General features: G+C 44.1%; 1 pseudogene; it reads right to left on the bottom strand.

Moving 5' to 3' along the window:
• Positions 1-137,966: 137,966 nt before the first annotated feature.
• LOC146861344 (cytochrome P450 26A1-like) lies at positions 137,967-248,534 on the bottom strand (annotated as a pseudogene).
• Between the last annotated feature and the right edge of the window lie 39,824 nt (positions 248,535-288,358).

Genomic DNA, 288,358 nt, shown 5'->3' with positions numbered 1-288,358 from the left:
GTCATTTGGATTGTGCCTCATGCTGAATAACTACTTTTTAAACCCTCAATGAAATCAAAATTGCCATTTTTTCAGACTTTTTCTCCTTCTCAGAAGTTTCCAATTCGACCAATTTCAGGCATTAAAATGACTCTAAACACACCTATTTTAGTTCCAAAAGTGATCATTCACATGCAATAGTCATTTACAGTCAAAAAATGTAACATTAAAAAATCACCATTTCTGACCGTCTGGAGAAAGTTCGACAGGTCACGGGTCATGGTTTTTCATCAGAAAATTGATTTTTTGGACTGTAGAAAAAATGATTCAAAATATCATTTGGATTGTGCCTCATGTTGAATAAGTACTTTTCAAAGCCTCAATGTAATCAAAATTGCCATTTTTTCATAAATTTTTTACTCCTTCTCAGAAGTTTCTAAATCGACCAATTTCAGGCATTAAAATGACTCTAAACACACCTATTTTAGTTCCAAAAGTGACAATTCACATGCAATAGTCATTGATAGTCAAAAAATTAAACATTAAAAAATTACCATTTCTGACCGTCTGGAGAAAGTTCGACAGGTCACGGGTCATGGTTTTTCATCAGAAAATGGATTTTTTGGACTGTAGAAAAAAATGATTTAAAATGTCATTTGGATTTTGCCTCATGTTGAATAACTACTTTTTAAAGCCTCAATGTGACCAAAATTGCCATTTTTTCAGACTTTTTCTCCTACTCAGAAGCTTCTATTTTGACCAATTTCAGGCATTAAAATGAGTCGAAATACACTTCTTTTAGTTAAAAAAAGTGATCATTCACATGCAATATTCATTTATAGTCAAAAAATGTAACATGAAAAAATTACCATTTCTGACCGTCTGGAGAAAGTTCGACAGATCACGGATTATCGCTTTTCATCAGAAAATTGATTTTTTGGACTGTAGAAAAAAATATTCAAAATGTCATTTGGATTGTGCCTCATGCTGAATAAGTACTTTTCAAAGCCTCAATGTAATCAAAATTGCCATTTTTTCATAAATTTTTTACTCCTTCTCAGAAGTTTCTAAATCGACCAATTTCAGGCATTAAAATGACTCTAAACACACCTATTTTAGTTCCAAAAGTGACAATTCACATGCAATAGTCATTGATAGTCAAAAAACTAAACATTAAAAAATGACCATTTCTGACCGTCTGGAGAAAGTTCGACAGGTCACGGATCATCGTTTTTCATCAGAAAATGGATTTTTTGGACTGTAGAGAAAATGATTCAAAATGTCATTTGAATTGTGCCTCATGTTGAATAACTACTTTTCAAAGCCTCAATGTAATCAAAATTGCCATTTTTTCATAAATTTTTTACTCCTTCTCAGAAGTTTCTAAATCGACCAATTTCAGGCATTAAAATGACTCTAAACACACTTATTTTAGTTCCAAAAGTGACAATTCACATGCAATAGTCATTTATAGTAAAAAAATTAAACATTAAAAAATTACCATTTCTGACCGTCTGGAGAAAGTTCGACAGGTCACGGATCATCGTTTTTCATCAGAAAATGGATTTTTTGGACTGCAGAGAAAATGATTCAAAATGTCATTTGGATTGTGCCTCATGTTGAATAAGTACTTTTTAAAGCCTCAATGTAATCAAAATTGCCATTTTTACAGACTTTTGCTCCTTCTCAGAAGATTCTAATTCGACCAATTTCAGGCATTAAAATGACTCTACACACACTTATTTTAGTACCAAAAGTGACAATTCACATGCAATAGTCATTTATAGTCAAAAAATTAAACATTAAAAAATTACCATTTCTGACCAACTGGAGAAAGTTCGACAGGTCACGGATTATCGCTTTTCATCAGAAAAATGATTTTTTAGACTGTAGAAAAAAGGATTCAAAATGTCATTTGAATTGTGCCTCATGTTGAATAACTACTTTTCAAAGCCTCAATGTAATCAAAATTGCCATTTTCACAGACTTTTTCTCCTCCTCAAAAGCTTCTGATTCGACCAATTGCAGACATTAAAATGACTCTAAACACACTTATTTTAGTTCCAAAAGTGACAATTCACATGCAATAGTCATTTATAGTCAAAAAATTCAACATTAAAAAATTACCATTTCTGACCGTCTGGAGAAAGTTCGACAGGTCACGGGTCATCGTTTTTCATCAGAAAATGGATTTTTTGGACTGTAGAGAAAATGATTCAAAATGTCATTTGAATTGTGCCTCATGTTGAATAACTACTTTTTAAAGCCTCAATGTAATCAAAATTGCCATTTTTACACACTTCTTCTCCTACTCAAAAGCTTCTGATTCGACCAATTTCAGGCATTAACATGACTCTACACACACTTATTTTAGTACCAAAAGTGACAATTCACATGCAATAGTCATTTATAGTCAAAAAATTAAACATTAAAAAATTACCATTTCTGACCAACTGGAGAAAGTTCAACAGGTCTCGGATTATCGCTTTTCATCAGAAAATTGATTTTTTGGACTGTAGAGAAAATGATTCAAAATGTCATTTGAATTGTGCCTCATGTTGAATAACTACTTTTTAAAGCCTCAATGTAATCAAAATTGCCATTTTTACAAACTTTTTCCCCTACTCAGAAGCTTCTACTTCGACCAATTTCAGGCATTAAAATGACGTAAACACACTTATTTTAGTTCCAAAAGTGATAATTCACATGCAATAGTCATTTACAGTCAAAAAATGTAACATTAAAAAATTACCATTTCTGACCGTCTGGAGAAAGTTCGACAGGTCACGGGGTCATCGTTTTTCATCGGAAAATTTATTTTTTGGACTGTAGAAAAAATGATTCAAAATGTCATTTGGATTTTGCCTCATGTTGAATAACTACTTTTTAAAGCCTCAATGTGACCAAAATTGCCTTTTTTACAGACATTTTCTCCTACTCAGAAGCTTCTATTTCGACCAATTTCAGGCATCAAAATGACGCTAAACACACTTATTTTAGTTCCAAAAGTGACAATTCACATGCAATAGTCATTTACAGTCAAAAAATTCAACATTAAAAAATTACCATTTCTGACCAACTGGAGAAAGTTCGACAGGTCACGGATTATCGCTTTTCATCAGAAAAATGATTTTTTGGACTGTAGAAAAAAGGATTCAAAATGTCATTTGAATTGTGCCTCATGTTGAATAACTACTTTTCAAAGCCTCAATGTAATCAAAATTGCCATTTTCACAGACTTTTTCTCCTCCTCAAAAGCTTCTGATTCGACCAATTGCAGACATTAAAATGACTCTAAACACACTTATTTTAGTTCCAAAAGTGACAATTCACATGCAATAGTCATTTATAGTCAAAAAATTCAACATTAAAAAATTACCATTTCTGACCGTCTGGAGAAAGTTCGACAGGTCACGGATTATCGCTTTTCATCAGAAAAATGATTTTTTGGACTGTAGAAAAAATGATTCAAAATGTCATTTGGATTGTGCCTCATGTTGAATAAGTACTTTTTAAAGCCTCAATGTAATCAAAATTGCCATTTTTACAGACTTTTGCTCCTTCTCAGAAGATTCTAATTCGACCAATTTCAGGCATTAAAATGACTCTAAACACACCTATTTTAGTTCCAAAAGTGACAATTCACATGCAATAGTCATTTATAGTCAAAAAATTCAACATTAAAAAATTACCATTTCTGACCGTCTGGAGAAAGTTCGACAGGTCACGGGTCATCGTTTTTCATCAGAAAATGGATTTTTTGGACTGTAGAGAAAATGATTCAAAATGTCATTTGAATTGTGCCTCATGTTGAATAACTACTTTTTAAAGCCTCAATGTAATCAAAATTGCCATTTTTACACACTTCTTCTCCTACTCAGAATCTTCTAATTCGACCAATTTCAGGCATTAAAATGACTCTAACACACTTATTTTAGTACCAAAAGTGATAAATCACATGCAATATTCATTTGTAGTCAAGAAATTAAACATGAAAAAATCACCATTTCTGACCGTCTGGAGAAAGTTCGACAGGTCACGGATTATCGCTTTTCATCAGAAAATTGCTTTTTTGGACTGTACAAAAAAATGATTCAAAATGTCATTTGAATTGTGCCTCATGTTGAATAACTACTTTTTAAAGCCTCAATGTAATCAAAATTGCCATTTTTACAAACTTTTTCCCCTACTCAGAAGCTTCTACTTCGACCAATTTCAGGCATTAAAATGACGTAAACACACTTATTTTAGTTCCAAAAGTGATAATTCACATGCAATAGTCATTTACAGTCAAAAAATGTAACATTAAAAAATTACCATTTCTGACCGTCTGGAGAAAGTTCGACAGGTCACGGATTATCGCTTTTCATCAGAAAATTGATTTTTTGGACTGTAGAAAAAATGATTCTAAATGTAATTTGGTTTGTGCCTCATGTTGAATAACTACTTTTTAAAGCCTCAATGTGACCAAAATTACCATTTTTACAAACTTTTTCCCCTACTCAGAAGCTTCTAATTCGACCAATTTCAGGCATTAAAATGACGCTAAACACACTTATTTTAGTTCCAAAAGTGATCATTCACATGCAATAGTCATTTACAGTCAAAAAATGTAACATTAAAAAATTACCATTTCTGACCGTCTGGAGAAAGTTCGACAGGTCACGGGTCATGGTTTTTCATCAGAAAATGGATTTTTTGGACTGTAGAAAAAAATGATTTAAAATGTCATTTGGATTTTGCCTCATGTTGAATAACTACTTTTTAAAGCCTCAATGTGACCAAAATTGCCATTTTTTCAGACTTTTTCTCCTACTCAGAAGCTTCTATTTTGACCAATTTCAGGCATTAAAATGAGTCGAAATACACTTATTTTAGTTAAAAAAAGTGATCATTCACATGCAATATTCATTTATAGTCAAAAAATGTAACATGAAAAAATTACCATTTCTGACCGTCTGGAGAAAGTTCGACAGATCACGGATTATCGCTTTTCATCAGAAAATTGATTTTTTGGACTGTAGAAAAAAATATTCAAAATGTCATTTGGATTGTGCCTCATGCTGAATAACTACTTTTTAAACCCTCAATGAAATCAAAATTGCCATTTTTTCAGACTTTTTCTCCTTCTCAGAAGTTTCCAATTCGACCAATTTCAGGCATTAAAATGACTCTAAACACACCTATTTTAGTTCCAAAAGTGATCATTCACATGCAATAGTCATTTACAGTCAAAAAATGTAACATTAAAAAATCACCATTTCTGACCGTCTGGAGAAAGTTCGACAGGTCACGGGTCATGGTTTTTCATCAGAAAATTGATTTTTTGGACTGTAGAAAAAATGATTCAAAATATCATTTGGATTGTGCCTCATGTTGAATAAGTACTTTTCAAAGCCTCAATGTAATCAAAATTGCCATTTTTTCATAAATTTTTTACTCCTTCTCAGAAGTTTCTAAATCGAGCAATTTCAGGCATTAAAATGACTCTAAACACACCTATTTTAGTTCCAAAAGTGACAATTCACATGCAATAGTCATTGATAGTCAAAAAATTAAACATTAAAAAATTACCATTTCTGACCGTCTGGAGAAAGTTCGACAGGTCACGCACGGATCATCGTTTTTCATCAGAAAATGGATTTTTTGGACTGTAGAGAAAATGATTCAAAATGTCATTTGAATTGTGCCTCATGTTGAATAACTACTGTTTAAAGCCTCAATGTAATCAAAATTGCCATTTTTACAGACTTTTTCTCCTTCTCAGAAGTTTCCAATTAGACCAATTTCAGGCATTAAAATTACTCTAAACACACCTATTTTAGTTCCAAAAGTAATCCTTCACATGCAATAGTCATTTATAGTCAAAAAACTAAACATTAAAAAATGACCATTTCTGACCGTCTGGAGAAAGTTCGACAGGTCACGGATCATCGTTTTTCATCAGAAAATGGATTTTTTGGACTGTAGAGAAAATGATTCAAAATGTCATTTGAATTGTGCCTCATGTTGAATAAGTACTTTTTAAAGCCTCAATGTAATCAAAATTGCCATTTTTTCATAAATTTTTTACTCCTTCTCAGAAGATTCTAATTCGACCAATTTCAGGCATTAAAATGACGTAAACACACTTATTTTAGTTCCAAAAGTGATAATTCACATGCAATAGTCATTTACAGTCAAAAAATGTAACATTAAAAAATTACCATTTCTGACCGTCTGGAGAAAGTTCGACAGGTCACGGGGTCATCGTTTTTCATCGGAAAATTTATTTTTTGGACTGTAGAAAAAATGATTCAAAATGTCATTTGGATTTTGCCTCATGTTGAATAACTACTTTTTAAAGCCTCAATGTGACCAAAATTGCCTTTTTTACAGACATTTTCTCCTACTCAGAAGCTTCTATTTCGACCAATTTCAGGCATCAAAATGACGCTAAACACACTTATTTTAGTTCCAAAAGTGACAATTCACATGCAATAGTCATTTACAGTCAAAAAATTCAACATTAAAAAATTACCATTTCTGACCAACTGGAGAAAGTTCGACAGGTCACGGATTATCGCTTTTCATCAGAAAAATGATTTTTTGGACTGTAGAAAAAAGGATTCAAAATGTCATTTGAATTGTGCCTCATGTTGAATAACTACTTTTCAAAGCCTCAATGTAATCAAAATTGCCATTTTCACAGACTTTTTCTCCTCCTCAAAAGCTTCTGATTCGACCAATTGCAGACATTAAAATGACTCTAAACACACTTATTTTAGTTCCAAAAGTGACAATTCACATGCAATAGTCATTTATAGTCAAAAAATTCAACATTAAAAAATTACCATTTCTGACCGTCTGGAGAAAGTTCGACAGGTCACGGATTATCGCTTTTCATCAGAAAAATGATTTTTGGGACTGTAGAAAAAATGATTCTAAATGTAATTTGGTTTGTGCCTCATGTTGAATAACTACTTTTTAAAGCCTCAATGTGACCAAAAATGCCATTTTTACAGACTTTTTCTCCTACTCAGAAGCTTTTATTTCGACCAATTTCAGGCATTAAAATGACTCTAAACACACTTATTTTAGTTCCAAAAGTGATAATTCACATGCAATGGTCAATTACAGTCAAAAAATTAAACATTAAAAAATTACCATTTCTGACCGTCTGGAGAAAGTTCGACAGGTCACGGGGTCATCGTTTTTCATCGGAAAATTGATTTTTTGGACTGTAGAGAAAATGATTCAAAATGTCATTTGAATTGTGCCTCATGTTGAATAACTACTTTTTAAAGCCTCAATGTAATCAAAATTGCCATTTTTACAGACTTTTTCCCCTACTCAGAAGTTTCTAATTTGACCAATTTCAGGCATTAAAATGACGCTAAACACACTTATTTTAGTACCAAAAGTGATAATTCACATGCAATATTCATTTATAGTCAAGAAATTAAACATGAAAAAATTACCATTTCTGACCGTCTGGAGAAAGTTCAACAGGTCACGGATTATCATTTTTCTTCAGAAAATGGATTTTTAGGACTGTAGAAAAAAATGATTCAAAATCTCATTTGGATTGTGCCTCATGCTGAATAACTACTTTTTAAACCCTCCATGTAATCAAAATAGCCATTTTTACACACTTTTTCTCCTTCTCAGAAATTTCTAAATCGACCAATTTCAGGCATTAAAATGACTCTAACACACTTATTTTAGTACCAAAAGTGATAAATCACATGCAATATTCATTTGTAGTCAAGAAATTAAACATGAAAAAATCACCATTTCTGACCGTCTGGAGAAAGTTCGACAGGTCACGGGGTCATCGTTTTTCATCGGAAAATTGATTTTTTGGACTGTAGAAAAAATGATTCAAAATGTCATTTGGATTTTGCCTCATGTTGAATAACTACTTTTTAAAGCCTCAATGTGACCAAAATTGCCTTTTTAAAGACATTTTCTCATACTCAAAAGCTTCTATTTCGACCAATTTCAGGCATCAAAATGACTCTAAACACACTTATTTTAGTTCCAAAAGTGACAATTCACATGCAATAGTCATTTATAGTCAAAAAATTAAACATTAAAAAATTACCATTTCTGACCGTCTGGAGAAAGTTCGACAGGTCACGGGTCATCGTTTTTCATCAGAAAATGGATTTTTTGGACTGTAGAAAAAAATGATTTAAAATGTCATTTGGATTTTGCCTCATGTTGAATAAGTACTTTTTGAAGCCTCAATGTGACCAAAATTGCCATTTTTTCAGACTTTTTCTCCTACTCAGAAGCTTCTATTTCGACCAATTTCAGGCATTAAAATGACTCGAAATACACTTATTTTAGTTCCAAAAGTGATCATTCACATGCAATAGTCATTTACAGTCAAAAAATGTAACATTAAAAAATTACCATTTCTGACCGTCTGGAGAAAGTTCGACAGGTCACGGATTATCGCTTTTCATCAGAAAATTGATTTTTTGGACTGTAGAAAAAATAATTTTAAATGTAATTTGGTTTGTGCCTCATGTTGAATAACTACTTTTGAAAGCCTCAATGTGACCAAAATTGTTATTTTCACAGACTTTTTCTCCTACTCAGAAGCTTCTATTTCGACCAAGTTCAGGCATTAAAATGACTCTAAACACACATTTTAGTTCCAAAAGTGTTCATTCGCATGCAATAGTCATTTACAGTCAAAAAATGTAACATTAAAAAATTACCATTTCTGACCGTCTGGAGAAAGTTCGACAGGTCACGGATTATCGCTTTTCATCAGAAAATTGATTTTTTGGACTGTAGAAAAAATAATTTTAAATGTAATTTGGTTTGTGCCTCATGTTGAATAAGTACTTTTCAAAGCCTCAATGTAATCAAAATTGCCATTTTTTCATAAATTTTTTACTCCTTCTCAGAAGTTTCTAAATCGACCAATTTCAGGCATTAAAATGACTCTAACACACTTATTTTAGTTCCAAAAGTGACAAGTCACATGCAATAGTCATTTATAGTCAAAAAATTAAACATTAAAAAATTACCATTTCCGACCAACTGGAGAAAGTTCGACAGGTCACGGGTCATCGTTTTTCATCAGAAAATTCATTTTTTTGACTGCAGAAAAATGATTCAAAATGTCATTTGGATTGTGCCTCATGTTGAATAAGTACTTTTTAAAGCCTCAATGTAATCAAAATAGCCATTTTTACAGACTTTTTCTCCTTCTCAGAAGTTTCTAATTCGACCAATTTCCGGCATTAAAATGACTCTAAACACACCTATTTTAGTTCCAAAAGTGACAATTCACATGCAATAGTCATTGATAGTCAAAAAATTAAACATTAAAAAATTACCATTTCTGACCGTCTGGAGAAAGTTCGACAGGTCACGCACGGATCATCGTTTTTCATCAGAAAATGGATTTTTTGGACTGTAGAGAAAATGATTCAAAATGTCATTTGGATTTTGCCTCATGTTGAATAACTACTTTTTAAAGCCTCAATGTGACCAAAATTGCCTTTTTTACAGACATTTTCTCCTACTCAGAAGCTTCTATTTCGACCAATTTCAGGCATCAAAATGACTCTAAACACACTTATTTTAGTTCCAAAAGTGATCATTCACATGCAATAGTCATTTACAGTCAAAAAATTAAACATTAAAAAATTACCATTTCTGACCGTCTGGAGAAAGTTCGACAGGTCACGGGTCATCGTTTTTCATCTGAAAATTGATTTTTTGGACTGTAGAAAAAAATGATTCAAAATCTCATTTGGATTGTGCCTCATGCTGAATAACTACTTTTTAAACCCTCCATGTAATCAAAATTGCCATTTTTACAGACTTTTGCTCCTTCTCAGAAGCTTCTAATTCGACCAATTTGAGGCATTAAAATGACGCTAAACACACTTATTTTAGTTCCAAAAGTGATAATTCACATGCAATAGTCATTTACAGTCAAAAAATGTAACATTAAAAAATTACCATTTCTGACCAACTGGAGAAAGTTAAACAGGTCACGGATTATCGCTTTTCATCAGAAAAATGATTTTTTGGACTGTAGAAAAAATGATTCAAAATGTCATTTGGATTGTGCCTCATGTTGAATAAGTACTTTTTAAAGCCTCAATGTAATCAAAATTGCCATTTTTACAGACTTTTGCTCCTTCTCAGAAGATTCTAATTCGACCAATTTCAGGCATTAAAATGACTCTAAACACACCTATTTTAGTTCCAAAAGTGACAATTCACATGCAATGGTCATTTACAGTCAAAAAATGTAACATTAAAAAATTACCATTTCTGACCGTCTGGAGAAAGTTCGACAGGTCACGGGGTCATCGTTTTTCATCGGAAAATTGATTTTTTGGACTGTAGAGAAAATGATTCAAAATGTCATTTGAATTGTGCCTCATGTTGAATAACTACTTTTTAAAGCCTCAATGTAATCAAAATTGCCATTTTTACAAACTTTTTCCCCTACTCAGAAGCTTCTACTTCGACCAATTTCAGGCATTAAAATGACGTAAACACACTTATTTTAGTTCCAAAAGTGATAATTCACATGCAATAGTCATTTACAGTCAAAAAATGTAACATTAAAAAATTACCATTTCTGACCGTCTGGAGAAAGTTCGACAGGTCACGGATTATCGCTTTATCTGAAAATTGATTTTTTGGACTGTAGAAAAAATAATTCAAAATGTCATTTGGATTGTGCCTCATGTTGAATAAGTACTTTTTAAAGCCTCAATGTAATCAAAATTGCCATTTTTACAGACTTTTGCTCCTTCTCAGAAGAATCTAATTCGACCAATTTCAGGCATTAAAATGACTCTAAACACACCTATTTTAGTTCCAAAAGTGACAATTCACATGCAATAGTCATTTACAGTCAAAAAATGTAACATTAAAAAATTACCATTTCTGACTGTCTGGAGAAAGTTCGACAGGTCGCGGTTCATGGTTTTTCATCAGACAATGGATTTTTTGGACTGTAGAAAAAAAGATTCAAAATGTCATATGAATTGTGCCTCATGTTGAATAACTACTTTTTAAAGCCTCAATGTAATCAAAATTGCCATTTTTACAGACTTTTTCCCCTACTCAGAAGCTTCTAATTCGACCAATTTCAGGCATTAAAATGACGCTAAACACACATTTTAGTTCCAAAAGTGATAATTCACATGCAGTAGTCATTTACAGTCAAAAAATGTAACATTAAAAAATTACCATTTCTGACCGTCTGGAGAAAGTTCGACAGGTCACGGGGTCATCGTTTTTCATCAGAAAATGGATTTTTTGGACTGTAGAAAAAATTATTCAAAATGTCATTTGGATTGTGCCTCATGTTGAATACCTACTTTTTAAAGCCTCAATGTGACCAAAATTACCATTTTTACAAACTTTTTCCCCTACTCAGAAGCTTCTAATTCGACCAATTTCAGGCATTAAAATGACGCTAAACACACTTATTTTAGTTCCAAAAGTGATCATTCACATGCAATAGTCATTTATAGTCAAAAAATTCAACATTAAAAAATTACCATTTCTGACCGTCTGGAGAAAGTTCGACAGGTCACGGATCATCGTTTTTCATCAGAAAATGGATTTTTTGGACTGTAGAGAAAATGATTCAAAATGTCATTTGAATTGTGCCTCATGTTGAATAACTACTTTTTAAAGCCTCAATGTAATCAAAATTGCCATTTTTACAGACTTTTTCCCCTACTCAGAAGTTTCTAATTTGACCAATTTCAGGCATTAAAATGACGCTAAACACACTTATTTTAGTTCCAAAAGTGACAATTCACATGCAATAGTCATTTATAGTCAAAAAATTAAACATTCAAAAATTACCATTTCTGACCGTCTGGAGAAAGTTCGACAGGTCACGGGTCATCGTTTTTCATCAGAAAATTCATTTTTTTGACTGCAGAAAAATGATTCAAAATGTCATTTGGATTGTGCCTCATGTTGAATAAGTACTTTTTAAAGCCTCAATGTAATCAAAATTGCCATTTTTACAGACTTTTTCCCCTACTCAGAAGCTTCTAATTCGACCAATTTCAGGCATTAAAATGACTCTAAACACACCTATTTTAGTTCCAAAAGTGACAATTCACATGCAATAGTCATTTACAGTCAAAAAATGTAACATTAAAAAATTACCATTTCTGACTGTCTGGAGAAAGTTCGACAGGTCGCGGGGTCATCGTTTTTCATCAGACAATGGATTTTTTGGACTGTAGAAAAAATGATTCAAAATGTCATTTGGATTTTGCCTCATGTTGAATAACTACTTTTTAAAGCCTCAATGTAATCAAAATTGCCATTTTTACAGACTTTTTCCCCTACTCAGAAGTTTCTAATTCGACCAATTTCAGGCATTAAAATGACGCTAAACACACTTATTTTAGTACCAAAAGTGATAATTCACATGCAATAGTCATTTATAGTCAAAAAATTAAACATTAAAAAATTACCATTTCTGCCCAACTGGAGAAAGTTCGACAGGTCACGGATCATCGCTTTTCATCTGAAAATTGATTTTTTGGACTGTAGAAAAAATTATTCAAAACGTCATTTGGATTGTGCCTCATGTTGAATACCTACTTTTTAAAGCCTGAATGTGACCAAAATTACAATTTTTACAAACTTTTTCCCCTACTCAGAAGCTTCTAATTCGACCAATTTCAGGCATTAAAATGACGCTAAACACACTTATTTTAGTTCCAAAAGTGATCATTCACATGCAATAGTCATTTACAGTCAAAAAATGTAACATTAAAAAATTACCATTTCTGACCGTCTGGAGAAAGTTCGACAGGTCACGGGGTCATCGTTTTTCATCGGAAAATTGATTTTTTGGACTGTAGAAAAAATGATTCAAAATGTCATTTGGATTTTGCCTCATGTTGAATAACTACTTTTTAAAGCCTCAATGTGACCAAAATTGCCTTTTTTACAGACATTTTCTCCTACTCAGAAGCTTCTATTTCGACCAATTTCAGGCATCAAAATGACTCTAAACACACTTATTTTAGTTCCAAAAGTGATCATTCACATGCAATAGTCATTTACAGTCAAAAAATTAAACATTAAAAAATTACCATTTCTGACCGTCTGGAGAAAGTTCGACAGGTCACGGATTATCGCTTTTCATCTGAAAATTGATTTTTTGGACTGTAGAAAAAATGATTCAAAATGTCATTTGGATTGTGCCTCATATTGAATAAGTACTTTTTAAAGCCTCAATGTGACCAAAATTACCATTTTTACAGACTTTTTCCCCTACTCAGAAGCTTCTAATTCGACCAATTTCAGGCATTAAAATGACGCTAAACACACTTATTTTAGTTCCAAAAGTGATCATTCACATGCAATAGTCATTTACAGTCAAAAAATGTAACATTAAAAAATTACCATTTCTGACCGTCTGGAGAAAGTTCGACAGGTCACGGGGTCATCGTTTTTCATCGGAAAATTGATTTTTTTGGACTGTAGAGAAAATGATTCAAAATGTCATTTGGATTTTGCCTCATGTTGAATAACTACTTTTTAAAGCCTCAATGTAATCAAAATTGCCATTTTTACAGACTTTTTCCCCTACTCAGAAGTTTCTAATTCGACCAATTTCAGGCATTAAAATGACGCTAAACACACTTATTTTAGTACCAAAAGTGATAATTCACATGCAATATTCATTTATAGTCAAGAAATTAAACATGAAAAAATTACCATTTCTGACCGTCTGGAGAAAGTTCAACAGGTCACGGATTATCATTTTTCTTCAGAAAATGGATTTTTAGGACTGTAGAAAAAAATGATTCAAAATCTCATTTGGATTGTGCCTCATGCTGAATAACTACTTTTTAAACCCTCCATGTAATCAAAATTGCCATTTTTACACACTTTTTCTCCTTCTCAGAAGTTTCTAAATCGACCAATTTCAGGCATTAAAATGACTCTAACACACTTATTTTAGTACCAAAAGTGATAAATCACATGCAATATTCATTTATAGTCAAGAAATTAAACATGAAAAAATCACCATTTCTGACCGTCTGGAGAAAGTTCAACAGGTCACGGGTCATCGTTTTTCATCAGAAAATTCATTTTTTTGACTGCAGAAAAATGATTCAAAATGTCATTTGGATTGTGCCTCATGTTGAATAAGTACTTTTTAAAGCCTCAATGTGACCAAAATTGCCATTTTTACAGACTTTTTCTCCTACTCAAAAGCTTCGGATTCGACCAATTTCAGGCATCAAAATGACGCTAAACACACTTATTTTAGTTCCAAAAGTGATAATTCACATGCAATAGTCATTTACAGTCAAAAAATGTAACATTAAAAAATTACCATTTCTGACCGTCTGGAGAAAGTTCGACAGGTCACGGGTCATCGTTTTTCATCAGAAAATTCATTTTTTTGACTGCAGAAAAATGATTCAAAATGTCATTTGGATTGTGCCTCATGTTGAATAAGTACTTTTTAAAGCCTCAATGTGACCAAAATTGCCATTTTTACAGACTTTTTCTCCTACTCAAAAGCTTCGGATTCGACCAATTTCAGGCATTAAAATGACTCTAAACACACCTATTTTAGTTCCAAAAGTGACAATTCACATGCAATAGTCATTGATAGTCAAAAAATTAAACATTAAAAAATTACCATTTCTGACTGTCTGGAGAAAGTTTGACAGGTCACGAGTCATCGTTTTTCATCAGAAAATGGATTTTTTGTACTGTAAAAAAAAATGATTCAAAATGTCATTTGAATTGTGCCTCATGTTGAATAACTACTTTTTAAAGCCTCAATGTAATCAAAATTGCCATTTTTACAAACTTTTTCCCCTACTCAGAAGCTTCTACTTCGACCAATTTCAGGCATTAAAATGACGTAAACACACTTATTTTAGTTCCAAAAGTGATAATTCACATGCAATAGTCATTTACAGTCAAAAAATGTAACATTAAAAAATTACCATTTCTGACCGTATGGAGAAAGTTCGACAGGTCACGGATTATCGCTTTTCATCAGAAAATTGATTTTTTGGACTGTAGAAAAAATGATTCTAAATGTAATTTGAATTGTGCCTCATGTTGAATAACTACTTTTTAAAGCCTCAATGTGACCAAAATTGCAATTTTTACAGACTTTTTCTCCTACTCAGAAGCTTTTATTTCGACCAATTTCAGGCATTAAAATGACTCTAAACACACGTATTTTAGTTCCAAAAGTGATAATTCACATGCAATGGTCATTTACAGTCAAAAAATGTAACATTAAAAAATTACCATTTCTGAACGTCTGGAGAAAGTTCGACAGGTCACGGGGTCATCGTTTTTCATCGGAAAATTGATTTTTTGGACTGTAGAGAAAATGATTCAAAATGTCATTTGAATTGTGCCTCATGTTGAATAACTACTTTTTAAAGCCTTAATGTAATCAAAATTGCCATTTTCACAGACTTTTTCTCCTCCTCAAAAGCTTCTGATTCGACCAATTGCAGACATTAAAATGACTCTAAACACACTTATTTTAGTTCCAAAAGTGACAATTCACATGCAATAGTCATTTATAGTCAAAAAATTCAACATTAAAAAATTACCATTTCTGACCGTCTGGAGAAAGTTCGACAGGTCACGGGTCATGGTTTTTCATCAGAAAATGGATTTTTTGGACTGTAGAAAAAAATGATTTAAAATGTCATTTGGATTTTGCCTCATGTTGAATAACTACTTTTTAAAGCCTCAATGTGACCAAAATTGCCATTTTTTCAGACTTTTTCTCCTACTCAGAAGCTTCTATTTCGACCAATTTCAGGCATTAAAATGACTCGAAATACACTTATTTTAGTTAAAAAAAGCGATCATTCACATGCAATATTCATTTATAGTCAAGAAATTAAACATGAAAAAATTACCATTTCTGACCGTCTGGTGAAAGTTCGACACGTCACGGGTCATAGTTTTTCATCAGAAAATAGATTTTTTGGACTGTAGAAAAAATGATTCAAAATGTCATTTGGATTTTGCCTCATGTTGAATAACTACTTTTTAAAGCCTCAATGTGACCAAAATTGCCATTTTTACAGACTTTTTCTCCTACTCAGAAGTTTCTAATTCGACCAATTTCAGGCATTAAAATGACTCTAAACACACTTATTTTAGATCCAAAAGTGATAATTCACATGCAATATTCATTTATAGTCAAGAAATTAAACATGAAAAAATTACCATTTCTGACCGTCTGGAGAAAGTTCGACAGATCACGGATTATCGCTTTTCATCAGAAAATTGATTTTTTGGACTGTAGAAAAAAATATTCAAAATGTCATTTGGATTGTGCCTCATGCTGAATAACTACTTTTTAAACCCTCAATGAAATCAAAATTGCCATTTTTACAGACTTTTTCTCCTTCTCAGAAGTTTCCAATTCGACCAATTTCAGGCATTAAAATGACTCTAAACACACCTATTTTAGTTCCAAAAGTGATCATTCACATGCAATAGCCATTTACAGTCAAAAAATGTAACATTAAAAAATTACCATTTCTGACCGTCTGGAGAAAGTTCGACAGGTCACGGATTATCGCTTTTCATCAGAAAATTGATTTTTTGGACTGTAGAAAAAATAATTTTAAATGTAATTTGGTTTGTGCCTCATGTTGAATAACTACTTTTGAAAGCCTCAATGTGACCAAAATTGTTATTTTCACAGACTTTTTCTCCTACTCAGAAGCTTCTATTTCGACCAAGTTCAGGCATTAAAATGACTCTAAACACACCTATTTTAGTTCCAAAAGTGATCATTCACATGCAATAGCCATTTACAGTCAAAAAATGTAACATTAAAAAATCACCATTTCTGACCGTCTGGAGAAAGTTCGACAGGTCACGGGTCATGGTTTTTCATCAGAAAATTGATTTTTTGGACTGTAGAAAAAATGATTCAAAATATCATTTGGATTGTGCCTCATGTTGAATAAGTACTTTTCAAAGCCTCAATGTAATCAAAATTGCCATTTTTTCATAAATTTTTTACTCCTTCTCAGAAGTTTCTAAATCGACCAATTTCAGGCATTAAAATGACTCTAAACACACTTATTTTAGTTCCAAAAGTGACAAGTCACATGCAATAGTCATTTATAGTCAAAAAATTAAACATTAAAAAATTACCATTTCCGACCAACTGGAGAAAGTTCGACAGGTCACGGATCATCGCTTTTCACCAGAAAATTGATTTTTTGGACTGTAGAAAAAATTATTCAAAACGTCATTTGGATTGTGCCTCATGTTGAATAACTACTTTTTAAAGCCTCAATGTGACCAAAATTGCCATTTCTACAGACTTTTTCTCCTCTTCAAAAGCTTCTGATTCGACCAAGTTCAGGCATTAAAATGACTCTAAACACACTTATTTTAGTTCCAAAAGTGACAATTTACATGCAATAGTCATTTATAGTCAAAAAATTCAACATTAAAAAATTACCATTTCTGACCGTCTGGAGAAAGTTCGACAGGTCACGGATCATCGTTTTTCATCAGAAAATGGATGTTTTGGACTGCAGAGAAAATGATTCAAAATGTCATTTGGATTGTGCCTCATGTTGAATAACTACTTTTTAAAGCCTCAATGTGACCAAAATTGCCATTTTTACAGACTTTTTCTCCTTCTCAGAAGTTTCTAATTCGACCAATTTCCGGCATTAAAATGACTCTAAACACACCTATTTTAGTTCCAAAAGTGACAATTCACATGCAATAGTCATTGATAGTCAAAAAATTAAACATTAAAAAATTACCATTTCTGACCGTCTGGAGAAAGTTCGACAGGTCACGGATTATCGCTTTTCATCAGAAAATGGATTTTTTGGACTGTAGAAAAAATTATTCAAAATGTCATTTGGATTGTGCCTCATGTTGAATACCTACTTTTTAAAGCCTCAATGTGACCAAAATTACCATTTTTACAAACTTTTTCCCCTACTCAGAAGCTTCTAATTCGACCAATTTCAGGCATTAAAATGACGCTAAACACACTTAATTTAGTTAAAAAAGTGATCATTCACATGCAATAGTCATTTATAGTCAAGAAATTAAACATGAAAAAATTACCATTTCTGACCGTCTGGAGAAAGTTCAACAGGTCACGGGTCATCGTTTTTCATCAGAAAATGGATTTTTTGGACTGTAGAGAAAATGATTCAAAATGTCATTTGAATTGTGCCTCATGTTGAATAACTACTTTTTAAAGCCTCAATGTAATCAAAATTGCCATTTTTACAGACTTTTTCCCCTACTCAGAAGTTTCTAATTCGACCAATTTCAGGCATTAAAATGACGCTAAACACACTTATTTTAGTACCAAAAGTGATAATTCACATGCAATATTCATTTATAGTCAAGAAATTAAACATGAAAAAATTACCATTTCTGACCGTCTGGAGAAAGTTCAACAGGTCACGGATTATCATTCTTCTTCAGAAAATGGATTTTTAGGATTGTAGAAAAAAATGATTCAAAATCTCATTTGGATTGTGCCTCATGCTGAATAACTACTTTTTAAACCCTTCATGTAATCAAAATTGCCATTTTTACACACTTTTTCTCCTTCTCAGAAGTTTCTAAATCGACCAATTTCAGGCATTAAAATGACTAACACACTTATTTTAGTACCAAAAGTGATAAATCACATGCAATATTCATTTGTAGTCAAGAAATTAAACATGAAAAAATCACCATTTCTGACCGTCTGGAGAAAGTTCGACAGGTCACGGATTATCGCTTTTCATCAGAAAATTGATTTTTTGGACTGTAGAGAAAATGATTCAAAATGTCATTTGAATTGTGCCTCATGTTGAATAACTACTTTTTAAAGCCTCAATGTAATCAAAATTGCCATTTTTACAAACTTTTTCCCCTACTCAGAAGCTTCTACTTCGACCAATTTCAGGCATTAAAATGACGTAAACACACTTATTTTAGTTCCAGAAGTGATAATTCACATGCAATAGTCATTTACAGTCAAAAAATGTAACATTAAAAAATTACCATTTCTGACCGTCTGGAGAAAGTTCGACAGGTCACGGGGTCATCGTTTTTCATCGGAAAATTGATTTTTTGGACTGTAGAAAAAATGATTCAAAATGTCATTTGGATTTTGCCTCATGTTGAATACCTACTTTTTAAAGCCTCAATGTGACCAAAATTGCCTTTTTTACAGACATTTTCTCCTACTCAGAAGCTTCTATTTCGACCAATTTCAGGCATCAAAATGACTCTAAACACACTTATTTTAGTTCCAAAAGTGATAATTCACATGCAATAGTCATTTACAGTCAAAAAATGTAACATTAAAAAATTACCATTTCTGACCGTCTGGAGAAAGTTCGACAGGTCACGGGGTCATCGTTTTTCATCGGAAAATTGATTTTTTGGACTGTAGAAAAAATTATTCAAAATGTCATTTTGATTGTGCCTCATGTTGAATACCTACTTTTTAAAGCCTCAATGTGACCAAAATTGCCATTTTTACAGACATTTTCTCCTACTCAGAAGTTTCTAATTCGACCAATTTCAGGCATTAAAATGACTCTACACACACTTTAGTACCAAAAGTGATAATTCACATGCAATATTCATTTATAGTCAAGAAATTAAACATGAAAAAATTACCATTTCTGACCGTCTGGAGAAAGTTCGACAGGTCACGGATTATCGCTTTTCATCAGAAAATTGATTTTTTGGACTGTAGAAAAAATGATTCAAAATGTCATTTGGATTGTGCCTCATGTTGAATAAGTACTTTTTAAAGCCTCCATGTAATCAAAATTGCCATTTTTACACACTTCTTCTCCTACTCAGAATCTTCTAAATCGACCAATTTCAGGCATTAAAATGACTCTAAACACACTTATTTTAGTTCCAAAAGTGACAATTCACATGCAATAGTCATTTATAGTCAAAAAATTAAACATTCAAAAATTACCATTTCTGACCGTCTGGAGAAAGTTCGACAGGTCACGGATTATCGCTTTTCATCAGAAAATTGCTTTTTTGGACTGTAGAAAAAAGGATTCAAAATGTCATTTGAATTGTGCCTCATGTTGAATAACTACTTTTCAAAGCCTCAATGTAATCAAAATTGCCATTTTTACAGACTTTTTCTCCTACTCAAAAGCTTCTGATGCAACCAATTTCAGACATTAAAATGACTCTAACCACACTTATTTTAGTTCCAAAAGTGACAATTCACATGAAATATTCATTTATAGTCAAGAAATTAAACATGAAAAAATTACCATTTCTGACTGTCTGGAGAAAGTTCGACAGGTCACGGATCGTTTTTCATCAGAAAATGTATTTTTTGGACTGTAGAGAAAATGATTCAAAATGTCATTTGAATTGTGCCTCATGTTGAATAAGTACTTTTTAAAGCCTCAAAGTAATCAAAATTACCATTTTTACAAACTTTTTCCCCTACTCAGAAGCTTCTAATTCGACCAATTTCAGGCATTAAAATGACGCTAAACACACTTATTTTAGTTCCATAAGTGATCATTCACATGCAATAGTCATTTACAGTCAAAAAATGTAACATTAAAAAATTACCATTTCTGACCGTCTGGAGAAAGTTCGACAGGTCACGGGGTCATCGTTTTTCATCGGAAAATTGATTTTTTGGACTGTAGAAAAAATGATTCAAAATGTCATTTGGATTTTGCCTCATGTTGAATAACTACTTTTTAAAGCCTCAATGTGACCAAAATTGCCTTTTTTACAGACATTTTCTCCTACTCAGAAGCTTCTATTTCGACCAATTTCAGGCATTAAAATGACGCTAAACACACTTATTTTAGTTCCAAAAGTGATAATTCACATGCAATAGTCATTTACAGTCAAAAATGTAACATGAAAAAATTACCATTTCTGACCGTCTGGAGAAAGTTCGACAGGTCACGGATTATCGCTTCATCAGAAAATAGCTTTTTTGGACTGTAGAAAAAAGGATTCAAAATGTTATTTGAATTGTGCCTCATGTTGAATAACTACTTTTCAAAGCCTCAATGTAATCAAAATTGCTATTTTCACAGACTTTTTCTCCTCCTCAAAAGCTTCTGATTCGACCAATTGCAGACATTAAAATGACTCTACACACACTTTAGTACCAAAAGTGATAATTCACATGCAATATTCATTTATAGTCAAGAAATTAAACATGAAAAAATTACCATTTCTGACCAACTGGAGAAAGTTCGACAGGTCACGGATTATCGCTTTTCATCAGAAAATTGATTTTTTGGACTGTAGAAAAAATGATTCAAAATGTCATTTGGATTGTGCCTCATGTTGAATAACTACTTTTTAAAGCCTCAATGTGACCAAAATTGCCTTTTTTACAGACATTTTCTCCTACTCAGAAGCTTCTATTTCGACCAATTTCAGGCATTAAAATGACGCTAAACACACTTATTTTAGTTCCAAAAGTGATAATTCACATGCAATAGTCATTTACAGTCAAAAAATGTAACATTAAAAAATTACCATTTCTGACCAACTGGAGAAAGTTCGACAGGTCACGGATTATCGCTTTTCATCAGAAAATTGATTTTTTGGACTGTAGAAAAAATGATTCTAAATGTAATTTGGTTTGTGCCTCATGTTGAATAACTACTTTTGAAAGCCTCAATGTGACCAAAATTGCCATTTTTACAAACTTTTTCCCCTACTCAGAAGCTTCTAATTCGACCAATTGCAGACATTAAAATGACGCTAAACACACTTATTTTAGTTCCAAAAGTGACAATTCACATGCAATAGTCATTTATAGTAAAAAAATTCAACATTAAAAAATTACCATTTCTGACCGTCTGGAGAAAGTTCGACAGGTCACGGATCATCGTTTTTCATCAGAAAATGGATTTTTTGGACTGTAGAGAAAATGATTCAAAATGTCATTTGAATTGTGCCTCATGTTGAATAACTACTTTTTAAAGCCTCAATGTAATCAAAATTGCCATTTTTACAGACTTTTTCCCCTACTCAGAAGTTTCTAATTCGACCAATTTCAGGCATTAAAATGACGCTAAACACACTTATTTTAGTACCAAAAGTGATAATTCACATGCAATAGTCATTTACAGTCAAAAAATGTAACATTAAAAAATTACCATTTCTGACTGTCTGGAGAAAGTTCGACAGGTCACGGGTCATGGTTTTTCATCGGAAAATGGATTTTTTGGACTGTAGAAAAAATGATTCAAAATGTCATTTGGATTTTGCCTCATGTTGAATAACTACTTTTTAAAGCCTCAATGTGACCAAAATTGCCTTTTTTACAGACATTTTCTCATACTCAAAAGCTTCTATTTCGACCAATTTCAGGCATCAAAATGACTCTAAACACACTTATTTTAGTTCCAAAAGTGACAATTCACATGCAATAGTCATTTATAGTCAAAAAATTCAACATTCAAAAATTACCATTTCTGACCGTCTGGAGAAAGTTCGACAGGTCATGGTTTTTCATCAGAAAATTCATTTTTTGGACTGTAGAAAAAAATTATTCAAAATCTCATTTGGATTGTGCCTCATGTTGAATAACTACTTTTTAAACCCTCCATGTAATCAAAATTGCCATTTTTACAGACTTTTGCTCCTTCTCAGAAGCTTCTAATTCAACCAATTTCAGGCATTAAAATGACGCTAAACACACTTATTTTAGTTCCAAAAGTGACAATTCACATGCAATAGTCATTTATAGTCAAAAAATTCAACATTAAAAAATTACCATTTCTGACCGTCTGGAGAAAGTTCGACAGGTCACGGGTCATCGTTTTTCATCAGAAAATGGATTTTTTGGACTGTAGAGAAAATGATTCAAAATGTCATTTGAATTGTGCCTCATGTTGAATAACTACTTTTTAAAGCCTCAATGTAATCAAAATTGCCATTTTTACAGACTTTTTCTCCTCCTCAAAAGCTTCTGATTCGACCAATTTCAGGCATTAACATGACTCTACACACACTTATTTTAGTACCAAAAGTGATAATTCACATGCAATATTCATTTATAGTCAAGAAATTAAACATGAAAAAATTACCATTTCTGACCGTCTGGAGAAAGTTCAACAGGTCACGGATTATCGCTTTTCATCAGAAATTTGATTTTTTGGACTGTAGAAAAAATGATTCAAAATGTCATTTGGATTGTGCCTCATGTTGAATAAGTACTTTTTAAAGCCTCAATGTAATCAAAATTGCCATTTTTACAGACTTTTGCTCCTTCTCAGAAGATTCTAATTCGACCAATTTCAGGCATTAAAATGACTCTAAACACACCTATTTTAGTTCCAAAAGTGACAATTCACATGCAATAGTCATTGATAGTCAAAAAATTAAACATTAAAAAATTACCATTTCTGACTGTCTGGAGAAAGTTTGACAGGTCACGAGTCATCGTTTTTCATCAGACAATGGATTTTTTGGACTGTAGAAAAAAAGATTCAAAATGTCATATGAATTGTGCCTCATGTTGAATAACTACTTTTTAAAGCCTCAATGTAATCAAAATTGCCATTTTTACAGACTTTTTCCCCTACTCAGAAGCTTCTAATTCGACCAATTTCAGGCATTAAAATGACGCTAAACACACTTATTTTAGTTCCAAAAGTGATAATTCACATGCAGTAGTCATTTACAGTCAAAAAATGTAACATTAAAAAATTACCATTTCTGACCGTCTGGAGAAAGTTCGACAGGTCACGGGGTCATCGTTTTTCATCAGAAAATGGATTTTTTGGACTGTAGAAAAAATTATTCAAAATGTCATTTGGATTGTGCCTCATGTTGAATACCTACTTTTTAAAGCCTCAATGTGACCAAAATTACCATTTTTACAAACTTTTTCCCCTACTCAGAAGCTTCTAATTCGACCAATTTCAGGCATTAAAATGACGCTAAACACACTTATTTTAGTTCCAAAAGTGATCATTCACATGCAATAGTCATTTATAGTCAAAAAATTCAACATTAAAAAATTACCATTTCTGACCGTCTGGAGAAAGTTCGACAGGTCACGGATCATCGTTTTTCATCAGAAAATGGATTTTTTGGACTGTAGAGAAAATGATTCAAAATGTCATTTGAATTGTGCCTCATGTTGAATAACTACTTTTTAAAGCCTCAATGTAATCAAAATTGCCATTTTTACAGACTTTTTCTCCTACTCAAAAGCTTCGGATTCGACCAATTTCAGACATTAAAATGACTCTAACCACACTTATTTTAGTTCCAAAAGTGACAATTCACATGCAATAGTCATTTATAGTCAAAAAATTAAACATGAAAAAATTACCATTTCTGACCGTCTGGAGAAAGTTCAACAGGTCACGGATTATCGCTTTTCATCAGAAAATTGATTTTTTGGACTGTAGAAAAAATGATTCAAAATGTCATTTGGATTGTGCCTCATGTTGAATAAGTACTTTTTAAAGCCTCAATGTAATCAAAATTGCCATTTTTACAGACTTTTGCTCCTTCTCAGAAGATTCTAATTCGACCAATTTCAGGCATTAAAATGACGTAAACACACTTATTTTAGTTCCAAAAGTGATAATTCGCATGCAATAGTCATTTACAGTCAAAAAATGTAACATTAAAAAATTACCATTTCTGACCGTCTGGAGAAAGTTCGACAGGTCACGGATTATCGCTTTTCATCAGAAAATTGATTTTTTTGACTGCAGAAAAATGATTCAAAATGTCATTTGGATTGTGCCTCATGTTGAATACCTACTTTTTAAACCCTCAATGTAATCAAAATTGCCATTTTTACAGACTTTTGCTCCTTCTCAGAAGCTTCTAATTCGACCAATTTCAGGCATTAAAATGACGCTAAACACACTTATTTTAGTTCCAAAAGTGACAATTCACATGCAATAGTCATTTATAGTCAAAAAATTCAACATTAAAAAATTACCATTTCTGACCGTCTGGAGAAAGTTCGACAGGTCACGGATCATCGTTTTTCATCAGAAAATGGATTTTTTGGACTGTAGAGAAAATGATTCAAAATGTCATTTGAATTGTGCCTCATGTTGAATAACTACTTTTTAAAGCCTCAATGTAATCAAAATTGCCATTTTTACAGACTTTTTCCCCTACTCAGAAGTTTCTAATTCGACCAATTTCAGGCATTAAAATGACGCTAAACACACTTATTTTAGTACCAAAAGTGATAATTCACATGCAATATTCATTTATAGTCAAGAAATTAAACATGAAAAAATTACCATTTCTGACCGTCTGGAGAAAGTTCAACAGGTCACGGATTATCATTTTTCTTCAGAAAATGGATTTTTAGGACTGTAGAAAAAAATGATTCAAAATCTCATTTGGATTGTGCCTCATGCTGAATAACTACTTTTTAAACCCTCCATGTAATCAAAATTGCCATTTTTACACACTTTTTCTCCTTCTCAGAAGTTTCTAAATCGACCAATTTCAGGCATTAAAATGACTCTAACACACTTATTTTAGTACCAAAAGTGATAATTCACATGCAATATTCATTTGTAGTCAAGAAATTAAACATGAAAAAATCACCATTTCTGACCGTCTGGAGAAAGTTCGACAGGTCACGGATTATCGCTTTTCATCAGAAAATTGCTTTTTTGGACTGTACAAAAAAATGATTCAAAATGTCATTTGAATTGTGCCTCATGTTGAATAACTACTTTTTAAAGCCTCAATGTGACCAAAATTGCAATTTTTACAGACTTTTCATCCTACTCAGAAGCTTTTATTTCGACCAATTTCAGGCATTAAAATGACTCTAAACACACTTATTTTAGTTCCAAAAGTGATAATTCACATGCAATGGTCATTTACAGTCAAAAAATGTAACATTAAAAAATTACCATTTCTGACCGTCTGGAGAAAGTTCGACAGGTCACGGGGTCATCGTTTTTCATCGGAAAATTGATTTTTTGGACTGTAGAGAAAATGATTCAAAATGTCATTTGAATTGTGCCTCATGTTGAATAACTACTTTTTAAAGCCTCCATGTAATCAAAATTGCCATTTTTACACACTTCTTCTCCTACTCAGAATCTTCTAAATCGACCAATTTCAGGCATTAAAATGACTCTAAACACACTTATTTTAGTTCCAAAAGTGACAATTCACATGCAATAGTCATTTATAGTCAAAAAATTAAACATGAAAAAATTACCATTTCTGACCGTCTGGAGAAAGTTCGACAGGTCACGGATCATCGTTTTTCATCAGAAAAAGGATTTTTTGGACTGTAGAGAAAATGATTCAAAATGTCATTTGAATTGTGCCTCATGTTGAATAACTACTTTTTAAAGCCTCAAAGTAATCAAAATTACCATTTTTACAAACTTTTTCCCCTACTCAGAAGCTTCTAATTCGACCAATTTCAGGCATTAAAATGACGCTAAACACACTTATTTTAGTTCCATAAGTGATCATTCACATGCAATAGTCATTTACAGTCAAAAAATGTAACATTAAAAAATTACCATTTCTGACCTTCTGGAGAAAGTTCGACAGGTCACGGGTCATCGTTTTTCATCAGAAAATTGATTTTTTGGACTGTAGAAAAAAATGATTCAAAATATCATTTGGATTGTGCCTCATGCTGAATAACTACTTTTTAAACCCTCCATGTAATCAAAATTGCCATTTTTACAGACTTTTGCTCCTTCTCAGAAGCTTCTAATTCGACCAATTTCAGGCATTAAAATGACGCTAAACACACTTATTTTAGTTCCAAAAGTGATAATTCACATGCAGTAGTCATTTACAGTCAAAAAATGTAACATTAAAAAATTACCATTTCTAACCGTCTGGAGAAAGTTCGACAGGTCACGGGTCATCGTTTTTCATCAGACAATGGATTTTTTGGACTGTAGAAAAAAAGATTCAAAATGTCATATGAATTGTGCCTCATGTTGAATAACTACTTTTTAAAGCCTCAATGTAATCAAAATTGCCATTTTTACAGACTTTTTCCCCTACTCAGAAGCTTCTAATTCGACCAATTTCAGGCATTAAAATGACGCTAAACACACTTATTTTAGTTCCAAAAGTGATAATTCACATGCAGTAGTCATTTACAGTCAAAAAATGTAACATTAAAAAATTACCATTTCTGACCGTCTGGAGAAAGTTCGACAGGTCACGGGGTCATCGTTTTTCATCAGAAAATGGATTTTTTGGACTGTAGAAAAAATTATTCAAAATGTCATTTGGATTGTGCCTCATGTTGAATACCTACTTTTTAAAGCCTCAATGTGACCAAAATTACCATTTTTACAAACTTTTTCCCCTACTCAGAAGCTTCTAATTCGACCAATTTCAGGCATTAAAATGACGCTAAACACACTTATTTTAGTTCCAAAAGTGATCATTCACATGCAATAGTCATTTATAGTCAAAAAATTCAACATGAAAAAATTACCATTTCTGACCGTCTGGAGAAAGTTCAACAGGTCACGGATTATCGCTTTTCATCAGAAAATTGATTTTTTTGACTGCAGAAAAATGATTCAAAATGTCATTTGGATTGTGCCTCATGTTGAATACCTACTTTTTAAACCCTCAATGTAATCAAAATTGCCATTTTTACAGACTTTTGCTCCTTCTCAGAAGCTTCTAATTCGACCAATTTCAGGCATTAAAATGACGCTAAACACACTTATTTTAGTTCCAAAAGTGACAATTCACATGCAATAGTCATTTATAGTCAAAAAATTCAACATTAAAAAATTACCATTTCTGACCGTCTGGAGAAAGTTCGACAGGTCACGGATCATCGTTTTTCATCAGAAAATGGATTTTTTGGACTGTAGAGAAAATGATTCAAAATGTCATTTGAATTGTGCCTCATGTTGAATAACTACTTTTTAAAGCCTCAATGTAATCAAAATTGCCATTTTTACAGACTTTTTCCCCTACTCAGAAGTTTCTAATTCGACCAATTTCAGGCATTAAAATGACGCTAAACACACTTATTTTAGTACCAAAAGTGATAATTCACATGCAATATTCATTTATAGTCAAGAAATTAAACATGAAAAAATTACCATTTCTGACCGTCTGGAGAAAGTTCAACAGGTCACGGATTATCATTTTTCTTCAGAAAATGGATTTTTAGGACTGTAGAAAAAAATGATTCAAAATCTCATTTGGATTGTGCCTCATGCTGAATAACTACTTTTTAAACCCTCCATGTAATCAAAATTGCCATTTTTACACACTTTTTCTCCTTCTCAGAAGTTTCTAAATCGACCAATTTCAGGCATTAAAATGACTCTAACACACTTATTTTAGTACCAAAAGTGATAATTCACATGCAATATTCATTTGTAGTCAAGAAATTAAACATGAAAAAATCACCATTTCTGACCGTCTGGAGAAAGTTCGACAGGTCACGGATTATCGCTTTTCATCAGAAAATTGCTTTTTTGGACTGTACAAAAAAATGATTCAAAATGTCATTTGAATTGTGCCTCATGTTGAATAACTACTTTTTAAAGCCTCAATGTGACCAAAATTGCAATTTTTACAGACTTTTCATCCTACTCAGAAGCTTTTATTTCGACCAATTTCAGGCATTAAAATGACTCTAAACACACTTATTTTAGTTCCAAAAGTGATAATTCACATGCAATGGTCATTTACAGTCAAAAAATGTAACATTAAAAAATTACCATTTCTGACCGTCTGGAGAAAGTTCGACAGGTCACGGGGTCATCGTTTTTCATCGGAAAATTGATTTTTTGGACTGTAGAGAAAATGATTCAAAATGTCATTTGAATTGTGCCTCATGTTGAATAACTACTTTTTAAAGCCTCAATGTAATCAAAATTGCCATTTTTACACACTTCTTCTCCTACTCAGAAGTTTCTAATTCGACCAATTTCAGGCATTAAAATGACTCTACACACACTTATTTTAGTACCAAAAGTGATAATTCACATGCAATATTCATTTATAGTCAAGAAATTAAACATGAAAAAATTACCATTTCTGACCGTCTGGAGAAAGTTCAACAGGTCACGGATTATCGCTTTTCATCAGAAAATTGATTTTTTGGACTGTAGAAAAAATGATTCAAAATGTCATTTGGATTGTGCCTCATGTTGAATAAGTACTTTTTAAAGCCTCCATGTAATCAAAATTGCCATTTTTACACACTTCTTCTCCTACTCAGAATCTTCTAAATCGACCAATTTCAGGCATTAAAATGACTCTAAACACACTTATTTTAGTTCCAAAAGTGACAATTCACATGCAATAGTCATTTATAGTCAAAAAATTAAACATGAAAAAATTACCATTTCTGACCGTCTGGAGAAAGTTCGACAGGTCACGGATCATCGTTTTTCATCAGAAAAAGGATTTTTTGGACTGTAGAGAAAATGATTCAAAATGTCATTTGAATTGTGCCTCATGTTGAATAACTACTTTTTAAAGCCTCAAAGTAATCAAAATTACCATTTTTACAAACTTTTTCCCCTACTCAGAAGCTTCTAATTCGACCAATTTCAGGCATTAAAATGACGCTAAACACACTTATTTTAGTTCCATAAGTGATCATTCACATGCAATAGTCATTTACAGTCAAAAAATGTAACATTAAAAAATTACCATTTCTGACCTTCTGGAGAAAGTTCGACAGGTCACGGGTCATCGTTTTTCATCAGAAAATTGATTTTTTGGACTGTAGAAAAAAATGATTCAAAATATCATTTGGATTGTGCCTCATGCTGAATAACTACTTTTTAAACCCTCCATGTAATCAAAATTGCCATTTTTACAGACTTTTGCTCCTTCTCAGAAGCTTCTAATTCGACCAATTTCAGGCATTAAAATGACGCTAAACACACTTATTTTAGTTCTGTTAGATCTGGGGGTCTCTAGTTGGCAGGGTAGGTTCCACTGTCCAAGTAGGGACCCTTGCTTCTAGTCAGGGAAAGGGGGATACACTGTTAAGATAACCCCTGCTCACCCTCTAGGTAGCTTGGCCTGAGCAGTCTAGGCTATCAAAGGCAATGTGTAAAGTATTTGTACCAACACTCACAGTAACACAGTGAAAACACCACAGATTTACTCCACACCAGTTTTAGAAAAATAATGTATCTTTACTAAAAACTTCACAAGACCAAATACTACAGACAAACCAACATATAATTCAAAAGGTTACTTTAAAGATAGTTCAAGAGTTTGCAGAAAGTACTCCAGGATGTCAAAGTCAGTGTCCTGCACAATGCGACTCTCAATGCACAAAATGCGACACTTTCGTGCCCAACAGTACCTGTAGTTGCGATAAGGTTCCCAAAAGCTATAACAAGGAAGATGGCAAAGGCGATGCGATGCTCCTGAGATCCTGGGGAGGCTTTGCAGCAGCCCTGCTTCACGCAGCAGAGGTGGATGCGCCGGCTCCGATCTGTAGGGGGAGGATGCGATACCTTTGGCTTTCGTTGCGTAGGTTTCTTAGGGGGAAGCTTCACGCACAGGTTCGATGCGACACTCTTCGATGTGGTGCGATGCGTGGTGCAGCGTTGCCTTCCGGCGCCGCAACTCTCGATGCGCCACGGAACGGGACTCTGCGTCGACGCACGCAGCGATTGGAGACTTTTCACGCACCGGCAGTGGTGCGGCCCGCAAACTGGTTCTGCGACAACCCTCGCAATGGCAGGAAGCTTCACGCTTCGGGACGATGCTCGACGCACTCGGCGATGCGGAGACCCTGCGTGTTGCGATGGTGCCGCGATGAAATTTTCCACGCACTCTCGTCTTGCGACACGCAATCGGATGATGTGCTGGGTACCAGTCACTCTTGTTCACGCTTCTGCTTCCCAGCTCCCTCAACACAGCAAAACGACCTCCTGAAGCCCCAAGACTGGGCAAGCACTCCAAGGCAGGTCAGAACTCTCTCAGCAGAGTTCCAGGGGAGCTGGTGGTGAAGTCCTTTTGTTCCTGGGACTTCTTAACAGGGAGCCAGCTCTTCTCAGGCCCTTGGAGATCAGAATCAAAAGAAGGGGACACAGCAAAGTCCTTCCCCTCTCCTTGGCAGCAAAGCAAAACAGCAAGCAGGCAGTCTTCTCCTCTTCAGTTTCTTCCAGCTTTCTCCTTGGCAGAGGTTTCTTCTTAGTTCCAAAGTGATCTAAAGTTTTAGGTGTCTGGGGTCCTCTTCTTATACCCCTCCAAGTCTTTGTCTCTTGTGTTTCAGTGGGGGGATTCCCCTGCTCAAACCGGTTCCTGGGTGTGCTCTGCTCTGGAGCACCTGGTTCCTTTCAGAGTGAGGGGCAGGGTCGTTAGACGCTCAGCAGGAGGTGGAGCCTTCTTTGTGCCAGCAGAGGCAGAGTCCTCAGCCTGGCCAGCAGGGGGTGGAGCCAGCTTTGTGTTTGTCAGGGGCAGCCCTATTCAGACCCAGGGACTACTCCTCCCACCCATCTAAAGCAGATCTCCCTATTCACCCTGCTGCTGACTCATCCAGGCTCCTGGAGCCACCTAGCACATCACCTGACACCAGTCAGCCAACCAGCACACAGGCACACAGGAAGGTTAAACAGGAGAATAGCTACTTTCTAAAAAGTGCTATTCCCACACAGTGAATTTAAAAACCATCTTGCTAAAAAGATGTATAATTACATTCTGAACTCAGAGATACCAAACTTGGATTTTCTATCTTGCCCCTATGGGAAGATAGGCATGTAAACAGCCTTCCCCATTCTATCCTATGGGCAAGATAGCCTCTCAGCAGTGAAAAACGAAAATGGCTGTAATTCACTACCAGGGCATGTTACACACCTCAGTACATGCCCTACCTTTCAGATACACTGCACCCAGCCCAGGGGGGTACCTAGGGCCACCATAGGGATGCCTGACATGTACAGAAAGGGAAGGATAAGGCCTGGTCAGTGGGTGCACTGGCCAGGTCGACATGGCAGTCCTGGACTGCACATAGGCACTGCAAGCAGGCCTAAGACATCATTTTAGCGCTACTCCTGTGGGTGGCACAATCAGTGCTGCAGCCCACTAGTAGCATTTGAATCACCAGCCCTGGCACACGCAGTGCACTTTACTAGGGGCTAACAGGTGAAACAAATATCCCAATCATGGATAACCAATCAATACAACAATTTACCAAGGGAGCACTTGCACTTTGACACTGATCAGCAGTGGCAAAGTGCCCAAAGCATCTAAACCAGCAAAATCGAAATCCAGCATAGCATCAAAAAATACAGGAGGTAGAGGCAAAAAGTCAGGGGTAACCACGCCAAAGATGCCAGGTCTAACAAGTTCCAAAAGTGATAATTCACATGCAATAGTCATTTATAGTCAAAAAATTAAACATGAAAAAATTACCATTTCTGACCGTCTGGAGAAAGTTCGACAGGTCACGGATTATCGCTTCATCAGAAAATAGCTTTTTTTGGACTGTAGAAAAAAGGATTCAAAATGTTATTTGAATTGTGCCTCATGTTGAATAACTACTTTTCAAAGCCTCAATGTAATCAAAATTGCTATTTTCACAGACTTTTTCTACTCCTCAGAAGCTTCTATTTCGACCAATTTCAGGCATTAAAATGACGCTAAACACACTTATTTTAGTTCCAAAAGTGATAATTCACATGCAATAGTCATTTACAGTCAAAAAATGTAACATTAAAAAATTACCATTTCTGACCAACTGGAGAAAGTTCAACAGGTCACGGATTATCGCTTTTCATCAGAAAATTGATTTTTTGGACTGTAGAAAAAATGATTCTAAATGTAATTTGGTTTGTGCCTCATGTTGAATAACTACTTTTGAAAGCCTCAATGTGACCAAAATTGCCATTTTTACAAACTTTTTCCCCTACTCAGAAGCTTCTAATTCGACCAATTGCAGACATTAAAATGACGCTAAACACACTTATTTTAGTTCCAAATGTGACAATTCACATGAAATATTCATTTATAGTCAAGAAATTAAACATGAAAAAATTACCATTTCTGACCGTCTGGAGAAAGTTCGACAGGTCACGGATCATCGTTTTTCATCAGAAAATGGATTTTTTGGACTGTAGAGAAAATGATTCAAAATGTCATTTGAATTGTGCCTCATGTTGAATAACTACTTTTTAAAGCCTCAATGTAATCAAAATTGCCATTTTTACAGACTTTTTCCCCTACTCAGAAGTTTCTAATTCGACCAATTTCAGGCATTAAAATGACGCTAAACACACTTATTTTAGTACCAAAAGTGATAATTCACATGCAATATTCATTTATAGTCAAGAAATTAAACATGAAAAAATTACCATTTCTGACCGTCTGGAGAAAGTTCAACAGGTCACGGATTATCGCTTTTCATCAGAAAATTGCTTTTTTGGACTGTACAAAAAAATGATTCAAAATGTCATTTGGATTTTGCCTCATGTTGAATAACTACTTTTTAAAGCCTCAATGTGACCAAAATTGCCTTTTTTACAGACATTTTCTCATACTCAAAAGCTTCTATTTCGACCAATTTCAGGCATCAAAATGACTCTAAAAACACTTATTTTAGTTCCAAAAGTGACAATTCACATGCAATAGTCATTTATAGTCAAAAAATTAAACATTCAAAAATTACCCTTTCTGACCGTCTGGAGAAAGTTCGACAGGTCACGGATTATCGCTTTTCATCAGAAAATTGCTTTTTTGGACTGTACAAAAAAATGATTCAAAATGTCATTTGAATTGTGCCTCATGTTGAATAACTACTTTTTAAAGCCTCAATGTAATCAAAATTGCCATTTTTACAAACTTTTTCCCCTACTCAGAAGCTTCTACTTCGACCAATTTCAGGCATTAAAATGACGTAAACACACTTATTTTAGTTCCAAAAGTGATAATTCACATGCAATAGTCATTTACAGTCAAAAATGTAACATTAAAAAATTACCATTTCTGACCGTCTGGAGAAAGTTCGACAGGTCGCGGATTATCGCTTTTCATCAGAAAATTGATTTTTTGGACTGTAGAAAAAATGATTCTAAATGTAATTTGGTTTGTGCCTCATGTTGAATAACTACTTTTTAAAGCCTCAATGTGACCAAAATTGCCATTTTTACAGACTTTTTCTCCTACTCAGAAGCTTTTATTTCGACCAATTTCAGGCATTAAAATGACTCTAAACACACTTATTTTAGTTCCAAAAGTGACAATTCACATGCAATAGTCATTTATAGTCAAAAAATTAAACATTCAAAAATTACCATTAATGACCGTCTGGAGAAAGTTAGACAGGTCACGGGTCATCGTTTTTCATCAGAAAATTCATTTTTTGTACTGTAAAAAAAAATGATTCAAAATGTCATTTGAATTGTGCCTCATGTTGAATAACTACTTTTTAAAGCCTCAATGTAATCAAAATTGCCATTTTTACAAACTTTTTCCCCTACTCAGAAGCTTCTACTTCGACCAATTTCAGGCATTAAAATGACGTAAACACACTTATTTTAGTTCCAAAAGTGATAATTCACATGCAATAGTCATTTACAGTCAAAAAATGTAACATTAAAAAATTACCATTTCTGACCGTATGGAGAAAGTTCGACAGGTCACGGATTATCGCTTTTCATCAGAAAATTGATTTTTTGGACTGTAGAAAAAATGATTCTAAATGTAATTTGGTTTGTGCCTCATGTTGAATAACTACTTTTTAAAGCCTCAATGTAATCAAAATTGCCATTTTCACAGACTTTTTCTCCTCCTCAAAAGCTTCTGATTCGACCAATTTCAGACATTAAAATGACTCTAAACACACTTATTTTAGTTCCAAAAGTGACAATTCACATGCAATAGTCATTTATAGTCAAAAAATTCAACATTAAAAAATTACCATTTCTGACCGTCTGGAGAAAGTTCGACAGGTCACGGGTCATGGTTTTTCATCAGAAAATGGATTTTTTGGACTGTAGAAAAAAATGATTTAAAATGTCATTTGGATTTTGCCTCATGTTGAATAACTACTTTTTAAAGCCTCAATGTGACCAAAATTGCCATTTTTTCAGACTTTTTCTCCTACTCAGAAGCTTCTATTTCGACCAATTTCAGGCATTAAAATGACTCGAAATACACTTATTTTAGTTAAAAAAAGTGATCATTCACATGCAATATTCATTTATAGTCAAGAAATTAAACATGAAAAAATTACCATTTCTGACCGTCTGGTGAAAGTTCGACACGTCACGGGTCATAGTTTTTCATCAGAAAATAGATTTTTTGGACTGTAGAAAAAATGATTCAAAATGTCATTTGGATTTTGCCTCATGTTGAATAACTACTTTTTAAAGCCTCAATGTGACCAAAATTGCCATTTTTACAGACTTTTTCTCCTACTCAGAAGTTTCTAATTCGACCAATTTCAGGCATTAAAATGACTCTAAACACACTTATTTTAGATCCAAAAGTGATAATTCACATGCAATATTCATTTATAGTCAAGAAATTAAACATGAAAAAATTACCATTTCTGACCGTCTGGAGAAAGTTCGACAGATCACGGATTATCGCTTTTCATCAGAAAATTGATTTTTTGGACTGTAGAAAAAAATATTCAAAATGTCATTTGGATTGTGCCTCATGCTGAATAACTACTTTTTAAACCCTCAATGAAATCAAAATTGCCATTTTTACAGACTTTTTCTCCTTCTCAGAAGTTTCCAATTCGACCAATTTCAGGCATTAAAATGACTCTAAACACACCTATTTTAGTTCCAAAAGTGATCATTCACATGCAATAGCCATTTACAGTCAAAAAATGTAACATTAAAAAATTACCATTTCTGACCGTCTGGAGAAAGTTCGACAGGTCACGGATTATCGCTTTTCATCAGAAAATTGATTTTTTGGACTGTAGAAAAAATAATTTTAAATGTAATTTGGTTTGTGCCTCATGTTGAATAACTACTTTTTAAAGCCTCAATGTGACCAAAATTGCCATTTCTACAGACTTTTTCTCCTCTTCAAAAGCTTCTGATTCGACCAAGTTCAGGCATTAAAATGACTCTAAACACACTTATTTTAGTTCCAAAAGTGACAATTTACATGCAATAGTCATTTATAGTCAAAAAATTCAACATTAAAAAATTACCATTTCTGACCGTCTGGAGAAAGTTCGACAGGTCACGGATCATCGTTTTTCATCAGAAAATGGATTTTTTGGACTGCAGAGAAAATGATTCAAAATGTCATTTGGATTGTGCCTCATGTTGAATAACTACTTTTTAAAGCCTCAATGTGACCAAAATTGCCATTTTTACAGACTTTTTCTCCTTCTCAGAAGTTTCTAATTCGACCAATTTCCGGCATTAAAATGACTCTAAACACACCTATTTTAGTTCCAAAAGTGACAATTCACATGCAATAGTCATTGATAGTCAAAAAATTAAACATTAAAAAATTACCATTTCTGACCGTCTGGAGAAAGTTCGACAGGTCACGCACGGATCATCGTTTTTCATCAGAAAATGGATTTTTTGGACTGTAGAGAAAATGATTCAAAATGTCATTTGAATTGTGCCTCATGTTGAATAACTACTTTTTAAAGCCTCAATGTAATCAAAATTGCCATTTTTACAGACTTTTTCTCCTTCTCAGAAGTTTCCAATTAGACCAATTTCAGGCATTAAAATTACTCTAAACACACCTATTTTAGTTCCAAAAGTGATCCTTCACATGCAATAGTCATTGATAGTCAAAAAATTTAACATTAAAAAATTACCATTTCTGACCGTCTGGAGAAAGTTCGACAGGTCACGGATTATCGCTTTTCATCAGAAAATAGCTTTTTTGGACTGTAGAAAAAAGGATTCAAAATGTCATTTGAATTGTGCCTCATGTTGAATAACTACTTTTTATAGCCTCAATGTGACCAAAATTGCCATTTTTACAGACTTTTTCTCCTACTCAGAAGCTTCTAATTCGATCAATTGCAGGCATTAAAATGACTCTAAACACACTCATTTAACTCCAAAAGTGATAATTCACATGAAATATTCATTTATAGTCAAGAAATTAAACATGAAAAAATTACCATTTCTGACTGTCTGGAGAAAGTTTGACAGGTCACGGATCATCGTTTTTCATCAGAAAATGGATTTTTTGGACTGTAGAGAAAATGATTCAAAATGTCATTTGAATTGTGCCTCATGTTGAATAAGTACTTTTTAAAACCTCAATGTAATCAAAATTCCCATTTTTACAGACTTTTGCTCCTTCTCAGAAGTTTCTAATTCGACCAATTTCAGGCATTAAAATGACTCTAAACACACCTATTTTAGTTCCAAAAGTGACAATTCACATGCAATAGTCATTGATAGTCAAAAAATTAAACATTAAAAAATTACCATTTCTGACTGTCTGGAGAAAGTTTGACAGGTCACGAGTCATCGTTTTTCATCAGAAAATGGATTTTTTGGACTGTAGAAAAAAATGATTCAAAATCTCATTTGGATTGTGCCTCATGCTGAATAACTACTTTTTAAACCCTCCATGTAATCAAAATTGACATTTTTACACACTTTTTCTCCTACTCAGAATCTTCTAATTCGACCAATTTCAGGCATTAAAATGACTCTAAACACACTTATTTTAGTTCCAAAAGTGACAATTCACATGCAATAGTCATTTATAGTAAAAAAATGTAACATTAAAAAATTACCATTTCTGACCAACTGGAGAAAGTTCGACAGGTCACGGATCATCATTTTTCATCAGAAAATTGATTTTTTGGACTGTAGAAAAAATGATTCAAAATATCATTTGAATTGTGCCTCATGTTGAATAACTACTTTTTAAAGCCTCAATGTAATCAAAATTGCCATTTTTACAAACTTTTCCCCCTACTCAGAAGCTTCTAATTCGACCAATTTCAGGCATTAAAATGACGCTAAACACACTTATTTTAGTTCCAAAAGTGATAATTCACATGCAATAGTCATTTACAGTCAAAAAATGTAACATTAAAAAATTACCATTTCTGACCGTCTGGAGAAAGTTCGACAGGTCACGGATTATCGCTTTTCATCAGAAAATGGATTTTTTGGACTGTAGAAAAAATTATTCAAAATGTCATTTGGATTGTGCCTCATGTTGAATACCTACTTTTTAAAGCCTCAATGTGACCAAAATTACCATTTTTACAAACTTTTTCCCCTACTCAGAAGCTTCTAATTCGACCAATTTCAGGCATTAAAATGACGCTAAACACACTTAATTTAGTTAAAAAAGTGATCATTCACATGCAATAGTCATTTATAGTCAAGAAATTAAACATGAAAAAATTACCATTTCTGACCGTCTGGAGAAAGTTCAACAGGTCACGGGTCATCGTTTTTCATCAGAAAATGGATTTTTTGGACTGTAGAGAAAATGATTCAAAATGTCATTTGAATTGTGCCTCATGTTGAATAACTACTTTTTAAAGCCTCAATGTAATCAAAATTGCCATTTTTACAGACTTTTTCCCCTACTCAGAAGTTTCTAATTCGACCAATTTCAGGCATTAAAATGACGCTAAACACACTTATTTTAGTACCAAAAGTGATAATTCACATGCAATATTCATTTATAGTCAAGAAATTAAACATGAAAAAATTACCATTTCTGACCGTCTGGAGAAAGTTCAACAGGTCACGGATTATCATTCTTCTTCAGAAAATGGATTTTTAGGACTGTAGAAAAAAATGATTCAAAATCTCATTTGGATTGTGCCTCATGCTGAATAACTACTTTTTAAACCCTTCATGTAATCAAAATTGCCATTTTTACACACTTTTTCTCCTTCTCAGAAGTTTCTAAATCGACCAATTTCAGGCATTAAAATGACTAACACACTTATTTTAGTACCAAAAGTGATAAATCACATGCAATATTCATTTGTAGTCAAGAAATTAAACATGAAAAAAATCACCATTTCTGACCGTCTGGAGAAAGTTCGACAGGTCACGGATTATCGCTTTTCATCAGAAAATTGATTTTTTGGACTGTAGAGAAAATGATTCAAAATGTCATTTGAATTGTGCCTCATGTTGAATAACTACTTTTTAAAGCCTCAATGTAATCAAAATTGCCATTTTTACAAACTTTTTCCCCTACTCAGAAGCTTCTACTTCGACCAATTTCAGGCATTAAAATGACGTAAACACACTTATTTTAGTTCCAGAAGTGATAATTCACATGCAATAGTCATTTACAGTCAAAAAATGTAACATTAAAAAATTACCATTTCTGACCGTCTGGAGAAAGTTCGACAGGTCACGGGGTCATCGTTTTTCATCGGAAAATTGATTTTTTGGACTGTAGAGAAAATGATTCAAAATGTCATTTGAATTGTGCCTCATGTTGAATAAGTACTTTTTAAAACCTCAATGTAATCAAAATTGCCATTTTTACAGACTTTCGCTCCTTCTCAGAAGTTTCTAATTCGACCAATTTCAGGCATTAACATGACTCTACACACACTTATTTTAGTACCAAAAGTGATAATTCACATGCAATATTCATTTATAGTCAAGAAATTAAACATGAAAAAATTACCATTTCTGACCGTCTGGAGAAAGTTCAACAGGTCACGGATTATCGCTTTTCATCAGAAAATTGATTTTTTGGACTGTAGAAAAAATGATTCAAAATGTCATTTGGATTGTGCCTCATGTTGAATAACTACTTTTTAAAGCCTCAATGTGACCAAAATTGCCTTTTTTACAGACATTTTCTCCTACTCAGAAGCTTCTATTTCGACCAATTTCAGGCATTAAAATGACGCTAAACACACTTATTTTAGTTCCAAAAGTGATAATTCACATGCAATAGTCATTTACAGTCAAAAAATGTAACATTAAAAAATTACCATTTCTGACCAACTGGAGAAAGTTCGACAGGTCACGGATTATCGCTTTTCATCAGAAAATTGATTTTTTGGACTGTAGAAAAAATGATTCTAAATGTAATTTGGTTTGTGCCTCATGTTGAATAACTACTTTTGAAAGCCTCAATGTGACCAAAATTGCCATTTTTACAAACTTTTTCCCCTACTCAGAAGCTTCTAATTCGACCAATTGCAGACATTAAAATGACGCTAAACACACTTATTTTAGTTCCAAAAGTGACAATTCACATGCAATAGTCATTTATAGTCAAGAAATTAAACATGAAAAAATTACCATTTCTGACCGTCTGGAGAAAGTTCAACAGGTCACGGATTATCGCTTTTCATCAGAAAATTGCTTTTTTGGACTGTACAAAAAAATGATTCAAAATGTCATTTGAATTGTGCCTCATGTTGAATAACTACTTTTTAAAGCCTCAATGTAATCAAAATTGCCATTTTTACAAACTTTTTCCCCTACTCAGAAGCTTCTACTTCGACCAATTTCAGGCATTAAAATGACGTAAACACACTTATTTTAGTTCCAAAAGTGATAATTCACATGCAATAGTCATTTACAGTCAAAAAATGTAACATTAAAAAATTACCATTTCTGACCGTCTGGAGAAAGTTCGACAGGTCACGGGGTCATCGTTTTTCATCGGAAAATTGATTTTTTGGACTGTAGAAAAAATGATTCAAAATGTCATTTGGATTTTGCCTCATGTTGAATAACTACTTTTTAAAGCCTCAATGTGACCAAAATTGCCTTTTTTACAGACATTTTCTCATACTCAAAAGCTTCTATTTCGACCAATTTCAGGCATCAAAATGACTCTAAACACACTTATTTTAGTTCCAAAAGTGACAATTCACATGCAATAGTCATTTATAGTCAAAAAATTCAACATTCAAAAATTACCATTTCTGACCGTCTGGAGAAAGTTCGACAGGTCACGGATTATCGTTTTTCATCGGAAAAGTGATTTTTTGGACTGTAGAAAAAAATGATTCAAAATCTCATTTGGATTGTGCCTCATGCTGAATAACTACTTTTTAAACCCTCCATGTAATCAAAATTGCCATTTTTACAGACTTTGGCTCCTTCTCAGAAGCTTCTAATTCGACCAATTTCAGGCATTAAAATGACGCTAAACACACTTATTTTAGTTCCAAAAGTGACAATTCACATGCAATAGTCATTTATAGTCAAAAAATTCAACATTAAAAAATTACCATTTCTGACCGTCTGGAGAAAGTTCGACAGGTCACGGGTCATCGTTTTTCATCAGAAAATAGATTTTTTGGACTGTAGAGAAAATGATTCAAAATGTCATTTGAATTGTGCCTCATGTTGAATAACTACTTTTTAAAGCCTCAATGCAATCAAAATTGCCATTTTTACAGACTTTTTCTCCTCCTCAAAAGCTTCTGATTCGACCAATTTCAGGCATTAACATGACTCTACACACACTTATTTTAGTACCAAAAGTGATAATTCACATGCAATATTCATTTATAGTCAAGAAATTAAACATGAAAAAATTACCATTTCTGACCGTCTGGAGAAAGTTCAACAGGTCACGGATTATCGCTTTTCATCAGAAATTTGATTTTTTGGACTGTAGAAAAAATGATTCAAAATGTCATTTGGATTGTGCCTCATGTTGAATAAGTACTTTTTAAAGCCTCAATGTAATCAAAATTGCCATTTTTACAGACTTTTGCTCCTTCTCAGAAGATTCTAATTCGACCAATTTCAGGCATTAAAATGACTCTAAACACACCTATTTTAGTTCCAAAAGTGATAATTCACATGCAGTAGTCATTTACAGTCAAAAAATGTAACATTAAAAAATTACCATTTCTGACCGTCTGGAGAAAGTTCGACAGGTCACGGATTATCGCTTTTCATCAGAAAATTGATTTTTTTGACTGCAGAAAAATGATTCAAAATGTCATTTGGATTGTGCCTCATGTTGAATACCTACTTTTTAAACCCTCAATGTAATCAAAATTGCCATTTTTACAGACTTTTGCTCCTTCTCAGAAGCTTCTAATTCGACCAATTTCAGGCATTAAAATGACGCTAAACACACTTATTTTAGTTCCAAAAGTGACAATTCACATGCAATAGTCATTTATAGTCAAAAAATTCAACATTAAAAAATTACCATTTCTGACCGTCTGGAGAAAGTTCAACAGGTCACGGATTATCATTTTTCTTCAGAAAATGGATTTTTAGGACTGTAGAAAAAAATGATTCAAAATCTCATTTGGATTGTGCCTCATGCTGAATAACTACTTTTTAAACCCTCCATGTAATCAAAATTGCCATTTTTACACACTTTTTCTCCTTCTCAGAAGTTTCTAAATCGACCAATTTCAGGCATTAAAATGACTCTAACACACTTATTTTAGTACCAAAAGTGATAATTCACATGCAATATTCATTTGTAGTCAAGAAATTAAACATGAAAAAATCACCATTTCTGACCGTCTGGAGAAAGTTCGACAGGTCACGGATTATCGCTTTTCATCAGAAAATTGCTTTTTTGGACTGTACAAAAAAATGATTCAAAATGTCATTTGAATTGTGCCTCATGTTGAATAACTACTTTTTAAAGCCTCAATGTGACCAAAATTGCAATTTTTACAGACTTTTCATCCTACTCAGAAGCTTTTATTTCGACCAATTTCAGGCATTAAAATGACTCTAAACACACTTATTTTAGTTCCAAAAGTGATAATTCACATGCAATGGTCATTTACAGTCAAAAAATGTAACATTAAAAAATTACCATTTCTGACCGTCTGGAGAAAGTTCGACAGGTCACGGGGTCATCGTTTTTCATCGGAAAATTGATTTTTTGGACTGTAGAGAAAATGATTCAAAATGTCATTTGAATTGTGCCTCATGTTGAATAACTACTTTTTAAAGCCTCAATGTAATCAAAATTGCCATTTTTACACACTTCTTCTCCTACTCAAAAGCTTCTGATTCGACCAATTTCAGGCATTAACATGACTCTACACACACTTATTTTAGTTCCAAAAGTGACAATTCACATGCAATAGTCATTTATAGTCAAAAAATTAAACATTAAAAGATTACCATTTCTGACTGTCTGGAGAAAGTTCGACAGGTCACGGGGTCATCGTTTTTCATCAGAAAATTGATTTTTTGGACTGTAGAAAAAATTATTCAAAATGTCATTTTGATTGTGCCTCATGTTGAATACCTACTTTTTAAAGCCTCAATGTGACCAAAATTGCCATTTTTACAGACTTTTTCTCCTACTCAGAAGTTTCTAATTCGACCAATTTCAGGCATTAAAATGACTCTACACACACTTATTTTAGTACCAAAAGTGATAATTCACATGCAATATTCATTTATAGTCAAGAAATTAAACATGAAAAAATTACCATTTCTGACCGTCTGGAGAAAGTTCAACAGGTCACGGATTATCGCTTTTCATCAGAAAATTGATTTTTTGGACTGTAGAAAAAAATGATTCAAAATATCATTTGGATTGTGCCTCATGCTGAATAACTACTTTTTAAACCCTCCATGTAATCAAAATTGCCATTTTTACAGACTTTTGCTCCTTCTCAGAAGCTTCTAATTCGACCAATTTCAGGCATTAAAATGACGCTAAACACACTTATTTTAGTTCTGTTAGATCTGGGGGTCTCTAGTTGGCAGGGTAGGTTCCACTGTCCAAGTAGGGACCCTTGCTTCTAGTCAGGGAAAGGGGGATACACTGTTAAGATAACCCCTGCTCACCCTCTAGGTAGCTTGGCCTGAGCAGTCTAGGCTATCAAAGGCAATGTGTAAAGTATTTGTACCAACACTCACAGTAACACAGTGAAAACACCACAGATTTACTCCACACCAGTTTTAGAAAAATAATGTATCTTTACTAAAAACTTCACAAGACCAAATACTACAGACAAACCAACATATAATTCAAAAGGTTACTTTAAAGATAGTTCAAGAGTTTGCAGAAAGTACTCCAGGATGTCAAAGTCAGTGTCCTGCACAATGCGACTCTCAATGCACAAAATGCGACACTTTCGTGCCCAACAGTACCTGTAGTTGCGATAAGGTTCCCAAAAGCTATAACAAGGAAGATGGCAAAGGCGATGCGATGCTCCTGAGATCCTGGGGAGGCTTTGCAGCAGCCCTGCTTCACGCAGCAGAGGTGGATGCGCCGGCTCCGATCTGTAGGGGGAGGATGCGATACCTTTGGCTTTCGTTGCGTAGGTTTCTTAGGGGGAAGCTTCACGCACAGGTTCGATGCGACACTCTTCGATGTGGTGCGATGCGTGGTGCAGCGTTGCCTTCCGGCGCCGCAACTCTCGATGCGCCACGGAACGGGACTCTGCGTCGACGCACGCAGCGATTGGAGACTTTTCACGCACCGGCAGTGGTGCGGCCCGCAAACTGGTTCTGCGACAACCCTCGCAATGGCAGGAAGCTTCACGCTTCGGGACGATGCTCGACGCACTCGGCGATGCGGAGACCCTGCGTGTTGCGATGGTGCCGCGATGAAATTTTCCACGCACTCTCGTCTTGCGACACGCAATCGGATGATGTGCTGGGTACCAGTCACTCTTGTTCACGCTTCTGCTTCCCAGCTCCCTCAACACAGCAAAACGACCTCCTGAAGCCCCAAGACTGGGCAAGCACTCCAAGGCAGGTCAGAACTCTCTCAGCAGAGTTCCAGGGGAGCTGGTGGTGAAGTCCTTTTGTTCCTGGGACTTCTTAACAGGGAGCCAGCTCTTCTCAGGCCCTTGGAGATCAGAATCAAAAGAAGGGGACACAGCAAAGTCCTTCCCCTCTCCTTGGCAGCAAAGCAAAACAGCAAGCAGGCAGTCTTCTCCTCTTCAGTTTCTTCCAGCTTTCTCCTTGGCAGAGGTTTCTTCTTAGTTCCAAAGTGATCTAAAGTTTTAGGTGTCTGGGGTCCTCTTCTTATACCCCTCCAAGTCTTTGTCTCTTGTGTTTCAGTGGGGGGATTCCCCTGCTCAAACCGGTTCCTGGGTGTGCTCTGCTCTGGAGCACCTGGTTCCTTTCAGAGTGAGGGGCAGGGTCGTTAGACGCTCAGCAGGAGGTGGAGCCTTCTTTGTGCCAGCAGAGGCAGAGTCCTCAGCCTGGCCAGCAGGGGGTGGAGCCAGCTTTGTGTTTGTCAGGGGCAGCCCTATTCAGACCCAGGGACTACTCCTCCCACCCATCTAAAGCAGATCTCCCTATTCACCCTGCTGCTGACTCATCCAGGCTCCTGGAGCCACCTAGCACATCACCTGACACCAGTCAGCCAACCAGCACACAGGCACACAGGAAGGTTAAACAGGAGAATAGCTACTTTCTAAAAAGTGCTATTCCCACACAGTGAATTTAAAAACCATCTTGCTAAAAAGATGTATAATTACATTCTGAACTCAGAGATACCAAACTTGGATTTTCTATCTTGCCCCTATGGGAAGATAGGCATGTAAACAGCCTTCCCCATTCTATCCTATGGGCAAGATAGCCTCTCAGCAGTGAAAAACGAAAATGGCTGTAATTCACTACCAGGGCATGTTACACACCTCAGTACATGCCCTACCTTTCAGATACACTGCACCCAGCCCAGGGGGGTACCTAGGGCCACCATAGGGATGCCTGACATGTACAGAAAGGGAAGGATAAGGCCTGGTCAGTGGGTGCACTGGCCAGGTCGACATGGCAGTCCTGGACTGCACATAGGCACTGCAAGCAGGCCTAAGACATCATTTTAGCGCTACTCCTGTGGGTGGCACAATCAGTGCTGCAGCCCACTAGTAGCATTTGAATCACCAGCCCTGGCACACGCAGTGCACTTTACTAGGGGCTAACAGGTGAAACAAATATCCCAATCATGGATAACCAATCAATACAACAATTTACCAAGGGAGCACTTGCACTTTGACACTGATCAGCAGTGGCAAAGTGCCCAAAGCATCTAAACCAGCAAAATCGAAATCCAGCATAGCATCAAAAAATACAGGAGGTAGAGGCAAAAAGTCAGGGGTAACCACGCCAAAGATGCCAGGTCTAACAAGTTCCAAAAGTGATAATTCACATGCAATAGTCATTTATAGTCAAAAAATTAAACATGAAAAAATTACCATTTCTGACCGTCTGGAGAAAGTTAGACAGGTCACGGATTATCGCTTCATCAGAAAATAGCTTTTTTTGGACTGTAGAAAAAAGGATTCAAAATGTTATTTGAATTGTGCCTCATGTTGAATAACTACTTTTCAAAGCCTCAATGTAATCAAAATTGCTATTTTCACAGACTTTTTCTACTCCTCAAAAGCTTCCGATTCGACCAATTGCAGACATTAAAAGCCTTTAAACACACTTATTTTAGTTCCAAAAGTGATAATTCACATGCAATATTCATTTATAGTCAAGAAATTAAACATGAAAAAATTACCATTTCTGACCGTCTGGAGAAAGTTCAACAGGTCACGGATTATCGCTTTTCATCAGAAAATTGATTTTTTGGACTGTAGAAAAAATGATTCAAAATGTCATTTGGATTGTGCCTCATGTTGAATAACTACTTTTTAAAGCCTCAATGTGACCAAAATTGCCTTTTTTACAGACATTTTCTCCTACTCAGAAGCTTCTATTTCGACCAATTTCAGGCATTAAAATGACGCTAAACACACTTATTTTAGTTCCAAAAGTGATAATTCACATGCAATTGTCATTTACAGTCAAAAAATGTAACATTAAAAAATTACCATCTCTGACCAACTGGAGAAAGTTCGACAGGTCACGGATTATCGCTTTTCATCAGAAAATTGATTTTTTGGACTGTAGAAAAAATGATTCTAAATGTAATTTGGTTTGTGCCTCATGTTGAATAACTACTTTTGAAAGCCTCAATGTGACCAAAATTGCCATTTTTACAAACTTTTTCCCCTACTCAGAAGCTTCTAATTCGACCAATTGCAGACATTAAAATGACGCTAAACACACTTATTTTAGTTCCAAATGTGACAATTCACATGAAATATTCATTTATAGTCAAGAAATTAAACATGAAAAAATTACCATTTCTGACTGTCTGGAGAAAGTTCGACAGGTCACGGATAGTTTATCAGAAAATGTATTTTTTGGACTGTAGAGAAAATGATTCAAAATGTCATTTGAATTGTGCCTCATGTTGAATAAGTACTTTTTAAAACCTCAATGTAATCAAAATTGCCATTTTTACAGACTTTTGCTCCTTCTCAGAAGTTTCTAATTCGACCAATTTCATGCATTAAAATGACTCTACACACACTTTAGTACCAAAAGTGATAATTCACATGCAATATTCATTTATAGTCAAGAAATTAAACATGAAAAAATTACCATTTCTGACCGTCTGGAGAAAGTTCGACAGGTCACGGATTATCGCTTTTCATCAGAAAATGGATTTTTTGGACTGTACAAAAAAATGATTCAAAATGTCATTTGAATTGTGCCTCATGTTGAATAACTACTTTTTAAAGCCTCAATGTAATCAAAATTGCCATTTTTACAAACTTTTTCCCCTACTCAGAAGCTTCTACTTCGACCAATTTCAGGCATTAAAATGACGTAAACACACTTATTTTAGTTCCAAAAGTGATAATTCACATGCAATAGTCATTTACAGTCAAAAATGTAACATTAAAAAATTACCATTTCTGACCGTCTGGAGAAAGTTCGACAGGTCACGGGGGTCATCGTTTTTCATCGGAAAATTGATTTTTTGGACTGTAGAAAAAATGATTCAAAATGTCATTTGGATTTTGCCTCATGTTGAATAACTACTTTTTAAAGCCTCAATGTGACCAAAATTGCCTTTTTTACAGACATTTTCTCCAACTCAGAAGCTTCTATTTCGACCAATTTCAGGCATCAAAATGACTCTAAACACACTTATTTTAGTTCCAAAAGTGATAATTCACATGCAATAGTCATTTACAGTCAAAAAATGTAACATTAAAAAATTACCATTTCTGACCAACTGGAGAAAGTTCGACAGGTCACGGAGTATCGCTTTTCATCAGAAAATGGATTTTTTGGACTGTAGAAAAAAAGATTCAAAATGTCATTTGAATTGTGCCTCATGTTCAATAACTACTTTTTAAAGCCTCAATGTAATCAAAATTGCCATTTTTACAGACTTTTTCCCCTACTCAGAAGCTTCTAATTCGACCAATTTCAGGCATTAAAATGACGCTAAACACACTTATTTTAGTTCCAAAAGTGATAATTCGCATGCAGTAGTCATTTACAGTAAAAAAATGTAACATTAAAAAGTTACCATTTCTGACCGTCTGGAGAAAGTTAGACAGGTCACGGGGTCATCGTTTTTCATCAGAAAATGGATTTTTTGGACTGTAGAAAAAATTATTCAAAATGTCATTTGGATTGTGCCTCATGTTGAATACCTACTTTTTAAAGCCTCAATGTGACCAAAATTGCCATTTTTACAGACTTTTTCTCCTACTCAGAAGCTTCTAATTCGACCAATTGCAGGCATTAAAATGACTCTACACACACTTTAGTACCAAAAGTGATAATTCACATGCAATATTCATTTATAGTCAAGAAATTAAACATTAAAAAATTACCATTTCTGACCGTCTGGAGAAAGTTCGACAGGTCACGGATTATCGCTTCATCAGAAAATACCTTTTTTGGACCGTAGAAAAAAGGATTCAAAATGTCATTTGAATTGTGCCTCATGTTGAATAACTACTTTTTAAAGCCTCAATGTAATCAAAATTGCCATTTTTACACACTTTTTCTCCTACTCAGAAGCTTCTATTTCGAACAATTTCAGGCATTAGAATGGCTCTAAACTTATTTTAGTTCCAAAAGTGATCATTCACATGCAATAGTCATTTATAGTCAAGAAATTAAACATGAAAAAATTACCATTTCTGACCAACTGGAGAAAGTTAGACAGGTCACGGATCATCGTTTTTCATCAGAAAATTAATCTTTTGGACTGTACAAAAAATGATTCAAAATATCAATTGTATCACCCCTCTTGTTGAATAACCACTTTTTGAGGCCTCCTTGTTAACCAAATTGCCATTTTTATATACTTTTCCTCCTACTCAAAAGCTTGTATTTGCCCTTGTTTCAAGCATGAAAATGACTATATACACACTTATTTTAGTTCCAAAAGTGATGATTCACATCCGACTGTCAGCCTGTAGATACCTCGGAGTTGAGCTCAAAATTGGTCCACCTCTTGATCGTTTCACTTCTGCTTTTAAATAACACAGAATGATTATCGGATCAAGCGAGGGAAGGAACGAGAAGGGAACAGCTGTAAAGGAGACCTAAACAGAAAATGTTGACATTATCTTCAATGTAAACATCACATAAGAGCGGACATAGAATATGTTAGCCTACCCTCAATACCTGAAAAAGTACCTACCAACAACTTAGTTAAGCCCAGCTTCACAGGGGTGGAGAAGAATACCTCTGGGTCCTGACCCCCTGTGAATAGGCAAAAATGAGAATAGAAGAGAATTACTTAACTAGCAGGTCTTTAGTGTATCCTTAAAGTTCTGAATCACTCCAGAACATCAAACGAGAGTTTAACTTTGTAATGCCATCTTTTAACAAACACCTCCAAACATAATGAACATCAGTTGCTCAGAAGAAGGAAGGTTAAACTTCACCCTCCTTCATTCCTTATCTCAAATAATAGTATTTTCAATTCCAATTAGACAGTTAATCCCACACCCTGAGAGAAGCCAATTCAGACACAACTTCTTTCTCTGCTGACGAGGCAAACTCCACCTTGCCGTTGTGTGCGAAGAGCAGAAAGATTGGAAAGAAACGTGACTAACAACACCAGCAGAGTAGTGTCAACACCGCAGAACCCAAGGACAGGGAAAGAAAAAAGAAGAACAAGCAGAAACCTGCGCAGTCACTCTGCCAGCTCATAGACAGCCTCCCATCCCTGTGCCCCAAAGGCAAGAACATGCATAAAGTCATGGCACACGTAGCAAATCCACCCCCCCATCCTGAGCAAGGAATGGAACCATTCCCAAGACAAACAGGGACAACGAACTTCCAAGCCACCCCAACCTAGAGGGCAACCACCCACAAGGACAAGACATGGCCAGAGGACCCTCAATCAGAGGATAGCAATTGAAGGGAGGGAAGGGAGGACAGGGATAGAAAGCAGTCCCCTCCCCAAAACCTTCAAACCTGAAGTAGACAGAGCAGCAGGGCACCGGAGCACCGGAACCCCATTCTCAAAAGAACCAAGGAGGAATGAACCGCCACCAGATGGAGTCACTCATCAAGAACAAGGGAGGCACTCACAGGAGACACAGCCCCCCACCGGAGGTGAGTACCGAAGACCAACCCAAGGGTCCTTGCAGAATAGGGGAGGAAGGGCGGGCCGTTAAGGAATCTGCGGCTAGAATCGTCTCTACTAGATACATCGTTACCGAAGGGAAGTAACTCGTACATCTGATAGAGACTACTAGCCAAAGATTCCTTCACGTAGTGAGGAAATAAAAATTATGAGGCCTATGTGTCCCCATGTGCCCCCCAACACTTATGTGCACATGCATGTAACCCATGCATTTCCCCTCCATGGCCTGTCTATCATGATGCTTATGCTATAAACGTGGCCTGCCATCATCCAATCTCCCATGAGAGAAACGACAAATCTGTATTGAGGCCTACACGTTTTGCATCATGTTTTCCTGCATTTACATGAAAACCCATGTTTGTGGCTCAGCCAGAGCCGAAAAGAGGTTTCAGGCCTCAGACGCTCTAAGAGCTGCAGCTGCGTATCCTTGGCCTTGCACACTTGGGCCTCAGCCAAAGGGGCCCTGTCAGAGGTGCCGAGACAGTACTGAGCACGGTTATCTGCTTACTCCTACCGAGCCGCATTCCTGCCTGGAGAAGGAGGAATAAACACGACCCGTCTGCAAGGAGGGAGCCTAGCCTTACTGTCTCTCTTTGTGAGATTGCAAAGCTCACGTCAGTAAAAAGCCCATAGCCCTCATGTAAGGCCTCTACAGTAAATGAAATAAATGAAGAAATAGATGCCACATTGGCTCTTGGTGATGGGCAACTTATGTCACCAATCAGTCCCTGCTCCAGACTTTAGATATCAGATAATACAAGATGTGCTGGTCGTCCTGACACTGAAGGCCTCACTTCCAGACTCCCCGGTTGCACAGCAACCCTTCCCCACGTCAGCTACACGTCATGCTCGAGTCGAGCACAAGTAAGGCAAAGTTCCAGTACAATTCCAGCAGATCACGCAACCCCCTCCAGGTATCCACCCACCTATGACATTCACCAATGATCATCAAGTGGACGCCCACATGGACGCCCACCTTCACGCCTACTTACACGCCCACATGCTCTTATCTCATTCTCTCTTGCTCTTCTGCTTATGTATAATATCAAATGTATATATACTGTACTCTGTGAATAAAGTTTGAGAATATATTCTGAGAATACTTTGAGACCCTTCCTGATCCCTTGTGGTGATGGAACTATTCTCCCTATAACTCGAGTTATTGGAATAAAGCCCTTTTGAACCTGATACCACAGACTCAGCCTCTTGCTTTATGCATGATCATATTGATATTATAGAAATTATGGGAGCGTAATATTTTATTTACGACAGTAGAATGGATACCCTAGCAATACCCATGGGGAAAGAGGGTCTGTGAAAGGACCCCACCAGCCAATGCAGGACAGAGGGCCCCACAGGGGACCAGATCTGTGGACCAGGTAGAACCTCACCCCTGCCAGACCAAGGGACCCCCCCCCCACCAGCAGAACCCCACCAACCCCAATGGGATGTAGGAGGGAAAGAAGGCTGAAGAGGCTCGTGCCCTCACAGCAGAGGAACCAAGGGTAAGGACGGAGAGGCCAAAGCACCCCACTCCCCCACAAGGCAACATAGCTGCCGCCCAATGCCAAGGCAGGAAAGGCAAAAGAAGAAGAGGTTAGAGGGCCCAAGGAAACAAGGGAAAAGAAGCCAAACCCACTCCAGATGGAGAGCAGCCTGCCAGCCGGAACAGTGCCGCCAGAACAGCGCCGCAAGAAGAACAGCCCGAGGCCCCAGGAAGGCAGAGTAGGCGAAGCCTGGCAAGGGAGAACACAGGATCATCCCAGACCTCAGGACAGGAGCAGGGAGAGGAGGAGATACCCGGGCACACCACTACGAGTGGCCGTGCACACGACATCAGGAAGCAAAAGCAACCTACATAAACGTCATGGAGAACAGGCACCCAAAGGCGACCAAAACCCTCTAGCAGAGCGCAAGTTATATGACAGCTACCACTACCCCACATAGGGTACGTTAAGTCCCAAGATACGGGAACCCTCTTAGGAAGAACTTCAGCAGCAGAGGAAAAAACATAAGAGCCATGGGGGAACCCCCCCCCCCCCGCTGAAGGCTTGACAACCAGCCCAAGCAAAGCAGAAGGCCCAATCTCAGGGCCAAGTCTGCACAATAACTCCTGCAGAACCCACACACCATCAACACAAGGGCCGTCCAACAGCCAACAATGCCAAAGTCCCAAGGAAGGACGTAAACTGCCAGAAAACACTCCACAGCTAGAACAACCGGCCTAAGAAGGCCCAGAAGCAACCCAACTCAGGAGGGAGGAGGGAAGAGGGAAGTGGGAAGAGGGAGGAGGGAGGAGGAAGGAGGGAGGAAGCATGGAACAACAGGCTGCCATCAAACGGAAGGTCGATGAGTCGCTCCCGAATATTTTCAGGGAATACTCCATCCCGAAGCCAAGCATGGCGACAGAGAGCGACTGAGGAAGCCATGGCCCGCCCCAGCACCTCTGAGATGTCCAGAGCAGAGTGGAGAATAAAAGCCGCAAGCTCCCGGCCATCCAAAGCGTGATGCCGTAAGTCCACTGGGCCAGACTCCTGGGATGCCGCAGATCCCAGAGACTCAGCCGAGTCCCACTAACAGGAGGAGGCCCTAGCCAGCACACACAAGGTGTTAAGGGCCCGCAGGGCCGCGCTGGACGAGGCGAACATGCTACACCCCCAAGAGTCCAGCCAGTGGGCCTCTCGGAACGGAGAAGTCAACAGTGGCGGCAGGGAGGGAAAAGCAGTCCGCAAAAGGGGACTGGCGGCTGAGTGGTGAAGGGAAAGACACACCGGGTCACGCGGCGCCGGCGCAGAAGAACTCTTGGGGTGGTTCTATGTGAGAGGTTGTGGCATCTGGCTGAGAGGGGTTTAAATGTGGACTAGCTTCGGTGATAGAGCTTATCAGAGATTCAAGGGCAGTTATTTTCTCCAGGAGTGGGGCAACTTCTAAACATATCAACCCTTTGAGTTGATTCATCATAGCACCCACAAAGCCACCTAACCAGTCCGGTTTGGGCGAGACTGGTCTCCCCACCCCCCCCCCCTCCTTTTATTTGGGAAAATCTATGGGTTCTAGCCTTAGGTTTAACAGACAGTGTATGCGTCAATGCAACACTATTGGTGTGGTGCTTATTAGAGGCAACCCGTTTAGATTTCGACCCAAGTTGAAATGGATCCTGTAGATTCTTTCCCCCTCATCCATGCTGGAATCTATGGGAGCCTAGTTGGCATTGTATTATGATTACAAGCAATATTCAGTTGAGTAGCAGGTACAATTTCTGGGTGATCCTCCAGAGGGGTTGGGGTCAAAGTTATTACCATACTGTACTTGAAGAGGATTTTTCACCACCCCCAAGTGAGAGTCTTATCCTTGTGTTCTATTTCAGTGGCTAGAATACCCAAAGCCATTGGCAGCATTTTGTCAATAGTGGCTACTTTTGCAGGGGTTGGGGCAACATGTCCCCCACCAATGCACCTGCGTTTCCCCCTTAAGGCGTCCTCTAAGAAGTCAATTATGCAGAGCAAGTCAGAGGTATGCAAGATCGCCTCATGAAGAGACCAGTGTATCACCACTCCTCAATGAAGCACAGCAACATATTCCCACTTACGACCCCCCAAAGGAGCACAGTGGCATACTCCCAGTTACCTACCCTCAAAGAGGCACTGCAGAGTACTCAGTTACCACCCCTCTATGTGTACATCAGCATACATCCAGTTACTACCCCTCCTTGGGTCTGCAGCTATTGCAGCCATCTGTGGGTAGCCTCTCTGGGCTATAGCACAACTAGTGATTATGATTATAATTGGTAAACATCGTATTCTCCATAGAGCAACACGCTCTTGGTGTATTAACTTCACCATTTGACATGAATGGATGCTGCCAATGACATCTACCTACAGTTACATCTAATCGTTTTTATTTCACCCATGTGCATTGCATCATAACTCACTGCGGGTCCTCATATCCTCGGCATTACTAGACGTGGCAATAATTATTGTTGTGGCATCGGTTATTCTATTCTCCTTTTTCGGGTTTGAATAAACTGGTTTTAAATTTTCCCTTTTTTCGATTCTTTTACTCTCTGCTGCAATGCTATATAGGACTGAGCACCATGAGCTCCACGTCAGGGCTCGAGTTGGCATACCACCCCCACGACTGCAGGTAAGCCGGAATATTTTGCATCATTTATGAGCCTGTCTTAGCACTTACTGATTTACTGTTGTATTGCACTCAACTGTGATAATGGCTTTGCTTGAAGGGTGTCAAAAATGAGAAACACAACTCTCCAATGGTTGTGGTAATTTGGTGGTTCTATCTACACCAAGATTGTTTTGTAATTATTCCCTAGCTGCTCATTTGGACATATTTAATGGCATATTTTCTTGCGAGTGACCGCAGTGGATCCCTCCCTTGGGTTCCTAAATGACCACTAGACCGTTTTGTATCATATTTCACACTAACATTTGGCGTTTGAGCACTACAAGTACAGGTCCTGATGAACGCTGCAATGGCTCAGCCAATGGTTACAGGCAAAAACATGCTGGCCTACCCTGTTGACACATCAAAGCAGGTTTAATCGTTCCTGCATTGTCCTGTTGATTTTAATTCTGACCCAGTGACTCTCAAATGAAGCCATTAAGGTACGCTGGAGCCAGTTTTAATCATTACATTTGTTTTTTCCACACTCTGCTTTCCTCACTACTCTTAGCTCGTTGAAGGGTATTTATTATATCTCTAAAAAACATTGATGTGCTCCTCCCTCAAGGTGAGGGAGTTGTATCCTACTTCATGACTAGGCATCACGGTGCGAGGAGGTTTCAGATGAATAAGTATGCCACCTATGGTGGGAGAGGGAAATAGTCCTTTAAAAGGAATACTCCGTTTATTCGGAGCAATTCAATTTTTTTCCTCGTATAGACTCAGGTGTCTGTGTGTTTAATAATATGATATTGTGGAGCTAATCCCTACTGGTCTTTAAACCTCCTCTGGTCCTCCTTTTGTGATTTGGCACAGTAGAGTACTCCTAGTTAGCTCCCCACAGTGAACCACAGCAGCGTACTCCCAGCTACAAGCCCTCAGTGAGACACAGCAGCTTACTTCCACATACCGACCATCATACTACGTTACCAGCCCTCAATAAAGCACAGCACTACAATCCGAGTTACCACCCCCAATGAAGCACAGCAGCATACTCTGTTACCAACCATTCATGAACCATAGCAGTGTACTCCGTTACCACCCCTCGATAAGGCACAGCAGCACACTTAGTTACCGCCCAAGAGCTCCCCAAATCATGGGAGTCAACAGGAATGCCTGATGTTGTCTTAATTTGTACATCATTGTTTAATATCAGCAAAGCAAAACTGCTACGAACTAAACTAAGTTCGAAACACCAAAGACAACATTGATGATGTCTTTGAAGATATTAGCAAAGACGTGGAAGTCAATTCCATGAACAGACGGGCTTATGCTGTGCAAATGTACTGTCTTAACCAAAATCATGTTTTATGAATTACAACACGGCAAAAAGAAAACTCCACTTCATATGATGACTGACCACACAATCTATGACAAGTGCAAAAGTAGCGAGCTAGTCACCTCAATAAAGAGGATTGGTGTATCAGCAAGTTATAATGACAGTGTGGAGCAGGAACTGGTTAGCAGCTCATGCTGTAAAATCTTGTGAATACGGCAGCACACCACTCCCGGATCACTTTACTAAGGAAGGATTTACATTTGCTGCTCTTTACAATTTTGATTTTGAAGACAGCTATTCTTTGTCTGGAACATCCATCACACGACACTGCCGTGGTGCTTTATCAGAAATCTACCAATGATGTAGTTGCTGCAAAAACAAGCTGTGTCAAGCTGTGTCAGATTAAGGCATAAACAAAGCTGCAAACATGTAACCCAAATGCCTTGCCAGTCCACCAGAAAGTTTTGAAGTGGCTTTACTGCACACTGAAGTCTTCTATCAAACTTTTCAGCACAATAAACTCACACTGATGCCAGTGATGGATGTATTGTAAAATGCACTTAGAGGGCATCTTGGAAATGCCCCTGTAAAAAACTACCAACTCCCTTGTGTCTAACTGACTGGTCTTCACCAGCCTCCCCCACACAGATCGGTTTCTGACCCCCTGATGTGGGAGTCCTTGCGCTCTCGTGGTTAAGGAACAAAGTCTGCTTCGGGCGGAGGTGCTTCTCACCTACTCCAAACAGGAACAGCACTCAGAGCGGTTAGCTTTAAAGGCTTCCTGTCCTTTGTTTTGCTAGCCAGTGTCTCTCCAGCTTGTGGAGATGCCTGCCCCCTTGACCAAGCCCCACCTTTGGCTACAAGGTTGGCAGGAAAATTAATAGTCAGGAGAGGAGGTTCCCCTCTTTGCCAGGACCTTGGACCGATGTCACCCCCCCTCCTTAGGAAATCCTCCATCTTGAAAGGAAGGATTCTGCCCAATCACGCTAGGGGATGCCAACTTCACAAAGGGAGGAGACACTGAAATGGTTAAAATGCAAGTAGCCCATTGGCTACCATCTACCAATACCTGTAGTGCCAATAAATTGAGTATTATTAAGCATCCCTTAACCTTGATCCTCAGATTCCTGCAACCTATGAAGAAGGACGAAGACTACTCCGTGCAGCAAGGCTTGAAGACGACAACTGACTTCGCTCCAGCCCTACTGGCCTGTCTCCAGCTTATACAGCCTGCGGAGAAGACCCGTGTCCTGTGGCCAGTGATTTCCAAGAACCCCAGGAAGACTGCCACTCTTCAACAAAAACAAGATCTAAAGTGGACAGTCACCCTGTCCAGCAAACTCCAACTTCAAGGACTCTGGATCCAGGTGGATCTGTGACCTCTGCACACTCTGCACCAGATGCCCATGGCCCGAGTCAGAGTGGCTCACCTGTCCAGTGAAGTCTCACCAGCGATCCAGACCTCAACTCCATCGGTGGCTGACCTCTCCTGGACCCCACGAAGTCACATGCAGCCTCAACAAGAAAAGGCCCCCATGACCGAGACCTATCGTTCCCTCCTTGTACACACCATGTATCCTTGTGGCAATAGTGGGAGGGCTGTTGATGTCAGGGTTCTACCCTCCTTCACTTGTCCGCGTGACTGGACTATACACTTGACTCCTGCTGCTGCATAGTTTGCTCCGGGTGAATCTCCTTCACTGAGAATTCCTGTGCCTGGCACAGCAAATCGTAGCCAAAAATATAGAAATAAAACGAAGAGCAAACTTAGTACTTCAATGCTCTATGGAGTTTATTTTGTCAGAGATAAGAGACACACAAGTGCATCCAGCCTGGCATAGATTACATCAAACATCCCCTATTCAAACTCTAGAATCTTTACATTTATGGAATGCTCCAATGTAATACCTAGCCGAGTGTTGCTAAACACAATATAACAGATGCTAAAACCTCGAGCCAGGCTTGAGACTCAAGCCTGGCCCTGGCTCAGCTCAAGGTCCTCTTGGAACCTCAAGCCCATAATGAGCTAAGCATTGGCTTCCCACCCTCCCTCTACGCAGGATGTGGCGTTGTGATCAGAGCCTAAGTCTGAACTGGAGAACCAGGTTTGAGTCTCAGCATCAGATTTCCATCATGTGATCATGGGACATTTACTTAATTTCATCACGCCAGTAAACAATGCATGAGAACCTGTGTAATGTAACCGGTGCTCATTTAAAGCGCAACAATACCTTTGGGTGGAGTTTGCGCTTTAGGTCAAAGACTGTGGAAAACTGCACTAAGAGGTAAAAATAAAGCCTCAACATAAGGAAAGGCAAATAGATACCCATTTGCTGGCTGATTTGTACAAAGCGAAGCCAGAAAACCTGAATAAACCACGGCATCCCCGCTTAAATTGTGTGATCTTAGGCAAATATTTGATTTCACCAAAACTTTTCCCTTGATTATCACCAATCAAAGCTCAAATATGAGAGGTCAGACTGCCAGTGGTAGAAAACTATCACTTTAAACAATTACTTATTAATTGAGTGCTATAATGCACCCTGGTTAGGTCGTTCCTTCCACATTTTAAAGAAATACACATTTTTGAATTTTGAAAAGTATTTAACGTGATGTTTGTTGCATGATTTACATGCCAAATATTGTCAGGGCTCTGCTCATGCACGGACTATAAGATGCGAGCCAGACCCTTCGCTCTGCTCTGGCTCGGCTCCCCCTGTTATTTTGTTGATTCGCCCACCTCTAATGGGAATGACGATGTACAACTGTCTCCACACTGAGGATCTACAGGGATCGATTAAACCAGGAGCATACTAATCACTAATAAAAAACAAAATTAAATCACAATATGTATGTCTGGTTGTCTGATAGATACATGTAATCTGTCTGTCACGTTCTAAGTTGTGTCGTGTATACTCAGTGGTATATGTATGGAGCTGCCAGGGAAGAAATCCTTGTAGGACAAGACCCTCACTCACCCTAGGGTGGCATGCTTCAACATTGGGTTCCCTCCTCACACCCAAACAGCGAGGTCCATGGTGTGGGCTACGACTCCCCTGTGGAAAGGAGCCCAGGTGTTTTCAAAGATTAGCGATAGAAAGGGGTCAGTGAGGTGCAAAGAATTGCAAAGGTAATAAATAAAACTATCTCCAGGGGTCCGAGTAGACTTTATTCAGTAGGCCTCTGGAACAGAGTTTAAAAAGAGGACTAGGGAATAAGCAAATATACCCATACATGTTTCTGCCCATATATGGTCCCCTAAACGGGTTGAGGGAAATTCGTCAGAACCTTAAAAAAGTGGTGTAGACTTTTAATAGTGAGGAAAATAAGAAAATATATAAATACTGTCCATCACGCAATCAAAGCGGCCAGGAAACCGATGACCCATATTATTCTTGATGCACAGTCTTTCTAATAAGAGAAGTGGAATCCACTGTCGAACCACTTGGTAAATCTGTCGAACCACTTAGTAAATCTTGTGGAGCCCGACTCTTTGGTCGGTGCAGATTCCAAATAGACATCCCAGTGAGAATCATGCCAATGTACAATCCAAGGAAAATGCTCTTGCCACAAAGTAGCATTTACCTCTACTTTGCATTAAGTTAGGTAACTATCCAAAGCAAATCAGGATGTGTGTTAGAAAGTAAATTCCAGCACAACACTTTGGCCAGAATTTGTGTCATTGTTTTTTTAAGATGCAAACCTGGTGAAAAGAAATTCTACATGAATTAAATAAATAGGTCTCCCTAACTGCTAATGAAAGGTAGATTGTAAGGACACAAGTAAGAGGGGCTGTCCTTATGGGAAGTAACAGAAGAGTGAGAGGTACTTAGCTGGAACTACTAAGCCTATTCACAAAGCAAAAGCCATCATTTACAAAGGACAGGAATAGAAGCAAATTGTAAAGATGAACGGAAAACGAGAGGAGCTTAAGGTCCATACCGGAATACAGCAAGTCTCGAAGAGACGGCACAAGAGCTGCTAGGCGAGACCTAAAAACACATTAACATTTAGGACTCACAAGGGTAAGGAAAGCGTTATAGAAATACCGATATATTAAAACACTGTAACTGTCTTGCTCATTTACATTTTAAAGGAATCTTGCATAACCTCTCCTTTGTAGTAAAGAGTGTGACATGGTACTACTGCAGTGTATTTCTCATTGGGGAAAGAGATTGTGCCATTCATCTGTTTACCTGTCCCTACTGATGGAGCAAGGACTCGTATAAAAGAGACTTGCTCGGATGCAATCTGCTCAGGTAACTCGTAATACCATAATAATTGTGTTTGTAAATACTAATAATGCATCACAAATTTGTACATTTAGGCTTAGGGGAAGATTGCCTATGTGTTGTACTAACAAGTATCCCAAGAGTGACTAAAATGGCTGCTAACACGGGAATCTTCACTGCGCATGCGTCAAACTACATCTGCGTAGTAATGACGTGACTATGCTTTGGAAGGAAATCTTTGCAGCTGCGCAATGGCTTTCAAGATGCCGCTTTGAACTTACATGTTAATGCGCATGCTTTTGCTGAAACTACACCATGCAAATTTAATAAAATGCGAATGCGAAAAGATTTATATAAGTAAAAGGGACTAGAGTAGAGATACGTGTTATACAGTGAAATCATTTTATTTTGAATTTAATAGGTTTCTTTCTGACTTCTTTATTAGTTTGTATTTTGGGCCTCAAAGGATGACCGATGTCCATACCCCACGTGGCCCCCGCACATGCACACTTGTAAACCGCCTGGGACCATGACGAATGAATTTAAAACTCATCTAAGGCCACGACCTCTACATGTCCTGGGAACAGAATTGTCTTCCTGACTGATGAATGAAGAAATTATTAAAATGTATAATTTTGATCGATAAAAATGTGAACTCGGGTGGGAAATAAAGCATGGGAAAGTAAATTAAGGGGCAGGAACACAGAACAATGAGCTTAAAATAAAAATATTAAACTTAGCATGTTGTGATGATCATCCCCCCTTTTTCTATCCAATCAGTTAGGATTTCATAAATTTGAAACATTTAGGGGTGGTACATGCCATTAGAAAGGTATAATTGAGTTAGTCTAGTTAGACAGAACAGAGAACACAGATCACAGACCTCAGCAAGACCAGAATGCTGAGAGACCGAGATGCTGTCCGAGAATTAAAATAATACTGAAGATCCATTTCCAGACTTAGAACTCTGAGCCAATTAATTAGAAGAACATCGTGTGAAAACCGAGGAGGGTCATAACATAAGATGATCGCGGAAGAATCGAAGAGGAAGATAATGTCAGAGAGGGGTGCGACGTATCTAGAAGAGGTCATCCATCCAGTCCGTGAATCCTGTCCTGAGCCTTTGTCACCTGATCTGTCCCAGGGTACCCATCCCAGCTCCTTGGCCAAGGGGTTGGTTTTCACACCATTCTAGGTAACTATAATTCTGTGTGGTATGTCATTGTACTGCTCTCTCTGTTTTCTACCTATTCAGGTTCTGTCAACGTAATAACTTTAACGGTTATTCTGCTTAAATTTTATTCCCTTCCTTTCCTAGGAGAAATGGTGTTCTAACTGTATTTTGATTCTAGGCTCACATGAATTTAACTAGATAAACATTTAAAACTCTCCTGAGTCTGTGGTTATAAAATGTTTTATTCTAACGTAACTTTTTACCCACAAGGTTAACTAAAAGGTCCATTGACCAGAGGAAAGTACATTTGGTCAGAAAGGTTTGATAAGAAATGATCAGATAAATTTATCTTACAGGTATTAGTACAATAAATTGACCCCAGCGGTATCTACTAGCCTATGTGAATGTGTGTGTGTTTAATGGGCCCAGGTGAGTATATGGTAATCGAGTACCTGAGGTTTGTAACCCGCTGGATCACTACTAAGTCTTTAATTGACACCTTGCAAGTGGGATGAAGAGAGCGCATACTGAAGGGGGCAAAAGCAGCAATAACATTTTTTTAAAAAGCTTCCAACTTTTAAAAGGTCTTTGAATGAACTGTGAATTACTACAGTCTAGAACACAGATCACATAAGAAAGCTGTGTCATAGGCGTTGCAGGCTTGAATACAGGAAAAGAGTCAGCAGCCCATTAAATAAAATCCCTTTTCAGTCCCATGAAACCAATAAAGTTCAAACAGGGTCTACATTCCACCCCTCCCCCACCCACCCTTGTCTAGTAACCCCCTTCCAAAATATGGGAGGATAAATGCCTCATGTCCGCCCGCATTTCCTAGTCCCATGGGCCCACTTTATGGCACTTCTGCCACCTTCATGATAACACGGTATTTCAATTTTGCAATTAAGCAATGGCTTGAGATCCCTTATCTTGAAAATGTAGTGGGGTTAGCTATTCTTTTTGTATGTATAACTGGAAGGAATTTTCCATTGGATTAGGGGGAGGGAAGTGAAGGGGTGTAGGCAGACTTGTGGAAACTATACTATAAATATGAAAAGAGAATTCTGTGAGGTGACTCATTACCTACACGGGAGAACTTTTTCCTTGTGGGTCTTTGTTGGACTTGGCCCTTCTGGCAAGTTCACCCCTAAAACTTTTTGCATTTATCCTAGCCTTTTACCTATGTTGTATTAGTGGTTTTAGGCCTCTAGGCGCTTTTACACTGTGTCCCAGTGGAAAGTGCGTGCGCTCTGTGTATGTTTTAGTGAGACTGACCTGCCCTCCCATAGGAATGCATGGGGGATCTGAGTGACCGTGTTAAGTCCTGATGTGAGAGGAGTGCAGGGTCGAGTTTGGTATGTGCAAACTCGTGACACTGAATGCTGCGCGATGATGTGTGCGGCGTTACTGTGTCTAGTGTAGAATGCCACTTCTGGAAGCTGGCATGTCTGTGTAATAAATGTGAAGTGACTGTCTGGCTTGTGATTGGCTTGTGTGCCTGGCTCCAGGAGTCAGGATGGGTCTGCCCCGTTGGTGAATGGAGAGGTCTGCATGTTGATGGCAGGGAGGAGTACACCTGGGAACCTGAATAGGGCTGGGCTTTCCCTCCACAATGCTGGCTCCACCCCCTGTGGTGCGTCTGATGTCCCTGGCCTGTCCTGTGAATAGGGAGAGGGGCTGAGCAAAACAAAGTGCTCAGGAACCGGTTGCATCTGGTTCGCCCCTTTCCTGCCCCTTTGGAGACAAAGGATTTTGTGTATAAAAGAGGGGCTGTGACCCCAAGAAAATGTTCTTGGACTCGAATCTGCCAGGGGCGTGCTGCTGCTGGGGCCCAGGGGAAGGCTTGCCTCCCTGGGCTCTGCCCAGCCCCTGGATGCCTGATGGACTATTGGGACCTTTTTGCTGTTTCCTTGATTTATCAAGGACTTTGTGCTGTACTTCTAGCGCCTGGTGAGCGCTTTATTGCTCCTTCTTGCTTCTAGCGCTGGGAGCGCTACATCGCTTTATTTGGAACCAGAGGAGCGCTGGAGCTCCGCAGCGATGCGCGGCCGTCTGTGTAGAGGGAATCCCTATCGTATGGATTCCCCCGTGATGTCGGCCGAAGCGGGTGCCCACCCCGCTTTATACTTTTAATTGGGAGGGAGCCTACCCCTCATTGCCGTTTTCGTTGTTCTCTGATGGCGGGTGCCCACCCCGCATTCTTTGTGAGCCTAAGCGGGTGCCCACCCCGCTGTACATTTTTTTATTATGGAGGGAGCCTACCCCTCATTTTGCCCAGAGTCAAAATTGCCGTCGCTGCCCAGCCGCGGCCGCACGGAAGTCAGGCAAGTCCGCCTGTGATGTGGGCGGGGCCAGCGGCTGGGCCGGAAGCGGCACAAGCGTTGCGGGGCTCCCATGAGCTAGGGGGAGCCCCGGAAGAGGACTAAGCCCGGAGCCTCATGGGCTCCCTATCTGAAGTCCCGGTCCCGAGAAGGGGGACCGGGTGAAGCGTGGCACCGCAGCCTGTTCCCGCAGAGGGGGCGCAAGGCACATTGCCGGTGCCTGCCCCCGCCGCATCCAGAAGAGGAGTCCCCTGCGACAGAGCCCGGTGAGTAAGGGCTGGGCAGGGGACAGGGCTGCATTTCGCTCCCGCTCCACAAAGGGAGCAGGTTTTGTTTTCGGTGCTAGTGCGAGGCACCGAGTCAGAGCGGCCCCGTCTGTCAGCAGGCCGCTCCACCGTTTGGGACATATTTATCTCCAGAGCCTAAACGGCTCTAACGTGGCTACCATTTCTGTGTAAACTCCCGTGGGGGCTTGGGGGCCGTAATTGTTCTAGAGCCCCGTGTGGCTCCCCCTTGAGAGCACAGAGGTGCCAAGGCCCATAGCCGCATTCCTAGCAGCTGCCCCGCTCGCAGGGGGCTGCTGCACCTCAGAGACATGTTTATGTTTAGGGCCAGTCCGTAGCTCCATCACTTGCCCATAATTGTTTACAGGGCCAGAGGGTCCGTGCGCTTTCCCCAGTGCTTGGGGGTATGTTATCTTCAGAGCCAGATTGCTCCACCGTGGGGCACATTTGTTTGAAGGGCCACCGAGAGCCCAAGCCTCATTTGACCATTTCCAGCTGCCCAGCAAGTAGTGGGCAGCTGCACCGTTTAGGTCTTTCTTCCTAGGGACATGCTTTTCGTGAACTCAGGAGTGGGACGCACTCCTTCGCCCCTACTTTGGCCTTCCACTGCTGCGCAGCACTTCGTGCCAGCTGCACCGTTTAGGCCCTGTTCTGGTCCCGAGCAAGTAGTGGGCAGCTGCTACGTTTAGGTTCTGGCGCAACCTGGACCCAAATGTGATTTAGGTGCTATTGTGATTTATATACTAATGCTTTGGGTGTTAGGAAATGTACCGTGTGTAGTATGTTTTGCGCACCCTGTGTTTTATACCTCTAGATATGATTTCTGCATAGGAGGTTGTTTAACCTGTTTAGGTTTATGTTAGGGATATTATACTTCCCTGTGTGATGTACACCCCTAGTGTAATTATACTTAGGAGGTAGGGTCTAATGCGTTAGACTTGTGAGAGATTGCATAATGTGTTTATGCCCCTGTGATGTATACAGGATAGGTTTTATACCCGATTCGATTGTGATAATGCTGAGGTCATTATTGCGCCAATAGTTACTGGTTGTGCTCTACAGTTATAATTTGTGTTACAGTTGGTATATGTTCTACATTTACAATTGGTGATTTGTGCTAATTCTGACAGTGGTCCATGTGGCCCTGTCTTGTGTAAATAGTCCCCTGTAAAATTCTGCCCAGTGCCAGTTGGCACAGTGTAAATGTGATATCATCTAATGTGTTTATTATAATACAAAGGCTATTTTTTTATATATAACCTTGTGTGGAGTTTCTTTTGTGGTGGGCCTAGGGTGTTGTTGCTGTGTGCGCACGCAAACGCTTTACACATTGCCTCCGGGATAAGCCTGACTGCTCGTGCCAAGCTAACAAGGGGGTGAGCAGGGGTTATCTTGGCGTGTAACTCCCCAGCCCTGAATTAGAGTGGTGGTTTCTGCCTGGCTTTGGCGCACGCCTTAGACAGCCAGAGATCCCATTTCTAACAGTCTTGCATCTGTTCAAGCTTGAATAAACCAAATGATTTACCTCCGACTCCCTGTACTCCTTTTAATGTAAAGTGGACAAGATGTGTGTTTTCTCAGCGGTACCAGGGTTGTAGCTCTGGTATTAAGGGGAAATACAACCTTGGATGCTGCGGGGCTTCCATCCAGGGTAGTCTTTCATTCAGAGCATTCCTTGAGCCCCTACATCTGGACTGTGGGTGGGGTGCGGGGGCTAAAAGGCTCCCCTGGCTTCTTGTGCTAAGTGATAGTTTCCAGACATGGTGTCCCATTAACACCTCACATGTACGATCCATAATCCTCACGCGGATCCTCAACGAATCGAGCAATGGCTGCAGATGTGATAAAGCTAACAAGCATTGACAATGCCAATGGGTCTCGCCGTATAAGGGACTTTAGAGGAGTGGATAGGAGTGAAGAGTAGTGCTATGAATTACCTTAAGGTGTTGTGAACTGTGTTGTAGAGGGCGTATGGTGTTGCAGAGCAGACTATAGTATTAGAATTGAATATAGTGTTGTGTAGAGTATATTGTAGTAGTGGAGAGGGTGAGGTGCAGAGTGTTGTAGAGTACAGTGAGTAGAGTGGCTGGAATTTTATATATAATGTAGGAGTACAGAGTTTTATAATATAGTGAAGTAGTTATTTGTAGTGTATAGATGGAGTTGCATACTGTTGTATAGTGGATTATAGTGGAGCAGCGTTGTTGAAAAGGAGATAGTGGAGTATAGTGCTGTACAGTGGAGTTGTATATGGTGGAATAGAGTGTTTTTGCAGTATAGTTTAAAATTGTCTAGTATTAGAGAGTTTAGTATTGTAGAGTTTAGAGTTATATAATGTAGTAAAGTGTAGTAATGTGGCTTACAGTACAGTGGTGCAGAGTATACCGGCATAGAGTGCAGTGAGCATTTGCTTTGAGTAAAGCAGTGTAGAGTGTACTGGTGTTTTTGTGCAGTGAGGTACAGTTGCATAGTGTATAGTGGTGTAAAGTATATTGTAGCTGTTTATAGTGCAATGGTGTAGAGTGTGGTATAGTGAATTATAGTTTTATAGAGGGGAATGGTGCAGGGTAGAGTTGGTTACAGTGTAGTGGTGTAGAGTGTAGGGGCGTAAAGTGCAGTAGAGTTGAGAGCTGTTGAGTGAAGCTATGCACTGGCATACAGAGTAGTTATGCAGAATAGAGCGTTAGAGTGTATGTTTGTATAGTGCTGTGTTGCACTGTGGCCAAGTATAGTGGTGCAGAAAGGAGTGAGGTAGAGTTCTGTGGTGTAGAATATAGTAGTATGTAGTGCAGCTTCTTAAAGTGTAGTGACAGATAGTGTAAAGGAGTGTCAGGTGGTGTAGAGTGCTGTGGTATATAGTAGAATGTAGTTGGTGGTGCTGAGTGATCCTGAGGTGGTGGTGGTGTGCTGGTGCGGAGGTGATGCAGAGTGATACTGAGGCAGTTCCAAGTGGAGGAGGAAAAGAAAAACAGAATACATGCAAAAAAGGGAGAAAGCAGTAACCTCTTAGAGCAATGGGAAGGGAGTGCCTGACAAGAGACTAGAAGTGGATCAGGACTACACAGCCTTGGTTATAGGGGCACCCCCATTTAATAGCGCGAACCTCTGGCATCTGAGCTAAATTGTTGTAATTTTTAACATTAAGGCTTCACGTCAATACTTATTCTTACGAAAAAAGAATGTGAGCGCTGGCAAATTACAGGCATATGATGTATGTCAATTTATACAAAAAGTCCCATACACATAGCAATTGCTGTGTTCAGGGGCCACGTGAGAAAGCCAGTGCTGCAGACAGACGTGGGATAAAAGGGGGATAAAGCATGCAACGGATTCACACAATATATGCACAGAGTTACCATAATTAAATCAGGGTCAGCATGTTTTCAAGGATGGATACCATTGTGCAATCAATATCCACAAAATGCTAAGAATCACCATTATTATTTAAGGGATACCATTTGCCAGGGCGGCCACCATCTTGTCAAGCATGCCTGCAATATGGAAAGAACTAACAGTATTGATCCAGGGCCAGCATAATATCCAGGGGGGGGCAGGGGGGGCACAGACCACAAGACTGCATTTACACATAAACATGTGCAAGCATACACCCATAAGCACATACAGACATTGAAACACATACACCTGTATACCCATTTCTATAATATATATGACTTCGATTTTTCGAAAGCTTACTTGTGATGGGAACCTGCATGCTTTCCAGTCAGACTACCTTACTTCTCCTTGGTCATTCTCCAGTTTTGGATCCGATGACATAGCAGGCATTGCATCCATCTCACTGGTAGCAAAGAGCCCAATTAGACCACGTCCGGTCAAAGTGAACTGGAGAGCCGAGGGACACAGATATGGACCGAATCAGAAGCAGACAGCTGACTCTAAACTGTTGTATCTAAATACCAACTGAATAGAGTTCAGGTCAGTTTGTCTGCAGGAGGTCAAGAGATGCAATCATGTCACGTTGAGGCATCAGTGGCTTATACCTTGAAAACTAGTAAACTTGAACCATATGGTTTGGCTGACCTTTACCCATAGACCGAGTATGGTTAGCCTTGAATACTGAAAGTAAAGTCTATGCTGTAACCCTTTATGAATATGTACCACTCCTACTGCATGGGGTCTATGCCATTCATGGTTCCTGCCAGTGCCTCAGACCATCCCCTACTTGTAACTCATCAACTCTTGTGGTACAGACAATACATTTAGACAGTTCATGTGGTGAAGAAAACGGTAGCAACTAAATGCAGTTTTCAGGAGTGTATCCGAGACATATGTAATAATGAACATCAAGAAGTGGGTCTGAGGACATTCTTGAGGATGGGCATCAAAAGGGAATATATTTCGAGGATACAGTCAAACACAAATGTTCTTGAACTAGTGGCACCTCTGGCTTCAAAAATAAGCTTGACTCGCATGTCAAGGACAGGGTCCTTACTAGTGTCAAGAACAACATGGGCATGGTGTACAGAGGTTGCTGCATAACTGTCCTAAAGTTATTGACATTCCTCTCTCCTTGAGGAGAAACTAGGCTCATATAAGGAAATAGTTTAATGAGTTTACCAATAGATTCCGCAAGAGACACTTTCTTAGCTATCATAAAATGGTACACTGATATGTGAATATAAATTCTACCCTGCCTATGACACACTCTAAAAAAATAGCAAGTCCCACTCCACAGGTCATAAGGAATACTACCACTGTCAGAGTGGTAGTATTACCAGCACACCCATAACTCGTCAGTGTCCATGCCGAAGGGGGCACATCTTACTATCTCATTTGTACACATATGCCTCACTCGCTTCTACTGAAGCATTAAGATTATTGATCCGAACTTGTCCATTTCAACAGATCATGAATGCTACAGACATAGTGTGGCCTGTGCACAGAGTCCTGCACTGCCCCTTATGTAGGAACAATTATTGCATCCGCTTAAAAAGATCCTTTGGCATGTTCCTGCTTTATAAGAATGAACTAGTCCTAAAATCCCCATCCAACATTCTATATACGTAAGACAGTTCTGTTGGTGCATTACAGAAAGATTTCTAGAATTTGCAACTGATCAAGGATTACACAGGTCTCTGCATAGCTCATCTAAGAACTTTTATTATAACAAACAACAAATGCCACACAGCTCATTCAAACCGTCAGGGCCTACCTGCCCCAGGATTATGCTGTGAAATGGTGGGCGCCACTCCATATAAGAGCTGATTTGCATCCTCGGTTTAGCTGTCTCCGTCTCACTTGTTTGATCCTGACGTTTCAATCAACAGAGCACCCACCAAACACTGTCATTTGTCCAAATGTAAATCTGAATGCGCCCACTCCAGAGGAAGCACGAGGATTCTGCACACGGTGCATCAGACAAGAATCCCTGCGCAATATCCCTCTGACATTGCGTTCCTGGTGGCCAAACGACTTCTGTTTATGCGTGCCTTTTACAGCTACTTCATGGACAACATTTGTCACATGTATACTTCCCACCAGACATTGTGATGACTAACTGGACTAAACGTAGTTCTACAGTTACGATTTATGAGGAGGCCGTTTCAAGGAGAACGCCTGAAGTTAGACTCTATTTCCAAAGAATTTGCTGTCTTTTTAAACTTCAGCTGCTTCGTTCCCCCGCCCCACCCTTGTATCCTGTGCCCCCCCCCATCTACAAAATATGGGGAGGGGGGCAAGACCCCCCCAGTCCCTACACCCATGGGCCCACTTATGGCACGTCTGCAAGCTTCATGCACAGCACTGTGATCAAGCCATGCTCACCACACCCGACCAGACGCACTGGAGGGGAATATCACTAGGAACAGGGACTAAACCTTCCTGCCAGGTGCATGGGGGAGTGCTTGTCACACTCTAGTCCCTCACTAACCCTTTGCATAGGCCGCTCTCTATGACCCGCGCTGGCCTCGCTTCCCTCACCATGCTTGTGGGCTCCTTGGCTTCCAGCGGGGCATGCGCCAAGTAGCAGCAAACCATTGTTCATAGGAGGAGCCACAAAAGACGACTTGGTTTCTGCAGAGCCCGCCCCACAAAGGCAGGCAAGGGCCAATCACAGACAGTGGGCGGGGGGACAGTAATCGAACGTCGTCCGCCCTAGCCGTTAAGTCACACCCTCTGCAGGGACTAGTAAATGCAGCAAACTTCTGGTGCGCTGGGATCACCAAGCATGAAGCAGATTTCTCAAGTATTTAAAAATCTTATGACTGAGGACTAATTAGCATATTAGATGACTTTACTAGTAGTAAAGTCACACAACCTTAGAGCTCCCAAATCAGTACCAACTACATAGCTGCCAAGGTTTCAGATTGCTGTTAGTGACATTTTCATAATTTCAGTGTAATTATGAGAGACATTTCAACGAGTGACACTTTCTTGCAAGCAAAATCAAGCAATGTAGACACGGGTAACATAAAATTTGAGCAACAAGAAACTCTTAAGACGAACTTAAAACCGCTGAAAAGCACCAGAAATGGCAGGGCACTGCCTGGAGACAGACTGCCGTTATAAGTGGTCTCATTATTCTGATCATTCATGACGGTGCATCAGACCATCCTTCCTTTTAGCCAGCATGCCCCAACTGGCCCCCTGGCCCCTACCCTGCCATTGCCAATCAATAATAATGGCATGATAAAATCATTACAGCACGCTTAACTCCAGGCCGCTCTCTGACAATCGAGTCTCCAAGACGATGTTAAAGGCCCCAACTACATTGAAATATTGAAAATGTCACACAGCAATCTGAAACCTTGGCAGCTATGAACACGGTCTGCTCTCATCATCAGCTGCTGTCTAATTAGAGTCAGCTGACTTACTCGAGCCGCCCAGCGCTGCATACGGCACCGGACATTAAACATCAGAGAGTCAGTATCGACGAGGCTAAAACTGACTGATCCACATCATCACTAAGTCACATTATAGGCCACAGCCAGGCGACCTCAGGCTGGCTGTATTGCAAAAACTCCGAAGTGGTTTACTGTTTTACAGCTCACGGCTGAGGCAGTCAGAAGCCCGGCCGTAACTGCACCAGATCACACAAGCTCAGCTGCAGGCACAGTGCCGCCAGCAGCCACTCGCTCTCAGAGCTGCTCTGCTTAACTTTAGTGACGGGCTCAAATTAATGCATTGATTAACATTCAGAAACTGATACTAAATGTCGACACTCGCGAGGCACTTACTTTTTCTTTTGTAAACATGTTTATTCATTTCAAAACAGAACAGGATGGTATGTTTAGGATATACATTTTCCTCAGACATCTTCCTGACATTAAAAAGATCCAAAATCACTCATAAGTAGTACAGTCTTGGGCCACATTTGTGTACACCGGCGCATTCAATCATATACAATACCGCCCCACCCCCAATAATGCGATGAATCACCAGGAATATCAGTCAAAAGGCCATAAGGGCCACAACAATGACGTCTGAGGTACTGGGGGCGAGGCACTTACTTCTTAGCAGAGAGACGAGCGGAGCAATTTCGTGAAGCCCGAAGCCGGCGTGACTTTCCTCAACATTACAGCTCGGACTAGAACCACCAGCAGGCCGGGGTGGAAATGAATGGAAATGCCCGGCCAATTATGATTCTTCTGGGCGGCTCGTCATTTGCCCTCAGCTCTGGGCTCCAACTTCACGTTACGCGTCTGTAATTCAGACTGCCCCCGCCAAAGCGTATTAGAACTTCAGCTGCCGCAGTGCGCACGCTCTGATTGCTGAAACGCGTACTCTTGCGGCGCGCACCCTCTCTGTAGTAACCATTCATTGGCCGGGCACTGACTCCGTGATGACCTCACGTGCCGTGGCGCACGGACCTGTTAGTTTAAACATTGAATAGTGTTACATCCTAGTCGCAGCAGCAGCTACAGTGCGAGAACTGAGCCAGCCCCACAAGCCTGCTGGGACCTGCGCGCCCTCTGGTTGACCATGCGCGGCCTAAATCCATTCAATAAAGGTACACTAGCTCCCGCTTTGACAGCTGAGGAGCCGCTAACATCCGTGACTTATGTTATTTTGATTTGTAGCGCGCACAGATACTCAAGAGTGGCCCTTCGTGAAGCAATGAGGGGTAAACGTCGGATACTAAACAAAGAGATGGGTTTACAGTTTATTCTTGAAATTTCAATGCATTTCAGTGCAGTGATGGGGACCACCACACTGCGTTAGTCTAACGCCTGTGTGATACTTGGCAGGACTGCAATTAACTTGAGAAGTGACCAAGCTGGCATGATAAACTTCAAAGTAGCCCTGCTAAGTTTCCCAGGTCCAGATGTGATGTGCTGCTCCTGTTCATGTTTTTTTTCTTTGAATTCTGGGACTTGTGGTCTTCAGTATTACATTAATAAACAGGACTACTTGTCCCAGAATTCTGGACTGGCTCAGCACATTACATGGACATGGGAATCTTGGCAGATATAGCTGAAATACACGTTGGAAAAAAAAACACGTAAATAATTCCAGGCCTGTGAATAGTGAAGCATCACACTGAGTAATCCAGAGACCCTCCTATCAGCTGTAAGGGTTGCTTGGGGAATCAACCTGCGGTGGGTGCACTGTTCTTGATAAATGCCCAGTCCATCATTCTGATAGAGACTTCTAATTGCAGATTCTTCATATTTTGATTTCTTCCTCCACTGCCAGACTGGATCTGGAAAATTTTCAGCAGTGCCACAGCCAGGGACATAGCTTACTCTGTAAGATTGCGGGAAGGGGAGGGGGTTGTTGTTGGGGGTGGGGCTGTTTGACCCTCAAATTTCCCAGCAATCACACTGGCATATCTTGTTAAAATGCATTATATGAATGGCATAAGGGATCTCTAAGAGGCAGGGTGTATCATTAGCACACAATATTTTTCAAACTAACCAAAAATGTTTAAGATCCTTGATACAGAGATCAGACAGCGAGTGTGTGTGTGTTTGTTTTTGACTGTGCATATGTAAAAATGAAGGTGAAATACAACAGGCACCTCACCATACCCGACAGAAAGCACTTATGCCCAAGTATTTATTACAAAATAAATTTTAGAGGGGTGTAACACCCCAAACAACCCCCTGAAGCTACGCCAATAGCTCCATGTCGATGTCTTTCCACACCAGTTGTGGCATGCAGGGGCCTATATAGGCGCCAACCGTGCGCACTGACATGATTTCAATTTTTTTTGCACCAACAGACGTGGACCTGGAGCTAACACTTGTCTCTTTGAGACTCTCTCTTAGTGACATAATTTAGGGGTCCCCAGGGATCGCAGCTGCGACCCCTGGCTTGCCCCTTCCAACCCCTGGCACTGCCTTTGTGACCACCCCCCTCAAGGCTAAACTGACCACAGCAGGCATTGAGAAATCCCATAGAGTGCATTATGAAAACCACTGGGGACAGTCGTCATTCTTAAAAGGATGTCATGGTCCTCAAGGGTGGGACAGGTCTTTGCAATTCCCTTCCTTCTGTACCGAAGCACACACAAAAGGCCTTGCACATGCAAACGTTAAGTTATAGAATGTGTCTGAAGTAATTCTAGTGGAAGTGAAAGTACACACGCTGCCCAGGGTTCATGCACATTGCTACAATCGACTACTCCAGTCATTAAGCTGACTGCTTTGAATATGGAACGCCCAGTGGTCGAAGTGGGTGGGATCAGAAGGGCACAGATTGCCTCTACTCTTTTCAGTTTATACAATCCGTTGCCCTACTTTTTAATATTAAAAATGCACCCCGGGATGGCAGGCAAGCTTGAAAGTGATTACATAATCATTAAGCCCTGTGTGGTGCACATTAAGGATGGCCTCAGCACTCACCACAGCCTCCCCCCTCTCTTCCTCTGTATCTGGGGCAGGGACCTGCACAGCAACACTGAAGGGACCATCAATCTTAGGTAAGCACACAAAAACGGCTACCTATGATGGCCCTACAGTAATTTACATCTCATCTTGTGACACTACCTGCCTGGCCCTACTGTGACCAATACAACAATCATATCATTCATTTACCCTTTATTTTCAGGCTCACCCGGTCTGACGACGCCACCATAAAAAGAAGAAGAGGGCTTCAGTGTGAAATTTCTGTCCGACTCTGCCCATCTGCTCTCCACACTGTAAGACTTGCAAAATAGGGAAAGGAGGCTTCAGTAGAAAAGGGCCTCCACTGGCCTATGTACCCAATGCCTTCACAGCCTCACCAGCTCCCCTGGAAATCATTTTTCGGGCCTGCCCAGAGGTCCGCAGCCTCTTTTTTTACAGTTCTGCTCATTTCTCAGCACTGGGGCCTGCATGAAAAGCTTGTACTCCCAGGAACTGAACTCGGCGCTCTATAAAAACAAACATCAAGTTAGTTGGGAAACAGACAAAACCTGAGCGCTTTAAAAAAAATAACTGTGAAAACGTTTAATGTGACTCTCCCTTCTTTTAGTTTATGCAAAATGTACCACTGCTCTGTCTGTTTCAGGGACGTGGTCTTTTTAAACCATACTGCTTAACTTGTGTAAGGCTATAAGCAATGTACATTGAAGCGTATTCTTTCATGTATTCATGTCTTTAACCTTTCAGGCAAAAACACTCATTATTTCAGAATAATGAGTGTAAGGGCGTTAAGGTAACCATGTCGTTCCTGCTTACATTTCTCATGCTTGATTTAATCTTGCACTCCCTATGAGTGTTTGCTTTTTCCAGAATGTTACTTTTTTTGAGGCAGCATATTACTCTTCTCTAGTTCATAATTTGAATTCAGTGGCATCCAGATGTTTATAACATGCCAAAATTGAGTTGTAGCTGAAGGCAGGGACAGTTTTTATCTGTGGGCCAGAAAAGTGTTCGGGTGGGGGGAGTATGTGGCACTATGGCCAAAGTTGCATAATTTGAAACAGGAGAACCAGGTTTAGCCTTCATGACCAGTCCACCAAACCCCTCTCCTGAGGGACCACCTTCCCCTGCTAGACCTTAGAAGGCCCAGCTAGATCTTAGAATGCCTGGTCTCTTAGCACCAGCAAGTTGACCCTAGCCGTGGCCAGTGTGGGTTGACCATGAAAGTCTGTCCACCACAATCCAAAGGGAAGTCCATGTCCAGTCTTGCGAGCAGGCCTACGAAGCAGCACACCCTAGAGCAAAAGTGACCCTTGAGGCCAGTCTGCTTCACCTATTGGTGGTGCCTAAATTGGCCTTGTTTCAGCAGTAGTAGTGCAACTCACTAGGGATTTGCAATGCAGGATTTGTGCTCACACCAAACCAAGTTTGCAAGCTTCACTGTCTCTCTGCTCCATGCACATGTACTTTCATCATGTGCTAACTGCTTTGGGGCCACTGGACTTATGCAGCAATGGAGGATAAAATTATGTTGCAGTGTTGAATAAATTATGCAAAAAAAGGCTGTGGCATAATGTGGTACATTTTCTGACACTTTATTATTTTGACATTTTTACACATACTAACAGACACTGCAAAGCTTTCACCACATTAGCAGCAGTATAACAAACAAATGCAGCAGTGAGAAAGGTGATCAGTCAACCTTTGCAAGGGGCCCTCCACTTCACAGCGACTCAAATCACATTTTTTAGTAACTTTTGAACCCTTTGAGCTAGAAACAATTTCTTTTGTTAAAATCATCAGATTATGCAGCAGATGATGTATTATGTGGTGTTAGAACCGGCGGTCTCTAGTTGGCAGAGGTATACACTTCTGACAAATAGGGACCAACCAACTCTAGTCAGGGAAAGGGGATTACACACTCAGATAACCCCTGCTACCCCCTTGGTAGCTTGGCAGAGCAGACAGGCTTATCTCAGAGGCAGTGTGTTAAGCATTTATGACCACATACAGTAATAAAGTGAATACACTACAGATGGACACGACACAGAAGTTATTATAAAAATAGTATTTTTTATATAAGGCTTAGCACAAGACCAAATAACGACAAAAATATACCACAGTCTTAATAAATACTCTTTGGAAGGAAAAATAATAGTTCAAGTAAGGTTTCTTCTTGGCAAATAGTTCTTTAGCAAAGTATTCTTCTGAGCACAGTTCTTTGGCAACAATGTAACCCCCACAGGAGTCACACGACGTCGAGTCTACAAGATTCCCAAGGTTCGGCGTCGACCGCGAGGAGCGCTACGTCGAGCCTGGAGTCGCAACAGACCCACAAGTACAGTACCTTGAGAAACGAAGAAAACGATGATCTACGGCGTCGAGATGTCGGCGTCGAGGTCGGCGTCGATCGTGCCTCGGAGTCGGGTCAATCCGCAGCGGCGTCGAGGGATGTCGGGCCGGAGCAGCGCTCACGGCGTCGAGACGGGCGTCGAGTCGATGCGATCAGCAGCGGCGTCGGGACGGGGTCGCTTGGAGGCAGAGCCGATACTCACTCCTCACTGGCGTCGATACCGGCGTCGAGACGGGGTCACTTGGAGCCGGGGCCGCTACCCACTGCTCACTGGCGTTGCTGCTGGCGTCGAGACTGCAGATTTTCCCTTGTGTACTGGAAACAACACTTTCCAGCAATTCAGCAATTCAGTAGATGGTGAAGTCCTTTGGCCCTGTGACTTCAACAGGAGACTGGCACTCTTCCAGTCCTTGGAGATTTCCTAGCAAGTGTTCAGAGAGTACACACCAAGTTCCTCTCTCCTTGTTCCTTGGCAAAAATAAAGAAGCAGCTTTCAGGTTCCTCCACAGCAAAACAGCACTCTGGCAGAAAGGGGAGGCAAGTCCTTAGATCAGCAGGCTTCTTGTCCTTGGTACAGGTTTCCTTGTCAGAAGTGATCTGAGTTCTTGGTTCAGGGGTCCTTCTCTTATACCCCTTTTCTCCTTTGTTCCCTTTGTCCAAGCAGGGAAATTCCCACCATCTCAGGTTTGTTGTGGGTGTTGCCAGGCAGAGGCACCTGGCCTATTCACTGAGCAGGGCAGAGTCCTCAACCGCCCAGCAGGAGGCGGAGCCAGTATTGTCACTGGCAGGAGCAGGGCTATCAGTCGCCCAGCAGGAGGCGGGGCCAGTATTGTGTCAGGCAGGGCAGGCTACTCTTCCCTCACTCTACGTGTAAACGCCCCATTCACCCCACACTGACTCACTCAGACCTCTGGAGCCACCCAGCCCCTGACACACACACCAAACCAGCAGAGACCGGTAGATAGTTGGACAAGAAAATAGCCACTTTCCAAAAGTGCTATTTTCAAACATAGAATTTAAAAACCATCCATCCTAAAGGGTGTGTTATTAAATTCTGAGTTCAGGGATACTAAACTCGACTTGCTACCAGGCTCCCTGAGTCAGATAGATTATAATGGAGTTAATAATCAGTCTGCCCAGTCTGGCCTATTGGAGGCAGGTAGCCCTTCAATAGTGAAAAACGAAAATGGCTGTAATTCACTATTAGGTCATGCCACACACATCAGGGCATGACCTACCTTTTACCAACAATGCACCCTGCCCTAGGGCCTACCATAGAGGTGTCTGAAATGTGGCAAAGGGAAGGTTTAGAGACTGGTAAGTAGGTTTCCTTACCAAGTCGACATGGCAGTCAGGGACTGCACGCAGGCGCCGCGGTGGCAGGCCTGAGACACATTTTGCACGCTGCTTCTGTGGGTGGCACAACCAGTGCTGCAAGCCCACCAGCAGCAGTTAACTTACACGCCCTTGGCACACTCAGTGCACTAGACTAGGGACTGAACAGTAAGTCAACCAAGCCAATCATGGTAACACCAATCAATGTAACAATTTAACATAGGGAGCACTTGCACTGTGGCACTGATCAGCAGTGGCACAGTGCCCAAAGCAATAAACCAGCAAAAACATCGTAAACAGAGGAGGCAAACAGTAAAAAAATGGAGGAGAGACTCATGCCAATGATGCCAGGTCTAACACGTGTCCCCTCCAGCTGAAATGTGGGGAGAACTACCCTTCACCCAGGGAGTCCTCATCACTAAGGCGGAAAAATCTGGACAGACCATCAGCATTGGCGTGATCTGTACCAGGGCGGTGTTCCACCGTAAAGTCCATCCCCTGTAGGGAAATGGACCACCTCAACAGCTTTGGGTTCTCACCCCTCATCTGCATTAACCATCTGAGGGGCCTGTGGTCTGTCTGAACCCGGAAGTGAGACCCAAACAAGTAGGGTCTTAGCTTCTTCAGCGCCCAGACCACAGCAAATGCCTCACGCTCTATCGCACTCCACCTTTGTTCCCTGGGAAGTAACCTCCGGCTGATGAAGGCTACAGGTAAGTCTCGGCCCTCCTCATTCATCTGTGCTAGAACAGCCCCCACACCATGCTCTGAAGCGTCTGTCTGGACAATGAATTCTTTTGAAAAGTCGGGTGCCTGGAGGACCGGTGCTGTACACATTGCAGTTTTCAGGGTGTCAAAGGCTTTCTGACAGGCGTCAGTCCAGATCACAAGTCTCGGCTGCTTCCGGGAAGTCAGCGAGGTCAAGGGGTGCACAATGTTGCCATACCCCTTGACAAACCTCCTGTAGTAACCCGTGAGACCCAAGAAGGCTCTCACCTGAGTCTGGGTTTTGGGCGGTTCCCAAGCCAGGATGGTGTCTATCTTGGGTTGCAGGGGGGCCACCTTGCCGCTCCCTACTTGGTGCCCCAAGTACACCACTGAACCCTGCCCAATCTGGCACTTACTAGCCTTGATTGTGAGGCCTGCTCTGCGCAGGGCCAACAACACTTCCTGGAGGTGGCGCAAGTGTTCCTCCCAGCTGGCGCTGAACACTGCTATATCGTCCAGGTAGGCGGCGCTGAAATCTTCCAGCCCGGCCAATACCTGGTTAACCAACCTCTGGAATGTGGCAGGGGCATTCTTCATCCCAAAGGGCATCACACGGAACTGGTAGTGCCCATCTGGTGTGGAGAATGCAGACCTCTCTTTTGCCCCATCAGTCAAGGCGATCTGCCAGTACCCAGACGTTAGATCAAACGTACTAAGGTACCGGGCAGCCCCCAACCGATCGATGAGCTCATCAGCTCTGGGGATGGGGTGCGCGTCAGTCTTGGTGACCGAATTGAGTCCTCGGTAATCCACACAGAACCGAAGTTCTGGTGAAGCACCAGGCGCTGCAGCCTTTGGGACCAAGACCACTGGGCTGGCCCAAGGACTGCTAGAGGACTCAACCACCCCTAAGGCAAACATCTTGGAGACCTCCTCCTTGATGTATGCTCTGACCTTGTCAGTCACCCTGTAGGCCTTGTGCCTCACAGGAGTGCTGTCCCCAGTGTCCACATCATGGACACACCACTGAGTGACACCAGGGATCAAGGAGAACAGATCAGGGAATTGTACCAACAGATGGCGACAATCTTGCTGCTGCTCAGGGGTCAGTGTGTCAGAGAGGACAACACCATCCACTGACCCATCTTTTTCTTTTGCACACAGGAGGTCAGGAAGAGGCTCACTCTCCTCCTCCATCCCAGCATCTGTGGCAAGGAGCATGCCCACTTCGGACCTTTCTAAGTGGGGCTTTAACCGGTTGACATGCAGGACCCTTAAGGGGTTCCTGGGAGATTTCAAGTCCACCAAGTAGGTGACATCGCTCTTTTTCTCCACAACCTCAAATGGTCCAGTCCACCTGTCCTTGAGCGCACAAGGTTCCACAGGGGCCATGACCCAAACTTTCTGACCAGGTTGAAGCTCAACCAGAGTGGCATTCTGATCGTACCACCGCTTCATCTCTTCCTGGCTGGCCTCCAGATTTGCCTGAGCAAGATCTCTGAAGCGCCGAGTCTGGTTCCTAAAGGCCAGCATGTAACTATATACATCCTGGGGAGGTTTCCTGGGAGATTGCTCCCAGCCTTCTTTGACCAGACTCAAAGGTCCTCTTACCGGGTGACCATACAAAAGCTCAAAGGGGCTGAACCCTAGAGACTTCTGTGGCACCTCACGGTAAGCAAACAGCAGGCATGGCAAGAGGACGTCCCATTTACGCCTCATTGGTTCTTCAAGACCCATGATCATGCCTTTTAGGGTCCGGTTGAATCTCTCAACCAGCCCATTACCTTGAGGGTGGTAAGGAGTGGTAAACTTGTAGGTTACCCCACACTCCTTCCACAGAGACTTCATATAATTCGAAATGAAGTTGGTGCCCCGGTCTGACACCACCTCTCTGGGGAACCCCATGCGGGAGAAAACACCCATCAGTGCCCGTCCCACCACGGGGGCCGTCACTGTTCGGAGAGGGATGGCTTCCGGGTACCGGGTGGCATGGTCCACCAAGACCAGGATAAACCTGTTGCCCATGGCTGTCTTGGGGTCCAGTGGCCCCACAATGTCAATTCCCACTCGCTCAAAGGGGGTACTGACGACGGGAAAGGGTTGGAGGGGAGCCTTCTGCTTCCGCCCACTTTTCCCACTTGCCTGGCAAGTTTGACAGGTCCTACAATGGATATCTGAATCCCTTCTCATCTGGGGCCAATAAAAATGGGTGACAAGCCTGTCATAGGTCTTGTCCTGCCCCAGATGTCCAGCTAACGGAACGTCATGAGCCAACCCCAGTAGGAAGGCTCTGAAGCGCTGGGGTACCACCAGCACACGGGCTGACCCAGGCTCAGCAGCTTTAGGCTCGCTATACAGGAGGTCGTTCTCCCAGTAGACCCAATGTGATCCTGACTGATCACCTGTCGTTTGGGCTGAGGCCTGCTGCCTCATACCCACAAGAGAAGGGCACACTTTCTGCTCAGCACAAAATTCCTCCCTGGAGGGACCACCATCCTGCTGCCAATGGGTCAGCTCGGGCAGGTCTCCCAGTTCGGCCACTTGTTCTCCTGTCGGTTCCAGGGCATCCCCCTCAGGGTCTGCTCCCTCCTGGACCGCGGGAACGATGGGGGACGGTTTCCCGCGCCCCCTGCCTCTTCTCTTCACGGTTGGGACCTGGGCCATACTTTCAGGCTCCGGGCCCCCATCAACACCCTTACTGACTGACATGGACCGGGTGGTCGCACACACCCACTCAGGCAGACCCAACATTTCCAGATGCGCTTTTCTCTCCACCTTAGCCCAAGGGGAGTCCTCCAAATCATTGCCCAAGAGACAATCAACAGGCATGGCGGGCCTCACAGCAACCTGAAGAGTACCTGAGACCCCCCCCCACTCAAAGGGAACTTGAGCTACCTCACACTGACTCTGTGAGTTGTCAGCAGCTACAACGGGGTAGAATGCATGAGGGACCACCTGCTCTCTGGACACCAAGTGACACTTGACAGCTGTCACACTCGCTCCGGTGTCTCTGAGAGCTTCCACCCTATGGCCATTAATGGTCACCCACTGCCTATATTTCTTAGTGTTACTAGGCAGAGGGGTTGGAGGGACCATTTCCACGTCTCCTAAAGAGACCAGGGACATTTCTGCGGGACCCCACCCACCGGGGGCACCCATCTCCTCCCCTCCCAGGGCTACACTCGCTACCTGACGAGGGGGTGCACGCGGCGGTGCATTCGAATCCTTCATGGGACACTGGGGATCATAATAACGGTGTCCCACCTGCTTACAGGCATAGCAGGTCATGGGGCCCCTGTGAACAGGTTTACCTGTCGGGGCCTCTGGCTTCTTTCCAGGGGGAGGCTGGGAACCCTTCCCTTGGTTCCCTTGGGGATTACTTTGGGGCCCTTTCTGAAACTCCCTCTGTTTACCCCTGTCCCCCCCACTCTTCTGCTGGGGACCCTGCCCACCTTTGGCTGAGTCTCCCACGGGACCCTTGTGGACCCTGGTACTGACCCAGCGGTCCGCCTCCTCAGCAAGTTTTCTAGGGTTAGATAGCTTGCTATCAACAAGGTGCTGGCGTAGCTCTGGAAAACAGTTATTAGACAAGTGCTCCCAAGCAAACAAATCATAAAGAGCATCATAACTATCAACCTTGCTACCCTTTATCCAACCATCCATGGTTCTGCAGAAAAAAGACACATATTCAACCCACGTAGTACCAGGCAACTTCTTACATTCTCTAAAGGTTTGTCTGTACTTTTCTGGGGTTAAGCCATATCTCAGCATTAAAGCATCTTTCATATGAGTATAAGACATCCTATCCTCAGCAGGAAGGCTCAACAAGGTATCTCTCCCCTCGTTTGTAAAGCGGCTCCACAACCCCGTTCCCCAATCCTTCTCAGGGACCCGGTGGGCCAACAATGCTAACTCATACGCTTTAAACCATTGGCTAATATCTTCATTCTTACTGTAATCCTTGATCACATCTTTAGGAAAATAAAACCTACTTTCTGCAGGCACAGATGGAGTGCTGCCACCAGAGGGATTCAACTCTAAACTCTTAGTTTTAAGCTCCATATCCCTCACCATCTTCTCACGTTCAAACGCTAATTTCTCTCTCTCAAAATCTAATCTTTTGCTCTCCATTTCAGCTTCCCTCTTGCTTCTTGCATTCTCTAATTCCAACTGCCCTCCTAACTTAAGTTTTGCCATCTCTAACTTGTATTCCCTCTCCTTCTCCCTGTCTTCCAACTCTTCAGGAGAAAGGCTCTTAGAGGAAACACTGCTGCCTGGAGATGACACTGGCCCACCTGTGGGCTCTTCCTCTTCCTCTTCTTCTTCCTCTTCCGGTACCACCACCGGATCAGAGGGATTTCTGGCCTCTAACCAGGCCTTCAGCGCTTTGAGGAAGCCCTCTTTCTTTGAGACACCTGTGGTAGGAACTTTAAACTGCTTGCAAAATCCTTTTAGATCTTTTAGCGTGTAGGAATCTATCTTCTCCTTATCGAATTCCCCCACAACATTCTCCACAGGTGTAGCAGCTCCGGCATTCTCCATGGTCAAAACTGGCAGTGTTTAAGAAAATAAGCTCCAGGAAAGCGGAGAACAAAAATAGGCAATCCTACCAAACAGACTGTGGCTGCGTTATGGTCTGCTTTCACTACGTAGCGTACACTAATCACTGCACATGAGTCATAAATGCAAAGTTCAAATCCTCACCGCTGACCACCAATGTTAGAACCGGCGGTCTCTAGTTGGCAGAGGTATACACTTCTGACAAATAGGGACCAACCAACTCTAGTCAGGGAAAGGGGATTACACACTCAGATAACCCCTGCTACCCCCTTGGTAGCTTGGCAGAGCAGACAGGCTTATCTCAGAGGCAGTGTGTTAAGCATTTATGACCACATACAGTAATAAAGTGAATACACTACAGATGGACACGACACAGAAGTTATTATAAAAATAGTATTTTTTATATAAGGCTTAGCACAAGACCAAATAACGACAAAAATATACCACAGTCTTAATAAATACTCTTTGGAAGGAAAAATAATAGTTCAAGTAAGGTTTCTTCTTGGCAAATAGTTCTTTAGCAAAGTATTCTTCTGAGCACAGTTCTTTGGCAACAATGTAACCCCCACAGGAGTCACACGACGTCGAGTCTACAAGATTCCCAAGGTTCGGCGTCGACCGCGAGGAGCGCTACGTCGAGCCTGGAGTCGCAACAGACCCACAAGTACAGTACCTTGAGAAACGAAGAAAACGATGATCTACGGCGTCGAGATGTCGGCGTCGAGGTCGGCGTCGATCGTGCCTCGGAGTCGGGTCAATCCGCAGCGGCGTCGAGGGATGTCGGGCCGGAGCAGCGCTCACGGCGTCGAGACGGGCGTCGAGTCGATGCGATCAGCAGCGGCGTCGGGACGGGGTCGCTTGGAGGCAGAGCCGATACTCACTCCTCACTGGCGTCGATACCGGCGTCGAGACGGGGTCACTTGGAGCCGGGGCCGCTACCCACTGCTCACTGGCGTTGCTGCTGGCGTCGAGACTGCAGATTTTCCCTTGTGTACTGGAAACAACACTTTCCAGCAATTCAGCAATTCAGTAGATGGTGAAGTCCTTTGGCCCTGTGACTTCAACAGGAGACTGGCACTCTTCCAGTCCTTGGAGATTTCCTAGCAAGTGTTCAGAGAGTACACACCAAGTTCCTCTCTCCTTGTTCCTTGGCAAAAATAAAGAAGCAGCTTTCAGGTTCCTCCACAGCAAAACAGCACTCTGGCAGAAAGGGGAGGCAAGTCCTTAGATCAGCAGGCTTCTTGTCCTTGGTACAGGTTTCCTTGTCAGAAGTGATCTGAGTTCTTGGTTCAGGGGTCCTTCTCTTATACCCCTTTTCTCCTTTGTTCCCTTTGTCCAAGCAGGGAAATTCCCACCATCTCAGGTTTGTTGTGGGTGTTGCCAGGCAGAGGCACCTGGCCTATTCACTGAGCAGGGCAGAGTCCTCAACCGCCCAGCAGGAGGCGGAGCCAGTATTGTCACTGGCAGGAGCAGGGCTATCAGTCGCCCAGCAGGAGGCGGGGCCAGTATTGTGTCAGGCAGGGCAGGCTACTCTTCCCTCACTCTACGTGTAAACGCCCCATTCACCCCACACTGACTCACTCAGACCTCTGGAGCCACCCAGCCCCTGACACACACACCAAACCAGCAGAGACCGGTAGATAGTTGGACAAGAAAATAGCCACTTTCCAAAAGTGCTATTTTCAAACATAGAATTTAAAAACCATCCATCCTAAAGGGTGTGTTATTAAATTCTGAGTTCAGGGATACTAAACTCGACTTGCTACCAGGCTCCCTGAGTCAGATAGATTATAATGGAGTTAATAATCAGTCTGCCCAGTCTGGCCTATTGGAGGCAGGTAGCCCTTCAATAGTGAAAAACGAAAATGGCTGTAATTCACTATTAGGTCATGCCACACACATCAGGGCATGACCTACCTTTTACCAACAATGCACCCTGCCCTAGGGCCTACCATAGAGGTGTCTGAAATGTGGCAAAGGGAAGGTTTAGAGACTGGTAAGTAGGTTTCCTTACCAAGTCGACATGGCAGTCAGGGACTGCTCGCAGGCGCCGCGGTGGCAGGCCTGAGACACATTTTGCACGCTGCTTCTGTGGGTGGCACAACCAGTGCTGCAAGCCCACCAGCAGCAGTTAACTTACACGCCCTTGGCACACTCAGTGCACTAGACTAGGGACTGAACAGTAAGTCAACCAAGCCAATCATGGTAACACCAATCAATGTAACAATTTAACATAGGGAGCACTTGCACTGTGGCACTGATCAGCAGTGGCACAGTGCCCAAAGCAATAAACCAGCAAAAACATCGTAAACAGAGGAGGCAAACAGTAAAAAAATGGAGGAGAGACTCATGCCAATGATGCCAGGTCTAACATGTGGCAAATATGGCAGAGTCATAATTATGTGGGAAACATTTGCAAACTAGGATATTTTTTATGTTTAAACTGCTCTTGTGGAAAAAGGGAGAACTGCTGATGACAGAAACTGCATGGCTTGGAGACAAATGACATATGATTCCACTTATAAGCGCATTCGAGACATTCTGTGATTGGAAACCTATCCTTCTTTGTGAATGTATTTTAATGTCAATAGCTCATAATAAACCTTAAATAAACATGTATATCCATTGGTTAAATTAAATACTGTAATAAGCTGTACCTGGTCAGTGAAATGCCAAACAAATACCAATAACTTGGATGTTTTGCTCTTTCTAGCCACACCACTGACTCTGCCCAGTGACCCAATCCCCGGGTTATTCCCGCCCCTGCCTCACCACCCACAGTTCCGCTATTTTTTTTTTGATCCACTTCGACCACTGGGAATGCCTGATTTGTTTCTCTCTTCCATCCATTCATTTACAGTTTTAGCATGTATTACAATAAATATATATTTTCCTAATCGCGGTGCTTCCCAGCAGTTTGCATAAATTGCCCAAGAACACCATTCCCGCTCCTGTTCCCTGGGCACTCTGTTCATGAGCTACACCTTCTTCCTTGCTCCTCAGCACAGCACCCGGCAATGCCATGATATTAAAGGTCCATCCTGTCTGAAGCATCACCCTTGCAGCATACAGAGAGTTGTCTTCCAAGTCGGATCCAATTCGCCCCGGAGACTCCCAATTTATTAAGCCGCAATGGCTTTATTTTAGCTACCTTCTGCCAGAATGTTCTCTGTATCAATGGAATTCAACTGGGGAAATACATTCCAGATTGTTTTCTCCCACTTTCCTGTTCTAAAATGTGGCACGTATGCCCTTTCTCAAGAGGCCATTCGCACTTGGTTACTGCTCCCTCAATCCAAAGTAAGGTCCTGCTCTGGGGGAACAACGTTTACAACGCAACTTTTACAACGCACTACACTTACAACGCATTTTTTACAACGCAACATCCACTACAACGCATTCCATTACATCGCATGACACTACAACGCATTTTTAAAAACTACCTTTACAACGCATTCCATTACATCGCATACTACCTTTACAACGCATACCATTACAACGCAAAATATTACACTACACTATCCAACACTTACCCTACTGTTGCACCCCCTGGAGTTAGAATAGTAATCTTTACCCCTATACTATCCAACACTTTCCCTACTGTTGCACCCCCTGGAGTTAGAATAGTAATTTTTACCCCTATACTATCCAACACTTACCCTACTGTTGCACCCCCTGGAGTTAGAATAGTAATTTTTACCCCTATACTATCCAATACTTACCCTACTGTTGCACCCCCTGGAGTTAGAATAGCAATTTTTACCCCTATACTATCCAACACTTTCCCTACTGTTGCACCCCCTGGAGTTAGAATAGTAATTTTTACCCCCATACTATCCAACACTTACCCTACTGTTGCACCCCCTGGAGTTAGAATAGTAATTTTTACCCCTATACTATCCAACACTTACCCTACTGTTGCACCCCCAGGAGTTAGAATAGTAATTTTTACCCCTATACTATCCAACACTTTCCCTACTGTTGCACCCCTTGGAGTTAGAATAGTAATTTTTACCCCTACACTATCCAACACTTACCCTACTGTTGTACCCCCTGGAGCTAGAATAGTAATTTTTACCCCTATACTATCCAACACTTACCCTACTGTTGCACCCCCTGGAGTTAGAATAGTAATTTTTACCCCTATACTATCCAACACTTACCCTACTGTTGCACCCCCTGGAGTTAGAATAGTAATTTTTACCCCTACACTATCCAACACTTACCCTACTGTTGCACCTCCTGGAGTGAGAATAGTAATTTTTACCCCTATACTATCCAACACTTACCTTAAATGCAATGTAATATTATGCGTTGTAATGGTATGCGTTGTAAAGGTAGTATGCGATGTAATGGAATGCGTTGTAAAGGTAGTTTTTAAAAATGCGTTGTAGTGTCATGCGATGTAATGGAATGCGTTGTAGTGGATGTTGCGTTGTAAAAAATGCGTTGTAAGTGCATGCGTTGTAAAAGTATGCGTTGTAACGTCATACATCCCCTGCTCTGCCTTCCTTTCAGTCTTACATCCACCTTCCCAGGGCCAACTTCACAGTATTATAGCCCCCCGGGCAAAGCAGTGTACTGAACCCTGCCTACACAACTACTCACAGGAATAAAAATCCTAATTATCGATAAAATTAATTTATATTAAATTCTGGCCTGTACATAGATTAGCATGGAACCCCTATGCTCATGGCCCCCCTGGGCAACTTCCCAGTGTGCCCATGCATTGACACAGCACTGCACCTTCCCACTTTTCAGCAGTGGCATAATGAAACTTGAGGGCCCTTCCCTACAAAGTACACCCAGTCCGGAGCTCTCATGCTTAGGGACCTGCCAGTGTCGGAGGGGGCCCGCAGAGCTCAGGGTCACCCAGCACCGTGGGGTCTGTGGGGGCTATTGTTATGCCACTGCTTTTCAGATAAGTATCAAAGCCTCAAGAAAACACATCGAAAACAGCTGCCTAAGACAGCGGAGCACAAATTGCAGGTGAGCTGGGCAGTTGCAGGGATGCCTCTGGAGCTTGTTGTGTCCCTGTAGCTCAGAAGAAGAGGTCAGCCAACTGACCCATGGAGTCATTCTGCAAGCCTTGCATGAAGGGAGCAGGTCCAGTTTACCTTCTCATATAGCAAGGCAGTCCTTAAGCAGCAGGGCAGACCTCTGGCTGAAGGGAAATCCTACTTCTGTAGTGCCCATAGGTCTAGGAGCATTCTGATGAGTGTCTCAGGTGGTCCAATATTTATACCTGGTTCCAGCCTTTGAAGTGGGGGGCTTCTGTCTACTACCCCCACATCTTGTTCTGGAGAAACAAGGCTCCAAGAAGTCTAGGGTCACATTACACTGGTGTTAGGCTCTTTGTGTGTGCTGGAGGCAAGCCACTTTGAAATGGAAGTTCCACAGGGCACAGCTCTGTCCCCACCATCTTGTCAGGATGGCCCATTCTGCCCACATCTAGGCCCTATTGTCTCACTGTTTGAGAAGAAAATACAAAGCCTAACAGCAGGATCATGTGACCCAGAACACTGGCAGCAGGGACCAAATGGTATAGACAAGAAAATGGCAATTTTCTAAAAATGTCGTTTTCACAATTGTGACTTAAAATCCAACTTTAAGATTAAAGAGGTGTTTAAATTGCAATTTATGTGGGTCCAAACTTGGCTTTTCTATCTGCTTCCAATCAAAAGTTAGAACTTTAATTAAGTACCGAATGTTATCTTATGGGTGGGATAGGGATTTCAGTAGTGAAAAACAAATATAGGATTTTTCATTACTAAGGACATGTATAACTTAAAAACATATGTCCACATTTTCATTACAATGCACCCTGACCTATGTGCTATTTAGTGCGTACTTTAGGTGTGACTTATATGTAATAAAAAGGAGCATTTGGGCTGGCAACCAGGTTATTTTGCCAAGTCAAATTGGCAGGTTAAAACTGCACTACTCACTGTAGTGGCAGGCCTGAGGTATGTATCAATGAGTACTTTAGTGAGTGGGAGAAGGAGTGGTGCAGGCCTACTAGTAGCATTTAATTTACATGCCCTGGGTACATGTAGTACTATATATTAGGGACATGAACATAAATGTTATGTGACAATTAGGTTTAGACCAACTTTGCCATGTTTTAGGAAGAGAGCACAAGTACATGTTAGCAGTGGGAAAGCGCACAGAGCCCTAAAGTCAACAAAAATGAATTCTTCAAAAATAGGAGGGATGAAGCTAAGAGTCGCTATGATCAGAGTTTTTATATTATAGGTCTATACATTTTCTGCATTTTAACTCACACATGATGTTTAATATAGAATTGCTGGTATATGGATGTTGTGAGCTATTGAACTGCTGGGGAATGTCCATTTAATTTCCGTCACATCTAAAACCTGGTTCCTAATGCCAGTTGCTTTTTTGGTGTCTACTGGAGTGTATAGATTTCAGTTGCTGCTTTCATTTAACAGGTAGACTTAGCCTTGTTTCTTTTCTGCTTGCCTCTCACAATTTGCAACAGACATTATGTCCTACCTGTCTATCCACACTCATTATTTACTCACCAACTGCATGATGTCTTCAAATGTACCCTCACTTTTTTTTGCATTACAATTACTCCCACCTGTTCATACTGTCAAATTTTACATGGTAATCAGCTGCACCATTCCTTAGGCATAAGCCTACAGGGACTGCATCTGTTCCTAATTGACTGTGCTTTTAAAGGTTGAGGAGTGAGAAAGACATAACGGGAGACAGTAATAGAGAGAAAATGTGAGGCAAAGAGGAGGGAAGGTGAGAAAGGGGGAAGAGAAAGTCAGTGAAAGAAGTATGAGAGAGGTAAGGTAGCCAGAAAAATGAAGCGAAAAGAAGGAGGAAGTGCAACTGAGCAACACAGAGACTGCATGAAAACAACAGATTTACACATCATAGGGAAGGACGAAAGGAAGCAATGGAATGCATATGGGGAGAGAGAAGAGGGAGGAAGAAAGGAAGGAGGTAAAAACAGGAGAGTGATATGAAGGAGAAGAGAGAAGAAAGGACGGTTGAGAGCAGATGTCATAGAAGTGTTGTGGTTAGGCAAAGGGAGAAAGGATTTAGAAAAAGGATGAGAGAGCAAAAGAGTAATGGTGGGGAAAGGACATGGGGATAACAGTATATTAGGAAAGAAATATGTTTCGTCTAATGCACCATTTGCCACATTTTTTCAAACATTTCTTTGGTGGAGAACTCTCTAAAAACATACCTTGTAGTTATTGCGCTAGCTCGCTGCACTCGTCCAGTCTGCACAGTAGCCTAGCGCTGTGCTGGTATGATATAATTTGCCAAGGCTGCTTTTGGTTACCAGTCCAGCTTGGTCTGACCTCAGAGGTGGAAGAACAGTGCCAGAATAACAGGGGTTGTCGCCACCAGACAGGGTTCTGACCTCATGGGGTGAGAGCCTCAGAGGTCGAAATAAATGCCTGCCCCAGGCAGAGGTGTTCTCCTCTCCCCCCGGTCAGGACGAGCCATCTGTTGCTGGAAGCTTCAAAGGCCTTGCCACCTTTGAAATGCGACTGCCTCTCTGGATAGAAGGAGCAAATCCTCACCCTTTTGTCAGGAAAACAGGCGGTAAAATGAAGAAAGAATAGGAGATGTTCCCCCTCTGCCAACTTCACCCCTCAGATGCTGGAGGCGAGGCGAAGCACATTTTTCAGTGCCCCCCATCTTGAAAATGGTGGGACTTTTCCAATCAGGGCTAGGAGGCAGTGGCGGCGGGTGACATTTGAAAGTGGTGGGCATAAACTGATTGTCATACTGCACAGCAGCGAGCAAGCGTAGCTTGCGAGCCCGCACTACCCAAGAGAGGTTCAGGGGGGGTTCTCCCCCCGAGAAAATTTTGAAAAAAGAGTGGACAAATGGTGCTTTTTCATGCAAGTTTGAGAAAGCAGGGAGGTTAATAAAGCAATTGTGAAAGTGCAGTTATTACATTAATAAAGAGATGTCATATAACATACGTAGCTGCTTATTCAAGCTTTCTTTCACCCCATAGTCCAGCAGGGTCTTGATACAAGACAGATAAGAGAAAAAGCAGTGTGGTCCTCGACCAGGAAGACACTCATATTTCATTGGTAAGAAGTCAAAAGATTGGTCAAATTGAAAACCTGAAATGCAATACGCAATCCAACATTTGCAAGTACATCTCATCTATGTTCAACAAGCCATTTTTTACCCATGATTGGCTTTGCTCCCACACAGAGAGTGTTCCTAGAGACAGGCCAAACTACCGGCAGTCAGCCCGGGCTTCCAACACTCCAGAACGCGTACAGTAGAGACAGCTTCCGTGTAAGCTTCACGTAAACACCCAGAGCGATAGTACATGCTTTACTCACAATCACAGAGCAGGAAGATAGGCCTCAGCGCTCTGAGCTTCCTAACACATGCGCGCGCAACACAAAAGTGTAGCACTGAGACCAGCCGGGCACGTGACACGAATATAGCAATGAGAGCAATAGTACAAGCCTCACTCACAATCACAAGTATAAGTCGAGAATGAAATACAGAAATGGAGAGGATGGAAATGAAGTATGAGATATGCACATGGAGGGACTTCAGAAGGATGTGTGGAGAGAAAAGGCATAAGTGACTAATGCAGAGAGGGAATATAGTGTTGTGAAGGGGACTGAAAGAATTAAAGACTTATAAAGCACGTTTTTACCCAGCAATGGATTTCCCGGTGCTAAGAGTGGTAACTCATTTATCTGATATTTGGTAAACATCAGTGCCAACAAGCCTGGGTAAAGTCCATACATCCGTTTATTGTAGCCCATTGATGTGTGTGTGTTGTTTTTAGATGCATTGACAAAACACAGAGGTACCAAAATACTGGTCAAATGGCTAGCTGTGTCAAGCACTGGTTTCTAATTTACAGGTACTAGAGACCACCTCCGAAAAATTCTAACCCCACTGAAAACACTGAATAGCTGAGAAATGTCTTGATTAAGAGCAAAGTAAACTATAAATGAGTCTAGTGAATTTGCAATAAACCTTGTTTCCTAAAAGATATAATGCAGCGGTAACTTCAGAGTTTCAAACTGCGTTCATATGATCAGAAGGCCACACTTCCAGCCACCTTGAATGCTAAGAGAAGTCAAAGCTACCTAACCTAACAATCTGCTGGAAATAATACAGGTTTTAAGGCATGCAAAAGTGTCATGGACTAGATTAATCTCAAACACAACAAAATTACCTTAGTTTTGCATTCTGATTGTACACTGAAGCAAGTTAATACAACGAGAGAGGTCATGAGTCGCCTCGGTACAAGCAATTTACATTTACATTTATGGTTTTTATAGAGCGCAACACTCATCCCATGGGATATCACGGCGCTATATACCAAAGAAACTACCGCTGACGTGTGCTGAGATCATTGAGGGTTGGGGAAGAGATAGGTTTTTAATTTTCTTCGAAACTGGAGATAGTTAGTGGTATGTCTTAGGTCAGAAGGTAGTTCGTTCCATCTTTTTGCCGCTAGATATGAAAAGGAGCGACCACCTGTTCTGACTTTGTAGATAGGTTTCGTTTTAGCCAGGGCTAATTGGCAGGAGCGTAAGTTCCTGTTGGGTACATAGAATTCAATTTTTCCATGAAGAATTGAGGGGCCGATCTTGTGTAAGGTCCGATAGGCATGGTTAAGCAGCTTAAAAGCAGCCCGCTGACGCATCGGAAGCCAATGAAGTTTGATTAGGCATTCTGATGCTGAGTCGCGATAGCCTTTATTGCAGATGAGTTTAGCCGCCAGATTCTGCAGAACCTGTAGACGGGAGAATAGGAATTCGTTCATCCCTACGAACAGTGCATTGCCATAGTCCAGACGACTAACCAATAGGGCCTGTGTCACTGAACGTCTGCAATCTAGGGGTATCCAGGGAAATATCCTAGCAAGGAGTTTTAGTATGGCAAAGCCCTTGCCAAAAAGGGATCGAACGTGGTCTTTCATGGATAGTGTGTCGTCCATGATAATACCTAGGTTCCTAGCATGTTGTTTAGGAATGGGGGCCACTCCCAATGAGGGTGGCCACCAGGTATCATCCCACATACGTTTGGCGCCTCCGAACAAAAGAATCTCTGTTTTGCCTGCATTCAGCTTTAAACAGTGATCGTGCATCCATCGTGCCATTTCAGAGAGACAGTCGTGTAAATTGCTTTTGCAGGTTTCTGGTCTCTCATCCATCGTCACCATCAACTGCGTATCATCCGCATAAGAGCAGATTCCAATACCCCACTTCCTTCCAATGTCCGCAAAAGATGATATATAGACATTGAAAAGGGTGGGGCTCAGTGAGGCGCCCTGAGGAACCCCGCAGTCGATGGGATTGGGCCTTGAGTGGAATTGGCCCATGTGTACTGCCTGGGTGCGGTTGCTCAGGAAAGAATGTATCCATTTCAACGCTGTGGATTGGACTCCTTTATTCTGAAGTATGTTCAGCAGACACTTGTGTGATACCGTGTCAAACGCCGCTGACAGATCCAGCAGTATCAGTGCTACTGCTCCACCTTGATCGGTGGAGGATCTGATACTGTCTGATACTGCCAGCAGCGTTGTCTCGGTACTGTTATTGGCTCTAAAGCCGGTCTGGGAAATATCTAGAAGGGAATTGTCTTCCAGGTATTTAGTCAGTTGCTTATTTACCAATTTCTCCAAGGCCTTGGAGAGGTAGGGGAGCTGGGAAATTGGTCTGTAGTTTTCAGGATTGAAAATATCGGACCCAGCTTTTTTCAATAGTGGGGTCACGGAGGCGTGCTTCCAGACAGCGGGAAAAGTAGCAGTGGTAAGTGATTTGTTAAAGAGTCGAGTGATCACAGGGCAAAGTGTAGACGCGATTTCTGTGAACACAAAGTGAGGACAAGGATCTGAGGGTGATCCTGATTTGACCGTGTTTAAGACTGCTAGAACCTCAGCTTCTGAGAATGGTGCAAAGCTGGTTAGCCGAGGTGTGTTTCCTGGGTCTGGTAAGACTATAGATGTTTCTGGAGACATCATGATTTTGGATGAGTTATCTGAGTTATTATGGGTGTATTGAGGGGTGAAGGAAGAGTATATTTTCTTAATTTTTTCAGAAAAGAAAGTATTGATACGCTCACAAACCTCAGCCGAGGGAGCGAGGGTTTGTGAAGTGCTAGGTGGTTTACTAAGCTCCTTCACTATCCTAAACAACTCTTTCGCTGAGTTGCTATTTTCTTGGATGCGCTTGGTAAAGTAATCATTTTTTGTGTTTTTAATTGCAAGAATATACTGCTTTCGTTTGTGAACGTAGGTTAGTCTTGTTTCATTATCTTTAGATTGTCTCCATAAGTGTTCCGTTTTTTGGCATTCCTTTTTGAGGTTTTTTAAATAAGGGGTATGCCATTTCTCTGTTGAAGGTTTTTTTCTGGATTCCCGTATTGGGGCTAATTTATTTAAGGTTTGTGATATTTCGACCTCCAGTAGGGCAGCGTCATCGCAAACAGATGAATTTTCCGATGTTTTGACATTGGCCACTTGGAAGTGTTTCTCAAAGCTGGATTCATTAATTAGCTTCCAGGCTCATTTGGAAATGTAAGAGACAGCCTTAGGTTTCAGAGGTTTAGCGAGAAGGCCCAGTGAAAAGGTAATGAGGAAATGATCTGTCCAGGGCAGAGGTTTAATCTCTCTTATGCTGGTGGATTCAAAATTAGTGAAGAGTAGATCTAGAGTATGACCAGCTGTGTGAGTGGGGCCCACTACCCACTGTTTAAGATTGAGAATACCCATGTCGTATTCAAACTGGGAGACGACCGGGGAATCAGTATTTTCATAATGGATATTGAAGTCGCCAATTATTAAATAATTTTTGTGTGTCAAACAGAGTGGCGATAGTTGATTCAGTAGTTTGGCACCGAGAGAAGCTTGTTGTCCGGGAGGGTTGTAAATAACGGCACCAGCTAAGATAGTAAAACCCTTGTGAAGTACTTTAAAGGGCAAGATCTGATGTTCAATGTGGGCAGTTATGGGTTCCACTAGGCATATTAGTTGTTCCCTGAATATCACAGCAACCCCCCCACCTCTTTTCCCAAGTCTGTCTTGTGAGATGATTTTATAATTGGGGGGGAGGGCATTTGCTAAATCTGGTACATTAGCTTCGGATAACCAGGTCTCAGTAATGAAAACTAGGTCCGGGGCTTTTGCTATAAGTAGATCCCAGATATCCAGGGCATGCTTGGGTAGAGATCTAGCGTTAAAATACAAACAATTCAGAGTCGTATGGTTGTTATCATGATTAGCGTGGTTTCTAGATGAAGTTGGACCCATGCTGGACCAACGACAGGCACGGCAAGAAAATGGTCCATACGAAAGTCCTGGCCCCATTTTAGTACATAGGTGTGATTTTATGCCCTTGCTACTGTCATGGAAGGCTAGCAAATCGCTACGAGAGTAGCGAATGGGTATGGACGCTGCTGGATCCGGACCGACAGGGGGGGTAGCCCCTAGTCCCGGTCGGTCGCGGACGGGCGCAGACGGGCTTGCCTTCAGCGCGCCAGCGGCGCGCCCGCTGCGCAGGCACATATTTTATAAGGGGAGGCAGGGGGCGTGTCCTCGTGGCGGTGGGCGTTGCCTCACTGTCTGCGTGATTGGCGGCACGGGGATGGTTACACCCGCAGCAGCGTTCCAATCAGCGGTACTGTGAGAACGGCAAGTTCAATTTCAGGGGAGTGCGCAAGGTAAGGCTACACACAGATAAAATTTACACAAGTAAAACAATTTGGCACACTAACAGTTTTTAGCAGCAATACAAATCTCTCAACAACGCGCAAAGCTCCCGGCTTCCGCCTCAGGAGCTGTCTTTGGTATTTAGCGAGCTTGGATTCTAGCGCGGTTTTAAATGCCACTAGAGGGGGCGTGTCCTCGTGGCGGTGGGCGTTGCCTCACTGTCTGCGTGATTGGCGGCACGGGGATGGTTACACCCGCAGCAGCGTTCCAATCAGCTGTACTGTGAGAACGGCAAGTTCAATTTCAGGGGAGTGCGCAAGGTAAGGCTACACACAGATAAAATTTACACAAGTAAAACAATTTGGCACACTAACAGTTTTTAGCAGCAATACAAATCTCTCAACAACGCGCAAAGCTCCCGGCTTCCGCCTCAGGAGCTGTCTTTGGAGTCCATGCCACCGAAATGTAATTTCTGCCTGGAAGGGGCTGAGCAGCAAATAAACAAATACAGCAGCACTACACTGAAATAACATGACAGAAAGGGCACACACAGTAGCAGAGAAATCCAGCTGCCTTCCACCTTTAACTCTTAGCTGCAGAACCATTCGCGAGAAGGTCTTGAAAATACAATTACTGTAGTGCAACTGCTGTAAGCATTTCTGCACAAAAATATACACGGCCAGTTTTTAATACAGGGCAAGCACTGACTATAATTTTAACATTGCAAGAAGTGTAATACAGATGTACAAAGACGGCTTAGTCTTAACCGATGGTGGGCTCAGAGCATGACACTATTTATGTGGTTCTATCCACAACAATTTAGTATATTTCTAGTGTACAGTGGTTAATTTGTAAAACAGAAAAAAAAAAGTGCCGGGGCTCTCGTCAGGAGGCAATTTCGACTAGCCCATTACTCCTATTAGCGCTGCCTAACACAGCATCAACAAACTCTACAAGTGGGGAGAGGATGTGGCCTAATGGTCAGAGCTGCCAACTATGGACCTGGAGAACCAGGTTCGAGTCTTGACGTCAGCTCAACATCCTGTGATTCTGGGCAAATCACTTTATCTCTCTGTGCCTACCAAAATGAATGTCTCTAACTGGTGATCAAGCGCTGGTGTTTATGATTAAGTGCCGGTGCTGAGCACCGGAAGCCACCGGCACAAATTATGCACTACTTCAGTGAGCCAAAAAGCGCATTAGTCAGACTAAACGGCAGATACGTAGTTTTTTAATGTAATTCATTTCAGCAAACACTATATGAGCCATACCTCTAATATATGCCGCGTTTAGAGACAGAACAAGTCACTGACTTATGAGGATCGAATCAGGTTCTTTCACCGCTCTCCGGCACCCAGAGGAAGCCAGAAAATGGCACCAATAATTTTCAGATACAAAAGATCTGACGACAAAAAACAAGAGTGGTAAGTTAACCACTTCATTAGGAGCTGCCATGAGCTCTTAAGAACAGCCGGTCCTGACGAAAGCCTTAAGAACATACAAGAAGGCTGAAACATGTTGACCTACTAGTGCGGTAGACTAGTAACTGGGTCTACAGACGCACCACCTTATCATTTTTAATTTCTCACATCACTGCTTTTCTAAATACATTTTTGTTACAAAGTGATGTAGGGAATTTTAACTTCACTGCACCTGAGCACCCACACGCCCTCTTTTAATCTCTGGACACTACTGGCAAATCAGTTGGTCTACCTCCTGGCGGAGGACAGCATATGTACTATCCAAAAACCCTATGATGATGCTGTAACAGTACACCCAGGCGGAGAACCAAGATATACCGCCAGTTGCCTGTGTACGTATATGAGAGTTTTTATACAGTTCCAATACGACTGAGGCCCTGATTTCACAGGACAAGTGATCCATTCTCCCCCCCCCCCTTGATCAATTGTACTAGCCATTGGAAGCCAAATGGATCACACTTTCTTATTCCCCCCACTTTGATTATTACATGCTTGTCTGGCCATGTCACATCCCTTTTAGAGACCACCTCCGAAAAATTGTCACCCCACTGAAAACACAGAATAGCTCAGAAATGCCTTGCTTAAGAGCAAAGTAAACTATACATGAGTCTAGTGAATTTGCAATAAATCCAGTTTCCTAAAATATCCTAATACTGTGTCTGCAAAAAGGTCAAAATATTAGGTTTGGTAATAAAATAATTGTGGTAATATTATGACCTTTTTTCAAACACAGTGTTCCTTGTTTTTATATTTGTAATACGCACATAGCATATCTTAACGGCTACAGGGGCATCTTGGGTGAAGCAATGCTTTGAGGCTGTTCGTGGATCATGCTTGCAGTTTCTTATTGCTTATAAAACTACATATAGATTCTGCACTGCAGCATGTACTGGGATTGTGCAGCAGATATTCATAGGGATTGGATGTTCTGAACATTGATAGTTACAAAAAGTGACCCGCAGAGAGCCTGAGCCTAATTTCTACATGTTGGTGAGATGCTTTAATGTTTTAATTCCTAAGTTAGTTAACATGGATAAACTAATGTTAAAACATCTGAGAACAGAGAGACAGGCCAGTCAACATGAATTGTATAGGTTTGAGCTTTGGACAACAAAGCCATTATTCAGGTAAAACGTACCCTAGTAGAAGCTCAAGCTTCAAACAGGAACAATACCCCTCAGGCTACGCATATTGAGGCACAGGCAGTAATACATACCACTCCCCTTGCTCTGTTTACAGCTGGGTTGACGGGGACGGCCCTGCTGGGGCTGCTTGACGGGGCCCCCATAACTGGGGTAAACTGTGTACGGGAGGTACACAAACCCCGCCATCACTACCATATCTTGCGTTCTCTTTGATAGTTTGCTAGCAGGCCCAGGTCTGGCTTATATCGGCCATATAGGCCCGGTCACATGAGAGAAAAAATAATTTACCACAGGTGGGGCGATCTGTTGTGGCCAGTGAACCACTCGAACTCCTTGATGCACGAGCAGATTTACACTTTCTCCCTTCCGCTCTCTGACGCGAACTCCTCAAACATTCAGTGATCCTTGCCTAAGCATTAACCTAATCATGAGAAGTATTCAATGAATATCCAGGTATTGGGTTTTTAAGTCTAGCCGTTGCCCCTTGCGTCTTGTCACCCACAACCACGTTCCAAACCCAAGCTTTGTGTAAATCGTTATTTTCATGTGTGTTCTTTCAAGTTAAATGCTTAGGTTACAATTTCCAGAAACAATTATGTTGTTGTATGCAAAGTGTGGACCTGGAATATGTTCTCCTTTGCGACAGTGTGAGTAGTGACACTACGAAGATCTGAATAATTTATGGTTTAACAATGCAGCAAATTATTTGCTAGGTGGAACATGTATCCTGCTACGTCCTGGCACAACTAGAAGCAGGAAAGCGTGGGTAACTTCAACCTTTCCCACTCATAATTCGTTTTTGCAAGTCCCATCGTGCACTAAATACGGAATTAGCTGAAAGGATGGGAGCGAGTTTCGCCAAATCTTTAGTATAGCCCAGGTCATATGATCAGGTCCATTGAGGCCAGATGCTGTACAAAGATCTTCACGTTGCACCGTCTAAGGTGCCTGGTGCCCCATAGGCAGTCGCGTCTCGCGGGGGGAGGGAGTTGCAGGGGGGGGGGTGTCGTGGGGGGATGTGGGCCGGGGGATAGTTTTAGAATAAAATAAAAATCCTACCTGACCAGGTCCACGCCGCCTCGGGTCCGTTGGCGCCTACAGGAACAGCTGCATCACTGCTGGCAAGTGGCAACCCCTCTCAGCCAATCCTGGTGCTGCTCCAGCGGCGCCAGGATTGACTTAGAGCAGGGTTACTCGCTGCCCGCCTGCCCATTAGGAGACCGAGGCTTGAGCCTTTGCTTAACCCTCGCTCTCCTAATGGGCATGCGCCAGCCTGAGCAGACACTATTACGCATGACTGGGTACGGCGGAAAAATTAGCCGACCTTCAGAAGTCATGCGCACTTGTGCTGCTGCCTGCCCCTGGTCTGACAATGCCTGTCAGTCAACATGACGCTGGACTGCCCACCCCCTTCAGACTCTGAAGGGGGTGGGTGTTCCGATGTCATGCTGACTGACATGATTGTCAGTTCTCCCTCGGCATCTCTGAACTTAAGTAAACTGAGAGTCTACTTAAGTTCAGAGATGCCGAAGGAGCTGAGGGCAGCATGTTGGGCAACACCCCAGCGCCCTTATGGACCCACCGCCACTGTCTTGGGGGTAGCAATGCTTTGAGGCTGTTCGTGGTTATATGGACCATGCTTGCAGTTTCTTATTGCTTATAAAACTACATATAGATTCTGCACTGCAGCATGTACTGTGATTGTGCAGCAGATATTCATAGGGATGAATGTCCTGAACATTGATAGTTGCAAAAAGTGACCCGTAGAGAGCCTGAGCCTAGTTTCTACATGTTGGTGATTTGCTTTAATGTTTTAATTCCTAAGTTAGTTAGCATGGATAAACTAATGTTAAAACATCTGAGAACAGAGAGACAGGCCAGTCAACATGAATTGTATAGGTTTGAGCTTTGGACAACAAAGCCATTATTCAGGTAAAACGGACCCTAATAAAAGCTCAAGCTTTAAACAGGAACAATACCCCTCAGGCTACGCATATTGAGGCACAGGCAGTAATACATACCACTCCCCTTGCTCTGCTTACAGCTGGGTTGATGGGGACGGCCCTTCTGGGGCTGCTTAAAGGGGCCCCCATAGCTGGGGTAAACTGTGCACGGGGGTACAAAAACCCCACCATCACTACCGTATCTTGCGTTCTCTTTGCTAGTTTGCTAGCAGGCCCAGGTCCGGCTTATATTGGCCCAATAGGCCCAGTCACATGAGAGAAAAAATAATTGACCACAGGTGGGGCGATCTGTTGTGGCCAGTGAACCACTCAAACTCCTTGACGCATGAGCAGCTTTACACTTTCTTCCTTCCGCTCTCTGATGCAAACTCCTTAAACATTCTTTGATCCTTGCCTAAGCATTAACCTAAAAATGAGAAGTATTCAATAAATATCCAGGTATTGGGTTTTTAAGTCTAGCCGTTGCCCCTTGCATCTTGTCACCCACAACCACGTTCCAAACCCAAGCTTTGCGTAAATCGTTATTTTCATGTGTGTTCTTTCAAGTTAAATGCTTAGGTTACAATTTCCTGCAACAATTATGTTGTTGTACGCAAAGTGTGGACCTGAAATATGTTCTTCTTGGTGACAGTGCAAGTAGTGACACTACGAAGATCTGAATAATTTATGGTTTAACAATGCAGAAAATTATTTGCTATGTGGAACGTGTATCCTTCTACGTACTGGCACAACTAGAAGCAGGCATGCGTGTGTAACTTCAACCTTTCCCATGCATAATTTGTTTTTGCAAGTCCCATCGTGCACTAAATACGGAAGTAGCTGAAAGGATGGGAGCGAGTTTCGCCAAATCTTTAGCATAGCCCAGGTCATATGATCAGGTCCATTGAGGCCAGATGCTGTACAAATATCTTCACGTCGCACCGTCTAAGGTGCCTGGTGCCCCATAGGCAGTAGCGTCTCGTGGGGGGGGGGTGTTGCCGGGGGGATCGCGGGGGAGGGGGCTGGGGGGAGTTTTAGAATGAAATAAAAATCCTACCTGACCAAGTCCATGCCGCCTCGGGTTCCGTTGGCGCCTACAGGAACAGCTGCATCACTGCTGGCAAGTGGCAACCCCTCTCAGCCAATCCTGGCGCTGCTCCAGCAGCACCAGGATTGACTTAGAGCAGGGTTACTCGCCATCCGCCTGCCCATTAGGAGACCGAGGTTTGAGCCTTTGCTCAACCCTTGCTCTCCTAATGGCCATGCACCAGCCTGAGCAGGCATTAGTGCGCATGACTGGGCACGGTGGAAAAATTTGCCGACCTTCACAAGTCATGCACATTTGTGCTGCTGCCTGCCCCTGGTCTGACAATGCCTATCAGTCAACATGACTCCAGACCGCCCACCCCTTCAGACTCTGAAGGGGGTGAGCGGTCCGACGTCATGCTGACTGACAAGATTGTCAGTTCTCCCTCTGCGTCTCTGAACTTAAGTAAACTGAGAGTTTACTTAAGTTCAGAGATGCTGAGAGAGCTGCGGCCGTGGGCAGCTTGTGGGGCAATGCCCCAGCGCCCTAATAGACGCACCGCCACTGACAAGCGGTATACATAAAAGAGGGTGTGGACACCCAAGTTAAGGGGCCCATAGGCCACTACCTGTCACTACCTTGTAAACGCCCCTACATTTTGTATTTAGATGGCAACCCCAGACCTTGAAACTAATATCCACGGACACAAGAAGAAGGCTAATCAAGAAATGCTATTGGGGGGGAGGAGCCTAGCGCTTGACTAAGATGGCCGCGTGAGCTTAGAGCTCCCGAGACCCTCGCGCCCTCCGTCGACTATCCTGTCTCTAATCCTGATGGTATGCATGGCACCGTGTTGCTGAGTTGTCAGGGAGGCGATTGATGCTGCCCACGGTCGGATCGCCCATCGGGAACCGGACTTACGACTGGCGGAAGATTGTGGCCTAACTCCCGGGGATGCCAGGGGCTAGAGTTGGCAGGATGCCCGACTCCTAGTTGATCAACAACGGCCTGGCGAGGTGTGAACTGTCGGACGGAGGTCCTCGCTCTTTCACTTTCGGTTTCGTTCCCTTTGTCTGCCCGGACACTGTAGAGCTCTGGGTGGCTTTATTACCCCAGGGACGCTCGGCGGGCTGCTCTGGCGGCACAAGGCGGACCTGCTCACTCCTTACTCCTCTCTTTGAGAGTGAACAGTCTTAACTGCCTGGAATCCATTATGTCGGGCAAAGCAGAAGGGGATCAGCTGAAGACTAAGTCCACCAGGCGGGGAACGTATTCCCAAGTCAACAGTATGGACCGCTACGCCCTCCTGAAAGCATCGCCGAGTGGGTCGAGCCAGGCGCCGGATGCCCAGAAGGAGGACTCGCCTGGGACACCGGAGCTCTCCCTCCAGGATGTCATGGGCGCGCTCGACGGAATGCAGTCCTCGATGGGGAGACAGTTCGAGGCCCTGGCGCATAAGGTGGATGCCATCCTGGTAGATGTCAATCTGATCCGCTCGGATCTGGGCAAGACGAACGAACGCGTCAAGAACTTGGACCACAAGACCACGGGCCTCACGGATGATGTAGCGGATCTGCAGACCGAGGTTCGGAAGTTGAGGGCCGAGAGTGACCTCGCCGCCCGCCGGCTGGAGGACTTCGAGAGCCGGGCCAGGCGCAACAACGTGCGCGTCATCGGGGTCCCGGAGTCCTCGGATGAGGCCTCGGCGGACCTGCTGGTGGAGGATTTGGTCCTCAATCATCTGAAGCCTAAGGGCCTTGGAAAGTTTTTTGCGGTGGAAAGGGCCCATAGGGTGCCGGGCGGGCGGCCCAAGGCGGGTGCCCCGCCGCGGCCGATTGTCGCCCGGCTCTTTCATTTTCGAGATCGGGACGCTATCCTGCAAGCTTCGAGGGTGACGGGCCCAGTCCCCTTCCAGAATGCGTCGGTGAATTTTTATCCGGACTTCACCCAGCAGGTGCAGAGACAGAGACAGAGCTTCCTGGGGGTGAAGCGGAGACTTCGGGAACTGGATCTGAAGCATGCCATGCTTTTCCCTGCCAGACTACGGGTGGTGCATGAAGATCGGACATTCTTTTTTGACTCTCCTGTTATGGCCGACGAATGGCTGGACGCTTTGCCCCGGCGACGGACAGGGGACGACACAGCCGAGCATGGAGACAGTGGCCGGGATGGACAGGGCTGATATTTCAGAGCCGGCCTGACTTGATTTGACCATACTTGAAGAATCGAACGGCGTGCAGTAACTGTGGAGGGTTGCGGGAGGACGAGGGGTGCTCTTTTCCTCCCTTAGGGTACTTTTTGTAGATTTTTTGTTTTTGTAGGGCGACAGGCACACTGCAAGTTGGGGGGGCTTTGTAAGCTGCAGCAGGGGTGCAGGGTGGGGGGAGTTTTGGGGATTTTCAGTTTGTTGTTGGGGGGTTTATTTCTGCAAGGCATGATGATTATCCTCAGGGCTGTTCCATGGTGGCTCCTCGGGTGTGGGGTGGGCCTCTTTCCGTTTGAGGATGGGGGGTAGGGGCTTAAGTGTTATAAGCTGGAATGTTAATGGTTTGGGGGATCGCATCAAGAGGGGGATTGTTTTGCAATTTTTGAAACGCTCATTGCCAGATGTTGTCCTGCTGCAGGAGACGCATCTCATAGGTAATACGTGCTATGCCCTGAATAGGAAGGGGTATAAATTAATTGCACACTCGGGATTCTCTTCTGGGTCTAGGGGTGTGGGCATCCTCGTTAGAGCATCGTTGCCTTTTGAGGTGGACTCCACCATTGTTGATGATAGGGGGAGGTTTGTGGCGGTGGCGGGGCGGTGGGAAGGAAGGACTTTGGTTTTGGTTTCGATTTATGTCCCGCCGGCCCTGCAGGCCTCCACATTTGCTGAACTGGGCAGGGCTTTGCTGACTCTCCCGGGGGGAATGCTGGTGGTGGGAGGGGATTTCAACGCTGTGGGCTCCGGACTGTTGGATAGATACCCGCCCAGGGACACAGGGGGGGCTCAGAATTGGCTTCCAGACTTCCTGGATACGTTTGGTCTGATAGACTGCTGGAGGCTCCGGCACCCCACACAGAGTCAATACACGTTTCACTCCGGGGCGCATGGTAGCCTCTCCAGGATTGATTACCTGCTCACTCTGGCCGCACATGCCTCGTTGATATCCGAGGCGAGGCACATGGCACGCGGCATCTCTGACCATTCGCCTGTGTGGATCCGGCTGGATCTAGATCGGGAGGGAGGAGGGAGGGTGGCCCCCATCAACCCATGGTATTTCCGAGACCCCAAGATGCGCAGCGCCCTGGAAAAGAAGGTAGATAATTACTTTAAGGACAATCTGGGAACCGTGGACTCGGCGGTGTCGCTGTGGGAAGCTTTTAAGACCGTCCTTCGGGGGGAAGCCCTCTCCCTGGTGGTGGCTGCCAAGAATCGGAGGGATGGCGAGGTGCGGCAAGTGGAGGAGGAGATCGCGGCCCTTGAGGGGGCTATGGAGGAGGAGGTTACAGAGTCCTCACTGCACGAGCTTTGCTTGAAGCAGGCGGAGTATAGGGACCTGGTGACGAACGCCGCTAAGACCCTTAGTAGGGAACAACAGGGCCGCCTATATGACGTTGGTGATAAGGCAGGGAAACTCCTGGCGTGGTTGGACAGGAAGGAACGGGTCAATAGAGTGGTGCCAGAGTTGACGGGAGAGCGGGGAGAGGCAATTGTGGAACCTGAGGGGATTGTGAAGTGTTTCGCGGAGTATTTTCGTAGGGTTTATTCCTCGTGTCGGACAGGCCGCCCGAGGACTCGTCTGATCTCCTCCGTGATATCGAGTTGCCCTGCCTCTCTGACATAGATAGGGACGATTTGGATGGTGACATCACGGTTGACGAGGTGGCGGGGGCGATTCGCGCTTTAAACTCGGGTAAGGCCTCTGGACCGAATGGACTGCCGATCGACCTGTACAAACTGTTCCCGGATAGGGTCGCCCCTCACCTGCGAGCCATGTTTTTGGAGGCGCGGGGGGATGGGATCCTTCCGTTGGATCAGCGGCTGGCGTCGATCGTGGTCATACATAAAGAGGGTAAACCCCGAGATAGGTGCGCTTCCTATCGGCCCATTTCACTCCTCAACGCTGAGCCGAAAATTCTGGCTAAACTCCTGGCTACTCGTTTGATTAGGGTACTTGGCGATTTGGTACACCCGGATCAATCTGGCTTCATCCCGCACCGAAACACAGCATTAAACCTTAGGCGTCTTCATGGCGTCATCGCCAGGGCGGGCACGCTGCGTGAACCGGCTATTGTGGCATCTCTTGATGCCACGATGGCCTTTGACACGGTGGAGTGGGCATACTTATGGGCCGTGCTGGCCAAGTTTGGTTTCGGTCGCGGTTTTGTGAGTTGGGTTCGGTTGCTGTACGAGGGGCCACTAGCGAATGTTGTGGTGAATGGTCGGGCATCTACTCCGTTTCAGCTTGGTAGGGGTACTCGGCAGGGTTGTCCCCTGTCGCCTCTGTTGTTCGCCCTCGCCCTTGAACCGTTGGCTGCGTGGATACGTTGGCACCCCGATATACGGGGCCTTCGGTGGTCGCCTGATCACGAGGACCGTATTTCACTTTATGCCGATGATATCCTGCTGTATCTTGCCTCACCTAAGAAGTCACTTATAGTGGTCTGTGACGTTCTCGCATCGTTCGGTAGGAACTCGGGGCTTGTGATTAATTGGGGCAAATCGTACTTGTACGTTCTTAGTGGCGAGGTCCCACCGATCCCTAGAACATGTTCGATACAGGTTGCCCAGCAGGGTTTCGTGTATTTGGGGATTTTTATATCCATGGATCCTGCTGTGCGCTATGAGAGGAATCTGCTCCCCCCCTTGGCGCGCTTGAGGCGAGATGTTGAAGGTTGGCGGAGGCTGCCGCTCTCCCTTGTTGGGCGTGCGGCCCTGTTCAAAATGATGTCTCTTCCCCGCTTCCTTTACGCCCTCCAGAACACCTTGGACTGGGTACCGGCCAAATACTTTCGGGAGGTCGAAGGCCTCCAGCGGACGTTGCTGTGGGATGGGCGGCCACGAATAGCTATTTCAAAGTTGACGCTCCCATGGTACGATGGGGGCATCGCGCTCCCGGACATCCGAAGGTATTACTGGGCCACGCAGCTGAGCGCGATCAACCATGGGCTTTATGGCCCTGCCCTCAGCCCTGGATATGCCATGGATAGGTGGCTGCTGCGTGGCGGCAACTACTACAGGGCGTTGTATTCGCGGTCCTTAGACTCGTCCCTTACGGGGCCCACAGGCGTGGCGGTGCGTGTATGGAAGATGGCGACTGACTCGTTGGGCTGGAAGGGTAGGCTCACCCTCGCTACCCCACTGTTTGAATCGGAACGATTGGGAAGACTCTGGCATACGAAGGGCTTTGATAAGTGGGACCTGATAGGTATATCCAAGGTGGGAGATGTGCTGCATAAGGGGAGGGTGAAGTCCTTCGAGGAGTTGCAGACTGAGTATGAGCTAGGGCCCTCAGAGTATTTCAGGTATATCCAGCTGCGTCACGCCCTCCGATCAGTCCTCGTTGAGGGCGAGAAGGTGCCGGAGTCCTCTCCCCTTGAGGACCGAGTCCTTGATGGTCATATGCCCGAGAGCACGATCTCGCTTATATATAAGAAGTTGATTAACGTCCGGGCAGACATGCTTTTGGGGCTGAGAGAACAGTGGACTAGGGATGGCCTTGAGTTGGATAATGAGGACTGGCAGTCAGCGGTTTCTTCTCCTAAGGAGGTTGCGATCCCGTCGCGTCTGAGGCTGGTGCAGCTTAAAATACTGCACCGGGTGTACGTGACGGGGCCAAGACTGGTCCACATGGGATTCTCGGAGGACGGCCTGTGCAGAAGGGGATGTGGTATGGTGGGTACTTTCCTGCACATCATTTGGGAATGTAGTGCCATTGTGGAGTTCTGGAGGAGAGTCCATGCAGTTATGGGGGAGGTGACGGGCACTGCGGTACAGCCGGAGGCGCGGTGCTGCCTCCTGAACGTCTGGGGGCCCACTGACCTCGATGAGGCGCAGACCCAATGGGTGACTCTGGGTAACATGGTAGCAAAAAGGGATATCGCGCGATTGTGGGGCTCCCCGGGACCCCCTACACTGACCGCGTGGAAGGAGAACATGGACTGGAGCATGTTTAGGGAGAAGACGGTCTACTGCTCAAGAGGTCGCCCCCGGAAGTGGCATGCCATCTGGGGGCGGTGGAACCAATACAGGGGGGGAATATGTCTTGCCCCTGATCTGGAACCTCCCGAGGAACAGCTTTCCCCCTGACCTACTTTCCAGCACAGTTGGGTTCTGGGAACCGCTTTGGGCCTCTGCTGTCCCCCCTCTTCCTCCGTACACAGTTTTGTAACTAGTAGATGAGTGGGGTCCTGCCTCCCCTGGGGGCTTTCGCCATGGGCTTTCAATGTCCTTGCCTTGCTGGGGTTTGTTGTGTGTTTTTTTTTTTTTCAGTAATTACTCAAAATTGGACCTTTGCATTACTCTTTGAACTGTATTGAGGACACATCATTGTATCCAACTCTTAATGCTGCCGAACCTCCGGGCTGTCGGCTGAATAGCTGTGTCCTGAATTCTGAAATAAAGGTTTTCAAAAAAAAAAAAAAAAAGAAATGCTATTGGACCGTGAACTGCAGACCTCATGGTGGACTTTGGCCTCAAACTTCTGCCTTTCACCACAGAACTCAATAATCGTCAGCTTGCCTTGTCACAAGGATCATCAGCACTTTACAAATTGCCAAGGAGCTCCCTTGAGGTAGCGGTGGTATGTCCCTGCAGCTGTAGGTCCCCAAAAGAGCGAAGTTCAGTCTAGCATCGTCCAGCTTCCCAGCCCAACCGACGTCTGTGAGTGCCAGCAAAAGGGACACTTACTCTGGAGGGTCAGCTCAGCCTCTGCACCTAGTCTTGAGGCCTCAGGACCCACCTGAGCTGAAAGCAACGAATACCCAGGGTACCAGACCCCTTGCTGCAAAAATCTATTAAACTGAGTCCAGGCAGACTCCAACTTTATAGAGAGCCAGCACCCGATTAGAGACATCAGGACTCTGGAGACCCACCTCAGCAGTGGCTCAGCAGCTCCAGAATCGTCGCTCCAAGGTGCCAGCTCCTGACCGCGAGGTTCATCTTGGCATGCCATTGCCTAGCTTCACATCTTCACTGCACCCAGCCTGCCTGGCTGGGGTATCTGTGAACCAGCTGTGCTCCTGTGGGCCCAGAGCCCTTGTGACCTCTACTCCCCCTTGAAAGCCGTCTGACTTTCCTAAAAGTCCCTCTTTGCTTTACTTTTGCATGTCGCCCCTTTCTTCATAGCGTGCCAGTTACAAACTCCCCCTGCTCCCAGTGAAATCTGGGAAGCTCCCAAGAACTTGGCAATGGAACTTTGGACCTTGGCCCGAACCTTCTGATTCCAAAAAGGTGAATCACAAAAGTAACTCTTTTTCACTGATTTTCCAATTGCCTTTTTCCTTCCATAGGAAATGTATTGTGTGTAATTGCATACACTGTGATTCTTGCATTTACTGTGATTTTTCCATATCGCGAAAAGTATTTACCTTGTACTTAAAGTTCTTGCTCTAAATATTTATATGAAAAGACGTATTATTTTTCTAATTCGGTCTCGACTTCACTCATTGGGTGTATGTATCATTTATTGCCCCTGTGAGTGCAACAAATGCTATTACTGGAAGCCTAACTGCTTTCCCACACCACCACAAAATAGAGTGTTAATATTAACTACTTTTGCCTCAGTAAACCAATAAAGGTCTCCCCAGCCTCTCTGCACAGTGTACCCCATTGTGGTGCACTATTTAGAGAGGTGGGTTTCCTAAAGGCCGCTTGTGCTTTTGTGCATTGGGTTGCCACTCTCCTTTTCTGCCAATTTTGATGAAAAATTTACCTTTGCTGGCAGCTGAGGTAAGTAAAAAAATACTTTTAAAGGTAGGTCGTGCATTGGCTTGCTGGAGTTTGTTTTTCGATAGAGCACGTGTATGTGTGAGCATATGGTTCTATGTGTGTTTAGTGAAAGTGAGTGAGTGAGAGCCACTGAGTGAGAACGAATGAGATTCAGTGCCAATAAGTGAGTCACAGTAGAAATTAGACATTTGTCTGTGCTGTATTTTTATATTTACAGTACAGTTAATATGGAACTTCAGTAATGTCAGTTATAGTGTTGTCAGAAGGGTTAAGGTCATTTGATATCACCCCTAGGAATGTTCAGGGGTCAAAGGTCATATGATGTCACTTCCTGGTATGTCATTAAGGCCAAAAGGGTGTGTGTTATGTCACTTCCACTACCCCAGGCATTTTATTGAATCAACGACCATGCTCTTTCTTTCAACAATTTCTTCTGAAAATTCTTGGAATGCCAGGGAACTATGTCGGCTGCCAAATTGATAGGGTTTGAGCCCAGTGGGGAATGTCTTGAATAAATGTCTGTGACTGACCTACATGTGGTGTCCCTGTGCCTCGGATCAGACCATGACCTCTAGGCCATTCAAGACCAGGAAGCAAAGCTCTTTTTTGGGAAGCAATACAGGACCCTGCTCAGGATCAATCAAGGTTTAAAAGTATGTCCAGGTCCTGCTCCCAGGTTCGCTACCCCAACAGGTTGTCTTCAAAATGTAAGTCCTCAGGCAAATCTAAGAAGAAGAGCAAGAAGTCCATTTGGACTCAACCTTATCCTGCCACTCTTGGTCTCCAGTGAAGGTGTAAGGGTGTCAGCATGATTTCACGTCGCTCTCCCAAAGCCATTCTACTTTGGAGTTGATTTAACTCTTGTTTCATGGCAAACAGCATTCTGGGACTGTCGGGGATGCCACAGCAAATAGAGGGCTCCTGCAAAGTCACAAGGAGAAGTGAAGGCTCCCAGGCAGGTCTGCTCTCAGCGCCAGTTGTACCCTCTGCATCGTCTCAGGGCTTTGGACTGACTATGGTACTGACTCTCCCCCCAGGTGCTCCAACTCAAGCCGAAACACAATCCACCAATGCAGATGCCAACGCCATCGACTTCGGACGATAATAAGCAACACATAGTGATGCAGCGGAGTTTACCAGCTCTACACATTCATACACACAACACTCATTTGGGCCCATGTACAATCAGACACTCAATGAGCTAGTAAATATCCACTGGTCATCAATTTTAATTTACCCTAGGAAACCTGTACACCAGTATTCTTACCATTCCTGTCTCCTGAGTAAATGAACAATTCGAAAGATCTAGTAGTAGATTAGATTAGGGAGGAAATACAATAATGCATTTAACTTTATTTAAAAGAACCACAGACTCAGAAGAAGTTTTAAAAGTTTATCTGAATTAATAATATTGTGAGTCAAATCAAAATACACATGAATATACCACAATTCTCCATCAGGAAAATAGTACAGTTAGCTTATAATCGGTTACATCAATTAAGTTGTTGCAATGACAGTACCTGAGGAGAGAAAGAATAGAGAGCAAGTACGGAGCATTTACCCTATTTACCTAGTATGGTGTGAGGACTCCAACAATCAGTGTGTCAAGGATTTCAGGACAGGTTCAGGACAGGGAAGGTGACCTTTTCTAGTGTAACGCCAGCGTTACACCCCTCTCTGGTACTACTCTCTCCAGCTTGGGCTCATCCGGATTCCCTCCTAGATGTGCCTCCTCGGTTGTTCTGCAAATTTCCCTAGTGTTGGATTCTTCAGTCAGATTGCAGCAAAATCGGGCCGCATCTCAGTATAGCATCAGCATCTCAGCATCAAGTGTGTCTTAACTATTTAGATCTTACCTCTGTTATACCAATTCAAATGTATGATCCACCCCAAATGTTTCAATTCCATGTTCACCCGCAATTTGATTGGGCTAAGCAGTGGGGTGAGGACATCACACCATACTAAGTGTAATATTTTTCTTTAGTGTATTGTCTAACTCCCGCCCCTTAATTTCACTACCCATAAGCTTTATTCCCACAAGCATTTCATATGTGGATCGATAAGTCTATATTACAATGTTGCGTCCTCTTCCTCTCGTAGGGTCAAGAATTGGGTTTCCCATGTCTTTGCTGGGCTTAGGGTTTGGCAGTCAGTGAATTACTTCACTTGTTCAGGACAAGCAAACGTTGCACATGCGTAGAAGCCACAAGGATACAGAGACAAGGCCAAATTATGAACTATTAATAAAGTCAGAAAAGAACATGTTAGAATACAAATTTAAATGAATTCACTGTATACCACTTATTTCTACTCTAACCCCATTTACTTAATACAGATTTTGCAATAAAGACTTAGTAAAACTTGCATAGGTTAGTTTCAGCACAGCATGTGCGTTAGTGCATTACTTTAAAGCAGCCATATTAGAAGCCATTGCTCAGCTGCAAAGTTTTCCCTTCAAGCGACAGAAAAAGTCATACTACGTAGATGTAGTAGACGAATGCGCAGAAAAGTTTCCGCGTTTTAGCGGCCATTTTAGGACACTCGGGTTATTCATCATTGAAGCACATAGGAAAGCTTCCCCTAGATACAAATGTAAAATGTGGTGCGCAGTTAGTACTTACAGACAGGTTGATTATAATGTTACAGGTTATTCAAGAGGATTGCATACAAGCAAGTTTCCTTTTATGCGAAACCTTGCTCCATCAATCCCCTCTCTGATGGCATTTTATGCCATCACTAAATTATTACTAAATCAGATGCCAACTTTAGCATTCTACCATTTCAATGTCCTCAAATCTTTTATTCCTTCCTTTATCTTTCCTAAATTGGGATCCTTTCATTCTTTTGTAGATATTGCCCTTCAATTCTTCAAGTCGTATTTCTTCTAATTTTATTTTTCTACCCTTCTCATTCACTTCGTACTTTTTTCTTTTCCAACTGCATTTGCGACAACATATTATCATCAAAACTAGCAAAGTTATGCCCATGATTGGCAATAATATTTGACCTAAAACACTTTTACCTATGTTAGAAAACCAACTACTGATAGTGGAGAAACTATGTTTTTTTCTTCCATACACTGTCAACCTCCAGTGGTTTCAGTTCTTCTTCCAAATGTGTAATATTTTTAATATATCTTCCAATCTCTACACTTTTGTCAGGTATATACGTGCAACAATGTTGTGCTTTCAGGCCCCACCCTCTTTTGCCAATAACATATCAAGGGCAAGTCGATTTTGCAAAACCATAGATCTAACAGCAACTAACTCTGTATTGATCAGTAAAAATCCTCCAGCAGTGTCAGTAGATAACCGATCAACTACTGTTGACAATTGACAGATTTTTCGAGAATTCAGCAGAACCCCCGCTGAAGGTATCAAAACACCAAATATATCACCTACTATTTCAGAAAAACTAGCTCTTTTATATCTGGTTAGTCCACTACTGTCATTATTGCTTCCAGTGATTCTTTTAACATGATAGACTTTAGGGAATACTATTCCGAAATAGCAACTCCCATACCAGTGATCAGGCAAAATAAAATAGGCTTTGTTTCCACAAATATAATAAATTCCAGGAAATACTGGATCAGTTCCTCCTTTTGGTCCTCAACCCCCAATTACTAAGAAATTATGTTCACATTCACTGAAACCAATAAATATGTTGTTATATTCTGTTTTAAGTCTATGGAGACAGATTTTCCCTTTCTTTTCAAAATCCAGAGACATAGCAGCATGAGTCTTGCCAGTTATTAAAAGGTCTTCCCTTTCAGCCCATTTAGGTATCTGAGGTTTTGGTTCAGAGGCCCTTCTTTGGAAATCTCCTGTGTTCTACTAAATTCAAAAATATCTTTTCTTCTTCATGCAATTTACAGGTTAAGTTACGTTTATGTGCATCGGCTATATCTATTGTCTTCATTGTTAGGAAATATTCACCCATGAATTGTGAGTCTCTCTAGTACTAAGGACAGTGTTCATGCTCTTTCACATGGGAACTTCAGAAAATATTACGTCTACATTTGAATAATAATACCGCAGTTTTCCAGTTCTATAGAATAAACTAGCTAGTACACTACATGAAATACCATATGTCAAGGGTAGATGATGACAAGTTACCCCTTCAGCTACTGAGCTTGGCAATTTCATGCAAACATAACAATCACTAACTTCCATAGTCTCTACATAATGTACTAAAAGATGTGCAAATACATGTAAATCAGTTTCATTTTTATCTACAGTGTGGTGTAAATCTAGCTCATCTGGTGTTTCTAAGTCTACTCTATCTCCTTTAATGTTAGCAACTTCTGTATGTGTGTTAGTACTATTTTGTTTGTCAGTAACCATTAGATAGGGAATAGCTATTGCTAATATCACCCATATTATGAGGACTAATATTAAACTACATATACAGATCCTACAACACTTCTTTATACAGCTTCGTTTTGGTTTTCCAGCAACATTATTATCAGACATTTTTGGACAAGAAGATTATATCTTCTTAACTTCAGAACCTGGTATGAGATAACACCTTAAGTGTCTTCTCTCTTTCAGGTCGATCTTACTTCTTCCTCAATTTGTTCAACATTCAGCTCTTCATCACTTTCTTCATTTAGGTCGAGATTTTCAAAGGCTTCAAGAATAACATATATCTACTCAGGACCCTTGAACTTGTTATTCAATGTCTTCAATCTTTGACTCCTTCGCTTTGGTATTACTTTGGAAGATCCTGATTGACTAGTTATATCATTAACTTTGTCAGGTTCTTCACTGATTGTCTTAAGACGATATCTCAGTCTCTTGATAATTCTTGGCCAATTATCACCTTAAATTTCACTGCACTGCCAGGTTCTTCAAGACTCCTTTTATTTTATTTTGATTTTGGCACAACTTGATCAGCTTCGTCTTCAGATTTCCTCTCAAATTCAATTCAGCTTTATTTCGACTTATTTTGTCATAAAAGCAGCATACATAAGTTAAAAAACATAATACATAGTCCAAAGTTCCAGGCAATATGATGGGGGTCAATCACGTTCAATTTTATCACAGCTATGCTAAAAACATATAAATTAGTTAAAAAGCCAGATACTATATAAAAAATTATTAAAATACATTTTGCAAAGGGTAAAGAAGTAAAATTCATAATATCAAACCAACCAAGTACATTAGCTGACCAGTCTTTAAATATTAAAATTTGTATCCTTTCTTATTCCTTATAAGATATACATTAAATAGGAATCTACTTAGACCAAAGACTATTAGTTGTGAAGTATTTGCTTTGAATGTACGTTCTGCCTCTTTAAAAAGCCTAAACCCCAGATTTATACACAGGGGTTTAATCCATCGAATTCTTGGTTTTTTGTAAGCTGGGCAGAAAAACAGTACATGAGCGTCATTTTCTATTGCTTTTTGTACGCAAAGGGTGCACAAACCACTTACGTCTTCATTGCCCCTCCAACTACTAGTGTTTGCAGCTATCTGTAAAACTCCATATCGGTATTGAAGATACAGTGTTTTGGCTAGTGGTGGTCTTATCTCATCCATGAATTGTTCGAATATAGGGGTATCCTTAACAGATAAAAATTTCTGTGTCAATGCACCCAGTGCAGTATTAGTGGATACTTCGTTCTTTACGTATATCCAAAAAGCAGATTTCAAAAGGTTTTTTGAAGATGATGACATATTCTGAGGGTTTTCCCAAAGATGTTTAAACCCAAGCTTTTTGAACCACTGGGAGATGTGTTTTAACCAGGGGATACTTTTATATTCGTCGATCCTAATTATTTCTAGCAATCCGTTCTTGTAATCGCTCAACTCAGGGGTTATCCATAATCTAATCCAATAGAGTAGAGGCCTTAATGTAGCTTGATGATCAGTTCTCTTCAGATTAATATCCAGAAAGATTGGAATTATCGGTGTTCTTACTGGTAATTTGAGTAACCTGCGTATGAAGTTGTTTTCTTCCTTCCTAAAAGTGTTGTTGCAGGAATAACCCCAGACTTCAGCACCATAAAGTGCTGCAGATTGGGCCTTTGCTTTAAATAATTCAAGTGCCGGCGTGATTGATTTAGATTGACTACTGCCGTGCACCTTTAGGATGGGCATTGAATTTTGTTTTAGAATTAAATTACTTTTTTCCAATTGCCCTTTCCAATTGGGTAAACTGTCTAGCATAATGCCCAAGTAGTTGAAGCTCTCAACATATTCCAGCTTCTGGTTGTTTAAGGCCAAGTTCTTTCTAAAGGATTTCTGAGGATTTATGGACATATACTTTGTTTTGGATGAATTGATTTCTAGTCCCTTTTCCACACAGTAATTATTAAAGGTGTTTACTAGGTTTTGTAAACCTTGCGGGGTTTGCGAGATGAGGATTGTGTCATCAGCAAAGAGCAATGCGGTGACTACCTCCTCTGCTAATTTCGGGGAGTCATGTTTGCAATCTTTAAGATAATTGGGTATATTGTTAACATATAAGGAGAAGAGGGTGGGCGCCAGCACACACCCTTGACGGACACCCCGATTCACAGGGATCTCTTTTGAGATTTCTCCTCCCTTCCCCCATCTAACCCTAGCATAGTTTCCTGTGTGGAGTCTAATTATTTCCCTGAGTAGCTCACTAGGGACTGCAATGTCTTTGAGAGTGGACCAAAGTAATTTACGGGGTACAAGGTCGAAGGCAGCCCTTAAATCGATAAATGCTACGTACAAACTTCCCTTTCTTATATTAATATATTTCCAGCAAATACACATAAATCTAAATACTTGATCTACTGTGCTGGTTTTTAGCCTGAAACCTGCTTGGTATTTAGTTAAAATCTGTTCCCCTTTTATCCACAGTAAAAGTCTATTTAAGATATGTCTGGCGAAAGTTTTTTGTAAAAGATCAATTCAACTAATGGGGCGGTAATTTGCTGGGTCATAGCGATCCCCTTTCTTAAAAATTGTTACAATTTCAGCCCCTTTCCATGAATCAGGGATTGGTGTCCCAGCCACTATAGAGTTACATAAAAAATTTATATAGTGTCCCCAGATTCCTACATCGTGCTTTAGCAAGTCACCGGGGATTTTGTCAGGGCCTGGTGCTTTACCCGATTTAATAGCCAGGAGTGCCTCAACAGTTTCTTCATGGCTAAAATATAGACGGGTATTATTATCAAGTAATCTATTTATCTCGATATCGTCCATGGCCATCTCCTCATTTGTATTACAGTATAATTTAGAGAAGTGCTTGCACCAGGTTTCTTCATCAAGATATATATCCCTAGATGAACTGCCTTTTTTATTTCCTTTGGAAATTAAGTTCCAAAATGTGGCCTGTTCTTTCTGGTGAGCTGCAATCAAAAGGTCATCCCAAAGAACATCATCCCAGGTTTTTTTCGCTTGGGACAATGTCTTTTTATATGCTAGTCTACTGTCTTTAATTCCCTGTACGTCCTTTACTTTTACAGCCTGAATCAGATCATTTTTAGCCTTGCGACAATCTTTATTATACCAAGGATTTGTTGTCGCTGAATTGTTATCTTTCTGACTCAGATCCTTTTTGTACCTTTTACTTAGATGGGGAGTTAGTGCATCTACAAGTTTATAGTGTAAGTTGAGGACGTCCTGGGTACCTAGAACAAGCATATGACTTCCCTCCAATACGTCAGCAAATGAATTATATATATTTAACATCGTTTCGTCTTTATCCAGAATGTGAGGCCACTTAATAGCACGTCTATTATTGGAGACCTGATGATCTCCTACTGGGACATTTGATATATTTATCATATTTATTTTTTGTACGAAAGGTTCTGGATGTAACCATAAATGGAGGGGGAAATGGTCGCTCTCTGATCTATGGTCTATATTAAAATCTTTTATTAAATACCATAGATTCACGGAAGCCATTAAGAAATCTATATGAGACCTGTAGTTCCCTCTACCAAAAGTTGGAGCCGCTGGTCTGTCTGACTTAAAACGGCCATTACACGCCCTTAAATCATGATTTACAGTAATTTGTAAAATCTGCATAGCTGCTCTTGAATTTTTTACCATATTATTGGACTCTACAGAAAGGACATTATTAGCTATATCCTGTTCCTCAAATAAGGTATCCAAGCCCAATATCGGCTCATATTGGCAGTTGAAATCTCCACCAACAATTACCTGCTTACTTGGACTTAAAGTATTTAAAAACGAGTCAAGATGGGTTATCACCTGAGAATCTTTACTATGGGGATGCGGTCTATTATAAACATTTATTAAATATATTATTTCTTTCCCCTTAGTCGCCAATCTTAATCCCATTATATCTAGGGAATCAATCGGCAGTAATATAATTTCTGCCTCCAAAGTAACCCTTATCCAAATCACCAGACCGCCAGATGCTCTTCCTCTCGCGGAAGGCACTGCGCCCCGACTGAAAGTTTTATAACCCAGTCTATGCGGTGTATCTGTGGCCCATGTCTCCTGGAGAAGAATAATATCAAAATTTTCAATGTAGGAGCACCAACCCACATCCTGCATGTTCCTTAATACCCCTGCTATGTTCCATGAAATTAATCTAACAGAAGTGAATTCAGCTGCACCATCCGCAATAGTATGTGATACATTATTTACATGCGGTGGTGAGTTTACGATGGTTGGACCTCCATCCTTAGGCTGCCTGATACCAGATTGTCTCTTCTCGCCCAAGCTATCAGTAATTACCATGGGGAACCCCCCCCCTAATTGGGCGATTTCATCACTAGCTTCCGCGATGGACCAAATCATATTTCCACCTTGGATTGTTAGCTGGGTTTCCCTATCTGGCGCAGGGGATGGAGTTAGTCAATCATTCGAATCCAAGGAGCTTAGTGCCAAGTACCTATTATTCATATTAATCTGGAATGGTAAACCTTGGAAAACATTTTGAGGTATGCTCGGAGTGGTAATCTGCTTACCCCTAGCTAGGTGCTGGTAGAAATAGCCTAGCGGGTGTACACCCACACTATTCTCTGTTGGTACCAGTGATGCTGCTCTAAGTAGTACGGTCGCCACGTGTTGAGGATGTTTAAAGTTGATTATTATGCAATCTCCTTTACAAGCTTTCCTGGCACTCCCAATCCAGGGGACCCGTCTGGTTGATAAGATCTGTTCCGAATAGTTGACAGGGAACCCACAGTTATGGTGTAGCCAGGAAACTGTTTTCCGTTTAAGACAGTCGTGTGTTTCATTTTGCGCCTTGGACTGCATAGTATCTAAGGGTGGCACATTTGTAAGTACTACAACATATGGTTCACATTGAGGGGGTAAATTAATAGAGCGGGTTTTCTTTGCTTGAACCATTGTCCAGCCTGAAGGGGATGGATCAGAGTCCAGGGCAATTATTTTGTCTGGCAGATGGTTGCTTAAGGTAGAATTAGATGGGGGGATGTTCTCCTTGGGCGGGACTTGAACATTTATTTCCTCTTGCTCATTTGAACCACCCTGCGGATTGGTCTGAGTGTTAATCAATGAGGATAGGGAGCCACCCAGTCTAAGCACTTCTGCGGATAATCTATCTATTTTTTCAACTAGTGGTTTTACCACTGCCTCTAGTTTGTCCTCAAATGCCTTAATAATACAGGACATAGTGTCTGGTGAAAATGTATCATTACCACAGTTATCGGTCATGGTCCCCCTTTGGATAAAGGGGTATTTTGTGGTGACTTGGCAGTTCGATTTTTGCTGTGCCCCACCTCTGTTTGGTTTCGTTTTCCTACACTCCCTTACAACCCTTTTTTTTGGGGAGCATTCGGAAAGAGAGACACTTCTAGTTTCTTCCAGAGGATTCAGGGGTGTGGTGTTAGAGTCTACAGGCATAGGTACAGGACACTCTGAGACTACAGGAGACTCAGGAAGCGCCGTAAACTCTGTTAACAAACACTCAGACACTAGGACATTAGGCGTCACAGTGTTTATGGTAGTAATATCACTGTTACTCAGAGTACCTAAATTGGTGGAAGTAATATTTTCGCGGCCCAATGACTTCCTTCTATCCTTGTTAATTTGGCTTACTACTTTCACAAGGTAGTTATCCATAGTTGAATATTTCTTTGCCATAAATTAGCAATATGGGTCACGAATAAATTCAGAGCCCTATTGCTTAGCTGTCTATGGCCAACCTAAGTGCCCTGCACCTCAAGGTATATTACTTAAGCTGTCACCACAAATACAACACAGTAAGTAGTAAGTTCTAAATTGGATCACACACAACGGCAAGAATCCAACGTCTATCCTCTTATTACACTATCTAGATTTAATTACACTCATGTACCACGTATCAATGAACTTCTGCCAGTAGAGATTGGAAAAAGTACCAAGCAAACCTACAACTACTTAGACACCATTTAGTAAATGTCCACTGATAGGGTCGGAAGTCTCTCTAACAAACTTTTAGCCAGCCAACTCTCAGGTTAATGCGTATTGCAAGCTTGCATGGGTAGATCAGTTCCGTGAAGTGAATATATTCAGAGCAAATGTTAGTGTAGTGCAAGGAGTGTCCAAATATGGCGTGATCACTTGCCTTAGAGGGGTGGCCCAGCCCGGCCTCCCTCGGCCCCTGACGGCCACAGACGGTCCCGCCCTTGTCCCGGGCTTCTCCCGACGCCGCCCGCGCGCGTCCCGCGACGCGGAGGGAGCCTCTCCTTTTTGTGCGCCTCCGGGCGCGAAGGTAGGCGGAAGTCAGGTGGTGGTGGCGCTAAGCCTGCTGGGAGCTGTAGTCTCCCCCGACTGCGGCCGTGAACTCCGTCGGCGGCAGGGGAGACCAACAGCGTGTGCTTCCCAGTGAATGCTGCCCAGGTTCAGGTAGGTGTTGGTGTCAGCGCCCGTCTCCGCTCGAAAATGCCCCTCCTCTCTATCTGACCTTGTCCAGGACTATTATTTCGGCCTGTTCTGCCTGGATAGGTTCATCTACCTTAATCCGACCCTGTTCAGGATTAGTGATGTCTGGTTTTTCTTCTGTATCCTGAACTTGCGTTTCTATGCCTATCTGGTCCTGTTCAGGTCTTTTTACCTCTTTACCTTCTTCTGCCTGAACGTTTTCTCTAAATCCTAGCTGTCCCTCCTCAGACTCAGGACTAGGGCTTTGGGTTTCTTCTGTTTGAGTATATTGTTCTCTCCTTAACTGTTCCTGCTCAGTCTCCCTAGCAGTCGTTTCCCTACTTTCCTGAGCGAGTTCTTCTATACCTGTCTGGTCCTCACTCTCTTCCTGTCTATCTAACTGTGTTTGACTCCTAGTTCTTATAAGTACTTCAGGTATATCCACAACTGGGATCCATTCGTCCTGATAAATGCTCGGTTGATCTTGGGCAGCTACCTCAGGATCTTCTGCAAGAAGTTCTTCAGCTGCGCAACCTTCAGCACCATCAATTTCTTGTTTCAATTGTAACTCTTTTTCTTCAGGAGCTGGTACCCTTTTGGTATGGCTTGCATGAATCCAATTAGGCAATCCTGCACACTTTACAGCTGTTGAGGTAGTCAATATAACTTGATGCGGTTTATCCCACCTTAGTGCTAGGCCCGATTCTCGAGTGTGATTCTTCACAACTACCCAGTCACCGGGATTCAGATTATGCGAGTGGCTCAGCTGTCTGTTGGAAGCGTCTTCTCCAACATGATGAGAACTAGAACGCATGCTGTCAGCCAACTCTTTGCAATACTCCAAGACCAAGTCATCAGTTATATTCAACAGCTTGTGTCCTGGTACACATGCTTGTCTCATTGCTCTTCCCATGAGTATTTCATGGGGACTCAATCCAGTATTTTTGTCTGGAATACTTCTGAGTCCCATCAGAATAAGAGGCAAAGCATCAGGCCACTCCAGTGGGGGTGGATGCACACACCTTTCCGAGTCTTGACTTAATTGTGCCATTTAATTGTTCTACCACTCCAGAAGCCTCTGGACGGTAAGCGCAGTGCAATTTGTGGTCGACTTTGAATGCTTCACAAATTAGTCTAATTATTTCATTATTAAAATTAGACCCTCTATCTGATTCAATCGTTACTGGAAAACCAAATCTAGGAATGAATTCTCTTATTAAAAGTTTGGCCACTGTCAAGCTGTCATTTCTTCGGGTCAGGTATGCTTCCACCCACTTTGAAAATAAACAAACTACGACAAGTACATATTTGTAGCCCTCGACAAGCAGGCAGTTGAATGAAATCTAACTGAAGTATCACAAAAGGACCGTCCCCCTTTCCAATCTTTCCCATACAGACCACAGTTTTCCTGCCAGGGTTCATTTGTTGACATATTAAACATCTTTGGCAAAGGCTCTCTGCTACACTCCTGAACCCTGTGTTAAACCAATCTTGTCTGAAAAGTTGAATCATTGCATCTCTGCCCACATGTGTGTCTCCTTGGTACATTCTAGCCATTGGTGCAAGCATACTGTCTGGCATGACTGGTCTGCCATCATAACAAACCCACACACCATCTTCTGCCCTTCTTTGACATCCTATTTTCACCCACTCTTCCTTTTCTCTTATGCCTACTGCGTCCTGCAGATCTTTCACCTCCTCCCAGGTCCCCACTCCTCCAAGTAGCATAAGTATCTTATGCCTTACACAGTGTTGGGCAACCTGGTCAGCATATCGGTTACCGGCTGTCACATAATCATTTCCTGATTGGTGATCAGCACACTTAACCACGGCCACCTCTTTTAGTAATTGAATTGCCTCAAGTAATTCTTTCACAAAAATTCCATTTTGGGGGTCCCTGAAGAAGTCACCAGGCTGCACTACTCCCCTCCCCCCCAAACTCCTGCAGTGCACGGCGACTGCCAGATCTCCCAGAGAGCGGGTGGCTTCCCTGGATCGGCTGCAGATCTCCCTGCCTGTAAAAGTTACTGAAACTAGCAAACATCAGAGCAAACCAGACGCAAAAGCTCCAAAGAGCCAGGCCGGAAGAGCGAAAAGCACAAAAGTGCCCTTACCTCCTGGAGATAGTATTAATGTTAATTGCAGCGCCTGTGCGCGCTGCAATTAACATGAATACTATTGCAAAGGCCCACAATCAGCCCCACAGCTGTGCACTATTAATAAAAGAAATGCAGAGTCTCCAACAGGACGTGTGCTTTCAGAGTCTGAAAGTACACGTCCTGCTTTAGATTTTCTGCATTCCTTTTCTTAATAGTGCGTAGCTGCGTGGCTGATTGAGGGCCTTTGAGATAGTATTCATGTTAATTGCAGCGCATGACGGCGCTGTGATTAACACGAATACTTTCACAAAGGCCCTAAATGAGCCCCGCAGCTACGCACTATTAGGGAAAGAAATTGAGCAAGTGCCAATTCCACTTGCTGGTGAACGGGAGCCCTCCCGAACCCCACAGACACTTGTCGCTCCCGGGATGTGCTATGTGCGCGCAAAATATTGGACACTGCCCGCTCAGAGTGACTTCAGTGCGCGGGCGCGCGCTCGCGCACGTTCAAGGGAACAGATACCACAACTTTACCAAAAGGACAACTGAAAGAAATACCTCCAAGATGCCAGTGGTCTGGAAAATGCCTTAGACACTGGACTATTCCCCCCGTCACAGACGATAGCACCTCGTTTACTATCACTATGCAAGGGTTGGTGGAAGTCTTGATCGTCAACTTCCTACTCAGGAACTTAAAACAAATGTTCTGATGCTCCTGCTCTAGGTGACCTAGCTTTCCTCATTCAGCGCCGCACCCCACCCCCTTGAGCCTGGTGGTGTAGGCATCAGCCAGCAGAGTAAACCCAAACGTATTTCTTACCACCCCGTCTGAGAGAGAATTAAAGAGGATATAGATAGAGACATTTGGTAAGTGTGCTTTCTCCTCTACTAATTTGTACCTTTGCTCAGTGAATACCAGCTGCCACTAGGGATGCTACTCTCATACTTTGTGGGACTCAGTGTCCAAAGTTTTGCCCATAGTCCCTGATAAAGCCCAGTCCATACTTTCCCAGGTCATGCAAGATGGTTGTGAAGCAGCCAAGTTCACTATCCGCTGTGCACTGGATACCTGAGCGCTGGACTGCAGAAGCGTCCCGAAGGAATCCCGGCGTGTGATTCCCCTGCATGATGCAGGAATCGGGCGGGAGCCCACCCCGCACTTTGCGCTCCTTATTGAAGGCGGGAGCCTACCACGCATTTGGGTTCCATGAGCTGGAGCCCACCCCGCGTTTTGCGCTGTCTGGTGGGATCCCACCCCGCCTTGTGCTGTGCTTTTGGAAGCGGGAGCCCACCCCTCTTTTATGCCACTGAGTTAGCAGGAGCTGCCAAGAAGCACTGCCATGGCCTGAGCCGGAGGACAGGCAAAGGTCGCCTGGTTGTGGGCGGGGCTTGCAGCCTCTCTGACATCCAGAGCCTCGCAAGCTCCACGTCGAAGTCCCGGTCCCAGGAAGGGGGACCGGGCGAAGTGAGGAGAGGCGAAGTCGTGGCCTAATCGTTGAGCGGTGCTCCCATGATCTGGAGAGAGCCCCGCAGAGTCCGGAAGTTGGTGCATGCCTGAACGGGGCTCCCATGAGTCGGAGAGAGCCCCGCAGGGGCCAGAAAAGTTGGAGCTGTACGAACTCCATTTAAGCCTTCCCACGCCTTTGAGAGAGAGGTGAAGCCCCTGCAGGAAGACCGGAGGAAACCCAGAGGAACCCGGTGAGTGGGACTGGCTGGGGAGCGAGAAGCTGTCGAGGCATATTGTTAGTGCCTTCCCTACGAGGAGACTCGGTGAGAGGGGGCTTCCCCAGATCATTGCTGGTGCCGAGATCAGCCCCAGAAGAGCCCCCGTGGAGTGGGGCTCCCCGAGGCACATTGTCGGTGCCTGGAGCTGCGTTGGTGCTCACGAAGGCACAGTAAGTGCCAGTGCTTGTCTATTTGCTCAGCTGCACCGCAAGAGAGCGGGCAGCTGAAACAGCGGGGCACGTTGTTTCTAGTGCCAGGACAGGGTGAGTTGCACCCCACGCCCCCAGTGCTGTGGGGCACATTGCTTTCTGCTGCTTTGGCGGCCAGAGGGCCATTAGGAAGTGTTAGACCTGGTACCATTGGCGTGGGTCTCCCTTCCATTTTTTGCTGTTGTCTCCTCTGTTTTTGCTGGTAATAGATGCTCTGGGCGCTGTGCCACTGCCATTCAGTGCCACAGCGTGAATGCTCCCGGTGTAAAGATGACCTGTGAATTGGTATATCCATGATTGGCTTATTTGGTTTACCTGTTAGTCCCTAGTAGCGTGGCCGGTGTGTGCCCCGGGCTGGTAAATCAAATGCTGCTGGTGGGCCTGCATCACTGGTTTGTGCCACCCACAGAAGAAGCTTGTAAAGTGTGTCTCAGACCTGCCACTGCAGTGTCTGTGTGCAGTCTAGAACTGCCTTCTTGGCTGTGAAGTGCACCCACTTCCCAGCCCCTGAACCTTCCCTTGGCATCACGTAAGCCACCCCTATGGTAGGGTGCATTGTATATGTAAGGTAGGACATGCTCTGATGTGTGTAGCATGCCCTGGTAGTGAATTACACCCAATTTCGTTTTTCACTACTGTAAGGCTACCTGTTCTCCATAGGCGAGAATGGGAGGGTTGGCTATTACATTCTATAGTCCTAACTGACCCACAAAACATGGTAGAAAAACGAATTTAGCATGCCTGAGCTCAGAATATTAAAATACATCTTTTAGTGAAGTTTATCTTTATATTCTGTGTTTGAAAATACCACTTTTAGAAAGTAGGTATTTTCTTGCCTAAGCCTTCCAGTGTGCTCTGCTGTTATGTGTATTGGCTGTCTGGTTTTGGAGGGACAGAGCAGGCTGAGTCAGACCTGGGTTGAATAGAGAGATCTGCATTGGAGTATGGGGAGGGGTAGCTCCTGGACCTGAATAGGGCTGTGCCTGGCAAGGTGAATGCTGGGTCCACTTCCCACTGTGCGTCTGATGGCAGACCCCCTCTTTCTGAAAGGAAGGATGCAGCCTGGTGAACAAAGTGCTCCAGGGCTGGGCAGAACTGGTTCTGGCTGGGTCCAGTGACTTGTGACTCTTTAGAACAAAGACTTTTGGGGTATAAATATCTGTGCTGAAACCCCTACAATTGGTATTGCTCCTGGACAACAAGAAGAACCTCTGTCCGTGTAACTGGAATCTGCAGGAGAAGGACTGTCCTTGTGCTTGTGTGCTGTTCCCTGACTGGCCTGCAGTTGTTACTACTGGACTTGGAAGAAGAGGAAAAGGACTTTGAAGGAACTTTTATTTTTGCTACAGCAATCACCCAAGGGCTAGAAGAGAGCTAGCCTCCTACAGGAGTCTCAGGCACATCAGACTACCCCACCAGCCTCCTGTTTCCTCCCAGTGAGGATTTCTATCTGCAGGTGAGGATCCTGTGAGTTCCAGGGCCTCTAGTTCTACTGTGGAGAAGAGAGTGCTGAAAATCGTTAGCGAGCCGCTGCAGCTGAAGAGCGTAAGGAAAATTGTCGCACTGCTGCCGCCGAGTGCTCGCTACCGGAGAACATCGCATCACCTGTCTGCGGGCTGCCAAATGCTCGCTAACCCGAAGATTATCGCATTGCATGTTTGCGGGCCTCAAAGCGCTCGCTAACCAAAGATCATCGCATCGAGTTCATCGCTTCACGACATCGCAGCGCAGCCGCCGAGCATTCGCCATTTTCATCGCATCGCATCAGTATCATCACTCCCTCGCGGAGCACCATTTTCTTTCATCGCAACAAGATCGCACACGCAACAAGCTCGGCGCATCATCCTCCTTTCGCGGCAAGGATTTTATCGCATCGCCGGCTTAGCATGCAGAAGTTTGTTGCTTTGTCCTGCACACAAATCAGCACATCATCCTCCCTTGCGGCAAGGATTCAACGCATCGCTGGTTAGCGTGAGGAAAATCATCGCTACAACTCCTTAGCGACATTTTGGTTGCTTTGCTACAGAATCCAGGTATCTTGTGAGTAAAAGGGTCACAGGGACCACTGCCTTGAACTGAACACCTCTTTGCACACCTTGAACTATTTTTGCAGCCTTTTCAGAGTAACCCTATTTTCTAGTATTGTGGATTTTTACTGTTATTGGTCTTGTGTTAAGTCTATATATAAAGATACTTATTTTTATAACTACCTGTGTGGTGACCCTTTGTAGTGTTCTTCACTGTGTATGGTCATAAATACTTAACACACTGCCTCTGAGATAAGCCTAGCTGCTCGTGCTACGTTACCATAGGGTTGAGCAGGGGTTATCAAAGGGTGTAGTCTGCTTACTCTGAATTAGGAAGAAGAGTCTCTACTTGGACAGTGGCCAGCCATTGCCAACTTGAGACCCCCATTTCTAACAGGAAGGTCCTACAATACGCCCTGACTTTGCGTGAGAGTGATTTCTCTGCATTTGCAGCTACGCCCTGACAGTGGGGTCATAGGGCATTTGGGCCCCATAGGAAGGCCAGTTAGCCTGGGTCATGGTTTACGCTAAGGTGCTGTGTGCACTTTATCTGTGATGGTGACAGGGCGCAAGGCTCTAAGGTGCTGTGTGCCCTTTTTAGGTATCGCCTGACCCAGCGCTTGCGCTGGTCTGGCGAGACTTAAAGTAAGGGCTTAAAAAAATGCTACCGCCGGCCACAGCTTGCAGTGCATGTGCGTGGGTGTGCGTTTGAGCAGAGGCGCCATATGGTGTGATTACTGCTGCGCGTGCACCACTCGCGCACATGCACTGCAAGCTGTGGCCGGCGGTAGCATTTGTTTATTACTGCTCTGTAGTAATGGCGGCACCCGTGCTTTTGCTTAAACATCTTAGGCTAAAGTCGGGTGCTGAGATTGCTTCAAAAGTAAAGAAATAGACAATTCTTTACTTTTGTAGCAATCTCGGCACCCGACTTTAGCTTAAGATCTTTAAGCTAAAGCACGGGTGCCGCCATTACTACAGAGCAGTAATAAACAGAAACAAGCATTGGCATAGCCAATAGGTCTCGCTTTTGGGACCTTATAAGTATTTAGTTATGCAACTGTTGCATGGCTAAACACTTATAAGGTCACAGTGGCGAGACCTATTGGCTATGCCAATGCTTGTTCAGTGTTACTGTGGTGCACTGTTTATGCCTAATGTGATGCCTACTGCATAATGTGTTTTATGCCTAATGTGATATAATGCTGAGTACAGTATCCTGCCAGTAGTTACTGGTGGTGTTTTACATTTACCACTTGTGCTTGTGATGATTCTAACAGTGGCCCGATTGGCCCTGTCACCTGGTGCCAGTTGGCACAGTGTATATGTGTGATTATGATTCTAATGTGTTCTGGATAATACAAAAGCTATTTTTATATAACCTTGTTTGGAGTTTCTTTTGTGGTTTGGCTAGTGTGTTGCTGCTCTGTGTGTGCTGCGCAAACGCTTTACACATTGCCTCTGGGATAACATTGCCTCTGGTCTAAGCCTGACTGCTCGTGCCAAGCTACCAAGTGGGTGAGCAGGGGTTATCTTCAGCGTGTAACGTCCTTGCCCTAACTAGAGTGGTGGTTTCTGCCTGGCTTAGGTGCAAGCCCTAGCCAACCAGGAATCCCATTTCTAACAATATTTATCAAATTTGGACTTATGGTTGAGTTGGCGGAAGTCGATGCAGATCCTAATGGAAAAAGTTAGGTTCTGGGACTAGTACTACTGGCGAACACCACAAACTGTTGGAGGGGTCATTAATTCCCTCTGCTAGCATGCTGGACACCTCACATTCAACTGTACCCCAACTAGCCTCTGGTATCCAACAGGGTCTTAGCCACACTACCTGATGTCCCTGTGTGATGTTCTCCTGTTGCATCAGGGAACTCCTCCCAGGTTTTGTTGAGAATGCATCCCTATATCGCTTGATCATCTCCTCTGTTTACCCATTCAGCATGGAACTGAGGGAGAGACCAAGCTGGACCATACCAGCAAGTGCAGGCAGTTCCCTAGGGACAAAGCTAATATCTAAGCGTTGGTTAGAATCATCCTGCTAATTTTTTTCCTCCAACCTGTTGAGGAGATTGATGCAGTATATTTACCCCTTAGCAGCACAATGAGGCACAGGCAGCTTATAGGTCACTGGGGTGACCTGGGACAGAACAGTATAGGATCACTGCCATGTGGCAAGCAACTTATTGTCAGATAGTGCAGTTATACCGCTTGACCAGGGCAACCATTTAGGGGTAGTAAACAGAAGTCCATATTTGTTAAACTCCCAGGATCTTACATACTTGAGACATTAAAATCAACCTGAATCCCATTCTGGTGAAGAACTCTATCATTGCCTGGCCGACTGAGGTCGTAGTCATACTCTATAGTGGTATTGCCTCAGATTATCTTGTGGCATAGTCCACAAGTACTAATATGTACTGATAGCCCCAGGCAGAGATTATCAAGGAACCCAAGAGGTCCATCCCAAGCATTTTGAAGGGGATGTCAATAATGGTTAGCAGTCTTCAGGGTGCCTTGGGTGAATGGGGTGTCTTAAACACCTGGCACCTGTCACAGGTAGCACAAAACCAACAGATATCAGAAAAGACTCCGGCCAGTAGAACTTTCTCAGCAAATTTTCCTCCATTTTTCCAGCCCATAATATCCACCCCTAACCTGACAATGGGCCAAATGAAGAACCTGGTTTCTGAAGGGAAGAGGAACGACCTGATGGGGCACCAACCCATCTTCCATGTTCATCCTCCTCCATAATAAACCCTTCACCACACAGTAATATGGTCCTACTGTGGAAATCAAAAATAATTGCTGTTAACATGAGCTGAAGCCATCTTGGTTGTGGCGTCCATTTTGTTAGCCATGTGATTCTTCCATCTTCACTGTTGCTTGCCTTTCTATTCTGCTTGATTCATCAGCTTTAGTTAACTCCTTCTATTCTAAGCTCAAGCAATGTATGAGCTCAGAGAGGCCTGTAGCTGCTAGAATGCACCTGTTTGAGAATGTAACTGTCCATCATGTCTTACTGATGTAAGCAGTTCTGTCTCCCCTCCCACTTTGCTAACTAAGTGATATCCATCTGCCCATGTTAGTCAATAGATATTCCTGTGTTTGTACCTTCTATTTGAGTCTACATGCTTACTCCGCAACAAACACGGTATTTAAGGCCCATGGTCAGTGTATTCAAGCCACTACCTCCCAGAACACTTGAGGGTGTTGTATGGATGTGGTCTCACTCATGAGTGAATAAATTTGGTATTTTTGAATTCCAGCTTCAGTGCCAATCTCTTCTTTGTTGGTTTAAGGACCCGTGGACAGAGAAGGGTGAACCCCTACACCGGTGGGCCCCTAAAAGGCTAATTTCCACAGTTTGGAACCCAACTCGTGGGGCTCCTTGGAGTCGCCGCCGCCCGAAAGAGTGGTCTTGATGGAGGAATGGAATACTGCTGAGGAGGTACCCTGCATGAGGAGACCCTTGTCTTTGCAGACCGAAGTGACTTTTCCGGTTTTCCTGATCTGACCCTCCGGGTAGTGGCCGGTTCCGACTGAGATTTCCTTCGGCGCACGTTTTTGCAGTGACCATTAGGTCAACCAAGAGATTAGCAGTTGGAGGCTGGAGACTTTTGTTTGGTAAGGTTGCTGAAGTGGCACTCTTGATTTTGGATTTGCTTGGCCAAGATTCTGGTTTTGTTCGTTTGTTTATTTATTGCAATAACTAAAGGTAGGTACTGTGGGGATTTTTCTCCTTATGATATCTGTTTGAATGGGTATACTTGGAAGAACATGCCTGCATTTTGAAGAAATTCATAAGTGGTGATAAGGAGCGCTCCTTGAGTGTTCCGCCAGGCCAATTGGTAATTCGGTCTCTTCTTGCAAAGGCTTGGGGATTTTACCCTATCTTGTTTTGGGTGGGTCTGCGGACCCCTGTAATAGGCATGCCTTCTTGAATAAGTATGATTTGGTAAAAGACACAGAGTGTTTGCGAACACTCTGCATGACCAACTGGTAATTTGACGTATTTTGGAAAAAGTCTGGGGCTAGAGCCTGTCTTCTTGAACATGGAAAAGTCTCTGGGCTGTTTACTTGTCTTGGTGCAGTCTCTGGACTGCTTTTGAGAGGTCTTTTGTTTGTAAATATGATTTACAATTGGCTTGGTTTGAGTGCAGTCTGTGGGGTGTCTTTTGTTTTTGTCCTGGTGTTGATTTGTGGTTTGATTGTGTGTTTGAGTGTCTATGAGGTTTGTGGACTGACACCGGTGGTGATGCTTGTGAAGTACTTCTTTAAGCGAATAGCGACTGTGCTCTTTGTGTAAAGATGGCTTGCCTTAGCAAGCTGTGTTGTGTGTTATGAGTGTGTGGCCCCTTCTTGAAAATGTCTGGAATGATCTCAATTTGGTTTGTTGTCGTCATTGTGTTCTGCAGATGCCATTGGATGAATTACACTTTAAATTTTGAAGAATGAATAAATAATAATACATAAATAAAAATATGGTTTGATCAGAAATACTAGTAACAATGGAAATTCGTTTTTACATAGGAAAAGTGCAACTTTTGAAAAAATGTAAAGAAGAATGCGTGTTTAAATTAAACAGTGCTTCTTATTTCTGTGCTTAGGAAAACAAGTATTTTAAAAGTGCATGTAGGAATGTGCTCTCTTTCTCTATGAAAAAGAAGGAGGGTTTATTTCTGGCTGGCTTGCTCAAGCACTTCGACCTTGGAAGACATTCCGAAGGTGGGGGCCAGAGTGTAGAGAGAGAAGGGAGGTTCTGCTTATTATATTCGGCAAAAGACCAAGCAGGTTCTATGAAGCCATAAGAGAGAAGGAGGGGCAGCAGCAACTGTGGGCTATGTGCAGCTTTTGACACAGAGAGCAGCTTTGCTATGCATTCAGAATAATGGTTTCAATTTAAGGTTGCTGTGCCAGGGCCAGATGAGGAGGCAATAAAATAAAGTTTGCATTAATGCGCCATCATGTTAAACAGCACAATAAGCTAAAGGAATTGGTAGTTGGTCATTGGATTAATGTTTTCGAGTTAGCTCAATGTGCTTGTGCAGCAAAATTTACAAAGTGGTACAGTCCAATAGTATTGGACATGGCCTCCTTGGGGTGGTTTCCCATAGTTATTTACCTCCTACAAGTCTGTTCGTGCCCAACTGCCAAAGGGGGTAAGTATTGTCGACAGGAGGTCACCTGCTTAGGTTACCTACTGTCGTACACTCTGTGTTTTTATTTTTTGGGGGTTTTGTGCTTGGTATATGTATTGTTGTGTGCTTTTTTCTTGGTTTATGTGCATATTATGTGTATTATTGTGAGCTATTCTGCGTGGAGAGTATGCAGGGCAGCTTGTTGTTGTGTACTTACTCTCTCTCTCTCTCTCTCTCTCTCTCTCTCTCTCTCTCTCTCGCTCGCCTGTCTGAGCTGTCTATGAATGGCCATGAGACAATCGGTTGGGCTTGCTTTAGTTATTCATTTCACAGGATGCTGTGAATATGTTCTTGAATAAATAGAGACAAAGCACCTCACCAGTGCATGTCTAATTGGCTATTAAGTAAAACAGTTTGAACAAACTGTTAGAATTAACAAAATGAATAAATAAATACGCCATGTTACTAGCCCTTCTTTCTGTAAACTGATGACACTGGAATTGGATAAGGATGAAAGGATGGGTATAATAGACTGATGTTCCCTTATTTGACCTTTAAGGGGAACTATATGTTGGTGGTTTTTGTTCCAAATTCCCAGGTGATGTTATTGCAGCACTACATAAGTCACAGAGGCATCACAAGCCCCTTATCAGTTAGTCTATGTAACCAAGCTGACAGCCCTTGCTAGAGTTGGTGAATAGGCTTCTCCCCTGAATATGATATTACATGGCCCGGATCGTGAAACGTATGATGCATATGGTTCACGATGCTAGGAAAGATGCCCATATGCCCTTAGCACACATTTTTAATAACAAAATGTTCTTTGCTTGTTTTCTTGTCTGCCACAAAGTTCTGCTGGAAAATTCATGTACCTACTAGGTTATGTTTAATTTATCAGTTATTTATGTAATATGGATCTCTGTTACATTCACAGTTTTAGAGTTTCCCGCTACACCTATAATATGAGAGCATGGTCATAAGAGTAAAACATGGTTGTTCTTATGCAAGGAAAATAATTTTAAAGGTGTCTGCATCTTGCACAATAGTGAAGGTTCACAAAGTAGAAGCTGTATCGTCATTTCTATGACTTGTTTTTTTGACGTTCTTCAGAAGAATAATATAGGGGCGTTTCTGAAATTGAATATCCTCTTTTGATTGATTATTTGTATGTTGTGTCTAAAGATTTCCGTTCTGTTCACTAACAGATATCTGCTGCCCTACAACCATTGCCAGAGGGGCCAGGATATCAGATCCAACCAGGGGACTAAGTGCAAGTCTAATTTGGAGCCGAGGTGAAGGGACCCAGCCCAGGTGTTGCTGGCCACTATAACAGCGGTGAAGGTGGAAGGCTGAAAGAAACGTGTACCCCTACCACTGTCAGATAATTCTTGGGTGAAAGACGGGGTCACAAATCAGGATGGAGAGCTGATTCCTCGCTTTGTTCCTTTTTTTATGCCTAGCTAAGAGAGGCACAGACCAATAACTAGAGCAAGGAGGTTTTGCCTGAGGGACCCCCTCTGAAACAAGGGTTGCTTCAGATACTCCAGTTTCTGTGCATTAGGCCTCTGAGTCCCAGTCCCCAAGTGAATGCAAGTCTGCACCTTTGTTTCCTGATAAGGAGGTGCCTGGGTACACCAGGTACAATCTGCTGCCACCGACATAGCTTTTACTGTGTATGTTTGTACCTTCTATTTGAGTATACATGCTTACTCCGCAACAAAAACAGTATATAAGGCCCATGGTCTGTGTATTCAAGCCACTACCTCCTGGAACACTTGAGGGTGTTGTATGGACGTGGTCTCACTCATGAGTGAATAAACTTGTTATTTTTGAATTCCAGCTTCAGTGCCAATCTCTTCTTTGTTGGTTTAAGGACCCGTGGACAGAGAAGGGTGAACCCCTGCACCGGTGGGCCCCTAAAAAAGCTCATTTCCACACTACCTGTCCATTTTCTTCCGCCCCTGCATGGCCCCATGCCTGTATTAGGTTGGTGTTCTCCATTTGGGTGGATCTGAAGCTACACTGCTGCCCCACTGTTCAGCTGTAAATGAAGAAACAGAAGGAGGATTGGGGCCCTCCTCTAGCACATAGAACCTATTATTGGCACATTTTTCATTTCAAGACATATTTCCCCTGGCCTTACTCCCAAATAATGTTTCTCCCTGAAAAGGTGCTTCATCCAACCAATCCTTCTCAGCACCATCCCCGCCGGCTTCAACTAAAAGTAGGGGGAACTCCAGATAATCAGTTCCTATTATAAATTTCCGGATCAGTTTGTGAATTACACCTACCATCAATCTTCAAATGTGGAAACTCTTTGAAATATTAAACCAACAATCAAACAAAATGGCCAAATCCGCTCTCATGAAGTCAAAATCGCACTTAAGCAGTGAAGAACTTTCATCCGTATTTACATCTAAGCCAGCTCCCTAGAGACTGAGCTTAGGACTGCCACGTAAAACTCAGCAACCCCAAAGAACTTCCTGGTTGATTGTCCAATCCAATCTGCTCTGCCAATGCCAAAAAATAAAGCTCAATGGTTAACCTTCAAACTACATGATCCCAGAGATATATCCCAAACCTTATCGACTATCAAGCCTAGCAACTACTACAACAATCCTCTCCCTTCAAAATGGTTGTCATATATCACGCATATCGTCATCCCTTTCTGAACGAAGATTATCAATGCATCGCTAAAGCAAGGATCCATCCTGCGTTACCTAAAAAATGGCCAAGTCAACCCCATCCTAAAAAAAACAACATATAACCCTTCGGACCCTAACAACTTCCGACCAATAACCAACATACCCATGCTAGCCAACGTTATGGAAAAATGTGTTCAACAACCACTGAGCCAACACATCATGGAATTCAAGCTATTACTTGACTGCCAATCAGGATTCAGACCTGGACACAGCACCAAAACATAAATTCTACATATAATAGACAATGCCCTACTCGCACTTAACCGTAATGAAACTTATCTGCTGGTGCTGCTCGACCTCTCATCCTCATTCGATCAAGTTAACCACGGAAAAATACTTGAAAGACTAGAGAACATGATGGAAGTATCGGGCACAATCCTACAATGGTGTAAATCCTTCTTAGAGAACAGAACACAAAGGTTTTTGGGGAATCAAAAACTATCCCCACCATCTCTAAGGCTCAACGCTATCCATTCACTATTTAATCTCTAGTTTGGACCACTAACCCAAATATTACAGCAGGCGAACATCTCCTTCCACATGTACACAGATGACACATAGTTGTACATTGGGATAACATCTCTAGAAGAGATCAAGACAATAAACCAAGCTTTAAAAGAGGACCGTTCAATGCCTAACAGACAATCACCTTAAGCTAAACTCACAAAAAACTGAATTCCTTCTAATCTCCCCCCAGAAAACTCTACGGTGATAAAGGTTTGGACCAAGCTGATCACTGCACTAAATTGTACTCCGATCATAGTGGAATCTACCAAATCACTAGGAATTACTCTGAATAAGAACCTAAATATGCAAACACAGATCAACATGACGGCTAAAAATGCCCGCTTTCACCTCAGCTATCTTAGAAGAATGAAACCTTTCATTGAAATACCAGACCTCAAAACAGCAGTCACAAATTAGTCATCTCGACGTTGGAATACGGATGTATAACTTTATCAGGTCTAACCAAGATCTCAACAGCCCAGCTAAAAGCCTGTCTTAAGGAAGCCGCAAGACTCATAACAGGATCTAAAACATTTGACCATATCACGTCACTCCTGAAGGCTCTCAACTGGCTGTCACACTAAGCAAGAATCCAACTAAAGATGGCCTGTATCACACATAAAACAATACACTACAAAACTCCTCTGTACGTAGCCCAGCAAATCATGATTCCTGGAGGAAGCAGACTGTCTTGGAGTTCCGGTAATCTTTTACTGAAACCTTCCTTCTTCAGTAAGAAAAAAAACATATGATAGAGCATTCTCTGGTGCTTTACCATAAGAATCCTGTCTACAACCATATTAAAAAAGGAGGCTAAGACTTTTCTAATGAGCAAATTCCTCCCTTAAATCTACGCCGCCCATACTCGCCTTTACTCTATAAGTTCTAACAGATAATCTCTCGACGGACTCTTTGCTGCGGAGTGATACTCTCTGATCGTTTCATACTTGATCTGGATCCTGGAAGGAGCTCTCCTTTCTCTAACAAGTTTGTCTGCTATGAATCAATCCTCTATACTAAATTCTGTTCTGAGATATCCTTTTTGAGGACAGCCTATCTAAATGTAAACTCTTTAATACTTAGGACACGTACGACTGTACTAGAAGTTAACAAGCTGTTTTCTTTCAGACTGTATTATTGAATGTACACTTATTTCCTAGTTAAATGTATAGAGATGCTTGATAACTATCTATAGGACTGAACTAAACTGTTTTAGAATTACAATGCTTTTGAAATGTGAAGCTCTCTGATGCTCAATTCTGGGTCTTCTTCGTGCTATACAAAACACTGGATAAATAAATATAAATAAATATAAATAAATAATCCTTTTGACAAGCCCTTTCAAACTTATGTAAACAAATTATGGACGGAATGCTGAATGAATCATACATTCACCCCCAGTCAAGAGATCTGGGTTAAATCCATTGTTCTTTTGCTCACCATGCCACCCCAGTTTAGACCCTACCATATGCAAATCAGTCTTGACCCTGTGCCTCATGGGAACAGTCCAGACCGAACTGCCAAGTCAGGTCCTCCCTGGACCGGAGACAACCATCCAGGGACTGGTTTCTGGGTATTACCCTTCATCAGCCAGGCTAGCTTGGATCTTTGGCACAGTGAGCAAGGGAACCACGTCTGGGCATACCTATCCCACATAGGGTGAAAAGTGCTACGCAAACAAATGATGGACAGAATGCTGAATAAATCATACATTCACCCCCAGTCAAGAGATCTGGGTTAAATCCATTGTTCTTTTGCTCACCATGCCACCCCAGTTTAGACCCTACCATATGCAAATCAGTCTTGACCCTGTGCCTCATGGGAACAGTCCAGACCGAACTGCCAAGTCAGGTCCTCCCTGGACCGGAGACAACCATCCAGAGACCGGTTTCTGGGTATTACCCTTCATCAGCCAGGCTAGCTTGAATCCAGTGGCACAGTGAGCAGTGAGTGGGACGGGTATGCCCAGACGTGTGTCCCGTGCTCTCCCTGCCACTCGAGTCAAGCTATCCTGGCTGATGAGGGGTGAAAACCCGAAACCGGTCCTAGGATGCTTGTTTCCAGTCCACGGAGGACCTGGCCTGGCAGTTCGGGCTGGACTGTTCCCATTGGGCCCAGGGTCAAGACTCATTTGCATATGGCTGGGTCCAAACTGGAATGGCATGGTGAGCAAAAAAACGATGGATTTAGGCCCAGATCTCTGTACTGGGGTGAATGTATGACATTGTTCTGCATTTTGTCCATCAATTGTTCTTTTTGCATTTCTCACCCAGAGTGAGACGGATATGCCCAAACGTGAGTCCCGTGCTCTCCATGCCACTGAAGTCAAGCTATTCTGGCTGATGAGGGCTGAAAGCCCGAAACTGGTCCTAGGATGCTTGTTTCCAGTCCAGGGAGGACCTGGCCTGGCAGTTCGGGCTGGACTGTTCCCATTGGGCCCAGGGTCAAGACTCATTTGCATATGGCTGGGTCCAAACTGGAATGACGTGGTGAGCAAAAAAAGATGGAATTAGTCCCAGATCTCTGTACTGGGGTGAATGTATGACATTGTTCTGCATTCTGTCCATCAATTGTTCTTTTTACACTTTCCAACTTATGGTCACTTTAGCCACGAGATACATCTTACTATCTCTGTAAACAGAAGTGATGGAGACTTACTTTCTGTCATACAGCTGCTGGGGTTCCACCCGTTTTGGATAATCACAGAGTGATGGCACCCAGAGACTATTAATGCCATTACAGGATTTCCGTTGAGCTCCAGTTGCTTCTGACACCTCCCTAGGTTTCCATCCTCCCACAAGATATGTCGCCTTGAATACCCCAAATCCATCAGTTTTGGGGGTGAGGCTTATGGGGACAGTTAGACGCTATGTGACCCCTCTCAGCACACAGACAGCATTGAGGTATCAGCCCTGGTTCTTTCTAGGACTGAACATGAAATTCTGGTCTGTTCGCTGATTTTTCCCACTATACGCTCCGTGTAGAGCTCAGAGTTCTGAAAAACTCAGGGGAGAGGAGTTTTTTTTACTCGCTTGCGCTCACCAACGTTAAGTTGCAAGCACGAGTGAGAAAGTTCTTACTACAGACCACCTCCCGGCGAGATTTTTCAGCACGAGCAGTCGCAGATGGTCTCTACCGCTTTCATTGAGAAACCTTCCGTTTGCGTTGAGTAAGCTGTCGCTTGACTAGAATATCTACTTGAGCAGCAGAAAGAAGCAGCACCCTCTTGCGCTGTGGGTGGTGGCGTTCATGCTTATTTTACAGCGCGGTACAAACAACCAGCGCTAAAGATCAAGTGATTGACATGACATAAAGCACTCTGCCGCTTGCGGAACTCCACGTAGCACAGCAGAGTTTTTTGGTCACTAGTTTGCTAGGCGGAACGCAGCAAACTCCGCCCAGGCCTAGTTCTTACCCGTGGTTGCAGGGCAGGTTCTTGTTTTCAATGGAGGTTTTGGGCATTATCTTTGAGAGGTTTCTCCTATCCTGGGGCAAGGAGGGTTGTCTTGTGGGTTGCTGACCCTGAAATCGGGGGATCTGTGAAAGCACAGGCCAGGTCAATTGTGACCGGGTCAGTGAAGTCAGGATGCTGGTGAATCCATACCTGGGTGGGTCCGGGCAAGGCCTAAAAAACTGATCCATATGCACTTTTTCCAACACATCTTCCAATGAGGTGGTTGTAAACTTCAACCATCAGTTCCCCAAGTACTGTATCCTATAGAACAGTGCCCGGCGATTGTCATGGGGGTTCCATTTCTCCTTCCTGAACTTTACCATGTAGAATTCTTTATAATAGCCAAGCAGTCCAAACATTATCCTGGTCTTCACCCACTTGGTACTTCTGTAGAACCAAACTGGGGACATTTGGATGGACTTTAGCACTGGCTATGACATCAGTCAATCTCAAGGTAGCGGTGTCCTGTATGTACTGGTTATCTGTGATTACTGTGGCCTGGGTTTTCATGGCTTGTTGGAGGTTTTCCCTGTCTTGCTGTGCGGCTTGTGTTTATTCTCGACTATGTGCTGTAGGCGTCCTTGTCCTTCAGCCAGATGCTTGATCATATCTTCCATGGTCATTGGTTGAGTCATAACCACAGCCTGAGAAGGAATATACCGGATATCCAAATTCTGACATCACTGTAATAGGATGTCAGAAATGACTAGAAATCAGCCTCGTTGTTTTAGTAGAGTTGATATAATTACTACAAAAGCAATGTGTGAACCACAAGAAGGATCTTCCACATTGCCGTGTTGAATCATGCAGGGTAAATCCTCAGGACATCTTCTCGTCCTTCTTTCTAGCCCAGGGAAACTCTCAAGGAAACAAAAGATAAGCCTTCAGTGAACAGGTACTTCTGATTCAGGGTGCCCATCACCCTCACACATGTGCTAACCAATCTGAATAAGCTGTGGTCTACTCAGGTAAGTGATACCATGTGGAAATCTTGCCTGGAGATGAATAAGTAAGTGCCGCCAAACTTTCAGTGCTATTATAAACACACCCAGTGCCCCGTGCTTTCTTCAGAAGCCAGACCAGCCTAAGCTCAACAACTATATTTGATCATACTGAGCTTAGGTCTCTCACAGACCCACCAAATAACCCTGTGCTACCGCCAGCCTTTGAACCCCTTGCCGTCACTGGCCTGAGGCCACTACTCTGTAAAAGAGACGCCGTGGCCTGGCCCATAGTGCCTTTCCTCAGCAATGGGCTTGCTCCGCTTTCTGTCCCCACGGTCACCTCACCCTGTCTCAATAGGGTATGCGTTTCAGTTCTCCCGCTCTCCTCATTCTCTGGCCCCTCCCCCAGCCTTGTTGGGGGTCACATTTACTCTTTTCACCACCCGCTATCTCTCCAGGCTTCCTGATTTTCTTGCGTCTTTTCCTCAACAATCCTGCTCTGTCGGTCTTCTCCTGATGGCATCTCCTCCTCTCAGTTTGCGATCTTGATCCTCCGTTCTCCATTCTCCATCTCTGGCTCTTCTTCCGCCTTCTTGCCCATGCCACCTGGTTCGGCGTTATTCTATAAGTAGGCCCAGGCTCATCAAGGGGTGTGTCCCGCTCGACCACTAGAATGCTATTCAGCGTTTCACTCGGGCTGCTGGTGTCAGCCATGAAGGATGTACCGTTCGCCACCTCGGTCCCTTGACCACAGGTTGGTTGTGAATGATTATGATTCTCTGTATGGTACACGTTTAACAGAATGCATGATTAATGCTGTGCGGCATGAAGTCTCACTGAGTAAAAGTAAACAAGACCATGTGTATTCTGATCGAGCAGACACACCGCCAACACAGCTTCCTGCAGTTTATCGTAGAGCATTCCTTGTGGGGTGGTTTCAGAGAGCTATAATATGCGTGACTAATGCCTTTTAGTGTGGTGATGCGGACACTGTGCTGGGGTCGAACCCTTGCAGGCAGGTATTCAATACAGGCCAAACCACTCACTCGACGTGCGCAAAAGAATCACAAGCACATTGCAATTACTACTTCGGGTCTGACCCGAGCGATCAGCCACCAGTGGCAGTGTGTCCATTGTGGGCATTGAGGCGTTGCCCCACTAATGCCACATGGCCACAGCATGAACAGCATGGCCACAGACTCGTTACACAACTTACACTTCACCTCACCAGTCCTGAATCGAAATCGGCTGGCCGTTCGAGTCAGTCAGGACACGATCGCAAAGGGGGTGGGGCAGCATTGCAGGGTTTTTTGTTGATTGACACTGACAGGCATAGTAGCGCAGCAGCAATAGTGCGCATGTTCGCGTTTGGGCTGGTCGTTTTTCCAACCAGCCCGAACATGAGAACTGTACTAGCCTGCAGTGCCCCCCTGCACATTAGGAGAGTGAAGGCGAGGGTTGCTAATGGCCAGTGGCCGCAGCCCCCGGTCTCCTATGGGCGGGGACAGTCCCTGCTCAAGCCAATCCTGGCGCAGCTGGAGCAGTGTCAGTATTGGCTGAGAGCGGGGTTGCCACAGTGACGCGGTGGGACCCGGCGTTCAGGTAAGTTTTCTTTTAACTTTAACCTTCTCCGGCCCCCACCCCCGCGCGAGTATTGCAACTCGGGCCGCGACTGATATTCTCTGAAGAAAAGGTGAATAAAAAATTGCCATTACCGACATGAATAAAGGCTGCATGAAAGCTAGGCGTGGGTGAAAGTTTTCAAACTTTTGTTAAAGAAACACTGGAAGTTGTTCCTTTACATAAAGAGAACGTTCCCTCAGATCGTTTCCAGCTTTTAACTTGCCTTTACAGACATAAACAGAAAACCTCGCACAGCTCCAAGGCATAGCCATTCAAAGAAAATGCTATAAATAAATACTGCCTAGCTACCTGCATTATCCTCCAGTCCGACAAGGATGCTTTGGGAGGACGCACGTGTTCTACATTACCACAACATAGCTAGAATGTGTCAAGACAGTCAGTGTGGGTCTTAAACTTAAATAGGGAGAGGGGTAACCATACTTGCTTTAGGATTCAAGTTTTTTTCAGCTACATTTTTTTGTTTTAACATAACAGCGCGTTATCCATTACATTGCAGAATTTAAATCGCTCTTTGTCGCCCTCTGGAGGCTCCAATCAGACAGTGTTTGACTAATTATCCTCCAGTCCGACAAGGATGCTTTGGGAGGACGCACGTGTTCTACATTACCACAACATAGCTAGAATGTGTCAAGACAGTCAGTGTGGGTCCTAAACTTAAATAGGGAGAGGGGTAACCATACTTGCTTTAGGATTCAAGTTTTTTTCAGCTACATTTTTTTGTTTTAACATAACAGCGCGTTATCCATTACATTGCAGAATTTAAATCGCTCTTTGTCGCCCTCTGGAGGCTCCAATCAGACAGTGTTTGACTAATTGTGTAGCTCTTTCGAATGGGAGCTTGGGGGGCAGCCGAACACAGCGAGGTCTGCCCCCCGGGCAGATTGGGAGGGGGGAGGGGGGTGTGCCCATAACGGCCATTTTGAAGGTTTTGGGCTACATTTGGGGATAGCCCAAATGTAGCCCTATTTGGTAAAAGATAGCCCAAAGGCTATATATCGTAATTTCGCGCCTACCCAGCCACCATTTTAGGTTTGGTGACCTGGTGGCTGGGAGCGCAATTGTAGGGCAGGTTTTTTGGCAGGCAGTGGAGTTTTTGGTATATAGGTAGGCGTGTGGTGGGAATATTTACGAGGGCTGGCGAGGATTATCGACAAAATTGGAAAGTAAGGAGCCCAGGATAAAACGTTTACCGTATATAGGGGTAACAAAACCCTTGGGAGCGCATTTGATGCTGGCAACTAAAGAGCGGCTATGGAAAGGGGAATATGTAGAGATGCTTAAACTGCTGCACAGGGAAGTGCGGGTGAAGGAGGGCTATCAGGAGGAGGAATTTGAACTTTCAAAGCGGCCTAAGGTGCCGTTGCCGATAGAAAACTGGACGGCGGCTTTCCTCATTTACGCAAGTGTGTATTGTGAGGAATTCCCAGAGAGGCCAGTGGCCATGTTTAAATACATGGATGGCATACGGAAAGCGCAATGTACGGGGGGGGGATATGCCTGGCTCAGTATGAAGAGGAGTTCCGGGCGCGCATGGCCTGGGACACAGAGGCGAAGTGGGGTGAGCTGGATACAGATTTGTGGCAGCATACGATGGGTCAAGCGGGGTCTGGGAAGACCATCTTCACGGCCAGCGGGCTACCGCTCTTGTATCGGCCTTTTCGAGGGGGCCCCACCCGAGGAGGGGTGGGGGGTGCAGGCAGGGGGCAAGCTGGTGAGAAGGAAACCTGCTGGGACTACAATAAGGGGATGTGCACACGGGAGTATTGCCGTTTCCGGCATGAATGCTCCGGATGCGGAAAGAGACATGCACTGGTCAGATGTTAGGGGGCACAGGGTCAATCGCAGGGAGGTCAGCAGTGGCAGTCGGGAGCTTTTACAGCAGGGGGCCAGCAGCAGCAACAGCAGTCGGGAGGGGGGCGAAGGGGCCTGGGCCAAAGGGCACATACTCCGGTTAACATGGAGAATTGATTGGGGGGTCTTGCAGGGGCATCCGGAGAGGGCGGCGGCGGAGCGATTACGGTGGGGGTTGCTTGGGGGTTTTCGACTGGGGTACGAGGGCCCACGGGTGCGGCGATGGGAGGACAATTTGAGATCTGCGCAGGGGCACTCTCAGGTAGTGCAAGCAAACTGGGCAAGGAGGTACAGGAGGGCCGCATGGCGGGTCCCTTTCAGGATTGGCCGTAGCCTAATTTGATTGTGTCACCCATTGGAGTGGTGCCCAAAAAGGAGCAGGGACAGTTTAGCCTCATACAGCATTTGTCATGGCCGGAAGGAGGGTCGGTCAATGATTTTATTGAGGAAAGTGCGGCCACTGTATCTTACTCCTCTGTTGACGTGGCTATGTCACTGGTGGTGACCGCGGGCGCAACAGCGCAGATGGCAAAGTGCGACATAAAGTCAGCTTTCCGGCGGCTGCCGGTTCATCCAGATGACTGGGGTCTGTTGGGCATACAATTCGGCGGTCACTGGTACGTGGACAAAGCGTTGCCGAGGGGCTGCTCCATGTCTTGCACACTTTTTGAATGTTCAGCACGTTCCTACAATGGTTGTTTACGGAACGGACGGGTCACCAAGGGGTTACGCACTACCTGGATGACTTCTTTGGTTGGCACCTCAGACTCCACGGACTGCCTGAAGGCGCTGGACAGTTTCAATGAGATCATGAGGGAAAGGGGCGTGCCGCTGGGCCAGAGAAAACAAAAGGGCCCAGCACAGCACTGGCCTTTTTAGGCATCGAATTGGATTCAGGTTTGATGGAGGCACGCCTTCTGGCGGAGAAAAAGCAGCAAATGTTGGGGCTGCTAGCAAATGTTTTGGTGAAACGGAAAGGGACGGTTAGGGACATTCAGGTATTGCTGGGACACCTCAATTCTGCCTGTAGGTTGGTCAGAGTAGGGCGGACGTTCTGTAGGCGACTGGGGGCGAGCTTGGGAGGGGCAGAGTCCCCCACATCGGGTATACAGTGAGGGAGGATGCAGAGCAGTTACGATTGGGGTTTCTTGAGGTTTTCAGACTGGGGTAGGAGGGCCCACGGGTGCGGCGATGGGCGGACAATTTGAGATCAGCACGGGAGCACTCTCCGGTAGTGCAAGCTGAACTGGACAACGAGGTACAGGAGGGCCGCATGGCGGGTCCCTTTCAGGATGGGCCGTGGCCTAATTTGATTGTGTCACACATTGGAGTGGTGCCCAAAAAGGAGCAGGGGCAGTTTCGCCTCATACAGCATTTGTCATGGCCGGAAGGAGGGTCGGTCAATGACTTTATTGACGGAAGTGCGGCCACTGTATCTTATTCTTCTGTTGACGTGGATATGTCACTGGTGGTGACCGCGGGCGCAACAGCGCAGATGGCAAAGTGCGACATGGAGTCAGATTTCCGGCTGCTGCCAGTTCATACAGATGACTGGGATCTGTTGGGCATACAAGGCGGCGGGCAATGGTACGTGGACAAAGCGTTGCCGATGGGCTGCTCCATGTCTTGCGCACTTTTTGAATGTTTCAGCACGTTCCTACAATGGGTGTTTACGGAACGGACGGGTCGCCAAGGAGTTACGCACTACCTGGATGACTTCTTTTTCACGGGCACCTCAGACTCCACGGACGGCCAGAAGGCTCTGGACAGTTTCAATGAGATCATGAGGGAAATGGGCGTGCCGCTGGCCCCAGAGAACACAAAGGGGCCCAGCACGGCACTGGCTTTGTTAGGCATGGAATTGGAGTCAGGTTTGATGGAGGCACGTCTTCCGGCGGGTAACTAAAAAAAAAAAAATATATATATAAATAAATAAATAAATTAAAAAAAATATATATATACATATATATAAAGCAGCAAATGTTGGGGCTGCTAGCAAAGGTTTTGGCAAAACAGAAAGTGACGGTTAGGGATATTCAAATACTGCTGGGACATCTCAATGTGGCCTGTCGGGTGGTCAGAGTAGGGCGGGGCGTGAAGGCTTCTCGGCTGTTAGCGGTACTGAGGGAAGCGCTGAGTAGACTGGGAATCGATGGAAAGGGGTTTGGCACGCATTCATTTCGGATTGGGGCGGCGGCAGCGGCCCATGCTAGGGGTTGGGGGCGAGGGGATGTTAGGAAGTTGGGTAGGTGGTCAGCGTTAGGTACGCGGCGACGCAGGGGGAGGTGGAAAAAAAAAAAAAGCAGGTGGTCGGTGTTTTTTCCCTTGTGTTCATCCTCGTTTCTCTTTTCAGGTTCGGTTATGGGTCCCCTCGCCAGGGAGATGTCCATTTGGATTGGGGGACATTCTTTTGTGACGTGGGAGGAGGTCCAGGCTCGCTCGAGTTACTTTGGGGACAGCCGGGGTTTTCATAAAGATCTATTTTCTGGGGCCTGGAGGGGTAGGGGCGGCATGCGTTGGAAGGAGCTGGTGTCGGTGTCGAACGGGATTGTAAGGGCTGGTAGGTGCCCGGACGTATTGGTTTTGTATTTGGGGGAACATGATATGGTCAGGGATACGGGTTTGGCGCTGAGGCGGGCTATGAAGGGGGGCCTGGTGTTGATCAAAGAGCGGTGGTCAGGGTGTTCCATGGTCTGGACGGAATTTGTCCCACGGAGGGTGTGGAGAGGGGCAGTCAATCCTGGGGCACTGGACAAGGCGAGACACAGGCTGAATACTGAAATGGTGAGGTTCTGTCGTCATTTAGGGATTGGTAGGATTGCGCATAGGGACATTAGTTACGACGCGCAGGAACTGTGCAGAGGCGAGGGAGTACTCTTGTCCCGGGTGGGGATGGCTCGGTATCTGTTGGAGTTGAGGGAGGTGTTAGCGCGGTTGTTAGGGGTGTATCGGCGTTAGAGGGAATAAGGGTTTCTTTCAGTGGGGGGGCAGAAAAATGGGGGGAGGCGGCGTATCCGCCTACACCCCCCCCCTTTTTCTGGGTGGCGGGGTGGTTGACAGTTGGCCGGGATTGGCTGGAGTTTGTTGTTATAGTTTTGGTTGTTTGTGAGCAGGAACAGGGAAAGGGTAACTAGGTTGGATAAGTTCAGAGTAGAGGTTGGTTAGTTACAGTAGCACAAAGGCAGGTAGGGGGTACGGTCAGGGGAGTTTAGGATTTGGAAAGGCCAGATTGGGTAGGATTGGGTTATATGATGGTTATGTAATGTTATGTTGTATTTTGTGGGATGGGGGAACTGATGTGGGGATCGTAGGGGTGGGGGAAAGAACAAGGGGGCAGGAAATTCTTGTATAGTGAGGTTTTAGTTTTGTAAGGCAGTGGCCAAGGAAATAAATTGTGATATGCACCTGTTTCCATAAAGCGGCCTTTTTCACACACAATAAAGTGGTCTAGTGTCGGCTTGCTCCCCCCTCCCCCCTTAATCTCCCAATGCTTGATTGAAATGCTGTGTGGTTTGAGTGCTTTTAAAGAAGCCCCAACAATAATAACTGGCATTATCTTGAGAAGATATGGAAAAGTATGACAATAGAGAGTCGTGTGTGCTGGTCCAAAACGTTTCCTTACGTTTCCCTGACTCTTAGGTTTCAAGAAACAATTGATAATAACCGGAGCACTACAAGGACCACAATGCATTGGAGCAGGTGCTGACTGTGATCGCTATCCCGCTGTCCTTTTCTTCTCTTTGTGTGATCAAATACATGCCCCCTTTGCAAGCGAATCTGTAAATCATGCTTACAAGAAGCAGAATATTTCCAGATCTGTATTATGCCTTTCTCCGGCCTTAATTATGTGCACAACCTTGCATGTCAAAAGGCATGCTAAAAAGGTATGCCTGTGATTTCCCTGTTGAAAACATTGACGCAAAGCATTTTGTATGTATATGTACATTTCGTCTGTTACTGAGCCTTTTGAAAAAACAACCATGCTCTGTCCAAGGGCAGGCAGTGCATGTCCCTCACATTTACAGTATGACATCTAGCAGTGATTGTCTGTAGTGATTTGAAAGCAGCAACATACACAAATCACCCGTACTGAAGCAGTGCTGTAAGACCTGGTCTTCATCCAAGTGCCTTGTTAACCATCTGTAATTCACAATGGCTCTGGAAGAAAGGGTGCAGGGGTGCTGCAGCCCCCCGCATTTAAATGAGAAATATTCTAGATGGAGAAAGAGCAATAAAGGAGCCATTTTAATCTTTTTCCCACTGGCGGCATTTGTTGAGTCCCGCACTTCGGAAGCAAGCTCAGCTTTAACGTACCGACATACACAGCCCGTTGGTTTCCTGGTCGCACCGACCCGTGGGAGACTACTTTACTTTTAATCCCGACGGCTTTCGATCTTTTTCATATGACATTGCTCATCTGGCCCTGAAGAGTCACAGTTGTTTTACTGTTGACGAAACACGTGTCGGCTGGCGCTCTTTGTATTGATGAAAGACAACGTTTTGAATTAAAAAAACATCTTTCCATTGTTCTTTGAACCCTGTTATCTTTGCTATGATCTAATTTAATTATATTGTCACGTGTGCACAGGATTTGCTTATAATTGTTCTGGTATGGGCTTTTGCCCACACCTTATACAGGGGTTTTGGGTATTCCCCTGACCTGTTTGCACCGTTAAGCATTGGTTCTTTGTTCTTCTGACTCCATCTGTCCGTTCATCTGCCTTAGCGCCAATTATCCTGTCTCCAAAACCCTCTCTGGTCTATATTTGTTGAGTCTTGAAAGGCAGACTCGCACATTTCCCCTACGCCTTTAGTGAGTTGCTTCACCTACCAGCATTCCCCACTCTACACATTCTCCCAGCCCCACTGATTTCACGCTGCACGTGACGTAACCCCTCCCCAACACTCATAAAAGTCTGGCGATGGAGCTCAGATCCCTGTCATAGAGGCAGGCAGTGTCTTGAAGACAGAAAACACAAGCAACCACAGCCAACGAGCGATGCGATAACACGCAGGATGGAACAGAGCCTCACCTGGAAGGTAGATAGCAGCATTGTGCGCCTTGAAGCCTTTTTATTCCGAAAGAGCACACGTCACTGGTGCTGGATTGAGTTATTCTCACGGGTTATCAACATCAAACTAGCCTGTAGTCCATTGGTATTCATGGCTCATTTGAGTGGGGGGTTTATTTATGCTGGTGAGTTGCCTTGATGATGTATGCAGGTGCGTGTGTGCATTCCCCTGCAGATTCATTCCGGATGTTTCTGGTGTAATGTGGGATTGCTTTTAGGTGCGCACGCTCCCTCGATTTGTGTGACCCCCATCTCCTGTGCTCCATTCTCCATTGAACACTGACTGTGTGTTTGCTCAAACAAAAACGCTATCTTCCACACATTTATATATCTGTTTTCCACTTTTTCTCGTTGTAAACCAATTTATAAGCGTTGATTTTTGGTTCTGAGGCTTATAAAGAATTATTTATGTCATGTCGTTGTATCCGGTGATCTTTGGATGGTTATGCGGAGGTGTTAGGTTCTTTCTTTAATTTGCTTGGGTTGGTTGTGTGCGTCTTCGCTTATGTTAGTGGGTGCTGTCTGGCAAATGTGTCTATTTTCTCTGGACGTAATAGTTCATTTGGATGTAGGAAGACTTTGTAACTTGCACGTTTTGGACCGTTTGCCTCAGGCGATCTTAACTTCCCATACATGATTACAGGGGATTTGGGACTGTCTTGTCAACCCTAATTTCATCGCATTTTAGATGCTTCTGGATTTTTGTTATTGGAGTTTGTACAAACAATGTTTTAATACATTTATACGCGAAGGAGACAGGAAACACATTGCTTTGAAGTTGGAATCAGCGTTGTACACATTACTTGTAAGTCATCTACGATCTGCAGCCGCATTCCTCTTCATGTGTCACATCATCGATCTTACTCTCATTAGGAAATGTCAAAGTGTTACATATGTTTATTGTTGTAACAAGCGTCTTCTTCCAAGCGCTTGTGACTAGATCACGGTTGAGTGTTGACTTTTGGAATGGATGGTTGGTTCGTGGGTTAACGGGCTCTGTGTTCGTTATTGAACTGGAGATGCTTGTACTGAGAAGAGGGAATAAACTTTACTCAGCAACATTCTTCAAAGTCTACGATCCTTTATTACTGAAGTGTTCCGGCCGTATATCTTCTTACACTGGCGACGAGCGGGCATGGATTCACCTCCGTTACGTATTAAAATTAACATATATATAAATAATTATCCACATCGTTCTCAAGACTATCTTCCATCGGTCATCTACAAAGATTCGGCGGAGCGCTATTCTAATATAATATATTATAAGAAAGGACTTCATTTAGACCAAATATATTTCATGGAATTCTTCTGAACGATAATCATCGGATGTGCCTGGGAAAATTACTACGTCCATATCGCTTATGCTAACAGCCACATGAGCAGAGGATCCAGGGTGGTCGTAAGTGTTTTTTTTTAAAGAAAAATAATATAATTACAAATATTTCTCTTCCACCTACCACTTGGATTTCTCGCACCTCCTGGCTACAACTAGCAAGCATTCTTAACACGATATTTCCAACGAGACTTTAAGCGTGTGATGCCATCACGTTTCTCAGAAACGCATCCCATTCAAAGCTAGTTTTTATTACGATCTGCAGATTTGTGCATCACCAAGTCATGCGCGATCCACGGATTACTGCCATCCAATTTTATCAGCGTTCAGCGATCTTCCAAGAGTAAAGGTTCTCCTTCGTTTTTCTACGTTAAAAAGTCATCGGTGACACACACACCGTGTGTTCATAAGGTACTGATTTTGCTTGTAATTGAATATTACCATACTATTTTAATTCCTTTCTGGCCACACTCGCTTTGAATGGTTCATCGGTGATGCACACACCATGTGCTCACAATGTCATGTAATTAATCATCAACATATTATTTGTGCTTCAGTACAGATTGTTAACTAGTTTATTATTAATATTTAGTATTTCACATTACATTCAAATACGCTTTCATTGTAATTTATTTATTTATTACTGTTTTTCTCATTCAATTCTTTTGGTGTTTATCAATATAATTATCACACATTCTAGTATTACTCTCACTATGTCTGGAATCGATCCTCCACCTTCCTTTCTTTCATCAAAAGGGGAGCCTCCAATGCCATGGGATATTTGGGAACCTGTATTTCTTGCTTATGTGGAGGTTTTAGAAGGAGATGACTGTGAACCTGAAAGGAAGTTATCACTATTGAAACACTGCTTGGGAGGTTTTGGTTTAAAGGAATTCAAAACGTTACCTGCATTAGTCAGCCCAGGATGAATTAATGTGTATCAATACGCTTCTGCTCAACTTAACATTTTTTTGGGTAAGAAAAAGAACATCGTCATGGAAAGATTAATTTTTTATTCACGTTAACAACAAGCAGAAGAATCAATTGAAGATTATGTATCGGCACTCAGGTCGTTAGCTGTCTCTTGCGATTTTGAACATATATCTTACGAGCAAATATTAAGAGATCAGATATTAATGAGAACAAATACTAAGAAAGTACAAGAGAAACTGTGGTCTACCTCTGATTTATCATTGAATGCTGCTATAGATATTGCGAAATCTATTGAACACTCAGAAAAATTTGTAAAAGAGATTAGAGGCAATGACAAAGGAGACGTTTTCAGTGTAAACAAAGAATCTAAGGACACTGAGACCAAAAGAAAAATAACATATACCCAAAGAAATGACAACGTGAATAGATTTGAGAACAGAAATAAGAATGCGAATACAAAAATTGAAAAAAGAAATCCACAATTACTTTGTTTCAGATGTGGAAGCAACACTTATTTAGCAAACTATAAAGGATGTCCAGCTTTAGATAAGGTATGCTCAAAATGTAATAAGAAAGGGCATTTCAGCAGACTTTGTAAGAGTGTACCAAAGAGTGTAACTTACATTGAATGTCCTGAAAGTGATGAAGTTCCATGTGATTACAGTGAAAATGAGATCAACACAGTCATTAATATCTGTGATGATAAAAGTTGTTCAAAATTCCCTTCATGCTTCATCAATGTAGATGGTGTAGAGTTAAATTTCTTAGTTGACTCATGTGCATGGTACTCTATCATTTCTGCCAGAATTTTTTATGAAACGTGGCCGAATAGGCAACTTTTTTCTCCTGATGTTTCTCCTGGGGGTTACACAGGCCACAAAATTGACTTGATAGGTTTTTTCTCAGGCAATTTACGATTTTCTGGACGCCATACTTCTGGTAAAATTTACGTAGCAAGATCTGGGAAGTCACTTTTGGGTTGGCCTCATCAAGAACAACTGGGCATTAAACTTGAACCATGGGCCAATCCACCAGTTTTTGTAGTTGATTCTCCTGATGGGTCAAGATCAAACTTCATTAATAAATTGAGCTCTGAGTTTCCGAACGTGTTCAGTGGTAAACTTGGAAAATATCAAGGGTTTGAGCATGTTATAAAACTACAGGAGAATTCTATTCCCATACGGCACAAAGTGAGAAATGTTCCCCTTTCATATAGAGGGAAGTTGAAAGAGGTGTTTAAAAATTATGCGAGGAGGGTATCATTGAGCCCATAGAGTCTTCCCAATGGGTTTCTCCGATTGTAATTTCGGTCAAACCTTCAGGAGAACTTAGGTTATGTATTGACTTACGCAGTTTAAATCGTGCAATTTGGGTAGATGCTCATCCTCTCCCTAATCTGCATGAAATGGTGTCTACCTTAGCTGATGCGCAAGTTTTCTCTTGTATTGATTTGGCAAGAGCGTATCACCAAGTTGTCCTTGCAGAGGATTCAAGTAATTTAACTGCATTTATAACACCCGAAGGTTTATTTAGGTATTTTCATATGCCTTTTGGCCTTGCAAGTGCTGCTTCAGTATTCCAAAGATTGATGAAAGAGACGCTAGAGGAGTTACCATGTGCCATAACATTCCAGGATGATATTTTAGTCTATGGAAAAAATGAAGAAGAGCACGATTCCAATTTGCATTGGGTAATAGCCGCCTTATCTAATAAAGGTCTCACCCTTCGATTGGACAAATGCAAAATTAGAGCCAAGGAGGTAGAATATCTAGGACACACCATCAGTGGAGAGGGTATTAAACCCAAATGTAAACACATTGATAGTATAATTCACGCACCTATTCCATCTTCAAAAGAACAATTAGTTGCGTTCTTAGGATTGATGGAATTTTATGCGAAATTTATTCCCAATTACTCAGCTAAAGTGGATTGTTTTAGATGTTTATTGAAGAGAAACGCAAAAATGTTCTGGTCAAATGACATGTCTGTTGCTTTTGAAGAGCTAAAAAAAATCATTGTAAATGCTCCATGTTTAAAACCATTTGTATCTGGAAAAAAATGCTTTATTATGGTAGATGTTAGCAATCTGGGATTGGGAGGTGTGTTAATGCAAAAGGAAAATGGGAAAGAATGGATTGTAGGGTATGCTTCAAGAGCACTTAGGGAAGCTGAGAAAAACTATTCAGTGATAGAGAGAGAATTACTTGCGTGTGTACGGGGTGCTGAGCATTTCAGGAGTTTTATTTGGGGCACAGAATTTATCATCAAAACCGACCACAAACCACTTGTATTCTTATTGTCTCCTGGTGGAGGTCAATCTAAGTCTGCGAGATTAGCTAGACTCTCTTCGAGATTACAATCTTTCCGTTTCCGCATTGAATATGTACATGGTAAGGCAAATATGCATGCTGATTGCATGTCTAGGCTTCCTAATGTCTGTAACGAAATTTTTCAGGAGGATGATTGTGAGGTAGCCTTCTCCTCCCATGATGTTAACTTGATCCATGGTGAAAGACCCAATTTCTGCGAGGATGTGTGGTTGTCAGAAATGAGAAAAGATGTTGAATTATATACTGTAAAGGAGTACATTCTGCAAGGTTGGCCTGAACAAACGAAGTTGTCTGGAGACATGATGAGTTTTTCAAAGATTGAGAATAAATTGGCTATTGAAAATGGATTAGTCATGAGGGATGACAAAATTGTTCCCCCTTTTGCTTTAAGGGATACAATTATAGGTATTGCCCATGAAGGACATTTAGGCATTTAATTCACTAGAAGACGAATCAGGGAGTTGTTTTGGTGGCCTGGCATTGATTCCTCAGTTGAACATTTTGTTAGATTATGTCCCCAATGTTCCATGAGTGACAAGTCAGCTGTACCCTTGCGCGCTGAACCACATCCTGTTAGTCTTCCGATTGGCCCTTGGAGGAAGTTAGGTTTGGACATCATTGGTCCATTTCATGTTTTACCTAATAGTGAAAGTTTTGGAATCGTCCTCATAGACTATTTTTCAAAATGGCCTGAGGTAAAAATGGTTATTGAAGTAACTTCACAGAAAGTCATTGAGTTTCTGGATCATATATTTTGCAGAGAAGGTATTCCACAGGAAATTGTCACGAACAATGGTCCACAATTGACAAGTAGGGAAATGGAATCTTTTATGATGATGAAATGTGGAATAACTCATAGAAGAATAGCCGTGTTCCATCCAAGCTAATGGTCAGGTTGATGAAGGAGGCTATACAATTATCTACCAATAGTGGCTTAAATTGGCGAAATTCTCTGCAATCGATGCTCTTAACTTACAGGACATCTCCTAATTCTGTCACTCTTGTTCGTCCATTTGAACTTCTAAGGGGACGTAAACCGAGTACCAGCTTAGTGCCTTGGTGGCTTAAAAATAATTTAATTTGAGAATGATAATAGAACTGTTGTAGACTATAACCTGGTTAAACACAGAGTTAATGACTATAAGGAGAAGATGAAACTTGTCATGGAAAAAAAAAGAGGGATCGCGTCCAAGGCTAAGGTGGTTGTTGGTGATTTAGTTTGTTTAAAAAAAAAAAGAAGGTGTGTCTAAGGGTTCTCAATCCTGGTCAGACCCCAAGGTAATTGAAGTCTTCAATAATGCTGTCAGAATTGAAGGTGGTAGTGTTTGGAATTTCAACAGAATTTCGATTTTTAAAGGGCATTTTCAGACATTTAAGGATCCTAATGAGAATATTTCTCGTGATGTTGTCTATGGGGGTACTACCGATAAACAGAAATTTCTTCATCCTATGAAGAGCACTGATTGCACCAGAAGTGTGCGTGAACGTCATTTTCCTGAGAAATTTAAAGATTATGTTGTAAGATGAATGTGTAAAAAAAAAAAAAATAAGGGGGAAGATGTGTTACATATGTTCATTGTTGTCACTAGCGTCTTCCTCCAAGCGCTCATGACTAGATCACGGTTGAGTGTTGACTTTTGGAATGGATGGTTGGTTCGTGGGTTAACGGGCTCTGTGTTCGTTATTGAACTGGAGACGCTTGTACTGAGAAGAGGGAATAAACTTTACTCAGCAACATTCTTCAAAGTCTACGATCCTTTATTACTGAAGTGTTCCGGCCGTATATCTTCTTACACAAAGTGAAAGGTATATTTTGACTAATAATTCTAAAAAGCACTCCAGCCAAAAATACATGTATGAAAATATTGCAAGAGCTCAAAAGCACGTGATATTTATTAGGAAATAATGATCTGAAGGCAATCCTACTACAAAACTTTCAACAAGTCGTTTTTACCAGCAGTAATGCGCTTTTGGTCTGTGAATGATGGCAGAGGCCTTGGGTAGTTTAGGTCTCTGTGAGTGATGACACAATCGAGAGATATGTGCTTACTGTGTAACATGTGCTTACAGTGGCCAGTCCTCTGATGTATGGCATTAAAACTGGCCCTGTGTACATGCCCCTAAGTTAACACTGATGCCAAAAAATGGATTGACTTGCAAACAATGAATGTGAAAAACATTGAGGGAATGCATTTCAGCGATTTAGTTCCTCTCTTATTTACATGTTTACTTGATCTTGCATTCCCCATGAGTTAGCTATTTTATAATGTTGTTGTTTATCTGTATTTTTTTCTGTGCATACTTTGAGGCTTGAGCCATGCCAGGTGTTTATGAGGGGCTTTGATTGAGCACGCAGGCGCTAAGGCTAAAGCCAAACGAAGTGGCTGTCAGTGGGTTGGCCTTTCTGCAGAGCACACAGAACAATATTTGTGTATTCCATTTGCAACTGAAATTCTGTGGAAATGTGTGCGAAGGGGGTACACTGATGTCAAAATATTTTCAAGGCAAAAGTAAGAGAAATTAAAGTGCTTATATTTGAGGGAGTGCAGTGCACGTTAAGGTAGTGAAGTGAGAGATATGAGGAAGGGCATTCGGGGAAGAGTGAAAAGAGAATGCTGAAGAGGAAAGAGAGGGGTTTGAAGATGTGCAGATGGACAAGATATGCAGAGAAAAAGAGGATACATATCTAACATAAAGCACACATAATTGAAGGCCAAAACTCCTTCCACAGGCTTCAATGCTATTTAATTCACAGACTCACTATTTCAGAATTTAAACATTTTCAATGTTAATTATTTATAAGAAATCATTGTTGTTACTCATTTATCTTAAACAGCTAACACCCAGTGACAAAGCCAATCATGCTGGCAGGCTTTAGGCGTATGTCAGTTGCTCTGCCATTTATCTGGATAAAATTACATCTCGGAGAGAAACCAAAATGCAGGTCTGATGGCACACTATGGGAATCACAGAAATGTATTTGGCATGTTCCTTTATAGGGAGCACCCACTTTTTTCATCTCTCTTAAAGACCTGTCTGCACATATTTCCATATGACTGGTTACAGCCAGCACCTGTGGGTGCTTCCCGAAGTCTGGTAAGAGCATATTTTTCCAAAGTTAATGCTGCAAGCAGTGCAAGACACTGGGCAAGCATACATTTTAAAGGGCTAAAGTTGTCATGTAGAACAATTTACATATTACAGTAACTGTTGAACAAGTTAATGCAAGAAGATACTGTGCAGTTTTTAATGTGTTTAATATTTCAAGACTATACGTTCCCACTGCTTAATAAGCCTTGCTTTATCGCTGCATTCATTTGCTTTAAAATGCACCATTTGCCAATATTTTTTACATTTCTTTCTCAGGAGAGGGACTCTCCCTAGAACCTAGGTTTGTCCATTAAACTTGTTCACATCGCTAACTAGTGTTTTCTATTGGAAAGGGTAGAGCTAAAGCAGTCTTGCTTAGTACCCTAGCCCCCTTCAGAAGTCGACTTGCTTGGCAACCCAGAAATTCTCTGAAATAATGTATGAGTTTTCTTCTATGAATGCCTAGAAGAACTGCATTTTTTGTCCATTTATCACAGAAATAGTGCTGAAAATCGCACCAAAAAGATGCAAATGTTTTAAAAATTTGTTCACGGGGGGAGAACCCCCCCGAATCCCCCTTATTGCGGTCGGGCTACGCTCGCATATCTTGTTTCGTTCTGCATATGCCCGCCCAGTTTCAAATTACACCAGCCACCACTGTCTGCCACCATTTATTTAACACCTCAGAATGTAAATGTAAATGTAAATGTCAAGGTACTTATAGAGCGCACTGTCACCAGACGGCCACCTTGCGGTGTCGCCTTTGCGGTTTCCTGGCGCTGATACTCATACCGCTGTGGAACCCCTCCTGGCTTTCCCTGTGAAGTGTCCACTCCTGGGCACCCCCAGGGTGAAGCCAGGCATCCTTAGCGCTGTTGGGGCCGGTGTGGAGGCTAAGCAAGCTATTGCCCAGAGTTGCAGCGTGGGGCCCGTGATTACAATAGGCACCGAGGCGAGAATAGTCAGGTCCGAGGAAATTGAGCCCGAGCCCCGCCGAGGCGGGAATCGAACCCTGGTCCCTGGCCAGAACTCTGCTTCAGGGTCTGCCGCTCTTACCATTGAGCCACACTCCTCCAAGTGCCGGTTTAGGTGGTGTGTGCTGACATCAGGGCATATTGCATCACCTGGGTGGCTCAGTACATCCCATCCAACATTAGATTACAGGAACCACATTGACTTGGCACATACAAAATCACAGACTCTCTGAATGGGTGTCGGATTGGGTCTCAGTCCATATGAGCGGCTTCTCCCGCCCAGTGGACCCATTGGCACTCCCAATGTTGTGAGGTCTGGCCTTTCTCCACCTGTGTGGGTCACATTCCCTCTCAGATTCCTTATTGGGGAGCCCCAGGCTGCCAGTGCCTTCCATTGCCTTTGTGCCCTCCGATGTGGGGTTGTCTTAGGTCCCTGGCCTGTCCTCGTCCTCTTTTTCCTCTTTGTCACGTGCATCAGTTGGTCAAAACCATAATATGTTTTCATGTGGTAACAGTAGGGGGCTGTGATCAGACAGGGTGTGTCCCAAATATTCAGTGTGTATAATGGAACCGCTAAGAGCCGGTGTGCAAAGAAAGGCATTGAGTCTAGTGTGTACTTGGTGGATCCATGAAAAGAAGGAGAATTCCCTGTCTCCCTGGTGCTTTACTCCCCAAATATCTTTGAGGCCCCAGTGGTGTATCCAGTCTCGGAACCCTGCTGCAGTGCGATGGGATTGCGGTCCTGGGTGAGGGGGGTGGGAGCGGTCGGAAGCGATATCCGCAACATAATTAAAATCTCCACCCAATAGTACTTGCCTATTCATGGATGTAGCTATCTTAGTCTAAAGAGAGGTCAGGAAAGTGATCTGATCTTGATAGGGCCCATAAATATTACCCAGCATTATCTTTCGGACTGCCAGTCTACCCATCAGGATTACATACATACTCTCGTTATCTATCAGGGCGTGTGCAAGTTTGAAGGGGACCCCAGGTCGTATCCATATTAATACTCCCCTTGAAAAGGCAGAGAAGGTTGTTGCAAAGACCTGACCTCTCCACTGTTTGCGTAGTTTCTCAGTTTCAGCTTCAATTAAGTGAGTCTCCTGAAGGAGAGCAATATGTATATCCCTGAGTTGTAAGTAAGAATAAATATTGTGGCATTTAGCCATGGATCTCATCCCTTGTATATTCCCGGTTAAAAACCTTATTGTGTTGTGTGTATGTGTCATAGTGGCTATATACCTCTCGATAGCCACCCCGCAAACCCTCCCTTGCTCCCATCCCCCCAGTCATGCTTGACCACTCCATTCTGCAAACGTTATCAAATAAAGTACCAAAACATTCCCTTTGCTGAACAACTCCCCGACCCCAGGTCAGTCCGACAATGGCCAGCCACCCAAACTGCATGTAGAACATTTGAGCACTAGATGAAGCCCAACCCCAGTCAGGTAGAGATCTCAAGGGGGGTCGCAAAACCAAAAGTATAATCAAGGACATGTAAACGGCCCTTGGTGCACCGGCCCAGGTCAGTGTAGGCTAACTTAGGTCCCGGGCAGGCATCCGCGGCCCTCACACCCCCTAAGAGTCCACAAAGGCCACAGATCCTCCTCAGAAATCAAATAAGCTCATGAGCCAATTTAGAGGTCACCACTGGCAATACTACACTGCCACTGCGGGAAGAGTCTAATTAAATCCCCTCAGTCTCCCTCGAGAAGCGAGTCCCAGCTTCCGAGGGAGATTTTCTCTCTTGCATGATTGCCGCCACTGCTTTTAACGCTTCCACTCTCTCCCTTTCAGTTTGCGAGGATGTCAGCCGCTTTGGGGCACCACGTCTAGAGTATCTCCTGGGTCTCTTTCTGGGCTCTTTGTTCCTAGGTGACATCATATATACATGAGCAGGTTGGGGGACTTCGGATTTTACATTACTATTCACTCCCATGCAGACTTTGGATCTTCGCAAAAGTGCACCTTTCCATCAAGGAGTATATGCAGGCAGGCAGGAAAGATCAAAGCGTACTGGAGGCCCCTTCTCTAAACGCTTTCTTGACCTCCAAAAAGGAGGCACACCTTTTTTGGATGTCTAGTGTGTAGTCAGAGAAGATGGAAACTCTTCTATTGTCTACAGTATATGGCCCCTCTGTCCTGGCTTTTTGTAGTAGAGTATCCACATCTTGGAAATGAAGGAGTCTAGCCACCAATGGGGGCGGGGGCAGCCAGGAATCGGTGGTCTGGCAGGCACACAATGTGCTATCTCAAGGGTACACAAGGGTGATAGGCCTTCAAGGGCCACCACATTTCGGAGCCACTGCTCTATGAAAGACACCATGTCATTGCCCTTTACTCCTTCGGGCATGCCAAGAACCGTGATATTGTTCCTCCTATTTTGTCCTTCCGTATCTTCTGCTTTCCACTCTAGGATGCGAACACTGTATGTGAGGTCCCCTACCTTCGATGCCAAGAACTGTTGTGCCGGTTCAAGGTCTGCTATGCTAGACTCCGTGTTTTTTACTCTCTCGACCAATTTCTTGTGTTCTTCTCTTGATGCAGGCTGGCCTTGGTATCAGCAATGGCCTCCAGTACTTTGGTCAAGTGGTGCTGTACTGGGTCATCCAAGTCTTTCAGCATTCTTTCCTGCAAGGTTTCTTCTAATTCCTGGGCATCCCCCGTTTATCTTGCTCTTGGTTTTCCCATTTCAGTAGAAATGTCATGAGCGCTGCACAACTATGCAGTGGCACCTTAGAAACTATTATCTAGGTTTACTTTCCACTGCTGTGGTATGCGTCAGTCATGTCCTTCACTACGCAGGCATGCAAATCTAATAAGCATCCGCTGAAAATTCTACGTACTTCATCTATAGGTTCTTGGGCATGTTGTCATGATTAGCTTGTTGTAGCATCAGTATGTGAATACCCAGTTCTAAAACGGCACAGCTGCAAGATGCTTCCTTTAATGGTCCCACACAGAGAAATCTGGCTTCAGTGTCATTCGCATGATCCCCACTGGGTGAGTGTTAATGGGACTCGTGCTTCATGGGCTGTATGCTCCCTTCTTCCACTGGTCCCTCCACACTCCGCAATTATCTAGGGGTCTCAGCTCACATGTATTCAGCCAGGGGACCCCCTCAAGGGACGTCGACTGCCACTTGACGTTGTCTCAGGGCCGTGACAGTACCTGCAGGTGGTCCCACAGGTAGGGGATCCTCACAGTGCAACCGCACCCCACCAGGCTCACAGAAGGCCTCAGCTGGGACACTCCTACTGGTCTGGGTCACTTCTCTGAGGTCTGATCCACAGCATAGGCTGCAGTTTATTTATGGAGGGGCCACCCACACAGTTCAGTATCGTGGGATCAGCTATCTATACTGATCTGGCTCGCCCTGCTGCTCTGTGCTGGGCTTCCTTTTGTCCCTGAGCCTAGTCACAGTGTGCGGCCCGACTCCTTACTGTGTTCTTAATCGTAGGGCCTCACCTTTCGCCAGGCCTCTCTCACTCTGGTTTTCCCATTCAGGCTCCCACCTCTGCTGAGATACCGGGCCACCCCGCAAGACTCCTAGCCCTCTGCCCACACCACCTATGGCCAGTCTCCTCAGTCCACAGGTGGTGCACACCAGCAGTCAGGACAGCGAACCAATCTTCACTTAGTCTACAGGGCGGGTCGCAAGGGCTATGCCACCATCTTGAAGGTGCTCAGGCAGAGTCGCCAACCACCAAACTGTGCCGGCTCCCTCAGGCAATAGGATACCCAACAACCGTCTACGGAGTTTTTCAGGTCTCTGGGACTTCCGGCCAAATTTCAGTGCGTAGCCCCGGCTCCTCACCACTTTCTCGCTTGCAAAACTGCACCGCCCCCTAGGCATCTCTCGCACAGACTCTCCCAGGGGGGTCCCCACTTCTGTGAGGTCATTGGTCCTCCCGGTAAAGGTCTCAGGCCTTCACCCTTACCACAGAAGATCAGCCCTCATGGGGGCACTCTCCCTGTTTCTCGATCGCGGCAGCAAGCTCAACGATCTCGAGCCCCTCAGTCTCTAGAGCAAGTCGCAAAAGCTACGCTGCCATCTTGAAGGTGCCCAGGTGTTCTGCTCGATTTTCCCGGCCTTCTTGTGTTAACAAGTGATTGAATGTGACTTCAGTCTCTTACCATTCAAGCCTAAGGGTTAGAGTAGTGAATGGAGCCTATTTACTAGGCACTTCGACATGATTCTGTGCTCTTCCCCATAGATCAGGGCTTGCACACATAGCCTAGGGGATAGATTTGTTAGTATTAGGGATAACCTGTCCTGTAGTGAGGGTATTTCATGGAGCTGTGCTAAATTCAGGCCTGGTAGGCCTCAAACGGGAGAGACTCCATCTTTCTTTCTGCTCCGGCAGCTTGGGATTCTTCTCGGTCAAGAGTAATGTTTTAGTTATGAGGTGTTATTCGCTTGGAGAGAACCGGTTCAGGCCGGCCCTTATCGAAGGATTGTATTTTTCTTCACGCCGAAGACACTACATCAGGCCGGCCGGCTGGGAACGTGTCCTTGGTACGGGGAGGTACAAGAATTTGGTGGGCGGCAGGTTACGGGCCGGAATTTTCCATGAGGAAATGCACCTCTATATTAGTGAAAGTCTGAGGCAGTTACATGTTCAGTCCGTAGGCGGCATCTAGCCGTTAGCAGTAAAGCTATTACTTATTCCAGGGAAGACAGACGCCATCTTGAAGGCGGAGAAGAACTGAGAGAAAGATGCTTTCCTAACAGAATAGCCAGAGAGGAGAGAGTAGCCGATAAGGAAGAGGTCCCAGTGACTCGGAGAAGGGTGATTCCAGGCGAGCCGAGGCACAGACGAGAAGGGAGCCTAGATGACCACTGAGTGCAGGCTACATGCTACTAAGGTGATGTCGACCCTTTCTTATTAGAGTGTACAACTTAATCTTTCACTTTTCTTTGCAGGTTATGTGTTATATCGTAATGTTATGTGATTGTATATGCAATGAGTAATAAAGTATCCAGTTTGTAGTGAACCAACATGTGCTGCGTGTTCTTGTATAAAAGGGTAGCCTATTCTTCTAGTCAGCTGCGGCTACATGAACAGATGTTAACCCTGATCAGGTAAGTGGTAACTGAATAAGGGAAAGAGGAGCCCCTCAAACCTGAGAACAGGCTATGCCCGAACTGGCAATCCTTGTGTGATCTGATGAATAGTGAGACTGATTCCCTTTTTGTATGTTATGATGATCATAGGATGAACTGTCGTATGAGACTGCCGTCTAGGTAGAGAGGTCTGGATTCGTAGGGGATCGCGAGGCCGCCGATTGTGCTGATACTGTCGTATGGGCAGAGAGGTCTGGGTTCGTATGGGACCGCGAGGCCGCCACTTGTGCTGATACTGTCGTATGGGCAGAGAGGTCTGGGTTCGTATGGGACCGCGAGGCCGCCATTTGTGATACTGTCGTATGGGCAGAGAGGTCTGGGTTCGTATGGGACCGCGAGGCCGCCACTTGTGATACTGTCGTATGGGCAGAAAGGTCTGGATCCGTATGGGATCGCGAGGCCGCCGATTGTGCTGATACTGTCGTATGGGCAGAGAGGTCTGGGTCCGTATGGGATCGCGAGGCCGCCGATTGTGAGATCTTGGTATGCATAGTAGGAATCCCCTGTCCTTAGGTGATAGATTTATGTGGTTGTAGGATTGTAAATAGGTTCTAGGGAGGGGGTAACGTTCTGGCTGGGTTAGTGAGGCTCTGATGAGCGAGTTCTATCTGATCCGAAGACCCAAGCAGAACATTTGGCGTCACGAACCGTTTACGAAACCTGTGTGCGTTGTGGTTGTATAGTGTTTGTCTTCGGCGCGTGCGTGGTTTCGTTTCTATATTATTTGTATATACCTGCGTGTAGTTTTCTTTTCTCTTTCTTCTTTTTCTTTTTCTCTTTTTCTTTCTTTTCAAAGATGTTTTCTAGAAAGTCGAAATCTACTTTTAAGTTGCCCGTTGATATTCCCGGCTGGGATTCAACGCCTTATGAAGCCTTAGCCCGTGAGTGGGCTGATTCTACTGGTTTGAGTGAGAATTGGAATTCTTTTTTGGAGCTGGCGGAGCCGGCTAATGTGATTACTTGTTTACAGAAGGCGCCGGTATCTAAGGGTGATGAGCTTCCCGTTTTGGGGCGCAGAGGTTGGATTGTTCTGTCTGCGTACAGGATCCTGCATGAGAGGTTGTTGAAGTTACAGAATGTGCATAAGGATGTGGAAGCGAACTTTGTTGAGATTCAGAATGCTCATACTTTGTTGCGGTGTCAAAATAAGTTGCTTGCTGACAAACTTGAGACGTACCAAACTATTGCCGAGAGGGCGGCTGTGCGAATTGCTCGTTATAAATACAAGAATCGGCGTGGTCGGGTTTCGACGCGAAAGGTGCGTCTGGTCGTGGCGAAAGCCGGACTGGATTGGAATCCTGATGAATGGGATGGTAATATCTGGAACTCGAGTGATTCTCCTTCCTCGGGTGAGGAGTCTGCCAAGCGCGAGTCCTCTCGCTCCGGCCGTGCTTGTAAATCTGCTTCTTGCGCCTCTGATGGTGCACCCCGTGATTGCGCTCGTCCTTCGAGAGGGGTCGATGCTTCTTCCACTGATTGTTCCTCTACGTGTACTGGTCGAGCTCCTTGTGATGCTCATCCCGCGGTCTCGGCGCATCCAGTTTTTCGACGGAAGGTGCAGCAGGCTCCCGGTGCTCCGAATGGTATTGCTTTAGACTCTTTGGAGGATTTTACTCAACAAGAAATTAGTGATATTTTGCAGCGATTTCGGCAGCGAGTTGGTGAGCCCTTGCTCACATGGATGGTGCGCCTTTATGAACTGGGCGCTGCTGGCATTATGTTGGATGCTGGCGATTGTTTGAAGTTTTGTTCCTTGAGTTCGGATTCTACTGTACAGGATCATTTTCGTAACTTTAATGGTGGTGGTCAAATTTCTTTGCTTCAATTGGCGACCGAGGGTTGTAATCAAAAATATCCTACTGAGTCTGACTGGCCTCTGAATGACAAACCGTGGTATACTTTGCGCGATGCTGCGCAACGTCTCAAAGAGGAGGTGATGAAAACGGCAATTTTTCTGAATACTGCTGACCGGTTGCTTGATGGCTTCTTGACATCTTCTGTGCGGAATCGTATTATTCGTTCTTCCCCTGTTGCTTATAAGCAGGTCATGATGACTTTATTGATTAATCAGACTGGTAACATGTTATCTGTGGTGCTGGAATCAGTACGCCAACACGGTGAGTTGGGTGAGTGGTTTAAACCTGAACGGCAATCCCGGCCTGACACTCGTACTCCTGGTGACAATAAACTTACTAGACGTGATATGTTTTTTGGTCTTATGGCCGATGGTGTGCGAAAGGAGGACATTGATGGTGAGACTACTTCTCGTTTGTGGGAAATGTTTCGCAAACGTGGCTTGGATCGAAAGGAGGGTGCCCGGCGTGTTCGGACAACTGAGTGTGATCGTGGTTTTTCTGACGGTAGCGGTGATGACGACCGCCGTGGGCGCTCTGATCGTCGTGATGATCGACGTTATGCGCGTGATTTGTCCCCCCGTCGTGACAGAGACAGGGAGAGAGAGGGGGAAAGAGAGAGGGGGAGAGAGATGATTATGTTAACAGCAGACGTAGAGATGATAGGGATCAATCCCCTGAGTTGAGAAGGAGAGAGGATCGACACATATTGGCCGATCGAAACCCCCAGTACAATGCAGGGAACAGTAATCCATTTCGTAATGGAGATGGATATGAACAGGAGGTATCGATACCTAGGAACCGTGAGAGTCTTTATCCTGATTTATCCTGGTACACAGAACACAATAAAAAGGACTAGGAAATAGGTCAAGCTCCAGTACACAGATGGGCTCACAGAGATAATAGACCCTATGTAGATATTGATATTTATTGGAGACATCGTAATATCCAAAGGGCCCGAGCATTGGTAGATACAGGAGCGGAGGCCACTCTTATTCATGGAAAATCAAAGAAGTTTAAAGGTCAGCCTTTTACAATTACCGGATTAGGTGGAAAGGAAACTCCCGCAGTTCAAACCTTACTTGAAATGAGAATAGGTAGAATTCCTAGAAAAGAATACTCTGTATTAGTGGTGCCACTCTTAGAATTCATAATTGGAATTGATATTTTGAAAGGAATGACTTTGCACTTAGATGATGGATGTTACCAATTTGGAACTAAACATTATATATCGTCCAGGCCTGTACGGGTTGGTCGTTTAAGAATGCCCCCCATAAAAGTTCCCCAGGCGACAAAAGTGGTTCGTCAGAAGCAGTATCGTATTCCAGGTGGTCATGAAGAGATTAGTACCACTATTCAGGAGTTGGTGGATGCAGGAGTTATAACCCCAGTTACTTCTGCTTGGAATAATCCTGTTTGGCCTGTACGTAAGAGTGATAATTCTTGGCGCATGACTATTGATTATCGAGAATTGAATAGACACACACCCCCTTTGACTGTTGCAGTACCGGATGTTATTACCCTAATTGAAAGAATCCAAAAACATCCAGGTACATGGTATGCGTCCATTGATATTGCTAATGCTTTCTTTTCGATTCCGATTGCCCCTGAGTGTCAGGAACAATTCAGTTTTACGTGGAACGGGCGTCAGATGACGTTTAGAAGTCTTCCTCAGGGCTATGTGCATAGTCCTACGATATGTCACCGGCTGGTGGCAGAGCATCTGGCTGAGGTACCAGTTCATCCACAAATTCAGATATGTCACTATATTGATGATATTTTGATCCAAGGTGAATCACAAGAGGAAGTTCAGACCCAATTGGATAGAATCATTGAGTGCTTGCGTGAGAAAGGTTGGGAAATCAACCCGGATAAATTACAAGGTCCGTCCCAGGCTGTGAAATTTTTGGGAATTAATTGGCATGAAGGGCACCGAGAAGTGATTCCTCAGGTTAAACAGAAAATTCTTGATTTTGCAGTTCCGAGAAATAGGAAAGAAGCCCAAAGCTTCATTGGTTTGTTTGGATTTTGGCGCCAGCATATTCCTCATTTGAGTCAAATATTGGCCCCTTTGTACCAGGTCACTCGTAAAAAGAATGCATTTGAATGGGGTAAACCACAGCACGATGCGTTCAGTCTGGCTAAAGAAGCAATTCAGCATGCTCTGGATTTATGGCCTGTATGTGATGGTGATGTGGATTTGAATGTGTCTGTACAAGGCCTTTATGCGAATTGGAGTTTGTGGCAGAAACAAGGCAAGAGTAGAGTACCGTTAGGTTTCTGGACCAAAAAGTTACCTGATGCTGGTGAGCGTTCTACACCTTTTGAGAAACAGCTACTTGCATGTTATTGGGCTCTGGTGGATACCGAGCAGTTGACTTTGGGACATGATATAGTTTTGCGACCTGAAATTCCTATCATGCAGTGGGTTATGAGTTCGCCGAAAACTCACCGAATTGGACACGCTCAAGAGGCGAGTGTGATTAAATGGAAATGGTATATACAAGACAGGGCACGTGTGGGACAAAAAGGAGTTGCATCTTTGCATGAGCAGGTGGCACGGGCGCCATCAACTGAAACTGAGAGTGAATGTTCCGTACCTTTAGTACAGGAATCTCCTGTTAAGTGGGGTAAACCTTTTGATGATTTGTCCGCAGAGGACAGAAACCATGTCTGGTTTACGGATGGTTCAGCAAGGTTCATAGGGACGAAACGGCATTGGAAGGCAGTGTCCTATAATCCGATCACACAAAAATTGCTGAGTACAACTGGTGAGGGTAAGAGCAGTCAATTTGCTGAACTCTATGCTGTTTATCAAGTTCTGAAACAAGAGTTACCTGGCACATGTCATATTTTTACCGATTCTTGGTCTACTGCCAATGGACTGGCAGTTTGGTTACCGACTTGGCATTCCCATAGTTGGAAAATCCATTCGAAAGAACTGTGGGGAAAAGAATTATGGCAGGAGATTTGGGAAATGCTCCCACAGAGTACTGTTACAATCTTCCATGTGGATGCTCATACCCCGATAGACTCTCTTGACAAATTCTTTCATAACATTGCAGATGAGAAATCTAAAATTGCTGAGGCAGTGGTGGACACGCAAGATTCTGATATTGCGGGATTGGCGAAATGGACCCACCAGAAAGCAGGACACCTTGGAGAAAAAGCCACTAGCAGGTGGGCTGCTGATCGAGGAATTTATATTCCCCTAGATTTAATTAAAAATGTTATTCTACATTGTCCCATTTGTCAGCATATCAGGCAGCGCAAAGTGCCCCAAATTGTTAAAGGTCATTTACATCGCGGGAAATTGCCCGCTCAAATTTGGCAGATTGATTACATTGGTCCACTTCCTATGAGTAGGAATTGTCAATATGTTTGCACTATTGTTGATACATACAGTGGCCTGTTGGTGGCCCTTCCCTGTAAGCAAGCTACCCAATTGAATACTATTAAAACATTGGAATTGATTATGATGTATTATGGTGTGCCATTCCAAATTCAATCTGATAATGCATCCCATTTTCGTGGAAGATTGGTACAGGAATTCTGTGTGGAAAACAATATTGAATGGGTATTTCATATACTATATTATCCACAGGCCTCAGGTCTTGTGGAGAGGTTGAATGGCCTGCTAAAAGACCAACTTCGCAAATTAACAGATGACAAGTATAAGAATTGGCGAGATTTTTTGCCTCAAGCGCTATTGATTTTGAATAACCGTCCTTTTCTAAATGCTGAATCCCCACTTATGCGTTTGTTTCCTCCGAATGTTGATGCTAAACCTAATGAGATCAGAGAGACTGTGATGTACTGGGAGATTACTCCCGGAGCTTTGGCTCCATGCAGAGCGACCCCAGGGTCGGCAGGTTTAGACTTGCATGCCATGGATGACACCATTATAAAAAGTAAAGATCGAGTCATCCTTGAAACAGGTGTTGGTGTTCAGATACCACCTGGAAATTTCGGATTAATTGCCCCTAGATCGGGGCTGGCTGTAAAAGGCATTCAGGTGCTTGGAGGAATCATTGATAGTGATTATCAGGGAGAGATTAAGGTGCTCCTGCTGAATAGCAGTGAGGTTGACTTACTGATACATAAAACTGACCGAGTGGCTCAATTGCTAATAATGCCTGTGTTCAGCGGTGAGATCACAAAAGGCACTGCCCCAACGTTGCTAACGGTACGAGGCCAGAAAGGTTTTGGCTCCACAGATAATCCTGGGGCCAGAGTTTGGGTGCAGTCGCCTAAGAATCCCCCTGAACAAGCCGAAGTGATTGCAACCGGTCAAGACAACACCATTTTAGTTATGAGACCAGGGAAAGATAGCTGGGAAGCAGTCCCGGCTGACAAATGTTACTTACGAGAATAAATAATGCCTGTATTTGATTCTTTTTCATATCATTCTTTGGACTGTTGCTGCAGGATGTGTCGGCATTGGACTCCTTTTGGGATGGTACGACGAGAGAAGAGGGATCCCATCAAACCGGGCTGAGTTGAGAACCCGAGTGTCGCGTTCCTTCGCTGCGTGGGATTCGTCGCCAAACTTTTGGGTTACATTGGCCAAGCAAGTGACGAAGACCCCTCATTTCTGCTTGACACCGATGAGATCGGTAACTGATATATTGGAAACTTGTTTGGTTGCTGTCCCTGCTTCATTGGAGACCCTGACTCATATTTTTAATATAACAAATGCTCGTCCCAATGTTCTTCTGGGCGATTTCGCTGCCCATGAGTATTGCCCCTTGTGTACTGTACTGTCAGACCCGATACCGCCTGTCCAGTCCCAAATAGTTACCTATAATATCACACAAGGTGATTTATGTTTTTTCCTTACTTGTGATCCTAGTGCGATTTCTGAATGTATGTGTTTAAAATTGAAAGGTGCCACCTCATTCACCGCTCATGAACGAACTTTGTGCTTTCAAAGGACACCGAAAACATGTACTTCTGTTCAGAACAACATGACTTGCAAGAGTATGGTAGTTACCCCCAGTCACTATCGCACGATGTTACTACCTGCCGGATGGCTTTTCTCATGTGGTAATACTTCCTGGCCATATATCCCCGCAAATATTTCTGGAGGCCCTTGTGCCATTACTAGACTGAGCCTACTCATGTTCTCGTCACATCCGAATGCCAACTCTCGTGTGATCCGAGATACAGTGAGGTTACAGGAGGATTGTGACTCATCTTTGCATTTATATTCCAAGTCTGAATACCTTAGCCTGGCTGTTTCAATTGTTGGTGTTCCTGCTTTGGCAGTTTATAATGCCAAATCTATTGGAAAAATGGCCTGCTGGATGGTAAAATCCATCCATCATACTTCTACAATCCTGTCTGACATGCTATTAGACGCCCAGGGTGAACGAAGGGCTATCTTACAAAATAGAGCGGCCATTGATTATCTTTTGCTTAAACATGGACACGATTGTTCTGATTTTGAGGGTCTTTGTTGTTTTAACTTGTCGGATCATACAAAATCCATTCAGGTTCACATTGACAAATTACATGACTTGACAGAAGAAGTTAGAAAACACATTGACCAGGGCTGGTTTGACTGGCTCTTTAATTGGTTACCTGATTTGCATTTGTTACGTCAAATATTAGGAGGTATTCTGATTGCTATCGGCATTTTGATTTCTATCTGTTGCTTTATTCAGTGTATTCCTTCACTACTTCAATTCTGCACACCTGGTACTAGACATAGATCAGTTAGTCTTGTTTCATATTATTCTTCCACAGATATTAGTTCTGTTTAATGAATGTATAATAGACTGAAGTCAAGGGTGAAATGTTCTGCTCGATTTTCCCGGCCTTCTTGTGTTAACAAGTGATTGAATGTGACTTCCGTCTCTTACCATTCAAGCCTAAGGGTTAGAGTAGTGAATGGAGCCTATTTACTAGGCACTTCGACATGATTCTGTGCTCTTCCGCATAGATCAGGGCTTGCACACATAGCCTAGGGGATAGATTTGTTAGTATTAGGGATAACCTGTCCTGTAGTGAGGGTATTTCATGGAGCTGTGCTAAATTCAGGCCTGGTAGGCCTCAAACGGAAGAGACTCCATCTTTCTTTCTGCTCCGGCAGCTTGGGATTCTTCTAGGTCAAGAGTAATGTTTTAGTTATGAGGTGTTATTCGCTTGGAGAGAACCGGTTCAGGCCGGCCCTTATCGAAGGATTGTATTTTTCTTCATGCCGAAGACACTACATCAGGCCGGCCGGCTGGGAACGTGTCCTTGGTACGGGGAGGTACAAGAATTTGGTGGGCGGCAGGTTACGGGCCGGAATTTTCCATGAGGAAATGCACCTCTATATTAGTGAAAGTCTGAGGCAGTTACATGTTCAGTCCGTAGGCGGCATCTAGCCGTTAGCAGTAAAGCTATTACTTATTCCAGGGAAGACAGACGCCATCTTGAAGGCGGAGAAGAACTGAGAGAAAGATGCTTTCCTAACAGAATAGCCAGAGAGGAGGGAGTAGCCGATAAGGAAGAGGTCCCAGTGACTCGGAGAAGGGTGATTCCAGGCGAGCCGAGGCACAGACGAGAAGGGAGCCTAGATGACCACTGAGTGCAGGCTACATGCTACTAAGGTGATGTCGACCCTTTCTTATTAGAGTGTACAACTTAATCTTTCACTTTTCTTTGCAGGTTATGTGTTATATCGTAATGTTATGTGATTGTATATGCAATGAGTAATAAAGTATCCAGTTTGTAGTGAACCAACATGTGCTGCGTGTTCTTGTATAAAAGGGTAGCCTATTCTTCTAGTCAGCTGCGGCTACATGAACAGATGTTAACCCTGATCAGGTAAGTGGTAACTGAATAAGGGAAAGAGGAGCCCCTCAAACCTGAGAACAGGCTATGCCCGAACTGGCAATCCTTGTGTGATCTGATGAATAGTGAGACTGATTCCCTTTTTGTATGTTATGATGATCATAGGATGAACTGTCGTATGAGACTGCCGTCTAGGTAGAGAGGTCTGGATTCGTAGGGGATCGCGAGGCCGCCGATTGTGCTGATACTGTCGTATGGGCAGAGAGGTCTGGGTTCGTATGGGACCGCGAGGCCGCCACTTGTGATACTTTCGTATGGGCAGAGAGGTCTGGATTCGTAGGGGATCGCGAGGCCGCCGATTGTGCTGATACTGTCGAATGGGCAGAGAGGTCTGGGTTCGTATGGGACCGCGAGGCCGCCACTTGTGATACTGTCGTATGGGCAGAGAGGTCTGGGTTTGTATGAGACCGCGAGGCCGCCATTTGTGATACTGTCGTATGGGCAGAGAGGTCTGGGTTCGTATGGGACCGCGAGGCCGCCACTTGTGATACTGTCGTATGGGCAGAAAGGTCTGGATCCGTATGGGATCGCGAGGCCGACGATTGTGCTGATACTGTCGTATGGGCAGAGAGGTCTGGGTCCGTATGGGATCGCGAGGCCGCCGATTGTGAGATCTTGGTATGCATAGTAGGAATCCCCTGTCCTTAGGTGATAGATTTATGTGGTTGTAGGATTGTAAATAGGTTCTAGGGAGGGGGTAACGTTCTGGCTGGGTTAGTGAGGCTCTGATGAGCGAGTTCTATCTGATCCGAAGACCCAAGCAGAACACCAGGTCATTTGTCGGTCACCAAGGTTCACTGCACCGTCTCTTCACAGGCAATGGGAGAGAACTGGTAACTGTCTCCAGGATTCCTCTGACCTCCTGGGCAGTCCTCAGCCTAGCGTTCGGGCCCTTTCTGCCACCAGGGTATCAGGATATTTGTGGGCCATTGCGGAGCTACAGGCTCACGCAACCGCCATCTTTGGTGTCCAAGCCACACCCTGGTACTTCTAAATACTTTACACGTTTTCTTAGGTTATGCCTGACTGCTCTGTGCCAAGCTACCAGAGGGTGAGCACAGGCTAATTTAGGTTGTGTATCTGACTTACCTTGATTAGAGTAGTGGTCCCTGCTCAGATAGGGTGCATATCTCTGCCAACAAGATACCCCATTTCTAACAAAGAAAAACACTAGATTGGGTAAGCCAGCACAGCACAAGCACACCACGTGGTAGCACACTGGAACATCACCCGTACTGAGACCTCTTCTTCATTAGAGTTTCTCGGATGGTCCAGGGCTAAAGTGCCAATGAGACAGCTGACCTAATAATCAGCATTTGCTCCCGGGGACCCATCACAGATAAACACACTTCCAAGAATCAACGTAAACCTCTTGTAAGATTGGAAGACCCAAATGAATAATGTCCAGACTCAGGAATCGGGTTGCACATTCTGGGCCCACATATATGCAAATTGGGGAGCCATTAGTAAGGCAACCTGGTGATGATGCAGCACCTGGGGCTGTGCAAGTAATAACTCAATAAAATACTAGAGGCCAATGCAACCTCCAGGTAGGTCCACAAACATAAATTGACTCTGTGAAAGTGGAGGTTGGTGTTTTAAGGGATGACAAGAGGAAACTTGCAGATTGCATGAAACACAATGAAAAATGTGCAGAGTGGACTACAGCCTGTCAATGAAATGCTACAGACACAAATAATGGATCTAACTAAACTTTTGAGATTTTTAGAATATTGGGCAGAAGATTCTGAAGGGTAAGGCAGGTGCAACAACATATGTGTAGTTGGCCTACCTGAAAGCATCAACGATGTGACTGGTGGACTGGCTCTATAAGGCATTGCACACCAAGACCTATTAAGTTTCTACACAGTCAAGAGTGCCCACAGGGTCCCTGTTAAATTGCTGCTACCAGGGGGCCTTCTAGGGCTGGTAGTTAACCAAATATTGAACTTTAGAGACACAGACATGATCCTAAGAAACGTTAGGAAAGCAAAACACTACACAGTGGAAATAGTACTGTTATGATTTTCCCAGATTATACTGCAGCAGAGCAACATAGACAGCCTCTTTCCTGATGGTCAAAAACAGACTGCATGACATGGGTGAGATGTATTCGCTAAACAGTGTAGCACACTTTTTCTTCGATCCAAAAGAATCCTGGGAAGAAATGCACAATGGTGACCTGGGGTCTCCACTCAGTATGGGGGCTCAATAGGGTGTTCATCAGCCTTAAAACCATAAGACGCCGGTAACACAGACCCCACCACATAGACAACCATTGTAAGTAAAAGTAGATAAAGAAAAGCGTGTTGCAATACCTGTTGTCAATGGCAGCTACAAGTCCCCATTAGCACAGAATCAGACAGCACAGATAGACACTTGAGCTCAGTGCAATCAACAGGAAAAGACAAAGAAAAGTCAGATCAAACACTCTGAAATGCTGATGATTTACTATGACAAACTTAGGATTCCTCTTGAAATAATGGTAACTGAAGTGCTGTGCTCGGAAGCGATGAGACCAGTCTAAAATGTATGCAATGTACACTTGAAATGACTAAAAAAGCAGCCTGCGAGGGGATCTTCCCCATTCATATTACACCAAAATCCCTAACTATATCCGGCTCTCAGAACATTGGATGGAGGCTGAGAGATCATTTTGTAGTTTGTTATTTTCCTTGAAGCTTTTCCTTCATCCTTTTATGCCTCATCTTAATCTTGTTGCTGCAATTCTTAGGGAACTGCAGAAATTTGTCAACAGATTTATTCTGCCAACAAATCAAATGCTGTTGAGCCATCATGTTAATTTCAGATTGCAACCTAGTTAGAAATCTAGGCTCAAACTGTCCCATATACTTGAGTTCAAGCGAATCAATTCCACTGTACTGTAACAACCTTTCAATTCACCTTGAATTGTCTCTTTAGGTTATTGGCCTGCTCTATCAATCTTAAGCCAATCAATATCCTGTGAAGCCACCTTAGCTTTTTTACCACATAATCACCTGGTCGTTTTTCTTCATCACTATCGGTGACGAAGCATGTGTCACTGGGACTCTCAGGTTCACACCCAGGCCATTTCATGGCTATTTTACATGCAGAACAAAATTCACTTGGAGCAACAATTTCAAACAGGGTGTTCAATTCGACCCACAACACCTTCGAGATCTTCACAAAGTGATCAATCTGTTTGTACCATTCTACAGGGTTTTCTCTCAAAACGTAGAAAGTCGTCTCCTTGAACAATATCTTTAATCGCTCTAAAACACCTAATTTCCCTTTTTCTTTGAAAAGTATAATTTACCTTCAAATTCAAGATTGTTTGAGTTCCACAGTAGTATAACCACCAACAACAATCCAGTGCCAAATAATGAGTCCAACCAATCTCAGTGCGGCGTTGCACCAACTGACCTATCCCAGCCCCGTGCACTCTGATGTTTGTTTTAGTCCTCCCAGCATATATATATATTGCCTACTGGCGGTCGCCAGTAGATAGTTATAGTTAGGACCGTGTTTCCATAGGAAATCTGAAAATTCTATTTTGAATAACTTTGGCGCCGGTTGACGAATCCTCGCGAAATTTTCAAAACTAATGGGGCGCTCGGCTCAGCTCCTACCCTGAAAGTCCCGGGGTGATTCGTCAAGGGGGGGCCGAGAAAAAAGGGGGGTCCCAAAACGCGTTTTCCCCATGCATTTTTCCATAGGACCTTTAGTCGAAGGTACAGCCCGAACGGCTGAACAGAATTAGTTGAAATTTGGCAGAGAGGTTGTCCTCAGGTCAGGGAAGTGCCTTTTGCAGGTCCGGTGTCAATCAGCTCAGTATTTCCTGAGAAAATAGCATTTAAAGGCATATAAATATCTATACGCGCGCACCGTGCGCGAGAGAAATTCTGATTGGTTGATAGATGTCAGTAAACATTCGAATCGGTCGAAATCAGGAAGTGTCGGCCACCATTTTGTCTGTCGCACTGAAAAGGAAAGGTGGAAAAAAGGTGGAAAACTTGAAAAGGGGGCAGGGAAGAGAGTTCCTGAACCCCTAGCGTTTGTCAGGGGGTCACAGAAGGTACCCCAAAGATGAAAAAAACATTTTATTATTTTTGAAAAAAATTGCGGGGTGCGCGCACGGTGCGCGCTGCGCAACGTGCGCCCAAAGCGCACGCACGGTGCGCGCATGGTGAAAAACCTTGAAAAGAAAATAAAATTTAATAAATACATAACTTAGCATTTAAAAAAACGTACAAATTCACTTAAAATACCAAAGGTTTCACACACGCTATAGTTAGGAATTAGCATTTAAAAAACCTTGCAAATTCACTTAAAAAAACATAGGTTTCACACAGGTTATAGTTAGGTGGACATTTCACTCGTAAAAAACCAATGAAATTCCCCTGTTATAGTTAGTTCAGATAACTATAACTCGCGCGACCGCCACTCTATCACAAGGATGATGTAATCAGTGATGTCATGAGTGATGCCATTGACCAAGTCATGAGTGATGTAATGTGTGACGTCATGAGCAGTGGATTGAGGGCGTGCGAGTTATAGTTATCTGAACTAACTATAACGGGGGAATTTCATTGGTTTTTTACGAGTGAAATGTCCACCTAACTATAACCTGTGTGAAACCTATGGTTTTTTAAGTGAATATATATATATATATATATATATATATATATATATATATATATACATATCTCTCACTCACTCACTCACTCACTCACTCACTCACTCACTCACTCACTCACTCACACACACATGTTTTCTTAAACAACACTTGAATTCTATTGGTCCTTTAGTGAAGCAGACAAGTACTTAAATAGCACACACATTTGAAAATGAAACCTCGACCAGTGGGGAATCACCTGAATCAATATAGTTTCTTTCCCGTGCAAAAATGTCCACCACACTGTTCACAACTGTCCCATTCACACAAAGTTCCTTGTCTCAATTGGGCTGCTGACGACGTACTACGACATACCCCAAAAGACCCAGCAGACAAGTACAACACAGTGTGTTCTGCACCTTACTATATAACCCGGGATCTTGGGCCACAACGGGCCCGATAATAACTTCAACAACTTAGCACCAAATTTGCACAACTCTCACAACATCCCCATCAGACATCAAGCAACCATGTTTTTACCACAATCTATACATAGTGTTCATGCACACAGCCCTATTGATACTCACTCTTTCGATGCTGCTTTCTACGCACGTCACCGGAATGCTGTTTGTTCTCCAATCCTTGATGTTATGCTCACGGCTAGGGACACTGAGATTGGGATCTAAGCTATTCTAGAATCGATTCTCAAGTTTCCCCTTGCTTCAAGTGCACAACCATACTCTATAGCTACCAACTGAAAGAGTCTGGGCCCATGTACACAGTAACACTTAGTCAACAATCTTTCTGTGCTGCATGAGAGGTAAGGGGAAATATTTTCAGTTCAATCTCCAAATACATTGTAGCCAATTTGGTTACACAATGACTCAGTTCGACACAAAATCTCAAGTTAGTAAATTTATTCCAAATTCAAATTCAGAAACAGAATAGTTTACGCTAGTCTAAGTATTATTGTATAAAAGTACAACATAAATAGTATGAAGCCAAATCTTCTGAAGCGATTTACCCTATATAATAAATAGAAAACAACAAATTCGATTATGACTATGTAAGTAATGAGAAAACAATTTTTTTCGTTATATTGCATCAATTTGTCATTGAAATAGAGCATAGATCCCCTCTCTGTCCCTACACTACACCAAATCAGCAACCCTAAAACTAAAGCAGAGATTTTTAATAAAGCGAAAATGTAAAAGATGTTAGCCGTCAGACTCCTCCATAGAAGAAATTCCAACATGGGCCAAATAGCATAAAGCCACCCTAACCAAAGCAGAGGTCTCTACTTCAAAGAGTCCTAAGTCAGAATGCCACTTATTCCTCACTATGTTGCATCATAACATCAGTTACATTCAAAGAACGTCCCACAAATTCTACTCAGCAGTTTTCCAAACTACCAGCACACATTAGCATCTTTTCCCCACCTTTCCATTCTCATAAATCATTACTGTCCTTGGTCTCGTCTCTTTCCCCCATGAGAACTCTCCCATCTTGTTATCACATTTCCTTTGTAATAATTGTCGCTTCACAAACCTTGCTATCTACTAGGAGCAAAGGACCTTTTTCTCTCACTAACTAAGTCTTATCCATCTGCCGTGGGAACACAAAATACAGTCAACATTTCGACTGCAAGAATAAAATGTGAAGTTGAATCCAAATACTTCTACGGCCTAAAAGTTACGCTAAGTTAACAAGTGGACAGGTTACATTTTTTGCACTACTCTACACACAAAACAAAATTTACAACATGTACTTTAGTAATTAACACAATACTAACATGGTTATTTATTTAGTAAACATATCACTATATCACTTATCTATGAACACGTTGCTAACATTTTTCATTGGTTTGCAAGAACATTTTGACTATGCAATATCCTCCACTCTCACAATTAACATTAGTCACACAGAATATATGTGAGTGCAGACAACATATGATTATAATGCACTCCTAACACATATATCGGGGTGGAGTCATTTTTACCCTTCTCCAGTCAGCACTGTTAGTTCTTTTTCTTGGCCAGAATCGAACACATTGTACACCTCCTTGTGGCATATGGCAACCATGTTGTCCTCTGCATCTTCTGCCTAGAATCTTTTACTTGAAGAGCAAGTTACTCTTCAGGTAGCTGCACTGGCCCTGCTGGTCAAAGGCTTCTCCCTCTCAATGGTGGTAGAAAGATCGTGTGCCTACCTAGTAATTGAGAATATTTTTCTTCTTTGCCTTGGTCCTGCTCTTGGGATATTTGGCCGGCCCTGTCACTCAAAACAAATGTTGGAAAAAAGGGAGAAATGATAAGTGCACAAGTCAAAAAATGTAAAGCTGTTGTATGTACATTACAAGAAAATACCAAATGAATTAAGACAAAAAATTGACATTGTTAAGCATTCCAATACCCTTTGAACTGGTACGGACTGAATAAAATATTTTGACCACAGAGAAGTATTAATCATCAGGTGGCTTTTAAATTTTTGTATGAAGTAGGGAATGCAAGAGTATGCTATAGGGTTGCCTTGTTTCTCTTCAACGTAATCCTTATTAGAGCATTCTTAGATGACTCAGAAAACTGAAAAACTTGATAAGGGTTCATCTACTAATTTTAGCTCCTTGCTTGTTTTATTGGTGATTTCATTGGGGCTTTATGGTCATATGTAAACATTGGTCAGCAGAATTTAATGTCAACCTTATGATTATTATTTGATCTGGTATATTTATGTAGGATGTGTGTATCATTTTATTTTATTCACATTTTATATCCTATTTGAACTGCTTTGGCACTGTGTGAATTCTGGTTTTAAGAGATCAATGTTTTTAACAAAACTGTATTAATTCATTGTAATATTCTGTGCTTTTATGGATCAGACAATGTGTGCCGAATAAAGCTTTTATGATGATGACTGAATAAGCCTGTTTATTTAGCAATGGTTTGGCATTGTCCAAAAGTTACAAAAATCATCAGCCGTGATTGAAAAATATAATGCAATGCCTTCGATGCAGGAAGAATGTCTTAGAATTGAAGGATGTAGATATAATTGGACCAAGACCCGTCCAACCTCATGAACAGTACACCTAGCATGTTGTCTGCCTTGATAATGCTACAGAGGTTGTACTGGTTGTGTATTTGTTTTTATATGAAAATTAAGTTTACCCTAAGAATAACTTGTATTGTCCCTAAAATGATTTAAAAGTATTTTTGACATGGCAACACAACACCATTGCATGTGTTAAAAGTGTATTACCTTGTACAGTATTAGCCTTACGCACTCTTATTTTAGAACTAAAATTGTACACAATAGGATATGTAAACATATCTAAGGTTTTTTTTATCAAGCATTTTATTAAGTTTTCAACAAGGAAATCAAATAAATAGGCAGACAGCAAGTACCACTTGATCATTGCTCATCAATAGATAACCTGATTCTCCATAATACAACCTTGTAATCACCTCCAAAGTAACTCCAATCCTCATCTCATTAGCATGTTATCAACAAATTTACTTTTCATAGTCCATAATTTCCTTCTTGAGCATCCTAGCCACTCTTTGACAGGGTTTAAGAGGAATGCCTCTATTCTGGCACCAGTCAGGGCAAATTTTATAATTTTTTCATGGGCACTCTCTTGCAGCATATATGGGAATTTAGAGGCTCGATCATCAATCTAAACTTTTCTTCTATCCCTCTGTTGCTGGAGGGGGGTTCTCTGACTTTCCCTGAATTGGCAATGTCTCTTTTGGCACCAACACGGACCACCCATAATAAAGCTAGCTTACATCTGTTAGTGTTGAAAGTATGAATTTCAAGTCTCGGGGGAGACTCTAACCCAGTATTCATCTAGAATGTAAGGGCCCGCTCCCAGAAGGGGACCAACCTCCTGCAGGCCCAAACCATGTGCAGAATGTTTCCTCGCTGGTTGTGGCAGCGTAGACAGTCCACGGAAGGCACCACACCCATCTTCCACAGTCTATCACATGTGTAGTACGCCCTGCTTGGGTAATTCAGTTGTATTTGCCTGAACTGTGACGAACTGTGATGCAATCATGGATTCTCGTGGAGAGACTGGAGACTCCCTACAGTCGTCCTCTCTCAGGGGCTCGAGATCTTATTCCCATACTTCCCCCCAAATGAGCAAAATCAGTAAGGAAAGTTTACCACTAGGGATTGATATGTTGTCAGTATTTTATGATTAGTCTGCTCTTCTGTCAATAATTTAGCCTCCAGAGGGGTATAGTCATAGACATATTCTAGTATGACTATATACGGCCAAAACGGTGTGCCGAAGGAACAAGTATCTGAAGAGTTGGGTGCTATGGTGATCAGATTCTGTCTAAGGTGTTTTTGCAAGTGATTTCAAAGTAGGCCCATTCATAACATCACCAAATTTTGAGAGGCCCATGAAGTCCTTCTCTTTGAAGCCCTGTAGGGAGGACACCTGCATCAACCAGTATCCACATCACAGGTGAGTTTCTCTTGTTACGTGGCATGTCCATCCGAAATTCCTGGTCACTTCTTCCCATACTTGTAAAACTACTCTTGCAGCTGAAGGGAGAAAAAGGGAGATTGACTCACCATAAAGGGGATTGCTGCTCTGTGTCCCATTTCTCTTTGGCAAAGTATGGGTCCCCCTGGGAGTCGACCAACCATTCATTCAAAAGACGCCCTATAGTAGGAAGTAGAATGATAATTAAGTGACTTCCCCTTTAGTAGGAAGTAACATACGCGCTGCTACACCACCATCAACGGTGGATTTGCAGCATTTGGATAGTGCTATCTGTGGGGGACGGCGGTCACATAGGCACTTCCTGAATGATACGTCGACCTGGTTATGAAGGGTCTCTGAAAGCTATAGGAATTTTTGCGCACTTGGTACAGCATCCATGGCAGGGGCACCAACTTGTATATAGCAAAGCGTCGCAGGAAGGACAACAGGAGGGTTGACCAGAATCCCAGATCTCTAGTAAGCCTGTCTAGATGGGGTTAAATATTATTATCTCAAGCCCTCTGTACATCTGCCAAAATATAGACTCCCAAATATTTTAAGTCATCAGTTAGGACCTGCAAGCCAGCCATCCATGTCAATGCTCTGGAGAGCCATGTGGTAGGGAACCCCAAGGGTCAGCCTTGTTAATTTTGATACCTGAAAATTTCCCCAAAACCTGCAAAATCTGTAGGACCCCAGGGCCCAACAACTGACGCTCATTTAGAAATATAAGAACTTGGTGGGTGTAGAACACCACTCGACCTGGGGTACCTGGGGCCCAGTTAAACCCCTTAACAAGCCAGTCGATCCTTAGCCACCTAGAAAAGTGTTTAATCACCACAGCAAAGAGCAAGGGTGATAGCAGGCAACATTGACGAGTACCCCTCTGCAGCAGGAAAACAACGGAGAATGAGCTTCCTATTCTGACAAGTGCCATGTGGTCTGCGTACATTGGTCATACCCGGTTCATGAATTTTGGCCCCAAGTTTCTTTCCAGTAGTAGAAATAGATATTCACTGCTGATTGAGTCAAACGTTTTGTGAAAATCCACTAGGAAGAAGGAATGGGTACCTGGTAATCTGTTGTCCAATGTTAGAGCATTGCACACCCCTCTGATGTTATGGCTTGTTGCACTGTGAGGGACAGAATTGGATTGATCGGGGTGGGCTCATTCCCTTATACCAGGTGGTTGATCAAAGCCTTCGCTGAAGACTTTGCCCAAATCTTGATCTCAATATTTAAAGAGGATATGGGTCAATAGGAGAAACAGCTTTCTGGGGCTGCTCGAGTTTAAAGATGACCATTATATTGGCATAGTGGATGCCAGACGGGTGTGTTCTTCTTAATGAGCTTCTGGAAAAACCTCCCCTAAAGGGCCCAGCCGATGGGATTTATAAGATTTAAAAAACGCTGTAAGGAATCAATTAGGGCCTGGTGGCTTGTTTGACTATAATTGGCCACGGGCTTCTATCAATTCCCCAACTATGATTTACCCTCCAAATAGCTCTCTCATATCTGCGGTCTACACTGGGGTGGGGAAACCTTGCACATACTCTGCTACGGCTGTGGGGTTAGACACAAGTGCTCATGAATAAAGGATAGATTGGGCCAGTGATCAGTGAATAGACTGCACCCTCTCAAACCCGCATCAAACACTACCAGGCAAACCCTGACATTGGCCCCTAAAGGGGAAAGGAAAAGCGGAAGGCCAAGAAACACCTGGCGCCGAGGCTTCAAGGCTGACTGCAAGGAGATGGGTTACACCTGGAGTCAGATTTCAAGAAAAGCCGGGATAGAGATGGCTGGAGAGTCTTGGTTGATGGCCTTTACTCCAGAAGGGGCAGTAGGTATAAGAATGTAAGTAAGTGGGGCATAAGGAGATAATCAAGAAATGAGAAAGTCCCATGGGTCCTGGAGTAGTAGGTGTAGACTTTCTCAGTTTTATACACGTATATCCACACATCTGATAGCCAAATTTCTAAATATGCTGGGGCTAACAGTGTTTGGTGAGCAGTCTCCGACTGTCTCTTCGACCTGTCAGTTCACCCATTTACCACCCCATTAAAGTCTTCACCTGCTACCCAAGGTCCTGAGTTGAGTTGGGCAACTGGGGCCACAAAGGTCTTTAGGAAGTCTACCAACAACGGGGGAGTGTAGACATCAAGCAGGGATAGAGGCTGTCTATGTGGAAGGCCAGTTACAACATACCTGTCCCGGTTGTCATACCAAACCTGTGTCACCTTAAAAGGTATGTGGTTGCAGACCAGGATTACCACCACCCTGGAAAACTCTGTATAAAAACATCTGGGAAATCTCCTGTTGGTTTAGAAAGATACATATAATGTCCACCAAGTGAGGTCTCCTGAAAAAGGAGAACATCCAATGTTAAGCACCTGGTAGCCTTCAGCACTGCCCCCCTCCTAACTCTATCCACTAACCCATTGATGGTCGGGGTGAGGATTTTTATCGGGCCATGTTGTGCAGTGTTTTGTGATTAGTCATGGGTGAAAGCGTGAACTTTGTGATGGGTTGGCAGAATAACAATGATGGAGCAGGTTTTGCACATTTCTTCTGTCTATAAAGAGATGCCCTCATTTCACTTCCCACCCTAAACGTTGGAAAAAGCAAAGATATATATTGGGCAAAAAATAGGAATGTTCGCCAATAGGGTAAACGAACTACAACTGTGTTTATTTGCACCTGAGTTCTCATATTTTCCCATGAAATACCAAGTTTTGCATTGCATAGTTTAAGTCATAGAGTGGCCACAAAGTAGACCACACCAGTCAACAAAACACAGGAAACACAGCAAGATGGAACGTCTAAGGTGTCAGAGGCCTCCTCTCAGTAAAAGCGTCACCCTCAGACGCAGAGTACTAGTATTTTGGACAGTCAACGTGCGGCTCATTGAAGTGGTGATGTTTCCTAGACTTTCAAGTGTGCCACAACAGCTGTTTCCAAGAATGGTCTACTGGGTATCTGTTAGAGTTTGCATTTTAAGGGGGACCATCCTAATGAAGTTGGATCACTACTCCCCCAAATCCTATACATTCTCTCGGGCTTCAAATAAGAAGGTCTTTTACCCCAAAATGATTTTGAGGTTGGCCAAACAAAGTAGCATATATTGAATCTGCATGGCCAAAATCCTTTGTTTGTCTTTTCAAGAATGTTTGTCGTTGTTGATGCACCTTCAATGTATAGTCCAAAAACACTATGACTCGAGAGGATCCATATAGTAGATTGCCTTGGTGGCAGGATGCGCTTTAAACGGAGTTTCGATCTGCAAAATTAAATATGCGGGCAATTATGGGCTATGGTGGTGCCTGGAGGGTGTCTGGGAGGCGAGAGATCTATGAGCTCTCTCAACCACAAAGAACAGGATAAGTTCCCTACCACCCCGCCCTGGTTGTCAGCCATTCGATGGCAAAATGACTTAGGGAAAAACCTTCTGTTCCCTCAGGGACTCTAACAATCCTGATGTTGTTCTGATGAGAGTCACTCTCAATATCCTCTATCCTGGCCTTGAGCTGCTGTACAGTATTTTGCAGTCCGGAGCTTGTTGCCTGCAATCACTCTGAGGGAGTCTTCAGCCACTCAGATCATTCCCTCAGCATCAGTGACCCTGTCCACAGTTGTAGGAAAGTGGATAACTGGTTGAGGGGATAAAACACTACTCAAGCAGCAACCACAATTCTCTGCAGGCTGAAAAATAAACAAACCTGAAATTATCCTGTGCTCAATCCTCTGGTAGCTCGGCCCAAAAGCAGTCAGGCTTGACCTAGGGGCAATGTGTAAAGTATTTATGCATATATAGAAAAAAGGGAGCGGCCCACTAGCCAAGAGACAGGGTGCCTTAAGTAATGATCAAAATGAACTATCTTGGACCAAATCAAAAGTTATGTTCATCACTCTCATTCAAAGTTATTCAAACTTTCACATACCGGTCATACCGGTACCGCACACAAGACATAAACTTGAACCCAAAAAACAATTGCATAGACCCATATATCTATGACCACAAACAATTTAAAAAAACATGTTTTTTATTATTATTGACAAATTTATCACAGTATAAAATTCTCCTTGATCAAAATGAAAAACACTAGTATCAAATTTTAGACAGAAGATACATATACAGACTCAAAAAGTAAGAGAGACAACTGGCATGTGAAACATTAAAAACATCATCAAATGGTTATTCCAACCGGAATCATTCGAATTGCTAAAATGTCCACTATTCAATAATTAGGTAGAACCACACAAGTTCCTTGGATATAACCTCACCAAATATGGCATTGACGCGTTTCGGTGGTGAAAACATGATTATGCAACCACCTTCATCAGGACACGGTTAATAAGTAGTCTCTCTTAACACCTAAGTTAAAAACATAACATTGAAAATCATAACCACAAACCATTACATCACGCATGTTCATATTTTGATCAAAAACAATAAATCTAAACAAATTCCTTCTACATTGCACGATTACAAATCAGAGAAACCAAACATTTTGAATAATTGTGTAACATTTGTTATAAGGGTTCAACCCACATTCAAACCCCCATCCTCACAGGATAGACACATACTTCCAAGAAACCCACATTCGTACCGCAATCATATATGGATAGCTCAATCTAATATTTAAATCCATAGGGTAATTGAAACTGACTAGAATAAGTCCACATGTTTTCAGATTAATATCATGTTCTATCATATAAAGAAAAAGATAATTGGAAAAATTAATTTGTCCTTTTATAAATATTTAATACATATTTTAATAAACGTTACACCCACCTTTACGTGATGTGGCTCTAACTGCTATATTGTTATGGCAGTGGTAATCTTCGGTATTAAAACGGTGCACCGGGAAGCGGTAATTCTTTTATGTAGTCACTAATAAGATTTGCCTTTTCTTTCAATCTAAAAATAATGTGAATAATATTACCATTAAATAAAGAATCATGGACCTAAGTCATAAAGTGCGTTAGTCCCAAACATGTAGCTGACCAGTTTTTTAACAAATAAAAGGGTCCATAGGTATTATTAAACCCCTACTAGTCCCAATGTCTCTAGAGGTATCTACAGAACACATAAATTACTGCCCATACGTTCTGTTTTACTGAGACAAGATAAACCTCGTCCGGCTCCCACGAGTTGCTAACGTTAAAGTTAAGGGTGCAAGCTCTAATAAGATTATCTGGGTGTGGAGGTCCCTTTATTTTCGTTTCGAGGTGGGTACGTTATAACCTTTTGGTCACTATACAGTGATTATACTCTTTGTAGAACATAGGGGCCATAGGCCATATAAACTAACTATACTATCCTATTATGACCCTTACAGCTAGATATATATTTTTATATATTTTATTTAAATGCAGGTCCTATTGAAGGATTCGCTGATGGTTTCGGGGAACTTGGTTATTTTGCCACTGATGCCCCTTGATCTTTGTGTATTACTCCTAGACAGTGAGACAAATTGTCAGCTACACCTGCTATGACCCAGGATACAGACAGCGGGCTCCAAAAGGTTAGGACAAGAAAATCGCAATGTTTTAATCCAACTTTTCTTTTAAAGAGGGGTTTAAATTACAATTCTTTAGAGAGCAAACTTGACTTTCCTACCTGCTCCAGATTGAAAGTTATCACTTAATAAATGTAATAAAGTAACCTAATGTTATCCTATGGGAGAGGTAGGCCTTGCAGTAGTGAAACACAAATTTAGGAGTTTTTCACTACAAGGACATGTCAAACTTAAAGGTACATTTCCTATTTCTAAAATACAATCTACCGACAGGGGAATATGTGATGGCAGAATGGGCCATCTCTTCCTTGATTAGAGGGTGGAGCTGTCACACTAGCACATCACATAGGCTCTGCCTCAGCACACTCGCAAAGTGTTTCGCACCAATATTTTTTGCCTCAGACAAGTTGGAGTCAGGGCAGGAAAAGAGGAAATTTCAGAAACCTCTGTAGGGGGAGGACTCTAGAAGTTTCTAACACTTCAAGGTGGGCACCAATTGCCAGTAGTGGACCTTCAGACCCAACTCCTGGACCTGTTTATACTACAAATGAAGGATGCTCTGCCGCTTTGGACCTGCCCTGCTTGCTGAAAAGAAAGGCTGGAACTGTACTCTTCATCGCAGGCTGAAGTGACTCCACGGGTCAGCTAACTGATCTCCTGTTTGGCTCTTGTTATGTCCCTGTAGTGGTCCTTTGAACTATGGCCTGGCTACTGGCCTTGCTGTTGGTAACTTTGGATGCCCATTCCCTGTGCAGGTTCTCATGCACACATGTCCCTCCTTTGAACTATGGACTGGCCACTTGCCTTGCTGTTTGTAACTTTGGATGCCCAGTCCCTGAGCAGGTTCTCATGCACACATGTCCCTCCTTTGAACTATGGCCTGGCTACTGGCTTTGCTGTTTGTAACTTTGGATGCCCATTCCCTGTGCAGGTTCTCATGCACACATGTCCCTCCTTTGAAGTATGGGCTGGGTAATGGCCTTCACTGTAGTCTACTTTTCATGCCTATCTTGGTGATATGTGATAAAGACAGTTACTCCTGTTGTCTGATTTGTCAGTGACCTTGCTAAATAAATGTTTTCTGTATGGGTATGGTTGCAGGTGACACATGCTCTGTATGCCTTTTTAACATTGCCAATTGCTTCCTTTACTTTTTCAGGATTTGCCAGTGGTGAGGGGCACTTTAGTTATTCTTCATTCTGAGGCTTAAGGGTGCAATGAAGGGTGTTTGTGATGATCTACTATTATCATACTCATCATATGGTCATGTTATGATGCAATACCAGAACAGAGGTGAAATCTATCCACAGGATTACTTGCGGGCTGGCCAGGGTCCATCATATCTGTGTGATCATTCTTGATGTGTGCTGATGTATGGTCATCTTGTGATGGCCTTTCTAACTAGTCACATGGGTACATTTGGATGTGTGCACTTGTGTGGTCATGAAGTGTGAAGGGGGTGACTGTGTCAGTGGTGTTGATGTGTGTGTGCCCCTGCAATGCCAACTGCAGACATGTATGACACAGAAGCTGAGTGCCTGTTTGTTTCAAGTGTCTGCCATGTGCTTCATATTGTGGGCACATGTGGGAGTTGAGGGTATGGCACTGGATAGTGTGTGGGTTTGTCCTTGCACTCCTGGGGGACACCTACCTGTTGTTGCTGACAGTTGTGAGTATGCAGTGTGTGTGTGTGTGTGAAAGCCAAGTCTGTGTTGTGTTTTGTTGATCAGCCATGTGTCTTGTAACTGTTTGTGCACACTGTGCAGACCTGCTCAGCTACACTGACATTATTTGTGAGTGTTCTCATGCATTGCTGTCACTTGACCCTTTTTTGGCTCCAGTATGGTGTGTGGAGTCATGCCATCCCCTAAAGGCGCTTCTGATGCATACACATTGTGAGTAACTCCTCTATGTGTTTGTGTACTATACACTGCTCACCAGTCCACTACTGAAGTACACACCACTTGAATCTCATGTCTTCCACTCCATGGCTTGCCAGTGTATGAGCCTCCCCACCACTTCATAGTGTGACACTATGCTGTGTGAGGCTGATCTGTGTACAGCGCCAATGTGCTACTCAGGACAGTTTCCCAATTAGTTATGTGTTATTTTCTTGTATTTGTTTGCTGTCATGGTTGTTCATGTGCAGTGCAGATGCACAAGTTACTTACCTTCGGTAACAATATATCTGTAAGAGACATTAGTTAGTAATAGATTCCTTACCTTAGAATATCCCTAGGCATCAGATTGGTTCCGGAAAGTTTTCGTCAGCAGTACCCCTGCACGTCGGAAGGTGGCGTGCGGCTCCCCGTACCTCGTAGGCGTCGTGATCGCTGGGATGACGTCGCGGCAGCTACTTAGAAGAAGCCTTCGTGCGCTGACGTCAGTTCTGTACACAACTTTCCACGCCAGGAACGCAGAGCCATGCAAGATACTGAACAACGGTGCATTGAAACTAGGGCCCTGAAAGGGATGACCTTAACCCTAGAAATCAGTTCGCAGAATGGGGAGGATGGGTGGGGCGGCAAGGAATCTATCACTAACTAATGTCTCTGACAGATATATCGTTACCGAAGGAAAGTAACTTGTGCATCTGAAAGAGACACGTTAGTGATAGATTCCTTACCTTAGAATAGATACCCCAGCAATACCAACCCCAGTGGTGGGTCTGCAAACCAAGATCACACCAGAAAGTCACGGAGAACAGAACAGCCAAAGAAGCAGTCTCTCCGGACTTGGCTGTCCAGGCAATAATGCTTAGTAAAAGTGTGCAGCGAGGCCCACGTAACTGCCTGACAGATGTCTTGCAGGGGGACACCATGTCCCAATGCAGTAGTAGCTGCTGTCGTCCTGGTAGAATGGGCACGCAATCCCACTGGAGGACACTGAGGCAGCACCTGCACCTCCGTATCCCACCAAAGAGTGGGAATAACGGCCCAAGAGGCATGCAGTGTTCACAGACCGCAACCCTGAACTGGCGGAAGAGAAAATCTTCTTCCCAAATTGCTTCCGTTTCTTGGATTCCCTGTCCGGAGGTGCGGAAGGGAATGCGCTGGGGGACACAGAGGCTTAGACAACCAAGCTCCCAGGGGTATGGTGTTGGGAGAGGAAAATGGGGTCACCCGGGACCGGGAGATGGCGTCAGGCCACGTTCTTATCCACAGGAGCCCCAGTGTTGGGCCTGGACCAGGTGCCCAAAAGAAAGTCTGAAAGTGCATCACTGAAAGGGCAGCAGCGGCTCCGCAGACGCTGACCGAAGCATTTCTGTCAGGAGGTTAGTCCAGGCTGCCACTGTAGGGAGCTCGAGGTGGAGAGCCTCGGCCGCCCTACGCAACACCTCTGAAGAAGTACCACCCTCCTCCGTAGCCACGGTATAAGGAGACAGCGCACCAGGTTCTTGATAAAAATCCAGTCCACCTGCGTCTTCCAAATCCTCCTCCCAGTCCGGCTCTAACTCGCATTGGGCTGTGAGAGGGTCTTCAGACCCCTCCCAGTCCTCCCCGTCCTCCGTAACCTGCAGAACAGGTGGGAAAGAAGGTGGATGGAGAAAGGGATAGAAATTCCCCATCAGCGTCGTAATCAGCGTGGGTTGACACCGGTCCGGCACCGTCTCCAGGTCGGGGTGGAAGCCGGGGACAGCGTCGTCCGGGGGGCCAGCCGGCACCAGCGGCGCAGTAGGCGTCGGTGTCGGTGAAGGTCGTATGAGGTCAACCGGCATTAGCTGTGGTCCAGGCATGGATCCACGGGGGTCTCGTCGAGGCCAGAGCCGTCGATGACGTTTGGGCCAGGGCCAGCGATGAAGGAAGGTGAGGACCCCCAGTCAGGCCCGTGGGGCCCAAAGGCACTCCGGTAGGGCCCGACAGGCCAAAGAGGCAGGCCATAGCAGACAGGAATTCTTGCAGCTGGGCCGGAGTCACCGACGGACCCGGGAAAGGCGTGTAGGCCGTCGGCAACTGCCTAGGCACCATCTGCACCCTCAGCCGTGTCGTGCGACAGGCTAGGCGAAGAGCGACGCTGCTTCTTCAACTTCTTGTCTTTTGTCTTACCTGACCCCGAGTGTGAAGACTTCGTCGAACAATGGTGGTGGCTCTGCGACTGGTCTCTCAACCTCCCACGGGACCGGGACCTTGAATGGCGCGGAGCCGACTCCCGGGCCTCAAGCAACTTTCGGGACCGCTCCCACAAAGTTTTTGGAGCCATGGCCCGGCAGTCGGGACACGACGAGGGGTTGTGGTGGCGCCCCATACAATAGAGACACTCGCAGTGCGGGTCCGTCAAAGACATCATGCGGGGACAAGCCTTGCAAGACTTAACACCGGGCATCTCTATACACCAGGAGTCAAAGTCTCAAAAGAACAGAGACAAAAAGTCCCCCAAAAAACTCAGTCAAAAATTGACTGGGGAGACCGCTCTCTCCGGATCTGTGCTTGCTGGCGCGGAAAAAGAAAGAACTGATGTCAGCGCATGAGGGCGGCGTCTAAGTAGCTGCCGCAACATCATCCCGGCGTTCACGACGCCTACAGCGGACGCGGATCCGCACGAGGCCACCTTCCGACGCGCAGGGGTACTGCGGACGAAAACTTTCCTGATCCAGTCTGACGCCTGGGGATATTCTAAGGTACAGAATCTATCACTAACGTGTCTCTTTCAGATGTTTGGGACACACAGTCCTCTGGTTATGTTGTTTGCACCTGGATATCCCTGAGTTGTGCATCTGTGGGTGTTGGGTAAGCTATATGTGTGTTTGCTGAGGTACTGCTACCCTTCCGGAGTGTGATGTTCTCTGTGTGCTGTGATGATTGTTGTAGTGGGAGTACATAGGGTGGCACTGAGATGTGTGTGCTACTTATTTGGTTGGTATGCACACTGCCTGGTGTGCATGCAGTGTTGTCAGTGTATGTTGCCTTGTACTTGACTGATGTCCAGCTGAGTTTGCACTGTGATGATTTGGTCTGTCCATCTTTTGTGTTTTTGTTGTGGATGTATGCAGTTGTGGAAATGTACCTTTTTAGAGGCCCGCAGGGGTTCGCCGTTATCTGTCCACTGGTTCTTAAATCAACAGTGAAGAGATTGGCACGAAAGCTGTAATATCAAAGAAATAGATTTATTAACCTCTCATGAGTGGGATTACGTCAATACAGTACCCTCAGGCCACTGTAGGAAGAAGTCCATAGAACACAGAGGCCATGGCCCTTACATACCCAGTTTACAGCTGAGTAAGCATGGAGACTCAAATGGGAGGTACAGGCATACACAAGAATAGTTATTGACTAACATGGGCATACAGAAATTGCTTGGTCAACACAGTGGGAGGGGTGATATTACTGCTTATGTCAGTTGGAATAGCCTGACAGTACACGCTAAGACAGGTGCATTCTAGCAGCTACGGGCCTTTCTGAGCATGCGCAGTGCTCTGGCTCAGCACTGAAGGAGTTAACCATAGTTGATGAGTCAAGCAGAATAGAAAAGCAGGCAACAGTAATGATGGAAGAAGCACATGGCTAGCACGTGGCTAACTAAAATGGCTGCCACAACCAAAGTGGCTTCGGCTTATGCTTATGGTAATTTCTGCGATTTTCACAGATGGCCCTTTTAGCATTAGCTGAAGACATTCGCTATGCAATAGAGAAAACATAAAAGTTATCTCCTATATTCACTAACATCAGTTGACTAATCTCTTGATCAGTTACTAGTCAGGCATTTACATTCTAAACATTTCGTTAAGCGGGTATATATAAGGTATAGGTGGGAGCACAAAGGAAACAGAGCATTGGGCCATAATGAACACACAGATAGCAGGAGAAAATAATGGCTATTATCACAAACAGAACTGTCAATATTTTCCAACCCCAAGCAGAAAGTAAATCCCAAAACCACCCAGTCCAATTCCAAATTTCAGGGCTCCAATGTATGTCAGTGACTATCTTATCCAGTTTCAAAATAGCCAACAACACGTCTGATGCAATATCTAAATAAAAACATTTTAATAGACCTTCCAGTGTTCTTCTTTATGAGGGCTAGGGTACCAATGATATGTTCGGGGAGAGCGGAGTAATGTTTATCAAAGACTGGACAAAATATTTTTCTTGCAGAAACAACAATATTCCAAATGCAAATATTAAAGCAAATATACATATCGTCACAAAAACAATCTTTGTGTTGGGGAACAAGGAGGACCAAACGGGGCCATGGGAATTAGGACAAGGAGCTGCAAAGGGCTGCTCTTCCTCAAAAATGGGACGGCCAAAGGAGTACATTGCTAAAAAGTACTTGGAGAATAGAAGCCGCTGTACAACCAGCCAGGGGGGAGTCTTCTTCCTGTGTCCGTCTGAGCCTCACATGCAGGTTCTTATCATTCATCAAATGTTCACTTCTCCCACGGTGGAGCTGCACAACTTACAACTCAGGAAAACAATCACGGCCCAGGCTAAGGGAAAAGTTTATTCTTACAGGATAGGGCAATCACCCTCAAGGATACTGTCCAGTGTCTCTGGCAGTGCACCAGTATTCTTCACTCTAATCAAACAGGCACCAGAGGCACAGCACCTGTACCCTGAACTCAAGTCCTTCCCTATCTCCTGTGTTGCTCCGCTGGTGCACTGCTCTTTCATCTGGGCAACAGATTGGACCCAGTACGCCCAGGCACCTCTTGATCAGCAAACAAAGGTGCAGGTTCACTTTCAGTTGGGGACCGGAACTCAGAGGCCTGATGCTGGAGTATCTGAAGCAACCCTTGTTTCAGAGGGGGTCACCTCAAGCAAAACCTTCTTGCCGTCCTTGTCGGTCTGTGCCTCTCTCAGCTGGACATCAGGAAAAGAGGAACAGCTCTCCGTCCTAATTTGTGACCCCGTCTTTCACCCAAGACAGTGATAGGGGTACACACTTCTTCCGGTCTTCTTCATTCACCGCTGTTCTAGTTGCCAGCAACACCTGTGCTGGTTCCCTTTACCTCGGCTCCAAGCTGGACTTGCGCTGACTCCCCAGGCTGGATCTGATGTCCGGGCCCCTCTGGCAATGTTTGTAGGGCAGCAGATATCTATTGGTGAACAGAACAAAGATCGTTTAGACAAGGCATACACATAATCTATCAACAGAGAGGATACTCTATTTCAGAAAACTTCTTTAGTCTCGGAACGCCTCATACATTAGCAGGACGCCCAAGAACCACTTCATCTATCTGAGAGTAAAAAACACCCTGGACCTATTAGCGAGTATAAAAGGAACTTTTAGCTAACTGACAAGGGTAAACTTAATTTTTCTCTCCCAATCCCAAGCAGCCGGGAAAGTCTATATTTGTTTACTAAACATAATCTGAATCCTTACAGAACAAGTATATTTTGGTATTTCTTGTGTTAGCAAGCTTGTGTTCCATAATTCATATAGTTCACAACACTTCTACTTGTGATTTTTTTCACTACTGTATAGGACTGTGGACACTTCTAGAATTATTTTCCTTACGTAAGAACAACTATATGTTTAGCTTATGACCATGCTCTCATGTTCTAGATGTAACAGGAAACCCTAAAACTGTGAACGTAACAGAGATCTGTATTGCGTGAATAACTAACACATTAATCCTAACATAATAAGTACATAAATCTCTCCAGCAGAACTTGTTGTGGGAAACAAACTCTTAAAACGCAATATTTGTCTTCAAAATGTTTGCTAAGGATCACACAAGCATTGCTCCTAGCATTGTGAACCATGTGTATACTACCTTTCATGATCTGGACTATGTAACCTTTTTATTCAGGGGAAAAAAATCTATTAACCAGCTCTGGCAAGGATGTCAGCTTAATTACATAGACTAACTAATGAGGGACTTGTGATGCCTCTACGACTTATGTAGTGCTGTAATAACAAACAATAATGGTGTTGCCACCTGGGAATTTTGGAATTTAAACTACCCACATATAGTTCCCCTTAAAGGTCAAATAAGGGAACATTAGTCTATTCTACCCATCCTTTCATTCGTATCTAATTCCATGTTACATCAGTTTACAGACAGGATGGGCAGTAACATGGCGCATTTATTTATTAATTTTGTTAATTCGAACAATTTGTTCAAAAGGTATTACTTAATAGCCAATTAGACTTGCACTGGTGAGGTGCTTTGTCTCTATTTATTTAAGAACATATTCACAGCATCTTGTGAAATGAATGACTAAAGCGAGCCCAACCAATTGTCTCATAGCTGCTCCTAGACAGCTTAGACAGGCGAGAGAGAGAGAACACAACAAGCTGCCCTGCATACTTTCTACGCAGAATAGCTCACAATAATGCACATAATAGGCACAAAAAACGAGAAAAAGGACAATGTGTTACTTAATTTTGCTTACCCTTAATTTACCCAGGACCTAGTCTCCTACGCCAGTCTCCTACCCCCCCATCAACAGTAGGTAACCTAAACAGGTGACCTCCTGTCGACAATATTTACCCCCTTTTGGCAGCTGGGCACAAACAGACTTGTAGGAGGTAAATAGCTAGGGAAATCCATATCAAGGAGAACTTGATAGGAACCTCCTGAGGCAGAAGCCGGGAGATTAGGTGTGCGTGGAAAGTATTTTTAAACCTGTTTTTAAAACTGTTATTTTATGCGTCTGTGTATACGTGTGGTGACTAAGCGATTGCCCATTTGCACAGCGTTTGCTATTTTGCACAATCTGCCCAATTCCCTCCTCCCTGCCACTCAACTCTCCCTCACTTGAATCGGCCCTCGTCCCTCGGATCGGGACAACGCCGCCGCCATATTGGGGGTAGAGTTGGGGTTACGGCATAGTCGTTGGGACCTCCCGACCTACCGTAATTACTTAAGCGCCGCCTTAGCGTCCTTCATCAGAACTTGATAGGAACCTCCTGAGGCGGAAGCCGGGAGATTAGGTGTGCGTGGAAAGTATTTTTAAACCTGTTTTTAAAACTGTTATTTTATGCGTCTGTGTATACGTGTGGTGACTAAGCGATTGCCCATTTGCACAGCGTTTGCTATTTTGCACAATCTGCCCAATTCCCTCCTCCCTGCCACTCACCTCTCCCTCACTTGAATCGGCCCTCGTCCCTCGGATCGGGACAATGCCGCCGCCATCTTGGGGGTAGAGTTGGGGTTACGGCATAGTCGTTTGGCCCCTCCCTTCTCTGCTATATAATGTGCACTCCCCGTCGACCGCGCAGCGGGCGCGCCGCCTGCGCGCCGGAGGCGCGCACAAGGCAAGCCCGTCTGCGCCCGTACGCGGCCGACTGGGGCATGGGCCCATAATCCCTGCCCGCTGCTCGACCCAGGGAAAAAGTTACTGTTCAGGTGCTCTGCACAGCCTTCGACCCTCCGTGGAAACTAACTGCCGTCATGTCTTTTACCCACTTGATCTACCTACTATCTGTCAGAATTGTAGCGCAAGCCTTAAACCCGCGCCAAAGGAAAACGGCCCCAAAATCTTCACAATGTCTCTTCTAAACTGTAGGTACCTTCCAAGACACACTACGGAAATCTCTTTATTATTGGAGGATCTTGCACCCGACGCCCTTTTCTTAACAGAAACTTGGCTAACGCCAGAATCCGACCCCGACCTAGTGCAAACACTTCCCCCTCGCTATCAGATTGCACGTAAAGATCGTGCTCAGGGAAGAGGCGGGGGACTGGCTATAATTTATAAGGCGCAATACTCATGCTCATGTGCTTCAGATTCTATTCCGGATTGCGAACGTTTGTCCTTTTCTATTAAATTCTCTCCCAACAATTGTTTCTCAGGGATTCTTATCTACTGTCCCCCAGGACCCCTGAATCAATTTCATATAACACTACCCTCTTATGTAGCTGAATTGTCGAAGTCTTCCTCCAATTTCACACTATTGGGGGATCTTAATATCCATTTTGATAAGAAGTCAGACAATGTAGCTACAGAACTGATAGCAAGTCTGGCTGCAGTTCAGCTGGTACAATTAGTTCCGGCCCCAACACATATCAAAGGACACCGGTTGGACCCGATATTCAGTAACAGTACAGAACTTAAGATAGAGCCCCTTATCCACCTACCATGGACAGATCATTTTTTAATCCCCTTTGTTTGGTCATTAGCTAAATCTGTCTCCTCCATTCCCAAGCCGCGTAAGATGAGAAATTGGTCTAAACTCCCTCTGGATCAATGGATCAATCATCTGACAGCTAACAGACCCACTCCTTCACAGAATGTTTTAGTGGATAATAAGGAATTTAATGACTGGATACGTGGCTCGCTTGACTCGGTGCTTCCTGTGAAGGAAATCAGTCTAAAGAGGGTACGAGAAACAGCTCCATGGTATACTGAAGAGCTCAGAGCATTAAAACGGCATTGCAGAAAGCTCGAAAGGAAGTGGCGGTTGGGCTATGCCACCATAGATAAAATCGCTTACAGAGAGGCTATCAGAGTCTATAAATTAAAAATTAAATCAAGCCAAGCCTCCTATTACAGTGACAAAATTATGAAGGCTCGATCAAAACCCAGTGAGATTTTTCACATTGTGAAAAATCTCACTAAACTTCCTTCACCTGTGATCCCCGATGACAATACTCTTTCCTGCTGCAATGAGTTAGCGGAATTTTTCTATCAGAAAATCAATAAAATGTACTCTTCATTTGTAGTTTCTGATCGAGAACTCCTCCCCAAGAATCTGTCTCCTATCTTGGAAGAGGCTCAATCTTCACGTACGACCTTGGATCACTTCCCTTTGATCAAACGAGACATACTAGAGACTCTTATACAGCAAGTGAAATCAGGTTCCCCATGTGACCCTGCCCCTCCTCGCACTATGGTATCGGTCAGTCAAACCATTCTCCCCACCCTGTTAGAATTGCTTAACACCTCCTTAATCACCTGCAGTGTCCCACCTACATGGAAACAAGCCATGGTGAGGGCACTGCTGAAAAAGCCTACTCTCGACCCTACAGACTATAGCAACTATCATCCCATCTCCTTGCTACCCTGGGCAAGTAAAATTCTGGAAAAATACATCAATTCTCATCTGACTGCATTTCTCGAGAAAAACAAGCTACTGGATATCTCCCAGACGGGATTCCGTCCTAAACATGGGACAGAAACGTCCTTTTTGGCCGTAACAGAGGAAACTAGGCGGATCTTGGATAGGGTAGGATCAGTGGCAGTCATCCTCCTCTATCTAAGTGCAGCCTTTGATACAGTAAGCCATAAAACCCTTTTGGACAGACTCCTTGATCTGGGAGTCTCAGGGAATGCTTTAGCCTGGTTTAGATCTTTCTTGTGTGGAAGAACCTTTCAGGTTTTTCATGGAGTCTGCTTTTCCTCAAGTAAACCCCTGGCTTGTGGGGTTCCGCAGGGCTCGTCACTTAGCCCAGCCTTGTTCAATGTGTACATGAGACCCCAAGCTGAGATTGTTCACCCATATGGTATCAAGATCATTACATATGCGGATGACACTCAGCTGGTGGTCTCCCTTGCACAGAAGAACTATGGCACGGCTCAGACCAATTTGACTGCCTGCATGGAAGCAATCAAAAATTGGATGACAGCCTCGTCCCTCAAACTCAACGGTGATAAGACCGAACTCATGTTACTCGGACCACCAGCACTCTCTACCCTGGACCTATTATGGCCCTCTAGTCTGGGTGCCGTGCCCATCCCAAAAACCAACATAAAAAGTCTGGGAGTATGGTTGGACGACTCTCTAACCTTGAACACCCAAGCAACTAAGACCTCTGCAACTTGCTTTGGAATAATTAGAATATTGAGGAAAATGTTCCCGCTTCTACCATTTGAAGCCAAGCAGGTTGCGATACAGGGCTTAATTCAATCTAGATTAGATTTTAGTAATGCCTTATATCTAGGGTCTCCAGAATATGTCTTGCAAAAACTTCAGCGCATACAGAACTGTGCTGCCCGTATGCTGCTTCAGCTCCCTCGTAAAGTATCAGTGGAGTTAGGACTGAAGAAGCTTCACTGGCTCCCTGTGAGGAATAAAATCAAATGCAAAGCCCTCTGCATCTCTCATCAGGCATTTTGGAATACTGGTCCAAAGATTAACCACTGTCTTCTTGCCCCGTATCAACCTAGCAAACAACTCCGCTCCGCTAATGCATTCCTAGCCGAAGCTCCCAGGATTAGGAGATCAAGAGCAGGAGGCAGGTCCTTTTCTCACAACGCGGCCAAACTTTGGAACTCTCTCCCTGTACAGCTCAGATGCGACCCGAATTTGCTTTCGTTCCGGAAAAAGCTCAAAACATTCCTTTTTCACTGACTAATCACCCCCGGAGCCACTGCGTTATGAGGCACTATCATTTTTTATCTGGGCATCAGTCGCGTTTTATAAAACTCCTTTTCATTTCATTTCATGTCCAATACTAGTGGACTGTAACACTTTATAAATTTTGGTGTATAAGCACATTGAGCTAACTAGAAAACATTAATTCAAAACCAACTACCAATTCCTTTAGCTTTTGTACTGTTTTAACATGATGGCGCATGAATGCAAGCTTAATTTCATGGCCTTTTTATCCGGCCCTAGCACAACAATTTTAATTTAAAAACCATTATTCTGTATACATGGCAGAGCTGCTTTCTAAACATGGCGCACAGACGCTCCTGCCCCTTGATAATGTTATTCAGTAGTCTCAAGAAAACAGTGATATCCCCATCTACTCCTAACAGAATATGCAATATTTGCTTTAGCTAATGTTACCTAAAACAGAATTGTGGTATCCAATCTTGTTCCAGGAAGGCTTAATCAAGGCCATATGTTCATAGAAACAACTAAGTAAATTCTTCCATTTCTTTAAATGTAGTTAAATTACTAATGACGATATCCTAAATATTATTAACATGAATTAAGAATTAATTCGACCCTAATTTTCCTAGGCACATTATAGCCTCAGACATCATTAGAGCAAGGTTTACATTGCCTGTAGTGTTTTATCCTACAATGTTAGAATCAGTAAATGTAATTAATACAAAGGAATTCATTTGTTAAACTACTCTTCAACATAACAAGCAGGTATTATATATTTGGAGTGTGTGTTTGCTTAACATGTTTTATTTGCTGTAGACCAAAATAGAAGCAAATCTGCTGACAAGGAATATGTTCCCCGTTCAATCAAATACAGCCCTGTTTATTTATTTATGTGTATTATTACTACAAGGGCTATAGACTAAATGTACAACTTGCATTTACACAATTAAATATGTACATGTACACATCAGGAAACGTTGTGATGTTTTCATAGTGTACTGTAGACCCCTAAACGCGGAAATCATACACTGTCACAGTGGCTAACCTCAGATAAAAAAAATGCTCCAAAAACTCCCTGCGTGGACATTTTGCATTCAGTAGTGCTGGTCAGTTCTAAATACAGAACTTGGCCCCTGACCCTTAAACCTGTTGTCACCTGTCTGAGCAAAGCTATACCCATGCGGCCTTTACAATTCAAAGTAACTCCCGAGAAGCATGACGGAAGGGCATCTCTGCTCCGTGCCTGAGTGCTGATATTTTTAAAGGTATAATGCAACTTTTGCTGTATTATTTTTATTTTTATTTTCGTGCACTGTGCTTTTCTAGCACTTAAAAAATTGGCTCAAAATTTCAGTTTTCAGAATTTCATAATGCGCCCAGAACTATTGTGCATTAAGGCGAGCAATGTAATTCACATGTCTCCAAAGCTACCCTTTGCATGACTTTTAATAGCCTTTGTATTTGACACTGCAGCCATTAGGCCATACTACATTTTAAGTTTGTCACTAAGACAGTAAAATTGGTGTTGTTAGATAAACTAATAGTCAACCTTTTAATGTGGTGCAACAACATATTTTAACCAGTTGGAGATAGAAATCTTAATGTGCACATTGAAATCTAAATACATACTTTGCAAAAATGATTTTAGTGCAGTGACTTTTAATATTTTTTTACATGTAGTCAGTTTTTGAATAATGATCACTAACCCTTTTTGTGGTTTCTACATATGAAAAGCAATCCTTATTCCTTTCCTTTTAAATGCATTATAACACGTACAGAATTTCCTTTGAAATTAAGCACAAAAGTTTTACTGAAACAGAGAAAGTTTATTTCACCTTTTAACCCCTTGTATGCCGATGATGAGCTGGACTCGTCATGGAGCACAGTCGCGCTGTGCCCATGACGAGTCCAGCTCGTCATGAGGCATACCCTAGGGAATCCCTTTCTGCCAAAATAGCCTCGGGAGCTGGGGAAGAGCTTCCCCAGCTCCCGAGGCCCCCCCGCCCCTTTCACTGTAATGACGATCGACATGCACGTCATTACAGTGAAAGTGAAACTGAAATGAGCCAAGAGGCTCATTTCAGTTTCACTTGCAACGTGCTCAGGGGGCTATCTCAGCCCCCTGAGCACGTAGAAAGACGGGAGAGGTATCGTTGGAAAGGGGAGAATCTCCCCTTTCCAATGGTACCCCTCCCCAGTGGATCCCTGCTTGGGGATCACCACAGGAGGGCGATCCCCAAGCAGGGATCCACCCACTAGACACCAGGGAGGGGGGAGCGGCCCCTTGGGCAAGGGCCTTTGCTCCCCCATGTAAATTTGGCACAATTTAGTCTTCTTGCCCCCCCTGGGGGGCAGATGGGGGCATTAGCCCCCAATCTGCCCCCCCCGGGGGGGGGAAAAAGGCCCATTAGACGCCAGGGAAATTTTTTATCCATAAAAATAGGGGTGGGGGCTGCCCAAAACCGGCAGGCCCATGCCCCCACCCCACCCCCCAATTACCACAGTCTTTCTGCCCCCCCGGGGGGCAGATGGGGCATTGGCCCCTTCTCTGCCCCTTCGGGGGGCAGAAAGTCCGCTAACTACCAGGGATTCATTTTTACTTTCATTTTAGGGTGGGGGCTGCCCGAAACGGGCACGCCAATGCCCCCACCCACCTGCCACCATTACAGCCTTTCTGCAGATGGGGCATTGGCCCCCAATCTGCCCCCCCCGGGGGGGGGCAAAAAGACCACTAGACACCAGGTAATTATTTAAAAAAAAAAAAAATTGGGGTGGGGGTTGCCCAAAACGGGCAGGTCCATGCCCCCACCCCACACCCCAATTATCACAGTCTTTGGCATTTGCATTGGCCCCTAATCTGCCCCTTCAGGGGGCAGAAAGCCCACTATACACCAGGGATTTGTTTTCTGTTCTTTTTTAGGGTGGGGGCTGCCCGAAACGGGCACGCCAATGCCCCCAACCACCCACCACCATTACAGCCTTTCTGCCCCCCCCTGGAGGGGCAGATGGGGCATTGGCCCCCAATCTGCCCCCTCGGGGGGCAAAAAGACCACTAGACACCAGGGAATTGTAAAAAAAATAAATAGGGGTGGGGGCTGCCCAAAACGGGCAGGCCCATGCCCCCACTCCCCCCCACCCACAAAAATAACAGTCTTTCTGCCCCCTAGGAGGCAGATGGCAGCTGTAGCCCCCAATCTGGCAATCTGGCCCCCCCTGGGGGCGCAGAATGCCCACTAAAACTCATGGATTTTTTTGTTTTATTAGTGTAGGGGTAGGGGCTCCCCAAAATGGGCAAGACAATACCCCACCCCACCCCCAGAGAAATTCCAGTCTTTCTGCCCCCCCCCGGGAGGGCATATGGTGGCAGTGGCCCCTGATCTGCCCCCTGGGGGGGCAGAAAGCCCAGTAGGCGCCAGCGAGTATGCAGGCATTTTTTATGCGTGGGGGTGGGGGCTGCTCAAAATGGTCATACCAATGCCCCCACCCCCACAAAAAATAGCCACAGTCTTTCTGCCCCTTTAGGGGCATATCAGGATGACACCCCCTTCCCCGATTCCCCCCCAGGGCGGCAGAAAGCCCACTGGGCTCCGATTATTATTTTTTTTAGCAATGTGCATACCTGTGGATTTTGGGCCCTAGCGCAGTTGGCACGTAGGCAAACCTAGCAAACCTGTACATTCTTTAAAACTAGACACTGAGGGGAATCCTGGATGCGGTAACTTCACTGGCTCTCACCAGGTTCTGTTACCCAGAATCCATTGCAAACCTAAAAATGTGTTCAAAATAACACATTTTCCTCACATTTCTTTGTCGGAAAGTTCTGGAATCTGCGTGGGTCCACAGAATTCCACCCACCCTGCGTTCCCCAAAGTCTTCAGAGAAAAATGGTACCTCACTTGCATGGGTAGGCCTAGTGCCCGCGTCAGGCAAGGGCCCAAAACCTATTGAGGAGACATCAAAATTACCTATCACAAAACAACCTGGTTTTGAAAAGGGGGTCCTATGAGTTTTTGGCCCCGGGCTTGGCGGCCACCTAGGGAAACCTACCAAACCCACACATTTCTGAAAACTAGACACCCGGGGGATTTTAGGGAGGTATGGCTTGCGTGGATCCCCCAACGTTTCCTTACCCAGAATGCCCTGCAAACCTCAAATTTAGCTGAAACAATCACCTTTTTCACACATTTTTGTGTGGGAAAGTTGAGGCATCACCGGGCTGACACAAATTTCCTACCACCCAGCGTTCCCCCGGGTCTCCCGATAAAAACGGTGCCTCACTCATGTGGGAGGCCCAAGTACCCGCGACAGGCCAGGTGACCCCCCTTGCAAAACCAGGTCGTTTTGAGGTAGGCAATTTTCATGTCGCCTCAATACGTTTTGGGCCCTTGCCTGTCGCGGGTACTTGGGCCTCCCACACATTGAGGCACCATTTTTACCGGGAGACCCGGGGGGACGCTGGGTGGTGGGAAATTTGAGTGAGCCCGGTGATGCCACAACTTTCCCACACAAAAATGTGTGAAAAATGTGATTTTTTTCAGCTAAAATTGAGGTTTGCAGGGGATTCTGGGTAAGGAAACGTTGGGGGATCCACACAAGCCATGCCTCCCTGGAAGCACACGGGTGTCTAGTTTTCAAAAATGTATAGGTTTGCTAGGTTTCCCAAGGTGCCCGCAGAGCTAGGGTTCAAAAACTACAGCTAGACATTTTGCCAAAAAAGGGTCATTTTTCACTGCGAAATTGAGGTGTGACCACGTTGCGTTTTGCGCCGTTTTCTGTCGCGGGCACTAGGCCGACCCACACAAGTGAGGTACCGTTTTTCTCGTAAGACTTTGGGGAACGCGGGGTGGGTGGAAATTTATGGATCCACGCAGATTCCGGAACTTTCCACCACAGAAATGTGGGGAAAATGTGTTTTTTTTGTCAATTGTTTAGGTTTGCAAGGGATTCTGGGTAACAGACCCTGGTGCTAGGCAGTCAAGTCACCCCATCCTGGATTCTCCTGGGTGTCTAGTTTTCAAAAATGCATAGGTTTGCTAGGTTTCCCAAGGTGCCCGCAGAGCTAGGGTTCAAAAACTACAGCTAGACATTTTGCCAAAAAAGGGTCATTTTTCACTGCGAAATTGAGGTGTGACCACGTTGCGTTTTGCGCCATTTCCTGTCGCGGGCACTAGGCCGACCCACACAAGTGAGGTACCGTTTTTCTTGTAAGACTTTGGGGAACGCAGGGTGGGTGGAAATTTGTGGATCCACGCAGATTCCGGAACTTTCCACCACAGAAATGTGGGGAAAATTTGTTTTTTTTGACAATTTTTTTGGTTTGCAAGGGATTCTGGGTAACAGACCCTGGTGGGAGGCAGTCAAGTCACCCCATCCTGGATTCCCCTGGGTGTCTAGTTTTCATAAATGTATAGGTTTGCTAGTTTTCCCAAGGTGCCCGCAGAGCTAGGGTTCAAAAACTAGAGCTAGGCACTTTGCCAAAAAAGGGTAAATTTTCACTGCGAAATTGAGTTGTGACCACGTTGCGTTTTGTGCCGTTCCTGTCGCGGGCACTATGCCTACCCACACAAGTGAGGTACCATTTTTATCGGGAGACTTAGGGTAATTCAGATTTGTAAAGGAACTGTTACTATCTATTGACTTTTGATGCATTTCTGCCTTCCAAATGAAAGATATTGTGTAAAAAAGAAGTCATTCTAAAAAATGACTGATAATTCTCATGCTAGTATGAGTATTCCCAATTTCAGAAATGTGCAAATATCTACTGTTTCTAAACTCTATATTTTGTTCCCATTTCAGAAATACATAGGTGTCTTTCATACCGATTTGTCCATGTACACATTTTTACAGAATAATTACTATATACCCGGTACATAATAGAAAACCATTACAAGTTGCTGCTCAGTTTTTGGCTCTGGGTTCGTCGGGTTCTTGGTGAACCTACAAGTCCTATATATCCCCACAACCAGTAATGTCCAGCGGATGTAATGGTATATTGCTTTCAAAGAGCTGTCATAATTAGAAGAAGTTACAGGTGAAAACGTTGACACAAAAGGCTGTTTTTTTCAACTAATTTTCGATTTATCCTATATTTAACTGTTAGTTTCTATTAAAAAAACCTTGATGGATCTACACAAATGACCCTTTGCTGAATTCAGTATTTTGTCTTCTTCTCGAAAATGTATAGCTTTCCAGGATCCATTATTGCTTTTGTACCCATTTCTGCCATTAACTGGAAGGAGGTCAAAAGCACAAAAAATAGCAAAATTTGGCTATGTCCCAGAAAAATGCCAAAACTGTGTAAAAAATGTTGGGTTTCTGACAAAAGTCTGGTATCCCCGGAAATCTGGGAAAATGGTGATTTCAACCCCACAAACCCTTTTTTGATAACATTTGCAGGGAAAAACCCAGATGCTTTCATTTTGCAGCCCGTTTTTCCAATTTTTCCGAAAAAACCCAAAATTTTGCTGTATTTTGGCTCATTTCTGTGACCCCTCTAGGAGAATCCACAAACCCTGAGTACCTTTAGAATCCCCATGATGTTGGAAGAAAAGGACGTAAATTTGGCGTGGATACCTTATGTGGTCAAAAAGGTACAGGGGCCTCAGCGCGCACTACCCCAAATAGCCAAAAAGGGTGTGGCACAGGAGGAGAAAAGGCCTGGTAGCGAAGGGGTTAAAAAGCAGTAATTATTTACCATTCAGATCCACAGATGTGTTTTTTAGGAAAGCAACAAGAAAGAAAGTCCTTACTTTTATCTACAGTAATGAAGCTGTATTTCTAACTTTCAAAATTAGTAGACTTTAATGCATGTGCTTTTAGGCCATTCTGTACTAGCTTAAAACCTAGTTGCCACAGCGTTTATTTGTAACTTGTGCCCGAGCATAGCCATGTGTTATTTACTCAGCTGTGTTTTACGACCAGCAGGCGTTAGCTTCTACGCTTTTTCAGGCGAAAAAGGCCTTGCTGTATTCTAATGTCCTCACAGAAACCCCAAAAATGTGATAAACCATTCATTACCTCCGTCAGCTCTGACAATCAGCTTCCTTTCGACAGACAGCTTTGAGTAGCTGTTAAAAGCTCTCTTTCTGGTGCTGGGAATGAGCACGGTTCACTCTATTTAAAACCCAGGCATTCCAAGGTAGTCAAAATCTATCGTATTGCAGTGTTAAAAGGACGCTTTTATTTTAACATCAACCAATTACTCAGATAATGTGAATGATGTGAATGCCTTTTAATATTTAATATAATGTATCTAAGGGTAATGCTGTAACTTTTTGCATTGAGTCCTAGTTGTGTAAAACACACATTCGTTTTTGTTTCTGTGAGACCTACTTTTTCCTATTGAGTTTTAATTCTACATTTTTACCATTCTGGCAATATAATAAGTGAACGTTCACACATCTATACTTCGTTACTGCTTTTACTCTTTAAAGTAGCATGCAGCTGTTAACATATTTTTTATAATTCATTCTTTGAAATTTAAAGTGTAATTCTTCCAATGGCATCTGCAGAACACAATGACGACAACAAACCAAATTAAGCTCATTCCAGACATATTCAAGAAGTGGGCGACACACTCCTAACACACAACACAGCTTGCAAAGGAAAGCGACCCTTACACAAAGAGCACAGTCGCTACTCACTCAAACAAGTACTTTACAAGCATCACCACCGGTGTCAGTTAACAATCCTCAGAGACACTCAAACACACAATAAAACAACAAATCAACACCTGGACAAAAACAAGGGGCAGCCCAGACTGTACTCAAACCAAACCAATTGTAAATCATATTTACAAACAAAAGAGCTCTCTAAAGCAGTCCAGAGACTGCACCAAGACAAGTAAACAGACCATTGACTGTTCCATGTTACAAATATCATAAGGTCTTTTTCTCGTATATTCGTTCCACAGTGTACTGTACATTATGGAAGAAAACCTATATTTAATATACATAAACCTATTAAGTGTCCCTCCTAGGGGAGCCAGCTGACTATTTTCTAGATCCATATTGGTACCTCCAAGACAGCAACACTTTCTATGAAGTGTGCTAGGAGCAGGCATGCCAAAAATATTATAGTAAATATAATATTATAACTAAAGTAGTACTTATCCCAAATATAGTACTTACACAAAATATGTTAAAATTGGACACAAAACATCTCCTCATTACCTACCTTTGTACATTGCAATCTACAAATCAAACAAAACCAGAATCTTGGCCAAGCAAATCCAAAACAAGTGTCACTTAAGCGACCTTACCAAACCAAAGTCTCCAACCTCCACCTGCCAAGCTCTGGGTTGACCTAACGGTCTCTAGAAAAACATTTACAACATAGGAGATCTCAGCCGGAACTGGCCAACACCTGGAGGGTCAGATCGGGAAAAAACGGAAAACACGTTGGTCTGCAAAGACAAAGGGTCTCCTCGTGCAGGGTACCTCCTCAGTAGATTCCTGTCTTCCATCAAAACCACTCCCTTGGATAGCCACGTCTCCGATGAGCCCCGCAAGTTGGGCGCCAATTTGTGGAAATTAGCCTTTTTAGAGGCCCACCAGTGCAGGGGTTCACCCTTATCTGTCCACTGGTGTACAAGTTACTTACCTTCGGTAACGATGCATCTGGTAATGACAATTCTAGCCGCAGATTCCTTAACGTAGAATTATCCCCAGGCGTGAGACTGGACCCGGAAAACTTTCTTGCCCAGCATCTCTGCGAGCTGGGAGTGGCACCCCGCGACTCAGCTCCGACGTCCTCCGCGGGCGTGATGTCAGCGAGGTCGCATAAGCCCCACCCCAGCGCGCTGACATCAGTTTGCTTCGTAGAACTTTTCGGCGCCACAATGCGGAGCCACCACAACAAAACGGGGAAGAGCATGGGAACAGTGTGCGAAAAAACCCAAAGAAACAGAGGGAGAGAGACAAAAGGTGAGGAACAGCACCAGGTGGCACCGTGGCGCCAGGAGGCTACAACAGGAAAGCCAAGCAGGGAAAGAGCAGACCACCTCTGAGGAAAAAGTGTGCAAGCCAGGCGATAGCACCAGTGAGCACCAAAGTACCATAAGGCCACATCAGTAAAGCCACAGCAGGGAAGCGGAAAGCACCCCTTTGTGAAACCACCATGCAAGCCAAGGCGATAGCCAGGCTGGAAGCACAAGCAGTGGAAGTGCTGGAAGAGAAAGAGAGAGACTGCAACCACAGACCACACAACAAAGGGCCACAAGCCCGGAACAGAGGAGCAACAGCAATCCACCCCCAGACTCCACAGTCAAGAAGGGCCAGAGACTCCGAAAGGACCAGGAGGCCAAGGACAGGCAAAATAACCCCCAGCATAGAAGACCGCAAGAGGATCAGAAATTGTAACAACAAGGGAAAAGGCAAAAGCAGGCCCCTACACTAAAGAGAACCCAGCAGAAGGGAAGCTCGACAGACAGAAAACAAAAGGATCCCCACAGGGGACCAGCCACCCAGAGGGAGGCGAGCGCAGAACACCAAGCTGAGGGTCCTCGCAGAACGGGGAAGAACGGCGGGTCGTGAAGGAATCTGCGGCTAGAATCGTCTCTACCAGATAAATTGTTACCGAAGGTAAGTAACTTGTACATCTGATATAGAGCCTACTAGCTGCAGATTCCTTAATGTAGAATAGATACCCTAGCCATACCCAGAAGGGAGGAGGGCCTGCGAGGGAGCCGTCCCACTAGGAGAGACCAGGACCCCAGTAGAGGACATGGCGCAAGAACAAGAAGGAAAAGGCCAGGAAATCCTAAGCCCAACCAAGGAAGAGCGCCTAACACCCCGCAGGGGCAGACAGCGCTCTAAAAACCTCAAGGAACACAAGGGCCACCTCGAACCCAGTGAGAAGAGGCAGACCAGAGGCAGAGCCCACCATAAGCAACACATGCAGAGAAAGAGAAAAGGGCTGAATGCACTGTGGCCGAAAGCAGCGAGTAAGGCCGGAACAGCTCCACCGCCAACAGCACAGGCGTAAGAAGAAAGCACCAGCGCGCAAAGCCCCAGTGGTACCAGAGGCAGGGGTGCAAGGGAGCACATCTAGAACACAACGGTGGAGCAGAACAAGAAATCCTGCACAGGCATGCGCCGTCAACAACAGGCAACACCACGGAACCGCGCACCCAAGAAAAGGCAAACGCCTGCCGAAGGCAGAGACCAGGGAGGGTCAGGACACACCCCAAGGGAGGGGCCGGGCTAGGAGCACACACAGACACTGATCCATGAAGAAGTGGAGGAACCAACAGAAGAGAAGAGAGACGGAGGATGGGCCCAAGCCGGCCACCAAAACACAGAGGTCAGGAAAACCAAAACCTCTGGAGCAGCAGACAGAGGACCAGGCCAAAACACAGGACAAAAGTGCGAAACCACCACAACCCGATGCCACAGACAGCAGGCCAGACCGGACGATCGACGCTGTGACAAGGAGAAGGACGGACCCAGCGCAAGCTGCACCAAGACAAGTGGCAAGAAGATTGCACCTGCGACATACCGTGACGCCACGGATAGCAAGGAGCCCGAAAGGGAACCACACACCCCCAGCACAGGACAGAGCTATATAATAGCTATCAGTACCCCACATCGGGTAAGTTACATCCCAAGAACCATGGGAACCCCTCTTAGGAAACATATTCCGCAGCAGAAGACAAAACAGAAAGACCTGCAGAAAAAACCCGCAGACGGCTTACCAAGCAGCCGATAAAGAAGACGCCGAAGGCCTAATCTCAGGGCCTACCAGGTTACCTGCAGCCAAACAAGTCAACAAAGGGCCGGACCAGCAGCCAACAGCACCAAGGGCCCAACAAAAGGACCCCAAGGCACATCAACCATATAGAACACACAACCTGGTCTACCCGTTACAAGGCCCCAGGAAAACAACGGAAGAGCACCTCCCAAAACACAGACCGACCGCCAGGTCACTGAGGAGGAGGAGGAGGAGGAGGAGGAGGAGGAGGAGGAGGAGGGCGAAGCTCTGCAAGAAACCTCTGAATGGCAGAATCTGCAGGGGCGTGAAACAACAGAGCGCCAACAAATGGGAGGTCAACCAGCTGTTCTCTAACGTTCTCAGGGAAAACACTATCCCGTAGCCAGGCATAGCGATGAAGGGCCACCGAAGTATCCCTGGTACGACCAAGCACCTCTGAAACATCCAGAGCCGAGCGAAGAATAAACACCGCCAGCTCCCGGCCATCCAACACATGGTGCCGCAGATCAACGCAGGCACCCTCCTGAGAAGCGGAAGACATAAGGGACCCTGCTGAATCCCATAAGCAACAAGTGGCTCTGGCCAACACACAAAGAGTGTTAAGCGCACGCAAGGCAGCACTGGAGGAGGAGAAGATGTTGCGCCCCCAGGAATCTAACCAGCGGGCCTCCTGTGACGGGGGGGACAACACCGATGGCAAGGAGTGAAAGGCAGTCTGTAAAAGAGGGCCCCTGGTAGAAGGGTGGAGGGAAAGACAGATAGGATCATGCGGAGCAGGACGGTGGCGGTGCAGAAGAGGCTGGGGCACCGGGTCCCCCGTGGCAGGGCGCCCCCAGGCCCCCAAAAGAGAATTGTGTAGTGCAGCTTCGAAGGGAAGAAGCAGCTCCCGTCCACTAGAGTCCTGATGGAGAACCTCGAGCAGATGATCCGTGGGGAAATGGGCAGCTGGATCGCCCATGCGCAAGATTCCTGCAGCCTTGGAAACAGCCCGAGCAAAGGCAGCACTCGCATCCGTAGGGTCCCGCGGCTGAGAAAGCAGTTCCTCCGTGAGCGACAGCTGCAAGCTAAGGCGGACGTCCCCCAGCCCAATCGGAGGAAGGAAAGGCCAAGGCCGAATAGGGGAAGGGTGGACCGATGAATGGGGAACCTGAGGTGCCTCCGGTGAAGACTGCGGGTGCGGTGATGGCGAAGAGCCGCCCTTAGAAGACTCCGGGGAAAAAGACACGACGCGGCGACCCGTCTCCGGAGAAGATGAAACAAACATGTGCCAAACCTCTGGAGAAGAGGGGGCATCCAAAGACGAATCAACGACCCGATGTTGGCCCGGCACCGTAGAGTCCGCCACCGACGTCCGGTCAACATCGACCGGTGCCGAAGGGGATGCCAGAACGACCTCCGCCACAACGCGTGGCACGGAAAACCGGGGCTGGGTCGGAGCCGGGGCGGCTAGGGAACGACGCCGAAAGGTGCTGACTTGACCTCCGACGAGGCAGCCGGCTGCGTGGAGGGACGAGGGGGGCCCGGGGACATGCCCCGACCCCTAGATAGCCCCTGCGGCGCCGCCAGGGCCAGCAGCCGCCGGCACCTAAGCGGCATCACCTCGGCCTCGGACAAGGCCGCCACCTGCCGAGAGGACAGAGTGGGACTCGAGGACATGCCCAAAAGCCCCGGCAACCTCGCGTGGTGTCGGGTTGCAGCGTCTTTTTCTATGGGAGCCAAAGAAGACTTGCTGCTTGTGAAGACAGAAGAAGTGTCTGGTGGAATCGAAGGCTGGATTCAGAAGAAGGAAGACCTGAAAGCAGAGGGGACAGTGTTCAAAGTCACTTGGAAGTGACCCGGGGCAAGGAAGCTGGATGCCCACCTTCATCGGATGATTTCAGGTGATCACGGGTGTCTTGACACTTCATTCGAGGTCCAGGAGGCGTGGACGATGACCAGAAGCTGGATTTGGCGTTTCTCATGAAGTCTGCAGCTTACTGCGGTGTCTGTGACCAGATTGGAGCCAACAAGCCTTGGTAACAGCAAGTCTCGTGGAAAGGACAAAAAGTCAGCGGTGCAGACCAGCAAGGTCTGAGGGACTCACCCCACGAGGGTCAGTCAGGGAAGGCCTGGAGCAACCACGGGAGCCCTTTGGAACTGTAGAAAAGTCTTCTGGGGACCCACCAGCCAACCGGCAAGGGATCGCGAAGACGCCTCGGGAGGATTCACTCAACAGGGGCCCACGGTCACTCGGGACGGGGTAGGCCTCTGATCTTCGGTGGAAATTCAGCTGGAGGCTTGGACCACACGTGGTCCAATGCACAAGTTTGTAGAATGTTGTGAAGGGGTTGCACTCGAAAATAGTGCACGGTACCCAGGGATTGCAGTTCCTCGTCACTCGTGGGGTCCACTTGCCTCAGCGTCGCTGGGGACTCACGATGGCCTTCGAGAAGTCAGGAAATCCTCTTCCTGGGCTGCAGGGACTCCGGCGGGAGCGGGAAAGTTTGCGACCGTTGATGCAAAGTTTTGGTGCCTGCCAAGCAGGGGTGTCACTCATTGACTCCAAGGGAGATTCTTCCGTCTTCCAGAGGTGATGAAATGTCGAAGGTCCAGGATTCTTCTTCAGAGCGTCGTCCAGGGATATCTAGTTTGCAATGGCAAGGGTCCCCTAACTTATACTAGAAGGAAGGGAGGGACTAGCTCTATGACCCCTCCTATGGGAGGGTCAGGGGAGTAGGTGGTTACACCCACTTCCCTTTGTCCAGTTTCGCGCCAGAGCAGGGGCAGGTAGCTCCTGAGCCGGTTTGAACTGGCATATGCACGGAGGAGCCTACAGCTACCCCAGCGGTACAAAAAGGGGTGGTGATGGACGGAGCATCAGAACCAATCAAACACTCACACCCAGTCAACAGATCTGGGTTTGATCCATCACCGTTCTTTAGCCCACTCTGCCACCCCAGTTCAGACATGGCCATATGCAAATCAGTTTGACCCTGTGCCTCATGGGAACAGTCCAGCCCGAACTGCCAAGCCATGCCTTCCCTGGACCGGAAACAAGCTTCCTAGGACCGGTTTCTGGCATTTCAGCCGTCTTCAGCCAGGCTTGCTTGAATCCAGTGGCAAAGTGAGCAAGGGACTCACGTCTGAGCATACCCTGCCAACTTATGGCGAACAAAGCGGTACAAAAAGGGGTGGTGATGGACGGAGCATCAGAACCAATCAAACACTCACACCCAGTCAACAGATCTGGGTTTGATCCATCACCGTTCTTTAGCCCACTCTGCCACCCCAGTTCAGACATGGCCATATGCAAATCAGTTTGACCCTGTGCCTCATGGGAACAGTCCAGCCCGAACTGCCAAGCCATGCCTTCCCTGGACCGGAAACAAGCTTCCTAGGACCGGTTTCTGGCATTTCAGCCGTCTTCAGCCAGGCTTGCTTGAATCCAGTGGCAAAGTGAGCAAGGGACTCACGTCTGAGCATACCCTGCCAACTTATGGCGAACAAAGCGGTACAAAAAGGGGTGGTGATGGACGGAGCATCAGAACCAATCAAACACTCACACCCAGTCATCAGACGTGAGTCCCTTGCTCACTTTGCCACTGGATTCAAGCAAGCCTGGCTGAAGACGGCTGAAATGCCAGAAACCGGTCCTAGGAAGCTTTTTTCCGGTCCAGGGAAGGCATGGCTTGGCAGTTCGGGCTGGACTGTTCCCATGAGGCACAGGGTCAGACTGATTTGCATATGGCCATGTCTGAACTGGGGTGGCAGAGTGGGCTAAAGAACGGTGATGGATCAAACCCGGATCTGTTGACTGGGTGTGAGTGTTTGATTGGTTCTGATGCTCCGTCCATCACCACCCCCTTTTGTACCGCTTTGTTTGCCATAAGTTGGCAGGGTATGCTCAGACGTGAGTCCCTTGCTCACTTTGCCACTGGATTCAAGCAAGCCTGGCTGAAGACGGCTGAAATGCCAGAAACCGGTCCTAGGAAGCTTGTTTCCGGTCCAGGGAAGGCATGGCTTGGCAGTTCGGGCTGGACTGTTCCCATGAGGCACAGGGTCAGACTGATTTGCATATGGCCATGTCTGAACTGGGGTGGCAGAGTGGGCTAAAGAACGGTGATGGATCAAACCCGGATCTGTTGACTGGGTGTGAGTGTTTGATTGGTTCTGATGCTCCGTCCATCACCACCCCCTTTTGTACCGCTTTGTTTGCCATAAGTTGGCAGGGTATGCTCAGACGTGAGTCCCTTGCTCACTTTGCCACTGGATTCAAGCAAGCCTGGCTGAAGACGGCTGAAATGCCAGAAACCGGTCCTAGGAAGCTTGTTTCCGGTCCAGGGAAGGCATGGCTTGGCAGTTCGGGCTGGACTGTTCCCATGAGGCACAGGGTCAGACTGATTTGCATATGGCCATGTCTGAACTGGGGTGGCAGAGTGGGCTAAAGAACGGTGATGGATCAAACCCGGATCTGTTGACTGGGTGTGAGTGTTTGATTGGTTCTGATGCTCCGTCCATCACCACCCCCTTTTGTACCGTACAGCTACCCCAGGGCAGGACTTCAAAGCACTCTAGGAGTGCAACCACCCAGCCCCAATACACTAAACACTGTCTGGGAGGTGGTCACACCTCCCTGTGACAGGATACCTATTGTTGGGCCTCCTCCACTGCGAGTTTCGGTCATCAGCAGGAGGGCAGCCCAGTGTCTGTGACTGGTGGTATCCATTTTGTGATGCCAGGGCTCTTCAGGATTCTACCGCGTTTCCACAGTAGGTACATGTCTATCCCTCTGGAAGGGTGGGATCATACTACCACACCAGTTACTGGTGTGGGGGTATGATTCCAAAGCATTTGACACCAAACACGACATGTTTTAATGCAGCCATTCCAAAGTTAGCATTAACCGCGAGGTTATAATGCACTTGAGTATATGGTTTGACCGCATTCACAAACAGCCCCAGAGAATAGACTCTGAGAGCTGCAGAGGGGCCCTGCTCAGGCAGAGGCACCCCCTCACATGGAAACCAAGCACCCTGCCCTCAGGATTGATAGGGCCTGCTTTAGGGGTGACTGATAGGTTTAAATGTGTGTGCAGGGAGAGATATAGTAAACCTATATCTCAGTGAGGAGTGCTAGCACCACCTCACCCAGGCTGCTCTCCATGCCACTGTAATCAAGCTATCCTGGCTGAAGAGGGGTGAAACCCCGAAACCGGTCCTAGGATGCTTGTTTCCAGTCCAGGGAGGACCCGGCTTGGCAGTTCGGGCTGGACTGTTCCCATGTGGCACAGGGTCAAGACTGATTTGCATATGGCTGGGTTCAAACTGGAACGGCATGGTGAGCAAAAAAACTATGTATTTAGGCCCAGATCTCTGTACTGGGGTGAATGTATGACATTGTTCTGCATTCTGTCCATCAACTGTTGTTTTGCATTTGTCACCCCGAGTGGGAAGGGTATACCCAGACGTGGGTCCCGTGCTCTCCATGCCACTGGAATCAAGCTATCCTGGCTGAAGAGGGGTGAAACCCCAAAACCGGTCCTAGGATGCTTGTTTCCAGTCCAGGGAGGACCTGGCTTGGCAGTTCGGGCTGGACTGTTCCCATGTGGCACAGGGTCAAGACTGATTTGCATATGGCTGGGTTCAAACTGGAACGGCATGGTGAGCAAAAAAACTATGGATTTAGGCCCAGATCTCTGTACTGGGGTGAATGTATGACATTGTTCTGCATTCTGTCCATCAACTGTTGTTTTGCATTTGTCACCCCGAGTGGGAAGAGTATACCCAGACGTGGGTCCCGTGCTCTCCATGCCACTGGAATCAAGCTATCCTGGCTGAAGAGGGGTGAAACCCCGAAACCGGTCCTAGGATGCTTGTTTCCAGTCCAGGGAGGACCTGGCTTGGCAGTTCGGGCTGGACTGTTCCCATGTGGCACAGGGTCAAGACTGATTTGCATATGGCTGGGTTCAAACTGGAACGGCATGGTGAGCAAAAAAACTATGGATTTAGGCCCAGATCTCTGTACTGGGGTGAATGTATGACATTGTTCTGCATTCTGTCCATCAACTGTTGTTTTGCATTTGTCACCCCGAGTGGGAAGGGTATACCCAGACGTGGGTCCCGTGCTCTCCATGCCACTGGAATCAAGCTATCCTGGATGAAGAGGGGTGAAACCCCGAAACCGGTCCTAGGATGCTTGTTTCCAGTCCAGGGAGGACCTGGCTTGGCAGTTCGGGCTGGACTGTTCCCATGTGGCACAGGGTCAAGACTGATTTGCATATGGCTGGGTTCAAACTGGAACGGCATGGTGAGCAAAAAAACTATGGATTTAGGCCCAGATCTCTGTACTGGGGTGAATGTATGACATTGTTCTGCATTCTGTCCATCAACTGTTGTTTTGCATTTGTCACCCCGAGTGGGAAGGGTATACCCAGACGTGGGTCCCGTGCTCTCCATGCCACTGGAATCAAGCTATCCTGGCTGAAGAGGGGTGAAACCCCGAAACCGGTCCTAGGATGCTTGTTTCCAGTCCAGGGAGGACCTGGCTTGGCAGTTCGGGCTGGACTGTTCCCATGTGGCACAGGGTCAAGACTGATTTGCATATGGCTGGGTTCAAACTGGAACGGCATGGTGAGCAAAAAAACTATGGATTTAGGCCCAGATCTCTGTACTGGGGTGAATGTATGACATTGTTCTGCATTCTGTCCATCAACTGTTGTTTTGCATTTGTCACCCCGAGTGGGAAGGGTATACCCAGACGTGGGTCCCGTGCTCTCCATGCCACTGGAATCAAGCTATCCTGGATGAAGAGGGGTGAAACCCCGAAACCGGTCCTAGGATGCTTGTTTCCAGTCCAGGGAGGACCTGGCTTGGCAGTTCAGGCTGGACTGTTCCCATGTGGCACAGGGTCAAGACTGATTTGCATATGGCTGGGTTCAAACTGGAACGGCATGGTGAGCAAAAAAACTATGGATTTAGGCCCAGATCTCTGTACTGGGGTGAATGTATGACATTGTTCTGCATTCTGTCCATCAACTGTTGTTATCCATTTTGTGATGCCAGGGCTCTTCAGGATTCTACCGCGTTTCCACAGTAGGTACATGTCTATCCCTCTGGAACGGTGGGATCATACTACCACACCAGTTACTGGTGTGGGGGTATGATTCCAAAGCATTTGACACCAAACACGACATGTTTTAATGCAGCCATTCCAAAGTTAGCATTAACCGCGAGGTTATAATGCACTTGATAATATGGTTTGACCGCATTCACAAACAGCCCCAGAGAATAGACTCTGAGAGCTGCAGAGGGGCCCTGCTCAGGCAGAGGCACCCCCTCACATGGAAACCAAGCACCCTGCCCTCAGGATTGATAGGGCCTGCCTTAGGGGTGACTGATAGGTTTAAATGTGTGTGCAGGGAGAGATATAGTAAACCTATATCTCAGTGAGGAGTGCTAGCACCACCTCACCCAGGCTGCAGTAGCAGGCCTGTGGTGTCAGATTTAGTCTGCTTCCCAGGGGTGACATAATACATGCTTCAGCCCCTGGTAGGCCTGTGAAGTACCTATGCCCTTGGTACCTAAGGTACCATATACTAGGGGCTCATAAGGTACCACAGTATCCAATCACTAGTGCATCTAATATGCATTCCAAGTTGTTTAGAGAGAACAGAGAGGCTGGGGCCCTGGTTAGCAGGGTCCCAGCCAGACTATAGCCAGAAACCAGTGTAAACATCAGAAAAAAGTGGGGGCAACATAAGGTGCAGATCCTACTCTCCTACAATGGGTGACCCGGATGCGTAGGGGTGATTTTCTTACAGGTAGGACATGTGTCGGTACACTTGGGGATGTGTTCCTGTCCCCACCAGTGTCTGATGTGGAAAGGAACCGTATGTTAGCGCAGGATTTGTGTCTTGTGGTTGTGTGCGGAGTTGTGTATTTGCGTACCTGTGGCGTTGTCCAAGATGGTGCATTACTTGCTGGTAGTGGAGGAGGTACAGCACCGGAAAGGCTTGTAGAGCTTGATCCATTGTGTTCATGACTGGGTGGAGGGGACCGGGAGTCTAGTTTCGCGCTCCGATGTTGTGCGTCCGCCGTATCTGGTTGGGTGGATTCTCCGCTGCGGTGTGACGTGCTGTTTGGGGCATCGTGATTTGTACGGCGGACAGGACATCTGTTCGCACGGCGGTCGGTCTCTATTAGCTCCCACCACCGCGGTAGCGGGCGCATATTTATGGCGGTTCACTTCGCTCCGCGGCAGACGGCAAATGAGCTATGCTTGCCCATTGTAATATGGCGGGTGCGAAGACCGCTGCTGGAGTGCGGAAAAGGTCATTTTCCGCCAGCACCGCGGTTCTGTCTCTGATCACCATCCTAATGAGCCCCTTGATTCCAAAAGTGATAATTCACATCCAACAGTCATTTACAGTGAAAAGATTACACATAAAAAAATCACCATTACTGACCATCTGGAGAAAGTTTGACAGTTCCGCAGTCATCGTTTTTCATCAGAAAATTGATTTTTTCGACCGTACAAAAAATGATTCAAAATGTCAATTGGATCGTGCCTCGTATGGAATTACCACTTTTTAAAGCCTCACAGTGACCAAAATTGCCATTTTTACACATTCTTCCGCCTACTCAGAAGCTTCTATTTTGACCGATTTCGGGCAGGAAAATGACTCTAAAAACACTTATTTTAGTTCCAAAAGTGATAATTCACATGTATTATAAATGGGGCTCTCTAGTTGGCAGAGGTAGGTATCTTTGACCAAATAGGGACCCTTGCTTCTAGTCAGGGTAAGGGGCTACACTTCTAAAATAACCCCCGCTCACCCCCTTGGTAACTTGGCATGAGCAGACAGGCTTATCTCAGAGGCAGTGTGTAAAGCATATGTGTGAAAACATACATTAATACAGCGAAAACACTACAAAAGGACACCACACCAGTTTAGAAAAATTAGTAATCTTTAATAGACTTTAAAATGGTAGAAATAGCTTAGTTCAATGTACATGATAGATGAAACCCTTTTACTCTCAAAGTATCTAAGATGGGTCACGCAAAACAAGCAAAAGGGTTGCAGGGAAGTTGAAGCGCCATTCCCTACACTCACGGGAATGGATGCGACGGTTCCTTTCTGCTGCGCAGGGGAGTTGCCCTTACTGTGTGGGGAGTTGATGCGTCGTTTCTTACAGCGGCCCGGTGATGGTGCGACAAGATGGCGCCCCGATGCGACGATCCGGTGCAATGCAATGCGACAAAATGGCCTCCTTGATGAGATGCGACAACGTTGGATGCAATGCGTGCACGCCCAACAGCAGTGTGGCGAACTCGGTAACTTCTGAGCCGCAACAGGCCCTTCGACAGGCTTCTACGGTGATGCGACAGTGTCCTCTGCGGTGGCAATACGCTTCTCCGGGGATGCGGCATGCTTCTTCGGTGATGCGACGGCAACTGCTGCTAGAATTCGCTGCAAGGAAAATCAGGGGGAGCTGGTGGTAAAGTCTTTGTGTCCCTGAGACTTCAGAACAGGAGGCAAGCTCAGTTTCAAGTCTTTGGAGATCTTCCTCAAGATAGTAAAAGTACACACAAAGTTCCTTTTCTCCTTGGCAATTAAGTAACCACTGCAGGCCAACCCCAGAAATAGCAAAACAGCACAGGGGCAGTCTCGAACTTCAGCTTCCTTGGTTCTTCTCCTTGGCAAAAGTTTGCCTTGATTCCCAGAAGTGATCTAAATTTCTGGGGTCTGGGCCCCAATATTTATACCAGTAAATCCTTTGTCCTCTGAAGGCAGAGGGTGCCTGTGCCGGCCAAAACCAGTTCTGTGCAGCTTCCTGGCAGGAGGTGGAGACAGCATTGTTGAAGGCAGACCTGGTCCTGGTAGCTGAAAGGAAATCTCCTCCCCCTACTCTCTAGTCTATGAAGGCTCAGGTCAGTGAAAGGAAATCTGCGCCCCCACTCTCTATTCAATGCAAGTCCTATTCAGCCCAGCCCTGACCCATCAGACTGCTAGAGCCAAGGCCCTCTCCAGCCCTCTGTCACTCACAAACCAGACATGGGATACACAAACCTAGAAGAGGCATGCTGGATGGTTAGGAAAGAAAATACCTACTTTCTACAAGTGGTATTTTCAAACACAGAATTTAACAAGCATTTACAATGCAATGGTCTCGGCAATATTATAGGTAGAGCTATTGGTATTGCTCATTATTTTTTTATTATTTTTGTATGCCTAAATAAATGGCATTGCCATTTCTATTGGCATTAGCTTTTTTTTTGCATATGTGATACCAGTCCTGGGGCTCCTTTCCAAATCATTATGTTCAGGTGTGTACATTAGACTGCATCGACTGAAGTGAACCAGGACTACAACTCCCAGCAGACATCGGGTTGGTAAAAGAACGTCATGGCATGCAGCACTGCGCCCGTAGCGGTATTCTCAAGGTGGGTGCTACAGAAAGTGTAGCTTGCCCCTGCAGGCATTTTTAAGAGTGTCCACGACAGCTTGTATTTTTAAAATACAAGTGGGATTATTTACAAGCCCCTTGCGCGTCACTTTTAAAGTGGGAAACAGTGACGTACCGGCGGCAGAAGGGGCTTGTGCATAAGCCCCAAGAATTGGAAGTGCATGGGCCATTGTGCATGTTTTGGATGGCGCACGCTGATGCGCACGTGTGGAGGCTTTGTGACTCATCCCACGTGCTGGTTTAACCTTACACACATACAATTGGAAGGCAAGTACTAAAAAGAACCTTGCAGCTGCTACAAAGACGGCCATTCACGTGCTTGTACTAAAACGCGTTTATTCTGTGGTGGGGGTGCACTATTGCTTTTGAACACCCCTGCTAGGAGCCTGCCATGACAGCGAGTGCAAATATGGAAAAACGCAACTTACATTCAGCTCGAACGTCTTGAGGGCCACCCTGAACGCCCCTGGGACAAGGGGTCTGAGCCGCAGGGTTTCCTTGATGACGCAGCCCGTGTACTTGAGTTGCTCCAGGGCCTCCAATGTGAGGGGTCTGCTCTCCTGGCCGCCACTGCACAGTAAATCCCGTGAAAAAACAGCGAGGGGTGACTATGTCGGCCCGTCAAACAGGCTATACGTGCTGTGAGGGGTGGCTTGGCGAAAACAAGGCCTATGGTATACAAAGCTAGTAAGGGTCTGCTTGAGACATATTTATTTTACAGGCGCAGATGCATTATTCTGTACGGTTTCTGTAAAAGTGTGCTTAACACCGACTGCAGTGAGGCATAAATGTGTGCCCCTACCCCACCCGCACCATAAGAGTGAACAAACACAATATTTTGACGTAGCCTCGTAGCACAAAATGTCCCTGCATACCTTGATCTGCAGTTCCTTGCAAACTTTGTGTAGAACCCCCGAATGAAGCGCCAGGAAGGTCATGAGGGAGGTGGCGGTGCTAGCCGTGGTCTCGTGGCCTCCAAATAGGAGCTCAGTGGCGGATTCCTTCAGTTCCTATTTGTGGAAACCAGAAGGGAATTGGTAAGTGCCCAAGGGCCACTGAACCGAAGCACACTCAGAAGGTGTCTGACTTTAGCGACATGTTGCCACTACAGAGGGTCGTGCTGTGTACCGGGGGACTAGAGAAGCAATGACAGCAGGAAAACCATGCAGGCGCCCAGGGACAACTACGCGCACTTAACAATAAAGTGAACATATGTAAATAACGGCAAATGCTGCTTCCCATTAGCTACGCCTGGATGCGGTTACATGGACATTGCTCCCGAATAATGCATGCACTGGTCACCCCGGTGCGTCCTGCTGCAGAGCGCCCTGTGCGCGCGCCCTGGCCTCTCGGCACCTTACCTGCATGTTCAGCTGCTCGCCGTTCCTCTGCGTGTGCTCGATCAGCAGCTGCAGGGCGTCCTTGCACTGGCAGTTCGAGTTTTTGGCCATCTTCGCCTTTATGTTCTCTTCGATCATGGATCACATTCCGAGCCTTTAGACCCTGAAGAGAAGACAAGTTTTACTTAAATATATATGGGATTTTAATAACACAGCGAGTTCTCAACCATCCCCACGCACCACCCATGGCCGGCTCAGAAGAGTACTGTGAGGGAAGCCCGAGGCTACCCGCGCTTCACTCTTGAGGCGCAGGTCGCATTTCACCACTTCCAGCAGTGGGATAGCTCAGTCGATAAAGAGCCTGCTGCGGCGCCATGGCAGCCGGGACCACCCCCTACGTACACGAGCTACAAGCAGGTCATAGTGAGCGCCTTATATATACACTAGGGCCCTGACTTTGAATGCCACACAAGTGCCTCTCCAATTTAGGTGGTGCCCATTAGAAAAGACGGGCTGTCTAGGAAAATATTTTACGATAAGGTGTAAACTCAAAGAACAGTTAGGGCTGGGGAAGGTCACTCACGAGTTGGGCAAGAGCCGTCCGGAATGAACTTTTAACGTGTGATTGACTTCGACCCAACACCACCGGCCAGCCCACTCTGGTGCACCCGTTTCACACCGCCAGTCCGCACTGCCAGGAGTCCTCCTTACCCGGTAGAGGCCGCTGAAGGGCACGTCGATGGGCAGCGAGAAGAGGTTGCGGATCATCTCCTCGAAGGCATGCACCAGCTGCTGCTCGGTCTCGGTCTGGTGCGGCTCGAAGCCCAGCAGGATCCTCATGGCGATGCGGAACATGAGGCGCTTCACCTCGGGGTAGACAAGCACGCAGTCCCCGCCGGACAGCCACTGCGCCAGGGAGACGCGCACCTCCTCCTCGATCACCGGGATGTAGTGCTGGAGCGCCTCCCGAGAGAGGACGCCATGAACACCGCCGCCTTTCTCCGAGGCGAAGCAGGAATGCCTAGGAGAAACGCAGCGGCGGTTTCAGATTCGGGGGCATGTTTCTTTTTCTCTCCTCTTGCCATTGGCTGGAGGAGAGAAAAACACACCTAAAAAGGGCGTGGCTAAAAAGTGGAAAGAAGAGCACGGAACACGCCCCCGAATCTGAAAAAGACAGAGCCTATTTGGAGGGACGGATCTCTCCTCCAATGGCTGGCCTCCGTTTAGGAATCCAGCCAATGGAGGAGAGGCAAAGAGAGAGGCGGGCTAAATAGCCACTCTAAGAAATAAGATCTCCGGACTTCCGGTTCTGCCTTCGGCAGACCGGACGGTCCCTCGACCTAAAAACCACCTTCACTAAAAGATGTATTTTAACATTCTGAGTTCAGGCATACTAAACTCGAATTTCTACCTATTTCCCTGAGTCAGTTAGGATTATAAGTTGTTATAATCAAACTGCCCATTCTGGCTTATGGGAACAGATAGCCTTGCAATAGTGAAAAACTAAATTGGCTGTAATTCACTATCAGGACATGCCACACAAATCAGGACATGTCCTACCCTATACATACAATGCACCCTGCCCTTGAGCCTACCTTAGGGGTGACAAATATGTAGAAAAGGGAAGGTTTGGAGGCTGGCAAGTAGTTGCACTTGCCAAGTCGACATGGCAGTTCCAGACTGCACAAAGCCTCTGCAATGGCAGGCCTGATCCACACTTCACAAGCTGCTTCTGTGGGTGGCACAAGCAGTGCTGCAAGCCCACCAGCAGCATTTGATTTACAGGCCCTGGGCACTGTGCTAGGGTCTGACAAGTAAATCAAATAAGCCAATCATGGAGTCACTAATCCAATACATCAATTTACACTAGGGAACACTTGCACTTTGGCACTGAATAGCACTGGCAAAGTGCCCAAAGCATCTAGACCAGCAAAAACATAACAAAGATACAGGAGGCAACAACAACAAAAATAGAAGGGAGACCCACGCCAATGGTGCCAGGTCTAACAACATGCAATAGTCATTTACAGTCAAATGATTAAACATTAAAAAATCACCTAATTACTGACCATCTGGAGAAAGTTAGACGGGTCCGAGGTCATCGTTTTTCATCAGAAAATTGATTTTTGGGACTGTACAAAAAATGATTCAAAATGTCAATTGGATCATGCCTCATGTTGAATAAGCAGTTTTAAAAGCCTCTCAGTGACCAAAATTGCCATTTTTACAGACTTCTCCTAATCGTAAGTTTCTATTATGACCAATTTCGGGCAGGAAAATGACTCTAAACATACTTATTTTATTTCCAAAAGTGATAATTCACATCCAACGCTCATTTAGAGACAAAAGATTAAACATTAAAAAATCACCATTACTAACCATCTGGAGAAAGTGTGACATCGTTTTTCATCAGAAAAGTAATCTTTTCAACTGCACGAAAAATGATTCAAAATGTCACTTGGATCATGCCTCATGTCGAATACCTTTTTAAAGCCTCATATTGACCAGAACTCCCATTTTCACAGATGTTTTCTCCTAATCAGAAGCTTTGATTTTGACCAATTGTAGGCAGGAAAATTACTCTAAACATACTTTTTAGTTCCAAAATTGCTAATTTACATGTAATAGTCATTTACAGTCAAAAGATTAAACATTAAACAATCACCATTACTAACCATCTGGAGAAAGTTCGACAGGTCACGTATCATCGTTTTTTATCCGAAAATTGATTTTTTGCATTATAAAAAAAATGATATGAAGGCCAGGGACGGCATCAACACGGCGCATCTATGGCGGTCGTGCCGGTTCCCCGCAGAGGCAGCAGGTACGTGGGGATGTGCGCCACGCACAAGAGTGACGCGGCACCTCACCTGCTAATTGGCGGATCGGCACGTGATCCGGAAGCAGTTTGTATTGCTTCTGGGTCGCGCGTCGCATCTACGCCAGGAAAGCGGGCTAGAACCAGCTCCCGGCCAAAAAGAGAATTAAAGGCTGGGGAGCGGCATGGATGTCCCCTTTCCTTGCCGCCCCCCACAGCTGACCACACCTTGAGCCCGAACTTCGCACGAAGATCCCATCGGATTCTCTTCTTTTGTTTGTCTCCCACTGCAGGTGCAGACATGAAGCAGCCAAAGTTCTTGTTTGTTGTTTTATTTACTTTCACTTCATGGGCCAGACACAGGGCAGCCAGAGGACCGGAGGAGTTCCTGTTCTGCTGTTTTTTTCTTCTCTATTTTACTGCAGAGAGCTGAGGAGCAGGAGGCCCGGGTAGACCATCAGGTGCACTGCTGAAGCTGTCTGCAAAGGGACACAGGGAATGTGCAGTTTTCACCTTCTGGTCCACAGAAAGGCACAGGGGATTTGTTTTTGGCAGGACTGGCAGGCCTGCATTTCACCGCTTCTGGGAGCCACATGGGTTAGAGACTACTCACCCAACCTGCTAGATTAGCTAGTAGGCGTGGCTCTGGTTGCGTGGGTGCTGTTGGCCGGGCCGGGGGGCTGCTACTTCAGTAAGGTAAGGGTCTGGGCAGTGTACCAGACCAGATGGTCATGGGGACATTGTATTGTGTAGTATTTGTTGGATGAATGGCTGGGTTGTTGGCTCTCATTTAGCCTGGTTGTTTTTCCTGTTATACCACCTCGGGGCTAGAACGTGCTTAGGTGTTGTGTTGCAGAGTAGCAACACGTTTTATAGCAGTGCCTTTTGGTATTTGTAGTAGTGATTAAGTGTCGATGTTCAGGGCAGTCAGGACAAGTCAAAACAGTGAATTGCAGTGTATAGTAACATGGCCCCTAAGGCAAAGAGGAGTGAGCAACGCTGGACACTTTCATGAAGACCATGATGCGTAAAATGGGGGCCATGGAGACCATGATGTAAAAAGTGGAAGACATGGGTCAAGCTTTGGCGGAATTAAGGGAAAAAGCGGATGGGCAAGAGGGGGGAGGATAGGCCAAGGCGATCTGGGGTGGCCCCCAAAAGCAGCATTCCCCCAATACACAAAAGGGCGAAATCTAGGAAAAGAGTAGAACCTGCCACAATTCCAGGGGAAGTGGCTGCGGCCACTGCACCAGTGGGGGAGGTGCCACGGACATTGCCGCTGGTGCCAGAAGGGCGGGTGCCATGGTTTACTAATGGGGGTAGTCAGACAGGGGCAGAAGGTACTTCTCCCTTGGGGAATACTTTGCCAGGGCCTTCAGTTGACGCACCCCTGCCTCAGCCGCCAGTCATCCAGATGGGAGGAGGCTTAGTAGACAGCCAACCAGGGACCGGTTCAACCCTCCATCCACAAGTGGGCCATCGGGGAGCGCTCCAGGGCAGCATGATTTAGTAGCAAGCCTGGCAGCAATTCTGCCATGTTTGGGGAAGTCAGGTACTTGGACTCCAGCGGGGGGGGTCTTGGGTGGCGGGGAGTCCGCCCTTGGGAAAGCAGCGAAGATAGTGGATCCGTCTTCAGGTGGCAAGCCGGAGGAGGGACAGGCAGCTCCGTCAGGTGGTGCAACAGCGGCAGCTCCTGCGGTGGTCGGTAAAGAACTGCTATCAGTAACCACACATGTGGACTCAGGAAAAGAGAATCCAGCGGAAGCAGCTGCAACAGGTAAGTGGCCGACATTGCCAGTGTTAGGCCTGGGGGTAGTGAGCTTGTCCAGGGAAAAACTAGCAAGGCATGTGACACAGGAGGTGAAAGAAAACATTTGGAAAGGAAGTTATGTGAATATGTTTTCTTTGCTGTTAGATGAAACTGAAAGGGAAGAGTCCAAAAAGAACAAAGAATGGTTGCATTCGAAGGAATGGGCAAGCCAGTTGCAAAAATATAGGGTTAAAGAGTCTTTGATTAATTGGGTCAGGGGATTCTCAATCTATATGGCAGTCATGTCTGAACGCTTTCCAGGCCTAGCTGCAGAAATGGCGTGCTATCAGAGTAGGAGCACTGGCGCACATGATAAATATGGGGGGATCGGGTGGAAGGAATATGATAAGGACTTTAGGAGAGCAAAGGCTACTGACCCTGTCCTCACATGGGACCAAATTTATATGATTTTGTGGTTAGACCACTTGGGACAAGGGTCACAGGACAGCTCTAATGGCCAGTCCTTTCGGTCAGGCCCCCCTGTTAGCTCGGGGTGGGAGGGGAAAGGGGCATGCTGGGACTTTAACAGACGTACGTGCACCAGGCCAGCAGGCATGTGTAAATTCAAGCACTCATGTTCCTTCTGTGGCAACACCTCTGACCCACAGTCCAAGTGTTTTAAAAAATCAAAGGATGGAAGGGGTTAAGAAACAGGAATGATTGTGTTTCCCTCAAGAAGGCCAGGTTCCCCTATAAAAAACAGTGCTTTGATCCCATGGTCGAATAAGTACAATTGCCGTACGTCTGCCAGAATGTTAGAAGGTTTCAGAGATGGCTTCAGAATTCCCATGTCTGACTACGTAGGGCTATGTCAATGCCAGAATCAGCTATCAGTGAGGGCCAATCCTGGGGTAGCGGCACCAAAAATTGAAAAGGAAATGTGCTTGGGCAGAATAGCAGGTCCATTTGACTGCGTTCCGGTGGAGGGCTTTGTTTGCTGTCCACTGGGGGTGGTGCCCAAAAAAGAGCCAGGGGAGTTCAGGTTGATTCATAATCTTTCAGCTCCCAAAGGGCAGTCTTTGAATGACGCCATTGATAAGGAACTGTGCACGGTCAGGTACTCATCTTTTGATCAGGCTGTTGAGATGCTCAGAGGTCTGGGCCCTGGCGCACTTCTGGCAAAGTCAGACATCTAGTCAGCGTTCCGCTTGTTGCCAGTGCACCCTTTAGATTTTTATTTGCTTGGTTTCCAATTCCAGGGGAGGTTTTACATGGAAAAATGCATGCCTATGGGGTGCTCTGTTTCCTGTGCTTACTTTGAGCAGTTCAGTTCCTCCTTGGAATGGGCATTCAGGCACGTAACGGGACACCAGTAAGTTTTGCATTACCTGGATGACTCTCTTCCTGGGAGCACCAGGCTCTCAGGATTGTGGTTGGGCACTGCGAGAATTCTGTGGGCTCTTGCAAGAGTTTGGGGTGCCCCTGGCACTAGGTAAGCGTCGGGCCGTCCAGAGTGATAGAATTTTGGGGAATAGAGTCGGACTCGGTGCAAGGTTGCTCACATATGCCCAAAGAAAAGATCACGAGTTTCAGGTCAGCCTTATAACAATGCTTGGAAAAAGAGAAAGCTACACTGCATCAGCGACAGGAGACAGTGGGCCAGTTAAAGTTTGCATTGAAAGTCATTCCAATGGCGAGACCGTTTTTACGCTCCATAGCTCGGGCCATGTCAGGACTTAAAGAAAAGCACCATCACACCAGGTTATCCGGTGAGGTCAAGCAGTACATGTGGATTTGGATGGCATTCCTGCGGGACTTCAATGGTAAGGTACTGTGGCCCGGCCCGCACACGCCCTGTCCGGAGACATGTATGATGATTGACTCCACGGGTAGTGAAGGTTTTGGCACCATACTAGGTACCGAATGGGTAGCACAACGCTGGCCGGCATAGTGGGTTGAAACTGTTTTAACAAGTAACATTGGTTGCTTGGAGCTGTTTCCCATCCTGGTGGCATTGTCTGTCTGGCCGGAGCAGCTGTGCAATCAATCAGTGGTTTTCTGGTCAGATAACGTCTGCAGTGGAATGCATCAATCATCAATCAGCAAGATGTAAGATGTTCTTTCCTCTGCTGAAAGAAATAATACTGCTGTGCATGGAATTGAATATGCAGTTCAGGGCCAAACATGTCCCAGGGGTCTTAAATCATGCTGCTGATGCACTCTCTCGCTTTAAGATGCAAGTATTCAGGTCTTATCACTCCGAAGCGGTGGAGAAACCAACGCCTTTCCCAGAACAGGTTTGGCAGCTTGCTGCCCCCAATTACCGGACCTCGTGGCTGCTAGCCTAGTTCCTAAGACCAGGAGGGCATACGAAGGGGCGTTTTGCGCTTACTGTACCTTTTTGGGGGATGAATGGGAAGGGAGTTGGCACGACACAGGGGCAGTGGTCTCTTACCTGAGGGCAATGAAAGATGAGGGGCGCTCAGTAGCAGCAGCACAGCAACACATAGCGGCTATCTCTTTCTTTGCACAAGTAAAGGGCAGACAGGACCCCACTAATTCATTTATAGTGCGTAAAGCTTTAAAAGGGTGACAGCGTCTGCAGGGGTCCACAGCTGGACTTAAGGCAACCAATAGGCATCAACACGCTGGCCACTATACTGGAGGTGCTTACCCAGATTTGCAACAAGGAGGGCGAAGCTTTACTGTTTAGGGACGCTTTTTCACTGGCGTTTTACGGCGCTTTCAGGATTGGGGAACTGGTGGCAAAGAATAAGTAGGACTGGCAATGAGGGCTGCAGTTTAGCCATGTGAAAGTCCAAGGAGACTCCTTATTCATATCAATCCGCAGGTCTAGGACTGATCAGGAGGCCAGAGGGAAGAGGAAGGTGCTGCAAAGGGCACAGGGGAGCCCTTTCTGCCCCATCACCAGGTAGGAGGCATTTTTGGAACACAGGCCTAAAGGCGTAGGAGGGCCTTTGTTAGTTCACGCCAATGGAATCCCACTCAGGAGATTTCAGTTTCAAACGGTCTTGGGCTTGGCTATGCTGCAAGCAGGTTTAGACCCCAGCAGTTTTGGAACCCATTCTTTCAGGATAGGGGCCACCACCGAAGCAATAGCAAGGGGTTTTCAGGGAGCGAGGTGCAGAGGATTGACAGGTGGTCTTCTAATTGTTACAAGCGCTATGTGCAGCTGCATATGCTCTAGAATTTGAAAGACGGTTTCACTGACAGTATTTTCTTTCCGTTTTAATTCCAGTTTCTTCATCCTGTGACACGGGGAGAAACTCGTGACAGCTAATCATCGCTCAGGGTCTAAGCGGGACCAGGTGCACGCCTGGGAACATGGCATAAACAACGTATGGGTCATTGGACACTCCTATGTGACAAGGTTACAGCACTGTTTTCTTTCAGGCAATTACCAGTTGAGGGCAAGGCAGGCTTGTTTTAGGGTTTCTTTTCATAGGCGAGGTGGCCTTCGCTTCGATCAATTCAGGAATTTTGTGGGGGACCCGCTGGACCGAGAAGGGACTCCCCTCGAGTCTTTATTTTGCACTTGGGAGGGAATGACCTGGAACACCTGGGTAGAAGAGGTTTGGTGGAAACCTTGATCACAGAGGTTGGTTGGTTGGCAAAACGATGCCCTGGGGCTATCCTGGTGTGGTCACATATGATCCTAGATTTCAGTGGGGGGAGGGGCGGAGGGGGAGTCCGTGCGTCCTTCGAACCAGTCGGTTGAGAGAATCAATAACAAGATGTATAGGCTGTTCAGATCTCCAAATTTGCAAACTATAGCACATGGGTGCATGGGGGGGGAGAGTCGTTCTTACAAGACGGCGTTCACCTGTCCAGGTTGGGTAATGATCTTTTCATGATGGACCTTCTTGCCTGGTTAGTTGGGTCACGGAACAGGGCATGACCTTCAGTGGGGCAGAGGGGGGAGGCCAGATAGTCGGGCAACTATGCAGGGCTGTGACGGTAAGGTCATGACTGGTGAGCTTAAATTTAAGGTCATTAGTGGGTGGCGTAATTGTAAAATGGGAACGCCCGAGAGGGATGGACAGATGGTCTCTCATAGAACTCCAGTGGCAGTTACAGCCAGGAGGTTGGAAGGGTGCGGGGGAGGGGAGTTACACTTTCCAGTAGGCTGGTTGGCCAGCCCTGCACGCGCACAAGGGCGCAATAAGCTGCGCATAACTGCATATGCCCCTTTATGGAGATAATCTTCTGGGCATAGAGGGTTCTCTGGGGGAGGTATTCTCCCGTGAACGGGCCCCCTGCGGAAGGGCACTCTGGTAGGAGTTTGTGGCAAAGGTTGATCAGGATCGGGGGCCAGTCATTGACCTTGCTGTAGGTTCAAACAGGGATACACAGAAAGTAATCTTATTGTTGTTGAATGTTTAGTCTAGGATAGGAATGTCTATGTATTAGGAAACATGTTAAAGATAGCCAATAAGACATACTGTACCCATCAATGTAACGGACTGGACTTTCTGCTTATTGTGTATGTAATGTAAATATATTAATGTTTGAGTATTGTTTTTAATAAATACGGCGGGGTTTACTACCCATAATCCAAACCTTGGTGTTATTAAAGCTGATTGCCTTGGGGGAGATGGGCGGTGAGCCAACTTGGGCACCGGAAAAATGGGGCTCACCCAAGGGTGGGAGTTAAGGGAGGAGGGGGACTCGGCAGTATCTGGCCAAATATGAAGGCGGGGATGGCATTGGACACGCCGCATCTATGGCGGTCGTGCGGTACCCCACAGAGGCAGCAGGGAGGCGGGGATGTGCGCCGCGCACAAGATTAACGTGGTGCCCTGCCTCCCCTGCTAATTGGCAGATCGTGAGTGACCCGGAAGTTTGTATCGCTTCAGGGTCGCCCATCGCATCTACTCCGGAAAAGTCGGTTAGAACCGGCTCACTGCCAGAAAGAGAATAAAAGACTGAGGAGCGGCAGGGATGTCCTCTTTCCTCGCCGCCCCCCACAGCTGACCACACCTTGAGTCAGGACCTCGCACGGAGGTCACATCGGATTCACCTACCCACCATCCCCTAAAGCAGTAGTTGTTGAGCATTGTTTTGTTGTCTTGTTTTTCTTATCTCAGATAATAATTTTAATTTGCAGGTTCTTCACTGTATTCATTGTGTATGTTAAATTTGTCGTATTTATGGATGCGGTTCCTTGGTCAGCGGTAAGGTCATGATTGGTGACCTTAAATTTAAGGTCTGTAGTGGGCGGCGCCATTGTAAAATGGGGACGCCCGAGGGGGAGGGTCAGATGTTTTCTCACGGAACTCCTGGGGCAGTTATAGCCGGTATGCTGGAAGGGTGCGGGGGAGGGGAGTTACGCTTTCCGGTAGGTTGGTTTACCACCCTGCACGTGCACAAGGGCGCAAGTAAGCTGCACATAACTGCATGGGCCCCTTTATGGAGCTTATCTTCTGGGCGTATGGGGTGCTGGGGTGGAGGTATCCTCCCGGTGAAGCCCCCCCTACGTAAGGGCACTCTGGTAGGAGTTTTTGGCATAGGTTGATCAGGATGGGGGCCAGTCATTGACCTTGCCGTGGGCTCAAACAGGGATACCCAAAATTAATCTTATTGTTGTTGAATGTTTAGTCTAGGATAGGAATGTCTATGGGGCGCAGAAAGCCCACTAGAAACCATGGATTTTTTGTTTTATTAGTGTATGACAATACCCCCACCCCACCCCAGAGAAATTCCAGTCTTTCTTCTCCCCGGGAGGGAAGATTGTGGCAGTGGCCCCTGATCTGCCCCCTGGGGGGGGGGTAGAAAGCCCAGTGGATCCCTGCTTGGGGATACCAAAGGAGGGCGATCCCCAAGCAGGGATCCACCCACTAGACACCAGGAAGGGGGGGAGTGGCCCCTTGGGCAAGGGTCTTTGCTCCCCCCAATTTAATTTGACAAAAGTTAGTCTTTTTGCCCCCCCGGGGGACAGATAGGGGCAGTAGCCCCCAATATGCCCCCCTGAGGGGGCAAAAAGCCCACTAGACACAAGGGATTTTTTTAGAAAGTAAAAATACGGGCGGGGATGCTCATGCCCCCACCCCCCACAATCATTACAGTCTTTCTGCCCCCCGGGGGCTGATGGGGCATTGGCCCTTAATCTGCCCCTTCGGGGGGGGCAGAAAGCCCACTAAACACCAGGGATTTGTTTTTTGAAGGTTTTTTAGAGTGGGTGCTGCTCGAAACGGGCACGCCAATGCCCCCACTCACCTGCCACCATTACAACATTACAGCCTTTCTGTCCCCCCGGGGGGGCAGAAAGCCCACTAAACGCCAGGGATTTTTTATTGCACCGTTTTTTTTTAGGGTGGGGGCTGCCGAAATGGCCATGGTAATGCCCCCACCCCCTGCCACCATTACAGCATGTCTGCCCCCCCGGGGGGGCAGAAAGCCCACTAAATGCCAGGGATTTTTTATTGCACCATTTTTTTTTAGGGTGGGGGCTGCCCGAAATGGGCACGCCAATGCCCCCACCCCCTGCCACCATTACAGCCTTTCTGACCCCCCTGGGGGGGCAGAAACCCCACTAAATGCCAGGGATTTTATTTTGCACAATTTGTTTCAGGGTGGGGGCTGCCCAAAATGCCACTAGGCCGACCCCCACAAGTGACGTACCATTTTTCTCAGAAGACTTTGGGGAACGCAGGGTGGGTGGAAATTTTTGAATCCACGCAGATTCCAGAACTCTCCACCACAGAAATGTGGTGAAAATGTTGTTTTGTTTGCCAATTTTTTAGGTTTGCAAGGGATTCTGGGTAGCAGAACCTGGTGGGAGGCAGTTAAGTCACCCCATCCTGGATTCCCCTGGGTGTCTAGTTTCTACAAATTGTATAGGTTTGCTAGGTTTCCCTAGGTGCCAGCAGAGCTATGGTTCAAAAACTACAGCTAGGCACTTTGCCAAAAGTGTCATTTACCACTGCGAAATTGAGGTGTGACCACGCTGGATCATGCCTCATGTTGAATAACCACTTTTTGAAGCCTCACAGTCACCAAAATTGACATTTTTACAAACTTTTTCCTCCTACTCAGAAGCTTCTATTTTGACCAATTTCGGGCAGGAAAATGATTCAAAACACTTATTTTAGTTAAAAAGTGATAATTCACATCCAACGAGATAAAAGAGTAAACATTCAAAAATCGGGGGTTGTGGCTAGCCGGCACGCAAGATTGGTGCACTTGTCCTCCCTCTATCTGCCCCCTAGGCTCAATTCCACATCCTTGGTCGATCTCGGCTCACGCTTAATGAATATGCCTGAAGCTGACCTACTACTGGGTGGGGACTGTAACTCAGCCCTGGATGGTGACCTGGATCGACGACCACCTAGACAGGGGGAGACATCCGGGAAATTGCTTACCAACTTCCTTGAAGCCCTTGGTTTGATTGATGTCCAAGTGATGTGCAACCCAGGGACTAGGCAATACACTTTCCTCTCCGGGGTCCATGGTAGTATGTCCCGCATTGACTATATCTTTTCCAGGGCCACCCAGCTCCCCCAGTTCGGTGCGATTTCCTTTCTTCCCAGGGGCATCTCAGACCATTCCCCATTACTGGTATACGATGGAGACACCCCTCCCCTCCACACGATGTAAAATGGTATTCAACCCCTGGTATCTCAAGGTGCCAGCTATTAGAGTCAAACTGATAGAGACTACAAACCACTATTTTACTGAGAATGATGGGTCAATTACCTCTGACGTGGTGCTCATACAAGTTGGTGGTGCGGGGTAGTGGGGTGGCAGCAGTTGTGGGTCATAAGAAACAGCAGCGGAGGTGACTTGAGGAGGCAGAGATTGCCCTTCTTGAACGCAGCCTAACGATATCAGATACTCCTGTTGACGCACATAAATTGCGCATCAAGCAAACCGAGTATAGGAACATCGCCGAGGACGCAGCTAAGGCACACTACCGGGCCACGCAACATCTGATTTACAATATTGGCGACAAGGCTAGGAAGCTGCTGGCCTGGTTAGGTAAACACAACATAGCAAACAGGTGGGTGGTGGAGATCGTCTGTCCAGGTGGCCCAAAACGACAGGACAGGTTGGGGATTGCCGACGCATTCGCGGGCCACTTTGGGCGGGTGTATACCTCCTCCACGTCCTCCTCCCACACTGACCCAGCAGAATTATTGTCCGCTCTGGGAAAACCCATCCTGGAACCACAGAATGTACAGGACCTAGATGCTGGCCTGACAACTGAAGAGGTATCCAAGGCAATTAGTACCTTGCAATCCGGTAATTCCCTAGAAGCCTCCCAATCGAACTCTATAAATCGAATGCCTCTACGATCGCCCCTTATTTTAAACGGATGTACGAGGAAAGTGCAATTCAGGTTGGTGCTGCCTGAAACGCAGGGAATTGCCAATATAGTTGTGATACATAAAAAGGGCAAATCTCCTGAGCGGTGCAGCACGTGCAGGGCGATCTCCCTTTCAGAACCTGAAGTGAAAATACTATCAAAATCCTTGCCCGACGTCTCACACCTTTCCTTCATAAATTGATCCACTCTGTCCAATTCCGAATTATGCCTGCTAGAAACACCGCCCTCAACCTTCGGCGCCTCTATGAGGTACTAGGTCGGGCGTCCATAATTCAGGAAGACACAGTGATTATGTCACTAGATGCCAAAATGGCTTTCGACATGATTGAATTGCCCTTTTTATTCGCAACACTTGAAAGGTACGTATTTGGTCCTAAGTTTTTATCTTGGGTGAGACTCCTTTACTCGGCACCGCAGGCACGCATTATAGTAAATGGGGGACGCTCCGAAGTATTTGTATTACAGAAGGGGACGAAACAGGGGTGCCCCCTTTCTCCCTAGCTTTTTGCCCTGGCCTTGGAGCCTCTGGCCATTTGGATTAGGGGAGAACCCCTCATTAGAGGCCTTAACTGGACGGCGGATTGGAATGACAACATTTCCCTCTAAGCTGATGACATTTTGCCCTATTTAGCTAGGCCTGGATTATCCATTCCTCGCTTTTTACATATATTTGCCCTATTCCAGAAATACTCGGGTTATATTATTAACTGGGCTAAATCCCTTGTTTATGTTCAGTGGAGGGTGCCCAGTCCTACCGACTGGTTGTGAGGCCAGAATAGTTACCAAGGGTTTTCTATACTTGGGTATATATGTTACAATCAATCCTACGATATTCCATGACCATAATCTCGCACCTCCTCTGCGTCGCTTTCGTACTGACGGGCAACATTGGAAAACACTGCCCCTATCTCAGCTGGGCAGGGCCGCTCTCTGCAAAATGATGGCCCTCACCCGCTTTTTGTATGTGTTACAAAACATGCCTTACCTGGTTCCTCCACATTACTTTATCGCCATCGAGTCGGAGGCAAGTGGCTTGCTGTGGAATAACGGTACCCCCGTATAGCTTTGGCTAAACTCACAAAAAGTTGGTACGATTAAAAACTATTATTGGGCCTCACAGCTACTGGTCCTCAACCACTGGGTCCATTGCCCTGGCACGGACCCCGCATATCGAATGTATAGGCACAACATGCTCCCCGGTAGCTATAGTAGGGCCCTTTATGGAGGGAAGAAACATACACCATCACACACTCCAACCTCTACCACAATTGCTACATGGCACACCGCAACGTCCGCCCCGGGATGGAAAAATAAGATAACACAAGCTACCCTATTGCTTGACATACACCAGCTGGGCGTACTATCAAAACGACCGGGATTTGCTCAATAGGAATTAATAGGCTTCTCAAAGGTGGGCGATCTGTGGGCATGAGGAAGGGTGTCCCCGTTTAGCGACCTCCAGCCCGATTATCAATTGCACAGCGGGGAAACGTTTTGTTACCTTCTGGCCTGAAGTGTATTACAAAAAGCAATACCCAAGGGAACCGACCTGCCAGTCTCTTCCCCGTTGGAAGACGGACTCCTAGATGCCTACCTCCAAGACAAAGCCATTTCACTGACATACCGCAAAATACTTAACAATAGGCCTGATCCTTTAGAAAAGCTTTGTACCAAATGGGTGGATAATGTGGGAGATATCGATGATGAAGAATGGCAGGAGGCCCTGGCCTCTCTTCGCGAGGTGGCTATACCATCCTGCTTTAAACTCATCCAACTTAAACTACTACTCAGAGCCTACTATACTAGCTCAGTTCTGGTTAAATGGGGATACAAAGCTCCCTCTTTTGTCCCAGAGGTTGTATTCTAAATGGCACTCACATCCACCAGTGGTGGGAATGCCCAGATCTTCAGACGTACTGGGGGAGGTCACGTCAGCGCTGTCTTTAATTTGTCATAAGTCTATCGAAGTCTCACCCCACCCCACAAGTTACTTATTTGTGTAACAATATATCTGTAAGAGACATTAGTTAGTGATAGATTCCTTACCTTAGAATATCCCCAGGCGTCAGCAGTACCCCTGTGCGTCGGTAGGCGTTGTCGGGCGGCTCCGTGTACGTCGTTGCCGTTGTAGTCACTGAGATTATGTCATCTGAGCTACTTAGACATGCCCACGCGTGCTGACGTCAGTTTTGTACACGACTTTCCGTGCCAGAAACGGAGAGCCATGCCAGAGACCGACTACTGGTGCATTAAAAGTAGGGCCCTGAAAGGGATGACCTCAAATTTAGAGACCAGTTCGCAGAACGGGGGAGGATGGGCGGGCGGTAAGGAATCTATCACTAACTAATGTCTCCTACAGATATATCTTTACACGAGTAAGTAACTTGTGCATCCGAAAGAGACACGTTAGTGATACATTCCTTACCTTAGAATACATACCCAAGCAATACCCACCCCGGTGGTGGGTCTGCAAAGTGAGATTACACTAGAAAGTCACGGAGAACCGAACGGCCAAAGAAGCCGTCTCTCCGGACTTGACTGTCAAAGCAATAGAGCTTAGTGAAAGTGTGCAGTGAGGCCCACGTGGTCGCCTGACAGATGTCACGCAGTGGGACACCGCATCCCAATGCTGTAGTAGCCACCGTCGCCCTGGTCGAATGGGCACGCAACCCTACTGGAGGCTCCTTTGTAACCAAATAGTAACAGGCTTGAATACACAAGACAACCCAGCGGGAGATAGTGCTCTAGTGCACAGCCCGGCCTTTCTTGGTGCTCACGTAGCCAACAAGAGCTGGTCATCCACCCGGAATGGCTGTGTGCGGTCGAGGTAGAATGAAAGCGCACGTTTGGTCCAGACGGTGGAGCCTCACTTCCTCTCTGGAAGGGCGCGGAGGCGGAAGGAAAGTGGGCAGAGAGACAGTTTGCCCCAGAGGAAAGGCAGTGACTACTTTTGGTAGAAAGGAGGGACGTGGCTGAAGCACAACCTTGTCCAGATGAACCGTCAGGAAAGGAGGTTTACACAACAGTTCCTGGAGCTCACTCACACGCCTAGCGGAGGTGATAGCCACCAGGAATACAGTATTTAAAGTTAAGAACCATAAAGAACAGTTATGAAGAGGCTCAAAGGGAGCGCACAGTAAGTATGTGAGAACCAGGTTCAAGTCCCACTGAGGCCTCACAAAAGGAATAGGAGGGAAAAGTTGAGTAATGCCTTTGAGAAATCTATTGAAAACAGGGGACTTGAAAAGAGAGGGCTGAACAGGCAGCCTGAGAAAGGCTGAAAGAGCAGAAAGATAGCCCTTGATAGTGCCCAGAGCAGAGCTCTGCTGGGCCAAAGAGAGAAAGAACAATAGGACCTCAGAAAGAGGGGCAGAAAGGGGATCTACAGCTTTCGCTGTGCACCATGCCACCATCTTGTTCCACTGACAGGCGTATACAGTTTTATTTGAGGGACGCCTGGCTGCTAGAATCACATTACAGACTTCAGGAGGTAAGTCAAATGGAATCAACTGTCGCCGCTTAATCTCCACGCAAGGAGGTGGAGGCTGGACAGGTTCGGGTGGAGGACCGTCCCTTGGTGCTGCGATAGGAGATCCTTCCGAAGAGACAGTCGGATTGTGGGATCCATGCTCATAAGGAGTAGCTTGGGATACCTACCCCATAAAGCCCAGTCCGGTGCCACTAGAATGGCTTGGGCCTGATCACGCCTGAACCTCTTAAGCACTTTGGGTAGAAGTGGTATAGGCGGAAAGGCGTATAACAGACCGCAACTCCACTCTCAACGAAAAGCGTCACCGAGCAAGGGCCGCCTTGGAAACTCCAACGTGCAGAACTGCAGACATTGCGCTGTCTCCTCGGCGGCGAATAGATCTAACCAAGGTTCTCCCCACAGGTGAAGAGACCTTGCGCCACCTCCGAGTGAAGACGCCATTCATGATCCATTATGCACAAACGGCTGAGTGCGTCCGCCCTGGCGTTCAAAGGACCTGCCAAGTGGTGAACCACCAGGAAAATGCCCTGATGTTCCAGCCATGTCCAGAGACGCAGAACCTCTTGACATAGGGTCCATGCCTTGCTTGTTGTAGTACCACATGGCGGTGGTTTTTGTCTGTGAACACCTGCACTACTCTCCCCTTGACAGAGGGAAGGAATGATTCAGTGCAAGTAGGATCGCCCTGAGCTCCAAAAGATTGATATAGAGCTTGAACTCCGCCGGAGACCAGAGACCCCTGATCTCTGCCTCCCCCATGTGGCTGCTCCAGCCCATGAGGGAAGCGTCCGTCCCCACTGTGTGCTCCAGCTGGGGAAGGGAGAGGGACCTGCCGCTAACCCAACGCTGGTCAGGAAACCACTACTGCAAGTTTCGTGCAGCGCCCTCCGAGATCTGGACATTGCCGGACAGGCGTACCTGATGCTGTGCCCACTGGAACTTCAGGTTCCACTGCAGAGCCCGCATATGCCATCTGGCACGATTGGTCAGCAGAATGTAGGAGGCCATGAGGCCCAGCAGCCTCAGTGTCTTCCTGACCGAAACCCAGGACAAGGGCTGAAAGATCGGAATCATAGCCTGAGCGTCCCGGACACGCTGTTCGGGAGGATAACCCGAAAGTGTGCCGAGTCCAGAACTGCTCCGATGAAGAGGAGTTTCCGAGAGGGAATCAGATGCGACTTCGGCATGTAGATGGAGAACTCCAGCAAATGCAGGAGGTTGGCCGTAGGCTGGAGGTGGGAGACGACCGCCTGGGGCGAGCCCCCCTTCAACAACCAGTCGTCGAGATAGGGGAGGACTGAAACCTCTGATCTGCGCAGACGAGCTGCGACCACCGCCATCACTTTCGTGAACACACGAGGGGCGCTGGTAAGGCCCAAAGGGGAGCCCGGTGAACTGAAAGTGCTCGTGGCAAGCCAGTCTTGCGGATCTAGGAAACAATTGACGTTCCGAAGGTCTAAAACACACACGATGGCCCCCTATGCCAAGGGTGCCGCAACTTCCTTTTTGCAAAGTGTCAAGTGATCCCCCGACATGTGGTGGCACTGACGTGGCAGAACAGGTGGAGTGGTCTCGAAGGGGAGGAGTAGCCCACTCGGACCGTTTACAGAACCCACCTGTGTAAAGTGATGGTGCGCCTGTGGGGGAGGTGATGGCGAATCCAGCTGCCCCCTGGCGGGCGGTGGGCCTGAAACAGTGGACTGAAACAGCAGACTAGGAAAGTTTTGAGGCAGCGGTGGTAGGGGTGGCGGTTGACTGATCTGCCCGCTAGCCCTGGGACCCACCCTGCTGTTATATAAATTGCTCTGCCCATGGAGGATGTGGGGTCAAGAGCATAATGGTTGGTGAATCCCGCCACATCTTTGCCCCTGGCAATTGCATGAGAGAGCACCTTCCAAGCCTCCGCTAGACACTGTGGGAACACCTGCACCACCGTGTCCCACACAGAGTCGGAATAGAGGGCCAAAAGGCCCTTGGGAAAGCAGAACCCTGGACCACTAGATACTCTGGCGGTAGGTGCTTCGCGATGAAACTGGGGTTGTCTTGCATGCAAAGGCGCCCCTGTGTGACTTTTAAAGTGCGTTATTGAAGGGTAGAAGCAGCTCTGTAGAGGAGGCCGCTGCTGAAGTACTGCAGTGTGGAGATTTGCCCTGATAGGCACACTAGGGAATCTCAGGTTAGGAGCCTCCCTTAGGCCATATCACAGAATGAACCCACCACCTCTGTGGCTACGGAAGAGGGGGACAGTGTGTCAGGGTGTGGAGACAATTCCAGCTTGTTGGGATCCTCCATAACGTCAATCTAGTGTAGATCATCCTCACAGCGAGCTGCGAGAAGGTCCTCAGACCGCTCCAAATATCCTCCTTTGGTCAGGAATAGTAATCGGAGGCAGGACAAGGCAGGCTCGATATAATCCATCCCTGGAGGCAACGACGCCGTGACCGGCAGTGATGCTGGATCCGAAGGTGGCGCCGAGTCCGGAGCCGATGCCGGATCCGAAGGTGGCGCTGAGGCTGGAGCCAACTGTCGCACCGAGGCTCCCGGCAGTGCTACTGCCGGAGCCAACGGCGGTGCCGAGGCAGGAGTCAACAGCTGCGCCAAGGCTGGAGCAGACAGCTGTGCTGAGGCTGGAGCCGACCGCTGTGCCGAGGCCGAAACCGACGGCGGCGCCGAAGCCGGAGACAACGGCTGTGCAGAGGCTGGAACTAACGGCGGCACCGAGGCCGGAGCCAACGGCGGTGCCGAGGCCGGAGCCAATGGCAGCACCGAGGCCGGAGCCAACGGCAGCTCCGAGGCCGGAGCCCACCGCAGCTCCGAGGCCGGAGCCCACCGCAGCTCCGAGGCCGGAGCCAACGGCAGTAGCGACGAGGCCGGAGCCAACGGCGGTAGCGACTAGGCCGGAGCCAATCAGCCACAGGGTATCTTGCCGGCGTAACTGGGGTTAAAGGCGGCGGCACGGGGGCAGAACTACCCAAGGGGTCCGCGGGGCCCAAAGGTGCTCCGAAGGGACCCGATGGGACAAAGAAACGCCCATGGCCGACAGAAGTACCTGTACTTCTTCCGGAGGCACGTATGGTCCCCAACAATGCGGGGAAGCCGCAGGCAACAACGGAGGCCCCAAAGGAGCCGCGGTGGAGTGACCACCCGCCCCCTCCACGAGTCCCGCGACCAGTGAGGTGTAGGCGAAGAGCGACGCTGCTCCTTCGACCTTTAATGGCCCTTGTGACTTATCTGTCCCCGATTCCGATGAACGATTGTGTTGGCTGCGCCGGCGATCCCTCGACCTCCCACAGGAGTTGGACCTTGAGTGGCATGGTACAGAGTGCCGGGCCTCCAACAACGACCAGGATCGCTCCCGCAAGTCGTCTGCACCATGGCCCGACAATCAGGGCACGTCTCGGGGAGATGGCGTGCCCCAAGCAGAAGAGACACATGTTGAGCGGGTCCATCACTGACATGGTCCGGCGGCAGTCCCAACAGGTCTTAAACCTGGGCATCCCCACTGCACCAGAAGTCGAATTGTCGACAAAAACAAGATACAAGTCTCATAAACAAGTCAATTTTATTGACTAGGAGTACCCCTCTCTCGGATATGCAAGAAAAAGAAAGAACTGACGTCAGCGCGCGTGGGCACGTCTAAGTAGCTCCGATGACGTCATCTCGGTGACTACGGCGCCAACGACGTACACGACGCCTACCGACACGCAGGGGTACTGCTGACAAAAACATTCCGGATTCAGTCTGACGCCTGGGGATATTCTAAGGTAAGGAATCTATCACTAACGTGTCTCTTTCAGATTCTGTTTGCTTAACATCTGGGAGGCTACCGATTTTTCCAGAACTGAGAGGGTGTGGGTATCCCTTGGATGTATGGTCCCAAAACGAAATATCGTTAGATCATGGAAAGGATTGACGAAACTAAAGTTATCTGATTGGGAATCCGATATGGATTGGAGCATGCAGGCAGAGAATGTTTTATGAAAGTAGAGGATGCCTACAGAAATTGACAAAAATCTGGGGGCCCTGAAACATAAGCAGAGGTCTGATATGTGAATAATCAGTTTTTAAAGCCTCACAGTGACCAAAATTGCCATTCTTACAGACTTCTACTCCTACTCAGAGGCTTCTATTTTGACCAACAGCGGGCAGGAAAATGACTAAACATACTTATTTTAGTTCCAAAAGGGAAAATTCACATCCAACGCTCATTTAGAGACAAAAGATTAGACATGAAAAAAATCACCATTACTGACCTTCTGAAGAAGGTTCGACAGGTTAGGGTCATCGTTTTTCTTCAGAAACTTTATTTTTTGAACAGTACAAAAATTGATTCAAAATGTCAAATGGATCATGCCTCATGTTGAATAACCACTTTTTAAAGCCTCACAGTCACAAATTGCCATTTTTACACACTTTTCCTCCTACTCAGAAGCTTCTATTTTGATCAAATATAGGCAGGAAAATGACTCTAAACATAAGTATTTTAGATCCAAAATTGATCATTTACATGCAATAGCCATTTACAGTGAAAAGATTAAACATTAAGAAATCACCGTTACTGACCACCTGGAGATGTTCAAGAGGTCAGCCGGGGTCATCGTGTTTCATCAGAAAACTGATTTTTTGGGACTCTACAAAAAATGATTCGAAATGTAAACTGGATCATGTCTCATGTTGAATAACGTTTTAAAGCTTCACATCGACCAAAATTGCCATTTTTGCAGGTGTTTTTTCCTACTCTGAAGCTTTGATTTTGACCGATTTTGGGCAGGAGAATTACTCTAAACATACTTATTTTAGTTCCAAAATTGATAATTTACATGCAATAGTCATTTATAGTCAAAAGATTAATCATTAAAAAATCACCATTACTAACCATCTGGAGAAAGTTCGACAGGTCCACGGTCATCGTTTTACATCAGAAACTTTTTTGGACTATACAAAAAATGATTCAAAATATCAATTGGATCATGCATCATGTTGAATAACCCCGGGTGGAGAAATTCACTCCGCTCACAGAGTTTGCGGAATTCGGGAACTCCGCATTTTTGTCTGCAATGCGGAGTTTCCAATAAAACTCCACTTCCACCGTGGAGCGGAGTTTCAGATAAGCTGCTGATGGTGGGTTTAGGACACTGTTGAGGCCTCTGGGTAAATTATAAGCCACAGTTTCGCATCAAGGTGTAAACTGCTGTAAAGAGGCTCTGCCATTTATCCTTTTAAAGTCGATCAATAGCTACTGTAATTTATATCAATAAAACCACACAGCACATAGTTGGTGCTTTACAAATTATCTTACTTTGGCCTTCCTACAGGGAAACCTCCAGGGCTCAATTAGAACTTCATTAGTCAAAATATCGCTGTAGTCCCTCGATTCCTGTGGGGGCTGCTTCCCACTCACGTGGCATCACCTTTCATATTATCTGCATTCCCTTCCTGGCCCCCCAGAGGTGAGGCACCTGGCATCACAGCCTCAGCCCCCACACACCCTTCACATGACATCTGTGTCTGCTTTGCTCTACAAATGCACCTTTGTGCTTGGGTCCCCACGACTCAAATATGCCAAGCTACATATGCCTGCCATACAACCCTGAGGAACACCCAACCCAAAGATTTACCATGAATTTTTTTTAACTCACGGTAGGATCTTGTTGGCCCTTCACGGATCGGATGAGTTATTGACGGCCATAGCTACAGCAGATGGAAGGAAGAGCCAAGAACGACCACAACAGCTGGTCCGCAGCTCTAGCTGTGCCGGCAAAAAATTCTTCCGCTTCTGGGTGAGGGCGGAGCACAAAGTGCAGCACTGCTGCATACGAGAACATTTTAGTACCTGGAGGGAAAATAAGTATGACTGTTAACAATTATAAGCATAGATAAAAATCGACGCAAGCAGACATTCTTTAATATTGGCAATCCCTAGTCAGAAACAAACCCCTTTCATTTTGAACTACAGAAACAAGGGTGAGACCGCACAATAAAACGGTTTTTTAGCATGGATGGCACACACTGCCACAGTTCTAGTTATTGGGTGCAACAGATTAAATTACTTAAGTTAGTTTTTACCAAATGTAATTGTATCATAATCGTCAACATTGAAAGGCTAAACAGCAAAATAGACCCCGTCGGATTCGAACTTCTTAGTTTCCAAAAGTAGTCATCTTAATCGCGATTTGTATATTTCCATTGAGTACCATCTGTCCGATAATAAATCTGTACTACCTTTCTGTTCTTCGAGCTGCAGTGCCTAGAATGTGATGTCATTGTAACTTGGCACATTTTGATAAACAGAAATAAAACGACTTTCACCCCTCTTGCTCTGGCCACCCGTGGGACCAGGGCAATTCGAGGTTGACCCATGACAGACAAGGAGGTTTGGAATGCAGTAAACAGAGTCCAAAACAGGCTATGTGCTGTAGCAACACAACAGTCACACAGAAGGGTGTGTGTGTTTTACCGTGATTACACACGCGCTTTAGGGTAGGAAGGGACTCGTAGCACAGGTTACCATCAAACATGTATGCTTTTGCTTTGTTAATATAGGGATATTAATCATTTTGTCTCTTCTTTACAAGGCCTCTGGACATGTTAGACAAAGTTTGCCAGCTTAGGGATTGTTCTATACTAGTTCTGCAATTGAAACTATTGCCTCCTACTCAGAAGCTTCTATTTTGACCAATTTCAGGCAGGAAAATGACTCTAAACATACTTGTTTTAGATCCAAAATTGATAATTTACATGCAATAGTCATTTACAGTCAAAAAAATAAACATTCAAAATCACCATTATTGACCATCTGGAGGAAGTTCGACAGGTCACGGGTTTTTCATAAAAAAATTGATTTTTTTGGACTGTACAAAACATGATTCAAAATGTCAATTGGATCATTGCCATTTTTACAGACTTTTCCTCTTACTCAGAAGCTTCTTTTTTGATGAATTTCGAGCAGGAAATGACTCAAAACAAACTTTTTTTAGTTCCAAAAGTGATCATTCACATGCAACGTTCATTTGGAGACAAAGGATAAAACATGAAAAAACTCACCAGTACTGACCATCTGGAGAAAGTTCAACCAGTCTGCGGTCTTCGTTTATCATTAAAAATTGATTTTTTGGACTGTACAAAAAATGATTCAAAATATCAACTGGATCACGCCTCATCTTCTAATTCAGCATATCCAATACACTACCCTATTTCTCACCCTATACCTCTCTCAATATATCTTCTACCACAACTCGGACTCATCTCAAACCTCTTTCTACTAGTCTTTCCAATGCACTACCCTATTTCACACCCTATAGCTCTATCAATATATCCTTTACATCCACTCTCTCATTCATCTCAAACCCCATGCCACTACTAAAGCCCTTTCTAGACTCTTCCGTACTCTACCCCTCCTTGCACCATCTGACACCTCTTTTTACTATACTGATCCCCCAAAACAAGCCTTCCTAAACTCTTCCCTCTGACTCTTCTCCTCCACATACCTTTTTACTCCTCCCAAACCTCCCACTATGACGTTCCAACAAAAACAAAAATCTATATCCTTCACTCTTCCATCCCTCCACTATCCTTTTCAATCAAAATAACAGTCTAACATGTCTACTTATCAAATTTCATATGTCACTATACTAATTCACCACTAATCCTTTATGGGTTCTGGATTCGCCTGCTTCTCGCAGAAAAAGCTCTGTCCCTCTTCTATCCCTCTGCTACCTCAATAACCGACTTACCTATCATCCATTACTCAAATAACTTTAATATGTCACTATACTAATTCACCACTAATTCTTTATGTGTTCCGGAGTACCGTGCTCCTCGCCAAAAAAAGTGCTTCAACACTCCATCAGGGGTAACAAGCGCTAAATAAATGCAAACCTTTTCTATCCCTCCGCTATCCTTCTGTATCCAAATAACTGACTAACCTATCCACCACTCAACTTACTTTTATATTTCACTATACAAATTCAACACTAATCCTTCTTGGGTTCCAGGGTAGCGTGCTACTTGCCAAAACAGCAGTTCAACACCTCGTCAGGGGTAGTAAGCGCTATATAAATGCAATTACAATACAATGCAATATTGAATTACCACTTTTTAAGGTTTCGTAGTGACCAAAATTACCATTTTTAAAGACTTTTCCTCCTAGTCAGAAGCTTGTACTTTGCTTGGTTTGGGGCATGAATATGACTCTAAACACACTAATTTTAGTTCCAAAAGTGATAATTCACATCCAACAGTCATTTACAGTCCAAAGAATAAAAATTAAAAATGCATCCTTACTGACCATGCGGAGAAAGCTCCTCAGGTCCGGGGTCATCATTTTTCATCAGAAATTGTATCTTTTGGACAGTACAAAAAATGATTCAAAATGTCAATTGTATCACCCCTCTTGTTGAATAGCCACTTTTGAGTCCTCCCTGTGAACAAATTTGCAATTTTTATATACTTTTCCTCCTACTCAGAAGCTTGTATTTTCCCTTATTTCAAGCATGAAAATGACTATATTCACACTTATTTTAGTTCCAAAAGTGATGATTCACATCCAACTGTCAGCCTGTAGATACCTCAGAGCTGATTTGATGCTCAAAATTGGTCCACCTCTTGATCGTTTCACTTCTGATTTTAAATAACACAGAATGATGATCGGATCAAGCGAGGGAAGGATGGGAAGCGAGCAGCTGTGAAGGATACCTAAACAGAAAATGTTGACATTATCATCACATAAGAGCTGACATGGAATATGTTAGCCTGCCCTCAATACCTGAAAAAGTACCTACCAACAACTTAGTTAAGCTCAGCTTCACAGGGATAGAGAAGAATACCTCTGGGTCCTGACCCCCTGTTAATAGGCAAAAATTAGAACAACAGAGAATTGCTTAACTAAACATGTCTTTAGTGTATCCTTAAAGTTCTGAATCACACCAGAACATCAAGCAAGAGTTTAACTTTGTAATGGCATCTTTTAACAAACACCTCCAACATCAGATGCTCAGAAAATGGAAGGTTAAACTTCACCCTCCTTCATTCCTTATCTAAAATGATAGTATTGTCAATTCCAATTAGACAGTTAATCGCCACACCCTGAGAGAAGCCAATTCAGACACGGCTTCTTTGTCTGCTTACGAGGCAAACTCCACCTTGCCGTCAACAATCAAACAAGTAAAACGCCGCCTCCGCGTTCGGATGTCAAAATCAAGTTCACAGGCAAGGGATTGATAGATAAGCTCTATTGAATAGTTTTAGTGCAGGCAGCCTTACTGTTTCCCAGAAGAACGCGCAACCACGAACTCCCACGAGATTGTACTCCAGCACATACCACGTCTCGCTGCTCAACCAAACTACAAGTTGCACTGCCTCTCCGCTTCCACTCACTGCTAAGAAATAATCTGCAGTGGCCGGACGCGCGGCCATTCCCCTTCTGGTCCCAGCCAATCCTTCCACCAATGAGAATCAAAGGAATCGAAAGTACCTACGGCATCATGAGAAATGTAGTTCTAGAAACCCATTTTCAGGTTTCCAGTCTTCCGCATTACACTGCGCGACCCTCAGGACAGCGTGATACACAGGAGGTACTTTTTATGACACCGACAGTCATTTACAGTCAAAAGAATACATAATAAAAAAATAACCTTTACTGACCATTCAGAGAAAGTTCCTCAGGTCCAGGATCATTGTTTTTCATCAGAAAATTGATTTTATTGACTGTACAAAAAATGATTCAAAATGTCAACTGTATTGTGCCTCATATTGAATAACCACTTTCTATGGCCTCCTAGTGACCAAAATTGACATTTTATAGACTTCTTCTGGTACTCAGAAGCATATATTTTTCCCGATTTTGAGCATGAAACGACTATAAACATACTTATTTTATTTCCAAAAGTGAAGATTCACATCCAACAGTCATTTACAGTCAAAAATTTAAATAATCACCATTTGTGGAAATGTATTAAGGTCTGGGGTGGTCATCGTTTTCATCAGAAAATTTATTTTTGGGACAGTACAAGAAATGATTCAAAATGTCAACTGTATCACACCTTATGTTGAATAAATACTATTTAAGGCCTCCCAGTGACCAAAAGTGCCAGTTTTATCGACTTTTCCTCCTACTCACAAGCTTGTAATTTAGCCCAGTTTCGAGCATGAAAATAACTAAACACACTTATTTTAGTTCCAAAACTGATTATTCACATCCGACAGCCATTTACAGTCGAAAGAATAAAAATTAATCCTTACCGACCATTCAGAGAAAGTTTCTCAGGTCCGAGGTCGCCGTTTTTCATTCGAAAATGGATTTTTTGGGATTGTACAAAATATCATTCAAAATGTCATTTGTACCGTTCCTCACGTTGAATAACCACTTTTTAAGGCCTTCCAGTGAAAACATTTGTCATTTTATAGACATTTGCTCATACTCTAAAGCACATATTTATCCAGATTTAGAGCATGAAAACTTAAAGGATCTTCTAAGCACTCTAAAACATAAGTAAGGCCCCCAGTTTTCCATTGTTACTTACAGTAACATAGAGAGAAAAAAATGCTTATTTGTATTTTTAGAAGCAGAAAAATTCAGAAAAAGGTTTCCTTTTGTGAGAGACTCTCCTCACTGTCATTTATGGATTCCAGGCTCACTGCTGAGAAGATAGATAGCATGGTTAGTTAAAACGCAGTATGGCATTTTTCTTAACTAAAGGCATTTAATTTACACTTGTATATAATGTTAATAATTATCTGTGAGTGTAGTGTTTTGTTATATTTGCTTCTCAGTTTTCTAAAATGTGATTGGCATCATTGTCATTGTTTGAGTGCATCTTTATCAGTTAAATAGATATGGATTTATACCTGCTTATGAATCCTTTAATCCTGAAAAAACACTAAATAAATATGGATAACTACCAACCAGAGGGTCAAAAAATATATATGGATAAATACCGACAATTGTGAAGAAAAAAAAAATACCCTAAAACAGGGAGCCCTAAACATACGGTTGCTAACGAGACAAGCGAGCTCAGAAACATCAGCATGAGTCTGTCCACTTCAAGTAAATGCTAGATGCAAGTTCCAAGAGAGGAAGGGGTACAGATCCAACTCACCAGTATTTTTCTAGGAACACCTCGTTTCTATCTATTTCTCTGGTTGAGAACTCATATATGGACTCGGCTGCGTTCCACTCATCCTCTTTGAAACACTGTAGAAGAGAGCCAAGTGAGAAGTAAATTACACAAAGTCGGAAGTATGCTAAATTGTAAAATGGAAACACCACTGTATCATGTACTGAGAGGTCAAATGCACAGAGCAAGTCAGAAGTATGCAAGATTGCCTCATAAAGACACCTTTGCATCATACTTGCAGTAACAACCCTCTATAAAAAGGTGCATATTGCTAGTTCTCACTCCTCAATGAAGCACAGCAACATACTCTGTTACCACCCCTCCTGAAGCACAACAGCATACTCTTACTGTAGGAAAGTAGTATCTGTTTCTTATGGTTACCCCCACTTTTTGCTGATATCACACTGTTTTTGGACTAGTCTGACTGGGATCCTGCTATCCAGACCCCAGTCTATCTGCTTTCTCCTGAAAATTGTTATGCATGTACTTTAGGTACACTCTAGATTGGATTCTAGGGTACCCCTATCAGTCCCTAGTATATGGTACACCATGTACCCAGGGCATACGTACCCCAGAGGCCTCCCATGGGCTGAAGCATGCATTATGCCACCCCTGAGAGGCCATCCAAATTGACATGACCAGCCTGCTACAGCAGACTGTGTAAGCTGGTGCTTTCACCACTTACTTAAGATATAGGTTCACTATACCTATCTAAATCACTACACTCAAAAACCTATCAGTCACCCCTATGGCAGGCCTTAACAATCCTGAAGGCAGGGTGCTGGGTTTTACGTGAGAGGGTGCCCTTGCCAGAGTAGAGCCCCTCTGCAGCCTTCAGAGACCATTCTCCGGGGTTGTATGTGATGCAGCCAGACATATAGGTCTAAGTGCATTATAACCTTGTGGTAAATGCTAACTTTAAAACGTCTGCTTAGAAACATATCGTGTTTAGTGTCAAACACCTTGGAATCATACCTCCCCACCAGTAACTGGAGGGGGAGTTATGATTCCACCCTTCTGAAGGGACATATGTGGGTCACCGCTATACCCGGTACCAGCTTTCTCGACCTGGGCAGCACAAAATAGATGCTGCCAGCCACTGACACGATTCTGCACTCCTGCTGCTGAGCCAAGCTTGTGCAGAGGAAGGCATGACAATAGGCATCCTGTCACAGGGAGGTGTAACCACCTCCCAGACAGGATTTAGTGTATTGGGGCTGGGTGGGTGCACTAAGAATGCCAGAAAGTCTGCACTGGGGGCACATTTGGTGTCCCCGTGCATAGTCCAGCTCAAACCAGTTCCAGGAGCCATTTGCTCCTGCTCTGGCGTGAAACTGGACAAAGGACATGGGTGTAGCCACCCCTCTGTCCTGCCCCTCCCTTAGGAGGGTGCACAGAATCTTTCCAACCCCTTCCCATATGTATAAAGTGGGTTACCTGATCACAGAACTTTAGATTTTACATGGACAAGATTCTGCCAAGAAGAAACCAAGTACTTTGACTGCCTGCACGACGCTGGATGACTGAAGAATCTCCCTTGGAGTAAAGGAGTTACTTCCCTGCTAAAGCAGGCACCTAAACTCATCTCACCGGTTTGCTTCTCCCGAGCTCCTGAGTACTCCAAAGATTTCAGCAACACAGGAGGTGGGTTCCCGAAGGTCCTTGAGGTCGATCTGCCCTCTCAGCGATTCTGAGACCAGTATCCCTCGTGGGGACCATGCAACCCGAACCCCTGTGAACCGCGTACATTTGCAGTTACATATACATAGGGATGATTCCTGAGCCTGTGCTTTGGACTCAGTGTAGTCCTGACTCCGAACAGTATTTGCACCAAAGATTTCCAGTGTCCACTCCACGAGTGTCCTGTGGGCTGGTGCTTTGCAGACTTGCTTGAGGTCTCCTCGCGATCCATGGTCCGTTGGCCTGTGAGTCCTGGCGAGGGTCACCTTGTTAATTCTTGGGCTTACCTGGTTGCTCCAGACGTGCCCTGACTCTCCATTGCTTGGAGAGTCCCCTGGACCTTGCTGGTCCACACCGTAACCCGTTTCCTCTGACCACGTGGATTGCAGTTGCCAAGGCTTGCTGGTGCTCCAGCCGGACATCGACCCCTCAGCTCTCGACATCCTTCGTGGGACAGCTCACCTTCGGACTTTGTTCATCCTTGACTTCTCCTGGTCCCTGTGGCTGCAGAGTCAAGCGACCCTTCTTCATTCCTGAAGCACTCAACATCGGTGGGCATTCGACTCCCGAGCCCCTGGTCACCTGAAGTGAGCCAGTCTCTGTCCCCTCTGCTTTCAGGTCCTTCACACCTCGAATCCAGCCTTGGATTCCACCGGACATTCTTCAGCCTTCTGGCAGCAGGACTTCTTTGCAGCTCTCCATTGAAAATGACTAAGGTTTCTGACACTACTTGACCCCTATGCACCTGGGTCCTCTGGGATAGGTAACACGGGTACTTCAGTACTCACTGGTGGGTTGGCCTTAGAACCTCCGAAGTTCCAAAGGGTTTGAAGTCCTCTTAGAAGTGTCCTTAACTTGTAGATTAACAACAGAGACCTTCCCATAGAGTTGTGTGGAGCACGCGTCTGTGTTTGCTCACTGCACCCGTCCTCCGTGGGCTCCCTGTGTCACTCCTCTGGGTGGTTCCTTGTGGTCCCAGCTATTCTACGGGCTCTAGGCACTGTGTCTATTGAAGTTGTTGGTATACCATTTTTTTTAGTATATGGTTTGGTCTCCCCCTGGAGCCCGCTGTGTATTTCGCGATTTACGAATGTTCTATTGATCTAGTATTGTGTGCTTTGTGCCTTAGTCTCGTGTACATATTGTTATATAAACACTGTGTGGTTCGTCTTTCATTTAATCATTTAGGAAGTGATATTCTGGTAAAACAAGCTGCTTTATATTCCTTCAAGATTAAGCCTGAAGGCTGCTCTCCATAGCTACCACTAGGATAGCTTTCAATAAGGTTATCTTTGACCTCAGACATCGTAAGGGTCGTGTGGCCTGGTACAAGGTGCCCACTTTAACTAGTGGACAGGATATACCAACCCACCTTCTCACACTTACCACCCCTCCATGAAGCACAACAACGTACTCAGTTACAACCCCTCAGTTAAGGGCAGAAGGTACTCTGTTAAGAGCGCTCAATAAAACAGCACAGCAGCGTAGTCCATAACCACCCCTCATGTACTCAGTAACCACTGCTCAGTGAAGCACAGCAGTTTAGCGCATGACTATGCCTCATGCTCCCAGTTCCCACCCCTCAATAAACCAGAGCAGCATACTCTTCCCACCCCTCAGTAAAGCGCAGTAGCGTAGTCCCACTTACCACCACTCAGTGAAAAACAGCAGCTCAATCCCAGTGACCATCCCTCAGTGAAGCACAGTAGCGTGCTGTTACTATCCATCAATGGAAAGCGCAGCAGCTTATCACCCATCATACTCCCAGTAACCACTCCTCAATGAAGAAGAGTGACGCACTCCCAGTAACCACCCCTCAATGAAACACAGCAGCATAGTCCTAGTCAGCATCCTTAAGTGAAGCAGTTAGCATCCCTCAGTTAAGTACAGGAACGCACTCCCAGTTACCACCTCTCAATGAAGCACAGCAGCGTACTCCTAGTTGCCACCCCTCAATAAAGCACAGTAACATACATCCAGTTACCATCCATCATACTCCATTACCACCCATCAATGAAGCACAACAGCGTACTCCCAGTATCTGGCATTAGGAACCAGATTTTAGATGTGACAGAAATCAAATGGACATTCCTCAGCAGTTCAATAGCTCACAACATCCATATACCAGCAATTCTATATTAAACATCATGTGTGAGTTAAAATGCAGAAAATATAGAGACAAATGATATAAAAACTCTGATCATAGCGACTGTTAGCTTCACCCCTCCTATTTTTGAAGAATTCATTTTTGTTGACCTTAGGACTCCTTTCCCACTGCTAACATGTGCTTGTGCTCTCTTCCTAAAACATGGCAAAGTTGGTCTAAACCTAATTGTCACATAACATTTATTTTCATGTCCCTAATATATAATACTACATGTACCCAGGGAATGTAAATTAAATGCTACTAGTAGGCCTACAGCACTCCTTCTCCCACTCACTAAAGTACTCATTTGATACATACCTCAGGCCTCCCACTACAGTGAGTAGTGCAGATTTAACCTGCCAATTTGACTTGGCAAAATAACCTGGTTGCCAGTCCTAATGCTTCCTTTTTATTACATATAAGTCACACCTAAAGTACGCACTAAATAGCACATAGGTCAGGGTTCATTGTAATGAAAAAGTGGGCATAAGTTTTGTTTTTAAGTTATACATGTCCTTAGTAATGAAAAATCCTATATTTGTTTTTCACTACTGAAATCCCTATCCCACCCATAAGATAACATTGGGTACTTAATTAAAGTTCTAACTTTTGATTGGAAGCAGATAGAAAAGCCAAGTTTGGACCCAAATGAATTGCAATTTAAAAACCTCTTTAATCTTAAAGTTGGATTTTAAGTCACAATTGTGAAAAACACATTAACCCCTTCAGTGCCCATGACGAGCTGGACTCGTCATGGGCCGCGGTTGCGCTGTGCCCATGACGAGTCCAGCTCGTCATAGACCCCGCCCGCTAATGCAACGGCCGGCACAGGGCGGGGAAAGGGGCGGGCACTGAAGGGGTTAATAGAAAATTGCCATTTTCTTGTCTATACCATTTGGTCCCTGCTGCCAGTGTTCTGGGTCACATGATCCTGCTGTTAGGCTTTGTATTTTCCTCTCAAACCGTGAGACAATAGGGCCTAGATGTGGGCAGAATGGGACATCCTGACAAGATGGTGGGGGCAGAGCTGTGCCCCGTGGCACTTCCATTTCAAAGTGGCTTGCCTCCAGCACACACAAAGAGCCTAACACCAGTGTTATGTGACCCTAGACTTCTTGGAGCCTTGTTTCTCCAGAACCAGATGTGGGGTAGTACACGGAAGCCCCCACTTCAAAGGCTGGAAGCAGGTATAAATATTGGACCCCCTGAGACACTCGTCCTAGACCTATAGGCACTACAGAAGTAGGATTTCCATTCAGCCAGAGGTCTGCCCTGCTGCTTGAGGACTGCCTTGCTTTATGAGATGGTAAATTGGACCTGCTCCCTTCATCCAAGGCTTACAGAATGACTCCATGGGTCAGTTGGCTGACCTCTTCTTCTGAGCTACAGGGACACAACAAGCTCCAGAGGCATCCCTGAAACTGCCCAGCTCACCTGCAATTTGTGCTCCGCTGTCTTAGGCAGCTGTTTTCGACGTGTTTTCTTGAGGCTTTGATACTTATCTGAAAAGCAGTGGCATAACAAAAGCCCCCGCAGACCCCACGGTGCCAGGGGACCCTGAGCTCTGCGGGCCCCCTCTGACACTGGTAGGTCCCTAAGCATGAGAGCTCCGGACTGGGTGTACTTTGTAGGGGAGGGCACTCAAGTTTCATTACGCCACTGCTGAAAGGTGGGAAGGTGCAGTGCTGTGTCAATGCATGGGCACACTGGGAAGTTGCCCAGGGGTGCCGTGAGCATAGGAGTTCCATGCTAATCTATGTACAGGCCAGAATTTAAAATAAATTAATGTTATCGATAATTAGAATTTTTATTCCTGTGAGTAGTTGTGTAGGCAGGGCTCAGTACACTGCTTTGCCCGGGGGTCTATAATACTGTCAAGTTGGCCCTGGGAAGGTGGATGTAAGACTGAAAGGAAGGCAGTGCAGGACCTTACTTTGGATTGAGGGAGCAGTAACCAAGTGCGAATGGCCTCTTGAGAAAGAGCATAGATGCCGAATTTTAGAACAGGAAAGTGGGAGAGAAAAAATCGGGAATTTATTTCCCCAGATGAATTCCATTAATACAGAGAACCTTCTGGCAGGAGGTAGCTAAAATAAAGCCATTTGCGGCTTAATAAACTGGGAGTCTCCGGGGCGAATTGGATCCGACTTGGAAGACAACTCTCTGTATGCTGCAAGGGTGATGCTTCAGACAGGATGGACCTTTAATATCATGGCATTGCCGGGTGCTGTGCTGAGGAGCAAGGAAGAAGGCGTAGCTCATGAACAGAGTGCCCAGGGAACAGGAGCGGGAATGGTGTTCATGGGCAATTTATGCAAACTGCTGGGAAGCACCGCGATTAGGAAAATATACATTTATTATAATACATGCTAAAACTGTAAATGAATGGATGGAGGAGAGAAACAAATCAGGCATTCCCAGTGGACGAAGTGGATAAAAAAAAAAAGTAGGGGAACTGTGGGTGGAGAGGCAGAGTCGGGAATAATCCGGGGATTGGGTCACTGGGCAGACTCAGAGGTGTGGCTAAAAAGAGCAAAACATCCAAGTTATTGGTATTTGTTTGGCATTTCACTGACCAGTTACAGCTTATTACGGTATTTAATTTAACCAATGGATATACATGTTGATTTAAGGTTTATTATGAGCTATTGACATTAAAATACATTCACAAAGAAGGATAGGTGTCCAATCACAGAATGTCTCGAATGCGCTTATAAGTGGAATCATATGTCATTTGTCTCCAAGCCATGGAGTTTCTGTCATCAGCAGTTCTCCCTTTTTCCACAAAAGCAGTTTAAACATGAAAAATATCCTAGTTTGCAAATGTTTCCCACATAATTATGACTCTGCCATATTTGCCACATAATAGATCATCTGCTGCATAATCTGATGATTTTAACAAAAGAAATTGTTTCTAGCTCAAACCGTTCGAAAGTTACAAAAAAATGTGACTTGTGTCGCTGCGAAGTGGAGTGCCCATTGCAAAGGTTGGCTGGTCACCTTTCTCACTGCTGCATTTGTTTGTTACACTGCTGCTAATGAGGTGAAAGCTTTGCAGTGTCTGTTAGTATATGTAAAAATGTCAAAATAATAAAGTGTCAGAAAATGTACCACATGACGCCGCAGCCTTTTTTTTGCATAATTTATTCAAAACTGCAACATAATTTTATCCTCCATTCAGTGGCGGTGCGCCCATTGGGGGTGTTGGGGCGTTGCCCCCCACGCCTACACCTGCAGCTCCCTTGGCGTCTCTGAACTTAGTTTACTTAAGTTCAGAGATGCTGAGGAAGAACTGACAATGCATGTCAGTCAGCATGACGTCGGACCATGGGCGGTCCGGCTTCATGTTGACTGACATGCATTGTCAGACAAGCCAGGGACAGGCAGCACTGCAGCACAAGTGTGCATGAGTGGGCAAGGTAAGCTAATTGTTAGCCCGTGCCCAGTCATACGCACCTGTGTTTTCGCTACCTTGTGCATGCCCATTAAGAGCCCCTCGGTCTCCTAATGGGCAGGCGGCGGGCGAAGCGTAAGCTGTGCCCTCAGCCAATCCTGGCGCTGCAGCAGCGCCAGGATTGGCTGAGGGGTTGCCACTCCAGTGCTGACGTGCTGTTCCTGTTTGAAGAGGGCAGAGGCACCAACGCGGACCAGGAGCAGAGGCGGTCAGGTAAGTTTTCGTTTTAATTTTATTCTCCCTCGGCCCCCCGCGCGACCCCCCCCCCCTCACAACACCCCCTTCACAACCCCCCTTGCTCTGATTTCTGACATAGCAGACACACTAGCAAATTATCTGTATCCAGCAACAACGTTTTAGTTGCCTGTGCTCGTATTCAAAGATGGTGATATTAAACAGTTCTTATAAATACGCGCTAAACTGTAAGTAATGTTAGAAAGACTTGCCTTGTACCATTTCAGATCCTTTATGCAGTGGCGGTGCGTCCATTGGGGGCGTTGGGGCGTTGCCCCCCCGCCCGCAGCTCCCTCGGCGTCTCTGAACTTAGTTTACTTAAGTTCAGAGACGCCAAGGGAGAACTGACAATGCATGTCAGTCAGCATGACGTCGGACCGTGGGCGGTCCGGCGTCATGTTGACTGACATGCATTGTCAGACAAACCAGGGACAGGCAGCACTGCAGCACAAGTGCGCATGAATGGGCAAGGTGAGCTAATTTTTAGCCCGTGCCCAGCCATGCGCACTTGTGTTTTCTCTGCCTTGCGCATGCCCATTAGGAGCCCCTCGTTCTCCTAATGGGCAGACGGCGGGCGAAGCGTAAGTGATGCAGCGTGAAATGTCAAATCCTCCCTTCGGCACAGACCAAATATCGCAATAACACATTAACTCAATACATTCATTGGTGGGGCCCATAACACCAACACTCACACTTCATTGATCTGCTTTCCCGGGAGGGATACGTTTCCATACGCTGACATGAAAGGAATATCTTTTCACCTAAAACCCTAATATACATTGAATACCTTTATTAACTTCAAACCTCGTGATAGTCCCCTCATTTGGCGATGAATCCGTTAGTTGGATTGTAATTTGGTAATTCAAGTCTTTTATTTATGCTCTTCTCTAAATTTTAATTTCTTCAAAAAAACAACTCAACACATTTGTCTATTAATCAAAGCATCGTTTATCTAATTAATTGCATATTTTAGAAAATCATTGACCAAACCGCAGAACATCATATTTACCTAATCTGGCTATTAGTCGTCCTCTAAGTCAGTCAAGTCGTGGAAAAATCTTAAATTCATCAAAGTCAGGCCGCAATTCAGTCTTTCAAAGATTCAGGATAACAGCTGTCCAGCAGTGTCACCGACCTCTCCGTCAGCATAACGTCAGGAAATTTGCAGCAAGACAAATCGAACGACGAGCGCGAGCCCTGAACTCACTATTCTACCGACTTTTATAATGATTTTAATGTCAAAATGTATCAAGAATGAGTTTTAGACAGTCCTGATTGGTGGGTTTGGGGTCATTCGGTAAAGTTCTCACATAGTCCGTTAGATTAAGTCATCGCACTTGCTGGTTCCGGTTTTAAAGACAGTCCTTTGTTTTGTGGTCCTGGCAACTCTCCCAGTACGACCTTGGTTGGTACATCTTGCCTAGGGTCAGGACGAGGCCACTGTTGCTGGCGGTGACGCAGGCACACTTCACCCAAAACCTCGTGAAACGATAGCAGTCACGTTGTGTGTCTCAGTCGGCCATCCTTTCTTAGGCCCAAATGGTCAACTTAAGCAAAACAAACACAAAACATGATTAAAACATAGAAATGGCTAATAAAATGTTAAACCCTCACTAATTCCCCTATGTGTAAGTAATTATCTAGCATAATAGCAACATTCAAAGCGTTTATATTCTCCCAGTGATGTCATCTGGTGCAATTTACAATTACATCACAAAAACAACATATATCATGCAATATTCTAATTTTCTACCCTTAGTATGCGTACTTATATTAGTATACAATTAGTTTAGTCATGCAAAATGCAAATCCCACGTGTAATTCTTTTGTTAATATAATTGGTGAGTTATCACTTCAAACGGATTAATAATATTACAATTAATAGATTATTCGGATTAATATAAACATGCATAATGGGGGGGGGTATACAAAATTGTGTACTACCCGCTCCAGCATAAGCTGTGCCGTCAGCCAATCCTGGCGCTGCAGCAGTGCCAGGATTGGCTGAGGGGTTGCCACTCCAGTGCTGACGTGCTGTTCCTGTTTGAAGAGGGCAGAGGCGCCAACGCGGACCAGGAGCAGAGGCAGTCAGGTAAGTTTTCGTTTTAATTTTTTTCTCCCTCGACCCCCCACCCCCGCGCGATCCCCCCCTCGCGATCCCCCCCTCACAACCCCCACTTCACAACCCCCCCTTCACAACCCCCCTTGCTCTGATTTCTGACATATCAGACACACTAGCAAGTTAACTGTATCCAGCAACAACGTTTTAGTTGCCTGTGCTCGTATTCAAACGTGGTGATATTAAACAGTTCTTATAAATACGCGCTAAACTGTAAGTAATGTCAGAAAGACTTGCCTTGTACCATTTCAGATCCTTTATGCCGCTTTTGGAAAAGAGCAAATTTGTGCAAGGGAGGAAGGATACATGGGGAAGGGCAGGGGGATGACTGGGAAAAGGGGCAGAGTGGGGAAGGAAGGTGGCAATCAATAGGGAAGAGGGGTTGGGAGGGGACTGTGATATACCGTGTCATTGCATTAACAACTCCACGTCAACGCGTGCAGCTGAAGCGATTGGTACGCAGGTGACTTGCACCTTTGTAAAGGCGCTTGGAACTTGTCTAGCAACTCCTGGAGCAACGTGTTACAAAACACAGAGGTAAAAAAGGTGTCAAACACTGAAAGATCTGACAAACACCGCACCTGCACCCATCAGAACCGAATCATGGCACACCCTCTGCGCCATGTGAGACATGTGTACTGTAGCCGGGGCATGGAGAGGACGCACTCCCTTCCACCTTCCACCGCACCGTCAGCCTCCATCAGAAGACCCCACAGTTCGTCAAAAAGACATTCCAGCCAGACCTACAGAGCCACCAGGAAACGATGCTCAAAGCAATTCTTCAGGAGGCGATACAGACCAATGTCCGAGATTGAAACCTCGGGCAGTTTAGTCACTCATTTGTCGCCAATAGCGCTTCAAGGCGATGTTAAAGGCAGGCTGCGCTGTACAGACGGCACTAGCACAACAGAACAGATCACAGCATAGCATGTCTTAAGGCAGGCTACATATCATAACGTGTCACTGCCCCCACTGTGAGCCCTCCCCCTTCCAGCAGAATAACACACGGTCACTGCCCTGATCTAAGTAGCATGAGCCACCCAGGAGTTTAGGGCAGTGCTCGGCCACATTGGTGGTGGGTACCCCAATTCCAGACTCTAGATAAGACACTCAGAGAACCCCGAGTCTTTGTTGCTCCAACCAATCAACCAGACCGTTTTCCAATGCTGAACAACCACTAATACTGCGCGTCACGCGTGCTACACCTACCGCTAACATCCTTTCACACTACCGTCTCCACACTGGGTGCTTCCTGCCATGCTGAACACACGCCTCGTGTTTGTCATGCCCCACGGTCATGCCCCAAAACGTTTCCAGTATTTAAGGAGCATGGTTTCACTCGAACGCCGCTTAGCGTTCTTGCTCCTAGCCCCGTTTCCGTCCTTGTTTGTTTTGCCTGACTTCCGCTTTAGGATTTCCTGTTTCCGTTGGCGTCTGTTCTGTAGACGTCTGTTGCTGATAGCTGTGGTTTTCCTCCTGGCATATCTTCGCTGCTATTGCAGCATTTGTTGAAAGCGGCTGCTTTCTTCCTAGTAGCTCTGTTCCAACAGTTACAGTAGTTTGATCACGTTTGAATCTAATTTGTGTTCCACGGCTGTTTTTCCCTGTAACTTACTGGCTGGAGATGTTCTCTAGCCTTCCCAGTGAAGACCCTGTTCTATTATTTATTTGGGGTACTTGCGTGGACCACAGTGCAGTGTACATGTGAAGGCTCATTTCACCAGAATCACGGTAACAGAGCATAGCGCTGCCTTATTATACATATTACTGTTTATGTTAAGTTTGGATGTAATTAGTCTGGTTGAATTCCTTGGCAGATTATTACCATACCCACTAGAAGAACAAGCACGCACCTCTCTCTGAGAACATAAAGAGGACTACGATCATGTGTTACTCATAGTCCTCCTGGAGAACTGAGGGATGAGCCTTATACATCCATAGCGTATTCATTACTAGTGAGTTGAGTTAGTTACATAACCTTTGTTCTTCTATTGTACAGGAATACTGGGATTGATCCAAAACCGTCACCCTCTTATACTACTAGCTGTGACTAATAGCCGTGGTAGGTGCCATAGAAGTGTGTTGTTCATACACTGGGGTTGTATGGTGAATACAGAGTATAACACATTCCTTTCTTGCAGCTGGTTACTCCCTCAACTGTCCCTGACGTGGTTCCATCGACAAGACCTGTTTTTTCCCACGCCTTTCCTTGTTTTGTTTCCCTGTTTTCCCCTGACGTGCCATCTGATACTCTAGAGTCTGATAGAGTCGGAGGGCCGTAGGGGAGGACTGAGGACTATTCTCCAAGTTCCTGACGCTCCTGTGGAACGAACCTGGCAACCATTACAGTGTTAACACCATCCTCTTTCACACCACCATGGAAGCACATCCGATTTAGGCAAAGAGACTCAAACCATTTAATATGGTGAGGAAATAAGGGTATAACGATTGTTATGATATATGATGAAGGAATTCATACAGAAGGGCGGTTGCAATGAGGCAATGCGGATATATGAAGAGACTTATGGTAAAGGGGTCAGTACCATACTATGTTGTATGTTGACATAGGATAAATATGATGGCGCCGTGAGTTATAATGAAGTAATGTGCGTAAAAGTTTTGCCACGGTATTCCACAATTAGGTAATGGGTTCAAAGTTCACAAACTAGGATTAAATAGGGTCCTTAAGTTCCAGGCAGAGGAGGAAGAAAGAAGAACATCATTGGGATCACCATCATGTAAAAGGTAAAAAAAGACAGGTCCATGACAGAACCATGTGGCTCACTAACAGGTAGGAGGGCAGGTGGCAAGTGGAGGAGCAGCAGAAGGCCAAGAAAGATCAATAGGTGAGATAGGAGATCCACTCTTTGGCTTTACCATCAAACAAGTTGAGATCTGCAAGTAAGGTTGGGTGGCCAACCTATCGGTGTCTAAGATGTGCTGAGATGAGGAACTTGTAGATAAGCCTGTGAGGGCAGTTTAAGCCCAGCACTAATTGCTTTTTTAACCTTCCTGCTTCCTCAAATTTGATTAAAAATGCACCAATTGTCCACTCTTTATTCAAACTTTTCTTGGAGAGAGAACTCCCCCAAATCCCTCGTAGTTTGTTCGAGCTCGCTCGCTACGCTCGCTCTCTGCAGTGCAGTACGACGATAATGTTACGCCTCACCACTTTCAAATGTCACCAGCCGCCACTGCCTCCATTGCTGTATAATTCCAGTGGCCCCAATGCAGTTAGCACATGATGAAAGTACTTGTGCATGGAGCAGAGAGACAGTGAAGCTTGCAAACTTAGTTTGGTGTGAGCACAAATCCTGAATTGCAAATCCCTAGTGAGTTGCACTACTACTGTTGAAACAAGGCCAATGTAGGCACCAATAGGTGAAGCAGACTGGCCTCAAGGGTCACTTTTGCTCTAGGGTGTGCTGCTTCGTAGGCTTGCTCACAAGACTGGACATGGACTTCCCTTTGGATTGTGGTGGACAGACTTTCATGGTCAACACACACTGGCCACGGCTAGGGTCAACCTGCAGGTGCTAAGAGACCAGGCATTCTAAGATCTAGCTGGGCCTTCTAAGGTCTAGCAGGGGAAGGTGGTTCCTCAGGAGAGGGGTTTGGTGGACTGGTCATGAAGGCTAAACCTGGTTCTCCTGTTTCAAATTCGGCAACTCTGGCCATAGTGCCACATACTCCCCCCACCCGAACAATTTTCAGGCCCACTGACAAAAACTGTCCCTGCTTTCAGCTACAACTCAATTTTGCCCTGTTATAAACATCTGGATGCCACTGAATTCAAATTATGAACTAGAGAAGAGTAATATGCTGCCTCAAAAAAAGGAAACATTCTGGAAAAAGGGAGTGCAAGATTTAATCAAGCATGAGAAATGTAAGCAGGAACGACATGGTTACCTTAACGCCCTTACACTCATTACTCTGAAATCATGAGTGTTTTTGCCTGAAAGGTTAAAGACATGAATACATGAAAGAATACGCTTCAATGTACATTGCTTATAGCCTTACACAAGTTACGCAGTATGGTTTAAAAAGACCACGTCCCTGAAACAGACAGAGCGGTGGTACATATTGCATAAACTAAAAGTAGGAAGAGTCACATTAAACGTTTTCACAGTTATTTTTTTTAAAGCGCTGAGGTTTCGTCTGTTTCCCAACTAACTTGATGTTTGTTTTTATAGAGCGCCGAGTTCAGTTCCTTGGAGTCCAAGCATTTCATGCAGGCCAGAGTGCTGAGAAATGAGCAGAACTGTAAAAAAGAGTCTGGGGACCTCTGGGCAGGCCCGAAGAATGATTTCCAGGGGAGGCTGGTGGAGCTGTGAAGGCATTGGGTACAGAGGCCAGTGGAGGCCCTTTTCTACTGCAGCCTCCTTTCCCTATTTTGCAAGTCTTACAGTGTGGAGAGCAGATGGGCAGAGTCGGACAGAAATTTCATACTGAAGCCCCCTTCTTCTGTTCCTGGTGGCATCGTCAGTCCGGGTGAGCCCGAAAATAAAGGGCAAATGAAGCCAATGCATCCTGTTATGATTGTTGTGTTGGTCACAGTAGGGCCAGGCAGGTAGTGTCACAAGATGAGATGTAAATTACTGTAGGGCCATCATAGGTAGCCGTTTTTGTGTGCTTACCTAAGATTGATGGTCCCTTCAGTGTTGCTGTGCAGGTCCCTGCCCCAGATACAGAGGAAGAGAGGGTGGAGGCTGTGGCGAGTGCTGAGGCCATCCTTAATGTACACCACACAGGGCTTAGTGATTATGTAATCACTTTCAAGCTTGCCTGCCATCCCGGGGTGCATTTTTAAAATTAAAAAGTAGGGCAACGGATTGCATAAAATTAAAAGAGTAGAGGCAATCTGTGCCCTGCTGATCCCACCCACTTCGACTACTGGGCGTTCCATATTCAAAGCAGTCAGCTTAATGACTGGAGTAGTCGATTGTAGCAATGTGCATGAACCCTGGGCAGCGTGTGTACTTTCACGTCCACTAGAATGACTGCAGATACATTCTATAACTTAACGCTTGCATGTACAAGGCCTTTTGTGTGTGCTTCAGTACAGAAGGAAGGGAATTGCAAAGACCTGTCCCAGCCTTGAGGACCATGCCATCCTTTTAAGAATGACGACTGTCCCCAGTGGTTTTCATAATGCACTCTATGGGATTACTCAATGCCTGCTGTGGTCAGTTTAGCCTTGAGGCCAGTGGTCACAAAGGCAGTGCCAGGGGTGGAAGGGGCAAGCCAGGGGTCGCAGCTGCGATCCCTGGGGACCCCTAAATTATGTTACTAAGAGAGAGTCTCAAAGAGAGAAGTGTTAGCTCCAGGTCCACGTCTGTTGGTGCAAACAAATTTGAAATCATGTCAGTGCGCACGGGTGGCGCCTATATAGGCCCCCGCTTGCCACAACTGGCGTGGAACGACATCGACATGGAGCTATTGGCGTAGCTTCAGGGGGTTGTTTGGGGTGTTACACCCCTCTAAAAATGTATTTTGTAGTAAATAGTTGGGTACAAGTGCTTTCTGTCGGGTTATGGTGAGGTGCCTGTTGTATTTCACCTTCATTTTTACATATGCACAGTCAAAAACACACACACACACACTCGCTGCCTGATCTCTGTATCAAGGATCTTAAAATATGTTGGTTAGTTTGAAAAATATTGTGTGCTAATGATACACCCTGCCTCTTAGAGATCCCTTATGCCATTCATATAATGCATTTTAACAAGATATGCCAGTGTGACTGCTGGGAAATTTGAGGGTCAAACAGCCCCACCCCCACACCCAACAACTACCCCCCTCCCCATCCCGCAATCTTACAGAGTAAGCTATGTCCCTGGCTGTGGCACTGCTGAAAATTTTCCAGATCCAGTCTGGCAGTGGAGGAAGTAATCAAAATAGGAAGAATCTGCAATTAGAAGTCTCTATCAGAATGATGGACTGGGCATTTATCAAGAACAGTGCACCCACCGCAGGTTGATTCCCCAAGCAACCCTTACAGCTGATAGGAGGGTCTATGGATTACTCAGAGTGATGCTTCACTATTCACAGGCCTGGAATTATTTACGTGTTTTTTTTTCCAACGTGTATTTCAGCTATAGCTGCCAAGATTCCCATGTCCATGTAATGTGCTGAGCCAGTCCAGGTTTTTCTATCAGAATTCTGAAACAAGTAGTCCTGTTTATTAATGTAATACAGAAGACCACAAGTCCCAGAATTCAAAGAAAAGAAACCTGAACAGGAGCAGTACATCACATCTGGACCTGGGAAACTTAGCAGGACTACTTTGAGGTTTATCATGACAGCTTGGTCACTTCTCAAGTTAGTTGCAGTCCTGCCAAGTATCACACAGGCGTTAGACTAACGCAGTGTGGTGGTCCCCATCACTGCACTGAAATGCATTGAAATTTCAAGAATAAACTGTAAACCCATCTCTTTGTTTAGTATCAGACGTTAGCCCCTCATTGCTTCACGAAGGGCCACTCTTGAGTATCTGTGCGCGCTACAAATCAAAATAACATAAGTCACGCATGTTAGCGGCTCCTCAGCCGACAACGCGGGAGCTAGTGTACCTTTATTGACTGGATTTAGGCAGCACATGGTCAACCAGTGGGCGCGCTGGTCCCAGCAGTCTTGTGGGGCTGGCTCAGTTCTCGCACTGTAGCTGCTGCGACTAGGATGTAACACTATTCAATGTTTAAACCAACAGGTCCGTGCGCCGCGGCACGTGAGGTCATCAGGAGTCAGTGCCCGGCCAATGAATGGTTACTACAGAGAGGGTGCGTTTCAGCAATCAGAGCGTGCGCACTGCGACAGCTGAACTTCAAATACGCTTTGGCGGGGGCAGTCTGAATTACAGACGCGTTAGGGGCAGTTGGAGCCCAGAGCTGAGGGCAAATGACGAGCCGCCCAGAAGAATCATAATTGGCCGGGCATTTCCATTCATTTCCACCCCGGCCGGCTGGTGGTTCTAGTCCGAGCTGTAATGTTGAGGAAAGTCACGCCGGCTTCGGGCTTCACCAAATTGCTCCGCTCGTCTCGCTGCTAAGAAGTAAGTGCCTCGACCCCAGTACCTCAGACGTCATTGTTGTGGCCCTTATGGCCTTTTGACTGATATTCCTGGTGATTCGTCACATTATTGGGGGGGGGGGGGGGGGGCGCGGTATTGTATATGGTTGAATGCGCCGGTGTACACAAATGTGGCCCAAGACTGTACTACCTATGAGTGATTTTGGATCTTTTTAATGTCAGGAAGATGTCTGAGGAAAATGTATATCCTAAACATACCACCCTGTTCTGTTTTGAAATGAATAAACATATTTACAAAAGAAAAAGTAAGTGCCTCGCGAGTGTCGACATTTAGTATCAGTTTATGAATGTTAATCAATGCATTAATTTGAGCCCGTCACTAAAGTTAAGCAGAGCTGCTCTGAGAGCGAGTGGCTGCTGGCGGCACTGTGCCTGCAGCTGAGCTTGTGTGATCTGGTGCAGTTACGGCCGGGCCTCTGACTGCCTCAGCCGTGAGCTGTAAAACAGTAAACCACTTCGGAGTTTTTGAAATACAGCCAACCTGAGGTCGCCTGGACGATTACATGTAACTGTAGGTAGATGTTATTGGCAGCATCCATTCATGTCAAATGGTGAAGTTAATACACCAAGAGCGCGTTGCTCTATGGAGAGTACAATGTTTACCAATTATAATCATAATCACAAGTTGTGCTATAGCCCAGAGAGGCTACCCACAGATGGCTGCAATAGCTGCAGACTAAAGGAGGTAGCACTGTGTTCTCTCATGCAGCAAAGATCGTAATGCCTTCCCCAAATATCAAAGTATTAGATGCCCAGTCCTGTGGAAAATCCTGGGAATGTTACCGCCGTGTAGTCTATTAAAGCTAAGTATAAGCGAAGATATGCCTAACGTGGTGATGTAAAATAAATCCAAGCCAGTCACAGAATAAGATGTAAGCTGCCAAACATGCATGAGAGAATCTAGACTTGGACAGACGTCTCAGTGTGGATAACATTTTTGAAAGCTAGGAAATTGTCTGCAAAAACAACGTGACCATCGTTCAGAATCCCGGTCAACAGTGGCCGCTTGTGCGGGTAATAAAATTGTGGGCCATGTGCCTTAACATCTCTTGTGAATAGGGAATCTAAGGCTCACCTCTAAGTATGTGCTTCATTGAGGGGTAATAACTGGATGTATGCTGATGTACACATAGAGGGGTGGTAACTGAGTACTCTGCAGTGCCTCTTTGAGGGTAGGCAACTGGGAGTATGCCACTGTGCTCTTTTGGGGGGGTCGTAACTGGGAATATGTTGCTGTGCTTCATTGAGGAGTGGTAGCTAGGCGTGTGATACACTGGTCTCTTCATGAGGCTATCTTACATACCTCTGACTTGCTCTGCATAATTGACTTCTTAGAGGACGCCTTAAGGGGGAAACGCAGGTGCATCGGTGGGGGACATGTTGCCCCAACCCCTGCAAAATTAGCCACTATTGACAAAATGCTGCAAATGGCTTTGGGTATTATAGCCACTGAAATAGAACACAAGGATAAGACTCTCACTTGGGGGTGGTGAAAAATCCTTTTCAAGTACAGCATGGTAATACCTTTGACCCCAACCCCTCTGGAGGATCACCCAGAAATTGTAGCTGCTACTCAACTGAATATTGCTTGTAATCGTAATACAATGCCAACTAGGCTCCCATAGTTTCCAGCATGGATGATTGGGAAAGAATCTACAGGATCCATTTCAACTTGGTTCTAAATCTAAACGGGTTGCCTCTAATAAGCACCACACTAATAGTGTTGCATTGACGCATGCCCTGTCTGCTAAACCTAAGGCTAGAACCCATAGATTTGCCCAAATAAAAGGTGGGGGGGAGACCAGTCGCACCCAAACCGGACTGGTTAGGTGACTTTGTGGGTGCTATGATGAATCCACTCAAAGGGTTGATATGTTTAGAACTTGCCCCACTCCTGGAGAAAATAACTGCCCTTGAATCTCTGATAATCTCTATCACCGAAGCTAGTCCACATTTAAACCCCCTTCAGACAGAAGCCACAACCTCTCACATAGAACCACTCCAAGAGTTTGTATGCCTGGAACCTTGAAGTCCGTGACCCATGGATGTAATTCAGGCACACCTGGGTTCCGGAGAATGCATGGGGTGTTGGTGTGAAGTGTAACAATTGTACGATTGACACCATCCAACAACCTCCTCAAGGCACAGCTGCAAGAAGTAGAAACTAAGGACCCTGTGGCAAATGATCTGCTTCTGGAAGCGTGCCCCTATGTGGTCGTAATGGCTGGGTTCCGGGCTTAAGGGATGGGCAGAGGAAAACCCACACGGAGTGAAGCATTAGTGCCTCAATTGGCTGGAAAAATTTAGGAACTTTCCAACCTCAATGACCAATGATATTCTGTTCACTCTGCATGTGGGATGGCTTGGGAAAGGTGTAAAGGATTGCCCCAGAGACTGGTGATTAATTTTTTATATCCTGCAGTTTTTAAATTGTTATGCACTGGTGGCCTTGGATATACAGGAAGCTCTGAGGTGAGCCTACTTCCTTTGGGTTATGTTTATAATTCCCCCCCTCCTCCGGAACCCCAACTGGGTATCCCTCAAGCCAAGAATCCTGCTGCTTTGCGCCCCTTGCAACCCAGTGTTAATCAGTCCTAGCTTGGAGATTTGTATGATGTTTCAGTGTACAACAGGTTCAGTACCTTGGACCTTGTTGATTGACTTGAAGGCAGTAGAAATACTGTTGGTATGCCTGTCAAGGAATTTAACGGGGTAACACACAGGAAGGAGATACTTGCTTGTTCTATTGGTTTTCATTTTGTTGGAAACAAAAGCTTGGGACCTTCAGTGTCCTCACAGTACAAAGAGACTCTGAACATGTTGAGCGCACCTAAAGTTACAGCTACTGAGGAGGGAGCTTTTCCCCATTCATACTCCTTGGGGGGTAGAAGTCTAGTATTCTGCAGATTTTAATAGGGTAAACACCTTAATAAATTGTAAGACAATAGATCAAGCGGGAGGGAGTCTTAAGATTAATCTTGGGGGAACGGAGTACAGTAGGCTTTCCATGGGAAATTGTAGAAAACTAAGGATACTTTAATGGAACCTTGCTGGCCTGGGCTCTAGGTTGTGGAACCCTGATGGGGGAACCTATATCAATACTTTTGATATGTGTCTCTTCCAGGAAACGTGGCAAAGTTGAGAAATTAGCTGTCCCAACTTTGCCACATATTGTGTTAATGCCAGGTCCTTTGGAGGCCTAATGAACTGGATTGGGGTACACATGGAGTGTGTGGTGTTGAGGACAAACGGTAACAGAAGATATTCTTTGTGTAACCATTAAACTCCCCAATGGATGCCTAGCTAATATTTATCACATCTATTTAAGACTCTCTGTTAATCACCAGAAATCTACCACCATTAACGTGCTAGCTACACACATAGCAGGACTCCACCAAGATATGTTAAAAATATTGGTGGGTGATATTTAATTGTCAGTTTGAACCCTTAGATTTGGTTCATCACCATTCTCTGTTTGAGGAGGATAGGATTTGGTTAATCCCGGCTGTCACTGTTCCCCCAATTAGGAAGTGGTCTCTCCTGGTAGTACAACTAAATGCTCTATCTCTGAATTGCATGATTCGAGCATGCAATGGATGAACCAACTCTAATAGAAAGGGGGCCCACACCTTTAGTAGAATAGTAAGCACTAGAACCCCTGATTATAACCTTTAGATGTTAAACTCTGGCCTTTCTTAGCCAATATGGCTGAGGTGCATAGGCACGATAGTGATCACAATGCGCTAGAGATGGGTTTGGAATTTCCAGTTGCCCAAACCCAGCTAGCTCCCCTTCTGGCACTGGCTGGGAGGTGTGAGCGTACCAATAACAAATGTAGAATTTATTGGTCTGCAGTGGTTAGGTCAGAGATGGCTTTGAGATCCATATATGTTAAGATGGGACCTATTTTGTAGTCTCTAGTATGTATTTCACTCTTTAATAGCTTGAAGGTGGACTTTTTTTTAGAGAAGCTAGCAGCCTAGCATTAACATCCCTGGAGATTTATTCTGATCAGAAATAGACACCTTATTTCACTGTGGTATTTAATGATATTTTAAATGGAGCAAGTATCCCCAAAACTTGGGCCTAGGCTGAGATTCTTCTAATTTACAAAAAGGGTTGCCCATTGGCCCCTGCCAACTCAGGCCATCAGTTTATTAGCTACCACACAAACCCTTTTTAGTAGGGTTCTACTAAGCAGGCTCTAGTATTCGCTTGATGAGAATGATCTAATTTGCCCCCTCCAAGCAGGCTTTTGAACCAGTACTTCCACCATTGAGCAGATGATTTTCTGGAAGATCGTTAGTTTTGAGAAGCTTTATACAGTGTTTGTTGATCTTTGAGCAGCGCTCAACCTGTCTCCTTCAACCCTGTAGTGGAAATGTTTAGTTGAAATGGGCATTCCAGCCTATCTGTGAAGTATAATTGAGAGACTGCATAACAAATGTGCACAAATTAGATGGTGCAAGCTGAGTGATGCTACCAAACCCATTCCTGTTAAGCGAGTCGTAAGGCAGTAATGTGTATTTGCCCCCACTTTATTCATTGTTTTTAAATGCTGTAGTCATTTTTTTTTATTTTTAGAAATAGTTGTAATAACGACGCTCCTCGATGAGCAGGCATGAGGGTTCTGGGCCTCATGTTTGGTGATGATAGTCTTTTGCTGTCTATCACCAGTGGGGCTTCAGAAACTACTTGACTGTTTTACTAGATTCTGTGGGGTGAGGGAGCTGGAAATTAACATTAGCAAAATTAAATTTATGATTTTTAACCCCTGTCCTATGTGGTCAAACCCCACCGTAAATGGTGTCCCCTTAGAGCAAGGACACCTCATTGAATACCTGGGAATTACTCTAGATGAGAAGCTTGATTGGTCACATTGTGCTGTTAAAATGAGATTAAAATTAGAGCAGCAAAGTGCGGGGCTGTTAAAGCTGCATAAAGGGGTCCCATTGTAAATTTGTATCGCCAGTTGTCCAACTGTACACATACCAGGCTCTTGTGGTTGCCCTTTTTGGTGCAGAGATATGGGGGCACAAATTGAAAACCTTTGGCAATGGTAGAAAACAGGTTCATGAGGCAGCTTTTGTGTTTAGTGGTCAGCACCCCTTTAGTACCGTTGAGGTTTGATTTGGGCCTCCTGCCAATGGTTGATGCGATTGAACTCCGCCCGCAAATTTTTTGGAGACACATTTGTGCTACTCCCAAACTTTTACTTCGAGTGGGCTGGAGGAAATTCTCAGACACCCGAATGCAACTAAACTCCCCTGGATTACATTTTCGAATACTCTCTAATAGTGGTTGGCTTGGCTAATCTCTGGCATGATCCATTGGGTTGCCTCACTTTAGCTACTGTGAAGGACTTAAAACGATTTAATAATTGTAAACTCAACTTCTTGTAATGCACGCACCCGACACTTAATCCATTTATTTTTTAGTAGTAAAAGATAATTACCTGTTTGAAAATTACCGTGACATAGAACCAAGTCTAGCCAAAAAACGATGGGGCTGATTACAATGATGGTGGGTGGCGGTCTCACCGCCATATTGTGCATGTTTACCGCCCGCCATATTTTGATGGCGGTAGATGGTTGGGGGCTGAAAGACCTTCTGACAGTAATCCGACAGGCTGAAGGAGCCCGTTGGACGGTCTGTAATACCTACGATGGTGGCGGTGCCTACCAGGCAACGCTGTAGTCATTACGATGTTCTTTTCCGCCACCCCTTTCATGGCGGTGAACCCGCCATGAAAAGGCTGACTCAAAGGGACTTTGGGGGCCTGCTAGGCCCCCCCTTACCCCCTAGCTCCCAGACACTGGACCTTTGGGGCACCTATATCCTGCCCCCTACATATCTCTGCACCATATGGAAGGCACCACATGGCACCTGCCACGTAGTGCAGGCATATGTCAAGTGTCCCTTTTTTGCATTGTGGTGGGTGCTGCAGGCAGCAGCACCCGCCACAATGCAAAATATAGGCATTGTGACGGCCGTTGTGGGGGTCTCATCCTAATTGCTACTGGGAGACCGCCGATAACCTATCGGGTGGCCCAATCCCCGACAGGGTGGTGGGCAGACATCAGTCCGCCCGCCATCGTAATCGGGCCCTATATGTCCAGTTTTGACTTTGAAATTTGCCCCTTCATTGTTGTATGTCAAAATGATTAGGATGATAGAACAGGCATGTCCAATGTGTGATTATAAGAAGGAGGATTTACCCCATTTGGTGTTTTTTTTTTATTTTTTATTTTTTATTTTTTTTATTGTGTGTGTTTTTTTTTGGCTAAGCATATAAAGGAGCACATGCCAAATGGTTGATGCCTATTTGCAGAAAGCTAGAAAATGAGGAAGTCTATAGTATTCTTGAAACTGACACAACCCCATATCTGTTATTTGCTTTATCTAGATATTTTTCATGTTTTTTTATAAGAAACATAGATTGTTGAAACTAACGAAAATAGCCCTTTTTATTGGATTTTATTAATCATGTATCAATGTCTTATTTTATATTTTCTCAGTCTATAATTTTATTGTATTTATGTACATGTAAGGGCCTTTTCCTGTCTGTAGAGTGTGCATTTATATTTGTATTCTAATGACTTGCTGCTCCTTTATATTCTTTTAACCTGATACTGATTTGACCTTTGGCAATCGTGTTTTCTACTGTGCACCTCTTGTATGGTATATTACTGAAATTGAGTATTATGATGATGATATGGAAGCTCTGTTGATCATCCTTCAGTCTATTCTTGTTGTGGCCTTGCACACTAAATTGTAGCCAATCTGCCAGTGTTTGTCTGCAATTGAGAAGGAGCAGGTGGTATAGTTGGTGGGTGCAGTTGACAATGTGGATCAAAGCGTTGGCAGAGTGGCGAGGGAGACCAGGCAGACTATACGGTGGAGATCAGTGGTTGGCTCTTGGGCTCTTTCTGTATGTAACTTGTTGATGAGTTCTTTCCATATTCTGGATATAGTCAATAAAGAATAACCTACGACGAAGCTGGACAAATCTGTAATATCTTTGCCACATTGGCGATGATGATGGGATGGTGGCACCAAGCTTACTTTCTTATTGTTATAAGACCTGGCAGAGAACCACCTGTCATTCTTGAGGAATCTCGTGACATTGGGGGTGTAATTTCAGAGGAAACTGTTAATTCGATTTCAGAATATCCTGAAGTATTTACGGATGAAGTAGGTCAAATTAAGAATTTTAAACACAGTATCAGAGTCAAAGATGGATGTGTACCCATTAAGCATAAGTTATGTAACGTGCCTCTCAGTTTGAGAGATGATTTTAACAAAAATGAAGAAAGATGGTATTATTGAACCAGTTGAAGCCACCTTATGGTTATTTTCAGTCGTTTTAGCGAAGAGTAGCTCAGGTGAGCTGCAACAATGTATTGACTTAAAAAGTGTAAACCGTGCCATCTGGATAGAAAGGTTTCCGTTGCTACAGATAGAGGATTTCATCACAGTGGTTGGACAGGCTAACTGATATACTAAGTTGGATTTAAAGGCGGTGTACCATCAGGTGGTATTAGAAGCTCAGTCACATCATCTTACGGCCTTTGTCACACCTGAAGGTAGTTTCCAGTTTTGTAGAATGCCATTTAACCTTGCATCTGCTGCTTCTGTTTTTTAGAAAATTATGACAAGGGTGTTGCAAGGGTTCAAAAATGTGGTGGCATTTCAAGGTGACATTCTTGTGTTTTCTAAGATTTTGGAGGAACATGATAACACTCAGACGGGTGTTAAATGTGTAGTGTGAAAATGGTGTTATTCTAAGGAAATGCAAATGTGTTTTGTCAGTCAAGGAGATAGAATACCTTAGCCATTTTCTTTCTTCTGAAGGGGTCAAACCAAAATAAGGATTGGTGAAGGCAATTGTGAAGGCTCCGCATCCCGAGGACAAGGATCAACTTAGATCTTTCCTAGGGATGTGTGAGTTCTATTCTAAGTTTGTGAGGCATTATTTGGATCTAACTGAAAGCTTTAGACACTTGTTGAAGAACACAGATTTCACTTGGTCAACCTTTTGTCAAAGAAATGTTGAAATGATCAAAGAACGAATGAATTTAGCACCTGCGCTTCAACCATATGTAGCTGGGCGCAAAAAATGTGGTCACTGTGGAGGCAAGTGCATATGGAATTGGAGAGGTACTTTCACAGAGTGATGGAGCAATGGAATCTACCATAGGTTTCGCATCAAGATTATCTGAGGTGGGAACCAGATACTCTGTGATCGAGAAAAATGTTGGCTTGTACATGAGGAGTTGAAAAATGTAAGCCATATTAGTGGGGGAAGATAATTTTGTCTGAAAATGGCCATTGTCCTTTGGTGGACATTCCCAATGGGCACAAAGTTAAGAATTCTACTGCCTAGCTTTCCAGACAATCGATCAAATTGCTTGAGTTCAGCTTAGATGTGGTGTATATTCCTGGAGGCAAGAATTATAAAAAAAAAGTTGTTTGTCAAGGCTATCGGTCTTTGACCAATATGAATCTAATGAAGTTGAAGAATGTATAATAACATTGATAGAAGATTGTGTGGTGTGTAGCAGTGTGCAGGAATGGTATGATGCAGTTAATAAGGATATGAAATGTGTTATAAAGATGGCCAATAGAAGAAAATGTTAATCTTCTTAACAATCATACTGGAAAGTGGTGGATGAATTATCTATTCAGAGGGGTGTTTTGGTCAGAGAAGAGAACTTGATTCTTTAAGGGATTTTTAGAAAGTATTATTGATATGGCGCATGTATGCTGGTCATTTGGGCATGACAGCCACCAAAAGTATTATTAGAACAAGGTACTGGTGGCCATCCATGGACAGAGGTTGAAAAGGTGGTTAGGGATTGTGCTCAGTGTTGGATCAGTGATAAGCATTTGGTGACCTCAGCTCCTGTACCTAGGGTGTTGGTAAGTCCGGATAAGGCCAGTAGAGGTCGTATCGGATAATGGCGTACAATTCACCTCTACATCCATGCAGATTTATTTTCTTCTAAAAATGGCATTAAACTTATTTGCACACCATTGTATTGTCCTCAATTTAATAGTAAAGTTGAAAGACTTAAAAAGGTATTAGTGGAGTGTATGCGGAGGGGACTTGAGTCTGGAGTGGTTTGTGCTGATGTAGTTAGGGACACTAAGCGTATCATACTACTCTGTACTCGGTTACGGGTCCTGTGACTTTTGAGCTGTTGGGGGAATGTGTCAGCTCTTGTCTATGTCTGAATTGTATCTCGACTGTTGTCAACTAGGAGTTGGATGTAAAAATGTTGTCTGGTGAAGCCAAAACAGCAGGTGATGAGGCTAGTAGGATTAAGATGAAGGATTTGGAGAGTAAGAGCAAGCGTAAAATATTGTGGAGGTGCAGGTTATTGATCGGGTTCAGGTCAGACCCTCTACTATTAAGAAAAGGCCTGCCTAAATTTAGAGAACCCATTCAAGAAAAGAGTTTGTGAAAATTCTATACAGATTGCTAATGGACAGTGGTGGAACGTGTCTCGTGTCTTGAGTCGCGAGAGGGGATAAATGCAGTGTGGAGATGGGTAGTGAGAACTCAGCTGGGTAGTGAGAACTCGGCTGGTAAAGGAATGAGTGGATCTAAGAATATTTCCAATATTTGCAAGAATCTGGTTGTTGTACCTAGGAGGAGTTCTTGTCTCAAGGCTTTACCAAGGTGGTTTATTGATTAATAGTTGTGGCTGTTTGTCATTCTGTGTGTGTTTCACTTGTTGCTGTGTGTGGTGTTCCTCTGTTTTGTCTGTTGAAATGTTGAATGTTTGTTAAGGGGAAGATGTTTGGTATAGTTGGTGTGTGCAGGTGACAGTGTGGATCTCGAGCCGTGGCGAGGGAGGAGAAGGTTGGTGAGACAGTGGAGATCAGGGTTCGGCTCTTGGGCTCTTTCTCTATGTAACTTGTGGATGTATTCTTTCCATATTCTGGAGAGCTTTAAAGAATAACTTGCCACGAAGCTGAGCGACTGTACTATCTTTGCCACAGAGTTTACTTAGGACAAACATTCTATATTGCATGCGGAAACCCACACATCTATGTCTGCTTCTTTTTGTCCCCTCCCTAAAGCGATGCTGCGTTCCACTCCGCTTGCAGTTGAAAGGACAGATGTGTTATTGGGTGTAGTTTCTGAGAGGACTGAGTCTGAGGCCTCTGTAGGGGCTAACATCACATCCCAGATACCCTTAGGTTTTGATTTGGATAGTTTGGACCCATCTCAGACTCGCGGCACAAGGTTGGATGATGTGGTATGGGATGGTGAAGATACTTTGAGATATAGGACTATCATATCCCCTTTGCCTAAACCTGTGCTCCTTCATTCACCTCCCAAGGCAACACTCTATGTGGTTATTATGGGTAATGTGTCACAACTTTTGGCTAATACAAGAGAGCTATTATCAATTGAGGAATAAAGTTAGGCATTGGCTTAGTATGAACACTCTCCTGGTAGTGGTGTAGGGGCTTACATCAACTAGGTTTGCCAGGTATGCTGGTTAGAAAAGGCGAAAAAACTTTGGATGGGGATTGCGTCATACCTTTTAACAGACCACATATGGCAGGGATAATTTCATAATGATTATGGGGTAACCCTTTCAAGGGCCCAGTTTCCTCTATTCTGGCACTCCCACGGTTTTCTTTCTGTAAACCACTAGCTGGTGTCCCAATACATGACTATTCGCAAATCCCAAAATGGCCTGTAGAGGTTGATTGGTCTGTGGCCATCTCAGTTACTGATCTCTAACAGATCTCCCCCTTTGTCCTGGCAGGAAGCAAGTGATTGACTTTCAGAGGTCAATGGGCTTAACACCCCAGTAGTCAGTGAAGTAATGGTACCTACACTGCTGCAAATAGAGGCCTTAACGATTTGTAACACCAGGAACATTTATACGTTTATTCGTTGGAATGTGGCCGGTATTGCTGGGAAATTTGAGGGTCCAAAATGGTTGGTCTTTATTAAAGGGTTTGATGTAATTTTTCTCTAGGAGAATTGGGTAATTGAGAATAATTACTTTTTATAGGTATATAAAACCTTTTTTTCACCAGCATTAGAATCCAGAGCTGGACGTGCAAAGCTGGGTAGGCAAGCAGATTATTTTACTCACTTGCATTAAAAGAGTGTTTTAGGTGTTACCAACTGGAGTCCCCACCATGCAGGTTTTATTAGTCTCCTCCGCTGGCCCACATAATGTAGTAATGGTAAATTTGTATAATGCTAAATATTTTCCACATTAGGAATACAATGTACATATATTGGTTCCTTTATTAAAAATATGATGGGCTTAAAAATATCTATGGCATATATTATGGTGGACGGAAACTTTAATGTTCACCTGTGTGCGGTCCTGAAAGAATCTGTGGTTTTGGATGTTGGTTGCACTCTTTTATCTGGAACACATCTAGAACACATTCATTTGGGCATTAGATTAAACACCTTGTTGAATGAGATTAATTTAACCTTTACATTGGTTGGAATGTTGCTGACTAGAAGGGATGTTAATCCTACTTTTATAGGAAGAGGTGAATCCTAGATAGTTTTTTTTTGTTATGTCTCCACTCCACTTTTGATGCTTATTTTTTAATTTTGGATACCGATGAGCCCTTTGAGCTAGGATAATTAAGTATGCGTCTCTATCTGTTGGTCTGCAGCGACTGCCCTAGTGTCAGTGTCCAAGGGGTTGTTAAAGTTACAAGCCATGGGAGAAGACTTAAGTGGACCCACATTATACCTGAGGCTTTTTACAAGTCCTTGTACTCCAGTTGCGAAAGGGAGCTAGATATTTCTATGCCCACTACAAGTAATGCTCGAGATATTTTAAGGGCCTTTTTGGGGATCTCTAAAGTAGTGTCTGGTTTGCTGGGGGCACCTAAATCCCACAATTGTCCTAATCTTCCCAAGTGGTTTGACTCTGGATGCTCTAAAGCAGTGAGGGAGTTTGAGTGTTTTAAGTATTGAGTCATGGGATGTAGTCAAGGTAAAGAAATGTCGCTGTTTGTATAAAAAGTAACAGGCAAGCTGTAAAAAGGACATAAAGCAGGAGGCTTGGGTAGATCTAATTGAGGCAAGTACCCTGAAAAACAGCTCAAAATTCTGGGGTATTATCAATAACCTCATGTTTGCTCCAGAGGAGGTGCTCCATTGGATCTACACATAACTGAAAATGAATGGGTGGCTCACTTTAAGGATGCATACAACATTGGCCAGTTGGAACACCAGTACAGGGATTCTGTGATTGGGTCTGCTGAGATTACCTTCTCCAGTGAGAAAGTTAAAGCACCAAGCTTGGATGGCATTCTGACTAATATCTTTGTAAGTGATGATGTCTGGGCGCCTTTTCTAACTGCACTTAATAATGCAGCGGTGTTGGTAGGTCCACCCAAGTCATGTGCTATGTCCATCATTTTACCAATTTTTAAAAAGGGGGACCGAGATAGCCTATCCGGTTGTAGGCCAATCTCCCTACTCATTTCTGTAGAGAAGGTTGTAGGTCGTATTTTACTGGAAAGACTGTCGGTGTGGGCTGAGGAAAACAATGTGTTGTCAGAATCTCAATATGGGTTTCGTGCAGAATGATCCACTGTAGGCAAGTGTTTGAACTTCTACTTGATTTTAGGGAAATACAGTTGCCCGTTCTGGTTTCATGCACCTAGGTTTTATGGACCTTTCATTTGCATTTAACCAGGTAAACTGATTAAAACTGTGGCAAATAGTTTCCCTGGGGTTGGAGCTGGACTTTTTGTTTCTGAGAGACCTTTATAGGGACACAGAGGCATCTGTCCGTTTCTCCAAAGACTTGCAGTGCTCACGTAGTTCTTGTATAAAGGAATGGGTGCATAATGCTTGTATTTTGGCTCCTTTTTAGGTCTCGGCTAGCGAAGGCTGCGCTTGCGCAGTCTCGCTCGTGAGATATAATGACTTGGAGAAGAGGGGCTTGAACCCGCCCCTCTTCTCTATTGGCTGGCCTCTTGAATGCTGGCCAGCCATTGGAGAAGAGGTCCATCACTCCGAACAGGCCCCGTCCTTTTCGGATTCGGGGGCGTGTTTTTCGCAACTTTTCTAATTATCTCCTCCAGCCAATGGCAAGAGGAGAGAAAAGAAAAACACGCCCCCAAATCCGGAAACGCCGCTGCCTTTCTCCGAGGCATTTCTGCTTCGCCTCGGAGAAAGGCGGTGGCGTGCTCGTTTTTTTTTTGGGACTGTCCAGAAGGCCCTCCCTAGAAACCAGCAATAGAGACACATGCACAATGATTACACCCATGCTACTACAATTAAGGTGCCTTCAGTTTGAATCGTTTGCTGCTTTTCTTTTAAATGTGTGCTTCGGTTAGAAAGAAAAAAACAGTTAATTCGCATTTGGCCAAGGTTTGTACTTGGAATTACATTTGCATGTTTTCTCGTTTGCAGGCCTGTCGGTAACCATTCCGGAGTACACATGCAAGTAAGGTATTTGAGCTGTGTTCATTACATAAAGGAAGCGTTTTATATCATTAAATAAAGTAGCTTTGGTGGTTTTTTAATGTTTTCAAAATGCTTTTTAACATTGATAAAGTTCGTCGATTTCTGTCGAATCTGCGGGGATCGGTACCTTCGTGAATGTTCCATTCTAAGCGGTGGAACACTGCGGTGCGCAGCCTTTGTACGGGAAGTTGCACTTGTTTAGGATTATTGGGTTTCCGTCTTTTGGTTACATATCTGGTTTGGGGGAAATATAACACAGTGTGTATGTCTGTATACTTCACGTACATTTAGATGTGTTGAAAATGCTTTCTGAAATTGATGTTTGTCGTTTTCTAACTAATCTGCGGGAACGTTGTCTTCGTGAATGTTCTTGAAAAGCGGAAGAACAGGATGGGGCACTGCCTTTTGTAAGGTAAGTTTAACTTATTTAGATATTTGAGTATTTGTATTTTATTTAAGAATTATTTTGGGGGGGAAATATAACAGTATGTTTGTCTCTATGCTTAGTTTACGAAGATTGAGGTGTCATTTTCATGTTTCGGAAACAGTTTTTCACCTTGTTGGTCTACTGCGTTTTATGTCGAATCGGCATGGATAGGTATCTTCTTGAATGTTTCATGGTGAGTGGTTGGACGAGGCAAAGCCTTTGTAAGGTACGTAACACTTATTTAGGACTATAGCTTTTTGGAGGTTGATTTAAAATATTTATTTTGGTGTGGAAAATATAATACAGTGTGTATGTCTTTATGATTAGTTTACAAATATTTAGATGTGTTTTGAATGTTTCTCAAACTATTTTCCAAATTGCTATTCCATGTAGTTTACTGTCGAATCTGCAGGGATTGCTACCTTTGAGTAGGTTCCGTGGTAAGCGGCAGAACAGGGCGGGGCGCTGCCTTTGTACAGTAAGTTTAACTTATCTATTTTGTAGGTTTCTTTACACATTACGTTTGGGGAGACATATAACGCAGTGTGTATGTCTCTATGCTAACTTTACAACCATTTGGTGTGTTTTGGATGTTTCAAAATGCTTTTCTACATTGTTGATCTACCTCGTTTTTTTCGATTCTGCCGTCATCGGTATCTTCATGAATGTTCCGGTAAGCGGTAGAACAGGACGGGGTGCAGCCTTTGTAAGGTAAGTTGCACCTATTAAGGAGTTTGGGATGTTTGTATTTTGTTTGCACATTTATTTTGTGGAGAAATTGGACACAGTGTCGATGGCTTTATTCCATATGTTTGTTTCTTTTCGTCATTTTTTTTGCAGACCTTAATCACTTTGTCTTTTTTGTTTTTTAGGACTTTTTGAAGGCCCTCCAGGAAGCGAGCAATGGGGACACCTGCACAAGATAAGTCTATTTCGGGCTATGGATTAATAATAAAGGAACAGTTTTGTATGCTGCAGTAAGGAAAATTTTGTTGGATTTTGTAATATTTGGAATGTGCTTGTATTAATGTTGATTTGCATACTTTCGTAGGGAATCTGCGGCCATTGCTATCTTCGGGGAAGTTGCTAAATTATGGTTACAAGAAGTTACACTTAGTTATTTGTATTTAATTTGCAAATGTACTTTTCATACAGTATTAACCAGTATAGATTTCTCTATGCCGCCCCGTTTTCACTTAGATTTGGTTTCGGCACCTATTCTGCGTTTTTGTTTTTTAACTTCTACTGTATTTGTATTTGTGTTCTCTTTGCAAATTGAGATACAGGATTAAACAGTGTGGATTTCTCTACACTGCCGCTTTTTCACTTATGATGTTTTCTGTACCTAATCTGCGTTTTATAATTTTTTTTAAAGCCTGCTGTCAAGGCGCTACAGTAAGCAAGCAATACAAACAACTGGGACACTAAGAACAAGGATGCTGCTACAAGTGAGGTAACCTCCATTGACTTGCAATGGTTTGTTGCTTTTAGATTAAAACTGTGCTGTTTTCCAAAGAATGCTTCGGTGGTATACAGGGCGGTGGGTGGGGGGGGGGGGGTTAGTTGTTTTTAAGTTAAGGTTAACAGATTTTGTGTGTTTTGGAGTGCTTGCATTTGGTTTACATATATTTTTGGGGGTAGACTAAAGTCAAGAAACTTGAGGTGTTTATATGTCGTTTGTGTCGGACCAGCGGCCATTCACATTTTTAGGAAAGTTGCATCGACCTTCCGAGGGTAAGTTACAGTTCTTGAGAACTGATAATTATTTGTATACAATTTACTCATTGAATTTCGTGAAAAATATAACACAGTGTGTAGGTCTATGCTTAGTATAAGAACATTTCATTTGCTTTTCATGTTTACAAATGCTTTTCTACATTGTTGATGTATGTTGTTTTTTTATTGAATCTGCGTTTTTTAAAAAACTTTTTAAATGTTTGTGGGTAGCGGTAAAACTGTCCGGGGCGCAGATTTTGTGATGCAAGTTAAACTTACAAAAATGTCACTACAATTAAGGGAAAATGGATGTACTTTGAATAGTTTTTTTGCTTTCCTTACATGTGTGCTTAGGTTAGAGCAAACTAAAAGGGTGTTTTATTAGCATTTGGACATGGTTTGTACTTTTCATTAGGCAACGTGTCTAGGCACACATTTCCGTCCCCGCAGATACAATCTTTACAGCTACTTGTTAGGTGACTGGTCGGGGATACGGGATTTGTAATCTGTATCACCATTTTATCTGACTTCCGAATTAGCGAGTGAACGCCAAGTGGTATGTTTAGCGTGCATATGTTGGACCTTTTACACTCGGCTTCTTCCTCTCCAAACCAGGCCGTATAGACTTTTTAGGCCCTCCAACATTATGTGTACCTTTACGATACAATATTTGTTGAATGTAGCTCTCTGTAGGGACTTTTTCGGTGTCATAATATGGATATATTGTCAAAATGTAATCTTTAAGGACACTATTGTAAATTGATATGCTTTAGCTACCATGGGATGTTAAAATTTATATCCCATTTGTGGGCGTTTGCTTAGTAAAAAGTTGTTTAGCCTGTATCTATTATAATTGCTGTTTGTTTAAAGCGTCATCCAGTGCAAACAAATGTATACTTTTAATGTCTGCGCTTAATTTGTTTTAAATTACTACTCAAACTAAATACTTTATATCGACACCCAGCCGCACTGCGCAGCTTTTCTTTCTTGACTATATATATTTTAGCAGCGCGGTTTGCAATGCGGTGCGTCTATTAACACCCTTTCAGCCTCACTTCACTTTTACTATGTGTTACTTACATAAAAGATGTATGGTGTGCTTGTGTAGAAAAAAGTTATTTGTTTTGAAACTGTCGAATATGCTTTTCTTATTTCGTTTTTTATTTATGTTCTTTTGTGTCGAATCTGCCTGGGTTGGTATATTGTGCAACGTTCCATGGTTACCGGTAGGACCGGACTGTGCAGCCACTGTAAGGTAAGGTCGATGTTATGTTTGGGGAGTGTTTTTTTTCCTTCATGCTGTTTGTGTAGCTACTGTGTTTTGAAAGGATATGTTTACTGTTTTTCCAGAAATGTCAAGGTGTATAGTATGCTTATGCAGAAAATACATATTTGTTTTGAAACTGTCGAATATGCTTTTCTTATTTCGTTATTTACGTTCTTTTGTGTTGAATCAGCCTTGGTTGCTATATTTGGGTAACGTTCCATAGTTAGCGGTAGGACCGGACTGCGCAGCCAGTGTAAGGTAAGGTCGATTTTTATATTTGGGGAGTGTTTTTTTCAGACATGCTGTTTGTGTAGCTACTAGGTTTTTCAAGTACATGTTTACTGTTTTTCCAGAAGATGTGTGTTTAATGTTTTACCAAATCTGATCAACGTCGTTCTATGTATATTTATGCATGTACATACATATATGCACCTATATACATGCATACATATTTATGCACATATATATAGATGTGAATATGTATGGACATGACACTATACATAGGCATAGAACAAATGCTCTAACTTGGACAAAGACGAGACTTGTTGCATTATTAGGTCTCTGCTAGCGATTTAATGACTTGGAGAAGAGGGGCTTGAACCCGCCCCTCTTCTCTCCTCTTCTCCATTGGCTGGCCTCTTAAATGCTGGCCAGCCATTGGAGAAGAGGCTTGTCTCGCAAAACAAGCCCCGTCCTTTTCGGATTTGGGGGCGTGTTTTTTTGTTACTTTTCGCTGGATGTGTTTTTCTCTCCTCCAGCCAATGGCAAGAGGAGAGAAAAAGAAAAACACGCCCCCGAATCCGAAACCGCCGCTGCGTTTCTCCGAGGCATTTCTGCTTCACCTCAGAGAAAGGCGGTGGTGTGCTTGTTTGCAGCCTCCTGTCTCGTTCTCGCAGCGGATAGCTCACTTCCTTGTTTCAAGAGCACCGGTAAAGTACAGTGTACTTACGCTTGCCTTGTTATACCCTGTTTCTGAGAGCTTTTTAAACGTAATTGTTTACCTGCTTTAGCCTGTTGCTGCTTCCGCCTAGTTTTCATTCCACTTCATGTTATAATCACTTTATAAGCTCCCCCCCCCTCCACCTAGCACACACAGCCCTTGCAGCAGTCGTCTTTTGGCCCATCGGCAGGAGCCGTCTGCTGCTTCAGCGCAGCCCTGCTCGGAGGGAACCAGGTCAGCAGACATATGGCAGGCACCGCATGCACACACTCACACCACCACCACAGCGGCACGTGACGCTGCCCCGGTACCAGCGCCCCGATCCTGAACTGCAGCAGAGCCCGCAGCCCCTGGTGCTTACCTGGGCTGCTGAAGCACTCCATGCCCTTGGGGTGCAGGGGGAGGTGCAGCCTTGCTCTTCGTTCTGGGGCCCAGACAGTAGCCTCTTTCCCGGGGCTCTGCCCGTGTCTGTGCAGAGGTTGCTTGCCTGTTTATCACTGTGTGTCTTTCTGTGTGCTGGGGCCCTGGGACGGGTTGTGCCTGCATGGCCCCTCTACCGGTCTGTGTGCAGGCACAGTGCCTGGTATGGCACGTCTCCTCCCGGCCTCTGTCTCTGCCGAGGTCTGCTCTTGCAGCCTTGCCAAAGAAGCCGCTCTGCAGGCTGATCTCTCTCCACGCTCCTCAGCCTCTTGCCACTGCTGCTATCACACAACCTCCTATAAACTATTATGAATATTTCACAGTAGTATAATTTTTTGTTTAGTCCAATCAGATTTCTGGATATAGTGCCAAACTGCGTTACATACACGAATAGCGTATAATGATAAAACAAACAGGCTGTAAACTGGACGATTTAAAATTTTGAGTGTATGACTGGAGGTCGTATCTGTCTCATGTTGGATACATAGCCATACATCGTATGCCTGGCATACTTTTCCAGAGCTCGTATACTTTTTTTCTTTACATTAATCTTGACTTGCGGTCTTAATATTTAAAAATTGCAACAACTTTTTTCGTATATGGTAGTTTACATCTGGTATTGGCTTTTGCAGGTTTAGATTAATCAATTTTTGTAGGGGCACATAGTGTCAGTACAGCTAAAATATATCCGCTTTGCTTCAAGCTGTAGGACCATAATAAGGAAGTGACAAACATCACTATTCTGCCACCTATTGGCATCCCATGCAAAAAGCAATTACTGCATCCTTTTGCACGGTGGCAATATTGTTTGTTTAATGCTTTGCATCACTATGTGGGAAAGGTAGGCATTGCTGTCAGACCCACTGGCACTACTTGTGTTGGGTGCGGTGACACAGTGAACAGTTTGTATTTATGCCAGGTTGGTGAATCCGAGACTTCCCTTCCACCTCCTGAAGGACGTGCTTAAAAAACAATTCCTTCTGCTTTGCCTAACCACATTGGGAAGCTAAAGGAACGGACCACGTCTGCCTCTGGATTCAGCTCTGTGGATCAGCAAAAAAATTTTCTGAAGTGTTCTCTGAACCGGTGGATTAGACATGCAGCTGTGCTCCCACAGAGCACCATCTTAACATCCACCTGGAAAAGGAAAATAAGCTGCAAGTACTAATTAGTATTTATTCGTTGAACTTAAGTACCATTTTTAGTAGATTTAATCCTGTTAATTTCTTTACATTGTTTCCCCCCCCCCCCCTATTTAAAAACGACCCTTGTGCTGAACTTCAACTTCTTCCACTTTGTAAAGTGCGATAGGTCTCGCATTTGCTAGAGTTTGAGCTATTGGCATTGTAAATGACACTGCCTTTTATTTGTGTTGTTTTTCTTAACAGATAAATGAAAGGCATTGTTATTTACAATGCCAATAGCTTAAACTCTCACAAATGCAAGACCTATTGCATTGTAAATGCTTGTATTCTCTCTGAAGCCGGCTTTCTGGTGTCGGTGATTTCTCTTGCAAACGTTTGTACTCCACTCGGTGACGTTGATCGACCTACCATGGGCGGTACCGCTGTGTATCCCACAGTTTTGCATTGAACATTTTCTTTCTACTCACTTACATAACGTGTGGTCTTGCCAGTTTTCTTCCTTGCTTCACTTATTTACAAAGGTTTGATTCACCGTAGCCATTTCCCATGCTGCTTCTTTTCTTAGCCATTTCTGCTCCTCTTGTTTTCTTTCCCCCGGTTAGCTGCATCCCTCTTAGTATTTTGTTACTCTGTGCCCGCCCCCGCATTTAACGGCCGTCTTTGTCATTCTACTCCTCTCCACCCAGATCCCTTGCCACTTGCTTATTGACTCGTTCCATGCACAGAACGCTTTTTTTGTGCCTTTTAATCCTACTTTTACGAGTTTGTTTCCATATTTAACACTTCCTTTTCATACCCATTGTCTGTCGCTTCCACACTTTTTCATTACCATGTGGTTATCGTCATGCTTATTACTTTTATTTTACTTGTATTTTTTACGCTGTTTATTTCAAGTTTCCTCCTGTTCTATTTCACATTTTCCTCCCTCCCCCCCCCCCCCGCCCCTCACTAAGTAGCAGTTTAACCTGTCCTATATTTTTGTAAATGCCTTGCTCTCTTCGTTGATGTCTTTCTGTCTGCCTTATTCCATGTCATTTTTACTTTATCCATGGTTTCTTATAAAATTCCACTCATTCTTTCGCACACAATTGGTGCAATTCGGTTCTTTCTGTAGTTTCTACTCTTATTTTATCAATACACTTGTTGGTACCTCTTCTTTTTTTTGCGCTTTTAATTTACTAGTTAGTTTATCTGCAGTCTACTCTTAACAACCCTCACCCCCCAGGTGACTGCAGCTCGATCTCACATTTGAGTGATTAAGCTATTGACATTGTAAATAACAATGCCGTTTCTGTAAATGTTTTAAAAACAAAAACATAAACAAAATGAATGTCATGAGCAATGCCAATAGCTCTAACTTTAACAATACCGAGACCATTGCATTGTAAATGCTTGTTTGTTTAACCTATACATTGACCGATTAGAGAAGGTCCTGATTGATGTGAAATCAGATTGTCTGAATGTGGGCTCACATAGTCTACCAGTATTATATGCCGATGTTGCAGTCATCATGGCAAAAAAGGCTAGAGGCTTACAATCCCTGTTGACCTATTTTTCTAAGTTCATAGAAGATTTGGACTTCTCGATTAATGAGAAGAAATCCTTTGCGATGGTAGTCCGTCCCTGATCCACTAAATCAACTAGCTTTACGTTAGGATCTAGTGTTCTTTCCAAAGGCCAGAGTATTCTCATATTTCGAATTACTCTTCGATTCAGCATTAAGTTGGCTTCCTTTAATTAGCAGGAAAAGGCAGATTTCACACTAGCAACTTCTGCAGTTTTTAGTGTTCCTAAAAGATTAGGCAGCAGACCCACTAGGGGCCTTTTGCAGATTTATAGTGCAAAATGTATTTCTGCAGTAATCTATGGGAGTGAAATCGGGGTTGGTGCTAACCATATAGAGCTGCAAATAATAGTCTAAATTAAGTTTTTAAGGAGGCTTTTGTGTTTTTTCCTCAAAGTACCTCCTCCTATTGGGGCATGATGATGCACGAGGAATTTGCGGTACGTTCTATTTCAGATTGTGGCCTTTCACCCCCTTGCACTTTGGTTGATCTGGTTAAAGCCAGGTCTTAAAGGTGTTGAGATTCTAAAATATGATTTGACCCTGGATCACGCATTTCATATGCCCGTGGCTTAAGTATATCGGGGCCTCTTTGCAGGACTTAGGCAGGGGTGACCTTGTTATCACTCCTGAGTGGCTCTGTAAGGCTGATTATGCTTGGGCTAAGGGACATTGTTTTAGGCAAAGGATCATGGATGGAGAATAGACTGAACTAGTAAAGCCCTGTGTTCTACACCATATTAAGTTGAGAACAGTGCCCACTACAGAACGTTACCTTCTTTTCATTAGGAATCAGCAAAACAGATTTCTGCTGACTAGGTTTCGATTGGATTTACTGTCCATCTAGTTAGCCTATGCCAGGGAAAGTACAGGGGGTATACATTTTTACCCTGTGGCTGCAACAATGGGTCTCCACAGGATACACTGCACTTCACTATGTTTTAGAAACTGCATGCAATGCCTGGAACGTTTATATCGTCCCAATTATGAAAAAGGATAATTTTTTACATGTAAGGCCTGCTTCTATGTACCTACAGCTGCTTTCTGGGGTTATTATTCTTATTGTACTTAGCTTTATGAAGGTTGCTGTAAGGCTGAGGAATAGCCGGGAATAGGCTCTGAGTTTTAAGTTTGTGAGTAACTGTGATATACTGAATAACCCCTTTTGCATGTTAAGAAATGTACAAAGATTAGCAGATTTTTTTATCTGTATGTATTGTGATCTTTACGATTTCGTTTTTATTGTACTTATTAGCTTTTATGGTTTGTATCCTAAAAACCAAATAAAGCTACTGTGACTGACTTCTCAGTATTTGATGCACTGGTCTCTTCATGACCCAATCTTGCATTCCTCTGACTTGTTCTGTGTAACTTACTACTTTTTCTCTGTGCTTTGATGCACAGGTCTCTTCATGAGGCTATCTTGCATATCTCTGAGTTGCTCTGCATAATTGACTTCTAAGTGCTTTGGTACTCTTGTCTTTTCGTGAGGCAATCTTATATACCACTATCTGAGTAATTAACTTCTTAGTATTTTCTTACACTGTTCTCTTCGTTAGGCGATGTTGCATACCTCTGAATTACTCTGTGGAATTGACTTCTCACTTTGCTCTCTTCTACAGTGTGCCCACGTGGATGACTTGAAGGCAGCAGAGTCTATTTACGATTTCTCAGCCAGAAAATGATGGAAATGAAGTGTCCGTAGATAAATATCGGTGAGTTTGAACTGTACCCCTTCCAGTCTTGGGACTTGCATCTCACATCTACCTGAAATTAACAGACTCCTGCTGATTGTTCTGAGCTAGATTGTCTCTCAGGCACCTTATGTTTCACTGTGGTAACTGAGAGTACGCTGCTGCGCTTCATTGAGCGGTGGTAACAGGGACTATACTGCTGTGCTTAATTGAAGGGCCTCAAGTGGGAGTATACTGCTGTGTTTTAGTGAGGTGTGGTAACTGGTAGTATGCCGCTGTACTTCATTGAGGGGTAATAACAGAGTAGGCTGCAGTGCTTTATTGAGGGAAGGTAACTGGGAGTATGCTGTTGTGCTTCATTGATGGGTGTGTTGTAAATAAAACAGCGATATGATTAAGCATTCACTGAAGACATGTGCTCTTCATGTCTGAATCACGTTTTCTGCTTTATATTGACTAATGTTCAGACTCCATTTTGCTTAGCCATCCGCCATTTTGTATGGCCATGAAACCTGGTGCTCTGCACGAGAAGAGTCTTACCTCTTCATTAGTCACTCCCGCGATCTGCAACAGTCTATAAATAACTCCTTTGTGCGTTTAGCGCATGCTCAGAACTGACCACATCTGTCACTGATTAGGCTTTGCTTGAATATGTTTTCGCGGGTCTCAGGAACCGTTAACTCCGCCCATGTATTGATCATGCACTGAACATATCCATATAAGGCCATAAATCTTGCTTCATGTTGTATCCGCCTACTTATGAGCTCCTCTATTGTGTATAAAAGGGGACCATGTGCACAAGTTCTTTGTGCTACTCTGTACAATACTGTAGAGTGTTGTGTAGGTTGTAGGACCACCTTTAAAGGTTAATAAACGTTGTCTTTGTATTTGCAGTTTCCGTGCCAACTTCCTTCTAGTACTTCGTACACAGAAGGGCGAACCCTTTGTACTTGCGGGCCTAGCTGGGGCCTGTACTCAATTGCTGCCCGTCACGTGGGGCTCATCGGTGACTCGGATGCCCGAAGGACTGGTCGTGACGAAGGAGTGGAACCTTGCCGGGGACGTGATCACTGCCAGCGGCGTCTTTAGTCCTGGCATCCCGAGGCTTTCTCCTTCCCTTCCGAGCTGACCATCTGGGTGGCGCCGGTCCTCGACTGAGACCCCTTCTGTCGGTTTTGCCGTGCAATAGCCGTTTGGTCGAATCTGGAACTTGGCAGTTGGAATCTGGACGCTCTTGATTGGTAAGAACCGTTGTACGGTACTTGCTGCGAGCTTTTGAAGTCTGGGTTGGCAAGGCAGTTTTAGGATACGCTTGTTGTGGCTATTTGATTTGATTTGTGATGACCGGTCATATTTTGAAATAAGTAATGTGAAAATATATGCATTGCAACACATATAGACAGGTAATGTGGAGATATTTCTCCAGGGTTGTTTGAATTTGAACGGCGCAACGTTTAAGTGCCATTTTTTGGATAATATTGCATATTTTGCACTATTCTTGAACATGCCTGCTTTCAGCGCACTCCGTAAGTGGTGCTGCTGTTTTGGAAACCGGTTACGTCTTGAGGAATCTGAACCAGCCCCCCTAGAGGGGACTCCTAATCGGGACATGTACGTGAAGCACGGTCTTTCCCCTATAATGTACAGCACATTGTGGAGGAAATATACCAAGAAGGATCCTGAGTTGCGATGGCCTTTGTGTGGATCGTTTGATATGCGTAAGATTGAGTATGTGGAACAGTGTATATGTAAGCGGCGTGCAAGACAAGACATGTTTGAATGTATACGATTGTGGGTGAAAGAAGTGCGCGAGAAACGTGAAAAAGCGCTGATTGAAAAAGAACAACGGAAAAATGACCATGTGAAAGCACGGGAAGCGAAAAAGCGTGAGGAAAAAGAACTGGCGGAAAAACAGGAGAAAGAGCATAGGTTGCAAATATTGGGTCAATATGCTGTTCGGCAGCCTCTTTATCCTGTCCTTACTAATCTTGAAGATGATTTTTCTCTATTAGAAGTTCTCCGCCACCTTATGTTGGCCCGTCTGCTCCGGGAGTCAAGGATTCTCGATTGCTCAAGGAGAAGGTAGACACGCGGTCCATGTTATCAAATGATCGCATGGGTGAGCTTCGTAAAGTTTATTTTCGTGCGCTTAGAGATAAACTATCTTTCGCTGAATTATTGTCGTCTTTGGAAGGATGGCAGGATAGGGAAAAGTTATATTTTGCGGAAACTTTTTCTGATGGGGTGGTTACTGCTTTTCGGAAACATTCTGATGTTTTTGAACCTGATGATATAGTATTAGATTCTAAAGCATTATGTAACGGTGTCCTTTCTCCCTCTAAGGTACCCAATGCGGTTCGACGGCTGTTTGCGTTACGGGACGCGATGTTTCAACTCAAAGAAAAAGCGCGCCAAAAGAAAGAGGAGGAGGAGCAATCGAATCCAAATGCAGGCGGAAAGCAGTCGTCTATCTTTCATTCAGATTAGATCGAACTAGTGCATGCTAAGCCGATGCGAGAGGCAGCGCCTCTGTATGTTCCTCCTAAGGGAGCGGCAAATAGTTCGGATATGTCTTCCCCCGATGCTAGAGGATGTTTTGTGTACAATTGGGTTTATACTCCTTGGCATAGGGCTGATGTTATGGCATTGAAGAATGCACTACCCGATCCCCGAAAGAATCC

This window comes from Triturus cristatus, chromosome 3_1 (genome assembly GCF_964204655.1).
Source record: "Triturus cristatus chromosome 3_1, aTriCri1.1, whole genome shotgun sequence".
NCBI lineage: Eukaryota > Metazoa > Chordata > Amphibia > Caudata > Salamandridae > Triturus > Triturus cristatus.
The sequence above is the reverse complement of the archived record's forward strand: the minus strand, read 5'-3'. Positions and strand labels throughout refer to the sequence as shown.